General features: G+C 53.3%; 1 protein-coding gene, 1 non-coding gene and 3 pseudogenes across 4 annotated transcripts; 2 read left to right on the top strand and 3 right to left on the bottom strand.

Moving 5' to 3' along the window:
* Nucleotides 1–35,712: 35,712 nt before the first annotated feature.
* Nucleotides 35,713–36,288, bottom strand: LOC118987671 (non-histone chromosomal protein HMG-14-like; annotated as a pseudogene).
* A 4,828-nt stretch (nucleotides 36,289–41,116) lies between these two features.
* Nucleotides 41,117–223,205, top strand: LINGO1 (leucine rich repeat and Ig domain containing 1). 3 transcript variants are annotated; one of them, XM_037046973.1, is made up of 4 exons: nucleotides 41,117–41,209; nucleotides 141,604–141,784; nucleotides 159,089–159,174; nucleotides 220,406–223,205. In XM_037046973.1, the coding sequence occupies exon 4, from the start codon at nucleotides 220,418–220,420 to the stop codon at nucleotides 222,260–222,262; it is 1,845 nt and encodes a 614-aa protein (XP_036902868.1). In that variant the 5' UTR covers nucleotides 41,117–41,209; nucleotides 141,604–141,784; nucleotides 159,089–159,174; nucleotides 220,406–220,417; the 3' UTR covers nucleotides 222,263–223,205. The 3 variants fall into 3 exon arrangements, with proteins under 3 accessions (XP_036902868.1, XP_036902866.1, XP_036902867.1); XM_037046971.1 differs by lacking the exons at nucleotides 41,117–41,209; nucleotides 141,604–141,784; nucleotides 159,089–159,174 and adding an exon at nucleotides 205,058–205,454; XM_037046972.1 differs by lacking the exons at nucleotides 41,117–41,209; nucleotides 141,604–141,784; nucleotides 159,089–159,174 and adding an exon at nucleotides 219,325–219,383.
* LOC118987878 (small nucleolar RNA ACA64) lies at nucleotides 97,558–97,680 on the top strand. The gene has a single exon (XR_005066678.1). It is a non-coding gene; the product is annotated as a small nucleolar RNA ACA64 (small nucleolar RNA).
* Nucleotides 136,164–136,943, bottom strand: LOC118987670 (ubiquitin recognition factor in ER-associated degradation protein 1-like; annotated as a pseudogene).
* On the bottom strand, nucleotides 154,913–155,535 carry LOC118987669 (coagulation factor X-like; annotated as a pseudogene).
* Nucleotides 223,206–232,924: the final 9,719 nt, after the last annotated feature.

The following is a 232,924-nucleotide window of genomic DNA, read 5'->3' as shown; positions in this document are numbered from 1 at the left end:
CTCAAAAGAGACCCTCCAGGCAAGAAAAGCTTGGAAACAAGTATTCCAAGTCATGAAATCCAAAGACCTACATCCAAGACTGCTCTATCCAGCAAAACTTTCCTTTAGAATGGAAGGACAGATAAAGTGCTTCTCAGATAAGGTTAAGTTCAAGGAGTTCATCATCACCAAGCCCTTATCATATGAAATTTTAAAGGGACTTATCTAAGAAAAAGAAGATGAAACTTATGAACAGTGAAAGGACAGCAAACTCACAGTTATTAAGAACCACACCTAAAATAAAAGCAAACTAAGAGGACAGCTAGACCAGGAGCAGAACCATAGAAATGAAGATCACATGGAGGGTTAGCAACAGGGGAATGGGAAGAGGAGAAGTGGGGAGAAGTTACAGAGAATCAGTAGCATAGACGGTAGGTAGAAAATAGACAGGGGGAGGGTAAGAATAGTATGGGAAATATAGAATCTAAAGAAGTTGAGACTCGTGGACATAAACTAAAGGGGGGAAATGGTGGGGGAGGGGGTGTGCAGGGTGGAGGGGAATGAAGGGGGGGAATTAGAACAAGTGTAATGGCATAATCAATAAAATATATTTTTTAAAAAAGAGGAAAAAAAAGAGGGACTTCCAGCTAGGATGGAGGCATAGGTAGACACACTCTGCCTCCTCCCACAACCAAAATAAGGACAACAATAATTTAGAAACAAAATGACAATCAGAACTGATAGAAAATTGAACTGTATAGAAGTTGGACAACCAAGAAGACAAAATAGACACATTTATCCAGAGCCATAAACCAGGCGAAATTGGGGAGCGAGACAGACTGCGCAATCCAGAGCCCCAGCGCCCAGATATAAAGCCTCAAAACACCAATTGAAAACACCTGTTGGGGTTGAGGTGCTGGGAGAGACTCCCAACCTCATAGGAGTTTGTTGGAGAGACCCACAGTGTCCTAGAACATCCACAAGCCCACCTACAATCGGAATCAGCACCAGAAGGACTGAAATCCAATGGAAAATGGAGCAAGGGCCATTGTTCTCTCTTGAACCCCACTCCCACATACAGCATCACAACCCAGCAACTGCCCAGTCCTGATGAACACCTAAGGCTCCACCCCTCATACATAACAGATGTGACAAGACCAAAAAAAAAATTGCCCAAATGGAAGAACAGATCAAAGCTCCACAGCAAATACAACTAAGCCATGAAGAGATAGCCAACCTTTCAGATGCACAGTTCAAAGCACTGGTGATCAGGACGCTCACAGAACTGGTTGATTTTGGTTGCAAATTAGATGAAAAAATGAAGGCTATGGTAAGTGAAATAAAGGAAAATGCAGACGGAACCAATAGTGATGGGAAGAAAACTGGGTCTCAAATCAATGGAGTGGACCAGAAGGAAGAAAGAAACAGCCAAACAGAGAAGAATGAAGAAACGAGAATTCATAAAAATGAGGAGAGACTTAGGAACCTCCTGGACATCTTTAAATGTTCCAACATTCGAATCATAGGGGTACCAGAAGGGAAAAAGGAAGAGCAACAAGTGGAAAACTTATTTGAACAAATAATAAAGGAGAACTTCCCCAATCTGGCAAAGGAAATAGACTATCAGGAAGTTTAGGAAGCTCAGAGTCCCAAAGAAGTTGGACACAAGGAGGAACACACCAAGGCACATCATCATTACATTAGCTAAGATTAAAATGAAGGAATCTTAAAAGCAGCAAGAGATAAGGAGACAGTTACCTACAAAGGAGTGCCCATAACTGTCAGCTGATTCCTCAAAAGAGACCTTGCAGGCAAGAAGGGACCAGAAGGAAGTATTCCAAGTCATGAAAGGCAAGGACCTACATCCAAGATTGCTCTATCCAGCAAAGCTTTCATTTAGAATGGAAGGGTAGATAAAGTGCTTCTCAGATAAGGTCAAGTTCAAGGAGTTCATCATCACCCAGCTCTTATTATGAAATGTTAAAGGAACTTATCTAAGAAAAAGAAGATAAAAAACACATATAGTAAAATGACAGCAAACTCACAATATTAACCACACATAAAACAAAAACAAAAACAAACTAAGCAAACAGCTAGAACAGGAACAGAACCACAGAAATGGAGATCACATGGAGGTTTAGCAACAGGGGAGTGGGAGGAGGAGAAGGGGGGGAAAGGTCCAAAGAATAAGTAGCATAGATGGTAGGTAGAAAATAGACAGGTGGAGGACAAGAATAGCATGGAAAATGTAGAAGCTAAAGAACTTATGACACATGGACATGAACTAAAAGGGGGGAATGTGGGTGGGAGAGCGTATGAAGGGTGGAGGGGAATGAAGGGGGAAATGGGACAACTGTAATAGCATAATCTATAAAAAGATTTTAAAAAAGACATGCTACACAGTATCTGACACACAGGGGTACTTCTTTAGTGGTCTTACTGTTGTACAAAGCAGCCCTTATGCCCTCATTTTTGTCACATTGCCCAGCAGTGAATGGGTGTCTTGTGATGAACAACTGCCTGGTTGCCATCAGGGTGCTGCAGATGTAGCATCACGGATCTATGAAGCTAGATGGCTGCTGCCTGCTGAGTGGGAGGCTGAAAGCAGAGGCTAGGAAGAGAGGCTCATCATTACATTAGCTAAGGGTGGGAGTGTCTAGGGTGGGAGTGTCTAGACTCTCCTGGGCAGGGGCATTGGAGCTGGCAGTCTTTAGTCAGTACCTACCCGCGAGCATCACTAGGGATACTGCAAAGGTGAGACTAAGGAGTCCCTCTGGGCCTACCATCAGCTCTGCTGCCCTCAGTGCTGAGTCACTGCATTACCCAGATTCAGGGGGCACCAGTCACATCGTAGTCTACAGATAATGCCCTCAGAGGTATGCAACTGAGACTCCAGAGCTCTTCGGGGTGGCAGTCTCACAGCTCTACAACTGCTGGGGAGATCTGGGACAGTGGACAGTTCCTCCCTGCATCTGCCTGCTGTATGGGCACCTAGGCTAAGGCCAAGGCCAAAGCCAACAGGCTTTGCCTACTACTGTCTGGTCCTACTCTGTATACTGCTACTCCCACTATTGGTACCCAGGCCTGTAAGGAACAACCCTGAGCACACCGTGTCTGAATCCCGACTTCACATTCTTTCTTCCTGGCCCTAGTCTGGGAGCTTTCAGGGGCATGGCCTGGGCCTCCTCCTTCCTGCTCTTTTCTACCAAGCACAGGACTGGGCACATGGAGGCAAATTGTCTTTCATTTCTCTATTGAAGAGACATTACTTCTCAGCCTTCAGCTGTGCCCTGGGTTTTCCCAGAGCTGGAACTATGAGGATGGAGCAGACTGACCCTGCCATTGAGGGGTCACAGACTTCTGTGGGAGGACAGACCATGTAAACAGACAGTAAAATTCAGTGTGACCAAGCTATGATGACTGTCAGGAAGGAAGCTGCAGGAGCACAAGGATGGACAGAGGGGACCCCCGAGAAGGCTTCCTAGATGAGCTGATCCCTGAATTGAAAATTAAAGGGTAGGGGTGGTGTGGGGCTTGTGTGCGGCAGAGAGAAAAGCTGGACAGACCAGGAGTCAGGAAGACCTGGACCCTGTCCCAGCTATTCTTCTAAGTACTTGTGTGATCCAGGATAAATTCCACCCCCCTACTTCCTCTGGGCCCCAGTTTCCTCATCTAGGCAGTAGCAACTGGGCTACGTCATTCCCAAAGCCCCTCCAGCTGGGAAGCTCTTGGCCTTCCTTCCAGGAACTTGTTTGGGAGCCCACACTCTGGGACCCTCTGGGGAATGTTTATAGGTTTGTTATGGTTAATCCAGACTCTGAGTGCCAGAAACATTTGCTTTATTGCAAGTAGTTCTGTCTCCTAGAGTAGACTGAGTTTGGACCCATCTTCCTGGGAACACCAAGGTTGGGATCTGCTAGGAGTATGGCTGAAGCTAGATACCTCCCCTGGGGTGCTCCGCTTTGGCCTGTATGGTCATGGGGTGGAATTCTGAGCTGTGAACAGTTCTACTTCCAGCCTCTGGGAGGCCAACTAAGCCCTATCATCTCCCTTTGTACTTCTTGCTTCTCCCAGGTCTTTGGCTTCTCCACTTTATAAGGGAGTCAGTCAGTGCCAGCCAGTCTGCTCATGCCTTCCCTCTTGTGCACTGGAACTGACTAACCACACTTGGTCTGTTTTTTTTTTTTCCCTCTGTTGTCAGGTGCTGAGGACTACCTCCCCACTACAGAAGAGTGTGGATTTTAAAAGTCCGATCCTGGTCCTGGAGCTGATGCAGGAGGTTGGGTGCTTTGGGAAGATGAATTCAAGATTTCCTAAGCACAGCGTCCAGTAGGTTCTGTCTACCATCAGGGCTGCTGGAATTCAGGGGAAGGAGAGAGTACCCGGCCTGGGGCACTCCTAGAGGACTTCTAGGAGGAGATGTGGATGAAGGATTTTTCAAGCCCAGTCAGTCCTGGTACCCTTTTCTCTAGACAACAGGCCCTGCTCAGATCCCTGCTGGCAGCCTCAGCACTCTCATCCTGGTGGCATCAGACACCTCTCTGCCTTTCACCAGCTCTGGCGCTTCCCTGGGCCCTGGTCTCCACCTTGCTCTAGTTCTCTCCCACTCTCCCCATACACACCCAGGGCTCATGTAAGCCTTTGGGTATTCCCAGGGCTGAGTCATGGTCCAGACACGCCTCTCTGGCTTAAGGGGCTAGGAATAGAGTCGGCAAAAAAAAAAAAAAAAAATACCATGGGAAGAGTCAGAGAGAAAGGAAGGGTGTCCTAGGTGGGGAGCATCATGTGAGCAAAGGCTTGGAGATGTGTGTGGGAGTATATCTGCCTCTATACACATATGTGTGCACATGCAAGTGCTTCCATGCACATGCCTTGGGCACACATATGCATGCTTGTAAAATGGTGAGAAAGGATATTGGTGCCTCTTTGTCTTGGACTTGTGGGTTTTCTTACCTCCCTCTGGTCTCCCCATGAGAAGCCCGGTGCCTTGGGTCTTGGGTTCTAGCTCCCTGTGGGCCCAGGCCCCTGAGCCTTGTCACCACCCAGCCCCCACCTACCTAATATAGCAATTTCTCGAGCAAAAATATTGGTGAGACCAGCACACACCTCCAAATGGAGAAAATCCAACCCAACCCATTCTCCATTCCCAATTACCTGGCCACTGGCAGCCCATCTGCCATGCCATTTTACCTCTTCTGAGCCCTGAGGCCCTCCTTCCACATAGAACATCCATTAAAAGGGCCCACTGAGGATGGAGGGGTGAATAAAGTCAGTGCCCCCTGCCCCAGGCACCAGGGTTTTACTCTTCAGAGCAGCTTGGTGTCCTCATCTGTGGTCAGGCTGGTTCAGACCTGGGGGAAGCCCAGGTTTCCTCCCATTGAGGGGCTGGCTTGTGTTCCCTGGGCTGCAACAAGGGGTCAGCTCACTGACACGGGCAGCAGGAGGAGGTCTGGGCTGGGGTCAGGGCCCAGCCTTGCCAAAGATTCTGCCTGCCCTGAGCCTCAGTTCTACACCTGTAACAAAGGGACCGTGATCCCTGAGGCTCAGATGAGGGGGAACACAGGGGCTCTGTGAACTGTGAGCTGCTGGGCCTACACTGTACTGGTGTCCGTGGTGCCTTTAGTCAGTGGGAGCACCTTTAGTCAGTGAGGCCTTGTGCCAGAGATGGCACATGTTGGTCCATAGGGTAATCATTTAAAAAAAACTGAGTAAGTGGCCAATATGTTTGAAAGAAAAGGCAGTTTCTGAGGGAAGTCTGGCTTTTGGCTTCTCTTGAAAAATCGGCAGGAGCTTCTATGCAGGACCTGTGTTCTTCTGACCCTTCCTCAGCACGTCCATTTCCAGTTACTTGCCTGACCCCCAACCCTTTCAGAAAATGTTGTTATTTCAAAAGGAGTCTTCTGTAGTGGCTCATAGAGTGAGTGGCTCATATTCAGGTGGAGGAGGGCACCGCTGCCTCCTGGGTCCCCAGGCTGCAGCTCCCGCAGGGCTCTGAGGGCCTGGCTGCTTGCCAGGAGGAGAGTGGAGAAGGAGCTGGGCCCCGGAAGGGGCTGCTAGTCCTCCATTGCTCACGCTCTTGCCCACATAAAAAATGTACTTCCAAGACTCAGGGAGCCAGCTGGGTGGGTTCCCCCAGAGAAAGTGCAAGGTAGGCCAGACATTCCTTCCCCCCACATCTCTCAGTGAGGCTCACTTGTACTTAGACAACAGCATGGGCTGTGGTCAGCTCTGTGGGATAAACCATACGGAGCAGGGCTAGTAAAGCCACTCTCATCAGAATGCAAAAGGGGCAACCTGGGGTTTCTGATTCACCCTCTTCACAGGTGGGACCTTTGAAAAATAACCTATATGAGCCTCAGTTTCCTCACTTGTAAAAGACTTACTTCCATAGGTTGTCATAAGGATCAAATAGGGTCAAGTGTACAAGATACATGGTACATGCTAGGTACACAATAGGTACTCAATAAGTAGTTGCTGAAAGGAGGAGTTGAGGGCTCTCAGACTTAGCAGTGAAGCCTGCATAGGTACTCTGCAGTGGAGCCTAACAAGGTCCTGTGGCTGGATGGGACTGCATATGATGGCAAGAGGAAGGGGTTTCTGCCTTGAGACCTTGCCCTTTCCAAGCTGGGATAACTGGGAGAATGTGGGAAGCAAATGGTGGATGTGTAGCTTCTTCTCTTTCCACATTCCCTACTCTTGTATTGAGGACACAGCCCTTTCCCTATGAGCTACTTGTAACTGGTGGGGGTAGGGACTGAAGGAGACCCTCTCAGACTCTTTTTTTAAAACAAGATTTTATTTATTTATTTTTAGAGAGAGGGGAAGGGAGGGAGAAAGAGAGAGAGAGAGAAACATCAATGTGTGGTTGCCTCTTGTGCACCCCCTGTTGGGGACCTGGCCCATAACCCAGGCATATGCTCCAACTGGGAATTGAACCAGTGACCCCTTGGTTCGCAGGCTGGTGCTCAATCCACTGAGCCACACCAGCCAGGGCAGACTCTTACCCAGTTTTAACCAGAAAGCACAAGTAGAACAAGGTTATTCTAGGTCCCCCAAGGATGTGGGTCCCCCTTGGTCCCCCTTGCCTTCTCCCTGGATGTGCTTTTCACAAGCTGGGGGTGTACGTTTGGGTGTGGTTGCTGTCCCAGAAGAGCGGGGCTGCCCAGGGAAGGTGAAGCTATTGGTGGTGATGATGGCAGCTGATAACACTTCCTGAACACCTGGGCTAAACACTTCCTGCTGCACTCACCGGAATTCTAGGCTACAGCCCACATCATTGAGGTGTGTCCTTTAAATGAACATTCAGGTGGGAAAGGAGCCACCCACAGGGAGGAGAGAGAGGTGCATTACTTCATGAACTCAGATTCTCTGTGGTGGTGGTAAATCTAAGAAAAAGCTCCCCATGTGTGCTTAGGGTAACAGTCCATGTCCAAATGTTAGTTTACTTGCCTTGTTTTAAAGAACATGTCCAGAGAACCAAGTCAGTCGTGGGGTCTCCAGACTTCCTGCTAACATTCAGGAGAGACATATTCAGGACCCTAGAGAGTATCTCATACTCCCAGGAGGTGGGTGGAATGAGTAGTTGTACTTTCCAGAACTGGTTCATCCTGGGAAATCACTACATAGGGTTTGGGAGCTGGGACCTAAGGTCCTGGGAACATGAGCTCCAAAGTTATTAATTCGGTCAGTGGCCTCCTGTTTCCAAATGGCCTGAATGACTGGGGTTGTGTCATCTTTTGGAACACAGGCAAAAGCAGGGGCAGCATAGCTTGCTTCTCCGTTCTGAGTCTGCAAAGACACAGGTGTCTCACTTTCTGTACTCTTTAAAAAAAACCATTTTATTTATTTTCTTTTTTAGAGAGGAGAAGGGAGAGAGAAAGAGAGGAAAAGAAACACCAATGTGTGGTTGCCTCTAGCATGCCCCCTACTGGGGACCTGGCTAGCAACCTAGGCATGTGCCCTAGACTGGGAATCAAACCAGCGACCCTCTGATGTGCAGGCCAGCACTCAACCACGGAGCCACAGCAGCCAGGACGGTTTCTGCACTCTAAAGAGTGTGTGCAAGAAGGAATGCTGTCAGTCACACCTGACCCTCAGCACCATCCTGGGCAGCTTGGGGCTTGCGGACAGTACTCAACGGTTCGATAGGCAACGTGGGGAATGGAGGCAGTTGCGGACTCCGCAACCTCACTGCCTAAAACTGCTTCCTGACTCTGCCTCTCCCCAGCTGTGTGAACTTGGGTACACTGCTTAGCTATGCTTTGGTTTCCTCATCTGAAAATGGGGATGATAAAGCCTCTATTTTATACGGTGTTGTGAGAATTAAATGTAACATATAAAGCACTTAAAGTAGTGCTTGTCATGTAAGTGCAGTAATACGTTATTAGTTTTTAATCCTAAGAATGTCTGTTCCAGCTCTGATGCATTGCCATATTCTTCCCATGGTACCCCCAGTCTTGCCCTCGGGGTCAGTCTGGGAAGAGGCAGGCATTTCCTGGCCTTATAAACTGTTGGAAATGCTAGCAGCGTTGTCTGAGAAAGCATTGATTTGGGAACTGGGAGGACCCACCGCACTAGGCCAGGGGCTGTGGGACCCTGAGAGGAGGCTGGGCCCTGGCACCCCCTCCTTCCCTGTTCCCTCTTTGTAGGGGACCGGTTTGTCTTGGCCTGGCAAACGTGACTCAGCTCTGTATGGAAAACCTACAGATGCGAAGTGGTGGGCAGAACCCAGACTTGCAAACTGAGTTTTCCTGTGGGAATCAGGCCTAGAAAATGCTCACAGATTGTTATGACTTGCTCTTGCTAAAACTCCATCACCCTGGTCTAAAGCAACAAATGTGTATTGTCTATCTTCAAGGTAATTTCCAAAGCCTGTGTGAGCTCTCCCAAGGACAGAGCTAATCAGCTCATCGTCATTCCCCTCTGCATGTTATTTTTATTTCCTTGACTGTACCTGGAATGTAGACAATAATGTTCTGTGTGATAGATAATAAATCTTTTTTTTGATGTAAGACCCCAGGAAAATAATAAAGGCCTGTCTAGGCAAGGGTCGGTGTGCTCCCCTCTTGAGGGAGTGGCCCAGGCATCCAGAAGCACTCTCCCCTTGAGAGAGCAGGCATGCTGTTCCCTTTTTCCACACAGGATTGTTGTCACCTGTGCATTGATTCTCGTCATCAGCCACAACAGGCAGACTCTGCTGGACAGGGTCGGCCACAGCTGGCGCCCAGGAACAGGGCCGCAAAGGCTATCAGCCACACTTCTTCATTGTGGTTCCAAGCCAGAAAGGCCCAAGCTCACATCTTGGCTCTGAGGCTCACAGGCAATGATCTTGGCAAGTTATTACTAGCCTCTTGGAGCCTCATCTATGTAAGGACATAACAACACTGTGACATGGCTGTTCAAGAGGATGAGAAGAGGACTGCAGGCAGAGGTCAAGCACACAGGCTGTAAGGTCTCTGTAGTGGTAGCCGGCTCTGGCTGTCTTCCTAGTGTCTCTGTTTCTCTCTTTGGGCCTTGGGCACGCCCCCTCCCTCTTCTCCTTGACTTCCTGGCTTGGTCCAACCCAGGGTTGGACTGACCCATCCTTCAGAATTGACCCATCCAGGCCACCTTTAAAAGATAAGCGCAGGTTCTGGCCTCCAGGGGTCCATTACCCGTAGCCTTACCCATTCTCTCCACTTTGCCTTAGCATTAATGCTCTGAGTTTCTAAACAACTCCTTTGTCCCATAGCCCTAGGTAGACACCCTTCTCCAACCCCAGCTTCGCCCCCATTCCAGTAATAAATGGTGAAATACTTATTTATTAACAACTCGGATTGGACAAGCATAAACTTGGGTGGGTGTGGGGTTCTAAGCCTTATCACAGGAATTATCTCACTTGTAATTAGCATCTACTTTGTATCTGGCACCGTAAAAGGCACTTCACACACCTTTTCTTATTTAATCAACCAACAGCCTCTAGACATAGCTATTATTACTAATTTTATTTCACATGAGCGGAAATTGAGGCCCGGAGGGTTTGAGTGATGCTTGGGTCTCATGGAGGCAGTCTGGGAGCCACAGGGAAGAGGCTTGTGGAGCCCTTAGCAGTGTCCAGCCCGTAAAAGGTGCTCAGAAAAGGTGACACCACCCTGGGTTCCCTCTCTGGGACTCCTAACTGGGACCCCTCTCCCCCACCCTTCCTTATACCAGCTCTTCTGATGGCTGGGAATGTATTAATTTGCATTTGAGCCAGGCACAGTGAGAGATGACTGGTGGGACACAGACAATGGCCACCAGCTCCGATTTGGTTGAGGCTCCCCCTCCTTGGTCTTATGGCCATGTCCAGGAAGAGCTCCCGGAGGCTGGGCCATGGCATTGCTAGGAAGTGATGCCTGGTGTTCGTGAGCTCTCACCAGGGGATTCTTCATTTTGCCTGGGTATTTGAAAATAGCCTGAGACCCTCACTCCTCCCCTGTAGCCTTTCTGGGCTAGGGGTGTCGGGGGAAGTGGGCTGGGACTTCAGGGGCTTCAGGCTCTCTTCTGCCACTGTCACAGTGCCTGGCCTTAACCATGACCTCTTTGAGATTCCCACGTTGGCTGTAGAGGAGGCCTGGCTTTGCAGCGTAGCTCTGCTATGGGCAGTTCACCTTCGGGTCCAGGGCAGGCCTCTGTCCTCAGTGTCAGAGGACACTCAGTGTCCTCATCTGTAAAATGGGAGGGTAGGACTGGTTGGTCTCTGAAGGCTCTCCCAGCACTGCCAGGCACTGAAGTAAATACCCCAGAGAATCCCTCCCCTCCTCTCTGCCAGCCCTGTCAGAGGGTATGTTGTGGATGCTGGGGACAGAGGACCTGGTATGGAGTAGGGTGTGGGGAGTGAGGCAGAGGAGGAGTACCAGTGGTTCCTAACTCTCCAGCTTGAGCAGTGGGTTGATGGTGTGTTGTTTATTGAGTTAGGAAAGAATAAGAAGCAAGAGTGGGTATGGGGAGGGAAGATGAGGTCAACTTTGGATTCCCTGAATTTGAGGAGTTCAAGTCATGGGCCTAAGCAGCCAGCATAGAAGTGATCTTGAACTTGAGCCAGGGATATCTGCATGGAAATCCATGTTCTCTGTAGTCTACCAGCCTGGGTAGAGTGCATAGGCACAGGTGAGATACAGGGTGGGGGGTGGGGGGTTCAGGGCAGGGCAGCACCTGGTAATAGTAGTGGTGGGGAGAGCTTCTTGGAGGAGGCCATTGAATGTTATGTTCTGTAGATACCTCCGTGCAGGTTGAGTTCTGAAGGGGAATAGGCAAGAAACACAGTCAGATACATCCTAGAAGGCCACGTTCAGTAAGATAGCATGACTTGTCCAAGGTCACACAGCTAATAAATAGTGGAGCTAGGATTAGAACCAAGTATGCCTCACTCCAAAGTCTCTATTCTCAACCTTACAGGATAATGATTTCAGGGCCTGGGGCCTGGTACTGGGAGACGGCAGGGCCAGGAGCTACAGAGTGCAATGGACTTGGTGTCTTCCAGGTCAGGTCAGCTTTCCCCATATGTGGTCAAATGCCAAATCAACAAAGAGATAGCAGAGCTCTGGCCCTTGAAGCTGGGGATCACAAAAGCTGGGGCTGTCCTAGTTTTAAGACAGGTCTGACTCTAGGTACAGTATTGCCTTTGCATGTAGGTGGCCTTAGCACCTATGAGTTGTGGTGCACCCAGAATCTCCCTTGCCCCCCAAATTGGGCTGGCATCATGCCCAATAGCCCATTAGTGCACCCTGACTTAGGAACAGACTCTAGGGCTCCACATGGCCCCTCCCAGCAGGGAGCACTTCACACAGAGGGGACTCACCTGACACTTTTTTCCGAGAGGGGACTCTTTCTTCAGGCTTTGTAGAAGGCCAGTCTGCCATGTGAGGGTCTGGTTCATCTGACAGAAGGCCAGGGAGCTGCTGGGCATACCAAGCAGCAATGGTGGCAACAGTGACGAATGCCAGCGGTGCAGGGAGTACACAATGTCAAATGGGGCGCATTGCTCTCCATGCAAATTAAAAATTAAAATTAATCAAATACTCAAATTGATTTCCTTCTCGTCTGTTTGCTTTGCTGTGCTAGTCAGATGCCTGCCTTCTCCCCGGCCAGTCAGGAGTCCTGGCTTCCTCCCTCTCCAGGCAGGCCCTGACCTGCCACTCATCAAATGTGCAATGGTAGTCAAGACATGTAACATCTCTGAGCCTCCGTTTCCTTATGGGTAAAATGGGAATGATAATACTATGCTACGTGGAGGGAGATGAGCACACAAGAGGTTTTATGAGATCAACAGCCTTGGGGTGGGGGATGGAGGGAGAAGGTAGATTGCTATCGCCTGGGCCCCGAGTGTTCTTTGCAAGGTCGTTCTGAATTGGGGCGAGAGGGTTGTGCCTTCATCCACTGCTTTGCCTAGTCCCTGGGTGCAGGTGACCCCAGAAGGGCAAGGCCTTGGGCAAAGCACACCTCTCTGAAATGGGAATGATGATACCAGGGTTAGTGCGAGGATGAACTCAGTGACTAAAAACTCCTGATACACAGTTCAGAGCAGAGAGGAGGGGGGAAAAGGACATAGGCAGAAGGTAGTCAAGAAAGGCTGTTTAAGAGTGAAAGGAGTTGAGAAGTGAATGGATTGTGTGGAAGCTCAGTGGTGGTAGGGACAGGTGGGGAAAGACTTGGGGACATGGAATAAGAGCAAGGAGACAGATTGGCTGGGTGGGCATTTCTCTAAACTCTTGGTTACCCTGTTGACTACTTTTCAGCCTGACCCAGGAAGCCAAGGGTTGGCTGAGAGGGCAGGCAGGAAATATCCACTCCTTCCTAGGACTCCACATGGGCAACTCAGCCCCGGGCTGGAACTGGCTTGGTGACTGAGTCTGGAATAGTGCCAAGTCTCCCCCACTGGTCTGTGGAGATGGCTGAAAATAGCAGAGGGGCCCTGAGCAGGCATCTGCAGGGGTAGAGACTCAACCCTTGTGGCAGGAAACAGCCAACTCCCAGCTTCTGGTGAAGGAGCTCCTTCCTGGGACTGCCCACACTGGCCTTGCTCCTGGCCCCCCGCCCCCAGCTGCTGCTGCTCTGGCAGTGGAGACCGGTGCCTCTAGGAGGGCCTGTTCACTATTCATGCCCTGCCTCTCTGTAAAGCCCGCTGGGAGCAGAGATGGCAGTAGCCCCTGGCCACCAGCACAAGTACAGGACACATGGGGGCTCAAAGGGGACCTCTGTACCTGTCTGGCTCTGTGCAGAAATGCTGAATAGAGGGCCAAGGCCTGGGGCTGCTGAAGGAAAATAAATGACTCAGATGTGTGTTCATGGCCCCTGTATGGCACACAAGCTTGACCCTGTATTTAGAGGGGAACTTGGAACTCAGGGAAGGCATGCAATGTATCTGAAGATGCAGAGCAAAGCTGGGCCCCTAAATTCCCAAGCACAGACACAAAGGCTATGTGGCTCCCAGAACCAGAGAGTGGGAAAAATGGACAGGGATGTAGTGCCCGGATGTCAAGGACTCTAGGGAAAGTCTGTTTGTTTCTGTTTGGCTTCCCTAGGGCACACCTGGGAGCCCTGGGAAGACTCCTCAGGAGGTGTGTTGAGCCAGAGCAGGCAACAGTTGTGAGCTCATTTCCCTAGAGACCCCAGGAAGTCTGGTAGGGAGGTAGAAGGAAAATGGCCTGGCAAGGAGGGAACAGAAAGACAGTAACAGACTTTGGAATGGCCCATAAAGCCAAACTCAGGTGTGGGGAAGGAAAAGGCCATTCCTTGAATACCTACTGTGTGCTGAATCATTTGTGTGCATTATTCCTCCCAATTTGTTCCCCAACCCCCTTGGTGGCTGAGTGTTTTTATTTCCACTGTACAAAGGAGGACACTAAAGCTGGAATTGGCATGGGGTATCCCTGACACCAAAGTCTGCGGTCTTTCCAAGGCACCGTGATGCCTGCATTTTCCCAAGTCTGGCCCTTGTTGGACCAAGTGGAGCCAAAATGGAGCCTGGCCTTCTACCACTTCTGCTCTGGTCAGCAGGGGGAGGTGTGCTGTGTCCTGCCGCAGAGGTGGGGAGCAGAGGTAGGACTGGGCACACTGGCGGGAGAGTAGGCCTCTTTCAGAAGCTGCTGGATTTGGGAAGCCCTTAGCTATAGCTCTGTAATGGCTGAAAGATGGGGAGGGCTTCCGCCTACATTCGCTGAGCGGCCTTACTGCTGCTGCCCCAGAACAAAGTTGGAACTCCTCAATCCAAGGCTCTCATATCTGCTCTCCCCCCCCAAATATCCCCATGCTTCCTCACTCATGCTTCCTTATTTCCCACTTCCAGGTCTTTGCACGTGCTCTTCTCTCGGCATGGGATGCCCTTGAGGTGCCCTTCTGCCTGGTCAACGCCTACTCATCCTTCAATTCCTGGCTTCAGCCTCACCTCCTGCAGGAGTTCTCCTGGACCTCCTCTACTCCTCAAAATTCCATCATACCCACTGCTGTTTCCGTTTTTGAGGGCAGGAATGTGTCTACATCATCTGCATGTCCCCAGTACCTAGCACAGGATGGGGCACATAATAGATGTTTAGTAAACAAATGACCAAAGTGCATTCCTCTGTGGGGGTTGGGGAGCAAGGGTCTGTCTGGGGTGGGGGATCAGAAAGATGACGCCCTCATGCACCAGCCCTATCCACGATCAGGCTGACCAGAAGTCTAGGGGTGCACTTTACTTCTTAGGGGTGTCATGAGGGTCTGAGGAGATCCTGAATGTGAACGAACTCTGCAAACTGCAGTGTGCTGTCACTGGTAGGTCCCCATACCTCTTTGCCTTGTTCCACTGATGAAGAGGATGGAGAAGGAAGATTATAGAGTGAGGGAAGGGTCAAACCAGGGCTGGTGAGGGAGGAGTGGTGGTGGCCCAGCTCTCAGAAGCAAGGAGTGGGTGGACTTCTAGAGGCTGAGGGCCTGACTTGGGTCTCTGTCTTCTGTGGGCTCTAACACCACAGAGGTGGGCATGGTCCCAGAAATGATAGAAACCAGTGTCCTTCCAAAAAATGTAAATTGAGGCCCAGAGAGAGGCAGACATTTGTCCAAGGTCAGACAGCAGGAGTGGGAGGCCCACCTGTGAGCTCTGTCTTCCCAACATGACAGGTGTCTTCACCCTGGACTCAGATTCAGACAGCTGCTTCCCTATCCTTCCTCCCCTGGCCAGGCAGTCCCAGTGCCCATGTCCATGCCAGCTGCCTCCACACCACCAGCCTTCCCCTAGGCTTAGCCACCAAGGAGCACTGAGCGCCCCCTGGATAGCGTGGTCTGGGCAGCTTCAACAGCTCTTCTCCTTGACTCACCTCCAGGAGGGAAGGCTTGGCTGAACCGCGGCGCACCACGGTCCAGGCTACGTCATCGCCTCGCACTTTCCCGGGCAGCTAGGCCGCCCTCCTCAGTGCCCCTGGGTGGGGCAGGTCGAACCTGGTGCGCTATCCCTTTAAGCCCGAGGGAGATGGGAGTTGTTAGCTACAGCTGAGGCTAGCGCAGGAGCCGGGAGCCCAGGAGAGGGCAGATTTTTGCGGGGGCGGCAGGCCCGGGCACCGGAATCCGGGGCCTCAGGGTCCCCTCGCCGCCCACTGCGCGCTTGAAACCTGGGCCCGGCGAGCGGTGGGCGGCACCCAGTGTAATGCGGAGAATTTTAGAGGCACAGCGGGGCGGCGGGGAGCAGGTGGCGCGGGAGAGGGCGAGGGCAAGGTAGATAGCGGAAGAAAGTGGACCAGGATCGGGGAGTGGGGCAGGTGGGGGAAAGGAGAACAGGCGAAGAAGGGGCAGTGACAGAGAGGGGGAGAGAAGGAGCGTGAGAGCACCCGGCTGTAGGTGGCAACGCGGGTGAAGAAGAGGGAGCGGGAGCCTCTGGGTGCGAGCACCCGGAGTTGAATGCCCTGACCGAGAGCGCGGCCACAGCTGCGGCCTGGTGGGGCGTGGCGGCGAAGCGGGGACGCCGGAAGGGCCCACTCTGGGAGAGGCAGGGGACCTGAGGTGGGGGTCAGGCAGGAAGGAAACTCAGGTTTGCTTTGCAGGGGCCGCGCTCTGGGGATCCGGAGGGCCGGGGCACCGGGCTCTTGGGTGCGGTGGCGGGATGCGCGCGCTTGCGCTTGCGATCTCTCCGGCTCAAGGAACCGCGCGTTAGGGATTCTGCTGCCATCGCAGCGTGGAGGGCAGCTGGCAGGAGCGGACGCGCAAGGGATGGACGCGTAGGGGCCCTCCCGCGCACACGCACACGCCGCGCGCGACCACAGTGGTCGCGCGTGCACACACGCCCTTTCTGCTCGCTCATCGCCGCTGCCATAATCTCGGAGCCGAGCCTTGCGGAGCGGGAAAGGAGCCGGAGCGGGAAGTAGAAAGGAGGCGAGCCGGGGATGAAGCCCGGGAACGGAGCTGAGCGCCGACTGCGCGCCCGGGACGGTGAGTATGGCCAAGCCGAGGTGCTGCGGCGAAGCTGGAATAGCTGGGCACACGCTGGGAGTGGGGTGTCTGCGGGCCAGCTGTGCGGTGTGCGCGGCCTCAGATTGGGTGGGAGGCTGCGGTGGGGATGGGGTGTTGGGTGCGCGCTCCTGAGTGCGTGCACGCGCGGAGCGGGAACGGGGCGCGTTCGGCACCCCAGTTCGTGACCGCGCGCCTCCCCCCTCCGCGCAGCCCCGCCTAACCCTCGCCAGCCCCCAGCACCCCAGCGACTTGGAGCAACTTTGTATGTGCGGGGAGAAGATAGAAAGGCTTAGTGGTAGCACTCCCATCTTTTTTACCTGAGCAGATCGCTCATGGGAGGAATGGGGCGGGGCGCAGGCTATGCTGCCGGGCGGGCAGAGGTGCGTTTCTACCACCCAGTGGGCGCAGCCGGCCCCTCTCCCAGACCTCGGTCCAGCCCCAGGTCCAGCCCCGCGGTGTCGCTCGAGAGCGACTCCAGGTGTCGGACTCCTTTGACCCTGCCAGGGTCGGGCCGGACTGCGCGGCTTACAGTTTCCATGTTTGGGGTCGGAGAGGTCGTCTTTTCAGCCCGCTAAAGATATAGGGCTTGAGGTGGGGGAGTGGTGCCCAGTGTGCACGCGTCGCTGTCTCCTTCCCTTCTGTTCCATGGGAATGTCGGCTGGAAGAAGGGAACTACCCGAAGGCACATAGCTCCCCAGAGGCTGGGGGTTTGAAGGGACACCGTTAGCCCCCCTGGCCAGGTGCCCCGCCATCCCTGTTTTGCCTGGAGCCATGCTCCTTCGTGCCTTATTCTGTGTGATGAGGTTGTGGTTGTGCTGTGCCCCCGACCCCCATCCTCGAGTCTCCTCTCTCACTCCTGTCCTGTGCTGGCTGCCTCAGGGAACCTCCCTGGCTCCCTCCCTCATAAACGCCAGCTCTGCCCCTGCAGTGGAAGATGGGATGGGGAGATGTTGTCTAGGATGGTGCCCCTGAGAGGGAGGGAACTCTGTGTGCCCAGGAGTAAGAAGCCCAAGGAAGGATCAGTGGTCAGGCCCCCTGAAGGCCCCTCCCCTTTACCAATCTCCTCTGCTTTCAGGGCGGGTTCTCCCTCCTCCAGGAAGCCTTCTTGATCTTGAGTCCTAGCTTGAACTTCTGGCTTAGAGCAGTTGGTTTTCCCAGCAGTCCTTGTCCATGTGCCCCTTTTTTGGCACTCAACCTATGAGCTTGTGGAGTCAGAAGTCTTGTTCTGAGCCTAGGTGCTGGCTGTGGGGTGTGATGCTGGACCACTCAGTATGTGCCTGGGTCTCTGGGGTATGGTAATATATTGGGTGACCAGCTTTGAGGTTTAAACTTTACTTCCACTTCCATTCTTCCTCCGGAATCTCTCAGATTGCTTGTGAGAATGCAGGGTCCATGGGCACACTTCCTCTTCATTTCACAGACAAGGATTTTGAGGCAGAGACGGAGCTAGGAGAATGCCAGTTTCAGGTTGGCTCCTTCCTTGGAAGGTATTAACTCTGGTCTTTGTCGAGGTGGGGAGGGGCAGTGAAGATGCTGGCCCTTTTTACTGACTTAGCATCCGGGCTCTTCGACCAACACCCCTCCCTGATGGGAGGGGAGGTGGGCAGAGCAACTCCCAGCCTGATTCTCCCTGGCTTGACTTCTGGTACCTCTTGACCCCAGGCTCATGAACCGTTGTTTTCTAGATTTCTAGACATCATGCAGAGTCTGCCAGGCCTCTGCACGATGGTTTGCAAATCCTCAGCACCGGGATATTGGTATCATTTCTGGGAATCATTGGGGTTCCCCACCCCCAACCTGGCCCTCTAGGCTGGGCCCTGGCATTGTCTACCTGTTTGGGCCCTGGGACCCTTCCCACTCTTCTGAGATCTCCGTCCTACAGGTGCATAGCTCCCCTCAAGGGAATGGGTTCCCCATGGGGATCTACGTGTGTGTTGTGGGGCAGGTGGCCTGGTGGCTACTGAGACCATTTCCTTTGTACGTGGCCCACCTGAGGCAGGAAGCTAGAGTAGCTGTCAGCCACAGGCAGGCCTCTGTGACCCTCTAGTCTGATGGCAGCCCAGACTCATCCCCAGGGCCACTCAGGCCTCCTGTGGGGAGGTGGAAAGAACTGTTGCCCAGGAGTGACCAAAGTTCCTCCTGGAGCTGGGGGGTGGGGTGGGCCTGCTGGGCCTTGTCGTGGCTCCCTCAACCTCTGCTGGCTTCACTCTTGGCATCCTCTTGCTGACTCAGTCTTTCTTATTGTCCTTTCTACCTGTCCCCATCCCCAATCCCCCGTGGGTCTCTCAGCCCTGGATTTTTGCCTCCTGAGTGTTGACCGATGCTTTGGTTGACACCCAGGTGGCTGGAGCATGGCCAGGTGCCTGCTTGGCACCCCCTTGCCGTCAAGGCTTGAACACTGACCCTAGTTCTTCTGTACTCCCAACCTCCTGGCTCCAACTGACTCCTGCAGGATGAGACCTCCATTTGGGGCCTCAGACCATGGGGAAGGAGAGAGCAGGTCACCTTCTTGGCACCTGGTCTTGGCTTTCAAGGGTGAAAATTCCAGCCAGGTGCTCCCAGCCCCCATTGGCTGCCCCTTTAGGAAAGAAGCCACTTGCCTCTCAGACCTTTTGATGGTAAGGGGTAGTGTCTAGTGTGGCCCCTTTAATTTCTCTCTCTAGCCAGGCAGCCCCTGACTATGCCATGTTTATGGGGTTTTTTTTCATTCTTTAAAAAAATTTTTAAAAGATTTTATTTCTTTGTCTTTAGAGGGGAAGGGAAGGAGAGAGGGAGAGAAATATCAATGTATGGTTGCCTCTCCTGTGTTCCCCAGCTGGGAACTGGCCTGCAACCCAGGCACGTGCCCTGACTGGGAATCGAACCGTGGTTGTTTGGTTCGCAGGCCCCCGCTCAATCCACTGAGCTACATCAGCCAGGGCACCATGTTTATGTTTTAAATTATAGAGATAGTACCTTCTAATAAATTCAATGATAAGAAGTTATCGGGTGGGCTAGGCCTTACTGTGACTTGAGGAGTAAAGGTACCCCTGACCACTTGGGCTTCCTTTTGAGGGAAATGGAGACTCTGTCAGTCAGGCTACCCTGACTGATCATCACAGTCCCTTCTGTGGGCTTCTAGAGCCCAGACTTTTGCTCCCAAGAACCATGCCTTGGCCTTGCTCCTTACTGCCTGGAAGCCTACACATGGAGCTCACTCCACATTTGGGAGCGTCTCCTGGTTTGAGGTCTGGGGCAGACTACAGGGAATACTGCTGATGAGCCTGGGTTCCTCTCTGGATGGACTCTGAAAGGGGACACAGACATCAACCCACACCCAGGTGTGAGGCAGGGTGGTCTGGGCAGCTGCAGAGGTAGGGGGAAGGAGGTCAGGCAAGGGGCTGTTCAGACAGATTGGAAGGGCTGGTGCATTTTTTTAATCCTCACTCAAGGGTATGTTTTCATTGATTTCTAGAAAAAGAGAAAAGGGGGGGAAGAGAAAGAGAGAGAGGGAAACATTGATTGGTTGCCTCCTGTATGCACCCCTATCAAGGTTCGAACCCGAAACCTAGGTATATGCCCTGACCAGACATTGAACTTGTGACCTTTTGGTGTGTGGGATAATGCTCCAACCAACTGAGCCCCCTGGTCAGGGCATGGCTGGTGCATTTTGACTTGCTCAGATGTTCTGGGCACTTGGTAGATGCTCAGTAAATACATTGAATAAAATGAATGAATGGAGAATGGGAATGAATGAGGGCCTTTCAGGCAGATGGCACAGCGTTAGCAAAGGCATGGAGGTGGGAAGCAGCAGTCATGAGTGAAATGTGTTTGCAGTGGAGTAGTTTGTGCAGGAGCACAGCAGGTACAGAGCAAGACACAAGGAAGAGGAGAACCTTGAGTACCCGACTGAGGAGTATTCGGGTTTTGCGGGGTTGAAATTCTGGAGGGATTCCATCAAATTTGCAGTTTAAACTGCTCCCTCTGGTGGTTGTGGGAGGGATTGGCCAGGAGAGGCAGAGGCAGAGAGGCAGACCCGAGGCTGCTATGGGAATGCAGGCTTGGTGGTGAGGTCCACAGCCGGACAGATGCCTGGCCTACCTTCACCAGGATGGCTCAGGGTCTGGGCATGGTTTCCCACCAATGGAGGGTGGACAGATTCAGCCTAGATGGGAAGCCATCAGAGTTGGGCGGAAACTCGAGTATCACCATTCCCACCACCTGGGAATTATGCAGAGGGGCAGGTGTCCTGGAGTCCTAAGTGTGAGCCTTTAGTATGAGCCTCCCAGTGGCGTGCATGAGCAAGTCCCTGTGGTCCCTCAGGCTCATTTTCTATGTCCGTAAAAAGGATAAGTTTATTTTTTCCCTGGAGACCTTGAGTGACTTTGGGTGGAAGTTTTGGACTCAGAAGTAGGGTACGAAAGGAAGAGGTCAGCACTGCTGTTTGACAGGGGAAGGGTTTGAGACTTAGAGGGGTCAGTGACTAGCACAAAGTCTTAAAGCAAATTGGGAACAGCGCATTCCAGCCTGGGTTTTCCTGGTTGCACCTGTAGCCTGCTGGGTGGGGGTGGGGCAGTGGCTGGTGCCTCGCCCTCAGGCAGTTGCCTCAGCAGTCCGGCTCTCAGGGAGCCTATGGCCACATCAGGGGAGGTGCCAGCCACTGAAAGAGGGATCAGCACTGCCACCCTGGCCTTCTGGATCTACGTAGGCACTGCTAGTCACCAGGGTCAGAGTCAGAGGAAACCAAAATGGAACCTCAGTGTCCGGGTTATGTTGGACACGGAGGTTTGGACCTTGATAGGTGGCCCAGTTCTGGCACCCATTGGCTAGGCAGCCAGACAGGCAACTCTGCGCCCAGGACTGATCCAGTTAGCTCAAGACCAGCTGTGCCAGCCATCCTCCCATCCCCCACCCAGCTCTCATGGCCCTGCTGGTCCACAGGCCTTGGGATGGCACAACGCATCTGATGTCAGGGCCCTGGGCCTCAGTGGAGTATGTGTATGTGAAAGGTGGCCTCACCCTGAGCATGGGTTCTGCAGCTCTGAGATTTAGGGTTATGGAAATGGGCCTCTTGAATCAGCCCAGCCTGTTGTGGTCAAAAAGACCTGAGCTTGGATGCCACCAGGAACTGGGTTTGAATCCTGGCTCAACCACTCCTAAGCTAGGTGGGCTCCAACAAGTCATTTCTGTTTTCTGAGCCTCCGTTTCCTCCTCCGCATCTGGAAGAATGGTGCCTACCTTGTAGGGGTATCGTTAGCACACTTTGAAACAATAGTGGAAAGTGTGCACTAACCTGATCATTGAAGGGTCTAGTCAGTGTTGGCCTGGCTGGGGCTCTGTGAGCAGAGGGAGGAGAGTCCTGTTGGAGTTTCAGCATCCAGGCTGGAGTAGAAAGCAGCCTTATTATTGTTATTTTCCAGGGCAAAATTTGCTTTCTAATTTTCCGTGAGTTTTCACGTTCCTTCCCTTGTAGTCCTCGTGGCAGGTCTGTAATGTAGGCAGAGAGCCACGGCTCCGTTTTGCAGGTGCTGGAGCCGGGAAGTGACTCTCCAGAGTCGCACAGCGCTGGGCCCTGGTTCTGGACCCCTAGGCAGGACTCTTGCTCCATGGGTGTGCTTCTCAAACTTCAGGGGTAGAGGCCTGTCTAGACCAAGCTTGGGGATTCCAGAGGGTCCTTGAACAGTTCTGTCTCCATCACAGGTGCAGGGAACAGGCTGTCGTGGTGACAAGCAGCCAATCCCAGCTGGGGTGGTATGGGGGACTCTCAATGAAGCAGCATTTTCTGCGTATCTCTGGCTTACCCTTGAGATAATTACCTCCTTGCTTGCCTCACAAGACTTTTTGAGGATCTTCTATAAATGTGTGTATGTGTATGTGTGTGTATGTATATAAATATCTCATTTATTTATTTTTAGAGAGAGGGGAAAGGAGGGAGAAAGAGAGGGAGAGAAACACCGATGTGAGAGAAACACCGATTGGTTGCTCCTTGTGCGCCCCAACTGGGGACCCAGCCTACCACCCAGCCATGTGCCCTGACTGGGAGTCAAACCGGTCAGCTTTTGGTCCACAGGTTCTTGCTCAATCCACTGAGCCACACCAGCCAGGGCTGAATCTCTATTTTTATACCAACATGACATTCCACAGCTGTGAGTCCAGGAGTCCCTAGTCCTCCATCTGGTGATCCTGCAGTCAGTCATGCAGTGATTCACTTGTTGGGCACTTCCCTGGGCTGGCCGTGCTGGCCCTGCTGGCCAGAGACGAAGGAAACCAGCCCCTGCCCTCTTGGGGAGTGCAACCTGGAAGTAACTGTGGACTCCAAACACGTGCTGGCCGGCCCGCTCCCCCTCAGCACACTTTAAGGCTCCCTGTTGCCTCCAGGCTGGTGTCCAGACCCCTCAGTGCTTTGCACAGTCCAACGCTCTGCCCCAGAAATCTCCCTCCATGCTCCTCTGAGCCCTCGGGCTCCAGCCAAACGCCGTTCACTCTCCTCGTCACACTCGCTGTGGGTTTCTCCCTCCAGGGCTTGGCTGCTTGTCCCCTTCTCCTCATCTCTTTCTCCAACTTTCCCAGTGGAGACCCCCACCCACTCTTCAACACTCAGCCCAAATGCCAAATTTAAACACCCCTCCCCTGTCTCCCTAGCTGGAAGTAGCTGCTCCTTCCTCAGAACTCTGGGAGGAGTGTATTTACTTTACATTTAGCAGGCATTTGCTGTGTAGCTACTTTGTGTGAGGCCGACTGTATGTGAGGCTTGTGACACAAGTTCTGGGAATACCTCAGTTGCAGGGACCGGGCTTATCCGTCTTGGGTCCTTGGTCCATCCATGGACCTGGGGCCAGATGGGCTGAGCAGGGGCATGCAGCCTGTCCCTAAGGGTCTCTGTGGCCACTGTCACTTCCTTTTCCTCCTTGGGCTGGGGCTTTGGATGAGGTCCAGGACTCTGGATGGCTTTTGTGCTGACCACAGACATGGCTGTTCCCTCCCCTGGAGGCTCCATCAGGCCAGAGCAAGGTGTCTGGCTGCCCAAAACCCTTTTCTATGAACTGTATGGTATTCTGCAGTTAGTGATTGATTACTCAGGGCACTGTTAACTTTCTCTTTATCAACCAGCAGATGTGGGTCTGTCTACTATTTGTATGGGTCAGCTAGACTGGGCTGGGCCATTGCAGTCTTGGCCATTTTCTCCTGACTGGAGAGCTGGATAAACAGGAGCCAGAGCAAAGGAGGCACAGTGTACCCTCTCTCTGCACTGCTTGGGCCAGGATTGAGGGACACAGAGGAGGGGGAATTGGGGCAGGCAGGGGGCTTTTGCTCCCTCCCACCTCCCTCTGTTCCCACCTTCCCGGTTCTGCTTTCAGTTTCTCTTGGTTGTTGGTCTCAATCTTTCCTGTTAGCTAACTGGAGATTTCATTTTCTTTGTGGAGTAACACTGCTTTTGGTTTGCAGTCTGCGCTCAATCCACTGAGCTACACCAGCCGGGCAACACTGCCTTTGAATGAGATGGCCAGGCAGACGGTGACTTGTCATCTGCTTGATGGGTGGGGGCATTCTGAGGCTCAGGGAAGGTGGTGGCCACAGGAGGATGGAGCCAGCACCAGGCTTCTCTGCAGAACAAGGGGGTAGTGGACAGGAGTGGGGGCGGGGGTGCTCATGAGACAGCAGCTGCCTCACTGAGGTGCTGTGTCTGGCTTCTGACTGTGCTCGGCTTCTAAATGGGGATCTGGGACTCAGTGGGATCTGTGAAGAAGTGATGTCTAGGGAAGCCACACGAAGGCGATGGCAGGGGGGTGTTTAACCTTCTCAGGAGACCCAGCGTTCTTTCAGGCCCACCAGGAGCACGGGCACTATTTGTAGGCCACTGGGTCACATGACCAATGCTGGTTTATTAAAAAAATTTCTTGGTAGGAACATTTTTAACATACAGAAAAGTGGAGAGAACAGTATAGGAAACTCCCATATACCCCTCGCCTAGATTTAACAGTTGTTGACATTTTGCTGTGTTTTTTCTCCTGAGCTATTTTGAAGTACATTATAGACATAAGGGCATTTTAGCCTTAAATATTTCAGCATCCATCTTTAAAAAATAAGAGAACATGTCTATCTCTTATTTAGCCTAAAGAGGTCACATATTTCTTTTCATTTTTTTCTTGAGAGATGGGAACGCTGACAGATGGAGAGACTGAGGCCTGAGCGGTGGCCTGTCCTGTCCCAGATCCCGTAGCAGAGAGGACGAGGGTGGCAGAGGTGGGGAGGCCGACTAGGTGTTAGCAGCCTGGTCTGGAGCTGGGCAGCTGGCTGAGCAGGATCTCCCTCTGGGGGTTCCTCTGGCTTTTAAGTGAATCATCTCTTCCTTTGTTTGCTGCTGGGATTGATCAGGAACTGCAGAGTCAGGAGAGCCTAAAATAGCGTCTCATTTCTTGTTTAATTGAGGAGGATGTTATCAGGTCCTGGCCGCACAAAGGCTCGGGAGATCTGCAGGCATGAGGAGTGGGGCTGCCCCCGACTAGCCGCCTTGGATGGGACAGAGGGGAAAGCAAGGGAGGTTCTGGCCTGGGGGGAGGGCTTAGGATCCCACTCTGGATAGCCACGGGGTCTGAAGGAGCTCAGGGTATCAGGGCCTTGGGGCTGAACCTGAGATCTGGGCTAGGCTGAACACTGTAGCCTCAGTCGGGGGCAGCTTGGAGGCCTGGGCATGTGCAGAGAGTGGGGCGGGCCCTGACCACCTCTAGGCTTCCTAGGGAGCCGTCCTTTGCTCTCCTGCCCTTCCGTCGCCTCCCTGGGGAGACTTCACAGGACCGTGTGGGGACACAGCTTAGGGCAGGCACAGGTCCCTCTATGTTTCCTTGTCTCCTTGGGGTCCAGGTGATTCTGCCCCCCCACCCCCCAGCACCCACATGTGCTTGGGACTCCTTATTCTGCCTTTGGTGATTTGGGAGCACCTGTTGGCTCTACAGGATCACAGAGGTCATGGGTGTAGAATTGGAGAATGTTAGAACTAGAAGGCTGGCCTCAGAAATGATCTTATCATTCTTATAGGTAGGTTCAAGATAGGGAAACCGAGGCACATGGCGTGGCCAACCCTGTCTTGGGTCTCTCGGTGAAAAGCATTGCAGAGCCTTGGCAGTAAGTCAGGCCTCTGGCTTCTCAGTCCCAGGATGCCCTGCTCCTGGGCCACCTGGGCTCCCGAAGGTGTGAAGGGGAGGGTGAGCCTAGTGGGCAAGGGCTGTCAGTCATCCCTTGAGGGCAAACCCCAGGTTCCCCCACTAGGTCCCCCCTCCCTCCCTGTGTGTGGGGGCCATCAGCCTACCAGGGCAGGGGCCAGTCTCCTGTGCTTCCATCTCTGTCCCCACCACAAGGAGAGCCTTCGTTAGTGCCGCTCTTACTGTTGGGCTTGTTTCTCTAGGACTGGATGGGCGCCCACTGGGTGGGAGAAGCCCCTGGGAGAAGGGCGACCGTAGGGAAAGCAAGAGACAGACATCGAACACCTTTTTATCTCCAGTTTGTGTCCCCGTGGCTCCGGCAGACCCTACATCCAGCTTTTGTATTCTTTGCAGTTGGGGAGCAGGAGGAAAACACCCAACCTAAGCGGTGGCTCTGTGGGGGCGTGGTGACCTGGGGTGTGTCACTACCCGTCTTTGTAAAAGGAGGTTAAGGCACGAACCTCTTCTGCTCTCAAGGGAAGCAGGAGAACCAGGCAGGCCGTGGGCTGTTAGCCTGTCCGTGGGCTGGTCCTTCAGCCCCCGGCGCAGTGGGAATTGGGCTAGGAAGAGTCGCAGGAAAGAAGGCAGGTTTTTGTTTCCCCTCACCCCCACCCCAGGCCTTTCCTCTGCTCTCAGTGCTGCAGGGAGAGGGGGAGTGCTTTGCCTGAGGTCTAGGGCCAGAGAAGGCAGGAGCACACTGGCTGTGTGCTGGGGCCTAGGCAGGGCGTGGGAACATGGCCACCCTCCTTAGTGGACGGATGAGAAAGCAGTCTCACACAGGTCACGGTTGGTGGGGGAGGGGGAGTGGATTTCAGAACTGCCCCCTTTGCCTTGAGACCTGGTTCCTGCCCTCAGGGGCCCCACTAGCTGCCATTCCTTGGGCGTTGGGGTTTGCCTTTGTCCAGTGGGACTGGGAGGACAGCTACTGAGGGATGGACTGCTACCATAGGCTGGAGGGGAGGCGTAGCCTTCGGTCACCTCCTCCACCTGGCCTGGCAGGTTTTTAGGGTTCTGGGTATGGCTGTTCTTGGAGGAATCCTTCCTACGCCGAGTAAAGTGAGAGGCCCCCTGGCGCTGCGCTGAGAGATTGGGTTTCTGTGTGAATGTGCAGAGCCCTGCAGAGCCTCCCGCACCCCTTGCTGTTGGCTAGTGTGTGCCCTCTGGGCACTTTTACTGCAACTGCAAGGTGGTGTGGGAACCTGTGCACATGTGTGTGAGCCACCCTGAAAGCCACACTTGAGGACTGAGCATGAAGTAGGGCAGAGGTGACTTTATTTAACTCTTACTGTTAGTCACAGTCAGAGGTACTTTATATGCATTACCTCATTTAATTCTAAAAACTACCCCATGATATGGACTACTGGTATTCCCATTTAACAGGTGAGGAAACTGAGGCTCAGATAGATTGAGGGACTTAAAGGATCACACAGCTAGTGGATGGAAGAGCTGGCATTTGAACTCAGGAACTTCTGCTGCTAGAGGAGGCTGTGTCTTTTGTGCCCCAGACAGAGGGGAGTCTGCTGCAGGTAGGAAGGAGAAAGTGAGGTTTCAGTAAGGGGCCGGTGGTGGCTGCTCTCTATGGGAAGAGAGGAGGCTAAGGGTCAGGTGAAAGGTCTGGGTGAGGAATGATGATTCAGCAGGAGAGGCCTGGCTGTCGGTCAGTGTCTAGCCTGGAGCTGTGTGTTTCTGAGCTGTCGTCTGCCTGGAATCTTTCTCCTCAAACCTGCCTTAACCACTCCCCCTCACCCTGCTCAGGGGAGCGGTGCATATTCCTTCCGGCCCCTCATCAGGCAAAGGCCTGGAGTGAGCACAGCTGGGGCAGCGTGCCATGAAGTGAGCCTCCAGGGATGCAGCTGCAGAGGGGCCTCCAGGCCACCTGCAGGACGGGTGCTCTCCACACTGGGCAGGGCCAGGTCCCAGGTTGGGACAGGTGGCTGGCTGGTGGCTGGGGGCTGCTTAGTGGGGAAGGGCTGAGCAGAGGGCGTCAGGGTGGGGACTTTTCCCCTTCTTACCCCTAGCTCCCGTCCCTGCAGGCTGTGGGGACAGCCCATTATCCTTGTCTCCCACTTTTCTTCCTCCCTTTTCTGCCTCTGGAACGTGGAATGAGAATGGGGAGTGGAGGGTTCTCTGGCCCCTTCTAGGTGCCTCCCTTGGAGGTTGTAAATATTTTATCTACGCCATGCAGAGATAAAATTGCTGCCATAAATTGCTACTTTTAGCACCTTTTTTCCCTTTTGCCTGATACCAATGAATGTTGGAAAAATTCTGTGCTGGGTACTCACTCTTTTGCTTCTGCTCATGTCCACAGTCCCTTCCAAAACCTCTAATTACTTTTAAGCTGTGATAGTTGGCAGAAACAATTTTCGTTACATTATGGAGAAGGGGAAATCCACCATTACTACTTCTCCTCCTCCTTCTTTTGACTCTACCTTTTCATTTTGAGTTCTTCCTCATTTCTGCTACAGTTCTGGAGGAGGAATGGAGTAGAAAGACATGTAGGCAGGGCAGCAAGGCACACTCGGGTAGGGTACTTTGCCTTCTGAGCCCGAGTTTCCCCATCTACAAAGTGGCTGTGTGCATTCATTCACTCACCAGCATTCTGAGTACATTCCCTGGAGGCAACCTGAAGCTGAGGACTATCTCTGCATTCACTGCTGTGTCCCCAGCACTCAGCACAGAGCCTGGGTGACACAGAATAGGTGCTCAGTTAAGGTCAGGTGACTGCCTGGATCGGTAGCACTCCTGTGAGCCAGGCACTTTGCCAAACATTGGGAATGCAGGGGACGAATCCAGTGCGGCCCCTGGCCATGAGAGCTCACTGATGGTAGGGGAGCCACCACACAAATCTAATTACTGTGTTACTGAGTTGTATGGACGGGTACTCAGTACTTAGAAGCGCAGAGCAAGGAGGGCTAGAAAAGCTGCAGTAACGTGACAGAACAGAGGTCCAGGGGGGAGCAATATTTGGCTCACCCAGGGATGCCAAAAACTGTTACAGAACAACAGGGGCCCGGACTCCGGAGGATGGCATACTAATACTGTCTGGACCACCTACTGGGCTTGTCTGTCCGCTGCCTGAGGAAAGATGTCTCTCAATACCAGAGATTTGTGAAAAGGAAAGGAAAGGTTTATTTAAAGCTATACAGACTTCAGGTAGTGACCCAATGTCCCCATTAAAATATCAAAGTCCTTTTGGATACCCACAGATGCCCACAGGGCTTCCTTCTCCCCCTGCCCTAATTTGGGGTACCATAACTCAGGAAAAGAAGCACACGTCCATGTTTCAGGCCGCTGGCACCGTCAGCTGTGTTGCTGTCCAGGCAGGGTCTTTAATTACTCCAAAGCCATGTGGCACCTTCTCATGGTCCACTGGCAAAGAGTTCTTTCACTCTTTTTCCAGGCGAAGTCTCTCCTGCTTCCCAGGCCACGTGGCCAAAGTGAGCACCCCAAAGCCACGTGGGCCTCTTCTACCAGAGCTGCTGAGGTCTGCACTCTGGTCAAAACCACATGGTTCTTTCCTCCAGAGCCGTGGAGAGGGTAGGGTCGCCACTCTGGCAAAGCCGAGTGGTGATTCTCTGCTAAAGCTGCATGGTTGTTTTCCCTACTAAACCTGCAGGGGTCCCCACTCTGGTGAAGCCTCGTGGCTCTCTGTCCTTCACATGGCTGCAGGGGTCTCCACTCTGCCAGAGCGGGCGGCTTTCTCCCTGCACTCCCACAGCTGCGTGGTTCCCTCCCGGTAAATGGCTGCCATGTCTCGGTTTAAATCCCCTCATCAGTCCTCCTTTGCAGCTCCATTTCCAACTCTTCCTACAATTGGCTACGTTTGCCAGCATTCCTGTATTTATTCCAGGTTTACTGGGCTGCCTTCCTGAGTCTGGGCAGGTGTGGCCCCATGACGTGGAGCCAATCATCTCCAGGCTCTCGTGCAGGTGCTGTAACCAGGGGGACCTGCCCTCACTTATGTCTTGGGTGGAAGTCACTTCCATCCCTCTGGCTCAGAGCATGGCCACAGCTATTTAACATATCTCTGAAGCCAGTTGAAGGTTATAGATGTGTTAAATGACCGTGCCAGAGGTTAGCTGCAAAGCCTTTGCTGTACAAAACAGCTCTCAATGGCCCTGTTCCATTTGTCCCTTTTCCCAACTCACACCTGTTGGGGGTGAGGGGGAGGACTGAGGACATCTTGATATTTCCTGGACACCTTGAGTTCTGGACCCCATTCCAAATCCCTTTTTGGGCCCCCCTCTTGGCTGCGCCCTGTTACAGTAGAGGAGAACTTGGACTGTATTGTGAAGAGGGGTAGGAGTTTTACAGGTGAACTGGGGTCAAGGGTGAGGGAATTCCAGAGAGGAAAAAACATGGACAAAGGCGATGGGAGCTGTGGGTGGGGTCTGGTCAGAGAGGAGGTGAGGCTGCCCAGATGGGCCTGAGTTGCTTGGGAGAGCTTTGCATGGAGGTGAGGGGTTTAGTCATCGTCAGGAGGACACCAGGGAGCCCTGAAAAGGTTCTGAGCAGAGGACACATGGGGATGATCCCTCTGGCTCCACAGTGGGGTGTGCGGGAGGGGGATGCTGGCTGGGAGGCTTGTCACAGGTGAGCCCTTGGGGGAAGGGAGGATGGCAATGTGAGTTTGGGACAGACAGGACAGGAGTGGCGGAATGACCCAATCCTGGTACTTACCTCATCTGCTTGCACTGTGGCTCCAGGCCCTCCCTGGACCCTTGGGTGGGGGTCCCCTCAAGGTGTATAGCCCTTTACAGTGTGTGAAGTTTGCTTTCCTCTGGCCCTTGGTAAATCTTGGAAACAGTCCTCTGAGATGGGCAGAGTAGGCAGAGCAAGGGCCATTCCCCACTGATAAGTATAGGCCAGGTTTGCCCCAGGGTCCTGCAGGCAAGTGGAGATGGGGTGGGATTTGAACCCAGGTCTCAGGGCCTCTAGCTAGCTGCCCACATTACCTCTGCTGGACCCCTTCCATCCCCAGCCCTTTGCTTCCCTCACCTCGAGAGCCCTGTGCTCCTTCCCTATTTGCAGAGTGAGTGGAGCTTTTCAAAAGCGTTAATGATAGAAAATAAATTGGAATCAGAGAAGAATTATTGCTGGGCATTCTCGGAGGGGCGCCTTTGCCCTTGTGTCTCTCAGCCATATTGAAACTGGCTGCCAGACCAGAATACAAATGAGTCTGGGCTGGGATTGCTCTTAATCTGTCAGGGAGCCCTCCCTAGCCAGACGACACTCACCAGTGGCAAAGCTGTTTGCAATCCGGCCTCAAAAGTGCTGGGCATCACTGACCAGGACTGAGTTCCTAGGGTGGAGGCACAGTCCATGGCTGTGGAGGAGGTGCGGATGGGGCCTCGTGCCCAAGTCCCCACCCCCACCTTCTGCTGGGGATGCAGCTCTGAGGCCAGCCCCGGTGGGGTCATGCACCCCTGTTGGGGGGGGAAGGGCACATGTGAAACTGCTGGTGGCTGCTCAGGGTCTGAATTCCTCAACCGGGTATTCAGGCCTCTGTGTGAACTTGACCCTCTTTGTCCTGTCTCTTCTAGGAAGCTTTCCTTTATCACTGATCAACTTACACTGGATTTTCTGTTTTTACACCTTTTGTGGCCCCTGGAGCAGGGGAACAAACCTAGTGCCTAGAGGGGACAGGCAGGTGTAGTGAGTGGAGCGGGCTGAGTGCGATGCAGTAGAGAGTGGTGGGGACTGGCAGTGTGGAGGCACAGGGCGCCAGTTGGGAGCCCTGTCATCCCAGCTCTGCTAAGTAGCCTTTGCGCCAGGGCCACCGCTCCCACTCTGCCAGCTAACGGGGAGCTCCCCCAGGGCAGGACCTGCTCTCCGCCCCTGCAGCCTGTCTCCCAAAGATGTGGCCGTGGGCTAGGCTGGAGCAGGCTTTGCATAGAGGACCAGAGGCTCTGGGCGCCTGGGGAATCACTCAGGGCAATCTTTTCACTTAGAGATGGGAGAACTGAGGCCCAGAGATGGGGGTGGGCCTGGAAAGGGCCCCTGTTCTGCCCTAAGCAGGCTATATATCTGTGCTCTTATAATCCTCATACAGGTATAGGGGGGTGGTGTTCATGCTTCTGTTTTAAAGAGGGGGAAACTGAGGCTCAGGGTGGCTGGGACCTGGAGAACACAGCAGGCCTGTGTTTTAATCAGACTGTTGGAACCTCAGTTCCAGCCACCTTACCTTATCCTGGCAGGATTAGGGGGTACTGAGGTGTGCAGTATCACCTGAGTGAGTGAGGCTTGCTGGTACCCAGAGTTAGGCCCAGCCAGGGGCAGGAGGCCTGGGATCCCAGCCTAGACCTGCCACTAACTTCCTATGTGACTGAGGGCAGAGCATGCTCTCTGCATCTAGGTTTCCCCAGGCCAGGCTGCGAGAGGCTCTGGAGGTGTTGCAACTTTGAGGGGAATCCACTGGGCTCGTGTGGCCTTGGCCTGGCTACCAGCCCTGCTCAGTGCTTCTGTCCTGCCCCTGGGCTCCCTTGGCCCCAGACTCATAATGAAACCTTTCCCTCCTGTGCTCTCTGTAGTCACCCTCATGTAGGAGGCGGTGACAGCAGCACCCAAGCAGGCTCTGTCAGTACGGTGGGGCAGCCAGGGCGGCCTGTTTTCTACCCTGGGAGGGAAAAGGGCTGCAGGTCACCAGCTGGTGAGAGGTCTGCCCAAATGCCCAACTGTGTGATCAGCCCTGCAGCCTGGAGCCTCGCCTGGATGGCCCAGTGCTTCCTTTCACCACGCAGAGTGGATTCACAGGGACCACTCTGGGGAGCCCTGGGCTGTGAGATGGGGAAACAGGCCCTTAGAGTCTGAAAGGGAGACTCAGGGTTGCCCCTTACTCGTCCTGAGCTCTGACCTGTCCGGCTGTGCTCTTGCTCATCCTCAGAAGGCGACCTGCCATCTTGGACAGCTGTCTTCCCTGCTTAGGACCAGTATCCAGTCCCTGTGACTCCAGAGGTCCTGGCTGGGGCCTGGGGCTGTAAAACCTGTACTGGGCCCTGTATCCCAGTAGCCCCCTGATGTGCAGGTGGAAGTGGGGCCCCTGAACCTTCTCTCCTGGGAGACAGTCTTATTCTGCCCCACTCTGTGGTTCTGAATCTTTTTGATCTGTGGGCCCTTTGGGGAGTGAAAGCCACAGGTATACCTGAAACAGGTATGTCCCTCCCCATCCCCCACCCCTCATACCACATGCATAAATTTACATCAGTGCTCACAGACCTCCTAGGTCCCCTTCACTGGGGACCCTGGTTGGGTACTCCTGTTTTAATCATTTCCCATGTGACATGGTAAATGTTACCTGTCATGATGTCCTAGGACAGGAAGCTAGGCATCTCAGTCCCCGGGCCATGCTCTTTCTGTTCTACTCTGTTGCCTAAGAAGGTGCACCCCGCTGGGGGCCAAGTGTTGCGATAATCCTCTCATTCTTTCCACAAACGTTAGTTTTCCATGCCTCTGTGCCAGGCTCTGAGTTCAGGAAAGAACGAGACCACCCCTATCCCTGGGAAGTCCCATCTGTCAGCCCTCACAGCTTGACGGTCAGGGCAGGAAAGAGATGGCGGAGGGCAAGGGTACCAGAGGGGCTCCCAATGCAGCCTATGGGAGAGGTGGGGGCAGCTCAGAAGAAGTTTCTTAAAGGACACTGGGGACTCTTCAGGGAGGGAGGGCATCCTCGCGGAGAGAACAGCAAGTACCAAGACTTGGAGGCCTGTCTCTGTCAAGGAGGGCAGGTGCCTTGTCCAACTGGAGCACTGGGTCAGGCACGAGGCTAAGGGCCTGATGGGGATAGATCTCTGGAATTTGCCACGTTTTGGGCCTGTCTTCGGGTCTGCTGGCTGCCCACATACCCTACCACACATACACTTGTGGATGCACATAGCTTCTGGGTCGCCTGTCCCTCAACACACACTACCTCTTCATTGTCACCCCTGGAAGTGACAACCCACACTCACACAGGCTCTCCCCTCCCCTGGATGCAGACACACACACACACACACACACACACTCCATACTTCCCCTCCACAGGCCCACAGGAGCTCTTTCTCTTTCTGTGTCCGCCAATACCTAAATATACCAGTCGCCCCTTCTGGTACCCACCCTACCCTCTTAGAGAGAAACACCCCCTCTCAACTTTTCTTGTTGCTTTTTCCCCCTCCTCTCTCCCTCTTCTTCCCTAGCATCAGGGCCCTAGCATCAGAGTTCAGAGCTGAGCCTCAAAGGCCCCTCCCCTGGAGTTTACTGTAAAGGCCCCTGGACCTAGGGTTCCCTAAGACTGTGATACCCCAGGATTTTCTGGGTACCTAGGGAAACCACCCATTCAGGCCTAGAGAGACAGAACTCTGCCAGAGAACCAGAGGCTCTGGCTTTAGCCTCAGCCAGTCTGGACTGGCTGAGTGTGACTGAGGCAGCCTCTTGCCGTGGGCTCTGGTTTGGGGGAGTAGCAGTGTAGCTCCACATTCTGCAGCAAAGGGGGGTCCTGCAGCTGGTGTTAGAGCCCTGGGGTCCCTGAGGGGGTCTGGGGACTGTGGGCTTGGGGGTGGGGCTGGACAGGCCTCTCCCCTTTCAGCCATAACATGGTTGCTTAGGTCTGCATTTTATTTTCGGGTCTGGGCAGGACCCTTTTTAAAGGAAAAAAACCATTTAACTCTTTTTTTTTCATAAGTGAGATTTTATTGGTTGTTCTGAAGATAAGTACACAGACATTTCAATCTGTACACAATTCTTAACATACGTACCAAAAATGTATAGTCATTGATTCTTAGCTATGATTCTTTTCTGAAGTTATTCCAGTGACCTTTCCAGCTTAAAATTTGGGGACTAGTTTCCTTAATAGAGTATCAACTACCAATATCTGCAAATGTTGATACGCTAGTGCATCAAAGCCCGACTAATTCACAATTTAGTATATATACTACATAATCAAATTTTCAATCTTTCACAGCACATTAACGAGGCTACTAGGAAAACTGGACTACCACAGCGAGATGTTACATGTCGGGAACTGCCCTGCCTGGTTTCAGGAGCTGTAACCTCCCCATGGCTAAGGCTGAGTGAGCGACCTTCAGACCATAAGCCACTAAGGAGACAAAGCTTATCTCTCTGGCAGGAGCATTGCTTCTGCTCCCTTTTTCATAACTGGCCCCCAGTGCTTGATCAGTTAGCCAATGACAGGTAAGATTCCCCAAGGGAGGAACGACCTAAGACAGGCACAATGACATGGAGGCCCCCGGGAAGGACTTGAGGGGCTATGGAGAAAGGGGGTGCTGGGCCCTTGCCCCTCAGCTTTGACGAAGCCTGAGTCCTCATTTCTCCTAATTCCTTGGCTATCTTGCCTCCTCTGCCTGACTTAAGCCTGAAACAATGACAGAGGGCGGTGCAGCCCTGTGCTGGAAAAGGTGGGCTCCTCAGGTGATCAGGCCTGGGAAAGGATATGTAAAATCCTGTGAAACCTGCTTTGCTAAGAATATTCTTAGTTAAATGATAAAGGCCAGAGCAGGAAATGAGTTCGTTTCCTAAGGTTTTGTAGCCTTTTAGCTGATGGACCCTGACTCAGAAGAAGCCCTAATAGTTTTTTGTATGCTATCTACTGTCTGATCCTTACTGCCTGACGATGATTAATAAGCTGTATCTGTATTCCTGCGCAAATTAAACCCACTAAAAGCCTGTTTAGTCTAGGGCCCGCACACTCTCCCCCTGAGAGGGTGGCTAAGCCGCTCCAAGGCGCTCTCCCCTTGAGAGAGTGGCCAGGCTGTCCTGAGGTGCTCCCCCCTTGAGGGAGTAGCTGTGCCGTCCCCTTTCCTCCACAGGACTCGGTAGTCTGTGTGAATTTGTCTCATGTCTCATCCATGACGCTGTGGGCACTGCGGCCGGTGCCCGCGTCAGTTACAGAGTGCACCAAGTTCTGACGGGGGAGTCAAGATCAAGGAGTGGTTTTCTTTAGGAAACACTTCTACCAAAAACATGAGAATAGAAGTAATTTAAAATGTTCGAGACATGGTAAATGCACGACTGGCTCCAAATTGCCGTTTAGTGTGCTTTGTATTGTAGGACATAAAGACTCCTCCCACCTAAGGAACGTTTAGCCGGCACCCAAGACAATCAGCCTCCCATATTCAGAATCCCATTAGTTTCTGGTTGTACCAAAAAATTAACAACCAGTACATGATTTCACCTCTTAAAAAATCATTTACACTTAAAAAAATGGGATGAGGTGAAATTCCTTCTTCTTAAAAATGTTTCTAGAGCTACTAGAAAACATGCATTTACAAAACAGTTGATAAGAATGTTCCTCTGGGTTGTACAAGAAGGGAGACAAGGATCACTGATAAGACATGATATATGACATTAATCAGACATGGCTTCCTTCTCTCCTGCTTCATCCGAGGCCGGACTCGCCTCGTTTTTAGTTTCTCCGTTTTCTGCAAGTAGAGCTTCCTTAGGTTCCTGGGTTCGCTTTGCTCCCCTTTTCCCTTTCGTTTGCAGATTTGTCCTTTCCTGCTGCCTTTTTTGGCTTGGTTTCCACTTTTGCAGGAGCAGGTTGAGCTGACAACCTCGCCAATCTCCTCTTGGGCTCCTCCTTTGCCCCCTCTGCGGAGCTGACCCTCTTGGGCTTGGAGGCGGTGGGACCGGTGCGTGCAGGGTGCCTGAGAGCCCGCAGTGCGCGGGAAACCTTTGTGAACCTGGACTGCCTGGCCGACATAGCTTGTCCCTGCCGCCCAAACCACTTGGACCTGCAATGGGGGTGGTGGGAGAACTGCCCATTAACTCTTTGTTGATTTTTCTTTTTTGATTACCAAAGAAAATCCCGTAACACATTTTTAGGTAACAGAGACCATGCAAGTCCCCTTGTCTCACTCCCAGGCTAAGGCAATCACTGCAATGTCTGGACAGAGCCTTTTGGGGCATATACCAAAAACTGTTATTCGTAAAGATGGGCTCATTCTGAAATAACATTGTACAGCTCGATTTTTTCCATACATAGAGGTGCTTCCTTTTGTCAGTGGCTGCAGATGTCCCACAGTGAGGATGTGCTCAGTTCGAACAGTCCTTTACTGGCAAACGTGCAAGCTGTCCCGATTTCTCCTGTACTCTTACTGGTAACGCTGCTGTGAGCGTTCCTGAGTATCTCTATGTGAGTACCTGCTTTACCATTTCTCTAGGAGAAGCTCTTGGAAGTGGGATTACTAGGCTGCAGGGTGTGTGGGTTTAAAATATTACTCAGTATTGCCAATTCCCCTGCCCTCCAGTGGTCTAGGTCCTCATTCCCCCACATCCTTGCCAGCACTGGTTGTTATTAATCAGTGTAATTGTTCTCGACCTGATGGGCCAAAAATTGTATTTTATAATTTTCCTTTGCCTTTCTCTGATTGCTAGTGAGGTGGAACATCTTCTCATACACTTACTGGCCAATTTCGTTCTTCCTCTGTGGGTTTCTAATTCACTGCCAATCTTTCTTTCTTTCTTTCTTTTGTATTTTTTCATATTGATTTGTAGGAGCTCTTTGTATGCTAGTGATATTTTCTTTCAGTGTCTCACTTGCCCTTTAATTCCATGCATAGTGTCTGTTGCTGGAGAGACCGTTGTTATGTGTGTTCATGTCATCAGAGATATCAGATTCTCACTTTATGCCTCCCGGATTTAATGTCTGGCATAGAAGGGCTTCCCCCACTGCATAAAATTTCATTTCAAATGGGAATTTTATTGCTGAAAAGTCTCTGCAAAGCCCTGGTTTGGAGGCTCCTGCAGGCAACTGCCACACCGACTCTGCTCCCCAACCTCCTGCCTGGCCTGCCCAGCAGACCCCGCAGCCTCGGGGGGCTGGGATAGGATGGTAGTTTTCAGGGAGCATCCTTCTCTCACCTCCTACCTGTTGCCCTAGCCCCACATGGGCTGCCAGGGCAGAGAAACTCATTTCCTGCCGGAGTCTGAGAGCAGGCTCTGAGCCAGTCCAAACTCCTCCACTACCGAGAACCCTTCTCAGACAGCTCCTTCGTCCACTCCCACAGCCCTGGACCTGGCCCCCCACTTTGGTCCTCACTGTTCCACACTCCCCTCTCGACACCCCCCCACCCCCTACCTTCTCAGCACTGGGCAACCTGAGGTCCAGGTGGCTACCCTTTGGGTCTTTGTTTCCACTTGTGCTGACTACGTACCAGGAGCCTGTACCAGCTGCTGGGAGCCAGAGCCCGCGTGGGATACAGCAGAGCAGGTCGGTCTTCTAAGCAAAGCTTTGGACGGTGTCCTCTTTTGCCCTCTCAGTACTACACCCCCACCCCGCCCCCTAGAAAAAGCAAACTGAAAAACACTGTAGGAGAGAACTGTCAAGCTGCTGGCAGAGATGGGGACTTGAGGTCCATAGGGTGAAGACTGATGACTAGGGCTCCATTGTTCTCTGTGCTGCCCAGGCCAAAGGCAGTGTCTGACTCCCAGGAGGAAAGAATGAGCAATGCAGGAAGGTGCTGAATCTAGGGGAGGGGAGGGCAGCCAAGGACACTTTCCTCTCTCATATCTAGGGCCTTGGGGTGCTAATGGGGAATGCCCCTGTTACCTCCTGGAGGTGAGGCCTCTATGTGGGGGCTGAGAGCATTTGGGAGACAAGTCAGAGGTGTCTTTGAAGCATGGCTCAGAGATGCATAACTCCAGTCTTTGATGTAAACTTCCCTGGGCTCCTGAAGTCCCCTGGACTTCTGTCCAGGGACTCTCCCTCTGACCATGATGACCTGTCTTCTCTCTGAGCTTTTAGCAGGCAGGAGCGATGCCCTTCACATCTCTTTGTCCCAATCATCAAGTACAAAATAGAATAAATAAATGGAAAGCTGGGAATGTTGGGTCAAGGGTTCAGATCTGAGGAAGAGAAGACCTGGCTTCTGGCTTTGACTTTTTTTGGTTGACCTGGGGGGTGTCCCCAGCCCTCACTGGGCCTTAGTTTCCCCATCTGTACAGTGGATGTGGGCCTCTCAAGCTCTGTGATTCTGTGACTGTGTTGACTAGAGTAGGCACATGCCTCTCTCTCTCTCACACACACACATACACACACACGTACATACACACATGCCAGTACAATCCCCTTTGATCACAATGTTCACTGAGCACCTACTGGGTGCCAGCTCCCCATAGTATGAACCCGCTTTGACAGTATCCTGTGGTAGCCATGTCCCTAGAAGTGCCATGCACTTCAGGGTACCTGGTCATTCTGTTGAACTGGCGTCTGATTCCAGACCTCCCTGGACTCCCCTGAGTGGGAAGGAGCCAGGAGGGCAGGTCGGAAGCCCTTACCTCTGCAGTGGTTTTCTTTACCCCCCTTGGCTCTGAGGCCTGCAGCTCGGACTTCATGTTTTTCCTGGGACTTGGCGCACAGGAAGGCCTTGAGTCCAGGAGAGCTCCTTGCCCTGTTCGTGTCTCCTCCCTTGCCCCAGTCGTTGTAATGCTCTGCCTGTGGTCCCATTTCCACAGCGACTCCTTGTGGTGCTGTTGAGGAGAGTGGGAGCTTCAGGAAAATCTGAGGAGGAGGGAGCAGGAAACCCGTTCATTATCTTGCAGTGTGGCAGCTGGGGGCTTGGCGTGGCGCCGTGGGGATGGCTGGCCCTGCTGGCTCAAGTGGAACTAGGCTCAGGGCTGCAGCCGGGGGGTCGGGCGGCCTGTCATGACAGGGCTGCTCGTTGGTGTGGAGCTGGTTAGCTTGCGCCTGTCTGCTGGGAGCCAGCTTGGGCTATCACCAAGGATACTGCCTAGCTAGGCCCGGCCTGGAGGAACTGCCCAGGTCCTGGTTACCCTACTGTCCCAGGTTGGTACCATTTAGTCCTGTCCTATCCTCCAGAATTGACAGCCATTAGGAGGCACCCTGGAGGCCACAGTGGGAATAGCTGGGGGCTGGTGAACAGGGTTAGGCAGGCCCTCTCTTACTGGTCTACACAGCGTGGTGGCTCTGTTGTCAGGACAGGAAGGCCAAGGTAGGCTCTAGAAGCCGCTCAGTGCCCAGGTCTCTGCCTCCTTCTTGGAAGAGAAGATTGTAGCTCATGAAACAAGGAGATCCTTGCCTCCAGAGTCCCTCCATCCTCACCTACCACGCACCTAGAAATTCCACCATTTGCACCTTCGACTTGATACAATGTCGATTTGGGGAGGGAGTCAGAGGCCTTTGCCATCTTCTGCTGACATTATGGCAACTGTCTCTGAGCCCTATTGATCCCATCTGGAAGGCTTTGAGAGTCCCCCTCGGGACCTAGGCCTGTGCGGGATGCACCATATGGGGAATGGAGAGGGAAAGGAGGGGCTGGCCTGGCCTTCCAGGGAGAGTTTACTACTGCACATTCTCGTGAGGGCTGCTGAGAGCCAGGCCTGGGTTAGATGCCGACCTTCCCTGGTTCCTTTTCACCACCAAGGTCATAGCCACCTCTCGGCATCACCTGCACTCACATCCGCTTAATCCTTGTCTGTGCAGTGACTCATGTTTGGAGGTGGATTGCCGGGCACTCCCCAGGACATCACAGCTGTGACACCACGGACAAAAATGAACACGTACCTATGGTACATGCAAAAGTTTGTCCGTGCACACCTAATGCAGAATCCCCTTGCACACCCCCACTGGCATGAGCTATGTCTCACCCTTTGAGAAACACCGACTGGATTGGAACCTCTTGGTAACAACTCCGAAGGGGATTTGGGTCTTTGCCTGAGAGGTTGAGGAAACTGAGGCTCATATGGGGAACCTTTGCGCAGGGCTGTATAGGTGTCAGGTGGGAGACTTTCAGCCTGATCCTAAGGCCTTTCAGCCTGGGGTCTTGCCAAGGGGTTAGGACTCCATAGGGTCCTCCCCACTCATGGAGGTGGGGCGGTGGGGGGCTCCCTAGTTACCCTTGGAGACTGTATGGTGAGGGAATGAACCATAACCTGGAGGAGGCTGGGGAAGGGAGGCGTGGGTGTGTGGGAACTGGGAGGCTGAGGCTCAGGCACCCCGTAAGTACCCCTAGTGCTCTGCCTGCTCCCTGTCAAGGGCCAGCCCCTGAGCCTGTGTCCTGGGGCAGGGCTAGGAAGGAAGGCAGGCCCAGCAGTGGCTGGACACCTACCATGTGCCAGGCCACAACCCCTTCTCTCTTTATTTTCTTAGCACCCTGGCAGGGGGAATGGTATCCCCAATTTTGAGGTGAGGGAAGTGAGGCTCAGGGACTTGACTTTCCCAGGGTCACGGAGCCAGTGTGCAGGGAAGCACATTCAGATCCCTCTCTGCCTGGGGCCAGGAACTTAACGTTCCCTGAGCCTTACCTGCCCCAGCCGGTGGCATATGAGTGTGTGCACATGAGTGTCAGTGAGTGAGAGCATGCATGGATTTGTGTGAGTGCAAAAATGTGTGTGTGTCAGCAATAGGGAGCGTGTGTGAGATGTGTGAGTGTTTACTGCCCAACTAGGTGGGATTGGACCAGTTGTACGTGTGGCCCCCACTGCTCCCTAGAATTGCTCCGTGCTGCCCTGTTCTGGCTGACTGCTCATCTCCTCTTTCTCCCACAGCCTCCTCTACCCATAGGCCCTGAGCCTCTGGTACCCACAGACGAAGAGGGCAACTGAGTCAAGCCCAGGCTGACCCCCAGCCCAGCTGCACACCACAAACGCCTGCCCAGCCTGAGGTGAGAAGCCAGTCTGTTACAGGACAGAGTGGGGTCTCCATGGGAGAAGCTGTAGGAAGGCCATTCAGGGGTGGTCTTTTCTGGTGGTACCTCCCTGTCTCCCTCCCCACATGAAGTTCAATGTAGGAGGTTTGGCAGTACAGGGCCCTGGGAGCCAGCTCAGAAGCTTGAGCATTCTTTTGAGCAACAAGGTTTCATGGCCTTGCCAGTCCATGGGTTCCTGTGTGGTATGGGAGGTCTCCAATGGTGAGCTGAAGACTCTGTCCTCGGTTCTTTCACACTGCTGCCAAAATGTGTGCATGACTCCGGGTTAGGAGGGAGTGGGGGCAAGTGGACTGAGACAGGCAGGACCCAAGAAGTGGTCAGGAGGCAGGCTCTGACCTGTAGAGTTTAATGAGGCTTCACTCCAAAATCAATGCACAGGTCCAGACATCGTCCCAGCAGGATAAAGCTCAGCTGCATGTGTGTACATGTGACAGTCACTGGCAGCCAGGTGACCTTGGCTCTGTGTGAGCAGTGGCCTCTTGGACTGTATCCTGCGGAGCAGGACACTCAGGATATGGGAGGTGACAGTTTTCACACTCCATGTCCCATATGAGAGAATGTGGAGAAACCACGGCAAGTCCCAAAGAGATGGGAAGTGGGGAGGGAGTGGGAACTGGGTTGCTGCCTGGCTTGACCCCCTGGCTTGCTTATGACCTTGGGCAAATGGCTTCTACCCTTTATCTGGGTTAATCCTCTGTCCCAGACAGGGGGGCTAAAGGTGACCTCTGTGACCCATGAGAAGGCTGCAGAGGAATTTGCTAAATAGAAGGAATGCTGGGGAAATGTTCTGCGAACAGGCTGGACAGCAATGTGGTCCCATTTTTCAGGTGAAGAAGAGCCAGGGTTCAGCAGGGCAGCAGGCCTCCAACCCCGCTCCTCAGTGACTGGGTGATGGTTTCAGTAGGTGTGATGACAGGTGTGCCTGAGGCTCAGCTGACACTGTCCTTTTAACCAGGAAGTTGGTGGGGTATGGCAGGGGGCTGAGGCCTGGGTTTTCTTACTAGGCACAAGGCCTTGCTTTGAAGTCCAGTTATCTCCATTGAAATATTCCTGCTGATCAGTCAGTCCTGGGTAGAATGAACAGCTAATTAGCCCCTCCAGTTTAACCTGTCATTGCTGCTGGGAGATTGGGAGAGAGAGAGGATGCAGTCAGGATTGTCTCAAAGGTGGTCAGGGTGATGGGAGGGGCCCAGGAGAAGGGTATCATGGAGGAAGGGTGGCCGGGCCCTGCCCTCACTCTCAGCAGGGGCCACGGCAGCCTCCCCCTGCTGCCCAGGTGGGTAGCACTGTGGAGGCTCAGCACACAGGGAGCTAGAGGGGGCCTCACTCAGAGTGGAGGCCACTCTCAGCTGGGAGCCTGGAGGCCTTGGATGAGGGGACACCTGGGCTGAGACTTAAAGGCTGTAGGATTCCTTAAAAATGTTGTGTTTTTCTGATTATTAAAGAAATGCATGTTCTCTATAGAAAAGGTGAGCCCTTGGGTGTTTTGCCCCTCAGTCTTTTACAAAATAGGTATTTATGACATAATTGGGATGAAACTGTACTGGCTTTTTTCCAACTTTCCTTTTGCACTTAATGCTATAGCAAGATCATTTTTCCATCATTAAACCCTCTTCCGTAATGTGATTTTTTTAAATGGCAGTGTCATGTTCCAGCCTTTGTGAGCCATAGCATGCTTAAGCAATTCTCCATTGTGTATTTCGATTATTTCCAGTGCCGTGTCATTATAAATACTGCCTGGATCCACCAGATGATGTATGGAGGGCTATGATGGGCAGAGAGGGCTCCGGGATGGGGAGGACCCAGCCTAAGCAAAGCTGTAGAGGCGGGGGACTTCAGAGTGTTTGGTGATGGCGTGCCCAGGACCAGGCAGGGCTGCTCGCGGGGAGCCTTGGAGGCCTGCTGAAGCCCTGAAGCCTGAGGAAGCCCAGGTTCTTCCTTGCCCTGCCTGCTCCTCTAGTGCTCCTGTGATTGGAAGAGAGGGGGGCATGGTGGCGGGGTGGGGGAAGGGCAGGCGAGACTGGGGTCCCAGATGCTATAGCTCTTGACCTCACTGGAGGGATCACACCCCCCTCTCCTTGAGAGCCCTGTCCATGTCTACTCCTTGCAGGAGGGGTGCACATGCCAGTTCCGAATCAGTGAGGCGTGTGAATCAGGCTTCCCTCATTTGTTCCCCTTGGCCGAGAGTGGAGGTGGTCCAGGTCCCTGAGAGGCAGGGAGAGAAGCTGGGGGTGGGGTGTCTTCTCCAGGAAGCTCTCCCGACCTTTGGGCCCAGCTGGGGGTCTCCTCCCCAGGACTCCGCTCCTGTGCACATCCGCTTACCCCAGCACTGCTTGCACGCTGCGTAGAATTGCTCTTAGATGTTGATTTCTTTCTCCCCACAGGCTGCCAGGGCTCTTAGGACAGATCTAGCCTGATTTTCCCCTTTGTTTCCTTGTGGCGTATACAGCTGTATGAGCATTCACAGCTGCTGCGTGAGTGCTTACTGAAGTCATTCATTAGTTCAATGGTTCATTCATCCTTCATTCGACACAGACTTGCTGAATACCTGCTGCATGTTAGGCCCTGTTCTATGTGCCTGGCATCCGTGGGTCAATAAGTTAGACCAATCATAGCCCTTATAAAGCTCCAATTCAAACAGAGTAGATAGAATAGAAGCAGATAAATAATTCATAATATAAGGCTAGGGAATAATAAGTGAAGTTGAGATAAATAAGGCAGGAAAAGGAAGTGAACATGCAGGGAAGACATTCTCTGTAGGGTGGTCAGGAAAAGTCCTCTCAGGTGAGGTGTCCTTGGCACAGAGACCGGAGAAGGGACAGGCCCCTGGAGGACTGGACAGACCTTGAGGTGGGAGTGCCTGTGGCGAAGAGGGGCTGGGACCTCGGCTGCAGGGTATGAGTAGAGGTGGTCCATGCTCATGGGGCAGGCTCTCCCCCACTGCCCTGTGATCAAAAAATGGGGTGGGTGGCAAGCCTAGAGGCTGGCAGGCCAGTTGGGAGGCCATGGCAGGGAAGAGTACCTGCCTGCAGGAGATGGACGGGTAGTGAGAGATGGGCTCTGAGAGATCAGAGTCCAAGGACTGGTAGGTAGTGGGGCCTTTGAGCTGAGCAACAGGGGGCTGAGGATGGGTTTGGAGGGGAAGGAAGAGTCCTATTGGGAGGTGTTACTTTGAGATGCCTATGGGCAGGTGGAGAGGTTGCATAGACCTGGCATGTAAGGCAAAGCTGAGGGCCAGGGTGGGCTCTGCATGTCAGGGCGGGCGTCATCAGCATCTGGAGGGGGATGTTTTAAAACCTCCGAGCCTGGACAGGCTCATGTACAGGAGGGATCTGGGCCTCGTTGCTTAAGGTGACTCTCCCCCATGGGGCACCCTGCCCATGGGCAGGCCTGTTACTTCAGCCTTGCAGACAAGCCCTCTGGATTTGCCAGGCCAGAGAAGGTGCTTCCAGCTCACCCTCCTGGCTGCTCCTTCCACATGGCCTAACGGTTGGTACTGTCATTCTGTGACATTATTCAGGACTACTGTTGGGCAGGAAGTGGGTACTGATACTGGGCCCAGTCATTTCACCCTTCCCTCCCCAAAGGGAGCCTCATCTGGTAAGTTTGGAATGCCCAGGCCCTTCTGAGCCCTGCTGGTGGTCACTACCATAAACCTGCCTTCATGTCATGTTCCTCCTCAAAATTGCTCAGGGGCTAAGGTTGAAGTCCCAGCTCCTCCTCCTGGTCATTCAAGGCATTTCACCGTCTGGTAGACGCCCACTCTTCCTGCCCGTCTTCTTTCTAACAGATGACTCCCCTCCTCCATCCTCTGCACGTACCAGGCTCAGTCTCATCTTCCATCACCTCCATCTAGAAGTCTTTTCTCGCCCCAGCCAAATCCTACCTCTTCTCGGGCATCTTCCCCGACTCCCTCACACACGATGGCCCCTTTGAGTGGCTGTTGGTACCTTTCACCTGGTGAGCTAGCTGCCTGACATTTTACTGTCATCATCCACAGCTTATCTTCATCTCCACCCTCCTCTTCCTCTGTCCCTTGTGTCTCCTGTCCACACCTGTTCCCCATCCCCATGCACTATTGTCAGTGCTCTTCCCCAATGGAATCCTGCTCAACCCATGGAGCTCTCTGCGCAGGGTGCCCAAGCCTAGCTCCGTATCAGGATCACAAAGGGAGGTCATTAAAGAGAGGGATCCTCAGGGGCCCACCAGGACCTCCCCTGATTCAGTCAGGGGTGTCATTCAGCTAGGAGTCTGGGTGGTTAATAGGCTTCATAGTCACGCTGGTGATCTGCCGGCCCAACTCAGACTCCTGCTTGGAGAGTACAGCTGTCCTTGTACACCTGCAGGGATGCTGACCTCCCTCTCCCCAGGGACACCCAGGCCCTGGAGGCAGCTCTGAGGTAGAGAAAGCTCTTTTTTTGTGCTGACCAAGCTGAACCTGCCTGCCTGCAGCCTTCATGGAGGTGTAGGCTCCCCATGGGGCAGGGGCCGTACTTGGCACCTGGGAGCTCTCCTTTCCTCCTCCCAGGGCCCAGTGTGGGGGAGGCCTGGCACGTAGTGAGAACTCAGGCAATGTCTGTGGCTTGACAGAGGGAGGACTTGCCTCTGTCTACCTCTGCCTGCCCAGAGTAACTCTCTCTACTGAGACTGTGGCTGCAGCCACATTGGCCAGCCCTTGGTATGTCTGTCGGTCTAGCCATCGCCATGTGTGTCGGGGACTTTGGCCTTGTCAGAGCATGTACCATTCTTCATCTCCTCTCATCCTGGTCACAGCCATGTGGAAGGTGGATGCTGTTAACCCATTCATTCTTCCAACAAGCATTTATGGAGCACCTACTGTGTGCTGGGGATGATGGGAGCAAGTCAAGATTTAGAGGAGGGTGAGGGCTTGTCGAAGTGTCACACAACTGCTAACAGCCTGAGTCGGCACCGAAGCCCGGGTCTGCAGGTTTATTAATTTGCTAGGTCTGCTGTAACAAAATATTTTATCACCAACGGGGTGACTTAAACAGAAATGTATTGTCTCATTGTTCTAGAGCAGGGGCGTCAAACTCATTTTAACCGGGGGCCATGTCAGCCTTGTGGTTGCCTTCAAAGGGCCTAACATGTAATGTTAGGACTGTATACCTGTAACTGCTCCTTAACAGTTAAGCAAGAGCTCGTTGCTGCTTCTGGGCAGAAACAAGGTGACAAGGTGGAGGCTGGATTTGGCCCGTGGGCCTTGTGTTTGCCACCTGTGTTCTAGAGGCTTGAAATCTGAGGTCAAGGTATCAGCAGGGCTCATTCCTTCTGACGGCTTTGAGGGATGATCTGTGCTAGGCCCTCCCTCTCTCCTTGGCTTATAAATGGCTGTCTTCCTCGGTCTCCCATGCCCACACGGTGTTCTCCCTGTGTGCATGTCTGTGTCCAAATCTCCCCTTCTATAAGGACATAAACCATATTGGATTAGGGATCCACCCAATGCCAAAATGACCTCATTGTAATTAGCTAATTATATTTGCAAAGGCCCAATTTCCAGATAAGCTCACATTCTGAGGCAATGGTGCTTAGAACTACAACATATAAATTTTGGGGTGGAGCGGGGCACACAATTCAACTCCTCATGGTTAGACCTGGGATTTCCAAAGCAGTGCACAAGTGCTAGGGAGCATCTCATGCCTCCAGGTGCAAGAGGGGAGGTGGGGCTGCTTAAGCTGTCAGGGATGGAGAGGAGATTCCTGTGTCAGGGCCATGATCGTGGCTCTTGGAGGTCTGTTTCAGCCAGGATGTTAATCTGGACCCAGGAACAGCCTCATCCCTGTACCTGCTGGAAGGCAGGTGTGCACGATCAGGGTGGGAGGAGAAATTCCTGGGGCTCCGCACCCCTAGCCTGGTGATCTGGGGCAGTGGCTTTCACTTCTGGGCCTCAGTCTACTTCCCTGTGAATGGGGGTCCATCCTGCCTGCCTGTGAGAGAATGAATAGGTCTTTGCTTTTGTTCATTTTCATGTATTCACCCTGCAGACATGTATTCAGTGTGGCTGTTTGCTGGGCACTGTGCTGTCCCCAGGGACACAGAGATGAGATGCTCGTGCCCCTGGCCCTTATCAATGTAATAAACATCAAACCTGTAAGAATTTTTATGAGTTATTTGAGCCAAACTGACAGCAATTGCTTGGAAGGAAAATCTCAATGGATTGAGAAAATGCTCAGGAAACTGGCAGTTTTACCACTTAACTCTATATGTAGGAATCAAAGGAGGAGGCGTGAGGGGGTTGTATGAAATTCACTGGTGATAGATTAGGGAGGTGGGAGAAAGCAAAGAGGGTACGGGGGGAATCCCTGGGACTAGATAAAAAGTACAATAAATAGACACATCTTTTACATTGGTAGGTAGCAGTTAACAATCAACGTTATAACAATAACAGTGAGGGGATTTGTGGTCTCTACTCTTTGGAGGTGGGCAGGAAATTACTTTGATATTCCAAAGGTGTGTTATCTGGTCTGTGATCATAGTTCCACCACCCCCCTCCCCCGCCGCAAAAGAAAGGAAAAAAGAAAAAGACAACAGGCAGGGTCAGTTAAGGTAAAGAGTGACCTTTGTTAAGGAAAAATACCAGCCTAGGACATGACTGCCCTCCTTGACATGCTGTTTGTTACTTAGAAAGCTTTAATTTCAGACCATCCTATGTGGTTACTTTCTGCCTCTGAGTTTGTAAGCCTGTCATGCAGGCCTCCCCCGAGCGTGTCAGTTTACTGGGTGGCCCCTTTTCCCTGTCCACACCCTCAGTACATCTGCAGGCCATGGGTGGGCCGGCAGGTGAAGGCAGCACTTGGGGTTATGCCCACTCTGGAGCCAGACTACCTGGATCCAGTCTCAGCTCTGCCTGTTGCTACAGGTGTGAATTTAGGCCATTTCCTTAAGCTCTGAGGACCGCAGATTCTTTGTCAGTGAATTGGGAATACAACTAACATCTACCTCGTGTGGATTAAGTTATTGAATAGGTTGGTGCTTATGGAATGTTTAGAGTCAAGTCTGGCACATAGTAAATGCTCAGCCGATGTAAGTCTAAGTCCTCAACTGCGGGGCAGCACTGAGTGTCAGGTAGGGTCTGTAGTCCCCGCCCGGCCTGGGTGCCCTGCCTGCCTGTTAACCCTCTAGCCATTTACCACCCTTTGCTCCAAGGGCACTTTGGGGACGGGGTAGTGAGGGGGATGTGAAGCAGGCGTGCCCACAGGGAGAGGTTGGAGGCCTTCTCCCAGTCACGGGTAGGAATCTGGGGGTCTGTGCAGGTGGGGCGGAACACTTGCCACTCCTGCCTCTGTCCCGTGAGGGAGGGGTACCCAGGAATACCCAGGAACCAGGTGCTTGACTTTGTTAGTCTTTGTGTTAGTTGGCAGATTTTGGGGAGAGGAGATGGTAGGGAAGCAAAATTAAAATTCCTCTGTGAGAAGTTAACAACTTCCTAATTAAAAAACTCTTATTTGTGAGATGCTGCCTCAGAGGCCTTTTCTTATCAAGAGGCTCTTCTGAATAATAAAAGGGCTTGAGCTGGGGTTAGAGAGACCTATTGGAGCCCAAGCTGTAGATGAAAGGGTGGGGCCCTGAGGATGGGCCCCAGGGCCTTGAGAACTGTGGCCATGATTGGGGCTAAACTGCTGCTCCTATTTGCTTAGCAGTAGGGGTGGGGGTTGGCACGGAGAGGGCAAAGACGGATGGAGGTGCTAACCCCCACTCCCTGCAGCCCATAGCTCCTTCCGGCCCCAGCCTGAATCACACACACAGGTGCCCATCACCAGGGACCCATCGTCTCCCACAACTCACCCTCTGCTCGCTCTTCCGTTCAGACCAGGACGGAGCTGGGCGGAGGCTGGGGTGTGCTTGCCACAGCTGCAGTGGTACACGCCTGGCCTGGAGTTTGGGCTCAGGAGCAGCCAGTCTGGATGGGGGCTAGCATCCTCTTGGCTTCTGAGACCCTAGGCTTCCTGGTACCCATACCATGCCCGCTGTTCTGACCCAGCTGGCCAGCTGACATCCTGGGTANGGCCATGATTGGGGCCAAACTGCTGCTCCTATTTGCTTAGCAGTAGGGGTGGGGGTTGGCACGGAGAGGGCAAAGACGGATGGAGGTGCTAACCCCCACTCCCTGCAGCCCATAGCTCCTTCCGGCCCCAGCCTGAATCACACACACAGGTGCCCTCCACCAGGGACCCATCGTCTCCCACAGCTCACCCTCTGCTCGCTCTTCCGTTCAGACCAGGACGGAGCTGGGCGGAGGCTGGGGTGTGCTTGCGACAGCTGCAGTGGTACACGCCTGGCCCGGAGTTTGGGCTCAGGAGCAGCCAGTCTGCATGGGGGCTAGCATCCTCTTGGCTTCTGAGACCCTAGGCTTCCTGGTACCCATACCATGCCCGCTGTTCTGACCCAGCTGGCCAGCTGACATCCTGGGTATGCTGTTGTTGCTGTTTGGTGGGGTGTCCGCTTGCCTTTTAGCCTGGTGTCCCCACCCAATGCTACCTAGCTGTTTTCCTGGGAGACCAGATCTTTTCCGCTTGGGGCTAGATGTCCCGAGAGAGGTGCATCCTCAGATCCTGCTGGGGTAAGCCAGCGTAGTGCAGCGGAGTGCCCAAAATGTGGAGGCAGTTATTACCGGAATCCCACTTTCAGGTGAGGGGGCAGAGAGAGGCTCAGTGAAGTGTGGTGACCCCTTAACACAGAGAGGGATTCCTGCTAAAAGGTGTATCTCTTCCCATGTCCCCTGAGGCCTTCCAGTTCACCTAGCAGAGAGGAACTGGAGGTGACATTGGCCAAGGCCCTCCACTCAGTGGGCAGTCCAGGCCTTTACCCAAGGCCCCACAGGGTCCACCCTGAAGAATTACAAGGGCCATTTGAGGAGACTTTGCCATAGTCCAGGCAGTGGCTCCGCTGTCCAGGTGGTATGGAGGGTGGCAGGACTATTTTCAGCCCACACCTGCCATCCCTGTACCTCCTCCCCCAGTGTCCTACTTTCCTCTGGAACCACAGGCAACCTGTGTAAATACCCAGAACTGAGAGCCAGCCACTCCAAAATGTCAGCCAGCCATGTAGGCCTTCCCAGGAGTCTGGGGTTTTTTACCCGATAGGGGCCTAAGTGGGTCTGCCCAGGGCCAGCTGTAGTGTGTGGGTTCTTGACTCTGTGTAGGAAAGATTTCACAACACGAGTCCTCATTTAATAAATGGGGATCCATTTATTAAAGCTGGGGACACTCAAACAAGGAAGGGCTTAGCACAGAAGAAGCAACAGGACAGCCTAGGCCGGGCTGCCTTAGCTCACTGGGAAGTCAGAGACAAGGGGGCTTTGGGGACAGGTTCAGGGGATCAGCCTGGGACAAGCTGCCACCGCCCACTGCCTTAGCGTTTAGGAGACTGTGCCTGTGGGGGAAGAAGTGGGGGGAGAGGAGAGGGAAGGGAATGGCACAGGCTGTTCCCCAGAGGGAGGGCGTGCTGGTTGCTGGATCCTTTGTCTTGAAGTCTTTATCCCCTTTTCACTGCCAGGAATCTGAGGGCAGGTCTCAGGGTAGGGTTTCAGCAGAAGACTCATCTGTTCTCCAGATGTCCCCTTCAGGGTCATGGTCTCCTCTGATTGGTCAGTGGTAGGCAGAGGGTCTTCAGTCATTGCAATCGGTGCTGGTGTCGCCTACCTGGTTTTGCTGATTTTCTGGGCCTGGAACTGACATACATCTGAGGCCTAGTTGTCATCTCCCAGGAGGAAAGGCCGGGGAGAAGAGGTTATCCTGGGGGTGAGGTCTTCGTTTCCTCAGTTTGGTCCCCTGCCTTCTGTCCTGGTGACCCTCGGCACCAGCTGTAAATTGCTCAGCAGTAAGTTGCTTGGCCACGTGTCTAGTTTCTCTGTTCCACCTGCAAAGGGATTTTCCTAGCTTGTGCTTCCTGTCTCAGGGTTAGGGCAATGGGGAGAAGCTGACGTACTGGTTGGGAACAGGGAGGGGGACATCCAGCGGCCCAGGAGAGGGTGGGCCACCAGGGAGGGCAAGGTGGGTCCTGCAGACCCTGTGAAGGGGTGTTCTGAACATGCGTTCTGATCAGGCTGGGAGCTGAGGGACTTGGTATTCAAGTTCTGGTCCTGCCACTTACTGTCTGTGTGGCCTTCAGCAAGTGACCCCATTTCTCTGGACCTCAGTTTCCTCCTGTGGGGCACAGACAACAGTGGAACTGAGGTGGTCTCATGGAACAGCATGTGTGGACTGCAGGGCTGGTGGGTCATGGACGTGGACTGTGGATTTGGTGGGGCTGGTTCACTTCCAAGCGCTACCGCTGGGCAAGTGCTTTGCTTCTCTTAATGTCTTTGTCTCCAGCTGCACAGTGGGCATAATGATACCCATCTCACAGAGGTGTGCTCTCCAGGGGTGTGTACTCCGTCCTTGGGAGTCCTGTTCCCACTCCCCTGAATCATTTAATGAGCCTGTCCTTCTTGAATACCCAATGGGCTTTGCCTGGGCTTGGTGGCCACAAAGTGAGTAGGTGATATGGTCTCTGCCTTTGTGTAGCAACCTGAAGTTAGAAATGTTGTGAGCCCCAGGAAAGGAAAGGATGTAAGGGCTAGAAAAGTTAGGCAGGGCTTCCTGGAGGAGGTGGGACCTTAGTGTACGAGAGGATTAGGGGAGGGTGTGGGGCAAGGGAGGGGTATAGAGAGGGCAAGGCTGGTTGGGAATTATGTGAGCAAGCGCAGGCCAGGGTGTGAGCTCCTGAGAACAGGCTCTAGGGTGTTGGATGTGGAACCGCAGGTGCAGTCAGGGCCCAGAGGAGCCTTGGTGGGGGGTGGGGGACTAGGAGCTGGGAATGGGACAGTTGTCTTCTGACGTCGGGCAGGGTGGCGACCACCATGTGGCCTGGATCCCAGCACAGAGCTTGATAGGGAGCCTGTGAGGAGGCTGGGATTCGGTGTAGGGTCTGTGCACAGACAGGACTCCCCGGGCTCTGGAGCCTTGGGTGGGAGGTATGAGGCCTGGCGCAAACTCCGGGAGGAGGCAGGTGGCAGCTGTCCCTACTGGCAGGATGGGCCTGTAGGGAGGTGGAGGTCAGCCAGGATTAAGGAACCAGGTGGTCTGGCTTCTCAAGAGCCAAGAGACAGAGAAGTAGGAGGGGTCTGTAGTGGATTTGGAGGGCCTGGAGACTCATGCTTATCCAATACCAGTTGTGCCAGGCCCTGAGTCAGACTCGCTATGAACTTGGCTTGGACAACAACCCAGAATAGGGGTGGCATTTAGTCTCATCCCAAGGAGTTGAAAATGAGACTCAGAGGCTAATGATTCACTCTCCCTGGGTCGTACTGTAAACCTGAACTCCAGACTTCTTGCGTTTTCAGGGGATCCACACTATTCCCCAGGACTCTGGTTGGTAGAGGCGATGACCTCCCAGACTTCCCTGGGTGGCTCAGTACAGGGACACCCAAATATGCAGTCTTCCCTGGCTTTGTCTTTCTTGGGGAGGCTCAGAGAGGTTGAGGGTGTGCCCCAATGCCGTACAGCACAGGATCTGCACTTGCTGGCTCCTCCCCTCCCCCACCCTGGGGTCTGGTGGCCCCCGCCAGGTCCTCCCAGGTCTGAGGGCAGAGGGTGTCTTTCCAGCCATAAGTCTCCTCATTGCTCTTAGCCACTAAGGGAGGCTTTTTTTTCAATATAGTTTATTGATTATGCTATTACAGTTGTCCTATTTCCCCCCCTTCACTCCCCTCCACCCTGCACACCCTCTCCCACCCACATTCCCCCCCTTTAGTTCATGTCCATGTGTTATACTTATAAGTTCTTTAGCTTCTATTTTCTATTTTTTACCTACCATCTATGCTACTTATTCTATGTACCTTTCCCCTCTCTCCTCCTCCCACTCCCCTGTTGCTAACCCTCCATGTGATCTCCATTTCTGTGGTTCTGTTCCTGTTCTATTATTTGCTTAGTTTGTTTTTGTTTTTGTTTTAAATGTGAGATTTTTTTTTAAGGTTGTTAATAATTGTGAGTTTACTGTCATTTTACTGTACATGTTTTTTATCTTCTTTTTCTTAGATAAATCCCTTTAACATTTCACATAATAAGGGCTTGGTGATGATGAACTCCTTTAACTTGACCTTATCTGAGAAGAACTTTATCTGCCCTTCGATTCTAAATGATAGCTTTGCTGGATAGAGCAATCTTGGATGTAGGTCCTTGCCTTTCATGACTTCGAATACTTCTTTCCAGCCCCTTCTTGCCTGCAAGGTCTCTTTTGAGAAATCAGCTGACAGTCTGATGGGAACTCTTTGTAGGTAAGTGTCTCCTTATCTCTTGCTGTTTCTAGAATTCTCTCCTTCATTTTAATATTGGATATTGTAATTATGATGTGCCTTGGTGTGTTCCTCCTTGAGTCCATCTTCTTTGGGACTCGGAGCTTCCTGTACTTCCTGGAAGTCTATTTCCTTTGCCAGACTGGGGAAGTTCTCCTTTATTATTTGTTCAAATACCTTTTCACATGTTGCTCTTTCTCTTCTCCTTCTGGAACCACTATAATTGTGGTGTTGCAATGTTTAAAGATGTCCTGGAGGTTCCTAAGCCTCTCCTCATTTTTTTGAATTCTTGTTTCTTCTGTTTGGTTGTTTCTTTCTTCCTTCTGGTTTACTTCATTGATTTGAGTCTCAGTTTTTTTCCCACCACTCTTGGTTCCCTGTGTGCATTTTCCTTTATTTCACTTAGCATAGCCTTCATTTTTTCATCTAATTTGTGACCAAATTCTTCCAATTCTGTGAGCATCCCAATCACCAGTGCTTTGAACTGTGCATCTGATAGGTTGGCTATCTCTTTGTTGCTTAGTTGTATTTTTTCTGGAGCTTTGATCTTTTCTTTCATTTGGGCCGGGTTTTTTTGTCTTCATGTGCCTGTGATGTAGTGAGGGGCGGAGCCTTAGGTGTTCACCCAGGTGGGGAAACCCAGTTGCTGGGTTGTGGTGCTGTATGTGGGGCAGGGGTCTGAGATGGAACAATGGCATTTGCTCTGCTTTCTGCCAGATTTTAGTCACTTCTGCCATTTCCCCCAAGCAAACTGGGCCCTTCTGGTGCTGATTCCTGGGTAGGTGGGTTTGTGTACATTCTAGGATCCTGTGGGTCTCTCCAGTGAACTCTTGTGTGAGACTGGGAGTTTCTCCCGGCACCTCAACCCCCACAGGTGTTTTCAATTGGTGTTTTGAGGCTTTATTTCCTGTGCTGGGACCCTGGGTTGTGAGGTCTGTTTTGCTCCCTGGTTTTGCCTGGTTTATCTGTGCTGAAATGTGGGACCACCAGGTCTGCCAGCGGCCTTGCATGCTGTGCCCCTCCACAGTCCGCCACCTCGCTGGGTCCACCTGCTGCCGCCTGTGTACCCAGGTCCGCCAGCTGTCGCTTTGCTGTGAGTCCACTCTGCTCAGTCGCCTGACTCTGGTCTGGATAAATGTTTCTTCTTTTACTCCTTGGTTGTCAGACTTCCATTTGGACTTCCATACAGTTCAATTTTCTGTCAGTACTGGTTGTTTTTTGTTTCTAAATTGTGTTGGCCTTCTTTTGGTTGTGCGAGGAGGCACAGTGTGTCTACCTGTGCCTCCATCTTGGTCAGAAGTCCAAACTATCACCTGAGGGACGCTTTAAAATCTCACCCCAAATTAAAACTTATGAGTGCTTCAGAACAATGAAAATTTCCCTCATAAAGTAGGAGGTCCACTCAGGCATGTCCTGAATGAATGGAGTGACTTTCGGGATTAATCCAGGATGTATGGGAGGGTGCCCAGCCAGAAAAAGTGTGGATGGGTATTGTAGCAAATTGTTAGCTCAAAAGACAAATAATCCTTAGTGTGCGTGGGCTGCAGGTATAAGACACCTTTGCTCCTTCTGCTTGCCGTGGGGATCCCTCATTAGCTGATCCTGAGCAGGGACTCTGGACCTTCTGTTGATGACCTTCCAATCTCATAAGCCAGTCTGAGTGGGAGTGGATGGGTTCTGAATCTGTTCTTAGAACCTCTGAAGGTCTCTGGAGTCCTGCCACCTTCCCTGCCTGTTCCTTGGCCATGTCAGGGAGGGTGCCTCCTCTCCTGTGATGTGGGCCACCTCTTCCTCTTGGACCTTGAGACTCAGGCCTGCCCATTCCTCCACCTCAGACTACCTGGGGAGTCTGCCTACCTCAGTTTACCTGTCTGGGGCTTGGCCAGCTGCTCCTTCCCAGCTGCCTTACTTCAGGCGGTGGCCAGAGGGGGCAGCATTGCTTTTCTGGGCCAGTTCTCTCAGCTGCCTGAAAGTGTCTTTGTGCTGAACCTGGGGGAAGGGGAGGCCAAGCCACTTCACACTTGGGAACATGTAGGGACATCCAGGTTGAGGTGGAAAGAACAAAGAGAGACATCCCGTGTTCCACTGCCCACCCCCAGCTTGGGGTGTGGCCAGCCCAGAGACGGGAGCACTGCTTTCTGATCAGGCAAGTCTGAATGGGGGTCCCGGCTCCCCACTTTCTGACTATGGGACCCAGGCAGCTCCCATAATCTTTCTGGCTTCCTCATCTGTAAGAGTGGGATTCTTTTTATCATCATCATCATATGGTGTTTTTGAGAACATGATCTCATTCACCCAGACAAGGGTCCTAGGAGGTGGGGGTCTTGTTACTGTCCTCATTATGCAGATGAGGAAACCGAGGCTCAGAGAGGTCGAGTGAATTTCACTGAGTGGCTGGGCCAGGGCTCAGACCTGGATCTCTGATCCCCTGTAGGTGCTCCATGAACTTGTTTAGAGAAAAGAACTCAGACCCCAGGTGCTGCCTCGTATCCATCTGCTCCCTTTCCTTAACTGAGGAGGTTCTGAGGCCTTTCAGAGACTGGGGCAGGGAGGCCTGGCCTTCTTGTCAACACCCTCCTCTGGCTTAGAGCTGACCTGCCTTTTCATTCATTATGTATTCACTTATCAAGTGTTTATGAAACATCCATTAAGTGCCAGGTGCTGTTGCAGGTTCTGAGGGTCCAGCAGCTAGAAGGTTATACAGACTGTTCCTGCTTTCAGGTGGGTTTCGTTTTGTGGGTGTGACAGCGAGCCAAAGTGCAAATAATTTGGATAACAGCAGACTATGGTGGGTTTGAGAGGGAAATAAACAGGGTGATGAAAGAGGGTGGCTGAGGTTGGCAAATCAGCTTTGGAGGGGAAGGTCTGGGCAGTCCTTCCTTGAAGAGGTGACACTGAAGCTGGGAGACCTAAAGTCTGAGCAGAACTGGCCTCCAGGAGGGCTGAGCAGCCAGGGAGAGGCCTGGGGGTGGGGAAGAATTGGGTGTGTTTGAAGACCAGGAGGAGGAGGGCAGCATGGCTGGTAGGTGAGGAGTGAGGGAGAGAGGGAGGGGAGGGGGGGGAAAGGAGGCCTTGGCGGCTCTCCTGAGGAGCAGCTTTTACTCAGAGCAGGGTGGGACGCTAAGCAGGAGACCGATGGGATCTGATCTGTGCATTTCAAACTCTGTGCTGACCACCATTGAGAGAGAATTAGATTGGAGTCTAAGGCAAGGAAAGCAGGGAGCCTGGTGGGAAGGGGTGCTGGGTCTGGAAGGGAGAGTCAGGGTTATGGCTTGAGACTGGCCTTGGGATGGGAAGGCTGAGGTCAGGGGAGGTCATTTTAGCCTGAGCAGCAAGATACAGGGTAGCACTGTTGTCTGAAATGGGGGCCTGGGCCATGTGGAAGGCTGACAAACCTTGTTTGGACTTGATCAGTGTGAGGTGCCAAGGAGCCATCCAGTCAGGACCTCCTGTGTATCTGTAGACACTCTCAAGACATCTTCTCTCATCTGTTAACACTGGCTCCAAGGTCAAAGGCTTTGCCGTTATGTGTTGGGTCATCTGGTTGCTAAGTTCATTTTTCACATGAGGAAACCAAGGCCTCACCTCAGTCCTGCAACTGCACGCGGCCTCCCTCTGACCTCTGGCATCTACAGGAAATAGCGAGAAGTGTCACTTCCCCCCGAGTGACACTTCACTGGGAGATGGCAAGAGGGCTTGGGGGGCTCAGGCACTGTCTCCTGTCGATGCCGTGTGTGCCTGTGTGCATGTCCATGTGAGCCTGCTGCCCTCGGGCCCGTTAGCAAACAGAAATAAATTAACAAGTATTCAACCCACCAAATGTTCCTTCTGTTCTGTGTAATAGAGCGCAGGAGCAGGATTTTCCCCCGGAGCAGACTGCCACAGCCGAACCTGCTCCTCCAAAAACTGCTTGAAATTCTGGTCTGCTTGTTGATTTCGGGTCCCTTCCCTTTCTGCCTCCTGACCCTCATCCCCAGGCTGCCTCCCTCCGCCTTCCCTGTGATGGGCCTCAGAGTAGGGGGAGGAACCGGGGTGGGGGTGGGGAGCAGCAGCACCCGCCAGGGGCACAGAGGCGCAGAGGCACAGAGTGTAAGGGGCTTTTGATGTGCTGAGTGTGAATTAAATGTCCAGGGTTGAAAGAAAGGACCTATGGCCTCCTGTGGAGGCTGTCACAGACATGTTGTGTGACCTTGGGCAAGTCACTGCCCCTTCTGGACTTCAGTTTATTTACCCCTGGCAAAATAGGGCTGATCACATTCACCATCCCATGTGGACACACCTCGTGCACAGAGCGCTGTGTAAGTGCGAACCGCCTTCTGAGGACACTGTTCAGGGAATGGGCGCCTGCCTCCCCGAGGCTTTTCTGTGCAGCCTTTGGACTCAGGGACTGTTGCCTGCTTCTGAAATCCTCTAGGGCACTTGCAACATTCTTAAATTAATTCTAATCCACTTTAATTAACCATGTCAGAAAAATGTGTATTTATAGACCTTTTCTCTCTGTGCACATCCTGATCACTTCTGCTGTTTGGAGCCCGGGTTTTCGCTCTCAGGCAGCCCCTCAGGGGTGGCAGTCTGGGTGGGAGGAGGTCAGCACACTGACTCTTGGCCAGCTCAGGCCAGGCTGTTGCCTTTAGTGGAGGCGGAAGAAGGAAGCTGGAATCTGGTGCTAAGGAGCCATAAAATTCCGGCCTTTCCCCCTGTCTAAGGGGTCTGCTGTGCTTTGTGGAAGATCCAAAGTCCCATCAACCCTTCAGCTGCCTCTGTGGTCCTCGCAGGCTTTGTAGGCTGAAGTAAGGATGGTCTGTGGCCGTGTGGTTATAGGTTCCGCCAGTGTGATCTGGCCCGCCTCCAGCCCTAGGATTGCCCAACACCTTGTCTCTTCAAGGAAGCTCTCTTTGACTTTGCCATTTGTCTTAGTTTGCTCAGCTGCTATAACAAAAACCCAGACTGGATGGCTTAATCAATAGTAGTTTGTTCTCACAGTTCTGGAGGCTGGAAGTCTGAGGTCAGGGTGCCAGAATGATTGGGTTCTGGTGACAACTCTCTTCCTGGCTTGCAGATAGCCACCTTCTAGCTATGTCCTCATGTGGCAGAGAGAGAGAGAATTTGGGTATCTTATTTTATCACAGCCCTAGCCCCACTGATTAGTGCTTCACCCTTATGACTTCATCTAATCTTAATTCCTTCAAATGCAGTCACTCGGGGGGTTAAGGCATCAACATATGGGCTTTCGGGGACACAGTTTGATTCATAGTGTCATCTCTGCACTCCTGTCCCCTGGCTACATTGAAGCCACATAGTCTAGCATTTGTTGCAAACTGTGGTCTCCCCAGGTCTCCTCCCAACATGGTCCTGGACGTATGGGGGCTCTAAAATGGCATGCTGACTTAACCTGCTTCCTGGCTGAGGCCACAACTGGGGGAGATTCCAGGTCCTTCTCCTGGCGTGTGAAGGTGAGCTCCATACCCCCACCCCTTCCACATCCAGTCTGCCTGTTGGCATCTGGGGTGGGGAAGCCATGTCTTCTTCTTCGGTGGCCCACCATTGCCTACAGGCAAGAGTTCGACCCCCTTGGCCTGCTTTCTAAGGCTCTTGAAACTTAGCGCCTGCTCAGCCCGTTTAGTCTCACTTCCTGCCCCCTCCATTGTCCCAAGAACATGTCTTACTATTTCGTTTCCTGGTTTTGTACTAGTGTTCCTTCTGCCAGGTGTGAAGTTGTCCCCTCATCTAGCCAGTGAACTCCTTCCTACTTATTTCTTCCAAACCCTCCTCAGCAAAGCTCCTCGGGCTGAGTTCGGCCTTCCCTTCTTTGAACTCCAGAGGCAGTCTGGGCTTCCCTGCCGTAGAACTTGCCACACTTGTCCTTGTCAGGGCCTGTGTCTGGTCCCCAGTTGGGTCCAGGTACCTCCTCAGTGCCCGGCTCCATAACTGTCTGTGGAGTGAATGAATGGAGGAATATTTATTGAGCATCTACTAGTCACGCGCAGTGTTTGGGCCTGGGGGGCTGTCATCATGGAGCTTGCATTGTAGTAGAAGAGACAAACTTAAAACAAGATGCATAAGCAAAATACGTATTGTGTTAGATAGTGATAATGTCAAGGGGGGAATAAATCAGGAAAGTGGAAAAGGAAATGTCAGGGGTGGGGTGCCTTACTGGGAAGGTAACTTTTATATAAAGACCTGGAGGAGGTGAGGAAGCCACGTGGATACCTGGGGACAGAGCCCTCAGGTGGGAGCATGCCTTGCCTGTGTGCGGAGCAGAGAGGCCAGAGGGCAGGAGAGGGAGTGAGAGAGGAGGCAGAAACTGATGTAGAGAGTAATCGGGCCAGAACTTGCGGACCACTGTAAGGACTTTGGCTTTTGCTCTGAGTGAGATGGGAGTCACTGCAGGGTTTTGACAGAGTGACATCCATGACTTGGGTTTTAATGGCCGCTCTGGCTGTGTTGTTGAGGACACTGGGAGGTAGGGGCAGAAGCTAGAAGCCCAGGGTGGAGGTTGTTGCAATAATCTAGGAGAGAGGGTGGTGGCTTGGACAGGGGGGTAGCTGTGCAGGTGGCAAGAAGTGGTCAGATTCAGGATAGATTTTGAAGGTTAAACCAACAAGGCATGCTGATAGTGGGCCCACTGTGAGAACGGGAGAAAGAGAGACCAGAGTTGATCCCACAGATTTTGGCAGCTTGGCCCATGAAGATTCCACCTCTTGAATTGGGGAAGCTAGCGGGGTGAGTCTTGGGGGTAAAATGAGGCACTCAGCTATAAACGAGTGAAGTTTGATATGCCTGTGTTGTCCAGGAGTGGTGACTGTGGTAGGCTAAGTAATGGCTTCTAAAGATGTCCATGTCCTAAACCCTGAGACCCGTGAAAGTCGCCTTCCATGGAAAATGGCTTTGCAGATATGATGAAATCAAAGGTCTTGAGATGGCGTGATCTCAAGGTCACCCTCAGGCCTTGTGAGCCAGGATGTGGTAGAAGGAGCTTTGCAGCCTATGACTCTTGATTCGAATCCCAGCTCCCCCCACATTCCAGCTGTGCCTTCTTAGAGGCCCAGTTTTCTTCTGTTTGACGCTAGCTGCCTGCGGGCTGTTGGGAGGACTTGGTGGCTGATTTGTAAAGAGCCTGTTATGTTGGGCCCCCCAGTGGGAGGCTCAGCCAGGATCCAGCTTCCTTCTCTCCTTCCCATTAAAGCCCTGGGCAGGTGACTTATCTCTCCGCCCCGGCCACCCTCCCTGGCCCCTACTGTGGGCAGATGCTGTTGTAGGGCTTGCGGGGCAGCAGTGGGTGCATGGGTGAGGGTGGGCCGGGCACTCTCCAGTGGCTTTGGGGCATGCCAGGGAGGGTGGCCAGAGTGAAGCCTTAGGTGCCATTAACATGTTGTGGCTGTGCTTCTATGGTTCCGTCGGCCCTGGCAGCAGCCGTGTATTCATGCCTATTGGAATCTGCCAGGAAGATGGGGTATATTTACAGCCCAAATCTGTCCTCATAAAGGGAGGTGGGGGGAGGGAAGTGGAGGGGGAGGGAGGGACTAGACTTTTTGATAATGTCACAAATGAGTCTGTCTCCCTGGAATGGCAGTGGTGATGGCAGCCACAGGCTGACAGAACACTGTAATATGGGCCCATGGTGGCAGTTGTGGAGGGCTGATGGGCTGTAACTCACCAAGTCTGGGGCTTGGGACAGCCAGTTGTGCTAATGAGGGCATGGCTGGGATGATGGGGCTTGGAACTAGGCGTGTTGGCCAAGGTTTGGGGGAGACCCTCCAACCTCAGAGGCAGAACAAGCTGGCAAGGAGTTATATTCAGAATTGGAGGCCTTCCCTAACTCTTTAGCGTCGGACACACAGAAGACCTAACCACACAATGTCGTTCCAAGTCTGGAGATGCACAGACCTAGGTGAGATCCTGGAGAGCCTTGGCTCAGGCTGTGGGAGGCCACATCAGAGGAACATTGAGTCCGGTGTGAAGGAGGAAATGATTGGGGAGGCTCAGTGGTGTCTGGTATGCAGGGCCCTCTCCAGGAGTGCGTGTGGTGGACCCACACTGCCAGAGCCTCTGGGGCTGGGCTTTACTTAAGTTGTCTTCCTTCAGAGAGCATGAGAACTAGCCTTGAGCCACCCAGCTGGTTGGCACTCTAACCTTGGGCCCCCACCTAGGTCCACAGGGACACTAATGAGAAGTAGAAGGCAAGAAGGGACTAGGGACTGCAACCTGGAAAATGTCAGGCTCGGGGACTGCACTTGCTGTCCAGAAATCTTTGAGGAGCCAGAACAGCCTCCCCCAAACCCTAACTTGCAATGGGCACTGCCTGCCCTGGGACAGAGCCCGGTCCAGGAAGCAAGGTCCCAATTAGAGCTGCAGATGACACATTGCGTTGGTGGTAAACTTGCTGTCATCAGACGTGTGCAACTGGGGCTCAATGGCCATGGCCAAGGAAATTGGACAGGGAATTCCTGATGAAGAGAGGGGTGGGTATGGGGCCTGTCCTTCTCGGTTTGAGGTGCTGCCACCCTGAATTCTAGGAGATAAGACAGACCCTGACATCAGCACTGGGCCTGTGGCTCTGCTCCTCTCATAACATACATTGCCGCTGAGCCCCGGGTCCAGGAGATGGGGGGCCTGGGTCCAGTGCCAGCTTGGCCTTGATTTGCTGCGTGACTTCATCTGGAGCCCTTGGCCTCTCTGAGGCAAAAACAAGGAGCACTGCGACTGTGGGCAGGGAGCTGCTGTTAAGGAGCAGCCTGATGCTGGGTGGCGACTCCAGCCCCTCCTGACTGCTTTGCTTTGCAGACAGTTGGCTCCAGGCGAAGGGGGAGGCTAGAAATCTAGAAGCACCCATCTATGATCCCTGAGGCCAGGGTCAGGGCTCAGCTTTTTTTCATCTGCTGTGAGTGGCAGTCAGCCCTGGGACCTGTTAGCTTGCGTCTGTCATTGCCGACGTCACCGGCCTGAACCGTGTGGGCAGGGGTGCTCATGCTGTGCTCACACATGCAGAATGCCCGTATTGCATGTGTGAGCACATATGTGGATATATGTACAGTGAGTGTTGGGGTTTGGAGCTGGGCTCCCAAAGGTGCCCCACCACCTGTGGCGCCCAGGAATGTGTAGGTGGACTCTAAACTCCAAGGTGCTTGAGGGGCAGTGGGCCCTGGGTGGAGTAAGCAGGAGGCTGGAGGGCTTGGCTGGGGACAGAGTGGGCATCAGGCTGGGATAAAGGCCTGTCCGGCACGGCCAGTGCCAGACCAGCGTTGCATGTGAGTGAAGGCCCACACCTGCCTGCTCACCTGAGGAGCCAAGGAAGCTTTATGGGAAGTTGAACCCCCTCCCTGTCCACTCTCACTAGACTGACCCTCTTTGGGCTCTAGTTCCCCTCACTCATTCTCTGTAGAGAATTCCTAGAGAATGGGCCAGCCTTCAGGCCCCAGAGGGCCTGGCCAGGCAGGGATCAACGCATGAGCTTCCTGCCTTGGGAGCCACTTAGGAGAAGGGTGTGGCTCTCCACCTGGGATCTTGTAACTGCTGTTTGGATGGTCAGAGCTCAGGAGGGTTGGGAGCCTTCTCAGAACTCATGTCCCCTTTGGAGGCAGAGGTGTGAGGTTGAAGAGGGGCATTGTTTTGGGGGGCTGGCAGGAGTCTGAGCGGAGCTATCAGGATTTCAAAAGGGCTGGGTGGACAGAGCCTCCTGAGCTGCCAGGACAGATGGGGGCCTCTGAGTTCATGGAGAGGCAGCTGCTTCTGGGGCTGTTCCCAGGGTGAAGGTGTTGGAGGAGAGCTCTGCTCTGGGCGGGGCCTCTTAGGAGCTGGCTGAGCTCAAGTGAGTTTCCAGGGCTGTGAAGTGGGGCCAAGAGCCCATATTCTTAAAATCCTCCCTCTCCCAGGCTCTGTGTATCACTGCACAGTAATAGCTCCCATCTCATAGGGCCACTGTGTTGAAAGGGTGCGGAAGGCTGGACAATCGCATGTTCCTTTCTGCGAGGGTGTGGGGCTGGAGTCCAGCTGGGCCCCATGGGCTTCCAGGGCACTGGTTGGGTGGGGATGAGCTCACCTACTAACTGCGATTTAACTTGACTCTGATTAGCCTCCTCATCTGTAAAGGACATGGGAGGGATGACCTTGTGGGGCTCTGTTCTAAGATTGAGTCAGTTCAGTCCAGCCCTGTACATAGTAGGTGCTCATTAAATGTTGGTCATCATTGTAATCATATCAGAATCAAAAGTGCTCAGAGCTCCAGGCAACCCCCTTCCACACCAGCCTGCCCCTCCCAGGGACAGGACATCCAGGGCTCCAGTATCCTCAGCAGTCACACCAGCAGCTCCATGGCTCAGATTAGAGATGGAGGCCATAACTGCAGGCAGCTAGGCTCTGAGAGCAAATGTCTGTAGGTGGAAGATGGGGGATGGTAGGAGGGAGAGACCGAAGGCCACCGCCCGGCCTCCAGCACCCAGAGCCGAGGCTGGTTCCTGCTGATCAGCACCAGAAGGAGCCAGGCTAAGATGCTCTTCCCAGTTTGCTGTTAGACATATCATTGCAGTGATTTTTGGCTTCTGGGGGGCAGCTGAAGGTGGGGGTACTTTTCAGCCTTTTGTACTGTCCACGGGGGGTTTTCAAACCTAGCCACTCTCGCATCATTTGGAGAAAGAAGAAAATGTGTTAGTAGACCCTTCTGTGCAGCTGAGGGCAATTTATGATAGAGGTGACAAACTTCACTTTAATGAGAAGCAAATCTCACTTTATTTTAAACTACAGATTTTCCTCTGTTCTGTGGATCTGGGTCACTGAAAGTCGAAAATGAGATGTCAGGTGGGGAGGACCTGGGGCAGGCCCGCTGCTCCGAGAGTCTCCCTCAGCCCTGCCGTTTTGCTTGTGCACAGGCATCCCTTCATTTAAGGGCATGCATCTGGCTTCTTATGGAGGTTAAGGGAATTTAAAAGGGTTGCCCCAAACTGCTCTGGAATTTCAGGGGTTGGTGGATGACATTTGAACTTGGGCTGTCTAACACCAAATTCCATGCTCTCATTACTCCATCTCACTACCTGACCCACCAAGGGTCGGACAGACCACCCAGATCAGTCCCAGGGACAGCATGTTAGAGAAGCCCGGCAGAATCTCCTAGCCACTGGCCAGCCCTGGACCCAGAGCTCAGTGGTCTCACCGACCCAGGAAGAGGGCTGCAGGTTTTTTTTTTCCACGTGGAGGATGCTATTTAAGTGGTGTTTGTTGCAGGCTTGAAGGGGGCATCTAACGTGGTGGTGGGCATCCTACCTTTCTGGTGGCCTCCAAATTGGAGGATTCTAACACCACACCTGGAGCCCGATTGGAGGGGGTTGATTCAATTCACGGAACAGAGAGGGCAGGTGGCCAATTCCCCACAGCTTTTCAGGGCAAGGGGCTGGGACAGGAGCAGGCATCGTCCCCGGGTTCCTGAGCTAAGTCCAGAGTTTTCTTTCCTGAGTTATTGCATCTGTGGAATGGGCCCAATAGTACCCTGTCCACTCACAGGCAGATGGCTGGCAATAGCTTCTGGGGACCCGCCAGCCTCTTGCACCTCAGAGCCCCATCTCAGTCTCCTGGCCCAGCTTCCAGGACCCTGAGGCCAAGCTCTACCTGTCCCTCCTCAGGGGTCTCCATGAATACTGGGAGCTCTCGTTTGTAGATCTTGGAGAGGGTCTGGGAGGGCAGAACCCGGGTGGGGGCTTCCTTCCTACCCTCTGAGAACTTCCTGTGGAGAATCCGAGAACTGAGAAATCACAGCTCTCAGACCCTTGGTTTTTGAGATCAGAGGACTGAATTGCGTACCTCCAGCCCGGAACAGTGTGAAACGTAAGGACACGTGAGCTGTGGGCTCAGGACACAGCAGCTTCAGTCAGTGCACTGGTGTCAGACTCCAGCTTGCCTCTCCTCAATGGGACCTCGGGCAGATCCCATTTCCTGTGGGTGAAACATGCCTCCGGATAGGGTGCTGGATGGCGTAAGTCCCATGCTGTGTGATGTTGCATGTGTAGTTGGTGCCCCAAAGGCGGTGGCAGATGCAAGATCCCCAGAATTGTGGGGTTTTAGAGTCACAGACCTTTGGAGGCCCAGGAGTCTCTAAACGAGGTTGGAAGGAACCTTCTGAGGCCCTGGCCCAACCCCTGCTCTAGAGGGGGCTCGCTCCTCCCCCAGGGCTGTCATGCTCCCCTCTGTTGGCCTTATTCTTCTCTGGCCCTGTCTCACCATACTGGCTACCTGTGGGTGAAGTGATGTTTCAGAGGGGTGGAGTGGGGTTCCGCTTTCTGGGTGACTTAAACCCAGAGAAGGTCACAGTCATTATTCGAGGGCCTGAAGATGGGAACCTGCTGACTCCTTTGGGGCCAAGCCCCTGATTTGCAGGCAGGGGTGGAAGGTGACAGGTATGTGGGCACACTGTCTGGCCCTGGGAGGCAGCCTGCCAAGCCAGTTTGGAAGCTCCAGCCTCCTGTGTCCCTGAATGGCTAAGCCCTGCTCTTGCCGGTCCAGGGCTGAGGAAGGGCCTGCTGACTCTGCTGAGTTGTGGAGGAGGAATCGTTCCTGGAGAAGGGCCCCTGGGTCTGGAGTCAGGCCCACCCTTCCCAGTGTGTGGGCGAGTCCCTCAGCCTCTCAGAGCCCCACTTTCCCTGTCTATAAATGGCAGCATTGAGCCGACCCTTCAGGCACTGGTGAGGGTTCACTCAGTGCCCAGCACTTAGTAGGTTCTCTCCCTGGAGGGAAAACATTGGTTTCAGGCCTGCGTTTCTGGGGGTGAGCCTGGGAAGAGGCCCCATGGGGTTCCCCAATCCAGTTGAAAGCACCCCAGGTTGTTNAGGGCCCCTGGGTCTGGAGTCAGGCCCACCCTTCCCAGTGTGTGGGCGAGTTCCTCAGCCTCTCAGAGCCCCACTTTCCCTGTCTATAAACGGCAGCATTGAGCCGACCCTTCAGGCACTGGTGAGGGTTCACTCGGTGCCCAGCACTTAGTAGGTTCTCTCCCTGGAGGGAAAACATTGGTTTCAGGCCTGCGTTTCTGGGGGTGAGCCTGGGAAGAGGCCCCATGGGGTTCCCCAATCCAGTTGAAAGCACCCCAGGTTGTTTGTTTTCTGGGGCTCAGGCCTCAAGTCATATGTCCCCCAAGTCCTAGAAACTCCCATCTCAGGTGGTCTCTGGGAAGAACCCAGCTTACCAGGCTGGCATATTTGACCTATATCCCTGCCCTACTACCTACCACAGTGTGTCTGTAGGCATTTCACTGAACCTCTCTGGGCCTCGGTTTCTCCCCCTGGCAAATGGGGCAGGCCAGGGTCTTAGAATTAAACAAGCTCATGAGTGGCACATTTAGGACAATGAGCAGGTAAGGAAAGACAGGTTTCCATGTGAGGGGCCTGGCATGTAGGAGATGCTGGGTGGCGGCTGTTTCAGGCCTCCCTGGTTCCTCTTCCCAGGGACAGTTTCTGCTCATGGTGTGGGGTCAGGGCGGGGACACAAAGTGAGTGAATGATGGTTGTCCAGCTCTGTCAGGTATGAGTCCCTGGGCACCAGGAGTGGGTAGGGGGCTGAGGGGCTGGCTTTCATCTCTCGTTATTTCTCTTGGGCAATCCTCCTGCCTCCATCCTTGGGTCTAGCTGGCTTCGACATTGCCTAGCCCAACCTGGGGTATCCAAGGTATGGGGGAGGTTCTTCCCTTTGGAATTTGTCTCCTTTTCCCCCTTGCTGACCCTGGCCATACTATTGGCCAGCAAACAGATCACCCAGAGCACCCACTGTGTGCTCGGGGGAGGAAAGAGAGAGGCCCAAATCATGGACAAGACTGAGAGAACATGGAAGGGTCCTTGAAGAGCAGCTTCAGGAGGACTTGAAGTGAGTTACCTCTGTAGGAGAAGGGAGGACCCTATGGGCAGGTGGCCCAGCAAGAGCAAAGGCCTGGAGGTGGGAATGCGCCAAGTGGGGTTTCCTGTACATGTGCTCTTAGCAGATTTCCACTCACCCCAAGGCTGGCCTTCAGCATGGTCCCTCCAGAGGTCTTTGCTGGCTTTGTGGCAGCTGGTGGGAGTTTCCCTCTCAGCTCCTCTCTGCCATGGACAGCCTCCTCTATTCCAGCCAGCGTGGTGCTAAGTGGTCATCAGCTCCTGGTTCAGCTCTGTGGCCCTGAGCCTGACCTAGCTCTGGCTGTAGCCAGGGCTACCTTGTAGGGCCCATAAATTGTCCCTAAGAGCAGCAGGAGCCATGGAAGGCTCTTGAGCAAGGGAGGCCTAAATGAAAGTAGGGATTATGGAGGAAGGATGTGGCTACAGCAGTCAGAGAGAAATGAAGTGTCTGGCAGATGGACCCTGCACCCACACCCTGTTGACCCACCCTCCCTCCCATGGCTGCAGAACCTCATCTGAGCTGAGCGAGGAGAATTGAGGGTATAGATCACCCTGTCGAGGTGGGCATCAGTGCCCATTAGAGGTTGGACTGTGGATTTCCCTCTCCCGCCATCCTCTGACAAGCCTGGCCCCAGGTATGATAGGTGGGGAGCAAAGGAGGCAGGCAGCACAGAGTGGGAAGGAGAGACCCTCATGCTCCCTGTCTCCACCTCCTGGATCCTTCTTCCCTTCTCTAAGCCCGACACTTGTCACTCAGACACCTGTGTTTCTTTCTGTCAGCGTCCCGGCCCACACACCCCTCGGTGTCCCTGGGAAGAAATCAGAGCTGTGCTTTCACAAACCTGATTCCCTTCCCTCAGGGCTCACCCCACAATTTGTACTTATTGCTTTACTTGCTTAATGTATAGTAATTTTTACTTGCTTAATGTATTGTTCCCAGCCCTGTCCCCAGTGCCCAGGACAGAGAAGGCACTCAGTAACTGTTCAATGAAAGAGAAAGTCAGTAGGCTGGGCCAGATGCCCACCAGGAATCCCCTAACTGGGGAGCAGAGGAGGAGGAAGCTAAGCACCTCTCTCTTTCTGCCCCGGGAATCTGCTTCTGTCCTTTGAATGAGAGGAGGCTCCCATGTGTGGAAACCCAGCAGGGGCAGAGGTGGGAACTGCCCTGGAAGCTGGGCTGCTGGTGGGTAGGGTGCGTGGGACAATGAGCACTGATGGGTTAGGGCAGCGGAGGGAGGTGTTTGGGGCCATAGATGGCCACACTGGGCGGGGATGGGATGGGGCGGGCAGGCACCACACCCTCCAGTCCCCTGTCTTTCCGTGGGCCATTTGCTGCCCATTTGTCACTCCTTTGGAGCAAACTCTTTCAACTCTTTTCTGTGGATTGGGTACGTATTTTCCTACTTCTGGACAATTGTCTTATGTGCTGCTCCGCAATGTTCCAGTTTCAGGCGTCACCGAATGAGTTTTACTGTGGAAGCTGAGGATTTAGTTCCATTTGACCGCCAGCCCCCTCTTCTACCCCACTCACCACATTTGATAATGTTTCCTTTCCTTTTTAAAATGTTTTTAAAATATATTTTATTGATTATATATTACAGTTGTCCCATTTCCCTTCCTTCACTCCCCTCCGCCCTGCACATTCTCTCCCACCCACATTCCCCCCCCCCTTTAGTTCATGTCCATGTGTCATACATATAAGTTCTTGGCTTCTACATTTCCCATACTATTCTTACCCTCCCCCCGTCTATTTTCTACCTACCATTTATGCTACTTATTCTCTGTACCTTTGCCCCTTCTCTTCTCCTCCCACTCCCCTATTGCTAGCCCTCCTTGTGATCTCCATTTCTGTGGTTCTGTTCCTGTTCTAGTTGTTTGCTTAGTTTGTTTTTGTTTTTGTTTTAAGTGTGGTTGTTAATAACTGTGAGTTTGCTGTCATTTTACTGTACATGTTTTTTTATCTTCTTTTTCTTAGATAAGTCCCTTTAACATTTCACATAATGAGGGCTTGGTAATGATGAACTCCTTTAACTTGACCTTATCTGAGAAGAACTTTATCTGCCCTTTCATTCTAAATGATAGCTTTGCTGGATAGAGCAATCTTGGATGTAGGTCTTTGGATTTCATGACTTGGAATACTTCCTTCCAGCCCCTTCTTGCCTGCAAGATTTCTTCTGAGGAATCAGCTGACACTGTTATGGGAACTCCTTTGTAGGTAACTCTCATTATGTCTTTCTGCTTTTAAGATTCTCTCTTTATCTTTAATCTTGTGTAATGTAATTATGATGTGTCTTGGTGTGTTCCTCCTTGGGTCCAACTTCTTTGGGACTCTGAGCTTCCTGGACTTCCTGGAAGTCTACTTCCTTTGCCAGATTGAGGAAGTTCTCCTTTATTATTTGTTCAAATACCTTTTTCACTTGTTGCTCTTTCTCTTCTCCTTCTGGAACCCCTATAATTGCGGTGTTGGAATGTTTAAAGATGTCCTGGAGGTTCCTAAGCCTCTCCTCATTTTTTTTGAATTCTTTTTTCTTCTTTTTGGTTGTTTCTTTCTTTGTTCTGATCCATTCCGTTGATTTGAGTCTCAGTTTCCTTTCCATCACTCTTGGTTCCCTGTGTGCATTTCCTTTATTTCACTTAGCATAGCCTTCATTTTTCATCTTATTTGTGACCAAATTCAATCAATTCTATGAGCATCCCGATCACTAGTGCTTTGAACTGTGCATCTGATAGGTTGGCTATCTCTTGGTCACTTAGTTGTATTTTTCTGGAGTTTTGATCTGTTCTTTCATTTGGGCCAATTTTTTTTTGTCTTCATGTGCCTGTGATGTAGTGAGGGGCAGAGCCTTAGGTGTTCACCCAGGTGGGGAAACCCAGTTGCTGGGTTGTGGTGATGTATGTGGGGCAGGGGTCTGAGATGGAACAATGGCATTTGCTCTGCTTTCTGCCGAATTTCAGTCACTTCTGCCACTTCCCCCAAGCAAACTGGGCCCTTCTGGTGCTGATTCCCAGGTGGGTGGGCTTGTGTACATTCTAGGACCCTGTGGGTCTCTCCAACAAACTCTTCTGTGAGGCTGGGAGTTTCTCCCGACACCAGAACCCCCACAGGTGTTTTAATTGGTGTTTTGAGGCTTTATTTCCTGTGCTAGGATCCTGGGTTGTGAGGTCTGTTTTGCTCCCCAGTTTTGCCTGGTTTATCTGCACTGGAATGTGGGAACTCCCAGTCTACCAGTGGCCTTGTGAGCCACACTCCACAATCCACCACCTCACAGGGTCCACCAGCCGCCCTGCTGTGAGCCCTCTCTATGCTGGTCACCGGACTCTGCCCCTCCTACCGGTGTGGATGAATGTGTCTACTTTAACTCCTTGGTTGTCAGGCTTCCATACAGTTCAATTTTCTGTCGGTACTGGTTGTTTTTAAATTGTTGTTGGCCTTATTTTGGTTGTGCAAAGAGGCACAGTGTGTCTACCTACGCCTCCATCTTGGCCGGAAGTCCATGTTTCCTTTCTGGACAGCTTTGTTTTCTCTGGTGTTACTAATTGTCTTTTTTTTTTTTTCAGGTGTGGTGGGAGGGGCAGTTTAGGGTGGCTTTTTTTTAGTACCTATCACTAATTCGATTCCCAACTCTTGCCTAGTTGGGTGAATCCTCTGGACATAGGTAAATAGGTAAAGTCCTCTATCAAGTGAAAGAACATCTCTTTTTACATCTCCTGGAAGAACTCCCTCCCTGAACCTCCTGAGCTGCTCAGCTTGGTTTCTCTAGAGGCCTGCTGTGCCGCAGGTTCGTGGGTGGTCCACCTCCATTACTCATGCTCCCTGTCTCCTCTCTCTTCAACTCCTCAGCTGTGGCTTCCCTGTGGCTGGTCTGCCTTGGCTGGTTCACGGGCCTTTGTGAACTTGTGAGCCCTTGGGGAGCCCTTATGGCAGAGACTTCTGTTGCTGAGTGGGAGAGGAAGGCTGGGTTGAGACCTCAAATCCCGCATAAAAACTTTCCCCTATTCCTTCAGTTTTCAGTATGGTTCTCACCCTCCATCTGTCCCGGTGTCTCCCAGTGTGCTTGATTCTCCCCAGAGGAACACTCCATGAACCTCCAGTCTTTCCTGGGCATACCTGGGGTTGGAAGCTCCTTGGGGTCTACCTGCTTCTTACACAGCCTTCCGACTGGCTCTTCACTCCTTTGTCCAGGGCTTCCTGGTGCCACCAGGCACTGAGCCTTTGGTGGGTTCTGTCCGTTAACAGGACCTGGGCTTGGGACTCTGCTTTTCCAGCTCTGCCCAATCAATTGCCACTCACCCGTCTGCTTTCCAACTTCCAAAATTATGTTGCCGTTTCCTTTTTTTCCATGCTTTGCTCTTGTGGATTTGTGTACAAAAATAGCCCTTTATTGTTGTAGTGGGGTTTCGGAGAGGAGTAAAGGTGAGTGCACGTGTTCAGTCTGCTGCGGCCAATGTGTGCATCTGCACTGATCCGTTCTCCTGCTGGTGGGCGCTCGTCGCGCTTCCCCTTTCACTCTGCCAACAAGGCTGCTGCCGGCAGTGCTCACCCTCCCCGTGTGTGCGTGCTGCGGGGAGAGGGTCTCCGGGAGTGGAGTGCTGGTAATAGGGTACACGCACCTTCAGCTTTTCAGGCCAGATTGTTTCTTCAAATGCTTGTGGCACGTTCTACTTCCCACAGCTCCAACCATACTTGACATGATGACTTTTTAGGTGTTCATTCTTAATGGGCACAGAATTGTATTTCACAGTTTTATTGGCATATCCAAGAATTCCGTTACACTGAGGCAAGTCTTGTGTTTGTGGCTCTTCAGGACTCCTCATCCACCCGTTGCCTGTTTTTATTTGCCTTTTATAAAAAGTGGATGATTTGTCTTTTTTTTTTATTGATTTGCAGTTTTTATATAGCCTGGAAACAATATTTTTGGTCAACTGAATGTAGTTTAGGTATAGTCTTCCAATCTGCCTGTGGCTTCTCTTTTTCCTTTGTGATGGCTTTGTTTTAAATTGCAACAAATTTGATTTAAATTGTAATGGTCAAAGATCTCATCTTTATGACTGATGTTTTTTATAACTTACCGGGAATGAGCATTTTTAAGGCTCTTGATATATATGTGTATATGTGTTTTCATATATATAAATCTCAACGTATCTTCATGAAACCCACCTCCATGATATCAACATATCTATCTATCTATCTATGTGTGTGTGTATATATATATATATACACACACACACACACACACACACACATATATCTTCACTGAGAAACGCCGTCCTGATCTGCCCTTGGACTGGACAGGGAGTTGGCAGGCATCCAGGTGTGCAGGTGGGGCGTGCCTGCTGTGGGACCGGAGATCAAGGAATAAAGCAACAGAGGAGCAACTGAAATGCAGACAGTGCACAAGGATTCAAAGTGCTTTAGAGGAAAATACCACACGTCACCCTGGACACCATCCTAAAAGGCCACTTCCTTTATTCTCCTTTCGGGATGGAGGCCTCCTGCCATGGCCCCATCACAGATGACTGATTCCAGCTCAGCTCCCTCAGTGGCCACTGGGTTGGGAGTTGAGGAGTCCCTGGGGGAGGTGGTTAATTAGAGTCCAGGAGAGGTGAGGAGGAGCAGCCCCCATTTCCCATGGGGGGCACTTGTGTTGTTGCTGGCAGTGGAGNCAGGCATCCAGGTGTGCAGGTGGGGCGTGCCTGCTGTGGGACCGGAGATCAAGGAATAAAGCAACAGAGGAGCAACTGAAATGTAGACAGTGCACAAGGATTCAAAGTGCTTTAGAGGAAAATACCACACGTCACCCTGGACACCATCCTAAAAGGCCTCTTCCTTTATTCTCCTTTCGGGATGGAGGCCTCCTGCCATGGCCCCATCACAGATGACTGATTCCAGCTCAGCTCCCTCAGTGGCCACTGGGTTGGGAGTTGAGGAGTCCCTGGGGGAGGTGGTTAATTAGAGTCCAGGAGAGGTGAGGAGGAGCAGCCCCCATTTCCCATGGGGGGCACTTGTGTTGTTGCTGGCAGTGGAGTGTTTGTGTCTCCCAAAGATCTGTTGCTTGGGGACGTGGGAGGGGCTACTGCTTACTAGCTCTGTGATCTTGAGCAGGGTCTAAACCACCCTGAGCCTCTCTCCTCCAGGACAGAATGGGAGCTGGGAGGCTGTGTGAGACAGTGCAGGTAAAATCAACTGAAGCTGAAAAGGCTTTCTTAGGTGCAAGGATGGGGAAATGCTGAGCACCCAGGAACATAGCCCAGGCGAGGGCTGTGCAGGTAGGCACTCAGGCTTGGTCAGTGAGAGGCAGTGAAAGCGTGAAGGGTGGGGTGGGGCTGGGGCCCTTCAGGGATAGAGTGAACCAACTGTCCACTCTCAGGCTGGGGTGGGGAGTGGGTGGGGAGGTGAGGCTGGGGGTAGTGCTAGGGTTGGACAGGGTGAGAACCAGCCCCTCCTCCAGCCTCTGCTGACCTGTGCCACCTGCCCCTCCTCTTCCCCAGCACTCACCCAGTCCTCCCGCCCGCTGGCCAGGCTGGGCCTGAGTGGTGAATTTGCCTCCTGAGCAAGGCTGGTGTGGCTATATGCAACTCTATGCACTTTCATAACTTGCTTAATTAGATGAATGTTAATGAGATGTTAATTACTGTTGTGCCCGAGGATCCCACAGAAATGGAGATTATGTTTCTCTTCAAACATCCTATCTTAATTATAACTTGTGCTTAATTCTGCAGCTTTTGCCAACCAGGCCGGGGCAGGGTGGGGCAGGGTTGCCTGCCTGGTAGGTGAATGTGGGTGTGTACCTCCCTTTCTGGGTCTTTCTTCTGTGCCTCCTCACCTCTGGTCCTTCATTTGTTCCTTAGACATCTGTTGAGTGCTTCATAGGTACCACGCAGGGTCCTGAAGCTGGTATTAGGGTGACAGAGAACAGTGGGATCCCATCCAGCTCTCAAGGAGCTCCCAGCCCTGTGAGGAGGCAGCTTTGTGAGCAGTTGTCACAGTGAAGACCCATGGGGCTGAGGTTGAGGTGTCCAGGGCTGCTTGGCAGGACCAGTGGTCCAGTGGAGGAATCCATGCATCTCTTGAGTGGTGGGCCAGGAAAGGCTCCTTGCAGGGGGGCCCGTGGACTGAGTGCTAGAAGTAGAAAGGTGTTCATGAGGTGGAGAAGAGACCCAAGTGTGAATGGAGGGACCCGTCTGGGCAAAGACCAGGTGGTTGGAGCCTCGTGTACTGTGTAGCTCCCCCAGGTGCTCTCCCAGGTACTCTTGCACTCCGGTCTTGTTTCCCCAGACTCCAGCCCAGAGCTCCTGGCTGTGCAGCATAGAGGCTGGGAGGCCGGTGCAGAGAACCTTGGGCAGGTACCAGCTCCTCTCAGAGCCTCACTTGCTCCATCTGTACTCTGAGAGCCTGGTCAGGAATTGACGTGGGCCTGTGGTGAATGGACTCCTGACCCAGTGAGGAAGGTGGTCAGGATGGGTTTCCTGGCAAAGGCTTGCCCAAGGCCTGCTCCTGTGGAGCTATGAGGATGTATCTTGCCTTTATACTTGGATCTTGGGTATCAGATGTGCTTGGTGTGTGCCATGGCCCCACATTCTATCCAGGCCTAACCAACACAGCCAAGGCCCTAGAAGATTGGCCTGTACCCACTGTCTTCGTGTCCCTGCCCTCTGCCTTCACCCAGCAAGGGCCATCCAGTGCCACCTCAGCCCTCTCTTTTAGCTCTTCCACAAGGTAGCCTCTGTATGTTCTGGCCACAGCCAAGCCTGCCCAGGTGACTTTAAGGCTGGATCATCAAGTTCTAGGGCTCGAAAGACCCAAGGGCGTGTAAAGCCCCATTTTACAGATGAGGGACATGAGGCCAAAGAAGGTTAGGGTCTGGGGTCACACAGCCAGGGGTTAGTAGCACAGCACAGCCTAGAATTGGGTCTCAGGGAGCTCATGGGTTTTTTTCTGGGGACACCAAGGAAATGGAAGCAGAAGCCTGCTCCCTGAGCACTGCCTAGCCCGGTCTTACTCCGTCACTCATGTCTGCCTTACAGACGGGAAAACTATAAGGCTCAGATAGGGCATGTGCCAGGGATAGAGGCTCTAGGGACTGGGCACGGGGCAGAGACTCAGTGAGCTCTTTCGGGGCACAGGGTTCACAGGCAGCGAGTGAGTGGACTTGGCTTCATGCCTCTAAGGCCAGAAAACCGCCCCAGCTTCCCCAGTCCTTGGTGCCCTTCCTTTTGAGAACTTTTCTAGTCAGAGTCTCTCCTTCTGTCACTTAGTTGCAGTGGGAGATTATTCACCTGGACTATCCTATACCTGACCCGGGCCACGTGAGTGGTATTTCTAGCGTCTAGACATTTTAACTGCAAAGAGCACAATCATAGCAGAAAAAGGGTTTTGCTCATTATGTCTATTTGCACAATTACAGCTCAACCTTTTAAACTGGTTGTTATATCCTCAACTGTGATAATAGAGAATGTCTGTCTCAGCTCCGGCCCTATCAGCAAAAATGCTGAGATAGCCTTTGGTCGTGTGTGACTCTGTGTTGGGACTGGGCTGTGTGGCCTGGACCCTTGCAGTTGGGTGGCGGGTCCCAGCGCTGTCTCACCCTGTGCACCCTGGACTGAAAATGGATACTCGTTATTAACAACAACAAAATAAAACCTTTTACCACAAATCCTGCAGTTTTTAAAAAAATTTATTGATTTATTTCTAGAAAGGGGGAATGGAGGGAGAGAGGGAGAGAAACATCAAGGTGTGGTTGCCTCTCGAACGCCCCCTGGCCGCAACCCAGGCACGTGCCCCGACTGGGAATCGAACAGGCCACCCTTTAGTTCACAGCCCACACTCAGTCCACTGAGCTACACCAACTGGGGCAAATTCTGCAGTTTTATGTTCCTGGGTTGCATTCCCCAAATGGATCTAGCTGTGAGTTGTGTTACCCCCATTTTGTCCTGGGTTCCACTCCCCTGGCTCTAGGCGGGGTCCAAGAGGCTGCATACAGATTTAGAGATTTGGAGCCTCAGCACTGGAGGCCCTGGGGTCTCAAACTCAAATGCCTAAGGTTGCCAGGCTGAGCATGGAAGTGAGGGAAATAGGCTGGGTGGGGACTGTGGGGACCTGGAGGGCCACTGTCAACCTCAGCGGATTATCATCTTGTGGAAATGCAGGCCCTGTGTGGTAAGGCTCAATTTTTTCCAAGAGAAAACAGAAATCCATATTTCTGTGTGATTTGTAAAAGTTGGCAACTGATTCTAATCTTTTAAAAACCTCTGAGCAGGCTAAACAAAACATTGTGTTGCCCAGTTTGCAGCCCTTGGGTAGGGTCCACTCTCTGCTTTTACAGACGGGCACTGAGGCCTGATGGGGCTTGGAGTCACTGGGTGGGCCTGGGGTACTCTCTTGTGGCTGGCTCACTTGTCTCCTTGACGCCCTCCATATCCACCCCAGGCTGTTCACTGGTCCCCTCCCCTGCCCTAGCTGTGCCCTCCACCCCCACAGGGAGGGAGTCATCACTGTGCTTGAGTGACAGCACCTGAAACAGACTGCTCTAGGGAAACAGATATGAGTCACTGACAAGCTTCCAGTAGAGGAGGGAAAAAACCTGCCGCCTCAGGATTGTCACTGGGCTCACTTGGGGAGGGAGGGGTGCTGAGACAGGCTGCCTTTTGGGGTGTGGCTGCACTCCAGGCCTCGTCAGGGATGGCGTTACCTGGCACTAGGTGAGCAGTGGCATCCTGGTTACCGAGAGTGACTTAGATGCCAGCCTCCCCAAGGGTGTGGCCAGGGGAGAGAAATTGTTCAGTTATGACTTTAAAAAAATAACACAGGAACTTTTAAATGAAATGGCTGTGTTACTGATCCAGGTATTTTAATAGGACACTCAATTAGAGCAAGATTCACAGAACTCTGCTTCCCGCCCCCGTGCCTACCCTGCAATTTGGCACCTTTTCCCCAGTTTCCTGTTCTAGCTGGACACAAGGTGGAAGTTGCTCTCAGCTGCCCTGGGCCTCTGAGATGGGGGCAGGGTAGTAAGGGGTGCTGTTGAGCTTGCACCGTGTGCCAGGCACTGGGCTTGGTGTTCCCATAGATGGCCTCACTCCGTCTTTACAACCACCATGTGAGCTGAAGTTGGGGTAACTCTCTCTCTTTCTTCAGGTCTGAGAGGAACTTGGCCATGGCTACTGCCCAGGTCCACCTGGACTGAGATGGTTCTGCCAGGGTGAGGGTTAGCAGGGCTCTCAGGTCCCTGTCCGTCCTCCCACTTGCCCGTCAGTTTTTGATCTGGGCCGGGCCTTCTAGCCAGAACTTCATCTCCACACCACCCCACTTTTGGGTGGACCCGAGGGTGCTGGGAGCAGCCAGGGGCTTGTAACCCCACCTCAGAGGCAGGCCCGTGAAGGGAGGGGAGCTGTGGGAAAGGTGGTGTGTGCATGTGTGGGGTGCTGGGTTTGCACAGGTCACAGGGGCTGCTGCTTCCTTGCCAGCCATGTGGCCATATGCTTTTTTCAGTGCTTCTGGGAAGGCCCCGATTTTATTTCCTACTCATGGAGGGTGTTGTGGCTTAGTCTCAGCCTATAGCAAAGAGAAACCTTGCTGCCACAGTCAGGGCCCTGTGGGTTCTCTGTAGACTGAGCACAGCATACCCCACTTGTCCTGGGACACCTCAGACAGGCCTAGACCGAAATGAGGGTGAGCGGTGGGGTCAGACTGGCCCTGCCCAGGTACTCCTCCATCCTCCATGCCTTCTGGCCATCCCTGGTGACCGCTGCACCGCCATTGCCTGCTTTTCTGGGCCCAGTGCGGCAGCAAGAGCTTTTCATTTTCAGCAGTCCCGTCTGATCCTTCCCAGAGTCCTGTGGGGTAGGTGCTCTCATCACCATTTTTAGATGAGGAAACTGAGGTACAGAGAGGGTAAGCAACCTGCCAAGGGCACAAGGCAAGTAGGGAGGCAGGGATTTTGGGTCATCTGGCCCCAGGGGCTGTGCTCTTGTAGAGCTCCAGGTGAGGCTGCTCCCTGGCCTGAATTTAGGTTTTGACTCCTTGGTGGGGCATACCCTGACTGCCTCGCCTGCTCTGACCTGTGCCAGGTGAAGCTGTCTCTCCCTCACAGGTGGCTGTCTTGGCCATTCCTGAGGGCTCTCTGTAGCAGGCCCAGCCCTGCTTCTCCGCTGTCTCCCCAGAACACGTGGTTGGACCACAGGGATGAGGAGATACCCAGAAGAGGACAAAAGAGCCCAGCTCTGGGAGCTGGCAAGACCTGGGCAGTGACTAGGTTGCCCAAACCTCTGCTTTGCAGACTAGGGAGTGGAGGCTAGAGATGAGGCGCTCGGCAGGGGTGCGGTCAGCTGTGAAGCAGGAGTCTGTTCTCTGGTCCAGTGCTCACTCTTCTCCACCTCCCTGCTGCTCTGGTTTTAGTTCAGAGCCAGGGCCAGGATGGATGGTGAGGAAGAGGCAGACAGAAACCCAAACAGGATCCCTTTTCCTCTCCGTTGCCTCTACCCTTCCAACCCAGCAGTCACATACATTTTCAACTTTCCTCTCATCCTTCACCTTCCCACCATTTAAAAATAAATTAGGAGTCAAGGGGAGGAGCAAGCTGTTGACTTGAATGTGTAAATTAGCCTCTCTTTGCAGAAAGCTGGGTGTCAGGGTAAATCCATCCCTACAGAATCACGTATCTTCTCCTGCGTGAGAAGTTGGTGAATAAATGAATGTTCTTCATATATTATTATGGCCTGACACAGGGCGAGGAGAGGGTGGCCTGCTGTGATTAGTGAGCTGCTCTTGGCTCACAGACTGGAGGTGGGACTCCTTACCAAGGGCCCTGTGCCCTGTGCCCTGGGACCTGAGGCCGGGTGGGGCTGAGCCCCAAGTTCCGGGCGATTCCAGCCAGCCCTTGCTCATAAGAGGCCTGTGGCTGTCTTCCTCCTCTTCACCCTTGAATCTGTCCCTTAGGGCAGCCTCCCTCCTCTGGCCTCTGTACACTCTCTGTCCTCTCCTCTGAGGAGGGACTTGAATGTCTGAGGCTGAGGTCCCACTGAGGACCCTTTGTTCTTGGGGGAGTAGAAGACCTCACTGAGGATACCCTGCAGGAAAACACCGTGAGACCCTAATCCCTATGTGGAATTATTAGAGCAAAGGCACCTTTACCTGGTCTTCACAGTATCCCCACTGACTGATGAGGAAACTGAGACACGAAGGTGGAAAGTGACTGGGTCTAGGGGGCCCAGGATCCCCCTGGTGGTGTCCTATCCCCACCTCAACTTTTGTCTGGCTCACCGGATCTTTCTCCTCTTGAGTCAACCCCCACGAACCCCTTCCCAGCCTGGGAGAGCAGGGCTGGAATCCAAGCCTCAGAAGGAGTCTCACTGTCTCACAAGAGTGGTTCGTGTCCCTTCTCATTCTGGGAGCTCAAGGCTCCTGTCCTGTCAGATCAGAGTTAGACGTGCTGGTAGCACTGCCCAGGAAGACAAGACCCTTGTCAAAGAAATAGTCTCGAACATCAGACTAAGATGATTCCTGGCAATCAGGGGAGACCTCCTGGAGGAGGTGACCTGGAGACAGGGACACTGTGGTGGGGAGGGGGGAGAAAGAGGGTGGGTTATTTAAGAAGGGAGGTAGCAGGGTCCTGAGCATCAAACATTGCCTAAGGATGGTGGGACTCCTCCCCAGGCTTGGGTCCCCATCCCCCACCCCCGCCCAGGTTGTAGGGGCTCTGGTAGGGTTGGGGGACAGGCACAGCAGAAGTGGGGGGCATTCCCCACAGCTGGTCTGCATGGTATCCCTGAGGGCTGCATGTGTGTGCACAAGGAGTGTGTGAGGGCTGTGGAGTGCTGGGTGAGCCACACAAATGGAGGTGTCCACTGCCCTGGGGGGGGGAGGAATGTGTTGGTTGGAATAGAGAGTGCAGGGTCATGGCCTTAAAGTGACACTTTTATAGCTGTCTTTCAACTTGGTATGTTGACATAAGTGTTTGTAAGAATAAGGAGAAGATGTATAGAAGGTGTAGGGGGAAGCTAGATGGTTAGGTGCCCAGATGGAGGGAACCGGTCACCAGCCAAGGCCACCACCCTGGTTTGGCATTCCCTTTATGGTGTGTGTGTGTTTGTGGATGTGTGGTTGCCATTGCATAACTCTGTCTGCATATGTGTCACTGGTATTCTGTGTGCTTGTGCATGTGAAAATGCATGGGCGACTGTTATTGTGTTAGTGCTGTGTGTGTGACTGTTTCTGTGCATCTGGGCCTTGTGTTCATCATGGGCCTTGGCCCTTCTTCGTGTACACAGACTTGCATGGTCCTTGTAGGTGAGTCTCTGCCTCCCCAGCCCTGGCCTGGACTGGTCCAGAACCCCCTGGCCAGCCTTTGCCCAGCCACACTGTGGAAACAGGGTGTGGAGGAGACTTGGTCCTAGCCTTGGAGGATCCCCTAGCCCCACCCAGCAGACAGGGTGAGGACCTTGGCAGCAGTAAAGTGTTAAACCACATGGGAATAATCCGAGAAGGCTTCCTGGAGGAGACAGGGCTGGCAGGCCTTGGCATGTTGAAAGGGAATTTAGTTTTGCAGAGGGAAGAAAGGAGGGCAGTGCAGGTAGAGAAAACACCAAGGGTAAATGCTTGGCTCCAGGAAGGGGGCAGCAACGTGGTGGAGGAGACAGGCAGGAAGCCAGCCAGGTAGGCACAGGATACTTACAAAAAGGTGCTAGAGAGATAGGCAGCAGGATGCCCGGCACATAGGAGATGCTCAGGGAATATTTATGACACGAAACCGGGGTCCATTTATGGAGTTTTTTATGTGTCCTTGGGGCAGGTGTTCAACGGGAAGTGTAACCCTAGCATAGTTAATGTTAGCAGCTGTATTTGTTGAGCACCTACAGTGTAGGCAGCCCGGTTAACCAAGCATATTACTGTTTCACGTTATCCAAGGGTGTTACCGTTTCACTTTGCAGATAAGGAAATGGAGGCTCAGGGAGGCAGTGAGTTGCTCACGGTGACAGCACAAATTAATGGTGGTGCTGGGCTTTGATTCCAGGTCGGACTTCAAAGTATTTCTCTCCCTACTTCTGTGCCTCACTTTCCCCATGTGCACGGTGAGGGCCTGGAGAGATGACCTCTGATTTAGCCACTTTCTGTGGGTTTGAGGAGTTTCTTGCTTTGGAGCTAGAGCCTCTGCCCCCAGAGTTCCCTCTTGGCCCAGATTCTGAGCCAAGGCTTCAGGAAACCTCCTTCACGGCCAGATCTCTGGTACCAGCGCCAGGATGGGACCTGAGCTGGGGTGCACCATAGGGGCCGGCTCAGAGCCCTTTGGAGGATGGGTGTCTCCATGCTCCTGAAGGGGATCGAGTGCCCCAGTGTGGTCCTGGGAGAGTCCTGGCCCAGAGGGCAAGTTTGTGTGTGTCTGTGGCCTCCTAGTCCCCTTGCCACAGGCTTGGTGGCAGGGGGAGCAGTGACGCCTTCATGTGCACGGCCCCGGCCAGATCTGAATGCTTCCCCGCAGACTGCCTGCCTCTAGCTTCGTGGCCACCTTGGGAGCTAGAGACCACAGGCATCTTTTTACAGGTGAAGAAACTGTTTCATGGAAGCTTGAGTTTCCCAAGGTGCCCAGTGACTGAGGGCAGATTTGGGGCCAGGTCATCTCTGTGCACCTGGCCTCCCTCTACCTGGTCTTCTAATAGAGGCCCTGAGAGGGTGGCCCTGACCTCTGATGGAGGAAGCTGCGGCAGGGTCTGGGGCCAAAGGGACCCGTTTTCAGGCTCTTTCTCCTCAGAGCCTCTCTCCCAGGACACCCAACAGGTGCCCATGTTGGGGCTGCCACCCTTCAAGTGCCCTGGAGACAGCTGTGCTGTGCTGGGCAGAGCATTGTGTGGGCCTGTCCCGGGGAGGTGGGCGTGCATAGTGAATTAATTAATGTTGGCAAAGCACTTGGAGATCTCAGGCTGAGAGGTGCTCAATACATGCAAATCAGAGTGATTATTATTACCCATAATTATGGAGTTTCTGCTGGAGAAATTATGCAGAAGTGAATGGTGGCTGGGCCAGGACAGGGCCTTGCCAAGATCTGCTTCTCAATAGCTGTGGAATCTATCTTTCTTCCCTCCTTTCCTCCCTTCTCTTTCTTCCCTTTCACCCCTCTTTCTCCTCCTCCCTCCCTGTTCCTCCTTTTTCCTCTGGGCTTGTTACCAGCTTTGCCACAACAAATGCCTTCTCATGGAAAGAAGCCACGGGGCACAGGTGGGAAAAGGAGGTGATTGGGCAGTAGCCTCTCACACCCTGTAAATGAGAAGGGTCCAGGAACTGAGCCTTATTTTGCTCCTCTTTGAAATGGGTCCATAAAGGGTTCCTGTGACTGCTCAGGTAGGTGGTGAATCGCGTGGCAAAAGCTGGGAGGCACTCTGGGATGGGAAATATACCTGTGAGGCTCAGGCACACATTGTTTACATTAACATGGTCACGTGTGTGCGTGTGTATGCACACTTTATGTGTCTTTGGTCATAGTTCCTATCTCCAGCAGACTGTGTTCTCTGTGGCTCTGGGCCCTTGGCCAGGCTTTCGGTTCCCAGTGACTGAGTCTGAGCCTTCTCTGCCAGCCTGAGCACATGGCCCCACCCCAGTGGCCCCTAGCAGTGCCCAAACCAGCAATTCAAGCAAATTGTTTCTCAGCTGCACCTTCCTTCCCCGCCCCAGCCTCCAGTCCTCTGTCTCCACAGCTTTGTTCATTTTTTGTGCCCACTGGCCCCAGAGAAGGTCACTCCTAGCTTCAGCACTATGAACAGCAGCTAGCTCCCCCTTGGGTCACTGTCTCCTCCTAGCTGAACACAGCCTCAGAGGTCGTTCTGACTCAAGCCCTGTGTTGTCAAATGGGGACACCACGGCCAAGAGAATGCAAGTGAGCACACACAAACTTAGCTTTAGAGCCAACTATAACCCTGGTCTTCCCAGGCTTGGGTGTTCCTCACACGGAGGCTTTTAGAAGGACTTTCTAATGCTGTCAACACTTACCATGCACCTACTGTGTGCCTGTCTCTATATTAAGCTCAGTGATGGAGGAGTGATGGAGGCAGCAGATTTCTGTTCTCTCCACAACAGAGCTTGGCATGGCGGTCACAACAAAAGTGTGTGCTTGGTTTGCTGGGGCCTGTGAGAAGGGTTCCAGAGACACAAGGCAGAGCAGGTCCCTGCAGGATGAAACGGTAAGGAAGGCCCCTTGAAAGAGGAGGCATGGAGCCAGGAAAGGCAGCAAGAGAGGGGAAAGTGCACGGTCACTGAGGAGGAGGCTGGCATGAGGCCATTCGTGTGTGTGGAGCGGTGGCAAGAAGCCCATCCGATGGGTGTAGGGTAGCTGATGAGTTTGGGGAGGTCTCATCAGTTACCTGGTAAGGTAGGGGCCGGACTCTGGGAAGGTCACACGGGAAGGTTGCTGTCACCTTGGACAGGGCAGGGTTTCCACTCAGCTCTGCAGTGCTGCAGTCTGGCCTGCTACAGGCTCCCACTCCCCGGCTCTCCTGCCCTCCCTCCTTCGCCTGGGGCTGGCTGATTTCCTGTGGAATTGACAATAGGTGTGGGTTGTCTCTGGATCTTTTGTGCCATGCAGCATGGCTCCTTTCTCTCCCCTGCATTTGTCATCGAGATGGGACAGACCCCTAAAGCCCTGTGGGGAGCTGGGCCAGGGCAGGCCTCTTGCTGCCCACCGATTTGCACTGCTTTTGGCAGCTGCCTGAGCTGGTGCCGAATACCACGGGGATCTTTTTGGCTTCAGATAATGAAGTCATGTCCTTGCTGAGGAAAGGAGGGAGTCTCTGCTAATTAGCTGCCAACCTTGAGGACAAAAAACTTTCCTGATGGGCTCCCAGGGCTGGCTGAGTGTGGGAGCTCTGCAGGGAGCCAGTGAGGTGGGCAGCTCGCCTTGGAGGCTGCAGTGGGAGTCTGGGCAGGCAGGGTCTCTGGAAGAACCCTTCCAGGAACAGTGTCCGTGGCCCTGCGTCCTGCAGCAGAGCCTTCGTGGCTCAGGGGAAGCATGGGGCAGGGAAGGGCCTTGGATAAGACAGGTTTGGGTTCTTTCCCCAGCTCTGCCACTTGCAGATCTTGTGACTTTGGGCAAGTTTCTGCTGACCTCTCTGCTTCCCTTTCACCCCGGGAAGAACGAGGCATAGTCACCTCTGGTGTGTGAGAGAGCAGCTGTTCAGTTTGAGTGACAACGGAGCAGAGTGCTTTTTGCCCAACGGGGACTTAACAAATGTTGGTGGCCTTGAGGTGAACCACTTGGGGTCATGCCGTCACCTTGTTGTTGTCTCAGACCTTGCTCGTCTTGGGTACCTGTACCCTACCTCCTAGCCCTGTGACCCTTTAGAAGGATGGAGTTTTCTTGTCCCGCTTCTCTCAGGGTTCCAGAGGCCGTGGGGCCAGTTGAATGGCTGGAGTCAAAGGCTAAAGTTTGGGGCCCCTTCTCTTATGGTCCAGGACCTGGGGCTGGGGTCTTCCTAAGGCCCCATGGGAGAGGGCTGAAGGTCAGGCCAAGTGAGCAGAGGAGAGGGATCTGGGGTGGAGAGGCCACAGCTCTGCCCCCTCCTCCAGGGACCAGCTGCAGCTATTCCTTCCCTATGTCGCCCCACATAGACTTTCACTGTGCTCCTCCCAGGCATCCCCAACCCCATGATCACAGGTCTTATCATTCTTCCCATTACTCTGAGGCTTCTTCCAAGTTCCTTCATGTCCGTGACTCCTGATCTGCAGGTGAGGCGGATGGTGGCAGCAGCTGCAGTCGCACCATTAATGGTGACCCTGAAGCAGCGGACTCTCACTGAACATTTGCCATGCGCAGGCACACTTCAAAATCCTCTGCACGCACTCACTCCTGTGCTATATGTAGACAGGGTTAAGTATATCTTAACCTGTTTTACAGAGAAGGATGTTGAGGCCCGAGGGGAGAAGGGGCGTCTCATGGACGCAGCAAGCCCAGTGCACACCAGCCCAGGTCAGTGCGGGCTGACCATCATGAACGCCGTGGCCACTCTGCACCGGCCTCTTCCCCTACATACAGGGAGGTGGTAGGCTGTGCTCGGGCCTTTGAGAAGCTCGAAGACTTTCCCTGACTCACATCTTCCACGTATCCCTCTCCCACCTGATCTCCTCTTGGCCTGACGAGTGGGACCACCTGGCCCAATCTCTGGGTCTGGCCTTTTTTTTTTTTTCCTGGACTGGGTTCCGCAAGGGGAGAGGCTCAAGGCACATTGGCTGAAGAATTGCTAACATTTACCCAGCCCTGGCAAGTAGCAGGTGTTCAACCGATACTTGTGTAATGGAGAAATGAGCGTCATCGAACGGATTGAAAGACCATGCATGTGAAGTACTTGGCACTGAACAAATATTTATTGAAAAAAATATTCTCTGGATGGCATAAAGGAGGTGATGGTGTCAAGTGCCTTAGGCTCAGCACGTGGGAACAGCAGCCGCAGCCGCAGCCGCCGCAGCCGCAGCAGCCGCAGCAGGTTCTGTTCTTCTGGGAAGGGCTGGGTGCAGACTGGAAGCAGGGCTGGTGACTCAGGGGAGAGCTGGGAGAGGGGTGGGCACTGGGACTCCAAGCAAGAGGTGACAGCGGGGAGGAGGCGGGTTAGCAGCTGGGGCCCTGCCACCCACTCTGTGTGGAGCTGAGGATGGGAACACGTGCACGTGTGTGCACGTGTGGGCGGCTGTGTATATGTAAAACAAATAAGTGGAAAATGAATTTAATTATAAGGCACTTTTAATAGCTATTTATATTTAATCCTGCTAATTCTCTCTCTCGAGTAGCCCAAACTGTAATTCTACTCTCCTCGCTCATTTGCTAGTGAGAGTGGAGAGAGCGGAGGGGGAGATAGAGCCACAGGAAGCACAAGCCACCTCCCACCCCTGGGTCGGCCTAAGCCAACTGCTGACCTCACGAGCGGCGAGGGAGGCATCATTGGCAGGGCTGTCCCAAGGGGATCGGGGAAATGGCCCCAGCTCTGTTTCCAGGACAGTTCATCTGTTGGTGGGTTACTCAGTGCCTGGAGGCAGCTCAGCCTCAGAGTCAGGCAGACACAGGTTCAAATGCAAGCTAAGCCAGTGTCTTAACCTCTGAGAGGCTCTCTTTCTCTGTTTGTGAAGTGGACACAATAAAAGCCTCCCAGGGTTTTGGGGAGGATTAGATTATAAGAGAGAGTGGGCCTGTCCATAGCTGGTGCTTACTAAATGCACATTCCTCCCCTACGGCCCCCAAGCTGGCTACGTCTGGATGCGCCCAAACAGCTCTCCACTCATTGGCAGAGAGAATGTGATTGACTAAGTCAGTAGCCAATAAGTGGCTGGAGTCCTGCCCCTTTTTTTCAGATGACTTGTTGGTGATGGCAGGGGACCTGGGTGTGTGGTGGGTTCAGGGCAGTCTTGTAGCAGGACCCTGGGGGTGAAGGGTCCTGGAGGGTTCCAGGGCAGCAACGAGGAGACCTCTGCAGCAATTGCAGGAGGGATGAAGAGGAACCATTATGCATAGGTACAACATAAATGGTAGCTTTGGAGGCGCAGGGTCAGGAGTTAGAGTTCTGCTCCAGACTCCACTGTGCTGTGAGGACTCTGGGCAAGCCAGCGACGCTTCTGTTTTCTCATCTGGGCCTTGAGGCCAGAGTGTGGAAGACCGAGTGAGAGTAATGAGGAAGAGAGCTGGCTGTGGAATGGTGCTCTCTGGGGCCCTGCCCAAGGGGTGGCATTGTGTCTGTTTTCTGGCGGTGCTTCCCGTGGTCAGGCCGAATGCAGGAGCCTCAGAGTAGCGCTAGAGTGGGCAGGCAGGTCACACTGTGGCCAGACCTTGCTCCAGCACCCTCGGGGGCCATGTCCTGGAGCATGGCCTTTCTCCACCCACTGCTTCTGCGCTCTCCTAGTTCTGCTTGCTGGGCCTGAGCCCTCCTCCATGGCCAAAGCCACAGGAGGGCTTTGGCCCTCTGCAGGCAGTCAAGGTGGGTGGCTGCCCCCGGAGGCAGAGGGGGCTGCCCTGAGGGCTGCTCCTGAGCAGGGCTCTGCTGGATTTCTTCCAGACCTTCTCTCATCACTTCTGCAGTGATGTTGCAAGGGGGATGTTACTCTCACCATTTGACATATGGGGAAACTGAGACCCAGAGTGGTTGGGAGACGTGATTAGAATTTGGGGCATCTGATTCCAAAGGGATAGGGGTATATCCAGAGGGTGGGGTTGTGTCAAAGTCCTGACTCATTAGGAAAGCTCAGAGTGCCTGGTCTGAGGAGGGTTTCTGAGTCCTGATTTTCATATCCCCAAGGCCTAGGAAACCTCTGCCCTGAGACCTTGCAGGGCTGATGGTAGTGGCCAGCCTCTCATCCTGCCAGGGCGAGGCTCACGGAATCAGCTGCAGCCCCTAATTGGCTGTGTAGAAGGAGAGAGCTTGGCTCTGGGCCCAGCTGTACTTGGGTTCAAATCCTGTCTCTGCATCCCATTGCCTGAGTGATCGCCGGCCAGCCACTTGGCCCCTGAGCCTCAGAGGTCGCTAGTAACATCTGGCACATAGTAGGTGCTCAGTGTTGTCTATTCCTGCCCTCTCCCTCATTTTCTCTGCTGGCGTGTGCAAGTGGGTAATGACTGGAGGTAGATTTCTCTCTGAGGATATTTTTACTTTATTAAGAGACTTTAATACCGCTGAACCCCAAAGGATCAATGTTTCCCTTTAGTGGTGACGTGTCTGGTATGATGGCTGGGGCGGGGCTTGCCTGGCTCCCGTGCTGTGTGCAGCCTCGTTCCCTGACCCTTCTCCCACCCCGCTCCACCAAGGCTCCCTGTGCTCTGTTCACAGGCAGGCCAGCATCTCATTAATTTGATGGAGGGGTTTGTTTTGAGTGTGCTCACTCATCAGCTTGGTAAAAGCCAGGCCTGGAAAATCGGCAGGAGTTCTGATCCCGGCAGGGCCACCCTTTCAGGAAGCGAGGGGTCACTGGACAGAGAATAATTAAGAGGCATGCACGGGGAGCAATCAACCAGAAGGAGGGAACTCGGGGGTCCAGTTCTTGGGACGAGCATCCAGGGATGGGTCTTACCTGGTCACTAATGCAGACCCCAGGACCTGTCTGTATTCCCACTCTGACTCGTCATGTCCCACTAGAAGTGCCCCTGAGCTCGTGGTGCCCACCGTGGCACGGCCATGCTGTCAGGGGTAAAGGAGGGGGTACGGAGGGACAGAAGGATCTAGGGTTGGGACTAGGACTCAGCAGAGCTTGAAGGTAGGGAGGGTTGGAGAGGCCCCTGGAGAGTGTGCAGCCTGAGGGAGAGGCCGCTTGGGCAGAGACTAGAGGCCTGGGTTCCAGGTTTTACAGTTGGCTCCCTCTGTGTGCTTGGGTAAGCCCTGCTCTGGCTGGGCCTCAGTTTCCCCATCTGGGCAATAGGAGTTTTGTTTTGGAAGAGCCAACCTCCGGACCTCTGCATCCTCCCTCCCTGACCCTAAGAAAGGTTGGGTGAGGGGCTGAACCTGAGGGGGATGTGTTGGACCCAGAGCACAGGGAGCTGGAGAGGGGTTGGGGGGCAGGTGTGTGCTGTCATCGTGGCAGCCGGCACGTTCATTAAGCATCTCTAAGATGGACCAGCGCCCCCTCCCCACCGCCCCCGCCAAGTTTACCTGCCCCATGGGCCTCAGGATTTACTTATTTCTGAGTGGTGTTATCCATTGTTAGGTTCGTTGCCAGCAGACACACCAGGCTCTTGCCTGAGCCTTCTGCCTGAGCCTCCTGCAGGGTAGGGTGCCTCGTTATCCTCCAGGCAGGGCTCCCCTTCGCCAGCCACACTCATGCACCTGACTGTCCTTTATCCATGTGGCACGGGGCAGCTCTGCCTTCCAGTCCTCAGTCGGTCCTGAACCAGACTGTAGGTTCAGAGTACTCTGAGGGGCGCTGGGCAGTAGGGGCTGGCTCCTTGGAGGAGATAGCAGTACTGGTTCTGGACCTGAAAAAAACAGCTTGTCAGGAATTGGACAGGCAGAGAGAAGAGAAGATCCTTTCAGTACTGGGGTTGGGGGAGGGATGTGAGACCACAGAGCCAAGTGGAGGAGGCGCCTCATTCACGCCCACATTTCTTATGTATGAGCAGTGCTTGCTGACCAAGTGATGGGTCCTGTCCCCGGTTCATATAGTCCTGTTCTTTCAGGCTCAGAGGCTCTATGTACGTCCTTCTCAGGTTGCTCAGGAACCATATGGTGCCCCCCCATTGGTCTCCATGCACACAGTACCCCCACATCCATCCCGTTAGAGGTGTGTAGTATATGGCAGGTTCTTTCCCCAACCAGCTGAGTGACCTTGAACAAGACACTTTGTCCTTTGGAGCCTTAATCCTGAGAGGGATTGGCAAGTTTCACTACAGAGAGGGCATTTGACTTGGCCACCTCCGGAGAGCTTACCGAGCACAGACAGGTGTGGTGGCGGTGATTCTAGATTGCGGTGGGATGTCTATGCTGGGGACAGCTGCTTGACCACCATGTGACGGTGAAGGGCTCAGGTTCTGGAGCCAGGCTGCCTTGTTGGGAACCCTGGCCGCAGCGGTTACTCGCTGCGTGATCTTGTGCAGTGCACTAAACCTCTCTGTCTCCAAGAAAAGAAGGATACAGATAGTATTTACCTCATAGTGTTGTTGTAGTGATTAAATGAGTTCGTACATGTATGTAAAGGTCTAGATCACAGGTGGCAAACATATGGCCCTCCACCTTGTTTTATCCGGCCCAGCACCTTGTCTCTACCTGGTGGCAGTGCCGAGCTCTCGCTTAGCTGTTAAGGGAGTATTTTCATTTATGCAGCCCTAAAATGACGTTTGGCCCTTCGAAGTCTAATAAGGCTAATGTGGCCCCCGGTGAAAATGAGTTTGACACTCCTGCTCTAGATCAATGCTGAGTACATCGTGACTGCTTAATAAAAGGTACCTGCTATTGCTCTTACCGAGGCTCAGAGACCAGGGGACTTGCCCAACTTGGAGTGAAGGAAGGATCAGGTGCTAGGCCAGTGCCTGTGTAATTCCAAAGCTGTGCTCTTTCCTCTCCTTGGGGCATTTGAGTGTCTGCCGGAGAAACCTGATGCCCAGCTACCCCGAGGAGGTGCTGGACCAGGTTCTGCCCACCACGTGTTGTCTCTCTAGCCCCTTTGTTGGTAGGACTTTGTCCAGCTCACTCACTGAGGAAAGTCAAGGCCTGGCACGCCGGGTGCTAAAGAAACACTTGTTGAATAGCCTGCCGGATAAATGAAGGTGGGACGGCCACCCCGCAGCCCCTGTAGGAGCTCCTGTGATCTACCAGCCCCTACCTACCTTCTCGCTCTTCCTCGCAGGAGCAGTCTGTAGCCTGGGGGCGTTTGCTCTGCTTTACCCACCCCCCAGCCCCCAGTCACAGCAAATCTTCAGCCTCCCTCCATTCCTCTGCCCTTCCCGCTTGCTCTTTACAATGAGAATAACTTCCGAACTTGATTTCTTTATACCTGTTTGAATATTGAACTATGACCTGACTGTCTAAAGGTCTTAGAGGAAAGAGATAACAAATCAGCCCTACTCTGTGCCCAGAGTGGGCTCCATGTTCAGAGGGAACGGGACAAACCCTGCCAACCCCCATTAGATGGCAGATCCTCAGGAAGGGGAAGGGCGCGGGCACAAGCCTGAGGCCAGCAACCCTGGGCTCTGTGCCCCACCCCTGGCAATCTGCGCCCTCTCAGCCCCTCGGCTCCTCCTTTCACAGAGGAAGTTGTGGCCCTTGGCGCTGTCTGCCCCTGGGCTGCCCAAAGATCCCCTTGCCATTCCCTACTGTCCCCGCATGAAGGTGTGCTGGAGATGGACCTGACTTACAGAGGGAAGGGGCCAGAGAGAAGAAGGGGGTTGTCCAAATCCCTCAGCAAGGACCCCCAGCAGGGTAGGCTGGCAGGGAGGACAGGAGGATGGGGTTGTTATTTAGTTAGAGCTTGCCCCCATCCCTCCCTGCCCTTTTAGTCAATGGCGAATCTCTCTACCTGCCTGAGTGGTGGGCAGGGTGTTTTGCCTGTGCATTACTACCCACACTTGTGGCCTGTGGAAATGAGCTGGTGGGAGGACAGACCCTGCGTCTGGGCCTTTCAGAATCTCAATTGTCACGTGGCCCACACTCAGCCCCAGATTTCTTACACCTGCAGGTTGGCCTCACCCTTCCCTCTAGTCTCTGAGAGAAGCAAACCAACCCTGTGTCTGCTCACCTCTCTGCTCACCTTCAAGCAGCTTGTCATCACTGGAATGTGGCTCTCCTGGTGGGGGCCTCCCGGCCTCAGCTCTGATGGGCTGAATGAAAGTTGTGATTTTGCAGATCACTGGCTTTGTCACAGTTAGGCCAGAGCAGTGCTCTCTGTGGCTTCTTCCAAGGTTTGGGTTCCAGTCTGTACAGGGGACACCAATGCCCTTTCAGAGAGCTACTGGGGAGGGTAGGTGAACTCCCACCCCCCCACAGCCCTCCCCACCCCAGGTGGTGGCTCAGTTAGGTCTTATCTGCTGTGGCTGTCCCCCAGGGGGCTGGGGAGAAGGTTCAATGACAGGCTGGGGCAGCTCTGATTGGGCTGGCCAGGTTTGGGGTGGGGATTGGGAGGTGGGTGTCTTCTCCCTCCTTCAGTGGCTTCACACAGGCCCGTGGCATCTTCTTTAGCCCAGCCTAGGCTGGGCTTGGGGGCTCAGCAGAAAGGTCCGCTCCCCTGGAGCAGCCCTTCTGCCCAGCCCCTCGGTTTGCCAGTAACTAGCTGAAGACCCCTCTCCTGTGCTTGGATTGGTCCATGAGCCCCTGTGCACAGAGGGTGGTGCCCAGCATTTTCCCTTCTGCCTCACATTCAAGGCACTGCCCACTGGGTTTGGCCAAAGCCTCCCTCTGCCCCTCTCCCCTAGCAGACTCTCTTCCCTCCTCCAAGCCTGGAGTTCTTCCCGTGCCTCTCCTCTGGTTCAGCAGAGGTCCTAAGCAGCCTCGTGTTGGGATGTTCTGGATGAGGCTCCCCTGGTCTGTATGGGGACCAGGGATTCAGCCCCCAGCAGTGGGCAGGGCTGGTTACACTGAGCGTCTTTTATCTCCAACTGTCCATGATGTCACAGAATCCACAGCCTGGGGGCTGTACTGAGGAAGCTGAGGCAGGAAGCCACTTGCCTGAAGAACCACAAGATCAGGCCCTGGCAGTGGTGGATCCTGGGGAGAGCAGCTGCCACAGTGCAGTCTTTTGGGCCTGGGGCCTGCCCACCCTTGCCCCGTGTTGGGGGTGAGGGCTGCTAGGGCCTGGGCTAAGGACCCCAGGGAGTCCTTTGTAGGCAAGAGCCCTTAGCCTCTGCGGTGTCCTCAACCCAAGGGGCTGGGATGGGGTGGGTCCCCAGGGCCCAAAAGTGGAGGACGAAAAATTTGAGACTGGCCAGGGTAGGTTCCAGAATTTCCCAGCACAATCCCTCAGGACAGTGCAGTGTTTGGGGAAGAGGTTGGTTCCTTCAAGGCTCAGGCTTGGGTGGGCTGACCCATGTTCCCTGGAGCCCAGCTGGGTCAGAAGCCCTGGGGGGCACAGAAGCAAATATGGGGAGGCCCTTCTGGGCCTTGCCCAGGACTTGCCCTGTCTGAATGGGTTTCCTAGCCCAGCACCGTTCTCCTTGGAGAACCGCTTCAGGTGTCTCTGGCTCCCCTCCAGGATCCCCATGCCAGGGGACCTCCCCTGACCACATGGTGTGGTAGCTACCCGATTTCTGGTCTGTGTGCTCTGCTGGGGGGTGTAGGGGGGAGCTGGTGGACAATGACTGCACAAGGGCATGAGGGAGGCAGCGGCCACCTTTGGATAACACCCCTCCTGCCACTGTTGCCTGACTGCATAGCCTCGTGAAGGGAGTTGCTCTCTGTGGGCCTCAGTTTCTCTCTTTCCCACTGAACTTCTTGGGGGCTGCAGGTTGGAGATCAGTCTAGGTAGGCCTCAGTCTTTGGGTGCCCACCTCCTCTTGCCTTTCCTGAGCCTCATTCTCTGCTGCCCTGAACCCCCCACCCCACTCCTTCTCCAAATTCTAATTTACTCGAAGTCCTGACTCACCTCTTCAGGAAGCCCACCCTTATGCCTCAGTCGTGAGTCTAAACCTTCTGATGGTGTCTCCAGTTGCTTTCTTCTCCTTGGCTCACACTCCTGGTTCTATGTGGGGCTCCAGCTACACAGAGACTGCTCAGCATGGCCTCTGTGGGGAAGGGGGCCTGTAACATAAAGCAGCAGGCCAATGTGGTCCGTGGTAGGGTGGGGAGGAGCACAGTGGTGTGGAAGCCCAGAGAGAGCAATGAGATGAGATTTGTGCTGTACCTTGTAGGGTGAGGCTAGGGGTGAGGGAGTCTTAGGGACAGAGACCAGGTTAGGAATGGCCTTGAATGCCAGGTAAGGGATCATGGGGTCTGGCCTCCTTCTGCTAGCAGAAAGCACCAGGAAGAGGCCCCCAGTTGGGTGGCATGATCCTGAGAGGAGACCTTCCCACAATGCCTGGGGCCTTTCACCCACACCTTATGCCTGGTGGTCTCCTGCTTGTTCCCTGATGTCTGTTCCAAGGACATTTCCTTAGGGAGCTGTCACTGACCATGCTTTCAGGGCCCCCTGACTGTCATTCCAGTGTGTCTCCCTGCAAAGTCGGACCATTGATACCAACCAGGCTTTAATGCCACCGAGGTAGGCACCAAAAGGGTTTGGTTGTTCCCTGTGTCTTCAGCTCCCAGCCCGGTTCCTGGAAAGGGGTAGGTGCTCCATAATGTTGCTTGCATGAGTGCAAACTGGGATCTGTGAGCACCAGATGGAGGGGCTGCCAGCCTGGGGGAGAGGGGTGAGGGGTGAGGGGGAGGCATGGCCCTTCAGTGAGGTGCTCCCAGTTTGAGCTGTGCTCCTTGTGTGTGTCATGTGACTGCTGTTTAAGAGCTGTGTGCTGGAGCAAAAGCCATCTATGGTTCTGCCTCAGTGGGCAGGCTGCCTCACTTGCTCTCTTCAGAAAGGCTGTGAGAGCAGGCGGACTGAGCCATCTTGTCCCCTGGGCCGGCTGGTGACTCTAGGGAGTGGGGGGAGCCACAGGGGCCATGGGAGGCAGGGCAGTGGGTAGATCCAGCCCTGACCTCAGTGGAATTATTTTTAAAATCTGCAAGAGAAAGGGGATATTTTTAACCTTTGTTCCATCAGGGCATCCCAAGGGAGAAAGAAGGGAGAAGGAGGCGAATGGGGAGTAGAGGGAGGAGCACGAGCCGGGGTAGAGTTTTCCAGGGGAGAGGTTATGGCCTCAGAGCCCCAGGGACAAGCTGGTGTGCCCCCAGCCTTTAAATTTTTTCTTAAAGCTCCAAACAGCAAGAGGGACAGTGGCGTTCATTATATCGAGTCATCTCCTCCATTTCAGACAAAGATCAATCTTCTCAGTCTTGCAGCTCCAAGGGGGAGGGTAAGAGAAAGAAAATGGGAGGCAAAGAAAAAAATTCCCTGGACCAGTTTTTGTGGCTAACGTGATTGCTTGGCTGCCTGGCAGCAGGGCCAGCTGTCAGCAGGCATCCTGGCCCCCTGCCAGGTGCGCTCAGCTGCCAGCTGCCCCCAAGGCCCTTTCCTGATTGGGACAGGTTGGCAGGTCTGAAAGCTCCAGAGCCCCCTGAGGCGGGGATGCTAGGCTTGGTTTCCCAGGAGGCCTGGTGCCCCGCTGTATCCAAAGTACAGGCTGTGCTCCCGCTGGCCTTTTCTCAGCCTTATGCCCACCTCCCTGCCTGTGCTCAGAGGGTCCTGCCCTGCTCTCTGGCTCTCTGACACTTCTTCATAAGGGAGGCAGTTTGTGTAGGGAACAGGAGCACTCTTTTTTAAAGATTTTATTTATTTATCTTTAGAGGGGAAGGGAAGGAGAGAGGGAGAGAAATATCAATGTGTGGTTTCCTCTCATGCGTCCCCTGCCGGGAACCGGGAACTGGCCTGCAACCTAGGCATGTGCCCTGACTGGGAATCGAACTGTGATCGGGTGGTTTGCAGGCCCGCACTCAATCCACTGAGCTACACCAGCCAGGGCGGGAACAGGAACACTTTGAAGCCAGAGAGAATTGGCTCTGCCAGTTTGTCTGTGCATTTTCATTCATTCATTCATCCATCCATTCATTCATTCATCCATCCATTCATTCATTCACTCACACGTTTATTCATGCATGCATTCACTCATTCAACAAATATTTACTGAGCATCTACCATGTGCTGAGCACTGTACACGATATAGAGGTGGACACAGAGGTGACAAGTTGGACACAATTCCTCCCTGCCTAGTAGAGTTTATGTTATGATGAGGAGACACATAAGAAAGAAGGACAGAGATAAAGAAGAAAGATAATGTCATGTGGTGGTAAATACTATGAAAAATGAGGGAGATTAGGGTGCATGAGGACTTTTGACCTGGGGTGACGAGGGCAGAGGAGGGAGTTCCCATTAGAAAAGTTGGGGAAGAGCATTGCAGGCAGAAGGAGCAGAAGGACAGAGACCCTGGGACTGGTCAGCATGTGGGGGTCGGGGGTAAAGGTGATTTCTGACCAGTGAGCAAGCTTGAAGAGTCTGGACTTGATTCTCCCTGCCATGGAAACCCCTTGCTTATGGCAAGGCAGTGGCAGGATCCGAACTGTCCCACTAGCTGGCTGCTGTGGTTTAGTTCGGAGCCAGAGGGAGCAGGGAGCCTGTGAGGCAGCAGGGCTGCTGTTGCAGGGTCCAGGTCAGCGCTGACTAGGGAGAAGCCTTGTAGGGGAGCAGGCGGGTGCTGGGCGTGTGGGGTAGGGGTGGGGGAGAACTGTCAGAGTTTGCTGATGGCTTAGATGTGGGATGTGCAGGAGAGGAGTGAAGGCCAAGGGAGATGTGATTTTGGGGCTCAAAATAAAGAGTTCTGTTTTGGACAGGTCTGTTAGATGAACAAGTAGAAATAAATGAGGGGCCTCTTGGATACATGCAGCTGGTGCTCAGGAGCGAGCCTGGGCTGGTGAGAAATCTGGGGTCTTGGCTGGGATTTAAAGCCACATGGCCAGGAGAGACTTTCCAAGGACTGTGCAGACAGGACAGAAAAGAGAACCCAGAGAGCCCTGGGGACATGGATGTTTGAAGGAGGCGTGGAAGTTCAACTGGGGGGGGGGCAGACTGCTAGGAGCCTAGAGACAAGGGCATGTCAGAGAATGGCCACGGAGTTTGGCAAAATAGGGGTTTCTGGGAACCTTGATAAAAGCAGTACAGTGGAGCAGTGGGAATGGTAGCCCAACTGGAGAGAGCGCAGGAAGGGCGTGGGGGATGGGGGACTTTCCCTCCCTGCCTTCTTTTCTCCCTCCGTCCCTGCATCCCTCTCTCCCTCTACCATATTGAGGCGTATTGACCTGCTTTTTTGCAGCTGTGTGAACTTGGACAAATAGCTTAACCTTTCTCAGCCTCAGTTCCACATCTGCAAAACGGATTTACTGAGCACACAGTTGGTGTGCTCAGTAAATTGTTCTTAAGTAGGTGTTCCTGTAGGGAAATGGGGGCTGCCAGGCACCTGTCTGCACAGACACTGTTGGAGGACAATTTGCTAATCAGTATCAAAATTCGAAATGTGTGCACCCTTTACAAATACTTGTACATAGGCATAACAAGGGGGGATAGTTCAGCCATGTTTGAAATAGAGACTGGGGACCCCTAAACGTAGCCCTCAGAGTGGCCTGTCGCTGTGTGCACGGGCCTGGAGTCCCACGGCCCAGCCGCTCCTGGTCTGGGGCTCTGGAGCGGGTTACTGACCACCCCTCTGCACTTCGGTTTCCTCATCTACAAAATTGGATGGACCACAACAGCTGTGCTGAGAGCTGGTAGTGCACACTCATTGGAATAAGACATAAAGCGCTCAGCATGGTATCTGGCACAGAGTGGGTGCTCAGTGAGCACAAGCAGTGACCGTTGCCGTCTTTGCGTGCAGACCGGGAAGGTTCTCCAAATTCTCTTGCTAAGTGAAGAATGCAGTTACACTCCAGCACAGAGGCTATACTCCCTTGGGTATGACCTCATTTGTGTTTATATGTACACACGTGTGTACTTTGCTACACGTGTACACATACACAGTGAAAGTTTCACACCAAAGGGGCAGTGAGGATGGAGATGTAGGGAGTGACTATTCACCCTCTATAGTAAGCACATCTTATTTGAAGCTCTTAATCAGAGAAAGCGTTCATGTTTTACTTGTATAATAATGAGTTCAATACACCTGTGGCTCTGTCCATGACTGTGGGTGAGATTTGGTGCCCAGAGTCACTGAGGGCCTCAGCCTACTGCCCACTTGCTGTGGGGAGGTGAAACCCAGGCCCTGAGATGTGTTGTGGAAAAAAAAATGAGTTCAATAAGTAAAAATGGTAATTTTAGGTCTTTACTTCCTCCCGGAAGTCCTCCATGCTTGCACCAGCCCACAACCCACTCTCTGTCAGAGCTCCTTAGTGGTTAGAAGCCACATTTTGTGCTATGGCTGCTTTGAGTCAAATGTACATACATGCATATATATGTGTGTGATCTCCTCAGGTTATCCTATGACCTTCTTGAGGGTGGGCTATGGACTTTGCAGGCTGGACACATCTAGGCCAGCAGTTTTCCAAGTGTGGTCCTCATGTCGGCATCAGCATCACCTACGAGTCTATTGGAAACTAGGTTCTCAGACCCCAACCTGGACCTCCTACAACAGGATCTCTGGTGACTCTGATGCATCTGCAGGTACTAGTGGGAAATCAAGACACAGTGAGGACCAAGGCTGGTCCAGGATTATGGGGAGAGCCCATGAAAAAGCCGAGATGACTCAGGTCAAGGTCCCAGTCAGAGCTGAAGGAGAGGGCCGCCACATCTGGTCCTGGGAGGGAGGACCTAAGGTTCATTGCTGTATGTCGCTGACCAGAGAGCCCACAGGTGTGGACAGGTGGGGCAGCTGCTCTCCCTGGTGTGCATGCCCTTCAGGGGCCCCATGGAGCTGTGACCTGCTGTGGGAGCCTCCGGGGTACCTGTCCCTCCTGTGGCCTCTGCCCAGTTTTGCAGAAAGTTCATTCTTGACACTGTGGGGTGAGTCTGGCACCCCTGTCCAGGTCTGTGGGTACAGGCTTGGGTGGGGTTGACTGCAGGATGAGTCCTGTGGGCCATGGGCCTGCAGGCCCCATATATCATCTCACTACTTTCCCACTGTCTGGGTCAATGGATGAGGTGGGTGCTGGGGCTCTACGTGTAGGGCAGGTTCCAGGGGTGCAGTTTTCCTCTGCTCAGTGTTCTCTTTGCCTCCCTTCTCCTCTTCTATCTCCTGGGCCCCGGTTTTGTTCTCTTCCAGCCATGCTCTGTGTGTGTGTGTGTGTGTGTGTGTGTAGGGGATGCTGTTGAGTTGTAGGTGTGCAAGGGGGTGAGAAGGTTTGGGGACAGCTTTCTGGAGGACAGGAGGAGGGCAGCTCCTGGCTGTGACAGGCTCAGTGTGCTGGGGGCCCCAGCCTGTCAGGGTCCTGGGGGTGCCTGTCCCAGGCACCAGCCAGGAGTGAGGCTTGGGAATCTGGAAGATCCCTCATTAAGCAGGGGGCATGGCTGTGGGCCACTTAGTGAAATGGGTCTGCCTGTGGGGATATAGTTGAGGCTACAGGTGCTTTGGGTGGTGGGCTCCAGCCTCCTCGGGGGCCTGGTTGTGTACTGTGATGAGTAAGCATTTGGGGGACATGATTTCTGGGTCAGAAAACACAGTTTGATAGGGCTGGCAGGGAGAGGCACCAGCAGGTCTTAGGAGCAGACGCTTTTGCATTCCCCCAGCTTCCTATGTCTCCTCTGACTTTAGTTCCAAGGCAGCTTTGCTGAGTGGGCGATTTCTGGGAGGGCTTCTGGCCTTAATTTGGTGTTAGGGGGCTCAAGTGTGTTTGCTGAGTCAGCTTGCACCATGCACAGGAGTGAGCTCAGGGATGTGACATGGGGGCGATGGAAGTCCCCACAAGCCTTTCATAGCAGGAGCTGGTGAGAAGGTGAGGGCGGGGCTACCCCCTCCACCCTCACATTGCAGGTCAGGGAGTGACTGAGCTGGAGTTCTGTCTTTCCCTTGTCTGTGCAACCCAATCCTCTGCATCTCCTCCTCTGTAAAAGGGGCTCCTTAGAGGGCATCCTTCAGGCTGTTGGGTCATGTGGGGAAAGCCTAGTGTGGACCGTGGTGCACACAGCTGGTGCTCAGTGAATGTTAAAACACACATAAGTTGTTTTGCAGCATGGACTGAGATCTGCATGTGTCTGCAGAGCCCAGGGCCGGGCATGGGGTAGGACTGGTTACTGGGAAATGTCTGCAGGACTCTCAGGAGCAGAGAGACACCGTCTTCATCAGCTTGGATGACCCCTGCACGGGCCAGCACAGCCTGCCCGCCATTCTAGCCAGGAGAAACTATGCCCAGTAGACCCAATCCAGGCAGACTGCCTAGAGGAAGAGTGTTAGTAATTATTAACCTGCTGTGGTTGGTCATTTCTTAAGTGTACAAAAAAACCTTTTATTACAGGTTAACTAGCTCATTAATTTTAACAACAACCACCAATGAAAGGGAGCAGTTTGTTTCCTTCCTAGCAGTAGGGGTGGATGCTGGTGGCTGAGACACGATTCAGCTCCGTTCCCCTCTCCAGGTTCCACAGCCTACCTGTCACTCCCCATTATACTGCACACTGCTTCCCAGTTTGGGGCCACCCACGGAGAGGGACAGAGTTGGAGACCATGCCTGTGGTCACCATGTCCTCTAGCCAGGCCCCCAGGAGCTGGGGTTTGCCCCCCAAGAAGCCATAGCATGTGGAGTGGGAGCTGGAGGCTGCCTCGAGTCAGTGGGGACGCCTGTCTGGACCAGGCCTCGGGGCTGCAAGAGGGAGCCACTGGGCCAGTCTGCCAGGTTCCCTCTTCGGGACACATGTATCCTTCTGGACGTGACTCATTTCCCTCTCTTCCTCCCTGCACACTGACGGCTCAGAGTGTATCCCTTACAGAAGCTACTCCACAGTAACTGTCCTTAGTTGCCCTCCCCAGCTTGGTACCATCCTCTGGTTGACCGAGTAGGACCCTGGCCCTTTTTGTTCAGTGAATAAAACCCCCAGGTGCTGTCCCATACCCTGCGGGGCTGAGAAGTGTGGGGTGTCCACTGTACTCCAGGAGGTCCTGGAAAGAGGCAGGAGGATTGGCGGACAACTCAGGGCCCACAGATGCAGGATTTAGCAGCATGGATGCTGTTTCTGGGCAGAGCTGGGAAGGGGCAAATTAAAATCCATGAGGCCCCAGCAGACTGAAAGGCTGTCATCCAGTGCACCTGCATGCAGCATCTGACGTGGCTAATGATTTACGACTTGTGGGACAAAGATGTCATCTTTGGAACAGAAGAAGCCTGTGCTGGATCAGAGTCTGTGTGTGTTGGGGGCTGGGGAACTTGGTGCGAGGCATCACAAATATCTAGGGGGCCTGGTTGTAATACCAGCATCACTGAGGGCAGAATGAGGAGCTTCAGGTCACACCAGGGCTCTGCACACAGTTGGGTGGCCATAGGTCATGTCAGCCTCTGCCAGTTTTCTGCCCCATTGGAGGGCACCACCCAGCACAGCCCAGGAGGCTGGGGGAAGGCTTACCTGGGTTGGTGGGTTCACCAGACACCCACCCCACCCCATCATCACTGCTGGAGTTCACTGGCCTGACTTTCCTGGGGTCTGAGAAGCTGACCCAAGCTAAGACTGCCCTCATACTTAAAACAGGCACAAATTGGGCTGCAGGTCAGGCCTGTGCCCTAAACAACTTCCTATTCCTGGGGACGTATTTCCGCTGTAAAGGTCAGTGTCTCTGCTTTAGACACTGTTACTTTGGTGTTCACCTCCATTGACCTCCAGAGGAGGAAGACCCCATGGCCCTCTCTTCACTGCCCAGCAGACCTCTGGACCTGGGCATTTCTGAGGTGCTGGTGGTTGTAGCAGGAAAATGAAGAGCTCAGGTTCTGAGCCAGATCGCCTGGTTTCACGGTGCCATTTCTGCTTGTGTGCTGTGTCACTTTGAAAAGTGTTCTATCTAATCTGTGTTTTAGTCCATTCATCTGTGAAATGGGCCCAGCAGTGGCTTCCTCATGGGGATGTAGAGATGAGATGAGACGATGCACAGGAAGCCTTTGAACATGGCCTGGCAAGGGCCCTGTCAAGAGTTGCCAGGTGGGTATCTGGGTGCTCTTGTGGGTGGGGTGGACAGCAAGCAGGGGAGGCTTAGCTGGCGCTTTGGATCTCTGCACTCTAGCCTGTTGTTATAGTGAGGGAGGCAGCTGGAGCTTCTGCTGCTGCCTGGGGGGCAGTGACTGAGGGCTGCCATGGGCATTGCTGCACTGAGGTTGGAGAGAGCTTGCCTCCGCTTTGGTGACTGGTGCTCTCAGCCACCATGGTGCAGGTNATTCATCTGTAAAATGGGCCCAGCAGTGGCTTCCTCATGGGGATGTAGAGATGAGATGAGACGATGCACAGGAAGCCTTTGAACATGGCCTGGCAAGGGCCCTGTCGAGAGTTGCCAGGTGGGTATCTGGGTGCTCTTGTGGGTGGGGTGGACAGCGAGCAGGGGAGGCTTAGCTGGCGCTTTGGATCTCTGCACTCTAGCCTGTTGTTGTAGTGAGGGAGGCAGCTGGAGCTTCTGCTGCTGCCTGGGGGGCAGTGACTGAGGGCTGCCATGGGCATTGCTGCACTGAGGTTGGAGAGAGCTTGCCTCCGCTTTGGTGACTGGTGCTCTCAGCCACCATGGTGCAGGTGGGCACAGAAGACTGAAAGTTCTGAGTTGTGAGGAAGTGCAATGGCTGTTTTACGGGGGCACAGAGAGGCCGCAGTGGTGATGCTGGGACTGGGCGGGGAAAGGAGGGGACAGAGGGCAGAAGGAGAAGGAACTGGCGTGTTTCATGTGCCGGGGAACTAGTACAGGCTCTTCACACAGGTAAATCATTTGTTCCTTATACAGGAGAAGGATGTTATGAGCCCTGTTTCCACATGAAGAACAGAGGCCAATGCAGGGGAGGTTGGTTGACCCAAGAGGCAGAGCTGCTATTGAACCCGCAAGTGTCCCCTGGGCTGCTGGGGGTGGTGTGGCAGAGGGTACCAGGAATGGGTGGGGCTGTAGTGCTGGGCTGTGGCTGTTTGGGCACTAGTTATGCATCGTCTAGGGTGTGCGTGCACGTGCAAGTGTGACTACGTGCTGACGCCCTCTCCACACTTCAGCAGAAAGCCCTCTCGGCAACTAGGGTGGTGGGCAGCTCTTTACCGCCTCCTTCAGTACCAGCACCTGGAGGTGCCATGCTGGCGCCTGTTCTCTTACTCACCCCTCTCACGGCTCTGCCTAGTCCCTTGCCTAGCCTGTCAGGAAAGAGGGGTGTCCAGGCTGGGAGGTGCCTTGAGATAATACAAATAATTAGTGGCCAATTATTTGACGTCATATGCCATGTGTGGGTAAGTGACAATTCTTTTGTTATCCCCATTCTGTGTATGAGCATATTGAGGCCAGAGGGGTGTAGTGACCTGTTCAAGTTCACACAGAGAGTTGAAGGGCAGAATTCTGACCCTGGTGGTGGGGATGGCTGAGAAGCTCAGCTCTGGTTTGCTCCGTGGGCAGTCTGACCCTGCCTATACCCTTCTGTGGGCCAGACAATTTCTTACTGTCCTGTGGTATAGATGTGGAAGCTGAGCTGAGGCTTGGAAGGGGCTCAGGTTGCCCTGGTGCCAAAGCCTGGCCCTTTTCTCCCGCCCTGTTACCTCAGAGTGTTTGATGACTGTTTGCCTGCATGCCCTCGTGTTCTTACTTGGGGGGCACTGTGCTTGTGCAGCTGTCCAATCCTGCCTAATCCCTAAGCCTGACACCTGCTTGTGCAGCTGGAGGGTAGGGGAGAGCCTGGGCCAGTGGAGAGGTCAAATGACAGAGAGGCAGGGTCGGCCCTTGTACAGGCAGGTGGACGGTAGGAACTGGGCTCTCGTCTCGTGATTGGGATGTCGTGTTGAGCCTCCTCACCTGCGTGTCCTTTCTACCACCTGAGGCAGTGTGAGTAGTTGTTAAGAACCTAAAGTGAATCCCAGCTCTAGTACTTATTAACTGTGTGACCTCTGACCCATTACTTAAACTCTCTGTACCTCAGTTTTCTCACCTGGAAAAGGGAGAAGCAAAGCAGAGCCCATTCGCAGGGCTGGTAGAGGATGAACTGGAGTGATGCCTGGCACATAGTAGGCACTCATCTCAACAAATCCCAGCCACAGTTGCCAGGGCTGTTATTAGCAGGACTATGAAGCGTTCTAGGATGAGAGCAGGACCCTCCTGTGGGCTCTGAGTGAGACTCTATAGAGGCCAGAGTCAAGGGGACAGGACTGGAGCCTTCCTCACCCTGCCCCCTGCCCCATTCCCCTTCTCCAGACCTCAGGCCCTGAGCTTTGTTTTGTTTTTAGTACCTGGGGTTTGGGGCTTTATTTTTGCTGCACTTTACATTAACTATTTAAATCTACCTTATTCCATCAAGTATTCTTGAGGGCTTCCAAGCATGTGTGTGATACTGAGACTGACTTGGGCAGTGAAGGGGATGTGAGGGGATGATAAGACTCAGGGAACTCAGACCGTGGGTGCACAGGGCCTGATGTTGGGCTGAATATTTGGGCCTGTGCTTCCTGGTGCTCAGAATGAAAAGGAAAACATCAGTTAGGAGTTTCACACGGTCATCAGAACCACATGGGGGCCCTGAGGACTGGTTTTCCAGAAGGAGGGGCCTTAGGGGAATGGGACATGAAGGCTTCCACCCTTGTTAGCTTGGATCGGAGCAGCCCCTGCCTTCCTGCCCATGCCCTCTCCCCAGTTGGGACAGTGGATTCACTGGATTGGCCCTGCAGCCTAGGAGTTGGGACAGAGAACCTGGAGTCCTTGGTGGGAGCTGGGTAGGACCCTGCACACGGTGCAGGGTCATCTCATCCTTTTTACTCGGCACCTGGGCTCAGGGAGGCAGAGCTCGGTGTGCAGTGACACGGGGACCAGAGCCGGGCTGACCCTGCTGGGACCACCCCCTGGAGGTAGAGTCTGGTTCGAAAGGCCCCTCAAATACCAACTCTCAACCCTTTCATTTTACAGGTGGGGAAACTGAGACCCAGAGGGGAAATTGAGTACCTACTGTGGGCCAGGTGTTGGTTTGTTTTTTTTTTTAAGATTTTATTTATTTATTTATCTTTAGAGGGGAAGGAGAGAGGGAAAGAAACATCAATGTATGGTTGCCTTTTGTGTGTCCCCTGCTGGGAGTTGGCCTGCAGGGAACTGGCCTGCAACCAAGGCATGTGCCCTGACTGGGAATTGAACTGCGATCCTCTGGTTCGCAGGCCTGTGCTCAATCCACTGAGCTACGCCAGCCAGGGCTGGGCCAGGTGTTTTAAGGCCATCACCCACTTCTTTACTGTGCCCTTTGGGTGTGCAAGAGGAAGCCGGGCTCAGCAAGGTTGAGTAACTTGCTCAGGGTTACCGGGCTGGAAAGCTGAGGAGCCAGGCTGGAACCCAGGCCTGTCTGGCCTCAGGAGGTGGGAGGAGATGTGTGGCGCCCAATCCTCTCAAGATCTTGCCTGGCCAACGTGGGGGCTGCATTTGTCTAGACATTTCTGCACCCCACAGAAGCCCAGGATTTGGGGAGTGGAGGTCAGATCTGGGTCAGGAAGGCTGACCCCTGTTCCTGCACAGGGTGATGATGGGCCAGCATGTGTGAGGTGGGCACTGCGCCACAGGTCCTGATGTTTGTGTCCCTGCCCCAAGTCCCCCGGCCCCACTCCCAGCTCTGAATTTTCCTGTCCAGCTGCACCTGTGCACCTGAACGGCAGGGTCTGAGGTCAGCTCTGCCCTCTCTGCTTCTCTCCTCAAGAAATCTCAGTTTCTCCCCACTGCCTGAGCCCTGTCTCCAGATTCCTGTGCCTGGCCTTCCAGCTTTCAACCTTGAACCTAGCTCAGCCCTTGAGGCTCCCCTACACCCCCTCTCATGACCCGACTCTGCGGGTACCAACCTTCTTCTTTCCTACCCCAACCCGCTGGTCTGAGCTGCTCAGTGCAGGATGGAGTGATCTGCCTCCCTTCTGGTGCCGCTGGGGCTCTCGAGGATGTGAGGGCTCTGTAGAGCCTTGCAGGGAAGGAGACTTAAAGAGGATGGATGTTCATCGATCACAGAGGATGGGTCTAGTGTGCCACCTTATTATAGATGAAGAAACAGGGATCAAAGAAGAGGAGGCTGGTCTGAAGTCACACATCTGGGAGGAAGTGGATGAGATGGACTTCCTGTTCGTTCCATCTGACTCCAACTGGAGCTGTCTTAAGGCTGGAGGAGGGGCAGGAATGAGGTGGTGAGAGCCCTGTTCCAGGTGCGGCCATTCCTCCAGGCCTGGCCCTTAGTAGGAACTGGGCCAGTTTGGGGGGCTGGAACTTAGGCAGGCCCCGGTGGAGCCCACCTGCCCTAGGCTGGTGGGTACATGGTATGGCTGTGAAAAATGGGCTCCTGGTAGGCTGAGTATTAACCTCATTGCCAGGTTTTGGGAAAGGCATCTGCCTGAAATGCCTGCACCGGGGCAGGATCTGTGACCACTAGACCTGGCTGGATGGGGGGTGAGGAGGCAGCCAGGGGCCATCTCTGCTGGTAGGTGGTTGGGGTGGGAGCCCAGTATTGTTACCAAACCCAGCCAGTGGTGGTGGTGGTGGTGGTGGTGGTGGTGATGGGGGTTCTGCCGCTTGCCGCCTACTAGGCAAAATTCCAAAGACAGAGTTGGATGGAAAGGAAAGGAATGGAATGTTTTATTTAACAGTTATCTAATTTGAAATAATGGCAAGTTTCTGCCTCAGAGCCCATTCCTTGTAAGACACCCAAAGAAAATCACCCTGCTACCCTCTGCCAGCTCAGTTCAAGGTTGCTCCAGGAACCTCTTCTCCTGCCCGAAAGTATTATAAATGGAGGTGGCTTAGCTGGTCTCTAGTCATTGTCTGGCTTCAGGCATCTTTCAGTCTGTGTACCCAGGGGTCCTACTCTCAGTGTGCTTTTCTCTGCCTCTGGCCACTGCCCCACCCCTGACCCCTGTGTGCCTGTGTGCCTGGCTGGGCAGGACCCATGTAACACAGCTCCAGTTGCCCTGGTGGCTTCCCACTGTGGGGGAGGGAAGCCCCTCCTGCTGCGTGTTGGTTCTGAGGCCCTGCCAGCGCTGGAGCCGGCAGAGCGGCAGCGGGCCTGGGGGGAAACTGCTGCTGACAGGTCTGGGTGGGGTCTGTGGCTGACAGGCCTGTGCTGGAGGTGAGTGGGCAGCAGCTGCTGGCAGGCTCGTGCAGGGGAGGGGCATGGGGCTGCCCCTAACAGGCTGCCAGTGCCCATGGCCTGAGCCTCTTACTGTCTCCAAGGTCCAGGGCCAGGAACCCCAGTCCCTAGGGACTAGGAAGGAGGGGAGATAAAAAAGGATTGGCATTTCATTGCGCTCCTTTTTAAATGCTTCCCCCAGAATTCCTTGCCTGGCCAGCATGGATAGTTTAACCCTCCCTCATTTCTGGAGTTTTCTGTTACAGTCTGAGGAAGGAGACAACCTGGTCTGGGGTCCCACCTGAAGAAGATTACTTTGAAGTGTCTCTTTTCTTTTCTCCCCATTTATGTGTCTTCTTTGGAGAAATGTCTATTCAAGTCCTTTGCCTAATTTTTGACTTGGATTATGAGGTCTGTCTGGAAAAAGTCCAGCCATTGTTAATATAACAAGAACAGTTTGCATGACATCCATGTAACCTGGCAGCCAAGGAGAATGGACTGGATGTGCATGTGTGAACAATGATGACTTTACTGCACTGGTCCGTGGGGGCGGTAGACACCGATGAGTGAGCGTGTGTCCTGTGTGGCCACCACATTCATAGTCACTGAGCGAGTAGAGCAATGAATCTGCGTCAGATTTTGTGTTAAGCTTGAACATCCCTCCATGGAAACTGTTTGGATGATTTAGAAGGTTTTTGGGGACAATGCAAGGAGTGCATCACAAATAAAAGTGTGGCGCAAACCCTACAAAGATGGGCAAGAATCTGTTGAAAGTGATCCATGCTCTAGAAGGCCTGCAACAAGCAGAGCACCTGAGACTGTTGAACGTGCACAGGCTGCAATCAACAAAGGTCCCCGACTGACAGTGTGAGACCTAGAAGCTGATGTGGGGATTCTAAGCACTACTGTGTCTGAGATTTTGATACAGGATCTTGGCATGAAACGTGTTGTGGCAAAATTTGTTCCGTGGCTTCTGCTACCAGAGCAAAATATAGTGCTGCAGTTGTTAATGATTTGATTCAAACCACTACTAGTGAACCAGATTTCCTCATAAAGGCCATAACTTTTAAGGGGACTGGGGGGGTCACTGTCCTATGTACAGTGTTTCTTGTGTCTTACATCTTCTTCAATAAATGTCTCTATTTTTCATACTTTGTGGCTGGATATTTTCTGGACAGACCTCATATTTGGTTTTTGGTGTTGAGTTGTGGGAAATTCTTTTTGTTTGTTAAGATTTATTTATTTATTTTTTTGAGAGAGAGGGGAAGGGAGGAAGAGAGGGAGAAAAACATCAATGTGTGAGAGAAACATCAACTGACTGTCTCTCACACACCCTCCACTGGGGACCAGGCATGTGCCCTGAATGGGAATTGAACTGGCGATCTTTTGGTTCTCAGGCCTTTGCAGGACAGTCTCAGTCCACTGACCCATACCAGCCAGGATGGAATTCTTTATATATTCTGGGTATTAATCCCATTTCAGATGTATGTCCCCCTTGCAGACATTTTCTCCCATTCCATAAATTGCCTTTTCACTCTTTTGGTGGTTTTCCTTGCTGTGCAGAAGCTTTGAGTCTGATGCAATCCCACTTGTCTGTTTTTGCTTTTGTTGCTTGCGCTTTGGTGTCATATCCAAGAAACCACTACCAAATTCAGTGCCATGAACATTTCCCCCCATTTTCTTCTAGGAGTTTTGTAGTTTTGAGTCTTTCACTTATTTGTATGTTGTAAGATAAGGGTCTAGTTTCATTCATTTGCAGGTGGACATTCAGAAACTGAACGTAGGCTGTAGCCACTACAAGCTCATTCTTTCCTGTGCATCGTCTGTATGTCCGGTCCACTAGGAGCAGGACCCACGTCCTTTCCTCCCCGGGGGGATGGCTGGTGCCCTGGCCCCAAGTCCTTTGCCTTTCCTTTGGGTACTGCTGCCCCCAGGCCAGGCAGGGCTGGACTGCTTCCAAGGCAGGGCCCGCACCCCCCCCCCCCCCAGGGCAGTGTGAACCACTGCAGGGACGCAGGCCTCTACCCCACCCATGTCCACGGCCTCTGGGTGGGGTCAGGAGCTCTGTGATGGAGTAGACCAGTGTCAGACTACTCAGCAGGGCTGGGCAGGACCAACGGCCCAGTGTCAAGACTGGTCACTGATCTGGGGGCGGCAGGTCGTCAGTGAGACACCCAAAGCCTCTGGTCTCATCCTGCCCTGGTCTTCTTTTGGCGACTTGGATGATGGTGCAGAGCCCGCATTTGCCATCCAGAGGCAGTCCTCACCTTGGGTGCTCAGCAGATGAAATTCCTCGGCCAAAACCCACCAGGCCACCTGAAATTCTGGAGTGGAAAAAATGCAGTTGTGCACTTAGACGTGAAAGCTCAGTGACCAGGAGACGGGCACAAGAGCGAGGACTGGGCTGTGAGTGCTACCTCTCACCCCGAGATGTGCTGAGCTGGAGCCGGCTCACACCTCTCTCTCCTGAGCCCATTGGTACGTGGTCAGGAATTTTTTGAGCCACTTGTTAAACATAGGCATCCCGGATGTCGGGACTTTTTCAGGGCTGGTGGATTCAGGCTGCCTGTGAAGCCAGGGGATTAATGGGCCCTACCACCAGCTTTCTGTGTGACCGAAGAAAGCCTTGTCCTCTCTGTGGGCCCCAGTTTCTCCATTTGTAAAATAACCTTTGTTTCCTTTTTGTAGGGGAATTTTGAGGGTTAAGATGGTAGATATGAGTCGTTCTCTGGGGAGCTAGTTATGCTGTTATTATTACTTCTCCGGACAGGGCTTGTCGGTTGCTCTGAGATCCCCTCCAATACACTGAGACCCACAGATAGTTATGGGAGATGTGTGTCTGGCTGCGCGTGTGTGCATGCATGCATGTGTGTGCTGGGGGGAGGGACACCTGAAGGGGACCACTGGAGCTGAGCAGACCTGGTGGTAATGGGGCCAGAGGAAGGGCCCTGCCCCTCTCAGCTCAGCCTCCTGGAGCAGGGAGGGGGAGACGGGCTTGTGCCCGCTATATATAGCGGATCAGACACACACACCCACTGAGGCGGGGGAGGGGAAGGAAAGTAGTCCATCTAAAAATACAGCCCAGGGAAAATATCCCAATGCCTGAGCCTCAGCCTGAGCGATCTGTCTCATTCTCTCGCCTGCCACCCCCGCGCCCTGACTTACCTCACAGCCGCCTCCACTCCTTTTGGAACCTTTGGGATGTTGCCTCCTCCCACTGTGCCACCTTCCCCTGGTGCCCTTCGAGTAGGGCTGAGGACTTCCTGCCACCATTGCACCTGTGGAGAAACTGAGGCCTGGAGAGGGCTCGCCTCAGTGGGAAGGCCCCTGCCATGGCCCCTCTGGATACCCAGAGCCTCCCTCACCCACTGGGCCTTGGACTCGGGTGGGTTTAGGGCTTAGCTCTGCACTCACTTGTTGTGATATTGTCCCTCTGAGCCTCGGTTTCCTCGACGACACAGGGGTGGGGCATAAAGGGAACCACTTACCTAGTAGGTGGTGATGAGGGTGGAAGGAGAGGTGCAGGTAAAGCCCGTGACATGGGGCTGGGCACTTCAAAAGCACTCAGTGAATCAGCCCCTGTCACTGTTGTTGTTCGTTATCGTCATCTTTGTCCTGGCAGCGAGTCCCTCTTTTCCTGAGGCTGGGGTCCTCTAAGCCCCATTTCCTGAGGCTTTGCTGGAATAGTGTCCTTTGAAAAACGGCTTTTCCCCTTGGAGCTTCCTGAGGGCAGGCCTGCATCCCAGCGCCCGTATGGCCCGCTCACCATGGCCTTCAGGAGATGGCAGCATTGCTGAGGAAGGCAGGGCCAGTGAGCCCCTGCCCCAGGCCAGGCTCCCACCGTGCATGCAGGTGAAATGGGACGGGTCGTCGCTATCCCCACTTTAACGCTGGGATCCTGGAAAAACCACCGTCCCGGGGTCACACAGCTGGGATGGCGGACTTGGGTCAGAGGCTATCTGACCTTCCTGGGCTCCCAAGTCTCAGGGTTAGAGGGACCCCTCACCTGCCTGTCTCCCCTTCTGTGGACCGTGGGAGCCTCCCGGGGCCTCACTGAAAGGCCTGCCCCCTTCCCCCCAACCCTTCCCAAATGCTCCTTCCTGAGTGTCTTCTGCCACCTATCTCTGAACCTGGCCGTGCGAGGGATCTGAGGGTCCCAGGCTTCTGAAGCTAGAGTGTGCACTCCTGGTTTCAGTGAACGCTCGGTGGGTGCCTGTGTGATGGTTCGGTGTGAAAATGCCAACCCACACCCACGTGGGGAGACAAGTCAGTTGAAGCCTGCACTCCCGTTAGTGGGCATCAGCTCATGACTAGACTTGGCTCCTCCATCCCCACCCACACCCCACGCCAATGCCTTATTTTGACATTCTGTAATTTTCTCCATAAATGTTTCCGTGTATATCTCTAAAAGTTAAGGACCCTTTAAAAAATGTAACCATAATGCCATTACCATACCTTAAAAGTCAAATGTTGCCTGGCCCTTGGTATCGATTACCTGATTTCATGCTTCAAAATAGACCTCAGGTAGGAGTTAGCATTGCCACTGTGTAGATGAGAAAACTGGAGGCCCAGAGAGTTCAGTCACTGGCCTGAGGCTGCACAGCTAACAAGTGGCCAAGAAGGGAGCCTGTACCACGTCCCCCTTCCCTCTGCCAGGTCAGGGCCCACATCTGCCCCCTGCCACTCCCTCAGCGTTGCCAAGTCTTGTGGCCCTGGCAGGGCCCTGGGCATACTTTCATTGGGGAGTGTCTGGGGCTCAGCCTGAGGCTCAGCACAGGCGTGTGCCTGGAGTGCAGGCTGCACAGGCCCCGCCAGTGGGTTGTGTCCTCTGGCCAGTGCTGAGCTCTATGGGACATTAACGAGCTCTTTAGATAAACTGAAACATAAGTACCTTTTCATGGGGGAAACTGCCGCATATCAGGGTAAAATGCATCTACAGTGTCACCAAGGCACACGTCATCCTATAGGCACTGGTGAGGGAGGCAGTGAATCCCCAGCTTCACCCTTCCTGGGTGGTCTTGAGGGCAGCAGGTACTTGGTGGGCAGGTCAGCATCAAGCTCTGCAGGGGGAAGAGGAGGGTTGTCTGAAGTTTTGGGGGGTGTCAGATGTCAGAGAGGGGTGGAGTGGGGCAGGGAGGTGGAGGGCAGAGGCAGTTACTTGCTTCAGGCTGCCCATTTCACAGATGGAGAAGCTGAGGCCCAGAAAGGGGAATGAAAGGTCCAAGGTCACATATCCTGAGAGCTGTCCCCAGCAGCCCAAGGGGACACTGCACCCACAGGCACACTCCTGTATTTCTCTCCTCCCCACCCCCACCCTCATCCCACCTCAAAGCAGATGTGGTCAGGGCCTGGGCAGGCCCAGAGTCTCCCCTGGTTCACTGGACCCTTAGCTCCTCCTGCCTCTCTCTGGGCCTGAGTGGGGAGAGTCAGGATGGGACTAGGGGAGTGGAGTGTGTAAGTGCTCATTGGATGTCCCCTTCACTCCCTCCTTGGAAGGCCCCCAGCAGACATGGGCTGTGATGGTCTCCTGGAGAGCATGGGCCCGGGTGTCCCTCTACCCTCTCTTCTTTCTTTCCTTCCACAAATACTTCTTAAGTGCTACCTCCAGCCAAACACATGGGCACGGGGGGTTCAGCAGTGAACAAACAAAAAAATACAGTCAAATGATCAAACAAAGCAACAAAAATGAAGTCTCCGGCAGCTTCATGGAGCTTACAGTTTCATCAGAGGAGACTGAGGCTCACTCAGGAAGCTAGCTAAGTGCTAGGCTGCTGAGTACGCACTGCCCTGGCCGCTCCGCATCCCCTGAGAGGGTCTCAGAGGGGACCAGCCAGGCTGGGGAGGTGGAGGAGGGCTTCTGTGAGGAGGTGACACTGCAGTGGAGTGCTGCGGGATGACCAGGTGACCCGAGAGGGTACGAGGCTGTAGCTGGAGAGGGGGGGCGGCAGGCAGAGGGAATGGCACGCACAGAAGCTCTGTAGCAGAGCTCCGGGCCTGGGGAGACACCTGTGCGGCCGGAGTGTAGCACTTTTCAGGAGGTGGAGTGGGAGGTGAAAGGGGTCGGGCCAGGCCTCCCTGGGGGCCATGAGGGCTTTAAACTGGGCTGGGGAGGGTTGTGCTCTTAGGTTTGTGGTGTGGACAGATTTCTGGCTGTTAGTGGGAAAATGGTCTGGAGTTGAGTTAGGAGTGGAGTGGTGGGGGGTGGTGATGGTTAGGGGTGAATGTGACCATCCAGCTGGGAGGGGCTGGGGGGTCCGGACCAGGGTCCTGATCCAGGCGCCCACTGGCTAGCTATCTGCCCCTGATATTCTTCCCCGGCCCGCTGACCCAGGGAGGTCCCTGCAGAGTTCAGGGGGAACAGTACTCGGGAAAACCCCTTATTTTGTGGGAGCTGGAGGGCCGAGGGGTCAAGTGGCTGCTTTTCTGAGATGGGTGCCCTTCTTCCTCTAGGAGTCAGGGAAGCCAGGCGTGGGAGGGCCTGCTGGCCCAGGGTGCCCCCTCTCCGAGATGCAGCTCAAGGGGCAGCTGGCGTGTGAGGGCAGGAGCACTGAGGGTGTGACATATGCCTTGTCACGACTGAACTCAGGAAGGAGGGAGAGAAAAAAAAGGCTTGCTTTACTTAATTATGACTGATGGTGACAGCTCCCATCTTTGGTCGGAAAAGTATCTGTGAGGTGTCTGTAAGGCTTTTCTCAATCGGGATAATTATGTTAATTAAATCCTTCCTTTATAGGAGTTCTGATTAACAAAAACAATGTCACTGCTCTCTTTAAGCACTCTAACCTTCTGTTGCACGGGAAAGAAGGCCCTTTCTCAGCAATTTATGGATCTTCCCGTGGATTTCAAGAGGCAACCTGCTGTCAGGTGGCCTGGTGGCAGGCAGTTTGCGCCTGCACATGTGGGGATGGAGGCAGGGGGAGGGGCAGGCTAGTGGACCTGGCCGGCGGCCACACAGGCCCTCAGGGTGGGGATGGACCCGGGTGCTGTGCTGCCGATTCTTCTGGAGAATAAAAATATCATTTCTTTCTCTAATTGTTGTTTATGTCCTCTGGAAAGCATGTGGGTAATTAATGAGCTCCCAATTAAGAAAATTACGTGTGGGAGAGAGGTGCCCAGCCAGAGTGGTTCTAGAGTTAAGAGCAAGCCGAAGGATGCATCCCTGCTACACCCCGCCTCCTGGCCTTTGTGGGCAGGATGGGAGCAGTGGGAAGGAGGGGGTGGTTGATATGCAGGGATGAGAGATGGAGTGAGGGAGGGGCTGGGGTGGGGAGAAGCAGGTAGGAGGGGGAGGAAGGGGCCATACCTGTCTCTTACATCCCAAGAGGCTGAGCTGGGAGGAGTGAGAGTGGAGCCTTGATGCCAGGAATCTGAGTCTGGGCCTGGCTCTCCCACCCTGACGCCCTTTGTCACGGGACGCAGCCTCATGGTCTCGGCCTGCATTCCTCACCTTTGCCTGGGTCAAAGACCCCAAACAGTGGCTCAGAGGCAGACTCCGCCTCATGGATGTGTTTGTGCATTAATCATGTATAGCGTTCGCATGGGTGCCAGTGTGTGAGTGCATGTATATGGAAGAGTGTATATGTGGCTGTGTTTGTGTGTTTGTGAGTGTAAGTGTGATATGAGTGTATTATGCATTTATGTGTGCAAATGCGTATGTGAGAATACGAGTGGACAAGCCTGAATGTGTGGATACACATATGTGTATGAGAGTGTATATATTCTAGCCACAAAATGTGGTTAAAATCTTAGCCCACGGATTTTGGAAATATTGGCTACATTTTGAAAAGTCAGAAGCCCAGGACCCTCTGCCCCCAGGAGCCCGGGGTAGGTAGATGCATCTGCACTCACTGAGCCTCCTCCTTCCCTGTCTGTACTGCAGCCTGACTGTCAGCCCTGGTCTCAGGAAGGACTGATGGGCTCTGGCACCCTGTGACCCTATGCTCAGCTCAGGCCTGCAAGGGTTGGGGGCATGGTCTTGTATGGAGAAGGGTGTTTAGGTCCCAAAGAAAGGAGGGACATCTCAGCTGACTGCCATGCCATTCTCCTGAGAGGACCTAGTGCAGATGGGGTCACAGAGGCCTCAGTGGGGGTGCCCCAGGTGCTGGAGGGACACTCTGTGGGCTTCCTCACCCCGTTCACACCCAGCCATTCTAATCCTGGGAGCTGCTCGGCACAGTCAAGGTCACAGTCCAAGGGGCTCAAAGCTGGGGGCTGACTCTCTCAGGGTGTCTGTGTTATAGGAGACATCACCACAGCAAGGCAGCACCTAACAGGGAGAGCCTCCCGCCACCCCCTCCTCCTTGAGCCCCCAGCAGTCTGCTGTACACCCCTCCTCACAGTCACAGTCACTGTCTCCCTCTGGCCACACTCCTCATTTACTAAGGGCTTTGGCTCCAGTTCTGTTCTGTCAGCCCAAGCCCCACCTGCCAAACTCAGCCTGGGGTCTTGTCTGTCTCCTGCTCTCCTGCAATCCCAGCTTAGTCCTGGCCTCTCTTGCTCCCCCAAAAGAGGAAATAAGCTGAGGGGTTCTTTTTTGAATATGCCATCTGGCTGAAGAAGAGTCTGTTATAGTCAGGGAGGCCCCTGTATCCCAGAGAGCATGTGGACTAGGAGGGGCAGGGACTTGTCCAAGGTCATACAGCCTGAAACCATATTCTGGGGAAGGGACAGAACCCAGGCCCCATGACCCCAGGGGGTTATGAAGGTGGCCAAGGCCAAGGAACTATGGCTGAGTGGTCCCCGTAGCCAGAGGAAGACTCTAGAGGCCCCCCAGACCCCTGGACTTCTCAGGAGAACCCTGCACACTAGCCTCTGGCCCACATCTTGGGGGCCTGATAGTGGAGTCCAGAGGCTTGCCTGTGCACATGGGTGTGGGCACTCGCCCATGTTTGCATGTGAGCACACACATGTATATTGGCAAAGGCACATATATACATGAATGGACATGTGTGTACACGTGGGATGTGCCTGCACATGTGTACAAGTGTTGAGGCATCCCTGTTCTCACACACATGGGTATAGTTAGGTCTGTGGTTATGCATGTATGCATACATATGTGGGATAGTACTGTGAACACATACCCACGGGCATGTGTACATGTGGTTGTTTAACACATGTGTGACCAGAATGCTGCACCTCAGTTGTTCTGCCCCTGCATGTTCACACGTGTGTCTTCCCATGTAGGTCTGTGTGTGCTGCTGAGAGACCAGGCAATGCCCCCCCCCCACCCCCCGCCAGGCCCTGGAACAGGGTAGCTCTCTAGGCAGGTGCTGACAAATCAGAGGTGTGTGCCTAGCCCCTGCTGGGAGCCAGCACCCTCAGGAGGGGTGGCACCATTTCTCTAGGTGCCAGTGAATGTCTTCTAACAGGAAGGTTTCAGGGCCTGCTTCCAGCACCCTGGGCGCCCAGCCCTTGCATGGGGAGAGCTTGAACTGTATAACCTACCCTGTGTCTCCAGTGCTCAGATAAGCCAAGGAGGCCCCACTGGGGACGGGCCCTTCCCCACGTGGTGGAACCAAACCCCAGATGTGTAGCGGGGTTTGAGTGATGCTGACGAGTGCCTTGGACTGGCGGCCTGTCTGCTGGGACCATATCCTCAGTAGAGGATGTGCAGCCAGGCCTGCCCAGAAGGAGCTTCCCTGGCCCGCTCTCAGGCCTGCCCCCTCCTCTTCCGACCAACATAGCTGCTAAGGTAGAAGTCAGTTAAGTCCCCATTGTCTCCCCTTCCAGCGCTCTCTCATTATCTGACAGCAGGCTCTTGGGCTGAGCTTATGACCCTCTGCCAAGAGGGAAATGAGTTTTCAAAACAACACAATTCCAACTGCTGAGACGTGGAGAGCTCACGGAGAGGTTTCAGGCACCCCGAGTGATGCTGGGCACTACTTCTGGGCAGGAACACATGCCCCTCGGTAGACACAGTTAGCCCCTGCCTAGGCCGCTGGGACCTGGCCTGCCACTTCCACTTGAGCTTGCCTACGGGGTTGCCCCTCTCACCTCCACTATATTTACGTGTCTGTTTTATGATTTCAATTTTTAATGCCTCTGCTCTTTGAAGACACTTAGTGCTTTCGAGTGGAACATTTCCTTCCAGGATCTGAGCGCAGATTGAGGACAGAGCAATAAATCAACTAATAACTGGAACCTCATTTCCTGCTCCACAGCAGAGTTAACCCCTCCCTTGCTGCATCCCTCTCATGCAGCGGGGTCTGTGAGGGGCCTGGTGAGCTGGTAGCGGAGCCAGGTCCCTGCTGCTCTCTGCTCATACTTTTCCTGTTGCTTCTCTCTCCTCCTGGGTCCCTGTCCTACATGCCTTTGTTTCCCCTCCTTTCTTCTTGTTTTCTTTTCATCTCTATTTATTTCTGTCCTGCTCAAAGCAAGTAGGAATGGACGAGATGTTTGGAACTATGGGTTGTGGAGCAAACCCTGGGATGGTGTGAGAAGGTATTCGTTGGAAACTTCCTAGGCCTGGGCACTGGCCCAGTTTTGCCCTGACCCGTTCTGTGACCTAAGGAAAATGCTCAGTCCTCTCTGAGCCTCCAGGTCACCACGTATGCAAAGGGGTCTTACCACATGGGCGGACCAGGATTTGACTTTTGCATCCTGACAGCAGAGGTGGGCGGTGGCTGGGGTTTCCCCACTTCCTCCCTGCCCATGGTGTCTTGGGGAGAGGAGATATGAGAGCCTTTCAGGCCGTGGGACTGGTAGTGATACCTCAATGCCTCTTACTTCCTCTGTGTGCATGAGTCTGCATGCATTAACTAGTGCCTGTGTGTTCATGTTTGTGTGTGTGTTTCTGCATGTGTCTTGGCCTCTAGGGTCATGACCACTACTGGTTTTTTTTTGTTGTTGTTATTAAATTTACTGAGGTGACGTTGGTTAATAGGGTCATATAGATTTCAGATGTGTACTACCATGATACACTACTGTTCACTGAGGATGCTTCCTGACCCTCTGCAGGACTGTGGAAGGGCTCATAGTGGAGAACCACATCTGCATTGAGAGGCAGAGTGGTGCAGGTCGAGGTTAAGAGCACAGATTCTGGGATCGCAATGCTTGGGTGCAATCTGGCTTTGTCGTTTACTGCTGTGTGACCTTGGATAAGTCACTTAACCTCTCTGGGCCTCAGTTCCCCATCTGTAAAATAGAAATGAGGATAGTTCTTCCCTTTGAACTTTGTCGTACAGACTAAATGAGATAGTTTCTTCTAAGGTGCCTGGTACAGGTAAATGCAGTGTGAATGTTTGCTGTCATTATTGTAAGTCTCTGGCATACGCAGCATGATCCCCTACCCCAACTTACTGACCATGAAATGCCAGAGATGTACCTGGTGTGCTCTACAGCTTGCAAGTGAGGAGAAGCCCAGTGTGTCCATCAGAGCAGCCAGGGGTGGCTTCTTGGAGGAGGTGGCACCAACATTAGGCCTCACATAGGCAGAGAGGAGGGTGGACCTGGGAACCTGCTGGGGAAGGACAGGAAGGATATTAGGAGAGTGCGAAGGCCCGGATGGAGGTGTTTACATTATTCAGAGGGAAACAGGCTAATGTTTAGTAGGCACCTACTGCTTATAGGTATCTTGTATATGGTACCTCTCTGTAGAGACAAGGAAACTACGTCTGATATGCATCTGAACACTGATATGTGTGACTTGCTCAGTCACCCAGGCTGTCAATGGCAAAGGTGGGATTTGAACCTGTGTGTGTTTGACACTGAAGCTCTATTCCACTCATGGCTCAAGTCCCAGCACTGGAGAAGAGCAGCCAGTTGAAACCCTCCCGCAATGCCCTGCTCTGCCCAGATACCTCTGGTGACTGTGCTGCCTACCTTTCAGGACAGTTCATGACATTTTTGTATGATTCTACTCATTCTAACAGTGATATTCAGGGTAGGCTGAAATCTGGTTGCCTTTACTGACCCCTCATCAACCCGACTCCCCTCAGCCATACCCTGTCTGTGGGCAGCACCATTTCCTCTGTCACCCCACTGACACGTGAAAAGGATGGAAAGTGACCCACACTGAACAGCTCTAGCATGTTAGACATGAGACATGGCACGCCACATCCCACGTGACCATGGTCACCCTGCAGTGCAGGCTGGGCCAAGCTCCGGTGCCCAGTCCTGAAGTGCAGGATCCCGTGAGCCAAGTCATTCACAGGCACCCAGGGCAGTCTGGAATAGTGCTCAGCCCCAAGAGTTTGGTTCCCAGAGCATTTAAACAGATGACTCTTCTAGGTTATAATTTCAGCACATTATGGCTGATGTCTTCTTGGGGCCATGAAACAGCAACTTTTACTACGAGAAGCAGCTCCCAGCAAGACCTGGGGGAATTTATCATGTTGAGTCATTTGGGTATCAGTTACTGTTTGGGGGAGAGTGGAGTGTGTGGGTTCATGGACGTGTGCACCATCCCCTGTGCACAGGCGAGCCAGCCTCATCGGGTGGCAGAGAGGGCACTGCTGGGGGAGTAGACGAGGGAAGGCTCACCCTTTACTCAGCAAGCACTGCTGAGTACCTACTCTATACCAGGTGCTGACTGGTGAGTAAGGCAGACACTAACAAAATAAATGCTAACAGGGAATTTGAAATTGCTAATGATGCAGCGATGGGAGGAATGTGGACAGCTGAGATGAGGCCAGGGCATCTCCCAGGTGAGGGAGAACCTGTGGGAGAGCCCTGTGTTGGGGAGAGGAAGCTGTGTGACAGGGGAGGAAGCCTCAAGTGAGGACATTTGCATGGGACTCTGGGGCTATTGTGGGGAGCTGAGATGTGTTCCAAGGGGCGGGAACCAGCTACTGATGGGTTAAACAGAGGTGTCTGGTCTGCTTTATGCTTTTAAAAGATCTGTCTGGATGGTGCTGGAAGGACCACAAAGGGGAATGGAGTAAGGCAGAAGTGATGGAGGCTTGGGCCAAAATGGTAGCTGTGGGGCTGGAGAGAGGCAGATGACTGCAGACCCGTCCTGGAGGCAGAACTGGGGGTAAGGGGGGGGACATGAATGAGGCAAGGAGGACTACTCATTTCCTGACTTGAGATGGGAGGACAGTGGGATGCTGAGGACTGGGATCAGATAGGAGTTTATTCTTGACGGCCTCCTAAAGCAGAAATGCCCATTGTGAGTGGGGTTTACAAGCCTGGAGCTCAGGGAGAGGGGTGAGCATGGAATGGAGATGCAGGGGCCAGCAGCGGTAGGTGGTATTTATAGACATTGTGCAGGTTGCCCAGGAAGAGATGCAGAGGGTGGAGGGTGAGGACCAAGGCTGGACCCTGGGCTCACCAGTGTGGAGAGTTGATGAGGGGAAAAGCTAGTGCAGGAGGCTGACAGGGCACATTCAGAGAAAGCCAGGAAAGCCAGGATGGCATCGCATCTCAGGAGCAGAGAGGGAGGGCCAGCTCACCACAGTCGCTGCTGTGAGGGGGTGCGGAGGTGCATGAGGGGCTGGGACGAGAGAACTGTCGTGAAGGGGTGGACACAATCCAGTTTACAGTGGGCGGAGGAGAGGGAACGGAGAAAGGGTGTCAGTGATTCTTCCTGGATACTCTGTGTGGAGGGGAAGAGAGGCGGAGTGGTGGCTGGAGGGGAAGGGTCACAGGGAATCTCTGAAGGATGTGTAGGCACGTGCCAGGCGCCTCCCCAGCTGTCCTCAGTGGGCATCTTGTGTCACTAGGATGAGATCAGACCAGGTCGCAGTCCACAATGGTACAGTCTACAGACCTTATTCAGATTTCCCATTTTTATGGGCGCCCATGTATGTGCATGTGTGCATCTCTGTGTCATTGTGGCTTTGTGTAACCACTACCACAATCGAGCGTGGGACTGCTCCATCCCCATGAGGCTCCCTGTGCTGCCACACAGTGTCCTCCTTCCCACACTGGCCCTCCCCCCAGCGACTCTCCTTTGTCCTCCATCTCTGTGGTTTTGTTGTTTAGTGAGTGATATGTAAGTGGAATTATACAGTGTAGAACTTTCTGAGATGGAAACATTTTTAATGTAGCATAATTAAGGCAAGGGATTTTTAAAGGACAGGAGATACCAGGCCATGATTGTTTACTTGTGGGGAGGCTGAGGGAGCCAGTAAGGTGGGCAAGATGGGTGGTGCTGAAAGACAACGTAGCAGTGGGAGCTGACTCCTGGAGCAGAGACGATGGGGTCAGAGTCCAGGTGGTGCACCTGGCCTTTGGTGTGCGGGGGGGAAGAGGGGACGTGGGCAGAGCAGGTGGGCATCTAGATTGAGCAAGGGGCAGATAAGGAGGTTGACATTCCTCAGTTGAGAGAGAAGACAACTGAGATGGAAATGGGAGGGATGAGGAGCCCAGACAAGGTATGGGCATCAGGAGGGTGCTTGTTGGGTTTATCTAGATTTCATGAAAATATTGCCCAGGGGGAGGAGTCAGGATGCTGGAGGGGCTAATTACACTTGTGGACTGTGGAGCCACAGCCAGGGAAAGGGAGAAGAGTGGTGATTGGGAGAGGAAGGTGTGATATTCTCAGTTTGGTGAGCGAATTGCAGCAAGAGGGCTGAAGGAGAGGCGGAGGAGGGCTGGGCTGGCCTGGGAGGCCTGACCTGGGAGGCCTGACCTGGAGCTGTGCTGTGGTGGAGATGAGGGCCAGGCCAGGCCTGGGATAGAGGCTGGAGGAATGGGCCCCCAAAGTTACTGGAGGCAGGAGGTCAGGGAATGGAGACCCTCAGCACTGGTCATCCCTAACACAGTGAAGTCACCTAGGGGATGACAAGGGCGGAGGTGTAAATGGAGAGAAGACACTTCTGTGGACCAGGGGAAGTGGTTAGGAGAAGATGGAGTTTTTTCTCCCAGTGTCTCCCAGGATGCTGAGGGAGGTCAGAATCTTTATCAGATAATCTTCACTATAGGGGACACAGAGGTGACACAGACATTCCTCTCCCTGTACCACTGTCTCATAGGGGAGACAGGACAAAATAGTGAGCCATAGTGGTAACATTAAACAGTGGAATGCAGGTCAAGAAACAGTTGCTCAAGGTGACAGGGATTTGGAACTGGAATCTCTCTTCTCCTCTCAAAGAAGGAAAGAAAGTTCCAGTGACTGGTGGTGAAGAAGGAGCAAGGGTGGAGATGGGTTTTGAAGGGTGGTGTAAGTTTTTGAAGGGGAGGAGAGAGAGAGGTATACCTGGGGAAGGGGGGAGGGGACCCGTGTGAGCAAAGTCCCAGAGAGAGTTTAGGAGGGCGTCCACTAGAGCAACAGAGAGGAAGGTCAGGTATGCAGCCCCGCTCCTGAGATGTCTGAGTCTTCTCCAGGCCAGCGGAACCAGGTGCCCCTAAGGCTTGTGAACAGATGCCAACAATGGGAAATAGGCCCGTGGATTCTTGGTGGCCCAGTGTTTCCAAGCCTCGGATCGCCAAGGCAGAGGGGCCTGCAGGCAGGGGTTGGGGGAGGGCATTGGCTCCAGGATGCAATAGTTTAGCTTACCTGTGCCCTTGAGCCAGACAGCTAGCACAATGCGGCTCCCCCAGCTGCTCCTTGCCGCCTTCCAGGTGGGCTTTGTGAGGTGTCACAGCCTGTTCAGTCTTCACTGAAACGAGAGCGCACACCAGGATGGTGACTTTGGCTCCTTGGCAGAGACCTAAGGTGCGTCAGAAAGCAGAGTTTTGGGAGAACCTTTGATTTAGAGAACAAGGTTTTGGCATCAGACTGAGATCAGAGAACACAGACAGCCCACTAGCCTCTGAAACGGAGTGCTATGAACCTCATTAATATGATGCCTCTGTGTTCAAAGTAACACCTAATTAGAAAGAGCCCTGACTCTCCACAGGCTGGGTGGCCCATTGTTCCCACTGGACAGGTCACACCAGGTGACTTCAAAGTCCTGCTTCTCTTTCATACCTGGGCTGTGCTTGTACCAATTAACCAGAGTTAGGGTCTTGCTGCCCAGCTGGGGCCCTTAAGCAGTTCTCCAGTTCCTGGGGCAGATGGGCAGTGTTGAATACCCGGCTCAGGTAGGGATGAGGGGCAGTCTTCAGGGCCCAGGGGCCAGGAAGGAGCCGGAGGAGGCAAAGGAACTGCTGCTCCCCTTCAGCCACATTCTCTCTTCCTTTCCTTCCAGGTCAAGCTGCTCCTGAGGGTGCCCCAGGGGAGGGCCCAGGATGCTCAGCCAGAGGTCATACTTGGTCTGGGGACTCCCTGTGGGGTCTTGCCAGTGGTCCGTTCTGCATGGACTCTGGGTCCCCGAGGAGATGAGGGGTCCTGCTGGCTCCTGGTTTTTACCGCCCCTTCTCACTGAGCACACAGTAGCATTTATTTCTCTTAGCTGGATGCTGTCCGGGAGGCTGGTGACAGCAACGGACCACAACCATCAGAGGTGGTCAGTGCTTTCTGTTAGAGTTGGGCAAGGCTTCAGGCGGTGATGTCACTTTTGGTCTGGAACAGCTGGGTCTATGGATGGTGGATGTGTTCTGCCTTCCTGGTCGTTGAACTGCAGTTGAGTCTAGAGACAAGGAAGGCACAGTAGTTAAGACTCGGGAGTGAGCCCGAAAGAGCCCCAGATTGGTGGTTCGGATTCCAGGACCCCAGGCCTGCTGCTGGCACTGACTTGTGTGAACGAAGCCGCTGTCCTGTACAGCTCCCTGACTGTTTACAGGTGGGGGACCAAGTGTGAACCTGCAAAGCAGCCATTCAGAGTCCTGGGGGAAGGGGATGCCCCTGGCTTTGTTTGCATACCTCCACAGGCGGGGTGCTCATCATCTTTTGAGGCTGCTGGTTTTTTATTGCTGGGTAGTTGCAGTTGTTAAAGTGGTGATTGTTATTAATTTTCTAGGTCTGCTATAACAAATTACCATAAACCTGGCAGAATAAAACAACAGAACTTTGTTTTATCACAGTTCTAGAGGCTAGACGTCTAAAATCTCGGTGTTGGCAGGGCTGTGTTCCCTCTGAAGGTTCTAGGGCAGGAACCTTTTGCCTCCCCTAGCTTTGAGTGGCTCTGGTGATTCTGTGGCCTTCTTTGCCTTGTGTGTATCATCATTCCCATCCCCACCTTCATCTGCACAGGGTTCCATGCACATCTTGTTCCATGTTTGTGCTTTTGGGTCCAAATTTCCCTCTTCTTATAGACATCAGTCATTGGATCAAAATCTGTCCTAATATAGTATGACCTCATCCTAACTCATTACATCTGCAATTACTGATCACTCTGCTTCCAAACAAAGTCACATTCTGAGGTTCCAGGCAGACATGAATTTTAGGGACACAATTCCATGTTGTACGTTCACCTTTCTCCTCCCGAGACCAGACTTCCACCCTGTGACTTTGCCCCATGGGCCTTCCTGCCCAGGCCCTGCCCTGTCAGTTCCAATGCCCCAGCAGGGCTCCGGCCTCCTATGCCCTCATCTCCGTCTCAGAGAGTCTGCTGGTGTTGGCGAAACTTTTCTGGCAGAGTGTCTGTCTTACCTCCCTGCATGTGGTGTCTGTCCTCCTGCTCTTCTTTCCTTTAGACGTGGAACACCCATTACTCCTCCCCGGGACTCGATCTGAGTTCTACCAGCTACCAGCCATCTTGATGTAGAACACTATAAAACCCTTCATCTCAATGTAGGAAGTTTCCCTTGAATGGGCTTTAAAAACAATCATTTTACACAGGAAGAACTGTAATTATCTTGGGCAAGATGGAGGTTCAGGATGAGCTGGTGCCTACCACTCTCAGGACTGTGCACAGGATTCATCGTCCTCTGGTCTGGCCAGCGGGGCTGAGCTCCTCCTTTCCCCTACTCGCTCCTCTCTGGCTCCTTTCTTCTGGGACCTGGGCACTGTCATTTCTGTGGGTGGACCCAGGAGGTCACAGGCTCCATAGAGAGTGAAGAGAAGCCGAGTGCCAGGGTGGGGGCGGCAGCCTCAGACTGTTGCCCGTGCTTGGCTGGCAGAGCCTCTCCCAGCCATGCTCAGGGACAGCCCTGCTCAAGCCCCTCCTCCTGGAGGCTTGTGGACCTGGAGACCCAGTGGTCAGAAAAACGCAGCTGGGTGGGGCCCTGGCCTTGCCTGCTTGCCCCGTCCTTCTCCCCAGCAGACTCCTCAGGAGGGATCCCAGCTCAGCTTCCTGGGATTGAGGTTTCTCTCCAACCTTTCAGGAGCTTTCCTTTACATGCGGCTAAAACGCCAGCTGCCCCAGGACTGATTAGATCTTAAGCTCCCCCTTTCCTGGCCTTCGATGGGTCACGTGACCTTTCTGAGCTAAGTTTTCCCACCTGCAGAATGGCCAGGGTTGTTTCTGCTTCGAGAGTCATGGTGAGCGTGGACTGTGGCCCAAGCTGTGGAACACCTGGCCTTGGGTGCATACTGAGAATGAGTGCTTCTTTTCTTTCCCTAAAGCAGCTGGCCATGGGTCTTCTTTCTCTGTCTCTGTGTAATGCTGGACCAAATGGCCACTTGGGTGACATGAAGAACGGCTGCCCAGTGACCTCAGTGGCCCCGAGTGGGTGTGGCTCCCCTCCTGTCCCCTGTCCCCACACCCAGGGCCCAGGGGTTGTGTATGTATATGTGCTGGGGGGTGGCAGGGGTGACTGCTTCCCTTTTCTTTGGCCCCTGTCTCAGCCGTGGGCACACCATGCCTCAAGCCTTGCCCTCCCCTGGAGGCAACAGTCTGTGGTTGGGGGCTGTGGGGGGAGAAGAAGAGAGGCCATCAGGGCGCCCCTTACTAGAGATGCCCCCTGTGGGGTGCTTTCTTTTTTAAAGGTCAGATGCCATCCTGACCTGTTTAGTTTTGGGTATTGTGGTGGGCTCCCTGCACTGCCTTGGTCTCTACTGGCTAGTTAGGTGGGCCAGACTAGGGAATGATGGCATGTGGGAATGTCAGTGACACCCTCAGAGCCAGGCCCTTTTGGGAGGAGGGCTGCTGAGCCAGTGGTAGGGCAGCTATGGGGACAGACCAAGTTCCTTCTCCCACAGGCCAGGAGGTCAGGAGTTGGGGGTGTCTGTGTGAGGAGGCCCCAGAGTGGCAGGACAGGGTACCTGAGGGTTGGCACCAGTCTCCCCCAGACTCTCCCTGCTATCGCACCCCGCCCCTGGCCTCTGTCAGTTCCTTGCGTCTCGGTGTGACGCTATTCCTCTGGGATGTCCGTGTGCAGCGCCCCTGGGCCCTCCCTCTCTGCTCTAGGTGCCCCGCCGTGTGCCCTCAAGCCCCAGACTGCCACCACCGAGTTCTCCATTCACCGGCACCCAGTTCGGGGCCTAGGAGGCCTTAAACAGGCAAGTCGAAGGAATTCTATTTGTGCTGTCATCTGTCCCAGGACTCGCGCGGGGAACTATGCTTGCCTGTGTCACCCTGGTGGCCCAGTGCCCAAGCAGTGCCTGGGGTAGATTTGTTCAGTGATCGAATGATAGGAGGATTGGACCTCATTGCTAGGTCTCCTTTATCAGACCATGATTCCTGGAGGCAGGGGCCCTGCCTGCCTGGAAGACTGAGGCTCATCTGAGGGCGGAAGGTGTCTCCTCCTCGTCCTTCCTCCTCCCTGAAGTCTGTTCCTCAGGCCTCTGGGGATCAGCTGGCTGAGGAATGGGAGGGGCTGGGCTCTCGCCACACACATGGCCGTGGTTTGCCACCGACACTGTACATCTCACTCGCCAGGGCTCGGTCCCCTGTCCCAGGGGCGCTGGCATCCATCTGGGGAAACAGGGTGGGGACGGAGTCCTGCTTCTGTAGGAGCTCTGCGGCCTGGGAATGCTTCCCATGAGAAGTGGGACTAGATCAGGATGCAACCTGGATAGAGATGTTGAGGATCAGAGGAGAAAGGTTTGGTAGACGTGTAAGGGTGTGACTGATGTCTGTGGCCTGCTCTCAGGAACATGAGGATCTGGGTTTCTGGGAGGGACCCACGTGGGAGAAAGTTGGAGGGGTCAAGCTGGGAGATGCCGAGGACCCCAGATGCCATGGGATGGATACCATCTCGCTCCCTGCTCTGCCAGCACTTCTGGGAGAAGTCACAGTGGTTCACTTCCAAGATTCAAGTCCATGAACCCTGTGTGTGAGACCCAGCCCTTCCAGCCCACTCCCCACTCCTGAGGTCAAGTTGTCCCACTGCAGGGGGTGTACCTGACAAATGGCTAACCCACCAGCACCCAGCATTAAGATGGACACAATCAGAGGGGGAAGCTAGGATTCTCTGTCTCTCTCTCTCTTTTCTGGAGCATCAGAAGGGGTGCAGCAGGCATGGGCACCAGCTGGACACAGCTCCCAGGTTTGTGGTCTGCACCGCTGGGAGGGGACTTTCATACAGAGAGAGCACTGGTGGGGAGGAGAGGGCTTGGGGGAAAATAGGGGCCCCGGGAGATGTTTGCAGGACATCCCAGAGGAGACAGCAAGGATGTCAGGATCTTCATGGTCACAGTCAGATGACTGACTATTATAATTCCCATCTTACCGATGGAGAATCTGAAAGACCACACTGGTAGTTTACAGAGCCAGGACATGAACACAGAGCCATCACCTCCAAAGGTGATCCCAAGTCTTGTGTTTGGGAAGAGCATGCCTTCCCCTGAGTCATGTGTGCTGGGTCTCCTCCCGGGACCATGTCTGGGTTCAGTGGCAGAGTCTCTCTCCATATCATTCTCTGTTGCTCTTGGCCCGGAGGCCTCAGCTGCACTGGGGAGGGTGGGGCATCTCAGCCTTGTGGTCCCATTTGTGCCAGGGAGGATCTAGAAAAGTTCTTCAGTTGTTCAGCTTGAGAAGAGGTCTAGAATTTACCCCGAGTTGGGGCTTCCCCAGGGCAGAGGAGCCCAGGACAGGGTGGCTTCCTGAGGCTCTGCCAACTCCTGCTGTCTTCTTGGATGAGGGAAGGATCTTGGGGTTTATCTGAACCGCATCTACAGGGGCGCTTCCTCTGTTGGCTGGTGGGGCACCGAGAGGAAGGAATGTCCTGGCCATCAGAGGTCTGGGTAGAAAAAGCAGTGGACCCGGATGGGAGTCCTGGGGTTGCCAGAGTGATGGAAATGGGGCTGGGACGGATGTGGGGCATCTTTAGGCAGAAGCAGTGGCACAGGGCGAAGGTGTGGAGAGGGTATGAACAGGAGAGACAAGGGGTTGGGGGCACATACTGAGCCCACAACTCCCACAACCTCCCCACAAGGGATGAGCCAGTTCACATGAAGGAAGATGAACCCAGAAGCTATTCCACAAAAAGATGGACCCCTCCTTAGAGTCACTACGACACTATCTCTGGTGGGGACTGGCTGTAGAGACTGGTGACTGGGTAAGGGCTCAGTGAGTGAACAGGGTCAGGCATGTGTGACAGGTGTCAGAGTTCCTTTTGTGACCAGGACCAGTGTTCCCGATAGACCAGAAGCAGGTCTCAGCATGTGACCAGGATCAGGGTCCAAGGTGTGAGCCGGGTCGACGCTCAGCCAGGTTCTCTGTGTGGAGCCCCATGAGGGCTGATTTGGGGGTCTTACCTCATCCTCACTTCCTTTTAGGTGTCAGTCTCCCGCACAGGGCCTGTTTAGTCAAGTGCTCAAGGCTCAGCCTTCCTCTGTGGTCCTAATGTCAAGAAGCCAAACCCCTGGCCAGGAATCTGGTCATAATGTCCACAGTTCCTCCAGAATTTGTCATGTATGAACCAGCTACTGTGTGCTCTGTATCATTTTACGCATTTTATAGATTAGGAAACACTCTGAGGGGTGAGATGACCTTCTGCAGTCAGCCAGGTAGGTAAGTGGTGGACACAGGACGAAACTCTCCTGCCCTGGCCGGGTAGCTCAGTCGGTTAGAGCATCGTCCAGATACGCCAAAGTGGTGGGTTTGTCCCAGGTCAAGACACATATAAGAATCAACCAATGAATGCCTCATAAGTGGAGACAAATTGATGTTTCTTTTTTTCTCTCTCTCCCTTCCTCTTTCAAATGAATGAGTTAAAACATCAGCAACAACCACCACCGCTCTGCCCCTTTTCGGCTCCCTCGGCATTCCTCCCAGGGGCAGAGGGCGCCCCGCAGAGCTGGCCCCGCCCAGGTAACCCCAAGGAATCTTACTTCCTCTTCCATCTAGATTGGGGGGCTGTAAGTTTACCTTTTCTCAGACTGAAGCTCCCTAGGTAGGCCAACTTGACCTGAGGATGGGCTAGGAGACCCCCCTCCAGCGTCCAAGGCATGCAGACAGGCCCTGTCTCACTTGCCTGGGAACAGGGGGAGCCTGCCTGCTGGAGGCTGTGTGTGAACCCTAGGGTTTGGCTTTGCCTCTTGTTAGAGAGTGAAGGAATGTAGCAACTCCACTGGAGTCTTGGTCATCATGGTCCTGAATGTGACACCTTTGGAGGGTCCTTTCCAGCACCCTTGACATCACCCCTACACTCATTTTCCTTCTTTGCTTCCAAGAAGTGGTGGGAAGAGGACACCTTATGCTGCAGATGGGGCAACTGAGGGCCAGGGAGGGGAAGTCCCTGTGCCAAGAGACACAGTTTGTTAGTAGAGAAGAGGCACCAAAACCCCAGGGCTCTGCCTCCCACCGCCAATATTCCTAGGTGTTCCTGCTTCCAGGCTCAAAACCACCATGGAAACAGAAAACTCCGGAACACACGGAGGAATCATTGTGGGAATCCCTGTTCCAACAGTGGGGTTCCCAGCATGGTCCCAGCTGTTTTCCTGGGCCTTCCTGGCCCCTCTACTAACCTCCCACATTTTTCAACAATAAGAATCAGCTCATTTGTTAGTCATTTGCAGAATTTCATGGGGGGAAGTGATCCAGAAGTTGAGTGAAGCCCCAGAAGGGCGGCGACATGAGGAAGGGCAGCAGCCCCTTTCAAGGCCTATTTGCACTTCGTGACATGGACGGGATCACCTCGTGTCCCTGTTGGGGGATCTGAACCTCAGTCAGATAAAGAGAAGGGCTGGGATTTTCCAGCTCAGTCCCATCTGTACCTGCCAGACCTAAAGCCAGTGTTTCCCCGCTGGTCTCTGCGGTGTGCCCGGCTGGTGGCACAGAGAGGAGAATGGGGACAGTTCCCTGCCGTCAAGGAGCTGCTGAGAGGATGGGATTTAAGTCAGAAGTAGGAGGGAGTTGGTGCTCCATCGGGTCTCAGTGCTGTCTGCTCAGGTCACAGTTGGGTCCCAGGTTCAGCAGAGGAGAGAGGTGTGGCTGTGGCAGCCCCAGGAGCTGGTGTGTTTACATGGGAGAGGGGTTGGGAGAAGCAGGCGTAGCTAGAGGGGCGTGTGTTGAAGGGACAGGGGTGGGGGGTTCAGCTGGGTGGTTTCCGGGAAGGTGGCGGCCAGGAGCTAACCAAGGTGCCGCAATGAAGCAGTGTCCACAGGCTGGTCTGCCTTCCTCCTGGACCCCTTAGACTGCCCGTTCCTGTGTCTGGGCCTCAGTTTGCTCACCTAGAAGACTGGAGTCTGGTATCTGCATCACTGCCTGGTGAGAGGATAACGGAAGGTCATGGACGGTCATGCTGACCACACAGCCTGCCTCAGTCAACATGGGCATCGGGAAGGCTGGCTTGTCTGGGGCATCTCTAACCCCTAAGGTATTCCCCAGCCTTTAGGCCTAGACACTTCATGTTACAGATGAGGTGACTGGTGACCAGTGAGGGGAACACACTTGTGCCAAGAAACACAGTGTGTTAGAGGAGGGGGACTGGAGCCCGGGGTCCTACCTCCCGTTGCCATTTTTCCAGGATTGTCCCTCTCCCAGGCTTGGAAGCCTCGTGGAAACTAAACATCTTTGGGAGCTCAAAGGAATGATGCTCTAATGGCTGGAGTCCAGGCACTGGGACACCTGTTCTCTTGGGCCTTCCTGACTGTGCCCCTCCCCCAGCCTCAGCCCATAGGTGGCCTTGTCCTAGCTCTAGGCTGAGCTTTCACTTCCCTTTAATTATGCCCTCACCACCCTACCTCTCCGCTCCAGGCAGAGGTTTTTACCCAAGCCCTGTTGGTAACATCCAGCCTCCTGAGTGCCTCATCTCACCAGGGAGGTGAGATGTTTGCAGATGGGTGGATGGGGCAGAGGGCTGCTGGAAGCCAGGGCAGAGACCTCTCTTAACCTCCCCTGCTACCTACCTTCTCACATGGCCTGCACCCCCTTCCCCCAACCCTGAGGTCTGGGACAACTGGCACGCACTGTGAGGGGAGACAGGAAGAGTCTGCTCCCAAAGGCCTTCCAAGGCCTGCTGATTGTACCTGAAATGCTCTCTGACTTCAGCCCATGAGCCCTGTCAGCCTCTGTCATCTTCTCTCGTGTTAGAAACAGTGCTAGGTGTGAGTCCCTGCTCAGCCATTTCCATCTCTGACCTTGGGCAAAGGACACTCCCCTGGAGCCGGTTTCCTAGTCAACTGGGCATAATAATACCTGCCTCCCAGCATTGTACAGTTCCAGCCTGGGAGACATACATAGCAATGACCACTATTGCTCTCTTCTCCTTCCTGTTTTCTTCTTCCTTCATTTCTGAGGATGTCTTGGAGCCTTGCAGGTGGGTGAAAGTGGCCCTCTGGAAGAAAGAAAGGGGAAGCTGTAGCGATAGGCCACACTTGGCAAAAGTTTTAAACACTGGGAGGGCCAAACGGAGTTGCCGTCACACCCACTGTGTAATCTCTGACTTTGCTGCCTCTGATGTGGCTCTGGAAGGTTCCCTTAGCCCCCTCACCCCGGCCCCACTCACCCAGGTTCAGGAGCGGCTACTTGGAGCAAGGGTGGAAATAGCAGGCAACTTACAGATCTTAGCCCCTGGTGACACCCGTCACCCCTACCACCCTGCCTGCCCCTGGCCCAAGGCCGCACCCCACCCACTCAACCGTCCACTAGCCAGTTTGGCAGAAGAGGGTCTGAGGGGGTGCGGGTTCAGCCTCAGTTCTACGTGTCTATCCTGGCACAAAGAACTCCCACGGAGCCTACGATGGAGCAAGTGCGCTCAATGCTTTCTTTAGAGACTGTTATTACTAGTGGTAATAGTCCTAGAGGAGGAGAAAGAGGAGGAGGAGGAGGAGGGAGGGAAGAGGAAGGAATACAATCCTGTTTCACACTAGAGAAAGGTGAGGCCCAGAGGAGTTGAAAAGCCACCACCTCTGTGAAGCTCCCAGGCACCGTCCTTTCTCCCAGAGTGGCTATTCCTTCTTTTTGACTTATTTTGGTCTTTCTCCAATACTGTCACTTAGTTGGGGCCCGGCACCACAGTGGGGTGAATTCTGAGGTGTGGTGGCATGGGTTGGAGGGGCAGCTCACGTGACCGTGGCTGCAATGAGGAGACCTAAGGAAGCCTGTCTGCCCAGGGGCCCCCAGCGTGGGTGCACCCCGCCCCCAGCCCTCACTCCCCTCCACTGGCTTTCCTGCTGGCCTGCTAAATTACTGAGGAGTGCTAATGGGTGTGGTGAGTGCAGGGCCTCTGCCACCTTCCCCAGTGACCTTGGCCTCTGCTGCATTCTCATGCCTACTCCCTGGAATGTCTGCCATGTCCTCCTTCCTTGAAGCCCCTACCCGACCTGGTCCGGTTGGCAGAGTTCTGACTGCCTCATTTCACTACCAGCTGGTTAGCAGTTAAACTCAGTTCAGTAAAAGTTAATTGAACGAAAGTGTGGGTGGGTCACTGGGGATGCTGTGAGGCCTAGACTCCGAGAGGCTCTGCCACCAGGGAGGGTCGTGGACAATCGTCTGTGTGCACCTACCATGTGCCAAGCACTGGCAGCTCTTTCCCTGCCTCATCTTCTGAAAGATGGGGGCTGCCCGAGTTTACTGATGTGAAGAGTAGGGTCCGGGGAAGTGAGGAGCCTGCTGGTGAATGGTGGGGGTGGACTGCTAGCCTTGGGGTCCGCCTTACAGAGAGGGGACTGGAGGGGAGCCAGTGGAGGAGAGCTGGCCAGGTGGCTCTTGTCAGTAGCAGTGGGAGTGTGGAGGGCCGTCTGAGGTCACTGCATGACCCCCTAGGTCATGGGGCCTGCTCTTTGCTGGGTCTCCTGCTCTCTACCCTCCCGTGCTCCTCTCCCCGCAGCCACCTTAGGGGCGCCAGCCCAGCTGTGGGTCCTCCTGCTGTGCCCACCCTGACCTCTGTCACCCTCTGGCCCTGCCTGCATGCCTCCCCTTTCCTCACGTGGGCCTGATGGCTCTACTGTTCCCCTCCTGTGCCCCTCCTGCCCACAGAGGAGGCACGTTCACAACAGTGAAGCTGGGTGAACTTCCCCTTCACTGTTGTGAACTTGCCTCCTTCCACCTCACACCTCCTCTCTGGCTTCCCAGTTCTGTCTTGAGAAAAGATGTCCTTTCACTCCAGCCATGCTTGTCCCTGTCCCCACTGTGCCCCAGCCCCACGGTCAGCATGTCCTTTCCACAGTTCTCGTTTGGCTTCATCACCCACTGTTCCTCCAGTTCTGCAGGGTGTCTGAGTTTCCCAAGCCAGTGGCCATTCCCAGGCCCCCAGCGGTCTTTTATAGGCTACGGCAGAAGCCCTGCACCACCTTTCACTAATAGAGGCTGACAGCAGCCCTGGACACCCACCCGGTACAGCCCCAGGTGACTGTGGACCTCCTTGGGCAGCATATCTGGGTCTCAGTTTCTCCTTCTGTTGAGTGGACCAAAACAATGCCTGGGACATAGGGGCATTCAACAAATCCTTGTTGAATTAATGAACGAATTAAGTAACTAATTCTTGGCCTGCCCACCTCACCTGAGTATTATGCAGACCAAACTGGATTTAAAAGGGCTTTGCAAAGTTTGACAGTATTGTTTGGCTATGAGCATCCTTGGTGCTCAGAGGGATATTGCTGCTGTTGATGTTAAAACCACTGCCCTCACTGCAGATTCTGCCTCCAAAAAAGTTCTCAAATCTGCATCCCCCTCCATCCCTTTGCCCACCGGAGACCCCATCAGCTCTCCCCTGGCTACTGCCTCAGTCCCTACTTGGCTCACCACCTTAGGTCTCCTCCTGTACACCCATCCTCCACCAGCGGCAGCCAGAGTGAAGCCCAGAGGGGACCCTGTCACTCCCCATTTAAAACCCTCAGGCTCCCGATGGCTGCTAACAGCAGACCCCTCCGTCCTGTACGCAGGCCTTCCTCTTTTAGCCCATTGTTCCTGGCCCTGGGCCTTGACACAGGCGTCTCTTTCCCCTTCCCCTTCCCAGTGCTTTCAAACCCAACCTCCATTTCCTTTGAGACCTTCTCAGAGATCCCCTCCCTTGGAAGCCCTCTGTGACTTCTAACCCTGGACTTGATGCCCCCTCCCTCTTCCCACAGCTCCTTGGACTCCCCTCTCACACAGTCCCTGAGTGGCGGTCTCTTATTTCCTTGTGTGCCCCGCCCCCAGCTTCTGCCCACTTGTCCCACTGGACTGTGAGCTCCCTGATGCAGGATCGTGGGTATTTTTGCTCCTTTAGTTCACAGAGAGCATTAGAGAGCATTTGCTGAATGACTGAGTGAGTCAATCAAGAAACACACCGCCCCATGGCTGTGGGGCCTCTGGGCTGGACCTTTGGACCCACAGTGTGCCGTGGGCAGCACAGCATACCTCCAGCTGCCCTGGGTGCCCCGCTGGACCGTGGGCACTGTCCTGGAATCGGCCCCAGCATGCCTGCCTGGCCCAGCCTCATACCCTGCAGTATCAGTGGCTACATCTACCGTGAAGGACCCTGAGCTGTCCCAGGGCTTTACTGTAGGCGGAGGGTGGCACAGGAGTCCCGAGGGGCAGAGACTAGGATCTGCAGAACCTCCCCACCTGGCTCTCAGCTTTGCTGTACTGTTCCACACCCAGCTAGAGCCTTTTGGTCCCTGCCACACCCGCCAACAGGTCAGTCTTGCCCCTCTTGACCCCTGAGACCGACCAGTCCTGGCCTGACCTAAGCACCTTCAGCACTGAGTCCACCTCTCCACTCTCTGACTGCACTTCAGCTCTGCCTTGTGCCCTGGGAGTCCTGCCAATGGTCTGTGCACCGCCCTGCTCTCACAGACTCGTGTCCTGAGACTTCTGGCTTCCTAGCCCCGCTTCCCTGGTGCCACTCACCTTTCCATGAGCACCACATGTCAGTGGACCCAGCCCCAGCCTCCAAGCCTCCACCTCTGGGCAGAGTCCTGTGCGCCAGTCCTGAGTGTGGGAGGGGCGTGGGAAGGATGGGAGGAGGGAAATGCTGCCCTGTTCAGAGGGAGCCCCTAAGGCCGAAACACCCACATGCACACAACAACCAGAGACTGGGAGGTGGGGTTCTGCCGCAGGAGATGCCCATGAGAGGGGGCAGGGAGGGTTTCCTGGTAGAGATGGTAGCGGCCTGCAAGGGCCCATGAGGATGGGAAAGAGGGGACAAAGAGGAGGAGGTCCTTGCCAGCCAGCAGGGCAGCACAAGAAAAATTGTCCCTGGTACTCACTCTTCTGGACTCCGGGCCAGCTTCATTCCCTCCCATGATGCAGCCCTTGGGTGGGTGTCATCCGCTGTATCTAATGGACGGGAAAATGGAGGTTCAAAGGGCCTCACAGGCTCATCCAGGGTCATCCACGGTCATGGATGTTACACCTGAGGTGTGGCATCTTTTCAGGCTCCTATGTGTCAGGAGCGAGGGAGAGTCGGGGGAGGAGGGCTGGAGGCGGCAACCCCACCAACCGAGTGTCACCCAGCTGCTCACTGACTTTCACGGAGGGGTGTGGGAGGGTGAGGGTGGCTTTCCCAGGTGTTCCTGTTGTTCCCTCCCCCTATGGGGAAGCCCTCGCTATGAGAGGTTCCTGTCCTTCAGCCCTCCTTAGAAAGGCTGGCAGTTTGCCTTTTCAGAGGACAGTGCCCCATTATACGGATATTTAGCCCAATAGAAGCTGATGGCTCACTCAGGGCAGTAATGTACTCCGGCTTCCACTGTTTAGTTTCCAGAGCCTGGACTCCCAGATTAAATGCTCCTCGCCCCTGCCTTGCCTTTGCCCTCCCTGCAGCCATGCCTGTGACTTTGACTGCTGTGATGGGGTGGATTTCTCCTATCCTCCCTCCCCTTCGTTTGTGGACTCCTTCTTCCTTCTCTCCCACTTGGAAAACCGTATTTTCCTTCTTAAATACCCAGTTGAGAGGCTGGAGCTTAAAACCTGCATGCTCTGGGGATAGGCCGATGGTGCTCACTGCTAGCAAAACCCAAAACACCCGCTGGCCCCCGGCACTCCCTCGGCCACATGGGCAATCTGGGTGGCTAGACCCTCTAGCCAGGCCTGGGCACGTGGAGGCTGGGCAGACGGCCGTGGGAGTGGCACCTGATGACCTTTCACTGATCAAGAGAGCAGCCTCTGTAGATGCCTCCTCCTGGCCCCTGGCGGACCCCTCGTCAGGTCGTTTGTCGCCTCTGCTTTCCGTCTTGTCTTTGTCTCGTCTTCTCAACCCTTTCTCCGCCCTCCTCGTCCTACTTGCTTTCATCTGCTCACCAGGCTGCCTATTTGGGCTGCCTTGCACATCGGTGCCAGCAGCAGGGGGCAAGGGATAAAGCACTGGGTATTTGAAGTCAGTCGGGCCTGGGTTCCAGTCCTGACTCCGGGACTTACCAGCTGTTCCTGTTCAATGTAATATTTTGAATGTGGACAGGTTCCTTAATCTCTCTGAGCGATCGTTCCCTCATCTGTAAAGTGAGATGCTGCGTTCTGAGGGTTCAATGTGTGATGTGGCCAAGGGTGTTACTGAGGGTAGCAGTTTGCTCTGCCTTGGTGGCTTTATTTTGGGAGGGACTGGGCCTTACATGTTTGTTGTTCCCTTCCAGTCTATTTCCTGGAGCCAGAGAAGAAACAGAAGCCCAGCCCTCTGGCATCGCCCCTGTGGCCAGCTTCACCTTCGGTTGACTCCTCATGCTGGACTTGTTTTTAGGATTCTTTGTCGTCCAGTAGGGTAGCCGCGTCTGCATTCTTGTCACTCTCAATGGTGGACACAGCCTTGTCAGGCTTGGTCTCTATTACCCACAGTTTGTAGATCTTGTCGTTGTAGTTTTCCTTTCCTCGGTGGTCAGACAGGCAAAGTTTCTTAATGTGCTTTCTGATACTGCCGTGGGGTTGGTGATGTCCAGGAGGTGAGGGCTCTGAGGCTGAAACTTGGAGTGTGTGGCCACTTGAAGGTTGACCCTCCACCCGAACCAGGCGAATTGGGCATCGTCCAGTGTGGGAGGTAGCAGACACCCTCTTTGACCACAGGTTCCAGCACACTGCAGCACATGGTGAGATTTGAGTTCTTGTGGGTTAAACGGCATGAGGTGGGTACTGCTGAGTTGGCCAAGTTGACTGAGGGTGGAGGGCGGCGTGGTTATCTTCCTGCCTTTCTCCACGTCGGACCTGTCACTAGGCCCCATGAATGTGGGCTCGGAGACAAAGTAGCACTGCGCGGAGAAGCATTTTTGGAAGACCCAGGGAATCAGGTGTTTAAACACGTCAAAAGAAAACATGCTGGCACTTTTGCCTCACAGATGCCACGAGGTCCAGGGACCTGCATGTCATCCTTTTTGAGCAGCCAAGAGAGGATGTGTGGTCGTCTTACTCTTTGGTACTGAACTCCTCCAACTTGCTGTTATCTTTCCTGGTGTTCTGTGCAGCCCTTCTAGAGCTTCTATTAGGATGGACACGGAACTCACTAGCCTAAGCCCCAACTGGCTTCCTATTTTTTAAAACAAAAGGGGAATGATGCTAATATTTATAAATGCCAGTTCTTCACGTATATCATTTCACTGAACCTTCAGCAGAACTTATGTGAGAGGACTGTGGTTGCCACTCTCTGGATGAGGGAACTGAGCCTTGGGAAGTAAAATAACTTACCCAGGGTCCCAGAGCTAGCAAGGGACAGAACTGGAACTCAAACCCTGGGCAGTCTGATCCTCAGACTCATACTTCTCCCAGATGCCGCCCCTCACTCCAGCCCCCATGCTTCTCACGGGTTCAGCCAGCGTGTTCTTCAACCAGCACATGCAGGGACCCTGCTCTGGGCCAGCTCCTCTGTCCTCCTCCCATCTTGCCTCCTGCTCTGTCCTGTCTTTTGGACAGTCTTGTCTCCTGTCAGCCTGAGTGTGATGCCCAATCTCTGGTCCTCCCTACACACCACACCCTGGGCCAGGGAACAGAACAGGGGCTCTGGAGGAGGAAGATGCTCCCCAGAGGACTAGAGACTCAGACTGTGTGGGGGGCTGAGGGGGGCGTGACATTCTTCATGGGTGGCTCATCTGCTGTGGTATTTTAGGAGTTATGTGCTGTTTATAGTTGTGTTTGATTTCGGGGGTCTGGTGGTACAGCGCTGCGTGTCTGTGGCAGATGATCTGATAGTCGTCCTCGATGCCTTTTTCTTACTCTGCCTGCTGCTCACACCCAGCTCAGGTCATGGCTTCTGCTACAGTTTCCGTGCTGAGTCCTCCTAATCCCTCCCTCACCATGGCCAAGCCTGGGCTCTTGGTCCTTGGGCAACTGCAATAGCCACCCCACTGGTCCCCTGCTCCCAGACTGCTCCCCTTCAATCCAGGCCCCGCCCAGCAGCCCCAGGGAACTTCACAATGAAGGAAACGTCACAGCAGTCCTGCCCCTGTTAAAGCCCTCTAGTGACTTTCTGTTGCAGCTGGGGTGGAATCCAAAGCCCGTACACTCCCCCTCAGGGTCCAGCCTCCCTCTGCAATCTCACTTCCCACAGTTGCCCCATCTCTGCCCACCTTATTCCAGGGCCCTGGCCTGCCCGCTCTTCCTCAGAAACACTGGCTCCTTCCTGCCTCTGCCTTCGCCCACTTCCTCCTGTGCCAGGCATGACGAATTCCTTACCATGTAGGTATCAGTTCCGGTGTGACCTCTCCAGAAAGGCCTTCCCTGACCCCCCAGCTGGAGTAATCCTCTAGTGCCAGCCTAGGGACTCTGTCTTACATTACCAAGTTCAATGATCTTAATTGTACTTATCATTGACTGGACTTATCTTGTTTATTCATTTGCTTATCATGTATAACCCTCTCCCCATGAGAGTACCACATTTGTTTGTTTTGTACCCTACCAAATGCCCAGTACCCGTAATACACCGAGCATGTAGTAAGTGCTCAGTAAGTATTTGATGACAGAATGAAAAATAACATAGAAACATGTAAAGGAGAAACACACACCACACAATTGTGGATATAGTAGCAGTTAATAATGTAAAGTGTTTGCATGTAGTTGGGAATCACCCGCCCTTTTAATGATGGGTTTGGGGTGCCTGGGCCTAACCCACTGCATGCATGGGAGACACACACATGTACATGTGGGACATAAGCATGCACATGCATGTGTGCACACACGCTTCCCTGTTCAGTAGCGGTGTGACCTCTGGTGAGGTCTTTCACCTCTTGTGCCTCAGTTGGGGGAGGACTGCAACTGGGGGCAGAGGCCTGGATGCCATGGCCTCTCGAGGTCAACCCTTGCCCACAGGAGGAGCACGCAGGCAGCTGGACTGTTGTGCTGTGCTGAAGGAGGTGGGCAGTGTTTACTGAAGTCCATCTCCGCGCTGAACTGTGAACCCATTGCCCTCTGAGATGAGGATCTCACCCAGGCAGAGGGAAGTGGTAGGAGGGGCAGGAAATTGGCAGAAAAGCCTGCAGACATGAGCTTTGCTGCTGGGAGGTAGATTACCATTGCAGTATGGGGTCTCTTGGGTGCATCTGATAATTTTTAATTTTTGTGTGTGCTTTTTTTAAAAAAATATCTGTGGCACATTTATTTTATTTCTTGAACTTTTTTCTTCCAGTTGCTACAAAAAGAATTTCCATGAAATTAAAAAGGGAAAACATACGCACGTCTATGTTTCCACCACCTCAGGGCTACAACCGTTTTCTCCCTACCCCTTGATCTTTTCCTGTGAGGGCAATACCAGACCCTGACAGGACGTGTGGGAAGTACAAATGGCCCTGGACCTCAGGCAAGTTCTTCCTCTCTGCCTCAGATTCCTTATCCAAAAAATAAGGGTCTAGCAGCTGTTCCCTCTTCCAGTTGTGCAGGTTACAAGTCAGCATTTATAAAGCACTTAGAAAGGTGCCTGACACTTAGTATGTGTTTGTTAAATCAGATGAGTCAATATCTAGAAAGGATGGTACCCATATGCCCCATTCTGGCACAAAGAGGCAGCTGTGGAATCAGTCCTAAGAGTCAGCAATTAAGAGTCCAAGCCCCAACTCTGCCCTTACTGCCCTTGTAACCAGGAGTGTGTATGTGGCTTTCCTAAGCCTTGGTTCTTCCCTCTGTAGAATGGTTACTAATCTGAACCCCACAATGTCATGGTGTATCTGGGGGTACCGGATGTGAGTGGGCTCGGTAAGCATGGAGCACTGCATACTGTGGCAACTCAGCCCCCACCCTCATCTGTTTCTTCAGTTTTCTTGCTCAGTATTGTTAGGTAAGCATTGCTATGTGTCACAATCTCTAGGTTTATCATTTTTAATGGCTGTGTAATGTTCCACCGAGCAGAGGTTTCCTGCTGCACTTTGTCATCTCTGTTGCAGGATGCTCAGGCAGCTTCCAGCATCTTGCTGTTACAAATAACTGTGCAGCGAACAGCTCTGTGCCCTGAGCACTTTCCCACTAATGGATGATTTCCCCAGGCAACCTCAGGGACATCTTGAGGCTGCTTTGCTGTGTGGCTGAGGGACAGGCCAGCAGCAGTGGCTGGGAGAAGGAGGTCCCATCAGAGGTGGTCTGATATGCTGACACAGGAACAGCGACATGGGTAGGAGGGCAGCGAGACAGTGTGACTGTGATAGGAGAGCGTGATGGGAAAAGCAGGGCATCTGGCATGATGGTGCTGAACATGATGTGAGAACGTGGTAAGCCACCTCGGGGTTCAGAGTAGGTTCCCTGGAGAGTTGGGACTAGGAGGTAGAGGAAGTAGATTCTGGTTTTGCCTTTACCACATTCTTATTGTGCGTGACCTTGGGCAAATTCCCTCCCTTCTCTGGACCTCAGTTTTCTCCATATACTGCGGCCAGGGGCCAGGCAAGTTTTGGTCTAAAACGATGCTGTCTACTCTGGTAACCACTGCTCATATGTGGCTATTTCGGCTTACATGCAAATTAATAAAATAATTTATTTCCTTGTCATGCTATCCACATTTTAATATCCACTTGCAGCCAGTGGCTACTACGTTGAGCAGCACAGGCCCAGGACACCCCATCGCTGCAGAAAGCCCTATTGGACGGGGCCAGTGGAGAGACGTTTCTAGAGAGCTAGTGCCTTACTGTGTTGTGACTTGGGGTCTCTGTCATCACGCCTTTTTATGGAGCCAGGAGGAGGGTGAGCAGCCCTCAGAGGACCAATTAAGGACCTGAGGAGGCCAAGTGACTTTTCAAAGGCCAGGACTCTGGAAGTGTCCTGAGTCTGAAAAAGCTACGCCCTTTTTCTCTTTCCAACCTTTTCAGCTTGGCTTCAGAGAGAAGCTGGGGATGAGTGTGGGTCCCGCTGGTGGCCCCCAGCCAGGGATGATACCCAAGGGAGGATGGCTTGAAGGTAGAGTAGGTGGTTCCTGTTTCCTTGAAGGGGCAGATCCTTGTAGGGCCTACTCAGGTCTCTGCCCGTGCCTGAAACGCCATCATCCATCCCCTTGGGTTAAACATTATCCTCTCTAGGATTCCTTTAGAAGCCTGGACTGGAGATCAAAGAAGATGGCTACCTTGATGGACTTGTTCCATTCTGGCTGCCTCAGCCCCTAGGCCTAGTTCTGGGCACTCGCCGGGAGAGGAACTGTGAGAAATGAGTCCACAGCACTAGGGGGTGAAGCTCCTCCAACCCTCTGCACCACCAAACTCACACACTCTGGCAACAGCGTGTGGTTTCCAGCTGTACTTGCCCCCAGTCCTTTCTTCTCTGCAGAGGACAGACCTTCTGCAGATGCTTTTCTGTAGCCTGGAGATTCTCCAGGGGGCGGGGAGGGACCTGGAGGAAGGGAGAGTAAATGGGGGAGATAAGATGCAAGGTGTGAGGAAGTGAGGACAAACTTGACTGATGATGGTCTCTCCTTGGTCAAGGTGTGGCCACTGTCTGCCCTACCACCTGTGCCCAAATGTCCCTCTTTCCCCCAAATGAATCATGCTCATCACTCTTGCTTCTGTTTTCTAGGGATCCCAAGACCATGTCCTGTTTGTCCTGAGTCTATGGGGCCACAGATCCTCCCACAGGCATTTCAGAGCTCTGGCCCTGTCCAGCCTCTGGACCAGGTTCCAAGCCTCCTTCTCACCCCAGCCTGCATCAGCGGGACTCTTCAAGCTTCGGAACTCACCGGGGCACAGTAGTAGTCACGGTAGGTAGCATCTCAACCCTGCCCACTTCCTAGCTTCTAGGGATACCTGAGCCTTCTTGGTCCCTGGAATAGGAAGGATACCTTTATGAACACTATCTGTCAGGATCCTTACAGTTGCAAGTAACAAAAAAATCTATCTCAATAAAATGAAATGGTCAGCTTATGTAACCAAAGTGTCCAGCAGTAAGATGGACTTCAGGCAGGGCTTGATCCAGTGTGTGACCAGGATCTGGTTTTCATCTGTATTCCTCTGTTCCTCTTTCTTGGTGGTGATGACTCTACTCCTGGTGGTATTTCACAAGATATGGTCACCAAATATCTGTCAGCAATTTGGGGCAACCTGCCTCCAGGTTTAAATCTGGGATTGGGGTGGAGACAAAATCTGCTCTCCTGATAGAACAAATAAAAGTCCCGGAGTTGATCTCTTGTGCCCTATTGGCAAGACTTGGATCACCTTGATCCTTTAACTGGGTGTACAGGGCTTGAAAACACGGATGGTCTGGGGCTCAGGGTCCATCCTTCCCCAACTGTTTGACCAGAAATGAGGGGAAGGTGTTTCCCAAAGGAAACCTATGATTCTGCTGGAAGGAAGGAGATGCCCCCAACTGGGGGAGGCAGATAACAAATGATTGTTAGAGTCTGCCCATGCTCTTTTTCAAGGCCCAGTTTAGCATACTCTCCAGGAAGCTTCTGCTGACTGCTTCTGCCAGTGGTTATCTCCTGTAGTCCCACCTTTAGCTCCCGCCTTTTCACAGATGGAAAGACCAAAGTTCAGTGGGCATTTTCTCATGGATACCCTATTGGTTATTGCATGAGTGCCAAAGTGAGCTGCTTTCTTTGCCTTTGCTGCTAGGAAACTCATAGGTGGCGTGTGGCCCATTTCTGTTAAGTACTCATCCTGCTGTGGCATGTCGTTGCTCAATGGGCTTGTCTCTGGCTTTATCTTTTTCTCTCTCGTTTTTTCTCTTGCTCTGTTTTCTTCTCTTATTTTTGGGCTTCTGCTGTTCTCAGCAACATCACACTCTTTTAGAAGGAGCTGGGTATAAATAACCAAGAGTGGTTGTAAATGAAGCATTCTGCACCAAGTGTAGCCAAATGCTAGGCCTTCTCCATCCTAGGGGCAGCTGAGGGGTCTTCCCCGGACCCAGGGCCAAGCCTTTCCCAGGGAGACAGGAGAGCCTGACCATGGTGGCCCCAGGACAGTGCCCACCCTGCCCTCCACAAGTCACGAATGGCATTGTTTTGCTTCCCATCTGCTTCTCTCTTCCTTCCTCATTTTATCAGACACTAATGGAAGACACTGGGAAACCCAATCCTCTGATAATTAAATTTACTTAATGGGTATTCAAGTGGAATAATGAGAAGTTTAATGCGGTGATTAGATTTTTTTAATTAATTAAAATGAGAATCATGTGTTTTGCCAGCAAGCCAACTTGACCCTCTGTGTGTGAGTAGCATAGGCAGAGACAGTGAGGGGGCTGGGTGGGTGGCTGGGTGGGTGCTGAGGGGTGGTACAGCCTTTTGCCTTGGCATTGCCATTCTCAGAACTAAGCCCAGCTCTGATGTCCACTCAGACCGATGTCTGATTAAGCTCCCATTTCGGAGCCCTGTGAGTGCCAGGCCTGGGCTCCCAGACCCAGCATGGAGGTTTCAGAGGAGGGTGAGCAAGTGTGGCGTTCAGCAAGGAGCACCAGGGAAGGCTTTCAGGCACTGTGATAGGAGGGGGCACTTGGGTGGCATATCTCACTGCCATGTGCCTCCACCTGCGTGTTCAGCCAGACCTGAGTTTGCCTTAGCTGATGCTGGACAAGCTGGGCTAATGGAGCTGGGGCAGTGGGTGGATAATTGAAAAACCCGAGGAAACCCACAAACTACTTCTCCTTGGCTTGGGAATGCACCCATACCTGAAGTGTTTCCAAAGGCCTGTTAGGGATGCAAGGATGCTCTTCTCACCTTGAGCCACCTCTGCTGGGGTCTTGTGGTGACTCAAGCAAAGTGAGTGGGGGGTCCCAGCATAGCTGTCTGGAGTAGAGCACAGCATGGGTCTTGCTGGGGTAGAGGGTAGGCATAGTGGGGACCCCAAAGACAGGCCCTGACACCCCAGAGGCAGAATATGTTGTTTTCAAAGCAATGGGTAAGGCTGGGGAGAGTCCTGAGCCCTGGGTGGTAGGGAGCCGAAAACTTCCTTCACGGGGCCCTGACCCCAGCCCCACACTGAATGAACCCTGATCTTGGACGGATGGAAGCTTGTTCATAGTCCCATACTGAGTGCTGATCCCAGCCCCACAGTGAGCCTAGCATTGTCATGGATGTGTCAACAGAGAAACAGGTGTCCAGGTAGGAGGGGTGAATGGCTCTTTTTTTCCATCCCCACTGCCAGCTTTGCTGCCTGTGGGCAGGATTCCTGTGCCAGGACCCACACAGTGGAATGGACATGATGAATCAGACATGGTTTCTGCCCACAGGGCTGGTGGGGGAGGTGACGAACAAACAGGATTGACAGCCTGGCAATCAGAGTTGAGCCCCAGGAAGCTGGGAAGCTGCAGCTCTGTACTTAGAGCATTCCTCGGGTAGCAGGTGGTAGCAGGGAGGTGCTGGAGGCAGTCTGGTGGGAAGGTCGAGAGGGGTTCTCTGCTCTCCGGGAAGTGAGAGATGAGGTGGATTGCACCCATGGAAGGGTGGGGGGCCTAGGGTGAGTGATTCCCACCCCCACAAAGAACTGGCTGTGACTTCCTTGCGCCACCCTCAGCTCCTGGTGAACCAAAGGACATCTGAGGGGTTTGATGGTGAGCCAGGCACTGGGTCAATAATATTACCTCACAAGAAAGGCGTTTTTCTCTATCGCACAGAAGAGAACCTGGAGATTGGAGGGATTTGCCTGATGGTACTAATCTGCAGCAGTCTGGTGGGGCATGTTCCCAGGTCTGGAAGCCTCTAGGCTTGCACACTGTTGTGCCAGCCAGTGAACTTGTCCTGGGTGATGGGGCCCCTCTTCTGATTTCTCCACCCTCATCTGGATGAATACAGCCTGGGCACTGAGAGGTGGGGGACTTGAACTTCGGGCAGGTCAGACTGGTATCCAGGGCTTCCAGCTCTAGCTGGGAGTGGAAGAGGCGAGGGGGTCCTAACTGGGCAGGGGACTAGCCCCAAGAAGAAGGGTTCTGCTTCCTTCATCCAATCCCTCCCCTCTTTGGATCCCACCCCCCTGGATTTCTACTTCCTTACCCCATTTCTTTCCTTCCATGGCCCAGCCCTTTCTGAATAACCAGGCCTAGAGAAACCCCCCAAGGGGGAAAATGAGGCTTGAGAGGTGAAGGGACCCACTCAAGATCATGGGGCTCTTCCTGTCATTTCTCTTTAAGGTAAAGGGTCTGAAATCACATTATCTTGAATTTACACTTTAAACATAAGGACTGTATTAGGTTTGGGGGGGGACATGTGCACGTAAATTCACATTACACTGATAGATACCCTCAGGGAGCCGCCCTATCTCCTAGGTGTGCGCCCAGATGTGTCCACCTCCTTCCCTTGGTTCCAGGAGCTGAAAACCACCGTGTCATTCAAGCCTCTGAACAGTCTGGGAAGGCACATTATTTTCTGCAAGTGAGGGAACCAAGGTCAGGAACCAGGCCACAGCCATGCAGATAACTGCTAAGGGGGACTGCCTGGCCAGCTCAGATGGCCAGGATCACCCTGTCCTGGCCTGCAAACAGCTTTCCTTCCAAAGGCCTCCAGCATCCTCACCCTCCCCCCCACCGCCCCCCAGTCCACAGCTGCTTCCCTACTCGCCTTATGCTCCAGCCAGAAACCAGTGATTCCTCCCCAGCTCTCCCCGCACTCGCCCGCTCCAGGCCCTACTGAAGCTGCTCCAGCTCCTGGGAGCTCCCTCTGCCCAGATCCTCTTCCTCCTCCTTAATTGTTGTACACTGGCCCAATTGCCCACTCCTTTCTTTTTTCAATTACAATTTACATTCAATATTATCCTATATTAGTTGCAGGGGTACAGCATATTGGTTGGAAAGTCAGGTACTTCACAGAGTGGTCCCCAGCACTCTGTAAATGTGTCAGGCACACACCTGGCCCCATTCATAGTTATCATGACATTGTTGACTATATTCCCTGTGCTGTAATCTGCACCCCGTGGCTGTTTGGCAGCTACCACATTGTGCTTCTTAATCCCTTCACCTTTTTCACCTAGACCCCCAACCCCCTCCCCTCTGACAGCTGTCAGTCTGTTCCCTGTATCTATGTGTCTGGTTCTATTTTGTGTGTTTATTTTGTTATTTAGATTCCACAGGTAAGCGAAATCATATGGTATTTGGCTTTCTCGGCCTGGCTTATTTCACTGAACATTCATACCCTCCAGGTCCATCCATGCTCAAAAAGAGTAAACTTTCCTTCATATTTCACAGCTGAGTAGTATTCCACTGAGTATAGGTACCACAGATTTTTGATCCACTCATCTGTTTAGGGATAACTGGGTTGCTTCCATATCTTGGCTGTTGTAAATAGTGCTACAGTGAACATGAGGGTGCATATATTCTTTCAAATTAGTGTTTCAGGTTTCTCTTGGATACATTCCTAGCAGTGGAATCACTGGGTCATAAGGCAGTTCCGTTGTCAGTTTTTCAAGGAACCTCCGTGCTGTTTTCTACAGTAGTTACACCAGTCTGCATTCCTACCGACAGTCAGATACCACCTCCTTCATGGAGAGCCTGTCTGCCCTCACCCTGACCAGAGGCCAGGACCTTCTCTCCTGAGCACAGCACCACAGCTTCATGTCTGTCCCCCTCTTAGGCTTCTGTTTTCCCTGGATCTGACTCTGTAGCTGTCGTGGGGGCGGGGGGGCAAGGCCGGTCCTGGCTTCTGACTTCCCAGCCATTTAACTCTAGGGCCTAGCACACTGTAGGTGTGCAGGGGGTTGCTGGGGTTCTCACCTTGGGAGGGGATGCACCTCCATAAACTCACCCCTTTTCTCAGCAGTCCTGGGTCAGCTCAGCTGGCCCTACCCTTTCCTCCACCCCAGTTTCCCCAGGAGACCAGCCACTTACTTTAACCCTGGCTGGGTAGAGGTGAGGACTGGCTCTGGCCCTCTGGCCCTCTGGCCCTCTGGCCCCAGTAGAGCACCCTATGCATGCTCCCCACCTGCCTAGGTTCTAGGTACAAGAACAAGTCAGGCCCCACCCTTGGGTCTTACAAGCACATCTTGAAGCTTGGCAAGCACAGGTATCGGGGGAGTCCAGCCCTGTGTGCTGAGCATGATGGGTGCCTACACAGACACTCTGCCTGACTCCATTTATAGGCTCTGCAGATCCCTGGCTGTGTGACTTTCAGCAAGTCACATAATCTCTCCGTGCTTCAGTTTACTCATCTGTTAAATGAGGTGATAACAAACCTTCCCAGGGTTGCTATGAGAATTGCACGAGTCAATACATAGACACACAGTATGCTCCCTGAATGCTGGCTTTTGCCATCACTGCAGGAGGGAGTGTGAAGGCTGTGTGTGGGAGACATTCACAGAGAGTGTCTAGATGGTGAGGGCGCATGAGCAAGAACTCGTGATGTGAGGCACAGAACACAGGAAAGGACATCTGGGAAGAAGGAATCACGTAGACCAAGGCCCAGAGGCAGTCTGGGAGATAGGCAAGGGAGCCGTGCGTGTCTAACCTTAGAGTTGGAGTGAGATGAGGGATGACCACAGTGGCTGTGCATAAGGCTGCGTCCCGAGGGACCTTGGGTGCTACACTGAGGGGTCTGGACTTGGTCCTGCAGCCCGTGAGGGGCCATTGAATGGGGTATTTTCTTTTCTTTTTACTCTAAAAGCAATATTTGCTCATGAGAAAATATTGAAATAGTAGGTGTAGAAGTGTGTTCTGTTATGTAGGAAAATTCTCTCTTTGCCCTTAAATCTCATTCTGCCAAGTTCCAACTTATGTTGGTCTGGTGTACTTACTTCCAGAACTTTTTCTTTGCCTTTACAAGCATATTTCTTAAATTTTATTTACAGAAAAAAAAAAAAGAAAGAAAGAAGGAAATGGGCCCTGGTCAGGTGGCTCACGTCTTGTTGTGCTGAGCTTGTGGGTTTTATTCCTAGTCAGGGCACATACAAGAATCAACCAACGAATGTATAAATAAGTGGAAAAACAGATACATGTTTTTTTCTCTCTCTTTCTTCTCTCTCTGTGTCTCTCCCTTCCTCTCCCTCTAAAATCAATAAATAAAAAGTAAAATAAATGCAATCGTATGATACACTTTACCCCGCAACTTCCATTTCTCACTGAATAGTGTACTCGCAGACATCTGTCAGCGGCACAGCGCACGGAGCCGCTCCGTTTTATTTCCATTGTTGCCTGATATTCCACTGTTTGGGTGTAGCATCATTTATACAACTAGTCCAGGGTTGATGGATGTTTACATTGTCTTCCATTTTTCACTTTTGCAAATAATGCTTCAGTGAATGGCTTTGTGTATATCTTGCTGACACATGTAAGCCTGTCTGTGAGAGAGATTTCGAGATGCGGGATTCCAGGGCAAGGGTCGGCTTATTAAATTTTGGGGGGTACCGTCACGTGGCTGTCCTGAAAGGCTGGGCCATTTTAGGCCCCTGCCCTCCGGTGAACAGCATCACACTTTTTAATTTTCACCAGTCCAGGAAAACAGCTCGCTGTGGTTTTAATCCTCCCTTTTCTTCTCCCCAGTGAGGCTGAGCATCTTTTTCAGGCAGTCACTGGCCACTATATTTCTCCTCTGTGTATCAACCGTTTATATTCTTTGCCCATTTTTCTTTTCTTTTTGCCTTTCTTATAGTCATAAAGGAGCTTTTAGTATGTTAAGAATTTAAAAACTTTTGTCTGTTATGTGTGTTGGAAATACAGGGTCCGGCACAAATAATGCTTCTTTTTGTTACAAAATCTTTTATTACAAAATCACAAGCATGTAGTTCTGTAATACAACAGTATCACACTCAAGCACACCAGGTGACCTTTTAGGTGAAATGTTCAAATTAAAACTATAAATTATTACACCCACATCATTACCGTGCCAACCACACTGGAGCAGGCCTTTCTTCTGACAAGCCCTGTGTTTTTGGTAGTCTGCCGTTTGCATTTTTAACTGAGTGTGGCCCTATAGAAGCTTTAGATCTTTATTCAGTGAAATCCATTCTCCTCTGAGCTTCTGAATTTCACATCTTGAGCCACTGGGCTTCCTGGAAAGACTTTAAGCAGAGCGGGGATAAGGTCAGATTTGCGACTGGTAACGGTCATCTGCCGCTGTGCGAGGGTGGGGGGAGGGGCTTGCCATGCAGAGGGCAGGAGGCCGCTGAGTGCTGGGGTGGGTTGGGGGAGAACTTGGGAGAAGGCGAGTTTGAGAAATACTCAGGAATTAGCTGCCTGTGGCGATGGGCTGGATATGAGGGTAAGAGAGGGTGAGACTTTGGGAGTTTGGCTCGCAGACAGCGTAGATCATGCCACCACCACCCTGGGCTGGGACAGGATTAGGGAGGAAATGCATAGAGTTACATATGAGTGCTCACTTTGGCAGGGGTACGTGTACCCATGGGTACATGCATGCACACACGTACATGCTTAGAAGTTCTAGAGATGGGCGTATCTGTGTTTTGGCTTCATGGTGGGTGGGGGCGTCTACGTTTTGTGGAGTGTCTGTTCTCTGTCGAGTACTGTACCAGGCAGGACACATGCACGGGCACTCACACATGCCCTATAGTCTCTCCTACCACGGGTAAGGGACCAGGGGCAGAAAGGTGAAGTAACTAGTCCTGGTCACAGGACTAGTAAGTGGCAGAAAGTGTTTTGTTCTTGTTTGTTTTGTTTTTGCCACCCTGGATCTGACCACCCACAGACAGCAGTCCCACCATTGGCACTGAGGAGTGTTTCATTCATTTCTAACCTGACCAATGCAGTTTCATTAGAGACTCTTAGGATGAGCACTGAAGCCAGACTGCCTGGGTTTGAAATGCAGCCCATTGCCTCAGTTTCCTGAAAATGTAGATAATAGCGGTGCCCACCTCCCAGGGCATCAGTAGGACCGTGGTGTGTTAGCGCATGTGAAGTGCTCACCCAGGGAGGGACAAGTGCTGACGACGGTGATGATGACCACAGTGGCCCTGGCACTCACCCCCATCTCCTTTCTGCCCCCCTTTATTCTTCCTCCACCTGTCCCCACCCCACTCCTACGCCAGCTCTGCCTCAGTTCCCCAAAGGGACTTCTTCCAACGTTTGCCTTCGAATCTATGTCAGCCCCCAAACCCATGGCAGACAGTGAAGTGAAGCCCAGTCCGCAGAAACCATTCAGGGGAATGATCCACGTTGCGCGCCCCGGCCCAGCACTTTAATCAGGTGTTTTCCACTTGCCGGCGTGTTCATCCCAACAGTGCTCAGGTCTCTGAGAGCCAGAGCATGACGTCCAGGTCGCAAACTCTCTCCTCTCTGGGTGGGGGTGCTTTAGAGTACTTCTGAGCCAGGGATCCAGCCTGACCCCAGCCCGGCTAACTCTCCACTCTGGCCCTAAGCCAGAACTACGCCCCTGACCCCAGGACGAGAAATTCTCAGCATCACTGGCTGGAAACTTACGTGTGGAAAACGAAAGTGGGAAGCTCAGCAAATCATGGCAGCAGTTCTTTCCCACCAACATATTGAAGCAAATCCTGTGGCCATGAGGGTGGGTGCAAGGTGTCCAAACTGGGTTGAAGCTTCAGGTCTACACCCAGTGTAAATTTTTTCTTATACCAACAAAACAAAACAAAACAAAAAAACCTCACTGAGCCCTGGCTGGTGGAGCTCAGTGGATTGAGCGCGGCCCTGCGAACCACAGGATTGCGGTTTGATTCCCAGTCAGGGCACATGCCTGGGTTGCAGGCCAGTTCCCGGCAGGGGACACGCCAGAGGCAACCTACATTGATATTTCTCTCTCTCTCCTTCCTTTCCCCTCTAAAGATAAATAAATAAAATCTTTTAAAAAAACACCTCACTGAAATCCCTAAACTCAACATATGGATTTCTCATCATTAAAATAAACTCCCAAGTAAATAGATCATGGTAAAAAATGAAACTGTTTTTCCTGTTTCTTTGCAGTATTTTGCTTACAGTTACACTGTATCAGTCACAACCTTTTGTTCTTAACCAAAAGGATAGCAGAACTCACTTTGGACCTTCCCAGGGAATTCCAGCCTAAAGCCTCTGACAGAGGTTTTTGTATGACTGCTCTTTTGGAAAGCCCCCCATTCCTAGGCCCCCAAGTCCTAGCAAGGGTGGCTTCTCTTAGGAGCTTCTTTAATTTAAGCAATGCCCCCATCTCCCACCCAAGTCCCCCCTCCCCTACCCATTCACCTGGTACCCCTGCAGGGTGCCATGCAGTGCCAGTTTCCTGCTACCCTGACCAAAGTTCAAAACATAGAAATCTTGGCAGCAGCATCTGGGCTTACATACAAGGAATTTCTCGAGTTTTGCCTTCACAAGTAGAACGGTCTTTCTAATAGCGTCAGAGAAGCTTCACTGTACTCATGTTGGGTTTAGGGGGAGGAGTGCATTCCAGAGCAGCCTTGGAGAGGCTTCTCCAAGGCTTACTTCTTGGAGAGAGGGAACAGATGCAGGGTGTTTATAGATATAAGAAGCTTGCCCCTTGGGTTGCCTGCCTGTCTGCCTTTCTTGTCTTGAGGGGCTGCCTCTTCTCCCCGTCTCCTGGGTCATCCCACGCCTGGGTGATCCCACGCCTGGGTGATCCCACTGGTGTACACAGCATTTAGAGTGATAATTGCCAAAGAAAAGTGCCAGTAAGTTCACAGTAGAAACCCACAATTAAGCTTGCAGCTTGTGGTCATTGGTGGCTCAAGCCCTGTTGGCTGTCCCCCACCTGTCAGCTGCCCCAGCCAGCTGTCTATCCAGGTCAGTTGAGTTGGGGGCCCCAGGGCCTTCCTGAGAGCTGGTCCCAAACCTGCTTCAGGGATAAAGCTCTGAAGATGCCCTAGCCTTTATTCTAAAGTCAAGTCCAAGCTCCTGAATGTAGGAGAAGGCCCCAATTGTCATGGGGATGCTCCCACCTGCCTCAGCTAATGCCTCCCTTTTCCAGGTGGGGATTGTCTTGCTGATGGATCCTGCTGTGGGGCCCCCGAACCTTCCCACGTTCCTTGTGAATAGTGAATTCCTCCACTTGGGTATTGAGATTATTCCATTCCCTCTTGAAATCCTAGTTACTGCCCTGGCTGGTGTAGCTCAGTGGATTGAGCACGGGCCTGTGAACCACACACGATCGCAGTTCAATTCCCAGTCAGGGCACCTGCCTGGGTTGCAGGCCAGTTCCCGGCAGGGGACTCATGAGAGGCAACCATACATTGATATTTCTCTCCTTCCCTCCCCCTCTAAAGATAAATAAATAAAATATTTTTAAAAAAATCCTAGTTACCATATTTTGCCATGTATAATGGACACTTTTTTTGCCCAAATTTTTGAGAGAAAAATAAGGATGTATATTATACATGGGTGTGATGATTACATGCCATGGGTATATTAATGGGTATAATAATCCTGTGTATAATGCACACATGGCAAAACATGGCATTTAGGGGCTCCCAAATGGAGCTTAGTTTCCACACTCCGACAGTCATCTGAGTGTGTTCTCAGACCAGAGGCAGCAAGGACATATGCTCCCAAGTGACCGGTTGGGGTAGCAAGGTTGTGCTGCACTGAGTTCTCTCTGAACTCTCGGTGATTTGATGCGATACAGGTTCCCTTCTTTCTTCTTTTAGCCTGTGCATTCACATTACATGTCCAGTGTGGGAGGTGGGGAGTGTGTCAGGCCGCGGACCGTACAGCCACACGGGGGATTGGCCGAAGCATCATCATCCCATAACTGCCCCATCTGAAATGTGCGGCCTCCTTTATTCACTGTTGCAAAGAAGGAAAAAATGGTAGAGTCATATACTAGCTCTTAAATGCCTTCGCTAAGCAGGGACACACATCACCCTTGTTCACAGCGCATTGGCCATGTGGCCTCCACTAACCACAAAGGGGCTGAGGCAATGTGGGGGCCACTGTGCTAGGTGGAGAGGGTGTGGGGAAAATGTGCCTGGACATTCAATGAGCAATAAAATTCTCTGTATGGGGAGTAAAACTCAGAGCAAGGGTTCAGAAGAGCCACAGCCATGACTTCCTGTTCGTTCTCTGCACCTGCTGGGAAAAGCTCTGGGGAAGAGTCCCTGTGGGCAAGCGAGGTCCAGGGATGGCCCAGGCCCTACACCCACCAGACTCCAGGTTTAACTAAACCTCTCCTCTCTTATCCCATTGAATGCTTTAAATTCTAACACCACCCCATACATTGAATTTATCAGGGAGAGAAAGAAGCAGGACTGAGAGGGAGGATCAGTTCAGCTTCAGAGGGAGACAATCCAAGAAGAGACATAGAAGCCACCATGTCTGATTCCGTTCAGGCTGCTGTAACAAAATCCCACAGACTGGGTGGCTTAGAAACATCAGAACTTTATTTCTCACAATTCTGGAGACTGGGAGACCAAGATCAAGGTTCTAGAAGATCTGGTATCTAGTGAGGGCCTACTTCCTGGGTTGTAGTTGGCTGGCTGCCTTTTCATGGTACCCACACAGGGAGTAAGGGGTGAACAATTCCTCTGGGGTCTCTCTCTCTCTTTCTTTCTTTTTAACAGCAAAGTAGATTTTATTTGTGAATCTTGCCCAGAGTTCTCTCTGGATTCCAAATATTCCAAATATTCCTATTCCTATGACCTCCAGAAATAGGAACTCGAGTCTGGGGTTTGCCTTGGGACAGAGACCAGCCAACTGCACAGAAAACTCCACACAACAACATGACGTCTCCTGCCATCTGAGGCCTTTTATGCAGGAAGGGCCTCGGGAGCCCGTTGGGCAGTGGCTCATTTTGAGGAGGAGTCGAGGCAGGCAAGAGGAGAAACATCACTCTCAGCTTTTCCTGCTCTCCTCAGGCTGTTTCTGGGGAACTGCATACTTGTCAGCATTGATTTTTCTAACTGTGCAATGTCTTTTGTTTATAAAATACTCTTACCTTGCAATAGCTCCTGTTTACAGAAAGAAAAAAAAGCTGCTGACATTTTTGGGAGTTTCTGTAGTAGGACCCTGAAACTTTGCTTAGCAAAGTTACACAAAATGCAAACCATATAGGGACATTGGAACACACTGGTCTGGTCTGAGGTGCCCTTTTCCATTTTCTAAAATGTTTGGTTTTCATGACCATTTAAGTTGAGGGCCTGGAGCTGGCATGTGGAGGGCTGGGGTCACCTGAAGAGCCGCAGAAATCTAGGGGGCCCATGCGTGTACCCCCAGAGGCACTGATTTAAGTGCTCTGGGCTGTGGCCTGGATGAAGGACTCCAGAGCCTCTTGGTCTGGGGGCAGTTGGTCCCTAGTGGGTGTGTGAGTTCCTGAGGAGACTGTGCCAGGGTGGGCCCAGGGTTGGGCACATTTTTTAAGTGATTCTGGCGTGAAGCCAGATGACTAAAATGAGCCTGCCAGTGAGAAGTTCTCTGGGCCTTCCCTTCCCAGGGAGTCTGCCTCTCACAGGAAGTTCCTACAGGACACATTTCCACCATTGTCTCATCCCAGATGGGGAACGACGGGGAGGGAAGCTGGGCTGGCGCATGTGGAGAACCCCTACCCTGACCCCAGGGTAAGGCACTCCAGTCGCGCTCTGGCCCTGACCCTGACCTTTGCTGTGCCTTCTCTCTGTGCTCCTAGAACCTTGGCCATTTATTCTCAAGTGTTGTGAGTGTGGCTGGCCAAGACAGCAGTTCAGGTCAACCAGAAACAGAAAATCATGCAATGAATGGAAATGGCTCCCTCACAGTTTTTGAGCAGAGGACTCTTCCTGGGGAGTGTAAACCCCTGTCCTATAAAATATAACGGTTCCAGGAGGAATATTCCAACCGGGTAAGGGAAAGGCAGGATCTAATGTTCCAAATAAAAATTTCATTTCCCACCTCAATAGAGCAAGAGCAAAATCAGGATAAGGAACCAGCACAGATCTAATCATTGCAGATAGGAAGCTTATTCCAGGATTCAGCCTGCTCAGAATGGCAAATGTTAAGACAAAACAAGATACCAGTGGCTCCAGTGGGTCTTTGGGTGGCATCACTCTGATAAGGGGGATGATGTAGGAACCTCCTGCTCACCGTGGGCCCTGACCTTGACTTTCATGGACCTATCGATCCACTTGAGGAAGCTGGTAACCTTGGTGTAGATCCTGAACTTTCCTTTCTGTGCACATCCTTCTCCCCAATGGACGATGCTAATGACAAAGTAGGTGTCCTTGAACCAGGTGACATGAGGACCCCTCCTGTCCCCTTGACAGGCATCCTCGGGCTTTGAGTTGTAGCCAGCACAGAACATGTTTTGGGCGATGGTGAATTTGGTGGACAGCGTGTGTTTCTGTCCACATAAAGCACCTCCAACATCTTAAGGCTGGTGGTCGAGTGGTCCTTCTCGTGGGTACACCCAAAGTACTCACAATACTCAACACTCACAATACTCAATTTCTGCATCATGAGTGTTGACTCGGCCCAGCCCGTCTTGGGCAGGCAAGCAGGGGCCACGTTCATGTGGAATGTGATGGGCGTCTTCAGCTCGAGGACAGCAAAGTCACAGTCATAGTTCTCCTTGTCAAACATGTTGTGCTTTACAATCATCCCCCCCTTGTGCACCATCTCATTGCCATCTTCCTTTTCTGTGTTCCAATCACATTTTGTGGCTTGCATTGAGGAGGACAGACAGGACGGAATAACCCCACAGACAAAAGTATGAGAGGCACAGGGACTCAGTGCTCATTTTGAAGTGGGGCTCTGAAAGCCCTCCCAGAGGAAAGGTCGTGGAGAGGAGGCCCACCATGCTGGGCGTGGGCTCCAGGATCAGGGAGGACCTTGAGGGAGAAGTGCTGGGCTGGCTCGGGGAGGCCACCGCCACCCCTTCCTAGGCCTCCCAAGCCTCCTCGTTTTCCTCCTACTCCTCACCCTTCATCTTAATCTTCACCCTCCTCCTCCTCCTTGTCCTCCTCCTTCTCATCTCCCTCTCTGTCCTCTTCTTCCTCCCCCCTTCCTCCTCTCCCTCTTTCTCCCCCTCCTGGGAGGGGGGGTTCGTTTATAAAGTCACTAATCCCATTCATGAGCACTCTACACTCATGACCTAATCACTTCCCAAGAGCCCTTGCCTCCATACGCCATTGCACTGGTGATTAGATTTCAATATGTGAATGGGGGGGGGGTAGATACAACATTCAGTCTCTGGCACGCTCAAGCCCTGTGGACAGGCTCAAGCACAGGACAGCACCCTTGCTGGGAGAGAAAGAGCTGCAAGTTGTTGGCTTTCTTCCATGCTTTTATTCCTCAGCACATGTGGCTGCTGTGGGCTGTGTAATGTGCTGATTACAACTGCAGAGTCTGGCTGCAGAACACTGGGATCGAGGTTTGGCTTGGCTTACTAGTTATGTGACCTTGAGCCAGTTACTTCTTTCTGCCTTGGTGTTTTCCTCTTTAAAATGGGGATATTGATAGCATGTGTCTCTCAGGGTAGTTGTGAAGGTTGAGTGGATATTTATAAAGCCCTCAGAACAATACTGGGAGTGTGATAAGGGCTCTGTGAATGTTGGCTGTCACCACTGTCTCTGTGTCATCACCATCACCATCCAGATATTGTTCTAGGTGTCGGGGAGTGGAGTCAAGGTCCCTGCTCTCCCATATGATGGGGAAAATGGAAACTAAACAGATAAATAATTCAATTCAGAAGATAATTTCAGATAGTGATGGCACTGAAACAAAAAATAGGGCACATGAAAAATCATTAATCATAATTAGCCAATAGGGAAGTGCAAGTTAATATGGCAGTGAGATACCACCGCATAGCTACTGCAGTGCGCCGGCGTTCACAGAACGGACGGCTCCGAGAGCTGGTGAGGGGGCAGTGCGCACGGGACTCTCATCTGCCACTGCTGCTGGTGAGGCCGTAGAATGGTAGAGCCACTTTGGAAAGCAGTTTGGCAGTTTCTTATAAAGTTGAAAATATGCTTTTCATGTAAGCCAGCAATCCTACTTAGGTACCCAAGAGAAATAATGACTTACATCCACACAAAAACCTGTGGGCAAATATTTAAGGCAGCTCTATTCATAATCACCAAAAGCTGGAAACAAACCAGATGTCCTTCAACTGCTGAATGGATAAACAATTGAATACCACTCAGCAATAAAAAAGAGTGAAATTCTGATACAAGAAACAACACAAGTAAATCTCAAATGCATAATATGCTAAGTGAACAAAGCCAGACAAAAAGCTACATACAGATGATTCAATTTATATCACATTCTGGAAAAGGCAAAACTATAGGGAAGAAAACAGATCAGTGGTTAGGTTGTTAGTGCCTGGGGTTGGGGGCAGTTGACTACAAAAGAAGAACACAGGGAGATTTTTTAGGGTAATAGAATTGTTCTATATCTTGATTGTGGTAGTGGTTACATGGCTGTGTGCAGCTGTCAAAACTCAGAGAGCTGTGCGCTAAAAGGGTAGATTTTACTGTGGGTGAATTATGTCTCAATTAACCTGATGGGGGGGGGAGCTCACTGGGGGATTACTGAGACAGGGAAAACCCAATGATGAATCAGTCAGTCAAGGTGTGTGACATGGGTAAGGAGGGGCTCCCACATACAGTAATCAGGGAGGGCTTTCTGAGGAGGTGCCTTGAGCTGAAACTGGATGAGGAGGAGCCGGGCCTAAGAGGGTGGTGTGTCGGGCAGAGAGCAACAAGGTGGCCCATGTGGTCTAGAGCTGGGAAGGGGAGGAAGAGAGGGCAGGAGACAGGGCAGGGGCTTGGACTCTTCTCTGAGGAAAACACTGAAGCACTGATGTGGGTAAAATGCCCCAGGGAGTGTGGGGAGGGGAGGACAGAAAACAGCAGCTTGTGACCATGTGTAGGAGTGATGGAGGGATGGGTGTGACGACCCAGGAAGAAGGTGGGTCGGGGAGCTCTGCAGGCTGCGGTGGGAGGACCTGGCACAGGCAGGTGGGACCTTGCTGTTTGGACCTTGCTGAGAGTATTGCAGGTGGTGGCGGGTGTGGGGGGCAGAAGCCAGACATTCTGGGTTGAGGATATGTAAGTGAAGCTCACAGGGGACAGACTTGGAGGGAAACAGTGGGGATCTCAAAGAGAATGGAGTGGAGCTACTCATTTGTGTGTGTGTGTGTGGTGTGTATGTATATGTATGGGGGGTGTGTCCAGAAAGTATCCAGCTGCATGCTATGAAAAATAGAGGCATTTATTGAAGAAGGTACAAGAAACATTGTACATAGGACAGTGATGCCTCAGTCCCCTTTAAAGTAGGCACCTTGGGACCTCACACTGTTCTCTCAATCACCATCAGCTGCCCTTTCATATTTTCCTGAATCTCACCAGCAGTCTGAAGTGTCTTCCCTCTCAAAGGTGATTTGAGTTTTGGGAAAAGCCAGAAGTCACAGGGCACCAAGTCTGGGCTGTAGGGGGACTGAGTCACCTGGGTGATTTGACATTTCACCAAAAAACTCTGCACGAGACATGATGCATGAGTGGGCGCATTGTCGTGATGAAGCTGCCAATCGCCAGTTGTCCATAGCTGAGGACTTCTGAATCATCTAAATAGTTTCTGCAGAGGAATGTTCAAACTTCACACAAAATTTGATGCAGATCTGTTGCTCTACTTGCTCAGTCATTTTGAATGTGACGGCCACACAGTACACATGCTCATTCAAGGGCGTCTACCACTCCCACTGACTAGTGCAGTAAAGTCCTCATTGTTCACACATGTGCATTCCAGTCCACTCTCCTTGGCTGCCAGCTTACATCAGTGCAACATGCAAACTGTTGCCTGTAACATGCCAGGTTACATGCAAACTGTTCTCAGTATATTTTCAATGGCTGGAGTTTTTCCAGACAGACCTTGTATAAGTATGTGTGTCTGCATGTGTGTATGTGTGTGCATGCATACATGAGTGTACACGTTGTGAACACAACTTACAGAGTGGGATTGGCTGGTGGAGAACAGTATGAGATGGTGAGAAGTGGGGCTTGGATAAGACCTTGAATGCCAGGCCAGAGAGGCCCCTCAAGGGGGCTGGGGCACAGCAGGGAGGCTGGCGCCATGAGGCCCATCCCTATGGTGGGAAACAGCACGGGGCCCACTGGGCTGGGGGACCAGGATCTGTCTGAGGAACCTCGTGCTGGGCGAGCCCACCTGGAGTAAGAGGAGCCCCATCTTTGCCCGCATTAATCTTCCTTCTCCTCCCCTACAGTGCATGCTGGGACCACGACGGACAGGCTGCCGCTCCCTAAGCCCCCAGAGGCTGGTCTGTTTGCCTCCTGGCACCATCTGACTCAGGTAGGGGAAGAGTGTGGTGGGCTCACTGGTCTCATGCCTCTGTACCAGGTGGGAGGGCTCTGGGAGCGAGGATGGAATGAGTCCTTACTGGGGGCCGTCGTGAGAGGAGCTCAGCAGGGTCTTCTGGAGGGGAGTTGCCAGACCTCTGAGAATGTGGGCCACCCCAGCAGCTATGTATCCTCACCAGGCCACCTCCTGGGCACTGAGGGGCTGGCCGTAGAATACATAATCCCACCAGTGCCTGTTCGCTCTCACATGTTCACTGTGGTTTGTTCAGGACTTGCATGCACACACCTGTTAAGTACTTTGGCTGAGAGGTTTTGCTTCCGTGGGGCTCCCCTTGCGGTTGCTTTGGCTTTTTTCTGCCAGTCACCGAACTCATCTTGTGCACATGCTTCCGTGAGTGACGGCTCTGACTCTGGAAGGTCCTGCTCCCTGTGGGACTCCCCCAGGGCAGAGGCGCTCCTCTCAACACCAGGCACGACCCAGCTTACCTTTCTGCTTGGTGTTTCTCTGCTGCTTCTGGACACCTCAGGCGACACTTTCTGCTTGAGGCCAAGAGTCCCAAGGGCTGGGATGGGTTGTGGGCTAGGTTTGCCAGAAAAAATACAGAATGTCCAGTTAAATTGGAACTTTAGACAGATAACAATTTTTTCTTAGTGTAAGTGTACCCCAAATACTGCATGGGAAGTACAATTTTATTTGCTAACTCTGACAACCCTAGTGGAGGCTGATACTCTAGTCTCCCTCCTCTGGCCAGTCCTCCCTGCTGGACTCACCTTGACCCCTCAGATCAGTGGCCTCCAGTGCCTGTGACAGGTGTCCCAGAGCCAAGGATGGCCAAGCTTGCTCAGGCCAACGTGAGCGGCCATTGCCAGATCTCTCAGACCCCACAAGGCGTTCCCACAGGAGGCCGGGGCAGCAGCTGGGGCCGTTGAGAGTGGTCTCAGGGCCCTGTCTTCCCCTGTCTGGCGCTCTCAGCAGAGTCCTGGTTTAGCAGGTCATGGGTCAGGGTTGGCTGGGCCTTTGTGCCTGTGAACAGAGTTGTCAGACAGGCCTGGAACTGTGGAAGGACCCAGGAACAGAAAATTGTTTTATGAGCTTGGAACCCAGAGTGCTTGAGGGTGCGGTGCGAAGGCAGAGATGAGGTAACGGGGATGAGGCAGGGTCAGACTGGAGGGGGTTTGGAGGGCCCTGTTTCTGCATTCTCCATGTAGGAGAGACACGGGAAGTGTTTTGTTTTGTTTTCTGTAAAGGTGAGTTATTTTTCTGACTATTAAGGTAATATTTTCTTTATATGTTACCTATCTACCTAATGATCCAGAAGCATTTCAAGCATACAGTTCAGTCTCTTCCCATAATTTCTTCCTTTTCAGGGCTAAACATTTCCAGATTTTTTTCTATGTACTTATAAACATATTTTAAAAGGAAAAACGTGGGCTTATGCTAGTTATACTGCTCTGTCACTTGATTTTTTAACTTTCAAATATTGTGTAGCTCATTCCATAGTTCTTCAGTCTCCTTTTATACCCATTGATTAGATGGTCTTCATATTCGGTATCAATTATTAATGCTGATGGTGGCTGTTTAGGTGGTTTCCAAGTAGCCAGTGTTTGGTTATTTATACAAGTCACTCAGGGAATCTCCCATTCATACAGCTATGTGCACTTGTGTTCTGGGTCCTTCGGGAGTGTTTCTGATGGTGGACTGCCTGGGTCCGAGGGCACATACATTTCAAGATTTAATCTGCATGGCCAGATTGACCTCCAGAAGGCTGTGCTGACTTGCCATGCACACAAGAGGCTTAAATCCCTGCCAATCTGATAGTTAAAACTAACTTTATTTTTCATTTCTTTGACCATTAATGAAGTCTAGCATATTTGAGTGTGCTTGTTGACTGCCTCATTTGTGAATTGTCAGTTCATGCCATGTCCTCAACCTTCTTTTCTATTATGCCGTCCATTCATTCAGTGAGCATTTATTGAGCACACACTCTAGGCTGGGCACTATTTTGGGTAGGGGCCTAATGGTGAACAAAGTTGACAAATACCTGCCCCATGGAACTTACACTGTAGTGGAAGACAGACAGCCAAGGAAAAACAGATAAGTGAAATATAGTGTGCGTGTATGTGTTAAATACTAAGAAGAAGAAGAAAATAAAGCAGGGGAAGGATTAGAAATATTGGGCTACTTGGCTATGGTAGTCAGCAAGGCCTTCCTGGGAGATGGCATTGAAATTAAGACTGTAGGAAATGAGAGCATGAGTCATGTGGATGTCCGGGACCCTGAGTCAGGAGCAGGCCTGATCTGTTCAGGGCTCAGAGAGAAGGCCAGTGTGGCTAGAGCAGGGTGGCTGGGGAGAGAATGGGAGGAATGGCCAGGGGAGGACCAAGAGTCAGGTGTGCAGGGCCTGTGGGTCACCCCGACGACCTGGCATTTCCTTAGGATGAAGCAGAGTGCCATGGAAAGTTCTGATTAGTGACATGACATGACCTGAATTTCATTTTAACCAGTTCATTCTGGCTGCTGTGAAGAAGGCCAGAGTGGAAGAAGGGAAATCAGTCAGTAGGCTGTTGCCGTGATCCAGGGAAGGCTTGGTGGGGGCTTGGACTAGGGGGCCTTAATGGAAGTGGGGAGACATAGATGCATGTTCATGGTAGAGCCAATAGGCTTAGCTGACAGATTGGAAGAGGTGGTGTGTGTGAGAGAGAGGAGCCAAAGATTGCTGTCTTAGTCATCTTGGGCTGCCCGGCCAAATGCCATAGGCTAGTTGACTTAAAGAGCACACTTATATATTTCTCACACTTGTAGAGACTGGGAGGTCCCATGTCAAGGTGCTGGCAGACTCGGTTCTTGCTGAGGACCCTGTGCTTCACTTGTTTATACTCACAAGATCTCTTCTCTGTGCGCAAAAGGAAAGAGAGCTCTGGTATCTTTCCTTCTTACAAGGGCACTCACCGCATCCTGAGGGCCCCACCTTCAGGATCTCCCCTAACCCGAATTACTTCCCAAAGGCCCCATCTCTAGATACCATCATATTACAATAAGGACTTCAACGTATGAGTTTGGGGCACAAACATTCAGTCCATAACAATGATTCTAATGGTTGTGGCCCAAGCAGCTAGAAGGGTGGGGCTGCCAACACCAGGGATGAAGCAGAGAATGGGACTAGTGGGTTCGGAGTGGGGGAGCTCCACCGTGGGCAGGACTGGCTACATAATGTGTGGGACTCAGAGCAAAATGAAAATGGGTGGCCCTTTGTTTAAAAAAATATTAAGAAATCCCAAGTGGTGACAGTGGAGCACTAACCCAAGCTTAAGGCCCTGCTGACAGTGGGGCCCTGTGTGGCTGCCCAGGTGGCACACTGGTGAGCAGGGCCTGGCTGTGGGCTCTAACAGTGGGGTGTCAGTAGACATCCGCATGCAAATGTACAGGTGACAGTGGGATAAATGAGTCTGGAGTTTAGGGATGGGTTTGGCTAGAGATACAAATTAGGGGTCATCAGTCTAAAGATAGTATCTCAAACTGTGAGACTGGGTGAGCATCAAGGTAGTGAGAATAGATAGAAAAGAAAAGAAGGACTAAAGACCCAGCCCTGGGGCCTCCTTCATCTAGAAGTTGGGGAGCTGAGGAGGAACTGAAAGGGGGACTTGAGAAGGAGCAGCCAGCAAGGTGGAGGAGAGCCAGGCAAGTGTGGTGTCCTGGAAGCCAAGGGCAAGTTGTGTTTCAAGTGTGAGGTCAAGTAGGATGTAGACTGAGCATTGCTCCTGCATTGGCCCTGGGGAGGTCACCTGTGACCTTGGTTTTAGTGAGGAGGAGTGGTGTGTGTGTAAATGCATTGACTTTCAAGAGCAAATTGATTTATAAGAGGGTAAGGGATTTAACTCCTTCTCTATCATATGTTGTAATTTTTTTCACAGTTTTATGGGTCTTTTTGTCATTTAAGTTTATGGCGTTTTTTTTTCTCTAACCCCTTAAAAGTTTAAAATTGTCCTATGATCAAGTCTGTCACCCTTTCCCACTGCAAAGTTTTGAAAATGTTGTCCTACATTGTTTTCTAGTTGTTTATGATTTTTAAAAACCTTTACATCTCTCTGCATTCAGAATGTTTTTATGTGTGTGGTTTGAGGAAGGGATCTAAGTGTTTTCCCCAAATGACCAGCCGCTTTGACACTTTATTGAGGAAGCCATTCCTTCCTTGCTGTTCAGACTCTCCGTTCTCGTTGTCTGCTCAGTGTCCCCATAGTCTCCTATTTGTCCAGGCTTTGGCCAATGACTCCATTGACCTTTGCCTGGGAAGAGATTTAGGGAATGGAGAGATAGACACCCTTGGTGACTGACTGGGGGTGAGGAGGTGGGCGGTGGGGAAGCTGACACATTTACCCTCCATGAGGGACAGACAGAGGGATATTAGGAACCCTGGGAGCTCTTGAGTGCGGAGGGCCTTGTCATAATTCTGCAAGGTTGGTATTCTATATACCCATTTGCAGAGGAGGAAACTGAGGTTCAGAGGTTTTGTTACATGTCTAATGGTATCAGCTCTTAGGAGGTGGAGCTGAGACTGGAAGGCCTCTCTCTGGGCTCCAGCGTCATCTTTCTATGGAAGGTGGGTGGTGGGGGGCGGGCTCCAGGAAAGCTATAAGGGCTCCAGGCACCAAGTACCCCCGAAGTCTACTCTACCATTTGGCCGAGTCTTAAAGATTTTCCCATTTCCAAGAACAGCCTGTTAAAACCAAAATGCTGCTGGTCGCTTAAATCATACTTTAAGTTTACAGCTAACGTCTTAATTATCAGTTAACACCTATTTAGGGATTAGCTGATAGCCGGCTGAGGACACTGATTGGGGACCTTTGAGATGTGTATCTGCCTGGAAAAGGCCAGGATGGGGGAGGGAGGGGAGGGGCCAAGTTTCCAGCAATTCACAGCTTTTTTTCCAGGACACTTGAGAAAGAGAGGGAGGTGGAGCTGAGCCCCTGTGGGAGGCAGAGGGGATTGGGAATTGGGGGGCGGGGGGGCGGAGTGGCAGCTTCTCTGTAGAAACCTATGGTTGGGCCCGTAGACACTGCTGTGTCCTGGTGCCAGAGGAGGCTTATCACATTCTCAGTCTTGGTCTTGAGATCAGAAATCGGCTACCTATGAGCCACATTGGGACGGACGGCTGCCTGCAGTCACCCAGTGTTGCAACCTGTCTCTGACAGCCACAGACTGGATCTGTCACCAGCTCTGAGGAGTTGTAGGAGGAGAGGCCGATGTCTCTGGAACCTTCTTTAGTTCTTAGAGGGCATACCATGAGCTGGTGTACCCTGCCAGGGCTGGTCTCAGTGTGTGAGCAGGGTCGGGGCTCAACGTGTGGCCAGGCTCAAGGTTCAGTCTGTGAACAGGATCAGAGCTTGCTATTGGATGGGCGTCAGGGCACAGTCTGAACCAGGGTTAGGAGAGTCTAACCCTAGAGGTCACCCAGGTGGCTGAACTTCTTGGGCTGAAGGAAGATAGAGCAAAAGGCCCAGGTGGTACCAGACTGCTTCCTGCCCCAGTGGTGTGTGGGGCAGGGCAGTAGAAAGATGTGGCTGCTTGTCTAAAGCTGACATTCTTCTCCCAGAGGGGCTTCCTTTCCCCACTTTACTTCAGTCTGCACGGGGGAACTAATCTGTGTCTTTGGGGGAATATCCTGTGTCCAAAAAAGTAACCGCTGCCCCATTCCTTCGTCACTCTGGTGGACCCTGACTCCGCCCCTCCCTCATCTCCCTTTTCCCTCCCCATGTTTTCCCTCCTCTTCCCTCTCCTCCTTTTCTTCTCCCCACTGTCTCTTCCCCTCCCCTCCCCTGTCAGCCAACCCTGGCCTGGCACCCAGCTGCTGGCAGTCAGACCCTGAGACACCCAGATAGCCTTTCAGCTGGCCTGGGTCCTGGGTGACCTGCAGTCAGACACAGCCTTCAGCTGTTTCCTCATTCTCACCTGTATGTCCTCCCAGATGCGCCGCCAGGACTCAGCTGGGTGGGGAGTGGGAGGGAGGGGACAGGTGGGAGGAACCGAGCTGGTCCCCAGGACAGGCTGCGAGCACTCCGGGAAGGGGCCCTACCTGAGCCAAGGCCTGGGTTTCAGGAGGTGCCGGGTGGGGCCTGTCAGTGGCTTGGAGGGAGGCTGCAAGGTGTGAGGGGTCAGGTGGAGGAGGCCTCCGTGGCCAGCTGATGACTTCAGAATTTACTCCTGAGGCCAATAGTTTCCAAACTCTTTTTTCTTTAGTTCAAATATATCATGAGGAAGCCTAGAGTGGAAAATGGGCTCAATCATTCATTCAGTAAATATTTCCTGGGCACCTACCCTTCCAGAGCAGAGGCCCAGCTGTGAACCAAACAGGAACTCATTCCCTGCCCACAGGGAGGCTGTGGCTGAAGGAGTAAAGGCCTTACCCCGTCACTGCTCCCTCTGCCCGATGGCTCACAGGGCATCTCCGCATACACACAGGCTCAAGGGACTGCTTCTGGAAACCTGCTTTCTCCTTGAGGGACCTGAAGTAGAAGCTAAAAGAGAATTCCTTTCTGCTTATGGGAGGTTCTGGAAGGGAGGATGGCCAAAGGTAGGCATGAGAGGGAGGGACTAAAGGCCTTTTAGGAGAGGAGTCCCTCCCCCATGGCTTACCCACTAGGCGGAAGAAGGGGTAGGTTCTGCCCAGGTATGGTGGCCCACTTGCCCAGGATTGTCCCAGGATGCTTGGTCACCTGACCTGAAAGTCTTTCTACACCTGGGGCTCTGATCAGCTTCTGCTCCTGGCCTGCCCAGAGCATGCAGTCAAGCTGTTCTGGGCCTCTGAGAAACTAGGCATTTAAGTTAGGGTCCTGGCCATATCTGGGGGTTGTGAGAGCGAGGGCTAGGGGCCTTGCTGCTGTGGCTGAGCTGCCTTTGGGGCCCCAAAGAGGACTGGGGCCAAATCCAGCAGGTGATCTTGATTCTGAGGCCCGCTGCGGGGTCTGAAGGCCCTTGAGGCGGGAAGTGGCAGCAGAGCTACCTGCACGTCTGTGTCTGCCGGCCTCTGCCCGCCAGAGGCCGGCCACTGCCCCAGGAAGGCTGGCCTCTCTTCTCTATCCTGCCTCAAGCTGTCTCAGTGGCCTTGCTTGAGACATGGCTGTGGTGGTGGACCAGAGTCATCTGAGGGAGGTTTTGCAAAGCATGCAATGTGTGGCCTGTGGTCATAAGCTGCAGTGGTCACTGCTATGGGTCAGGTACCTGACCTTGGGGTGCCAGCTCTGGTCGCCATGGAGGGCCCTTAGCGAGGACTGACTCTCCATTCTCGGGGATAGACAGATGTATGAACTGGAGGTTGGAATCTGGAGTCCCCAACCAGGAATGTGGCTTGGGAATGTGTTTTGTTTCATTTTAAACAATTTGCTTTTTAAAAATTGAGATATAATTGCCATACTATAAAACGCACCATTTTAAAGTATACAATTCGGTATTCTTCAGTACAGTCACCAGATTGTGGAAGCATCATCGCTAAATCCAGAGCACTACATCACCTCAAAAGGAAAACCTGTACCCATTAGCAATCACTCCCCTCTCTCCATCCCCCAGCCCCTGGCAACCACTAATGTTTGTGTTTCTGTGGATTTGCCTTCTGGACGTTTTATGTAAATGAAATCATACAATATGTGGCCTTTGTCTCTGGCTTTGTTACCCCAGCATAGTGTGTTCAACGTTTATCCATGTTGGGACCAGTATTCCTTCTCTTATAGGGCCCAGTTATATTCCATTTGATTCACATGTCTATTTGGTTTGCCCATTCATTCATGAACATGTACACTGTTTCTACTTTTTGGTGATTATGAATAATACTGTTATGGACACTTGGGTAATGATCTTTGTGGGTTGGGTTTGTCCTAGGAGTGGGATCGCTAGGCCATGAAGTGACTTGGTGTTAACACCGTGGGACGCGTGTTCTCCCCCTTCTCACGTCCTGCCCACGTACGTTGCATTCTGGTGCCCATTCACTCTCTGTCACGTCCTCTCTGGACCTTGTAGACATCTGAGTTTTCAGCTCTTGGTTACAGAACAGTGATGATGGGAAACATAAGGGGCTGTAGGAGCCAGAGAACACTCTTGGCCTAGGGAGGTTGACCTGGAGGGCTTCTTGGAGGAGACACCACCTGACCTTAGCTTATGCCCAGTGGCCATTTTCTACGGCAAAGGGAGTGAGGGAGAGTGCTCCTGGTGGGAGGCAAAAGCAGGGAGGTGTGACCTCCCTTTCCCCACTCTGGTGGGCAAGCCCTGCGAGGGGAGGGCCTCCAAGGGCCGGCAGAGGTGGCCTCTGTCCCTTCCTCGGGTGCTTACCTTCTCTGTGAATTCTCTCTTTTTCCGTCCTCCTATTGTTTCCTCAGGGAACTGTAAACAGCTTGGTGGTTTGGAGAGGAGAGTGGGAATGTAAGGGAGTGAGATAGCCATGGTCTTAAGCCNAGGGCACATGCCTGGGTTGCAAACCGGTTCCTTGCAGGCTAACTACCAGCAGGGGATGCACAAAAGGCAACCATACATTGATGTTTCTCTCCCTCTCTCCTTCCCCTCTAAAAAAATAAATAAATAAATAAATAAATAAATAAATAAATAAATAAAATACTGTTATGGACACTTGGGTAATGATCTTTGTGGGTTGGGTTTGTCCTAGGAGTGGGATCGCTAGGCCATGAAGTGACTTGGTGTTAACACCGTGGGGCGCGTGTTCTCCCCCTTCTCACGTCCTGCCCACGTACGTTGCATTCTGGTGCCCGTTCACTCTCTGTCACGTCCTCTCTGGACCTTGTAGACATCTAAGTTTTCAGCTCTTGGTTACAGAACAGTGATGAAGGGAAACATAAGGGGCTGTAGGAGCCAGAGAACACTCTTGGCCTAGGGAGGTTGACCTGGAGGGCTTCTTGGAGGAGACACCACCTGACCTTAGCTTATGCCCAGTGGCCATTTTCTACGGCAAAAGGAGTGAGGGAGAGTGCTCCTGGTGGGAGGCAAAAGCAGGGAGGTGTGACCTCCCTTTCCCCACTCTGGTGGGCAAGCCCTGCGAGGGGAGGGCCTCCAAGGGCCGGCAGAGGTGGCCTCTGTCCCTTCCTCGGGTGCTTACCTTCTCTGTGAATTCTCTCTTTTTCCGTCCTCCTATTGTTTCCTCAGGGAACTGTAAACAGCTTGGTGGTTTGGAGAGGAGAGTGGGAATGTAAGGGAGTGAGATAGCCATGGTCTTAAGCCCCTGCAGAGAGAGCCCGAGGAGAGTGGACAGAAGGGTGGGGGACTTTATCCCTCCCTTAGTTGGGGGTGGGGTCTGAGGACCTAGGGCAGAGGTGATCCTGAGCCAGGACTCTGTGTCCCAAAATGGCATCCGAGTGTTCCTCTCTCAGGGGCAGGTGCAAGGTGGGGGGCTCCATGAAGTTAGGGCAGGCCTGTGGCAGAGACAGTGAGGCCGAGACCTAGAGCTGCACGCAGTCTTCAGCTTTCTGCTCCACCAACTGATGGGGAATTACCCCCTGATACGCACACAGGCAAAGAGGCGTTTTCTGTGAAGCAAATTCTCCTGTGAAATATTCAGGCCACACTGAGCACCACTTCTCAGCCTCCTCATCGCTGCTTCTTGGCTTAGTTATGGCTTCCGAGGCCACATGTGCCTGGGAGGCTGCATGGGGCTACTTAGTCCCTTCTCAGTAGGGAAAGATTTCATGGTCCACGCTTGGCTTTGGGCTTAAGATGCTGCATGTGTGCGTGAGTGCACACAAGTGTTCATGCATGTGTGCTCGCCTGTTTCCAGCCCGGACACATTCACTGATGAACTTGGCCGTGTGTACGTAATCTGAGTATGTTATATATGTGTGCCTATGACCGTGATGCACCGCAGGCACAGTGCGGCCCACACGGCCAGCTGGCCTGTCTCTGATGGGGCTTCTCCACTGTGCCCTGCATCTCTGATTCTGGGGGTTGCCTATGAGATGCTCTCAGTGGCTAAAGGGACACCCTGTCTGTGCGTTCCACCTGTGATTAGCATGGTATGCACGGTTTGGCGTGTGGGCTGAAGGCCTTGAGTCCTCACGGGCTCAGAGACAGCAGACGGCAGCTGCACATTTGCATCAAGCTTGGCCTCTCTTCTCTCGGGCTCCAGTGTTTGTTTGATTCCCACCAGGTTTTGGGTGCTTGATGGGGGCCAGGAGAGTCTGTTGCTTCTGATGGTTTATGGAACTAGGACACGTCCATCCCTTTGTCAGGGCTGCCCTGCACCTCGGGTGCCCCACCGTCTCCTCCAGTCCACAAAGCCTCCGCATTCGCACAGAGATCATCCTCCGAAAGCTTGGTCCTGTACTTTATTCACTCCTCCACATTGTGCAAGACAGGCAGGGCTGGAATTATCATACCCATTTGGCGGTTGAGGAAACTAAGTTCTAGAGAGACATGCTTGAAGCCACTCGGTGAGCCAGGGCTCTCCTTAAGATCACCAGCTCTCCACTCCAGAGCTGGACCCCTTGTGCTCAGCCCCAGCCCTGGGCCGTAAGTGGAAGGACCCTGACCAGAGGTTTCAAGAATGAATGCAGCTCAGGCTCAGCTTGCATCCTTCCCCAAATGGAGCTTTTCTCCCCTGTTGTCTTGGGGAGATTGCTTCAAATCAACAGTCAGGGAACCACAGGAGGCAATAATATTGATGCCTGTCATTGATATTTTCTTATCATGGCTCTAATTAGCAATTCTTCCATGGCAGAGGCCCAGTCTGGCAGACAAGTGGAGGAGCTCCGTCTTATTAATGTCAACCCATTTAATGTCTCACTGACAAGACTGATGGGGGGATGAATGGCTTTAGGTAAGGAGAAGGAGAAGTGGGGGTGGGGCTGAGCAGAGGTCCACAGCTTCCCCTTCGCCACCAGGCACTTGCTTTCCTTAAGCACATATCTCTCAAGGGAGTTCACTTCTCAGGTTGCCTCTCTAACCCCGTGGCCCCTTGCTCTTCCTGAAGAGTGGCCCCCACACCCGTGGAAAAGCCCACAGGCATCGGCCTAAGACCCTCCACATCAGGTAGCCAGAGGTGGGAGAAAAACCCCTCGGCCCTCCGTTCTTCTCCAGCTGGGAGGATACCTCCACCCCCAGCTCTGCCACATTCAGACCTGAACACGCCTGTGCTGCTGGCCGCCACAGGTCACTGCACAGGCCCCCTCACCCACGTACTGCTTCTAACAGAAGGGCAAAGATGAGCGCTCCCAGTGGGAACCCCACTGTCCATTCTCTTCCCTCCCCACCAGGGAATTCTTGGGTCTCTATCCTCCCACCCCCATTCGAACCCTATTGCTTGCTTCCATGTTCCTCTGTCTAGATCTCTTTAGATCCTTTGGTTCCTTGACCGGAGGAAGCCAAGCCAGCCATCCTCTGGAGAGGCTGAGTCACCCAGCCCTTGCTGCCAGCCTGCCTGTTTGCTGGCTGCTCTGAACCCTTGATGGAACGAGCAGTAGGCAGCTCTTGTTTCCTGAGTGATTTTCTGTGCTAGCTACTGTGAAGAGACTCTCATAAGCTTTTGATCCTCATAACTGCACTAAGGGGTAAATATGCTTATTCCCATTTTATACATAAGGAACATTAAGATGCGGAGAAATTAACTGCCCATGATCACAGGGCTGCTAGCGGGTGGCCCGTGAACAAGGCCGTATGTCTCCACTGACCTGCCACCCTCATCTCTCTTCGGCTCTAGCCCAAGATATGTGGCAGGAAGTCTCCCGCTTCTCCTTTCCCTGTGTAGGGCGAGGTGCGGGCAGGTCAGCATTTGTGGGGAGGGTGTGGTCCCCGCCATGGGGACTAAGCCTCCTGTGGAGTGTGTGAGGACAAAGATACGCTGACCGTGCCGGGAGGCTCCTTGGACTTAGGGACCAGATGCTCTGGATGGCGCTGGCCTGGAGGGCACCTGTGACTGTGGCTGCATCCACCTGGCCACACCTCCCAGCCATCAGAGCTCCCAGCCTTCCTAGCAACCTCCCCAGTGGGCAGAAGGGAGACTGAGGCCTAACAGCAGCAGGTCCCTGCCCAGGATCACACACAAGCTAGGTTGCTCCTGCCCTTCAATGGGATGTTGGGGTCCTCCACAAAGACAAGGTCCCTGGCTGTCAGGGTCCAAGGCAGGGCCAGGGCAGACACCCTGCATGGTGCAGAGAAGGCCTGGCAGGAGAGGAGGTAGTGCAGGAGGGCAGAGGTCACACAGGGGCCTGGAATGCTGGCAGAGGAGCCTTCCCTGCAGAGTGTCAGTGCCAGAAGGTTTTCCAGGACTTCACTGCAGCTCCTAGTGGCTGATCTCTGGATAAAAGTTCACATGGCTCCTGGGGCCCAGAGCAGTCCATGAGGGAGCCAAGCGTACACACATCATGCCCATCTGTGTGTATCAGTTCATGCTCATGTGTGCCCAGGCCTGCTTCTCTTTATACTTAAGGTCTGTGTGCATGTCATGTGTGTCCAGCTATTTGTCCTTGTGTCTGAAGGAGTGTGTCCCTGGGAGTACAATTCTGTATTCGTACGTGTGGAGGCCATGCCAGTGGCCCCACAGGACACACCCTTTTCCTCCCACCTGAGCCAGAAAGCTCCCAGATTTGCCTCTGCCCAACCTGGGCCCAGCTATGCCCTGCCCTTCACAGGCCCTCCCCCGAGTCCTGAGGCCTGGCCTCCTGAAGGACAGGCACCGTGGGTGGAGGTGGGCATCCGATGGACAGCTCAGGCCTACACATGCAATCCAACTCTTTTCTGGGCTTACCTCTCCGTACCCATCCCTAAATGCCTGCCATGAGATCCTGGCAGGCAGGTGCCCTTCCCCTGATGCTTGTATGGGCCCCAGTATGGGGAGCTTACTGCCTCCCAGGGCAGCACCAGTGGGACCTGTGAGACACTGCCCACAAAGAAGAGGTCAGAATGGCAGAGTGGGGTCAGGGGTCAGCCCTGAACACTCAGGGCCTGGGGTTCTCCCTCAACAGCCAGACCTGGGGCTTTAGCCTCTGACAGCAAGGTCAGGCCTGAGGGCTCACCTTGTTGTCAAGAATGTATGGCAGCTATTAGTGACAGCAGCAAGGGGTTTGGGAGGATTCCTCTCATTTCCCAGAGCTTTCAGCAAGCCTCCTCCCTGCCAGGGCTGGGGAAACACTCTCTGTCTCTCTCTCTCTCTCTCTCTCTGTATGTGTGTGCTTGTGTGGCTGAGAGAGAGGGAGAGAAAATCTAGGTCAGTCTCCCAGAGAGGGCTTCATGGCATCTTCCCACCTGCCCTGAAGATGCCCAGTGTTGCAAACTTGGGCTGTGGTCTAAAGGCCAAGGCCACCCTCAGTCCTGCTCCAGTCTGCCAGAGGTGCCCTATGCTGGGACCCAGTCCCTTCTTGGGCCTCCCTGTCCGGGTGACCTCATGCCAGGCCAGGCCCTAGAACCACAGGTCATTTTTAACCATACTCTGCTGGTTGCATGGGAGGTGGCAGAGGCTTCCCCATCTCCATCTGAACCCTCCAGCTTCAGCCCCTGCGGTGTGAGATGAGGGAAGGAGTGGTTTGGGGATCTGGGGCTGTGTAATAGCAACCTTTCGAAGAGAATGGAGACACAAAGGATGGACCCCTGGTGGTAGAATTTTAGGCAATATGGCAGAGGCCGAGGTCTGGATAGGATGCCTCAGGAATGGGACCGGGTTTCTGAGAGAAGGAGGGCAGAGGAGAAGCTCCAGGTATTGCTGCCATTTCCGGATGGAGCTTGCAGGAGGGACTCCGCTGGGTTAAGCTGATGCCTGAGACAGGACCAAAGTCTCCAGGGCAGAAGACTGTCACATCCAGTGAGCTCAGGGAGACATTGACTGGACTGGGTGTCAGAGGGAGGTGGTAGGCTTTCCTGCTTAGCTGGGAAAACTGGGGGAGTACCATGGTTTAAGTCACTCAGACACTGGAAGTCTCCCCTTATCTCTACCCAGGGAGACACTTTTTCAACTCTGCTCTCAGCACAGAGTTCTCAGGTGACCTAGCAAATCTCTCCTTCCTTCCACCACAGCATGACTCGGAGTCCTCATTGCCCACCTAAGAATGTTCAGTGAAGGGTTAGAAATTGGTTTGATTTGAGCTAGATCAATTTAAGCTGGAAGGACTTCCTGATGCCCCTGGGGTAGTCTTAGCCTCAAGACTTGGTGCATAGGGAGAGGAGACAGATCCTCAAAAATACTGTGAGGTAGAGGGGTGGCCCCGGGCACCCCCTGCTTCCCCCCAGAGGTCAGTTCCTTCTTGCCAAGTGCGTATGTGTTTGCACATACACATACTTGTGCTACTTACAAGAGGCTACAGGGATTATTTTTTTTAGGCCATAGAGAGAGCGCTGGACCAGCCACTTATGGAGTGGAGACTGTCCGGGCATTCAGGGCAACACTGGTGAAGGGAGCTGGTCCTTGATCTTGAGGCCTGGCTGGGAGAAGGATAGAGGACTTGGAGAAAGGGTGGAGAGTGCTAGAGGGTTTGAGAGGTGGAGGTGAGGCAGGGTCATGGTCTCCTCAGGTGGGCCCTAGACTAGGGCCGGGTCTCCCACTTAGACCAGGGTCCCTGTGGCATTATCTGGCCCCCTCCTCCAGAACCCATGGAAAGGAGTTTGATGCCTCCTTGTTCTCCAGGTTCCCAGCCAGCCCCATCCTCCCTCCATCTGGACCATGCCTGGTACATTCTTCTGTCACTGTGCAGCCTCAGCCAGGAAGCTACCACCTCACAGTTGGGCCCCTCAGACAGGAGCTGGGACAGGAGCTGGAGCATCTGGGGTTTCTGCTGGAAGAGTAGGAGTTGCCTGCACGTCACCCCTACGCTCACCTGACAGGGCACACAGGGGAGCCTTGGGTCAATGAGGGCCAGGATCTCACGCACACACACGCTACTTATGCATCTTCCCTGACCAACAGGCAAGGAACTGGAAAAGGTATACTTTAGTCTGTCAGCTGGGTACTAGTCGTGCTAGAGGTGGCTGTGGCTCACCACGTCCCCTTCTCCTCTGGTCTCTATTCAGAGGGCCAGGTAAAATCCTCGGATGGAAGGATAGGTGGGCAGGATGCACTGTGGACCATGTCCCGGGCAGGAATGGACCATGAAGGTTGGGGCAGGACCCGAAACAACCTCTTCCTTCCAAGAGCCACTGGCCTTTGGAGGGTCCGTGAGATCCTCTGGGTCAGCACAGCCATTGTACAGACAGGGAAACTAAAGCCCACTGGAACAGAGGGCTGGCCTGTGCTGTGTGTGGTGATGGCCACCCTGTCTCAGCTTGCTCAGCCTCCTCTGGGAAGGGCAGAACAAAAGAGGGAACAGAGGGTGGGGAAGTCATTGGGCCAAGTGATGTGGGATCTAGAGTGTTTCGAGGGTGTGACCAACTGCTCACCCAGCAAACAGATGGCCCTATTTCACACTTGCCCTCAGAGGTGGCGGCTCAGTGGGGGAGCAGACTGTGTCTCATTTGGAATCTCATATGGTCTGGCAAGGTAAGCACTGTTATCCCCATTTCATAGATGTACAAACTGAGGCCTAAAGGGATGCTTTTCCAAGGCATATGGATGGGGGGGACAGTGCCTGACTATGAGGAACACAGACCCGTTCCTGGTGAGGAGGGTCTCCCACAGGAGACCACTCAGCAAGGAGGTTTCGCTTGCTGCCTTGAGGCAGAGCTGGGACGAGCTCCTTTGAGAGAAAGGCAGATTCTTATCTTGAGGTGTCCAGACTTCCCTGCCTGTTCCCTGAGCTGGCCAAGATTTTTTCCTGCAAGCCTGGCCACAGTTCTTCATGCTTTAACTTGTGGGATCTTGTTCTTCCAAAGCCCCCTGTCCCATCTCTCCTCTGTTCTGTTTTCTTGGTTCTGGGTGGTCTGGTGCCTTGGGCACTGCCTGGCCTCTGTGACATGGCCAGCTCCTGAGGTCACAGCTGACCCATCCTTGCCTTCCCTCCCGGGCCTATCTGAAAATCAGCTCACCTTTGCCCATCTGAAGGTCTTCATTTTCCATTCTATGCCCATAACCACCCTTACCTCCTGGGCCTGTCCCTGCCTCTGTAGCCACTCCCTGCAGTGCCCGCCATGGTGGTGAGCAGGCAGTCAGGCTCTGGGACAGCTCAGATCCCTCCCTCCCTCCTGCCCATCTGCGGAAGAGGTCTCTTCTCCAGGGAAAAGGGTCATTGCCGCCTCTGTGGGTTTCCCTGCTCCCCAACTGAAGACCTGGTTTGGTGGAGAACTAGGGCAGACTGTCAAGCCCTCAAAGGCTTTTCACCCCTCCCTCTCCACCTTCTCCATCCAGTCTAGGAAGACCTGGTGTCACTCTGAAACCCCATGATCAGAGGCTCAGGTCTTGCCCCTCACACAAGCTCCACATTTACCTTCATCTTAAGAGACACTGACTTTAGATCAGAAAAGCAATGTGGTTTTTAACTAATTCACACTAAGGTGTGAGTGATTGGTGGCAACTTATCCTGACTATGGTATTTAGATTAGAAGAGAGGGGCATTATGGCAACAGTATTCATAATAATAATAGTTACTACCTCAGTTTTTACTATGTGTCAGGAACTGTTAACAGTGCACATGTATTAAGTCATTTAATTAATATACTAACCCAAATGAATTTCTAATTGTCAGGGAGATAAGGGAAGAATGTTGAGTGGGAAGAGGATAAGGGAGTAGGAGTCCAACCTCGCTCTCCTTCCTCTAAACCTCCATCCCAGCTCCCACTTGGTACAGAGAAGAGAGTCAAGGTGCTTGCACCACAAACCGTGTCAGGTTTGCTGGAGGTCACCTGGGGAGGGCAAGGGAGGCTCTGCTTCTCCCTAGGTGCTCACAGTTCTACCACAAGATACCTGGGAAGGTGCTGCTCCAGGCTAGGCAGCCTCTCCCTAGGATCTCAGAGGACCCCTTGGGAGTCTGTTACTGTCCTGACCAGTGTGGTTCAGTTGGTTGGGTGGGTGTTGGCTTACAAAGTGAAACTCGCCAGTTCAATTTCTGGTCAAGGCACATGCCTGTGTTGCGGGCTCAGTTCCTGGTCAGGGCACATACAAGAGGCAACCAATTGATGTTTCTCTCTCACATCAATATTTCTTACCCTCTCTTTCTCCCTCCATTCCCTCTCTCTCTCTCCCTCCCCTCCTCTCTCTCTAAACATAAATAAATAAAAAAGGAAGGGAGGGAGGAAGGAAGGAAGGTCGGCCGTTGGTACAGGGGTTATCGTGCAGGGGTTATCACGCAGGCCCCCTAAGGAGTCAAAACCAGCGTCCCCCGCAGTCTCTGAACCTGTCCACATCTCCTGTGGATGAGCAGCTACCTGGCCCTCTGGTACACCCCTGACTCTACCCCAGGCTGGACATGCCTCAGAGCCTGTCTATGAGTTTGACTTAATGTGAGTCTCAGATGAACCCTTTAAGGTAGGTGGATCTGGGAAGAGGATCCCCATTCTGCAGGTGGGGAGACCGAAGCTCGAGAAAAAAAATAACTGTGCCAAACCCTCCTGTCCAGAAGGATGGCCTGATGAACTCCTGAAGTGAGGGGGGAGGAATAGCTTCTTGCTCTCTAACAGGGATTCTCACCACTTTAAGCCGTCAAATGTGAAATGATGGTGGATTTTCAGACCCCACCCCTTTCCCCCTCCCACAGGCAGTCTCCTGGTTGCCCCTGGCACCCTCTGCTGGAAGAAGCTTAGCAGCTGCTCCTAGGCCGTCTCACCCACCCACCCCAGCCTCTCCTAACCTGCTAGCCCTCATGGTCAGGCTGCCCGATAACTCAGTAATTGATCTGGGAGACTTCCATTATAAACCTCCCAGCCATGGGCAGCTTTTCCCGTATAGCCGGCTACCACATTCACAATCCATTTCGTCCAGCCTACCCTGGTAATGACCACTCACCCATCCCTTGTGGGAAGAGAGCTGGCCACTCCTTATTTCTTCCCCCAGCAGGGCCCTAGGAACTCTAACTGAGAAGTAACACAGTTCTGAACTGCCTCAACCACCAGTTGCTGTGTGGTCTCAAGCAAACCAGCTCCCGTCTCTGAGCCTCCATGTCCGCACCTGGGATGTGGATCTAATCAGAGGGCCCTGAGGATCCAGTGTGACAAAGTTTGGGAGCTGTCAGGGTGGCCCCTGTGATGAGGGCTCCTATGGGACGCATGCTTGGGAGTCCTCAGAGTGGAAGAGTCCAGGGTAGGGCATGATTGTAGCTGCTTTCAGGAGCAAATCAGGGGAGACTTTTCAGAGGAGGTGGCCTTTGCACTGGGCCCTGCAGAACAACCAGATATTCCCAATTTGGGGGTGAGCACAGTGGTGGATGACATTCTGGAAATGGAAAAAGGGCCCAACTGGGGGCGTGACAAACTGGGGGCTTTAGGGTTTCTTACTTATAGATCTGGCCACACCAAGCCACAGCTTACACCCTTCGGTGGCTCCTCGATGGCCTTGGGCTGAAGTCCCCACTCCCTGGGGAAGCTTTGGAGGCCTGGCAAGGCCTAGTCCTTGCACCTTCGACAGGCACCTGAGCCACTGCCCTGCCCCAGGCCTCTAGCCTTGATGAATTTTCCAAATTCTCTACTGGCCGTAACCCTTGCACTCCCTAATTTGGCCCAACGACCACAATAAAATTTGATTTTGTGACCAAATAAAATCCCCACTCCCTTTCAGGACTCCCCAGGCCCTATGTGATGATATCTCATCCTCCTCCCCTCAGAGCCCACCCTACTCTCTCAGGGTCCTAGACCCTCGGTCTCCATGTTTAGAACTCAGCAAAAATGTACCCAACTTAAAGACCAAGGCATTTCCAGGGCACAGAACTTTGAGTGCTAAAACCAGGACAGTCCCAGATGCATCGTGGTGATTGGTCAGCCTGACCTCCCCACAGCCCCTGTAGCAAGGCCTGTGTGTTTCCTAGTCCTCTCACCATTTTCCATTGGAAGACCAGCTTTTCCATGTGTTTATTCTTGTTGATTGGCTGTCTCCTGCATGCTGTCTATTCAGCTCTGAATCGCTCATGCCCAGAGCAGTGCTGTTGCTGAAACCTGCTCAGTCAGTGTTCGTTGAATGAGTGAATGAGGGGCAGCAACTCAGACCTGTGCCAGCCTCTCGTCTCTGGCCTCAGTTTCTCATCTGTACCACGAGGTGTGCTCTGGATGTCCAGGGAGGGCCCTGTCAGCCCCAGTACCCTCAATGCAGCAAGTTGGAGAGGAGGGGCAGCACAGCCAGGGGACAGCACTGCCACAGCCCTCCCCTCCCTAGGTCCACCACCTGAAGGCTGTTCCTGGACCAGACCTGGTGAGGGGGTATCCAAAGTGATGGCACCGACTGCCAAGCCCCACTCGCCTCTCACCCCTGGGAAACAGATGGCCCAGTCTTGGGCAGGCGGTGGAGATGGGGACTGGCATTTGTGTATGTGTGTGGTTTTTTAAAAATCTGACACATTTTTGTCACGTCTTGGTGCATCAGAACAGTAAAGGAGGTGGGAGTGTGAAGAATGTTTTAACTCGCAACTTTGTAACAGTTCCAGTTTCTCTGGGTCCCCTCCCCTCCCCCAGGCCTCTGCAGAGGAACCTCAAAGCCCATCTGTTCCTGAATCCCTGCTCCCCGCCACTGCTGACTATATCCATCCGTCCGTCCGTCCGTCCGTCCATCCATCCTTCCTTCTTCCCACCCATCCTTTCTTTCTTGCAGTCAGCTGAAGGGGAGAAAGAATCAGAGGAAACAGCTCAAGGCTCAGAGGACTGTGGGCAGGGAGGCAGAGGCCTGTTTCTGGGCCTAGCTTGACCCCAGACTTGCTGTGTGACCTTGTGCAGTTCCTGACTCTCTCTGTTCCTAAAGGGTAAGGCTCATCCCTTCGGAGTTTCCTGACTCTGATACTCATAGAATTGTCTGGGGAGAGGTATCAAATAGGGAAGCCTGGGGTCAGAGCATCCAGGGAGAATGACCCCAAGGTGACAGAAAGAGCCACATTTATGAAGCCAGGCTAAATGTGTCCTAAGCTCCATTCCCCTCAGGTTTAGGGCTTGGGTTACCACCATCCCCCACCCAGCCCCCACTCTGCCTATCCTACCATGGGTAGCTCTTTGGTGACCTAGGGCAGCTGCTCCAGGGTCAGCTGGGATGAGGAGGAGACAAGCAGGATGGGCACCCAGATGTACCCCACTGCTCTGCTGTGCCTATCAGGCCTGTGAGGCCAGAGAGAGCAGTAGGGTGGTGCCAGGACCCAGGAGATTTGCTTCTCAGCCCCCAGCCTGCTGTCCGCAGGCCTGCCTGGCACCAGCTTCCATTTCATTAGTTTTGGACATGCCAGCTGGCCTGGAAACCAGGAGTCCACACAGCAGGCTGGTAGGAGCTGCCCTGGGCTTAGGGAGCAGGTAGGGGTGTAAAAGGCAGTGTCAGGGCAGCTCAGCCGTGGCAAGGGCCCAAGCCTGGATTCCTCCTCATTCCACAACTCGTAGATGGGGGCTGTTGGGCACCAGCGCTATGGTGCGGTGTGGGGTGGGGGCAGGTAGCTGGCGCTCCACCGCCAGGGGCAGAGAAACCAGCCCCAGCTCCGTCCTGTTCCCTGCATCCCTCCGCACCCAGCAGAACCCCTCACGTCCAGGTCATGCCTTGGGGGTCAAAGGCAGAGGGAAGGAGTAGGTGGAAGGAACCCCTCTCCCCCATTTGACTAGCTCACTCTGTTCTGCCTTGAAGAGCTGAAAGCAGTTCAAAGCTGTAGCAGATTACTGCCGATCACAGAAAGTTTCCTACTCAGGGCTGAGGCGATGCATGCATGTGCCCACACCTTCTTACACCTTGGGTAGGTCTTAAAACAGCACTGCCCGCCACCCCCTCGCCCGAGAATCCTTGTAGGAGGTGGTCTCATTTGCTTAGGAGGGTTGAGCCCTGGCCAGCGCAGCCAAATAAACCAAGATCACCTGTTGCAGCCTGGGCCTAGGACTCCAGGCGCAGCTGAGTCAGTGCCATGCGAATCTCACCATATGGGTGCAGGGCGGCTGTGGGGGGTGGGGGCTGGGTTGCCATGAGAACCCGAATGCTGGCATTTCCTCTTTTGGGGAGGCTGAACCATACTTCGCAGGCGGTGTAGGCTTCTGAATCCCATTTCTCTTGTGTTTTTTAGGAAAGGAAAAAGGGCAGGGAGAGGGGGTGGAAAAAGGCACTAAGGGAGAGAGAGCAAGACAGGGAGCAGCAGGAGCAGTGGGCGCTCTCCGGGGCTGTTGAGGTTTGATCAGGGGCCTGTGTTCCCCCAAGCCTAGCCTGGGGCCAAAGTGGAGCCTGGTTTTCCCCCTCACCCCTTGCCCAGGACTTGGGTAAACATTCTCCTTAAAACGTGCAGCCCTGTGCCCTGCCTGAGCTTCCAAGTCAACTCTTTGGTCCCTTTTGAGCTCCTTATTCTTATCCCTCTCCCCTGAGTGTCCACCCTGTGGACAGTGACACTGGGGAGGAGAGAGCAAAAGACTTGGGTCCTGTTCCTAGGGCCTCAGTCGGTGGCAGGCACCCATTCTAACCTGAGTGCATCACAGAGCCCTTCCGTGGCTTGGCAGCCGACCCCCACTTGAAAGGTCAGGTGTGGAAGGCTGCCTTGAGGGAGAAGAAGGAACAGTACAGAGGCAGGAGGTGGGAGGTGAGCTTGGGAGGATGTGGGGAGAGGAAAGGAAAAGACTGTTTTCACCCATCCATCTGGAGAGGGTGTGGGGGGTGGATATGCTGAGAACACAGGCTTTTGGGGGTGGGCAGGCCTGGTGTGAATCTAGCTCCGTCCCTGGCAACTCTGGCAAGTGAACCCCCTTGAATCCCAGTTCCCTCTTTCTGTAAACGGGGTTGATAGCACCTCGTGTGCAGGGTTCCTGCCGTGTGCCCACAGTGGGGTGACTAGAGCAGTTGCCACTGGTATGATCTACAGGACATGGTCCCTAGCGTTAGCTGGGGACAGAGGTGTGCGTTTATGTGGTTCTGCTCCTGCAAGGGTACCCGCCAGAACAACGGTGTAGCGCGACCCAGCACAGCCACGCTCTGGGTAAGCAGCACTGTAGGGAGGAGCTCTCTGACCGGGAGGAAGCGTGTGATGGCAGGAAGAAGGCAGTGGTGACAACTAGGGAGTTGGGTGTGGGGGCAGGACCAGGGCCACACCACGTGGGTGGCGCTAAAGAGCTGCCACCTCCACTGAGTCCCTGGCTCTCCCCCAGCTCCTCGTTCTGAGGCCTCGCCTGTCATGTTTGGGGCAACCTTCTTGGGAAATCCTTCCAGACCCTTGGGAAACAGGGCCACCAAGCAAGGTGTAGCACCAGCTTCACCAGCACTGCTGGTGGTCCTGGGAAAGCCCTGCTCTCTGGATTGCCGTTTGCCCGCTATAAGTGGGGTTTCGGATTCCTTCCTTCCCTCCTCTGGGGCTGAGAAGGGCCCCAGGGACAATGAAGCAAGCTGCCTTTAGCAAGTGTCTGGAGAGCAGAGGAGGGAAGTCTGGCCTTATTCCCTCTGAGCAGGTGGGGAGGGCAGGGATGGAGAGTGAGGTTATTGCATTCTGGTTGTTGCCTCCAGTAATAACGGAGCCCATGTGTCAGGACCTCTGTGCCAAGATCTTCACATCTCATTTCACTCTTACAATAATTAGGGAAGTGGTATCATTCCCACTCGACACCTGAGAAGACTGAGCCGCAGAGGAGAGTGACTTTCCCAGGGTCATCCAGCTAGAGGAACAGAGACAGGACTAGAACACTGGCCCGCCTAGCCCTGGGACTCTGTTTCATGACCCCTCCAGACCTCTCTCCTCTGACTCTAGCTCACACAGACTGAAGGCCCCCGTCCGTCCTGTCCAATGGGCCACTGTGGTAGGTTGCAGGAGCACTGTGTTCAGCAAAGAGTGGTGAAGAGGGAGAAACAGATGCTGAGCACCAGGCTTCAATTCCCACCGGCTGCAGTGGGAACATACCCAGCCAGCCCGGAGATACGACCCTGGCTTAAGAGTCAGGTGGAGTGAGACTGACTCTGAACTTTGCTAATTACCCACTCTGGTCTCAGCCTGAACCTCGCTGAGCCTCCATTTTCTTTTTCGGAAAACAGGGAATGGAGCGGCCCTTTGTCAGTCAGACTATGTAGGTTTTGCTGCAGTAACGACCTTAAACATCAGAGATTTAAAACAGCTCAGCCGCATTTCTTACCTTGATTGCAAAGGGAGAGGAGGGTCTGTTCCTCACTGTCACTGAGGACCCCAGGCTGAAGGAGCCGCCCTCATCTCACTACGTGCACCCACGATGCCATGGCAGCAGGAAGGGGTGTGGCCAAGGCCAAACGGGCTAGTAAAGCTCCCTCCTTCCTGTAGGTGACACAGGTAGTATCAACTAACAGTTCATTGGTCAAAGTAAGTCACATGACCTTGCCCAACTTCAAAGGGGAAGGGGAAGTGCATTTTCTCACCGTGTGCCTGAAAGGAAGAAAACTGGATCTTAGCCACTATTTCTTAACTGATGACCATAGGCACCTGTCTACAAGTATAGCATGTGCTGAAGGGAGTGGGAGCCCTGGCACGCAGAAGGTACCTAATAAATATTAGCTCTCTTCTCCTTCACTCCCAGCTTCTAGGAGAGCCGATCCCCCTTCTCCTTTCTGGCCCTCTCCCCCAGTGGGCTGTTAGGGTTGATGGACAATCCCCATGTTAAAGATGAAGACCTTTGCGTCTGAGACAAAGAGGGGAGTGCCCAGGGCACACAGCCCAGTGGCAGCACAGCCAGGACAAGCAGACAGGCATCCTGATCCCCGGCTGAGCCCCGACCCATGCCCCTCCACCACACCCCTGCTTCCGCCCACCCAGTGCCTCTTTTAACAATGAAAACGTAAAACCCAGATCAAATTCCATCTCCTGCAATCGACCAGGAAATTCAATTCTGTTCCACAAATGTTCATTTGGACGCCGAGAGGGCCCAGTGTGGTTTGGGTTACCCACCAGGCTGTGGACCCGCCTCTCACTCAGCACCTTCCCTAGTGCCTCAGGAAGGCACTGCACTCTGGCTAGAGGCCGCGGGTCAGCCCTAGAGTCCAGGGGCTGCAGGGGAGGGGAAAGCAGCAGGGAAGGCAATTCAGGCTTGAGTTCACAGCCACACAGGCTGTGTGACCTTGGATAAGTCCCCTTCCCTCTTTGGCCCTCAATTCCCCTGGTGAAGGGGTTGGCCTCGGTTCCCATCCCTATCTCGGACATTGGGATTCTGAGAGCTTCTTTACCGAACAGCATTTCCCCCTCCCTAAAGTGGGAGAGAGAACCTTATCCATCCACCCTATGCCTCTCTGTGTTTACTCGGCTGGTCAGACCCTGCGTTCTCCTGAAGTAGCTCACAATCAGAGGGAGAGACAGGCAGGTAACCAGCAAAGACCTGGTGGTGTGATGGAGGCACACTCCCTTCAGGGAAGCTCTTTGGTTACCAGCCATGGCACAAACCAGACAGACTCTAGGTTGAGCCCAATTTCCCCTCTCCCCTTCCCTCTGGTCCTCTCCCTTCTGGTGCTGCCATTGACCCTGGCCTCTCCCCTCTGACCCTGCCATTGACCACCACTGGGCTGGAGAAATCTAGGAGGGCTCCCTGGTGAAGGAGGTATTGAGTTGGACTCTAAACCACTTAGCTGGGCAAGGAAGTGGGGCAGGTTGCAGGTTGAGAACAGCAGGAGCAGTGACTTGGAAGCAGCGTGCCTCTGGAATGGGAGTGAGTGACAGATGTCACCTGGAAGATGTATATATTGACAAGGGGAGGCGTAATTTTCATGTTCTAACAAATCTCCCTCCCTCTCCCCAGCCGTAGCCATAGGCAAAAGATGTTGGGGTTTTTCAGGAAGACGGAAGAGCTGTCAGCCAACACTTTATCGTGCAGAGCAGGGATGCTGCTGGGAGGCCAGGGAGGCTTCTGAGTCCCCTGGGACTATGGGATGGGACCCCTTATACCCAGTGTATTGGGTGCAACAAGAATAATAGTAACTCCTTTTGACACTTTGCCGTTAACGGACCACTTTGGATCCATCTTATTCGATCCTCACGAGGTCCTGTCACTGGCACTCTGTCCCACGGATTCCCTGACTCACAGGGAAGGCAAAAGATTCGCCCAGAGCCGGTGGGTGCATGACACATGCTCACGCCGTTCGACTCTGTGGTGTGTTTGTGCCCACTTCTCGGGAGTCATCGGAGACATCTCCCTGGTGAGCAGGCGGAGCCACGTCTGGCATGGATGGGGGGTGCGTTCTAGGTTTCCTGCTCTGTGACTTTCCTGGGTCTCGAGTTTGAGGTGTCTTCCAAGGCCACCCTTGCTGAGCCTTCAGCCCAGAGACCCCAAGTTCCCCAAACCCCAAATTCCCACAGAGCCTCTTTCCCTTGAAATAAGACTGGCAAAAGTACCAGTTCACTGGGTGAAGCTGTTTTGAAAGTGTGACTTCTGGGACTGTGAGGGTCGCTTCATTGCTTTTGGAGTCAGAACATGATTTAAAGAGTCTAAACACCCAGGAACAGTGTGGTACTTTCTTGGTAGAAATGGATGGTTATCAATCACCACTTGATACAAATTTGAGCTTTTGTCATTGGCCTCAAGGAGGAACTAAACCCAGATTGGGCTTCCAGAAGCTCTAGGTGTGCCCTAGGCCACTCGATGCTAAGAATCCTCTGTCTTCGCAGGCCAGCCACTGTCTCTTTAGCAAGTTTAGGTAGCACTGGCTTCTTCAGCTACTTTGCCCTTTTTATATACCCTACAAGTTACCAGAAAGAAGGTGTCAGCTACAGTTCTCAAGTGTCCCTGTAGCTTTCTGAACGCTGTTCATCATTTACTTAAAAAAAAATGCTTCTTGACTATTAGGCACGAGGGATAGGCAATGAGGGAGGCAGTGAGCTTCTAGCTCCCTCCCCACAAATGGAGGAGTCTCTCTTCTCCCCAGTTCACCCAATTCAGTTTTCCATCAACAGTGGCCTCTCTACATACCCAGAGACATCAACCTGCATTGGCTACTCTTTTCCAATTAGGTTTTTTCTTGTTTGCATCCCTGTCTTGCCTGACCTCTGCCTTTGACTCAGCCTCTAAAATGTCTACTTGCCCTGTGTTAGCACAGGCTCAGGGTTGGCTTAGGAGAGCCACCAGCGTGCCCCCACCCATGCAGCACCTGTGCCCTCCCACCGCCTACCCCATCCCCCAATCTTGTGCTGGCCGTTCATGGCCTCCCCACCTGTGACGACCCTGCAGGACTGCCCTTTCATCGCTACCTCACCCCATCCCAGTCTCGAGACTTCTCCATCCTTAGATGTGGCTTCCAGTCCCCAGCCTAGCCTGGGCCCACCAGGGTGACTGAGGTCGAGCCTCCTCCCATTGTGGTGGCTTCCAGAATGGAGGACTGGATGCCCAGGACTGGGTGCGGGACTGGACCCAGCCCTGACCTCTGGGGCCTGCTGGGTGACTCACCCGGCTCTGCCCAGTTTGCCCCCTACTGGATGGCCAGGGTTGCTATGGCGACCCTCTGCCTATTTTTACCCTGCTTGGAGACAATTGAAAAATAACAGGAAAGGCAGTTTTATTCTGTGTCCCATCGGGCACCACTTAAGCCTCCCCACTTCTTTTGAACTATATATATATAGTTCATATATATAAATCTCATATATATATGATATTTCAGGGTAATCTTAAAAAAAATATATATATATTGCTCATGTCCTCTTCTTTCTCAAGACAAACCTTCACAGCAGAGTCTCTGAGAGCTTTGGGTCTTAAAAACAAGTGTGCGCATGCGTGCTGTGAGCATGCTTACCTGCCACAGAGACCTCAGATTGGCCTCTCTGATGCTTGTCAGTAGACAGCAAAGCCCCAGGGACCAGGACTCCTCTTCCTCCTCACATTGCTCAGCATTTTGCAGTTTGCAAAGACCTTTGACATCCCCTCTCATGTGGGGAACCACATGGTAGTATTACTACCCCTTCCACTTTTCATGTGAGAAGACTGAGGCTTAGGATTTTATGTGCACTGACTGTGTCTCCTGTGGCTGGGGCTGGAACTAAGGCCTCATGACTCTAGTTCTGTTTTTCCATAGTTGAGCCCTTGGGATGACAGAGTTGAGGAGGTGGAGGGATCCCCACTCTTTCCTTCTCCCCATTGTCCCCCTAGCAGGGCATCACTCTCTCAGTCATAGCAGTGTTGGGAACTGCTTCCTCAGAGGGACACCCTGTGGAAGCCCAGCCTGGGCAGAGGGTCCAGCTGGCATGCCCAAATCTCCGACTTGTCCTCAGGGGTCCCTTGGTTTCTGTCCTCCAGCTAGAGCCCTTCTCCATCCACCTCTGGACCCCCGCTGACCAGATTCTCTGCCCTGAGCCACAATCCCCACCCCCCGTTGCCTCTGTGCCCTCCTCCCCACTCACAGTCCTTCGTTCTTTCCCATGTGTGACCCTTGGTCCTTGTTCTCTCATCTCTGATGGTCAGCTCTGTGTCACAGATTCCCATGGGTATATGCCTCAAACCTTGCATTTGTAGTAAATACATGCATTGCCACTGGCCTCACACATGCATTTCCAACAACCAGACATATTTTTTTACGAAGTCCTCTGTCTCACCAAACACTGAACACAGGCTTCGCCACCCACTACGTTCACTTTGAATTCATGAACATTTACACAGGCCACAAATTAGCCTGGCACATTCAACTGACCTGAACCAGTGTGCTGCTATTAAAACACATTTTTACATTGTCAGACAAGGAGGGCTCCGGGTTTGCAGATAATGCAAGGGCTGTCCTGTAGTATACCCACATCCCATCCAACTGACCTCCCTGAGCGTGTGGGGTCGAGCTTCATTTCTTGGGTGTGTCTTAAAGGCACTCACCAAAGTTTGGACTTGAGGTACACAGTTCAAGAGCCACAATAACACATGCAGAGCTGAGATCCTCCTGGCCTTACAAGGGTGCTATGGGTGTGTGTGCAGGATTTCTGGGGCCACTGGCATGTGTAAGCACAGGTTTGAGGCCTAAGCTTAGGTTCCTATTGCCCTCACCTTGGATCCTCTAATAACAGGGAGCAGACGGGGGTCCTAGAGGAACAGGGACTTACCTGAAATCTCCGGCTCTGGAGAATGGGGTGAGCATAGGGTGACCCTTAGAAGGGGGTGTGGGCTGCTCAAAATGGTCCTAGGGACTGGGGGGCTTGGCCCCACTTCATTTGTCGCTACCCAGGGCTTCACCTGTCCAGTCTTTCTCTTTCTTAGCAGGGCCTCTGAGGCCCAAAGAGGGCAGGTCAGAGCTGAGCCAGACTTGCTGGAACTCTGCACCTGCCTGCCTCAGAGTCAGGTTCGGGGCAGGTCGTCCTGTGTCAGAACTACAATCATCAGTCTCAGAATGAGAATGTAGACAGACATGGGTTTCAATCTTGGTTCTCCTGCTTTACAGAGAGCTGGGGGTGGTGCTGCTGCTAGAGCGGCCATGTGCATGGTTGCCTGGGCATTCAGCTCTTCCTGATCAGTTGTATGGCCTTAGGCCAGTGGCTGCCCCCTTTTCAAGCCTCAGTTTTCCTCTCTGTGAAATGGGGCCAGTAATGCATCTGCCTATAGGTTCGTTGCATTTGAAGTGTTTGGCCCAGTGCTTGGCATGCAGCAAGTGCTCCTTAAATGCTAGCAGTATGGTTAATGTTAATATGCAACTATAGTTGTGTCTGGGTGATCTTGGGGCTCAGTCTCCTCTTCTGTAGCATGGAGTTACAATGCTACCAAAGTCCCTTACTATCCCACTCCCTTAACCACCATCTCACTGCCCTGTCTTCCTAGATAGCCCAGAACAGAGTCAAGAGAGGGGAGGAAAGTAGGAGGCAGGGAAATAAATATCTCACTGTCCATCTGTCCATCTGCTAGCAAGGGTGGCTTCAGTTTTTATCTAGGTGGGAAATCTGCAAAGTAGTCAAAAAGTAGTCCTCTGTGGCTTCAGCAGCCCAGCTGTTCTCTTCCAGGAAAAGTGCTGAGGGCTGAAAATAGATAAAGGAACAAGGATAGGAAGACACAAGGAAAGAAGGAAGAGAGGGGATGGAGGGAAGGGCAGAGTAGACAGGGAAGAGAGGGGCATGGGGCAGGGCAGCAGAAAGTGGTCCAGTGGTTTGTCAGGGCCTTTCCCGATGCCTGGAACAGTGTTCAACACGGCTGTCCTTGAGCAGCACCTGCTCTGAGCCAGCAGCCACTGCATGCCCGCTGGAGCCTGGGCTCAAAGGCAGCACCATCTGTGATCATTAAGTTGCCATTGTACCTGTGTATCCTTCTGCTCAACATCAGGGAGGCCCTTGGGCCCTTGTTCTTTTAAAAATGGTGGCATCTCAGCTGTGGAGGGAGACCTTGGAGAGGGATTTCCAGGCTTCTGCTTGATCTCTGACCATATTGTGACTCTGTCCCCACAATGGGCAATTGTGGCCACTCATGGGCTTTGTATAGACCCACTGTCCAACCTCTGCACCATTGCACCGACCTCCTAGAATGTCTGTTCCCCTTTCTGCACGGCAGCATCTTGCCATTCCTGCAAGACTGCCTCCTCCAGGGCGGCCCTTAGGATGCCCTCCCAACCCCTGGGGCTCATCTCTCTTCCCTTTCTGCTCTGATCACTACTGACCAGGTGTCAGACCCTCCTGTGAGCTGGGCCTGCCTCTCCCCTGGCCTGTGCTCTGGCAGGTGGACCAGGGCCATTTCATCTCTGGCTTCCTAGTACCTTCTGTCAGGAGCAGGACATTCCAGGGATCATAGAAGAGCCAGGCTGAGAGCCTCTGGGGTCCTTGGGTTCTCAGCAGGTCACCCACCCATCTCTAGACTCCCACTAGGGTGGCCACTTGGGAAACTGCCCTCCCTGCTTCCGAATCAGTGCCTGCAATCAGGTGGTTAGAGCAATGAGTTCTAAGTCCCAGACCACAAAGCCACCCAGCCTAGGGCCCTCCCCACACCCCTGTGCTCTTCAGCTAGAGTGTACCTGCTGGTCCCAGCTTTGTCACTTACTTCTCTGTGACCTTGGGTAAGCTACTGTGCTTCTCTGTTTTGTCCCCTGCAAAATGAGGGTGCTAACAGAGCCTTCCTCATCTAGTTGTTCAGAATGTGAAACAAGTTATCACCTGGATTATAAGAGGTCCTAGTGCCTGGCTTGGAGCAAACGCTCAGCAAGACGTAGACATTTTAATTTTTCCCTAGGGTCTGTGGCAAGGCCTTTCCTAGTCCTGGGCCCAGTTCAAAGTAGCACATGCCCCCTGTCTGTCTGCTAACCCCAGCCCAGTGACTTATGGGGACAGAGGTGCCTCAGAGGCCTAGTGGAGGAAATCTCTCATGCTGGAATTTCAGGCCGTGAGAATGGGATCCAGAGAATATCACAAAGACTCAGCCTGGGGCTGGCCCTCCCAATTCACCCTGAATGTGAGTTTATACTTTGCCACGGCTGCTCCTAGGAGGGATGGCCAGCTAGCTTTTGCTCAGGCCTTCCCGGAAATGGAGAAATCCCAGGTTCCTGTCATGTTTCTCCTGCTCATAAATTTTGACCTATATTTGGGGGCACAAAGAGAAGGGAAGGAGAGCTTGGCTCTCTCTATGAACTATAAACTATAGCCCAGTCCCCTCACCCCTCTCCATTCCCATCCCCGCCACAATCAGCTTTCTAGGTTGCCATGACAGCAGGAGCTAGAAAGCAGGACTTCTTATGGGACAGAACCAGTGTGCCCCATGTGTGACCATGGTGGGGGTGCCTCCGTGTGCATGCCAGGTTCTCCTGTAGGCTGGTGTATGGTGGTATGGGGGCTGTGTTTGGGTGGGGCCACATTGCCCTGACAAGCAGCACAAGCACAGGGAGGAACAGTCAGCACCTTTACTGACTATGGGGGCCGTAGGTGTGTCTGCCTCTCTCATATCCCCACCAGGCTTCATGCAGAAGACCTTTCACCACCCTTTACATGCTGCTAGGCCCTGCATAAAGCAGGCAGTATAGTCAGTGTTGTCCCAGTTTGTAGATGGGGAAACTGAGGCCTGCTCATATACTCGCACATTCACTGGGCTCACTGTGAAATGGCAACCAGGCTGAGTCTCTTCTAGGGCCTCCTAGCCCCCTGGCAAAGAAGGACCATTTTGGATCTTATGCTCCTGGGCTGTCTTCTCCTCCACAACTGAGTAAGGCTGGCTAATGTCCACGACAAAGGGAGAATTATATTAGCAAGGTCTTTTTTTAAAGTATATTTTGTTGATCATACTATTACAATGGTCTCACTTTTTTCCTCCTCTTTACCCACTTTTGCCCTGCACTCTCCCTCCCACCAAAATTCTGCTCCCTTAGTTCATGTACATTCCTCTTCTCCTTCTGGTACCCCTCTGATTCGGATGTTGGAATGTTTAAAATTGTCCTCGAGGTTCCTAAGTCTCTCCTCATTTTTTTTGAATTCTTGTTTCTTCATTCTCTTTTGGTTGAATGTTTCTTTCTTCCTTCTGGCTTACATCATTGATTCGAGTCCCAGTTTCCTTCCCTTTACTGTTGGTTCCCTGAATATTTTTCTTTATTTCATTTTGTAAAGTGAAATAAAGACTGAAAAGATCAGTCTGTATCAGTCTCACTTCTTACTCTATTTTGCATCCATACTCAATCATTTCTATGAGCATCCTGATTACCAGTGATTTGAACTCTGCATCTCATAGGTTGGCTAACTCCTCATCACTTAGTTCTTTTTCTGGAGTTTTGATCTGTTCTTTCATTTGGGCCATATAGTTCTTTGTCTCAGCACACCTGTTACATAGTAAGGGGCGGAGCCTTAGGTATTCACCAGGGGGGAGCAACCCACTTCACTGCACTGTGGCACTGTCTATGGGGGTCAGAGAGGGAACAATGCGGCTTGCTCAGCTCTCCCGGGCTTTCAGTCACTTCCCTCCGCTACCCACAAGCAAATTGGGCCCTCCTGGTGCTGATTCTTGGGTGAGTAGGTTTGAGTACATTCTAGAGACCCTGTGGTCTCTCCAGTGAACTCTCCTGTCACACTGGGAGTTCTTCCCTCTGCCGCAACCCCCACAGGTTTTTTCAGCTGGAGGTTTTAAGGCTTTATTTCCCCGCACTGGAACCCTGGGTTGCGTGGTCTGTCTCACTCCCCATTTGTTTCTCTGGCTTATCTGCACACAAATGTGGGACTGCCCTGTCTGCCAGCCACTGCCCTGCCCACCCAGCCTGCCACCTTGCTGCGAGTCCTCTCCACCCCGGCTGCCCATCTCCACCCCTCCTACCAGTCTGGATGAATGTTCCTTCTTTAGCTCCTTGGTTGTCGGACTTCCATACAGTTTGATTTCCTGGTGGTTCTGTTGTTTTTTTTTTTTAATTTAAATTTGTTGTTTTCCTTCTTTTTGTTGTGCGAGGAAGCAAAACCTACCTACCTGTGCCTCCATCTTGGCTGGAAGTCTGTATCAGCAAGGTCTTTGACTGCTTCTCTTTATTCTTCCGTTCAGCACTAATTGGGGCTTAAGGAAACCCACCAGCCTTTCTAAAGTGGGTCTGGAGCCAGCTCTTTAGGGGGACCAGTAAGACAGGTGTGGGTACAGAGTGAGGGCAGGCCTGCAACTAAGGGCCTGTGGTGTTGGGGACCAACCTGCCTAGGGACGGGAGGGCCACCAGAGCAGGCCGACCTTTGTTCATGACACGTCCCACACTTCAGATGCTGCTGGCTTTACCTTAGCAGGCACCCCCTCCCCCAACACATGAATTAATATGAAAATGGCCCAGCCAAGTTCTGGAATGAAGGGAGAGCTGGGCACTGGGAGAATGAGTGGTAGTGAGACCCACCCTTCTGCCTCCTGAGTGGGCGAGATGAGAGGTGGAGAGAGACGGTGAAGAGGAGCAGGCCTCAAGGTCAGCCCTCCATTTTGCTCCATTCTCCTGGCCCCATTGTGTGCCCTGGGTGCCCTCCCTGACCCCATGTTCCTGACCCCTGAGCTGTGATGTTTGAAGTCTTTGCAAGCTGGCTGGCCAGGGCTGCCTCCTCCCAAATGCCTCAGCCCCTCATTTAGGGAGTGACTGGGTCATCTTCTTGACCCTGCTGTCTTTGGGGGAGGATCAAGTCTCCTGGTCAGGCCAGCCCTGGGGCGTGTGTGTATGGGAGGCTGAGTGTCTGGGTGTGCAGAGGGGTCCGTGAGTCTCTTGAGTCACTAGGAAATTTCCGGGGGCACGCCAGATCCCTCTCCCCACTTGCCAGATGAGCCATCATGACAGTGGAGGTATTTATGGTTTGTTTTCACGCCCCAGCAGGTGATGTTAACACTGAGTCTGAGTGTACATGCTCATGTTTTGGTTCAAGAGCGTGGGGGCCTCCTACTGTCTGGGGCCTTCCAGGTCTCTCCACCATGGGCTACTGGCCTGAACCACATCATCTGTTCAGTGAAGAGAGGTCCCCCGTCCAACCCTAAACCTCTGCGACTAACCAGGGCTGGACCTGGCTGTTGTTCCTGGCTTTACCAGGGCAAGTCACCTCCACTTTCTGAGCTTTAGGGGTTTTTTAATCTGTGAAATGGTTACAACAGCCCCTTCGGCACATGTTGCTGGAGAGATTGAGGGAGCTAGCCAGCAATATGTTCATTAGGTTTAGGAATGGCCAGCAAGAAGTCAGCCAGGGCTTGGCTGCCCCTGGCTCAGCCTGGCTCTGGGGCCCATTTCCTGTCACCTTGGGCACATGTGCTGGTTCTCTCTTGCCCTTCTGATGGCACTCACCCTTCCACCAAGTCCAACCTTGTTTCCCAGGTAACAGAAATGCCTTAGGCAGGTGGGGGGCACAGAAGAAGCAGGTAGCTACTCAGTTCTACCTGGAACCAGGGTATCTCCTCAACCACCTACCCCTAGGCTCTGGTCTACCAGTTGTGGGGGGTGAGCTTCTAGGACAACCTGGGCAGAGACAGGGAGAGAGGGATGGCACAGCCCAGGTATAGACCACAGGTGCTGCTCTTCCCCAGCACAGCCAGGAAGCCCTGAATTGGGGCTTGGGTTTGCTGACTGTGGTCAGAGGTCTTGGAGAATGAGGGAGTTGCAGAAAAGTCCTGCTCAGAAAGCCTACCCATCACACACCTTGGAGATGACACCCTATGTTTGATAGTGACACTGAAAGGATCTTCCACACAATGAAATTATATTTTTTTAAAAACCCACTAAGTCAACAAACGGTATACACACACAAAGCAGACACTTCCTCACCAGCTAGTCTGTACCACAGTGGTCACTCTCCTGAGGGCTGACCAGGTGCCGGTCCTTGTGCACAGGGGCCCGAAGGGGTTGTTTCACTTAATCCTCACAACCCTTTGGAGCAGAAAAGGGACTTGTCCAAGTGGGCCCAGAGCCCCAGAGGGGCCCAGATCCCGGAAGGTTTTCTCACTCATTACACCCATCCTTTTTCCTGTTTGTAGGTATGTGCGGGGACCCCCAAACCAGAATTTACTTATAAAAATTGTGTATTTATTCTGACATGTTTAAACTTCAGTCACCTTCAAAAGACTCTCCTTTTGATGCAAGACACCTGTGGAGACATTTCTCCCATTGCTCAAAACAGTTTTTGAACACATCAATATTGATGCCTTTTAGTGCTTGTACTGTTTTTTGTTTCCCCTCGTCCACACTGGCAAAACGTTTCCCTTTGAGGACTTTTTTCATCTGGGAAAAAACAAGTCACCCGGGGAGAGATCCGGTGAATAGGGAGGGTGGGGCACGGTGGTCAGGCCAGTTTTGTCAGAAACTGCTGAACAGTCAGTGACACGTGGGCAGCTGCGCTTGTAAATCACCCACCACGAAATGGGCAAACATGTTGGAAGAGGCGTCCAAAGAAATTCACCCAAGCCTCTCACAACACCACCAGCTGGTGCACTGATCCAGATGGGCTCCTGGAACAGTCACCTAGTGGGGGAAGCCTGCACTACAAGGGGCCCGCCCTCCAGAAGGCAATTCTGGGGTTTTTTGGCCCTTCCCCTGCCCCCATCCCATACTAGAGGGAGATGAGGTAGGAGGGCAGAAAGCCCAAGCATCCTGCCTGGGATGGCACAAGACTCTTAGGAAGGGTGCCCTGGTTTTCTGCTTCCCTACCTAAGATTCTTCCCTTGGCTTGCTGTCTCTGGGCCACAGCTGTGGCTCCTCTCTAGGCGTAAACACCAACCAGTGGAGGCTTGGGGTAAATAAGCCACATTCCATGCCTCCTTCTCCCTGACCCCTGTGCTGACTAGTGGGGTGGTGCCCCAAGAATGGCAGGGAGGGGTCTAGGCCCACAGAGCCAAAAGAGGCCCTGCAAAAGCTCCTGGGCCTCCCTCCCTATCTGGGCCATCTTCCACACGCCCACAAGCCTCTCTGTCAGTGCAGCCTGACTACTGATGCCCCAGCAGTTCTTACGGAGGTCTGACCCAGGCAGGGGGAGAGAGGGCCTTCCTTGTCTCGGAGGGTTGCCACAACCCCCAGTCCTGCCCCCAGGGCCCTGCTCTTCCACCTGGTTCAGCCCAGGCAGCCATATGTGCTCCATTCCTTCTCAGCCCCCAGCACCATCCAGGGGGCCTAGTCAGGTCCACCTTTCTTACCCCTGACCCTTTGAGAGAAGGAAAGTCAGCCAGAGAGATAGGAAAAAGCACAGACCATTGAGGGATCAGGGAGGGGCCGATGCTGATCTCTGAGAGCCAGGAGGGGCTGTGGCCTGACCTGACCAGCCCTCCCCCAAAAGCAAGCACCTGCCCAGTTCTTTGTAGCAGCGGGGGGCCAACCACCGCACCTTTTCATACTCCCCCATTCAGTTTGGCACAGACTTTGAAACCAGACAGACTGTGCGATCCTAGGCAAAAGATGTCCTTAGGGCTGTGTGAGCACCCTGTCCCAGGAGTTGTCCCTTGAATAGTCCTCCCTCCCTCTCTGGGCAGGCTACCTGGCTATCATGGCAAGTACCTGTTGCCAAACGGGCATGTGCCAATGGCTGGGAGTCCTCATGTGGCAAGAGAGCTCCCGGGAACAACATAGCACAGCGGCTGTCACAACCGGGTGCTGAGCACCAATCATGACAGGATAATCTCCCCCACCTCCTCCTGGGGCTGAGTGAAAGGCAGGAGGCCCAGGCTCCAGGCTTCAGCACTGACTTTCTGTGTGACCCTGCGCAGCTGTGATGCCTCTCTGTGCCTCTGCAAAACAGGCCACAGTGAGACAGACCAAGGCTGCACAAGATAAAATAAAGGGGTGCAGAGAGGAACCCTGGAGGAGAGCCCCAGCCCACCGTGTAGCTGATAAGAACTTTCAGGATTCCCTTTCCTCTGGAAGAAGGAAACCAGTGACAGAACTAATAGGGGTTATTTTAGAACTGGGGAGAGGAGCCTGTCTGCTGCCCAAAGCCCATGCGATGGGCCCAGGCCTACTCGCTATGTGCCCTTGGAGGGTTATGGAGAGTGACCTGACTGCTTTTCCAAGGCCAGGCTGAGGTGAGGGCACCTTCCCTAGGCCTCTGGCTGAGCTGAGCACACCAGAGGCATCCAAGTGCCCAAATCAGGCTGCCTGGCTCTACCTCCAGAAAGGAGTACCTGAGAGACTACAGACCCCCAGCCTCTGAGACAGTGGGTTTCAAGCTCTTCACCATCAAGGAGCCAAACTGCCAGCATTCCCAGCTAACACTCCTCCCTCTCCCACCTCCCCGCAAGGCTACTTTGTGTTGGCTGCTCTGGCTCTAGAGCCCTGCCTCCCTCTTCCTTCTCTGCTCCCTGGGGGTGGGGACTCCCTGTGTGTGGTAGAACCTGGGTGGGCCAAGCAGTGGCAGCTGGACACCTTCCCTTCCTCAGCTCTCCTCCCTCCTACTAATGTCCCGGACTCAGGCCTTCATGGAGCATCAACAGGGCCTGGCAGAGGGGCAGAGGCCTGATTATTGGGAGCCCTGTGAGATTGGGGTGGATGAGAGGAGAAGGAGTATCCAATGCTCAGGGCTCTGCTGTGCACCAGGAACATCCCATCCATGCTGTCCTTGGACCGCCTCCACACTCATCTCAGTAGGCACGATTGTCTCCAGGTAGTGTGCGTGGAAAGTGACTCCAGGAGGGTGGGTGACATAGCCAAGGTCACATGGCCAGCACGAGGCTTCCCTGGGAAGTTCAACCTCTGTGTCTGGCTCCAGTGTGCAGTTCTTCCCGGCACCCACCTGCTTCAGCACATTAGCTGGACAGGACCTCAGAGTGCTTCCCGCCCCCAGCATCCCCGCAGCAGGTTATAAGGCACATACTTGCACACCACGTGGTAGGAGCTCTTAGTCTGCTTTGGGCTCTTCATGTCTGTGGGTCTCCGCTCTCTCCCACCTCCCCTTGTCTCTACGGTGGATTGGGAGAGGGGATGGGGAGTGGGGCATCCCGATCTCAGCCTCTCCCCACACCTACCCCTCATCTGTCTCCCTGTACAGTCAGGGAGGGTGTGGGTGGGCTCATGCAATGCCAAGCACCAACAGCCCCTTCGTGAGTCTCAGCTAACAAGTTGTTTATGGATGTGGCATGACACCTTCTTTCTTCTTTATAACTTCAATAGTTTATAGGCATATTAGTGACCAGGCAGCTGCCCTGGGTTCCACCCAGACTGGATGATGTGGTGGTACAGCTGGGCACCTCTGTTGGGACTTACTTTCTCCCACCATCAATTATGAAGGAGCTCTCCTTCATTTTTGTAGGTAATTACATGCGCTGTTACAGTTCAGACTGAGAGCCCGGCCTGCCCAACAGGGATGTGCTGGCCTGGGGACCTAGCTAGCTAGAGAATGCAGAAGGTGTCTAGACACTCTGCCTGGGAGAGAGGTGGTGGAAACCTCAGCCCCATCCCCTCGGCTGAGCTGGAGCCAAGCTGGGACTGGTTGCCTCTCTGTACCATCCCAGGGCGCGGCCTTTGCCCCTGACTTTTCTCTGCTCAGAGCACCATCCCCCCTCATATAGCTGGTCGATACCTACTCACCCTTTGGATTTCAGCTCAGCCATCGCCGTGTCTGCCCTGTGTGTGCATGACACCTACCCTTTCCTCACCTTAGCTTGAAGTTGTGCAGTAAACCTTCATATTAGACCGGGGCTATTTGGGGCACAGAGAAAGCTGTAGTGAGTGCTGAGTGCATAAATAGGTAGGTAGGGGTGGAGGAATGCCTCCTCCTGCCTTACCACTAGTGAGCCCACTGAAGCCCCCCCACCTTCCTCCAGGAAACCTGCCCTGACTGCTGCAGCCACACACATCTTCCTTTCCTCCCAACCCCTCTAGACCCTCTTGCTCTGGGCTTGGGTTCCCAGAGGCCAGCAAGTCCTGGGCCCTCCATCTGTACCCCCAGCACAAAACAAAGGGCAGCTCAGGATGGAGGGAGGGCAAATCCTGATAATCTCCACTCTGCTGTGTGACCTGGGGAAGTTGGCCACCTTCCCTGATCCTGTTTCCCCATTGGTTCTATGGGGATAACAGACCCTGCTTTACTGGGTTGTGATTTAGGTTTATGTGAGACAATTTATAAAAGCACCTAATACAGGGTCCAGTACGTTTTGGGTGCTCAAGCAATATTCCTTAACCTTAACCATTTAGTCTGTCTGTGAACTGAATCGAGGTAAACTTGAACTGAATTGTGTTAAGTTGAACCACTTTTTAATTCACACCTTCTCTTGTCTGTACCTTTTTGTTTTTAGTCTCCCCTCCTATGTAGCTGGCTCCAGGCTTGGCTCATGGGAGCCTCTGCAAATATTCTAGATTGATTTATACAGACTTTCCCAGAATCTTGATCCACACTGACAAAGGGGGAAGAGGGTGAGTCTCTCCTGTTCTGCAGAAGAATAGACCAAGGCCAGGGAGGTAATATGGCTTCCCTGAGTTAGTGGCAAGTTGAAGAACCAAGCCCTGGCCTCCCACTGGGCTTGGTAGCCCAGGAATATCTCTCAGGAGATCCTGTGCCTCCATTTCTTCCTCTGTAAGAAGATTTGGTCATTGAGTGGACCCCATGGGGTTGCTGGAATTACAGAACTCCTGTGCCTGCTCATGGTGAGTACTCTGGGGGGGAGGGTTTGAGATAGGCTCAACTCTAATACTGCCCCTTCTTCTCTCCCCAGAAGGTAACGCTGGTGTTGATCATTCTCGTGCATGTTTTTACACTTTTCCTGTATATGTTGGTATCCATTCACAGTCTGTGGTGAACGGGCATTTAGGATATTTCCAGTTCCTCAGTATTACAAACACTACCCTTATGACTGTTCCTGTACTTGTCTTCCATGGATGTATCGATCTACAGTATACACCCAGGAGGGAGTTGTTGGGTCATAATGTGTGTATCTTTTCAACTTTACTGGATAAGCACCTAGTTGTTGGGTCATTTTTCACCCTGGCCAGCAGCAGGCACGTGCTTACATTGTCTCTGTGCCCAGCCCTACTGGGAGAAAGGAGTTTTTATGCCCATTTTACAGATGGAGCATGCTTTATCAATTGCTTTACAACAAGTCACCCCCAAACTCAGTGACTTAAAAGAACAAATATCTTGCAGATTCTGTAGGTAAGGAACTCTGGCTCAAGGTCTCTCACAGGCCGCAGTCCAGTTGTCAGCCAGAGCATCAGTCATCTCAAAACCGAACCTGGAGAGGGTCTGCATCCAAGCTTGCTCATGTGGCTACTGGCAGGTTACAGACATCGGTTCCTTTCCATGTGGGCTTCTCAACAGGACACCTATAAACGTGGCAGTTGGCCTCTGTCACAGTGAACAAGCAAGTAATGGAGAGAAGGTACCCAGGATGAAAGCCAGTGTCTTTTTGTAACCTGACCTCAGAATTGATGTATCATCTCTGCTATAAATGGATCAATTAGTCCAGGCCACACTCAAGAGTAGAGGATTGCACACGGAGGTGGGGGAGAGTACCAAAAGGCAGGGACAATTGGGGGTCATCTTAGGGGGTGCCTATCAGAGGGCAGCTGAGGCTCAGAGTGGTGAAGTGACTTGCCTAGGGCCGCACAGGTCAGGACTGGAACACGACTGCTCGGCCCTGCGGCTGGGCACCTTCTGAGCTGCCTTTGATTCGTGTTAGTGGTACGTTCCAACTTCACAAGTTTCCTGCACAACAGAACTCAGGGCAAATGATTAACAAATGCATTTGCTAATCACACTACCTGTTTAAACACATTAGCTCAAGTTCCCCCTGACATGACCTGTGGGGACAGTCGAGCCCAGGATGAGAGGAGAAGTTGTTCTGCCAAGCCTGGGGCCCAGATTCCCAGAGCCAGAAAGTGGTCTCTTCATAAAACTGCCTTTTGTGTTTGCTTCTTTGTTTTTGTTCTCAATTCAATCATTTGGGGGGGGTGTGTGTGTGTGTTCAATGGAATGCACACTTCTCTGTGTTCCAAGGAGAGCTAACTGCAAAGTCGGAAACATCAGGTATTTCCCAGGGACTTCGGGGTAGGCAGAGCTAACAAGGCCCTTCACCAACCGCCCCAGAGGAATTTCTTGCTTCTCAGCTACTGTGGATGCAGTAACCAGGCGCTCAGCTCAGCAGAGCTGTGTGGCCAGGCTGAGCAGGGGCCAGCCCTGGGACCTTGTCTCTCTACAGGACCTTGTCTGCCTTGGGGTCTCCCAAAGCCTTTTGACCTCTCTGGATTCTTAGTGCAATTCCAAGTAGTGAAGGCTGCTGCCTACATTGCTTCTAGATAAGTGGATGTCATTGATGCTGGGATATTTCCAGTGGAGATGGGGATGCCTTAGGCCCTGAGATGAGCAAAATTGGGAATTGAGGATTCAAGAGTCCCCTTGGCCCCCGTGCCATGGCCCCTCCCCCTGGAGAACCCGTGGGTCTGTCCTGATTAATGGAGTTTAGTCAACTTTAATTTGTACACATCAGACCCTCTGGAATTAGGGGTCTGGGCTGTCTGGGGAAACTAAAGGCAACATAAGATCAGTCCCTGCCTTCAGGGGCTTCTTGATTCTCAAAGGACGAGGAATTTGGTTGAGGCCTATCCTAGTGGGAATGCCACAAAGGCCTTTACAGATGAGAGCCTGCAGGTTCGGGGGCAGACAGCAACCATAACAGTAAGTATAAAAACCATGAAAATATCTGCATTTATCAAGCACCTACTGTGTGCCAGGCCTAGCATCAAGTCCTGGATATATATTGTCGTGAGATCCTCACACCAACCCTGTGAAATGGGTTTTACCGATACTCCCATCTTACAGAGGAGGAAACTGAGGTTCGGAGAGGTGCCCAAAGACACCAAGGCCGGCTCAGAGCAGGAGACTGAGGTGCTTAGAGCCGGCTTCTGGAAGAAAAGGACCACCAAGGGCCCTGATTTTTGAAGGGGAGGAGGGGAAAGGATGCAAGATAGCAGGTCTAAGGTCTGAGAAAGCTGTTGATGTCGAGATGTGCCGCTAGTGGGAAATGCCAGGAGAGAGGGCGCCCCGAGGTAGTCAGGGTAGGCCTTCCACACTTTGCCCCTGGAGTCTTGGCTTCAGCCTCCACCCGTACGGATGTCCCTCCATGTTGCCCAGCATATCGCCACTTCCAGTTGGACCAGCCACTGTGCAAAGGTCATCTGTTCAGCTGATCCCCAGTGTCCTTTCCTTTGCTGGTGCCCAGTGCAGGTTGTGGAGGATGAGGAACTGCCATGTATCTGGATGAGTGATCTTGAGAAACACCTTTCCCTTTCAGGCACTTTGCCCCAACCCTCTGTAGCGTGCCTAGGTGGGACCCTGGTGTTCCTGAGTCCCTTCTGTGTCTTGGAGAGGGGGCAGGAAGGCCCTAACCCTGGCCATAGCTCCAGACCCACCTCCTGGAGGGGACTTTCCTGTCATCTCCCTCTGGGGATCCCATCCCTTGCCCCATTCCATAGCCACACCAGCATGAGGCTCTGACCTATAGATTTTCTGCCATTTCCTGATCCACTTGACTCCAGCCTGAGACTTTGGAACTTCATTGTACAGTAGACCCAGCAACCGCTAGCACGAGGGCTGCAAGAGTGCAGGGCCCCCAGCTCCTGGGGCTTCAGCTTTCTAGGGACTCAAGTCACTCAAGGAGCTCCCACCTGGGGCCTCATCCCACTGTCCTTGGTGTCTAGGCAGGCCCACAGAGACCTGTGCATAGAGACCCCCAAGCCAACACATTATTGGACACCTGGGGACACTTGTCCAGGGAGGGATAATGACCCTCTCAAGGTCACACAGTAAGTTAATGAGAGAGCTCAGAATCAAATTTATGGCATAAAGTGGGGACATGGGGACTTCCAACTGGATGCTGGGTCCAGTCCACTCCCCCAACATTGCTCCATGCCCATTGCTGCTTGCCCAGCCCCCACCTGTCTCCTGGGCTCTTGGTTTTCATTTTTCTTGCTAATTAGAGGTCTCACCAGTGACTCCACTGCCCCAGCCACTTTAGAGTTGTCATTAATTTCAAGTGCCTTCAGAAATAATCATTATTGTGAAACCCCATGAGCTGCTGGGACACAAGTGGGCAGGACCAGCACAGAGCAGGCACACAGGCAAGCCCGTGTGTGCCACCCATTCTTCCCTGTACTCTCAGGGGACCCAGCTCCACCTCCTGCATCCTCAGCCCCCCAGAGCGAGGGAGACCAGAGCTTGGGCTCTGACATCAGAGGCATACAGAGCCTCAAAACCCAGCTCTCCTTCTTGCACAGAGTGAACTTCCACGAGTCAACAGCCCTCTCAGAGCCTCAGTGTCTTCATCTGTACAATGGAGATAGCAGTGCCAATCCTGACGTGAGAAATACATAAAGTGCTTGGCTTATCATAGGGGTGGAGTAAATGTTAGATGGCCCTGTCTCCTCCTCCAGAGTGCCCTGGAAATCCTTTCCAGCGTCTGTGCTCTACTGTGAGCACTCAGACTGCAATAGGCTGGCTCTTTCTCCCAGCCGTCAGCTCTTAATTGACTGGGAGTTGCTGAGTTTTCACCCCAAAGCCAGGATCTGCTCTGTGCCCCTCTATTTAACATGTTGCCTCAGGCCTGTCCTTGGGAGCTCCTGGTCTGAGGACAGAGAGGCAGGAGACTGGAACCTCGCCTCTGCTAATGCCATTTCAGGCTGGGATGAAACAGGAGTGGAAGAGAATAGTCTCAGTTTGGTCTTGAATCGCCTGCGGTGACAGGGAGAGGGCATGGTGAACAGGCGGACCAGTAAGGACGGAGGCTGGGAGGTGTGGGTGAACTCTAGCTTCTGAGTATCCTTCCCTGGCTGTGTCGTCGAAGTCCTGGACTGGGCCTCTCCCATGTGTCCCCATAGCCCCGGGAACCCGACCAGACAGGAGTGGAGAGGTATTTGTCCCCCTGGCTCGTTTCAAGGCTCTGACTGAGTGAGGACTGAGTAACAGGTTCCCCTCTTATGGTTTCTGTGGCGTTAAGACCAAGAGCCTGTACTCTCACCAAGCCTGGGCTGGACCCTCCAAAAAGCCTTTTTCTCCAAGTTCTTCCCCCAAAGCCTTCCCCTCTCGGGTATTTCCGCTGGTGAAATAAGACTCGGGGTGCTGGGACAGGTCATTTCTTTTGGAGAAACAGGGACTGGGAAATGGCTTGGGTACTGTTGATGATGTTGGGCAGTTGGTCCCAGAGACAGCTCCGCCATCAAAACTGAAAGGATCATTGCGGACCCCAGTGCGGCTACCTCAGCCAGCACCTGGGGGCGGAGTGGGAGACACCTGACTCTTCCCCCATTTCTCTGCTGAGATTACTGAGGCAGGGAGCAGGTGAGTCGGGGGCGGAGATGAGCCGAGGCCACGCCGTGCCTGCGTCAGTCGCCACACCAGGAATAGCCCCCGCCCCCGCCCCAGCGGGTCTGCGCTCTCGCGCCCGGCGGCGGCGCCTTCAAGCAGGAGGTAGAGTCTATTCCTGCCGGGCTGGTGGGAGGAGGCGGTGCAGGAGACGGGAGCTTGCGAGTAACTCACAAATAGCCCCGGCAGAGGAGCCAGGAGCCTGGGAACGAGTCCAGGCAGCCACCGTTGCTGGGCTTTGGAAGGGAGGAGGACTCCTGTATCGCTTCTCTATCCCTCCCACCTCCAAATCCCTCTGCCAGGCCTGCCCCCTGCTGGTTATCTGAGCCCTGATTTACCAGCTGTGTGACCACAGGCAAGTCAAGTCATCTCTCTGAGCTTGGGATTCCGACTCTGTCACAGGAGGAACAGCGTCTCCTCCCAGGGCTGTTGGAGGGTGAATGTGGAGGGCACAGCAGCACAGCATCAGCTTCTGCTAGGAGCTGGGCTCCATCCAGGCCCAGGATGAAGATGGACTCAGGCATAGAAGACAGGAGATGGCTCTCCAGGCAAGAGTGCCCCTAGCTGTGGTGTGGCAGTGATACTGACAGGTACCCAGAATCTCTGTTCAGCTGGGAAAAAAAAGGTCTGTGCGATACTTGGGCTGCATGTGTGAGGCTGAACAGTGGAGAAGCAAGATGGTACTATGGATCAGGGGACACTGGAGGCCCCACCACGCCAGCCAGGTATCTGCAATGAATGTCAGGCATGCTGGGGTTGGGGGTGGGGTGGTACTGGGAGTAGAATGCTGGAGTCTGTCTTGAGGCCTACTAAGAGGCCTTGGGTCAGTCCCCTCCCCCTAGCCTCAGCTTCTTCTCTACCTGCCAGAACCCCTACACCTGTGGGCCCTAGGTGTTGGGAGCATTAGTGTGCTAAAGGAATGCACTCCCAACTCTGTGTGTGTGTGTGTGGGGGGGGGCGGTCAGCATTAGTGGTTATCCTAATCAAACTAGCTTAGTGTTAAAGAACTTCGGGCTTCAAAGATGTGGAAGGTACTCTACAGTGGAATGTGGTGTGTTCCCAAGGGTCCTAACCCAATCTGCATGCTTTGCCAAGACACCCCCAGCAAGCTGATATTCTGTATCTGCTGGTCAAAGAGGATTTGGATGTCTGAGGAGCGGTACCATTCCTTGGTCCCATCAGAGTATGTGATACCAGCCCAGGACGCCCTGGACCTTTGGGGAGCAAGGAGAGGGATCACCAAGTTGAAACGGGGGCTGTACACTGCCCTCTGCTGGTCATTGGATGCAGTATCTGTGGCCAGGGCCGGCCAGAGTGGCTTGCTGCCTTCTGCTGGACAAGAAGCCAGACTGGGCGGGGACCCTGACTGTAAAAGAGGGGCAAGACCTAGTTTGGGGTAAAGCCACTGAGCTGGCGCGCCTTCCTCGCCATCCTCTAGAGCTTCCCCCATTCTACCTGCCTGCTCATAGGCCGCCAGCCTGTGGGCCCTCTAGCTGTTCACAGACATTTCCAAGAAGAGGGGACAATGAGCAGGGGAGAGGCTTTGGGCCTGACCCTTCCCACGCCATCCTCCAAAGAACCCCGACTGGGCGGGGAACTTTGTCCGTTCACGTTCGTGTGTCCGTTCACATGGCAGTGTGCAGTGACCCTAGTAAACATGTGTGAACACACGGGATCACGTGTACACGCATATGGACACCCTAGAGGGTGCGCACACACAAGAGGGTCACGTTGGCCAGAGATTTGCCTGTAGCCGGGACTGGGAGAGGTGCGGCTGTATGCAGAGCTGGACGCCTGGGAGCCGGCTCTCGCACGAGGCGGACGCGCCCCTCGCCGGTTTCCAGTTCCAGCAGTGCAGAGCAGGGGTTGGGGCACTGTTCACTCTCCGCCCCCTTAGCGGAAAGGAGACGAGCCCCCCACCTCGCCTCCCCCTTCCTTGGTTGTGCTGCCGCGCCTTCTCCTCCCCCCCGCCTGGCTCCCGCGGCTGGCTGCCTCCCTCCCTCGGTACCCCTCCCTTCCAAGCTTGCTCGTCGCTCCTCGTGTTCCCTCCCTGTGCCGCGGCACAGCGCGGACCCGGGCGGGAGCTGGCGCGGGAGCCGGAGTGGGCGGCCGGCGACAGGGCAGCTGGCGGCAGCGGGTCCTGCTCGGGAGCGTGCGGAGTCCCCACCCGCGTAGCCCCGGCCCCTCTCCCGATGAGTGGCTCCGAGCAGCACGCGTGTCCGTTGCCTGCGGGCTTCAGCCCTAGCCCGGGTCTCAGCCCCAGAGCAGAGCACTCCCGGCATCAACCTCGGCCCCACCAGCAGAGGCAGCGGAGGCGCTAGGCCGGCTCTGGACGCAGAACTAGGTTCGTGGAGCCAGTGTAGCAAGTCCTGAGCACTCCAGCACCTCCGCCCGCCGGGTCTGCGGCCTCCTGCTCCTTCATTCCGGAGCTCAGGCCCCGGCCCCGGCTCTGGCTGGGCTCCTGCCCGCGTGGGGCTGACAGACGGACGGCCATCTCACATCTCAGCGAAGGCTCACGGACCGACCCGCGGAGGTGTCGGCTGAGGAGGAGGAGACCGAGGAGGGGGCTGGGCAGGGGCTGTGACCAGGCCTGGGAGATATGCAATTGGTGACCGAGCCAAGCGGACGGACGGCGGGCCCGAGATGCAGGTGAGCCCCGCGGCTACAGCCCAGCCCGGAGCGGGCAGTCCTTCGGCAAGTGTCTCTGGGGGGCACTGTGGGCCCCCCTGGGGCTGTGGGGCAGCCCAGTGCCATCCAAGACCCCCGCTTGGGGGTCAGAGATATGACCCTCTTCAAGCCTCAGAAATGAAGATTTTCCCTTTCTCATTCCTTCACCCCAACAAATTTCAAATTGGCTAGCTGGGACCCTGGAGCTGTGGAGGTGCCCCCACCTGTGTCTCAGTCTTGGTCATCCTCCTTCCCCCTCCCATTTGGAGCGCCATGTACCGCGGAGGGTATGGCCTCTGCTCAGCGCGCTGGGTGGCTGCCCCTTTACACAGAGCTCAGATACCCCCAGGCACCCAAGCCAGCACCAGGCACCCCCAGGAGGGTGGATGCAGGTCAGGGGCCAGCTTTCTCCACAAGCTTCAGCCTAGGGGCCAGCTCCCTCCCCTCACAAGGAGCAACGCCAGTGGTGAGGAGGAGAAGGAAAGTGAGGGGTAGGAAGAGTGGAGGAGCGGGAGTTGGGTCTGTGGAGGACCCAGGAACCCTTTAGGGGCCTCCCCTTTGTCTGCCTTCAGCCCGGGCTTCTCACCAATCCTGCCCCACTTTTTATTCTGAGGCAGAGTGGGTGGGAGGTGGGAACCAGCTGAGAAAAAAGAGGTGAGAAGGGATCCTCTGCCTCTGTTTGCCCCCCCTCTTTTGACCCTCAGGAGCTGAGCCCCTCCAGGTGGCTCCCCCTTTGAAGAGGGGTGGGGCAGGCCCAGTGGGCAGTCTCTTCCAGTTTTTTGCTGGGTCTCCAAGCCCAGCCCCATCCAGCCCTGCTTCTGCCAGCAGCATCTCCTCTTTGTTCTCAGAGCTCCTGGGGTGGGGGTGGGGAGGATAGGAACAGCTCTGCCCTGCTTGGGTGGGAGGGCAGGAGGCCCTGAAGTGGGGGGCAGTGCCATCTGGGCAAGCCCCTTCCCTGCCAGCCCAGCCCTCCCTCAGTTCTCTGCATGGCTTGGATTGCAAGAGGGCATGTAGCCCAGCCTGGCCCTGGGCTCCGGGGTCTGGGCTCAGGGCTTGGCCCTTTGGGTCATTATGCTAACAGCTCCAGCACTGGGTGCCTCGCATACTCAGGGAGCAGTGAGCCTGGGGTTTCCCCCTCATCCCTCACCAGTGAGGGGTGCTGGTGAGGGAGGAAAGGGTTACCTGTCCCAGACCCTTTGTCCTTGTGTGGGCCAGGTGGCTCTCAGAGTCCTAACACCTCTGCAAAGGTGGTAGCTAGCACCTGGTCTTCTGGGACAGCTTGCTTGCCCTTCCTGCTTTCTCCCATGGCCTGAGGCAGGAAAGAGAAAATAAGGCAGCAGAAGGGAGATGCCAAATCCTTGGAACCCAGATGGGGGCTCCAGGCAGCACTCAGCTGCTCCTCCAGGGGGAGGGCTTAGCAAAGGCCAGGGCAAGTCATCTGTTGTGTACTTGTGGTTCCTCGCCACCCCCCCGCCCCCCTGCCTATTTAAAACCATGACAGGGCTTGGTCATGGTTGCAATGCTTCCCAGGGCCTAGAGTTAGAGTCAGTCCTGAATCCAAGGGACCAGGTTTTAGGGGATGGGCATGGGGCATGTGCTCTAAGCCCAGTTACCATGCATGACTTGTGGGCTGAGGGCCCCAGTGTGACTGGAGGTGGGTGGAGAGACCACTCCACCCACTATTGTTATAGTGCTCTTGGATCCCAGTACACAGCTCCTCCATCCCCTGCCTCTGAATACCCACTTTTCCTTGTATTAGATACGGTTTTCTAGAACCCTGAATTCCAGAGGGACACACACATACACACACCCTCTCATGAGGGTGGTGTTTATCATAAAGCCAAGCAGGACCCCAGTGGTGGTGCTGCTTTCCAGGGGTGGGTCCCGAGTAAATGGCTGGAAGATGACAGTCCGAGCTGGGGCTGCATTCCTGTTGAGGAGTGAGGCTGTGCGGTGATTTGCTAGGGCACCTGTGGAGGCATGAAGCAGGGTCTGATGGAAGGTAAGGAAGCGGGTCACGTGGGGCTGGGGAAGGGTGTGGGTGAGGAGGAGGTGGTGGTGCTGGTTTCAGGGTCAGAGCCTTGGTTTCCTGGCCCGGGTCTTTTGGTCCTTCTGTCCTGTGTGTGGCACATCTATGGAAGGATGGTAGCCCTCCAGTCTCAGAGTCGCTTCCTCCCAATGGTTCTCTGTTCCCACCAGTAGGTTCTTCTGCATATCCACCCATCACCTGGCTTGATCCAGCATCCCTACCCAGAGGTCTTCTCCTCCTTTCCTTCTCCTGGCCCCTCCTCTAGGAAACCTCCCTGACTGCTCCAAGACACTGATCCTCCTCCAGGTACCCACAGTGTAGAATTACATTGGTTTGCATCTAATATCATACCAACCCATTCATTCGTGCATTTATGCTACACTGCCTGGCAGAGCTAGCGGCTTCAGGCTAGGCCTCTCTGAGGCTCCCATGGATTGCCTTGAATACTGTGGGCAATTGTGTGCTCTTCCCCTGACCCCCCCCTTACTGGTGAATAGGGAAGACACTGGGAGGATACAGGGAGCAGCTGTTAGCTGGTGGCAAGGACTGCTTGGAGGGGACACAGTGTCCCCAGCCTGTAAAGATAGAGCTGGGTGACATCAAGGATGCCTCGGGCGGTGGTTGAGGAGAACCAAGGCAGGGTGTTCTCACACAGAGAAAATGGGATTTGTTCCTGGNCCCACAGTGTAGAATTACATTGGTTTGCATCTAATATCATACCAACCCATTCGTTCGTGCATTTATGCTACACTGCCTGGCAGAGCTGGCGGCTTCAGGCTAGGCCTCTCTGAGGCTCCCATGGATTGCCTTGAATACTGTGGGCAATTGTGTGCTCTTCCCCTGACCCCCCCCCCCCCTTACTGGTGAATAGGGAAGACACTGGGAGGATCCAGGGAGCAGCTGTTAGCTGGTGGCAAGGACTGCTTGGAGGGGACACAGTGTCCCCAGCCTGTAAAGATAGAGCTGGGTGACATCAAGGATGCCTCGGGCGGTGGTTGAGGAGAACCAAGGCAGGGTGTTCTCACACAGAGAAAATGGGATTTGTTCCTGGGGGCTGAGACAGTCATGGGTCCTCTGGGAGGAGAGAGGCCTGGTAGGTCCTGAGGTGGTAGCAGATGTGGCAGAGACACAGAAAGCAGAGGATCCCAGAATCAGGGACAGTTCTTTGGAGAAAGTGTGGGAGGGCGAGTTCATTTCCAAATGCACGGAAGGCGTGTTTGATGCCGACCTTATTTCTGTGTTGAATAAGTGACTGAATGAACGCCCTTGAGTCCAATGGCCTGGTAGGGCTGTGCTGACAACAGCCTTCTTCTCGTGTGCTCAGTTACTTCCAGATCACTTTGTAGTGAGAGGTTGAGCGTGGATCCTGAAGCCAGATGCTCAGGCTTAAATTTTAGCTCAATACTGCCTAATTCTGTGATTTGGGGCAAGTCACTTCACATCCCTGGGCTTCAGTGTCCTTATTGATAAAGCGAGGATAACAGCAGTGGTTAATTCTAGGGGTATCATGAGAATTAAGTATGTTAATATATGTGAGATGTGTGGAGCAGTGCCTGGCACACAGTAAGCTCTCTAGAAATGCTTGCTACTCATAGTTTCTATCAATGAGGTGCTCTCAGTCTTACCCTGGTAGGTGGTACAGAGATTTGATTGCATAGCTAGAAAACGAAGCCACAGAGGAGGAATGACTTAGTTGTAAGTCCCTGATAACAAGCATGGGGCTCAGGCTAGGATGCCTTCTTCCTGGCTTCTGCCCTGGGGGTCTTGTTCATTGTTCTGGGTATGACCTGCTAATTAACTAACCAGTGTATTTAGTATTAGGAATAATAATACAATGAGTACCATGACCCTACTCCCCAACCTGAATGTTAGCACATTTTTAAAAAATATATTTGATTTATTTATTTTTAGACAGAGGGGAAGAGAGGGAGAAAGAGAGGGAGAGAAACATCAATGTGTGGTTGCCTCTTGTGCACCCCCTACAGGGGACCTGGCCTGCAACCCAGGCATGTGCCCTGCCTGGGAATTGAACTAGTGACCCTTTGATATGCAGGCTGGTGCTCAACCACTGAGCCACACCAGGCAGGGCTGAACGTTAGCACTTTAATAACAGAGCATGTCTTCCCGTGTTCTTCTCCTCACCTTATCCATTGGCCTCTTTCTCTGAGGCAACCACTACCCTAAATTATCCGTTTAGCATTTCCTTGCCTTTTATAAGTTATATTTTGATACATAGAAATTGTTCAGCTTTAAGCCCTGGCTGGTGTAGCTCAGTGGATTGAGCGCAGGCCTGCGAACCAGAGGATCGCAGTTTGATTCCAGTCAGGGCACATGCTTGGGTTGTAGGCCAGTTCCTGGCAGGGGACACACGGTACATTGTGTGTCCCCGGCAGAGGCAACCATACATTGATATTTCTCTCCCTCTCTCCTTCCCTTCCCCTCTAAAGATAAATAAATAAAATCTTTAAAAAAGAAAGAAATTGTTCAGCTTTAGTCATTTTTCAACTTTGTAAAAAGAACCTGAAACTGTACGTGTAGGTATAAGCCTCGTCTCTGTTATTGCAAATAATAGATGTCCATTTATGTTCACATGAATACACAGTGGTCTGTCGTTTGGACACAACACATTGTATTTTCTGTCCTTCTGTTGATGGGCATGTGGGTTGTTTTCCTTTTTGCTCTTACAGACAATTCTGCCGTGAGCATGCTTGCCTGTCTTCTGAGGCGTGGTCTCAGGGGCACAGAGCTGGGAGTGGAACTGCTGGGTTGGGGGGCACATTTGCATTCGCCTTTACTAGGAGTGTTTTCCAAATTGGACCTTTATGTGTCCCCAGCAGGAGGTGATGTTCTCCTTCCTCCACATCCCCGTCAGAACTCCTGTGCTCAGATGTCTCCATTTTACTGATTGAATGAGTGTAAAATGGTAAACTTCATCATCTTGATTTGCGTTTCTGGAATTCAAGGTTTCTTGCGTACAGGGTTGAGATGGGTAGTGGCCGGTGTGTAACACATGCTCACTAAGCAGTCGTCCTGTTTGCACCTTGGTTTCCCCAGTCGGGATGCTGTCTGTCCAACCCCTTTTTTGAAGGATGGGCAAGGTCAGGGAGGACTCCTTGATGAAGTGGAGTGGAGGAGGGGCATTTAGAGTGAAGGGAACCCCAGTGGCACTGTGCTCCCCCCAGGATAGGCAGGGGTGGTCCTAGCTTTGGAGGCAGAGGGAGCCTGTGCTTCATTGTTTCAATGTTGCACAGGGCCCTAAAAACCTGGTCTCCACACCCTGGCACATTGGTGAGTGCTCAAAAGAGTTTGATGACTTGGGGAATGAGCAGGGTGGAATGAACTACATGCTTTTCTTCCTTCATTCCCGCTCTGCGGGTGTCCTCCCTGATTACTCTTACCATTAGTGACTGAGGGTGGCTGAGCAAGCCGGTTCCTAGGCATTTTCAAGGCCCCCTATGAGGCCCTCAAGCCTCCTAACCACAGGGGCTGAGAAGGCCGGTCCTGGCAAGGTGATTTGGAGTGGCTCCCTCTACCAGCCTGGTGGCTTTCCCTGCCTGGACAGGGGCCCCTGTCCAGGGGCTGGTTAGAGAGGAGAGACGAGGCTTGTGGAAATAATTATGCTTATTTCATGCGACACCCAAATTGATTGCCTCCAGGGTGACATTAACAAGGCATTGTTCCTCATCTCCAACCTCTTATTACATGTTATTAGGGTGTGCGGTGTGTGTATTTTTCTATTTTTTCCCCCATTTCAGGGAGTTAATCTCTCTCTGCCACCTCCTCTGCTTCCCTCTGCAGAGAACCTGCTGGCAGCTCCTGGGAAGGGTAGAACTTGGCCAGCAGCCTTCCCTTGCCTGGCCCAGAACAGGGCTGCAGGTGTGCTCGGGGTCTGGCCATCCCTTCAAACAGATGCATGATGGGAGTATTTTAGAACTAAGAGGGGGTGCTGAAGTATAGATCCCAGCGAAGGAGTCTTCCTGCAGTGTCCCTGATCCGTGGTTCCTGATTGCATACCTCTCGTGACAGGCTGCTCACTCACTATTTATCAAGGCAGATCTTCTGTCTTGAGCTCGATTCCTCACACTGGGCAGAACGGGCCTACCTTGTGACGCTGCCCATAGGTCTTGGCTCTGCCCTTTTGGTCTGCACCGGACTCTTTACATCTTCTGCCTTGGGACACCCCTTAGAGATCTGCAGACGTGCCAGTGCACATCCTGGGTGTCTCAGGAACAGGGAGCTGGGGGATGGCATCAGCTGTACCTGAGCAGAACATGGCACCTGTATGTGTCTGCCCAGTGGGGTTAATTGCCTCTTGGTACTGAGCTCAGTATACCAGGTTGGAAAAAATGGGCTTAGGCAGGGGGTTGGCCAAGATTCAGTTGAATAGGGAGGGCTTGGAATAGTCAGTGCCAGGAGAAGGGCAAGAGTTTTTGAATAACTCACTGGATCTTGGTTTGTGAGGTGTTAGGGGGTTGTTTTTAAACTCTTTTCCCTTTTTGAGGCAGAAATAACCCAAACCTTCACCTGTTTCTGAGCAAGCCCCACCTCTGAGCTGCTGTGGGACATTAGACAGGTCCCTGATGCTTGTGGGCCTCTGATTCCTCACCCGTGTGATGATAGAGTTATCATGCCTTCGAGTCAGACAAGCCCAGTGATCTTGGGCAGGTGAGCTAACAGCTTGGAGCCTCAGTTTTCTTATCAGTAAAGTGGAGATAATGGTGTCTCCCTCACAGAGGGTGGGGTGAGGATTGGTGGAGTCGTTCCACAAAGCACCGAGTGTCCATGTTCAACGTAAATGTCTCTTCACTCCCCTCTCCTTGAACTCTCTGCCCCCAGCCAGTGAGGGCAGTATGAACTCTGCCACTTCCTCTTCTGAATGAGGAGTTTAGGGCCCAAAATATAAAAAGTCACTTGCCCACGATCATGCAGCTCAGCAGGTCTTCCAACCCGAAACAGGAAGAGGCAATATATGAGTGGTCAGGACTACCTTGGTTCTATCTGTCTGAGGCCTAATCCCAGCTCAGCCACTTAACCATTGTGTGATTTTGGATCAAGTTGTATCACTTCTGTGCCTCAGTTCTCTAATCTGTAAAAAGGAGATAATATACCAGCCTGGTAGGATTAAACAAGTTCATGTTTGAGTTAGTATTGTGCTACCTGTGTGGTCAAAAGCAAGTTACAGAACTGCTTTGTTTTTTTCCATCTGCAAAGTGGGGGTGATAACAGGACCTACCTCAGCGGGTTGTGGTGGGAGTAAACTTTATATGTGAAGGACTGAGAATGCTGTCTGGCACACCAGTGCTTTCCAAATCTCCTGTGGATTCCACCACTCCCTTCAGCTCCCCCTTCGCTGCGTTGAGACTCTGAGGCTATGACTACCCACTCTCCCAAATTCAAGCCTGTGGTCCTCCCATAGGGTGTTGGCTGTTTCCAGGTAAAGGAGCCCTGAGATCTGGGACAGCTGGGAGAGGGCCCGAGGAGGCCTCAGGAAGGTGTGAGGGGATGAGAGGATATGGAGCAGGTGTTTCTGCTAGGCACCTACCGAGGGGCCACCGACCTGGGCAGGGGATGGGGCTGGAGGCCTTCAGGGACACCTTCTTGCTCCTTAGAGCCCAGATTGGTATCTCAGACCCAGAGATGGGAGGGGAACTGTGGAGGTGCAGGACCTGGGTTTTTCCTGAGTTCCCTCAGCTCACCACATGGGCGCTTGCCTCTCCCTCTTCAACTCTGGGACAGCTCCAATCCAAGCCGAGGTGCCATTCTGTCAAGTGAGCCCAGCACAGACAGCAAGGAAGCTCCCCGGACCAGTGGCCCGTCCTACCTTCCCCAGGCCAGTTCCTAGCTTCCTGGCTGGTCTCTCACCTCAGAACCACCTTGGCACATGCAGGGCCCAGAGTGATGCAGGACTCATTCAAGATTACACAGCAGGGCAGGGGTGCACTGGCTGGAGCCAAGGCCTGGGACGTATAAGGGCCAGTGCCCTTTGCTCACCCAAGGTGTCCTCCTCTGGGCCTTACCCAACCCCTGCTTCTCCCCACCAAGCTGACCACTCTTGGAGGGCAGAGCCTATATAGAGGAGCCTTTACACACTAAACTACTTTGACAATTAAAATTCATAATTTATCCTGCAAATGTCCTGGAGCCATGGGCTGGCCAGAAGGCTATGCATCCTGAGATGGGCTGTACTTTGCTGGGACGAGTGGGAGGCAGACAGGGGCATTCCTCCCTCAAGTGCAGGGCACCAGGTTGGTGCCCAGGGCCACACAAGGAGCAGCTGCAAAAGCCAGCAGGAAGCGGGCTTCGCAGCAAACAGGCAGGCAGCCCCATGTGCCTGGTCAGCACCCTCTAGACTGGCCCCAGCTAAGAGCCCAGGTGAGCACCTTTGGGAGAGGATTGAGTTCCCAAGTATGCCTAAGGATGGGGCTGGTGGTTCTGGGCCAGGGAGGGTGGGCAATGTTGGGAGGAGTGGCAATAGGCACACACAACACTGGCCTCACTCACGCAAGGGCTGGGGGGGGCAACTCTTTGCCAGAACCAAGAGCAAGAGGAAAATAACGAATGATACATGACAAAGGACATGACCTCAGTTTTCTTCTGGATTAATGGTTCTGTCCCTGTAGAGGGCAGCTAGAGGAGGAAGAGAAGGAAGGAAGAGAGAGAGGGATGGCAAAGGCACGCAGACCTGTGCACGACATGCCCTCCTTGGGACTGAGCTCCCCCATTAGCAGCTCACACCTTGGATCAGGATTAGTCATTCACACCTCGGCAGGGATCAGCTCTAGAAAGCCCTAATGGAGTGCACTGGCCCTCTCGGGATTGGGGTGGGAGAGATTAAGTAGGATGCGCTCACATGGACCAGGCCAATCATGACCACCCCACACACCTGTGCTCTCACTGTTTCCTCTGTCAAAATGCCCTCTTACTTGGCCTGTGGAGGTGTGTTTGAGTTCAGCATGAGCTCGTGTGACACCTTGTCTATGAGGCCTCTGTGAAGAGCCTCAGCCGGGATCGGAGCTGCTCTGGGAGCTGTCCCAGCAGTTGTTGGATGGGCTGTCTTTGCACTGAGAAGAAGATGGCCTAGGGGTGCTGAGCTGTGTCAGCCTGAGTGAGCACTGAATGGTGTGGGGCTGCGGAAGCTCCAACCAAGGGAGGAAGAGAGAGAGGTAAACACACCGGCAATGCTGGCAGAGGGAATGTCTTCCTGGGGGTTGAGAAGAACTACATGGGAGAAGAGACCCATGAGCTGGATTCCGGAGGCCAAGTGAGACATCTTCAGGCACCTCACAGTGGGAGAAAGGGCCATCGGGGTCTTTTGAGACAGCCTCACCCCACCCTCCCTCCACCCCACAGCCATGGCTGCCTGTGAGCAGATATGCTTTCCACTAACACACTTGATAATTTCATGAAATGGATCCAGTCACTTCGTGCCCTGGAGCCGAAGGCAAAGAAGGGACCTCAGGCAAGCAGACAGGGTAAGTCATTAGGAATCTGCCTCTGTCCTTTAGTGACCCAGCGTGAGTCCCTTCCCTCTCCTGAATAATCAAACCTGCTTTGTGGGGTGTCCGTGAGAACAGGATGTGTTAAGCAGCCAGGGCTTTTGATAGGCAACACAAGCAGGAGGAGCTCAGAAAATGGCAGTTGAATCTGCAGGGTGAGCTCTCGCTCCGTCTTTCCCAGACCCCCACTGCCAGTCCGTGCCCTCAGCCCCAGCTACCCATCTTTTTCCTCTGCTTTCTCTGCCTTTCACTTCCACTCCTTTTCTCTCCTGCTTGCCCACTGTGTATCTTCCCATTTCTGTCACCTCCCCCGGCTCCTGCTCTCCTGGTCATTTCTTGGTGGCAGAGCTGGGGAGGGCCCTGGACTGTCTTTCAGGAGCCCCCAGTCCCCCTTCCCAGGCCTGGCACCCCTCTTCATCCATCTTTACTCCCTCCTGCTGCAGACTCGGTCATAGGGTGTCAGGACAAGATGAGATCTCATATGCTTGCCCCACTACCAGGCTGAGAACCCAGATCCCCAGGGCCCCAGGGATGGCAGTGGCACCTCCCCGCCAGGGATCTCATGGCCCTGTGTGCTGGGGATCCCTGTGGTCCCTGAGTAACACTGAATGGGAACACCATGAAATATTGATACTAGAAACCTAAAATAACTAAACCTTCTACACTCTGCTGCAGCCAACCCCAGATTAGGTGAGATTCGCGCATACGTCAGGCACAGGAGAAGGGTACGGTGGAAAAACACTGAAAAAATTCAGTGTGTTCAACATACCATTTTCAGATAGTTAGGGAAAGGCTTTTGTCAGGTGCCAGGGTGCTTACTTGCAGCTGTCAAAGGTAGTGCATTCCCTCAGCCCTGAGGGCCTTACCCTCTGACATACCTGCCCTACAGGTCTGGCCTGCGTGTCTGAAAGAATCAGTGCTTCACACCAGGCAGTTCTTGGACCAGGCAACTGGACCAGAAAGAGCAGAGCTCTGTTGCCTACTTACTTTGTGGCCTAGGCCTAACGCAAATGAATTCCCTTTTGGAAGTCTCAGTTATTCTCATCCATAAAATGAACAAGAAGTACTTCTTTTGAATGCTGGTGCGAGGGTTTCTGAGACTGTGTAAAAAGCCTGTGGACTGGGTGTGTGGAAGAGACACACCCCTGACCCCAGGAGCATCCAGATACTGCCGAATGAGGTAGAATCACCCTTGACCTTCCTCAGTGATTCTACAAGTCCACTCACAGGTGATGCCATGCACCTTCTATCTCCACCAGTTGCCCTATCACACCCTGAGCCCCAGAGGAGACAGCCACAGTGTGAGTGCCCTCCAACAGGTCCTTCTAGTCCCAGTGGAACTACAGTTGGAGCCTGAGCCCCCACCGCCTTAGGCCCCCAACCACATTTGAGGATGACTCTCTACTTGGAGGAAGTCTAGTTTCATTGCGGGTTTTCTCAGGGACCCTGGAGTCCAGCCTTTCACTACACAGTAGAGGGAAATAGACTAGAGAGGACAGGCAGTTACCCTGGTCACAGTAGAGTAGCCGGTATGGGAAGCAGTTGAGCTGCCATATCTGCCCTAGGATATGTGTGAGGGTGTGATGGTGGCAGCACAGGTCTGATGGGGGTGACAGGCAGCCCCAGGGCCCTGGGGCTGAAAGGACTCAGCCTGCTGTGGGTCTGAGCATCATGTCCCAGCACGGCTCTCTGCCTGCCCACCGGCCTGCCTTCCATGTTTATTTCCTGTGTGTTTATTGGTCCAATTTTTAAACTCTTGCCTTTGTGGAAAGCCCTTCAGGGGGCAAGGATCCAAAATAAAACATGATTGCAATGCACACAACACTTCTCCTTGGCAATTTCAGGAGTAACCTGAAGGATTAATGGTGCCAGGACAGCAGGAGCAGCACATTGCCCACTTAGCAGTTTTGGTGGCCCGTCAGACATGACCCTGCCAGCATCCCTGGGTGACAGGGACCTCATAGGCATGCTGTGGTACTGCTGTGTCAGCTTGGGCAAGCACCTTCACCTCTCCAGGCCTCAGTTTCCCCACCTTTCCATGTAAAAGGGGAGGGGAGGCAGTTCAGAGGGTGTGCCCTTCGGAAGCTATTCTGGGCCTGTGGAACATGGCCCTGTGGTCTCACTGCCAGACCGGAGGGCGGCAGCCACACAGGGCAACGCCGACCAACTTTCTCCTACCAACGTGTTTGAATTCCCTGGGTCTCTCATTGCTCAGCTTCCTGCTCGAGTCTCAGCTCCGTCAGAGGGACTTCAACTCCTGTAAAATCCCAGGCACACCCTTCCCTTCAAAGCACATTCACTGGGGCCTGCATATGCCGCTCCTTGGCTGAGGCTGTATCACACCGTTGGTCCTTACACACCTGTACTTCTAGCAGGTGAGATGCACCCACGACTGCCTGACCCGCAGTTAAACACCCAGAACAGGTGCGGGGCTGAGAGTTTAGGCTGTGGAGCATAGTCCATCTTGGCTTGTGTCGCCAGGAAGGTCTCACCTTCAGTCGTTAGTCAGGATTTTGTGTCATTTTTTTCTCACTGACTTGCCTTCTTTAGTTTTATCTTCTCATCATCTCACGGCTTAACTTTTCTGTCACTTGGCTCAAGTCATTTTTAGATGTGTGCTATGTGCCGGTTACATAAAATCAATACTAATAAATGTAAGGTGCTTCAGTGTTGTAGGCAAGAGATGATTTCTGACTGAATAGGTCAAGGGTGGCTTCATGGAGGAGGTGGCCTTTGGGGTGGAAGGTCACAAAGGCTGCTGGAGCAAGAGGCTGGGAGAGTTCCTCAAACAGAGATGGCTTCAAGGCAGCAGTGTAAAGACCTGGCCAGAGTGAGATAGAATCACTTGGCAGAATGGTGGGAAAGGAGGTAGACAGGTAGGTTGAGACTAGGTGGCAGAGGCTTCAAATACCAGATTCTTGCCTGTGTGAGGGGCTTACCAACATCTCTGTGCCCTTGCTAGCCCCCTCTAATTCCTCAGCCCCCTCTCCATCAGCCCCCACCCTGCCCACCAACCCAGCTCCTAGCTGGGTGCTAAAAGTCCCATTTTCCTCTGCAGGTCCTCAGCCTCATACCTGCACCGGTTTCAGCCTCTAGCCCAGTTACTTAGTCAGATGTTTGCTTTTCTGGTGGGTCCCTGGAGCGTGTGTGACTCCAGAAAATGGCCAGGTGGGGGTGGAGTGGGGAAGGATGAACCACAGAAGAATCTGGAGAGGATGAGAGTGGCTGAAGGAATGGGGTGGACAAAGCCTATGGGGATGACAAAATTTTGCAGTTCCATCCCATGTCAGTAACATCCAGAGCCCTTTCTGGTTAATCAGTCACTTGGTCAATATGTAGCCAGGGAGCCCCTGTCAGTCCTGAGAAGCCACTGGAGCACTGGAAAGGATGTGGCTCTGCTGGAGGCGGACAGACCAGAGCTCTGGTCTGAAGCCCTCCCTTGTTTTTCATTTTTTTTGTTTGTTTTAATTCTTAGGGAAGGGAAGGAGAGAGGGAGAGAAATATCAATGCATGGTTGCCTCTTGTGCATCCCCTGCTGGGAACTGGCCTGCAACCCAGGCATGTGCCCTGACTGGGAATCGAACCCTGCTCCTCTGGTTTGCAGGCCTGCGCTCAATCCACTGAGCTACACCAGCCAGTGAAGCCCTCCCTTGTATGGGCTGGGCAGCCACAAGCCCTTCAAGCCTCAGTTGCCTTAAGGGTTGAAGTGTGGCTGACAAGAACTGTGGCCTTGAAAGTGGAAACTGCACAGGTGTGGGGAGAGGCTGGAAGGGGTGGGAAAAGAGCCTGAACTGGGACAGAGAGGTGGGCTCTCCCAGCCTGGGCTTCCCCTTCCTGTAGCGAGCCCTCCTCAGGGTCACGATGTGAGATGTGTGAACGGGCAGCAGAGCCCCAGGGTACACAGCTGGGATGGATGGATCTTCGAGACAACCGCAGTGGGAGGGCTGCAGCTCAGCTGCGAGGCCATCTTGTCCACCCCCTGGAGTTTGGAGAGGTCCAGAATCGCCCTCTCAGTTCCTTCCTTACCTTGTGAGGCCCATTTTTCAGGTGGTGCAACAGTGGAGGGAAGGAGAAGATGGGAAGACCGTGTTGGAACAAGTGTGAGCAAGTGGCCTCTTCTGAACCCAGGCTGAGGGACAGTAATGGGGAGCTAGCTTCGCACACCCCCATTCCTTCCACCTGTAGCCTGTGCTCAAGCTGGGCCCTGGCACCATCATCCTTGTCACTACCACCACCCTTCCTCAGGGCCCGGCTGTCGTGACCCTTGTATCCACAGAGCCACAGTGTGGACCAGCCCCTCTAGGCTGCTCATGCCATCCTGGGCTTTGGGGGTCTGACCACCTCCCTCAGACTAGGAGCTGCACAGAACTTGGCACTGGGATGAAGGTGACTGAAATCCGTAAAGGCAGAGCGGTGAAGGCTTGAGGGTCTTTGGAGGGGAACGTCTTTCCTGCTGGGGATCAGAAAAAACTTCTCCGAGCATGAGGCATTAAATTAGGCCCAGAAGCTGAGGTTGCAAATAGGCAGGACAGGGCATTCCAAGAGGTGCAGGAGCCAAGGCCGGGAGAACTCATTTCTGGAGTCCTGCAGCCAGGAGCCCGGTGGGCCACTGTGGGCACCCAGATGGTGGAGAGAGTTGGAGAGACTCTGTGGGGAGGCGTTAGGCCTGGGTCCCAGCTTTCTCAGTGGGAGTGCTCTCCACTGATCTAGAAACTCCACTGGGGAGCAGATTCATGAACACTGACATGTACTGCCAGGTTTGCTGATCGCACAGAATTTGGGCTGTGGTGTCTGCACCTGAGGCATCTCGGGCTACAGGCTGTGAGGTGGGTCCCCAGCAGCTTCAGAAGCCCTTGCCCACAGACCAGGGACCAGTCATGCTCTGCTGCAGACTGTCCCCGAGGCCTCAGCCTTGAGCCGGTTTGGTTTCTCTGTGAGCCCCAAGGACAATTCAGCAAGCCTGGCTTTAATTTCTGGTGAGCACTGGGGGAAGTAGTGGCCCAGGATGCAGAGAGTGCGGAGGGCAGTGCATGGTGCATGCCTGGAGCCACACACCATAAAACATAAAATGTAAAGGAGGTGGGTGCAGCCTTTGGGTCCAATGCCAGGCTCCTCTGGAACCCCCTTGCTTCCAGAGATGCTGGGAAGACCCTTCAGGAAGGCTCTGGGAGGGTAAGTGGCAGTGAGGAAGCAGCATAGGGTGGCAGGAGTTTCCCTCCTCCCCCAGGCGTCTGGACCTCACTGTGTGGTCCCAGGTAGGTGTCATATGCCACTCTAGCCTCTTGCCTCTCTGAGTCAGGGACATTCTGATGGGGTGGGATGGTGGTAGGGCACAGAGGGCTCAGGGTGGAGTCCAGCCAGATATCCTCTAACCGTTCCTTCTGTCCTGTGCTTGCTCCGGGCTGTAGGTAAGCAAGAGGATGCTGACAGGAGGCGAGAGGAGCATGCCCAGCCCCCTCCTGGCCTGCTGGCAGCCCATCCTCCTGCTGGTGCTGGGCTCGGTGCTGTCAGGCTCAGCCACAGGCTGCCCACCCCGCTGTGAGTGCTCCGCCCAGGACCGTGCGGTGCTCTGCCACCGCAAGCGCTTTGTGGCTGTGCCCGAGGGCATCCCCACTGAGACCCGTCTGCTGGACCTGGGCAAGAACCGAATCAAAATGCTCAATCAGGATGAGTTTGCCAGCTTCCCGCACCTGGAGGAGCTGGAGCTCAATGAAAACATCGTGAGCACCGTGGAGCCTGGCGCCTTCAACAATCTCTTCAACCTCCGAACACTGGGGCTCCGCAGCAACCGTCTGAAGCTCATCCCCCTGGGCGTCTTCACTGGCCTCAGTAACCTGACCAAGCTGGACATCAGCGAGAATAAGATCGTCATCCTGTTGGACTACATGTTCCAGGACCTGTACAACCTCAAGGCGCTGGAGGTCGGCGACAATGACCTTGTTTATATATCCCACCGCGCCTTCAGTGGCCTCAACAGCCTAGAGCAGCTGACACTGGAGAAATGCAACCTGACTTCCATCCCCACCGAGGCACTGTCCCACCTGCACAGTCTCATTGTCCTGAGGCTTCGGCACCTCAACATCAATGCCATCCGGGACTATTCCTTCAAGAGGTTATACCGGCTCAAGGTCTTGGAGATCTCCCACTGGCCGTACTTGGACACCATGACCCCCAACTGCCTCTATGGTCTCAATCTGACATCCCTGTCCATCACCCACTGTAATCTGACTGCTGTGCCCTACATGGCTGTGCGCCACCTGGTCTATCTGCGCTTCCTCAACCTTTCCTACAATCCCATCAGCAACATCGAGGGCTCCATGTTGCATGAGCTGCTACGGCTGCAGGAGATCCAGCTGGTGGGTGGGCAGCTGGCTGTGGTGGAGCCTTATGCCTTTCGTGGTCTCAACCACCTGCGTGTGCTCAATGTCTCTGGCAACCAGCTGACTACACTTGAGGAATCCGCCTTCCACTCAGTGGGCAACCTAGAGACGCTCATCCTGGACTCTAACCCACTGGCCTGTGACTGCCGTCTCCTGTGGGTGTTCCGGCGCCGCTGGCGGCTCAACTTCAACCGGCAGCAGCCCACGTGTGCCACGCCTGAGTTCGTCCAGGGCAAGGAATTCAAGGATTTCCCCGATGTGCTCCTGCCCAACTACTTCACCTGCCGCCGTGCCCGCATCCGGGACCGCAAGGCCCAACAGGTGTTTGTGGATGAGGGCCACACAGTGCAGTTTGTGTGCCGGGCAGACGGTGACCCGCCGCCCACCATCCTCTGGCTATCGCCTCGCAAGCACCTGGTCTCTGCCAAGAGCAATGGGCGGCTCACAGTCTTCCCCGATGGCACGCTGGAGGTGCGCTATGCCCAGGTGCAGGACAACGGCACATACCTGTGCATCGCAGCCAACGCGGGTGGCAACGACTCCATGCCCGCTCATCTGCACGTGCGCAGCTACTCGCCCGACTGGCCCCATCAGCCCAACAAGACCTTCGCCTTTATCTCCAACCAGCCCGGCGAGGGAGAGGCCAACAGCACCCGAGCCACCGTGCCTTTCCCCTTCGACATCAAGACCCTCATTATCGCCACCACCATGGGCTTCATCTCCTTCCTGGGCGTCGTGCTCTTCTGCCTGGTGCTGCTATTCCTCTGGAGCCGGGGCAAGGGCAACACGAAACACAATATCGAAATTGAGTATGTGCCACGCAAGTCAGATGTGGGCATCAGCTCCACCGACGCACCCCGAAAGTTCAACATGAAGATGATATGAGCGCGGGGTAGGGCTTCCTCCCTAGCCCTGTGCCACCCTCCCCAGCCCCCACTCCTGCCCTGGGCTGCCCCACTGGCCCTCACTGCCTCCCCTCTCTCCACCAGGACCTCCGAAGACTGGGCCTGGGGAACTCGATGCACAGGAGATGCCCTACCCCACGTGGGCACACGTGGACAGTATGGGCACACGTGGACATACTAGAGTTGGAAACTGACGGACCAACATGCAGAAGTCAGTAATTCAATTTAAAAAGTTACAAACTTCCTCTGTAACTTGGGTTTCAATAATTATGGATTTTTATGAAAACTTGAAATAATAAAAAGAGAAAAAAACTATTTCTATAGCTAGTCGGAATGCAAACTTTTGACATCCTGATTGCTCTAGGGCCCTCTTCCAACTCAGTTTCTAGTTTTTATCCTCCTCCTTTTCCTCCTTTCTCTTCTCTTCCCCTGCGGGGAGGGATAACTCAGGAAAATAGGAAAGGAGGTTTCAGCCTCACCCACCTGCCCACCCTGCCAGGGCGGCCTCCTGTAGGAGCAGGCAGAGGGACAGGTGTGGGCTCACCTCCCATTTGGCTATTTGCTGGGAGCAGGTGGAGGGGACAGGGCTGCCAGATGGGGGCAGGGCTGTCTGCTGAGCTGCCAGGGTTCAGAGGCCTGGTCAGGTGTGGCTGATACTCTGGACAGGAACTGGGGTCCTCCTGGAGGACAGTATAGCCAGCCGGGAAAGCCAGGGGCAGGGACAAGGCCCAACTTCTAGTCCCAGCTGTGCCACTGACTTGCTGCACAGCCACAGATAGGTCACTGACCCTCAGTCTCCACATCTGTACAAATGGAAGCATTATTCCCTGCCCTGCCTACCTCACAGGGCTGTTGTGAGGAATTGATGAGATGTATGTGAAACATTTTGTAACCTGTAAAGTGCTGTGCACACATGTGGGTGACTGTTCTCATTATGGTCATTATTATGTCACGGCGGGGGATGGGCCTCATGAAGGGATCTCCATGGGGTGAGGTTGAGGGCGGGCTGGGCGAGAGCCTGCTCAGGGACTTCCAGAAGCTCCTGCCAGGGCAGTGGCCAAAGGCATTGGCCAGATCAACTAGGCTTTAGACCCACAGGGGTGTCCTAAGGCCCGTGATCATTATGACTTCAACCACCTCTGTTCTGGGCTCCCCCCAGGCAGAATCCCCCCTTGTAGCTTTGGCTTGGACCTATCCAGGACCTGTTGATTAGGAACATCAACACTTTCCACAAGCATTTATTGAGTGCCTGCTGTATGCCACTTCTGGGCATGCAGAATGCCCAATCTTTGGGGAGGGGGAAGCAGTTCTGGGGCTGACCTCAGGGCTGCCCAGACCCAGGTCGTCACCCGAACTTTGTGCCATCTTTCATCAGGCCATACTGCGAGCCCGCCCTGGGCTGTGAGGGGTTCTGAATTGAGATCCACCTGCACATAAGGTGACTAGGAAGGGCAGATGTGGCTCCGCCCATTCACATGAAACCTCAACGCTCCAAACTCAGCTCTGGAAAGGAATGCCCTGGCTTGGGGAGAAACATATGGGGGTCTCCAACCTCCGGGGTCCCCAACCTCTGGACTGCGGACCGGTACTGGTCTGGGTCTCCTAGGATCTGGGCCAAACAGCAGAAGGTGAGCTTGACTGTAATGTGCTTGAGTCATCCTGAGACCACCCTCCCCACCCTGGTCTGTGGAAAAATTGTCTTCCATGAAATCAGTCCCTGGTGCCAAAAAGGTTGGGGACTGCTGCCCTGGATGACAGAAGTGCCAAGAGTCAGGCAGGTCACCTTGTCACCTGATCATACATCTCTAAGGTTCCAGGTCTGGTCTGAGTGACGTCATTTTTAACACTTCCTAGCCATTTGGGTTTATTGCTCAACATCTCAGACCTCGGGCTTCCCATCTGTGACGAAGATGGTCTTCTGTACTTTGGGTTGTTAGGAGATTAAACAAGGGAGCATAGGCACGTTTGTTGATTGGTGGAATGCCTTGCATTCAGGAAACCTTCCTCCAGTGGTGAGGATGAGGATTGCTATCGAGTCCAACCCTGGTACAGATGCAAAGACTGAGGACCAGGAGGCTACTGCTTATTCAAACAGCTACTGAGCAACAGGACCAGGGCCTGGGAGTTCCAGACTCCCACAGCCACAGACTTCTAAGCCTGGCTTGGGGCTTCTCAGAGCCAGGCCTGGGGAACCCCACCTGGCAGGAGACCACTTTGGGGAGCACAGGGAGAGGAAGAGGATTCCTTGGGCGTAGGGGTAGTTTGTATCTAGTGAGGCCAGTGGGATGCAAGACCCAACAGGCCTGTCCACCTCTGGAGAGACCAGAGTAGAGTCTTTCCATTGCCCAGCCCTGGACACGCTGGACAACACTGTCCCTTACAGGAGGCATCCATAGTTTGCTCCTTAACACTCCGGGATGCCTGGGTCCCTGGAGCTTCACAGGATTCTAGTAAGAACAGGGGGTTTATGGGGCCAATGTATGCCTTCCTACTGAGAGGTAACTGGGTCCCTGAGGACACTCTGGGACCAAGAATTGGGAGGTTGTTTTCAGAAATGGGGGAGAGCTAGTTTGGGGGGACAGGAGTGCCTAGGGTGAGGCTCTGGGTTGGCCCAAGCAGCAGAGCCTGGCTGGGAGCTAGGTGACCTGGGTTTCAGTGCTATCTTTTCCTAACTGGAGGACCTGTGTCCACAGAAGAGGGTAATGAAAACTGCTCGGAGTCCTGCCAGATATATAAGGGGGAACAGGCTGGAGAGGCTGACTCCTCCGTGGCCTGACAGCCTCTGGAGGGGAGAGAGGAGGAGCAGGGGCCACCCCCCCCACCCCTGGCCCTACGTCCAGCTCTGGCACACACAGCTGGGAGTCTGAACCCAGAGGTGATTAGGCAGGGAGGGCAAAGCCTTCCTGGGCCCCCCGCATTCCACGCAGTCCCGGTGGCCCTGGTCTGCCTCAGACCCTGGGGGTTGTGGAGGTGGCATGTCCTGCCACCTCAAGCTCTTTAGGGAGCTGCTGCCCTGCCCACCTTTCAGCCTGGGTCCAACTTATTGAGGGAAAGGCAAGATTCCAGAAGCAGCTTCCAGGCCCATTCTTCCATGAGACAGCATGCCTTCTCTTTGAAGAAAAGGTGATAAGGCTGGACAAGCAAGTGGACCTGGCAAGGATGGCACCCAGCAGAATATTAGAGGTAGTAGCAAGCACCAACATACCCCCGGTTTACCCTCTAAAAAGTAAGAGATTCTGAGGCTCATAGAGGGGAAGTAGCCTGCTTAGTGTCACACCGCAGAATAGTGAATAGGGCATGGGCTTGGAGTCAGGCAAACCTCAGTTCAAATCCCACACCTCGGGTGTGGCACCTGTCTGGTGTACAATAATGACCATGGCTATCAGCATACTATTATTATGGGCAAGCAAGGGAATGGTGGTTGATCTCAGGAACTGGCAGGGTTAGGGACTATGTGAGGGGTACAGGCGGTGGAATAGGTTTGGATTAGAAACCAAACAAGGTCATGCCCTTTNCCGGTTTACCCTCTAAAAAGTAAGAGATTCTGAGGCTCATAGAGGGGAAGTAGCCTGCTTAGTGTCACACCGCAGAATAGTGAATAGGGTATGGGCTTGGAGTCAGGCAAACCTCAGTTCAAATCCCACCTCGGGTGTGGCACCTGTCTGGTGTACAATAATGACCACGGCTATCAGCATACCATTATTATGGGCAAGCAAGGGAATGGTGGTTGATCTCAGGAACTGGCAGGGTTAGGGACTATGTGAGGGGTACAGGCGGTGGAATAGGTTTGGATTAGAAACCAAACAAGGTCATGCCCTTTATTTCACCACTAAAAGCCTTGGGGCTGAGGGGAAGATGGGAAGTGACTAGGCCATCTCTCCTGTCTGCTCAGTACAGAGAGATGGTCATGCCCTGGGGCCCTGGAGGACCAAGCCACAACCTGTGTGTATTTGTGGGGGTATGGAGGTCTGTGAGAGCAAGAGAGAAAGGGTGAGAGGGGCAGTGCAGACCCCTGGCTGGTGTGAGGAGTCCCGGGACCTTGAGCCTTTTAAGGCTCATGACATACGAAGAACGGGGCAGCACAGACCAACTGGAGTTCAGTGATTTATTGGAGCCCCCACAGAACCTGGTTCCATGGTCTGTCACCTTTCCTGCCTCCCTCCCCAATTTCATGTCCTCTGATGACGTGACAGCCTTCCTGAGAGTCACCCCCAACTCCCATTTCAAAAGCCCGGCTCCAGCCTTCTGCACAGTCGGGCTTGCTAAAATCTTCTCTCTTCATTCCTCTTCACCAAGGGGGAAAAAATTCTATTGGCCACCTGTCAGTCAATGGATATTGGCTGCCTCAAAGGCAGGTGCTCATTCCTTTATCCAGTCAATTGAGGCCAAGCAGCTAGGTCTTATCCAAACCAAGTTTGGGTGAACATGGGGCAGACAGGATGAAGGGACTGTAACAATTATCCATTGCTGCATTACAACCACCCCCAAATTTAGTGGTTTACAATAACAATCATGTATTCATTCTCAGTATTGCAACCTGGGCAGGGCTTGGGAAGGATAACTCATCTCTCCTCTGCGTGGTGTTGATTAGGGAGACTTGACCTGGGCTGAGAGATCCAGACAGGTGAGGTTCCTGGCAGTGTCTGTCACCTCAGCTAGGGAGGCTGGAAGGGTTAGAGGCCAGTGGACTTGTCTCTGTCCATGTGTTCTCTCCAGAGTGCTTGCTGGACTTCTTTAGGGTGTCTCAGTGCTCCACGATGGCAAAATGGAGGCGATGAGATCTTGTGACCCCTAGGCTATGTCACACAGCTTCACGTTCACTGCATTCTATTGGTCAAGGCAAGTCATAGTCCTCCCCTAGATTTAAGAAGGGGACAGATAGCAGCTCCTGGGGGGAGGAGTACAAAGTCACATGGCCAAAAGGGCAACCAGGATGTGAGGGCCATTGCAGCCACCTCCACAAGGACCCCTGTGCTGCCTGTTCCTTTCAGGGACCACTTATTGGTGCACAAACATAGGGGACTTAGGAAGTGATGGTGATTGGCCTACAGACACACCTAGGTAGAAAGCTAGGACTCGAACCCAAGTTTGCCGCCCCTGGTGCAGTGTCCTTTTGAGCAGAAGCAGGAGGTGGTGCAGGGTAATACAGCAAAAATAGTAATAGCTACTGCCTTTCAATGGCTATGCAAGACACAAGGCCAGACACTTATGTTCTCAATCCTACCATGAGGAGGTTCTCATATGCTCCCCTTTGAATGATAACACTGAAGCTCAGGAAGCAGTGGCTGCCTGGGGTTCACCACAGGTAGCAATGGGGCCAGGGTTTATATGCTGGACACCAGTATTTTGTGGCAGAAAGAGCACCAGATTGGTCCTCTCACTATGGACCATCACAGACTCAAGCTTCCCATCTGTAAAGTGGGCACAGTCCCATCACCTCCTGCAGTCTCCTTCCTTTGTGGGATAACAAAACCCAGCTACCTGTTCTGAGGACCTGACAATCTGGCCCTGGTACCTGCTAGGCAACTGGGAACTACTGGGGAAGCATCTGAGAACACTGACCACATAGTGTGGCCCTGGCTCTGACTGCCCAAGGGACGTGATTGCTGAGCTTTTAGAGGGGTTTACAGTTTCCCCGTAAACTTATTATGGTTTATTCTGCACCTCTGTCCTGGCCTGTCATCATGCCAGGTAACTGCTGGTGTTGGGGAAGGCCAGGCTTGGCCCTTTGCGGGAGACTAAGAGATGCCTCAGGGTCTCAGCCCCAGCCCCATTCCTTTCCCAGCTCCTTCACACCCCAACCCTTATGCCAACCCAGGTCCTGGACATGATCCAGCAGAGACCAGGGCAGGACTCTCCCAGTGCTCCCCACCAGCTTCACCCTACACCCCTACTTCCTGCTGGCTGAGACACACTGACGTAGATCCTGGGAGTGGAATAATAGGTTGTTTGGAGGGAAAAGAAGAGGAGAAGCTGGGGAAAGAGAAAGCAGGCAAGAAAAAGGACCAGTGGGCCCTCCCCTTGATCCACCCTTGCCAGTTCCCAGTGTTCAGGGCATGACTGTCTCTTTGTTTCAGTGGTGAACCACACGGGGCTCAGAGAGGATAAGCAGTCATGCAAGGTTGCACAGGTGAGTTGTAGCACCTTGGAAAGCACGGAGTGCTCGATATAGCCTCCCATTTTGCAGGTGAAGACACAGATTCAGAGAGGGAAAGTGACAGGTCCAAGGTTACAAAATGAGTGTTAGTGATAACCCCAGCTGTGCCTCAGCTGAACTGGGAGATGGTGACAGGGTCATCCAGAAAGCTTTTCCCGTCCCAGAGGAGGGGCCCACCGGAGGCCCTGACTTTGCTCTCTGACAAGCAGACATTTACATAGCTTGTTAAAAAAATATGGCATCATAAAGTGGAGAGACAGACACAGTAAAGCCCCATCCCCACCATTGCCTGCCAGCCCCAGAGCCTCTTTCAGGACGTGGCAAGGGCACAGGGAGCAGCCCTGGGTGGGAAGAGGCTCTGGGGAACCCCTCGGCAACATGTAGAGCGGGGCTGGGGTAAGTTTTCCAAGTATCTGTCCCTGTTGGACTCTATCCAGCACCCAGCCCCAGGAGGTGGGGACACTTCATTGTGTGATGTTGCACCAGCCCCTGAACATTTCTGGGCTGACCCTTCCCAAGGGCTTAAGAGAAGGCTCTGCCAACTGGGTCTCTGCACTCTCTCTCCGCGCCGGGGCTCCCCCCCACCTCGCTGGTGCCTTGTCTTACCTCCCTGGCCCACTGCCCCCATACTGGTGCTGGAGCAAAGCAAGGTTACAGCAGACAACACTGACTGCCTGACCTGCACCCGGGCCCAGAAATGCCCTCACCATGCAGGGTGCTGACTGTGTAGTCGCCTGGAACAGAGGCCCTCCACCTTCCCTCAGCTCGGCCCCTCAGGCCTCCTTTTGCCTATGTCCCCCGCCCATCAGCAGGTGCTGCTCAGCCTTGAGCCAGGACAGCCAAAGCCCCCAGAGGCCCAGCCAGCAGAGCAGCCCCTGCCTCCACACACAGCCTGGGGATCCCCTTTCTGGAGCCTTCCTGTGCCTTCCTCAGGGAGTCTGCCAATCTTCTACCACTCGGGGTGAGTCCATGGCCCTCCGCTTCACTCTTCCTCTCTGTACAGCTGGGGTAGGCCACACTGGCTCCAAGAGCTCAGCCACTGAAGATGGCCCCTGAAGAGTGGGGAGTCCAAGTGGAGGCGGCCACCGGCAGGGACAGAGGACTGGTGGAAGGCCCTGCAGCCAGAGGCACAGACCACCACTGCCTAACCGTGGGCTGGCACCTAGATGGCCAGAACAGCTGTTCCCTTTCTCCTGCAGGGCAACGGAAGGGGACTGGGACACTGCAAAGTTGATTGGCCCCTGTAGTTGCCCAGAGCGGGAAGAGGCTGCTGGAAGTGGAGTGAATGAGAGAACTGCTGTGTGGTGACCCAAAGAGCTGGAGAGACCAGGTTCCGGGTCCCAGCTGGCCCCCAGCCCTTCCTCATGAAAAAGAGTTTTCCAAACACACTGTAGAAAGGGGAGCACGGGGTGGTGGTATCCGTGGGGGAATAACACCAGGTAAGCACCCCATGGCTGTGGAACTCAGTGTCCCACAGGCAGTTGGGGGCTAAGGGAACTTTACCATTGGCAGAGAGAGAGGGGGCATTAAAGGCAGGTATCCATTTTTCAAGGGTCCCCAGGCCCTCAGCTGCAGTTCTCCTGGCCTAGGATGAGGAAAATCTACTTTGAATCCCTGCCTTTGAAATCTCCCCTGTGCCAGGGACGGAATTTCCCTTCGTGTTGGCTCTTGGTGCTCCTGTGGGAGGGAGGGCTAATGTACATGGGGCGATTGGGGAAGCTGAGGCAGGTGTTCTGTAGAGTCGGGGTCCCCAACCCCCAGACCAAAGACCGCATACTGGTACAGGCTCCTGGCCTGTTGGGAACCAGGCTGCACAGCAGGAGGTGCGCAGACAAGGAGGAGCAGGCAGGGTGCAGGGCACAAGTGAGTGAAGCTTCACTCACATTATCACCTGAGCTCCACCTCCTGTCTCCTCACCCCCATCCTCTCTGTGGTAAAATTGTCTCCCGCAACACCAGTCCCAGCAGTGCCAAAAGGATTGGGGACTGCTGCTGCAGAGCACCATCCAGGTAACGGGCAGGAGTGGTGGGCATCCGAGCCTGAGAGGTACACATCTTAGACTCCAGGGAGGAAAGATTTGAGGTGTGAGGGCAGAGGGGGCAGAGGCAGAGTATGAGCTCTGTGGTTCACAAAGCTCTCTGCAGCTTGTATAACGGCAGTGGTGATGACGAGGGTAACCACGCTCTCCACTTAGGAACACCGTAGGGCCCCGACCCGGGCTCTCAGGGCTGAGGCAGAGGGCAGAGTACAACTGTCTTCAGGTGGTCAGTCCCCTTCCCCTCATGCCCCATCCCTGCTCTGGGAGGAAGGCAAGGATCAGCCTCCACCCACTCGTCACAGTAGGACCTCCACTCTTCACTGCTCTGCATAAATGGTTTCCCTGGAGATCCACTGAGGAGATTTGGCATACTTTGGGTTCTGTGTCTGCTCCCCAAGTACCCTGGGGCACAGCTGTACTTCTCCATAAAACTCAGATACTCAGCCCCACCTTCCAGGGTTATGGGGAAGCTTGGACACAGTGCCATAGAAAGCACCTGGCTTGTGGGGTGTGCCCAGTGGGTGCCAGCTGCTGTTGCTCACTGGGCCCTCCAGGGCAGTTCAATGGAGATAGCTGTGGGTATGGAGACCTTGGTGTGGGATAAGTTTTAGCTTTTAGTGTTCTCTGTGTCCAGAATGATTTGCCTGCAAGAAACAAAGCCCATTTAAGCACCATCTCTTCTAACCAAGGGGGTTGTGTAAGGATGTAATCTCAGGGAAGCTGGTCATGAGAAGATTCTTCTCTTTCTTAGCCCACCTCTGACTGCACAGTGGCCCTGGTCACAGGTCCCTTTTTGCAGAGGGAGTGGCTTCCTCTGCTGCCCAGTCAGAGGGTGCCTGATGGGCACAGCTACCCTGAGAGGACAGCCTCAGCTCCCTGCTGCAACTCACTCAGCCTCAGAGTTCAGTTCTGAATTCCCAATAGAAACTGTGATGGGCCAGGATTAGGGAAGATTGCCACTTCCAGGCCATGGGGTAGGCGGGGTCTCCAAGTAGGATCGTGAGTAGGGGGAAGCCAGTGGCTTTCAACTCAAGCTGCACATTGGGATCACCAGGGAGCTTTTAAAACTGCTTAATTCTCACTCCCAGAGATTCCGATCTCGGTGGGTTTTGGTGCTGCCCAGGTAATGAGATTTTCACGTGTCCCCTACATGATCAATATGCAGCCAAAGTACAGACCACCACTCCAAAGACCTGGTGGCTGGGCTGAGTCTATACTGCAAGTGACATCCATCCCTCTAGGTTGGTCTCGTTTCAGGACAGGTGAGAAGTTCACCCTCCATGGGGGTGATTCTCAAGCCAGTTCCAAGATAAAATAAAGCCAGAATCCTGACTCCCAGGCCTGGCCCAACCCCACTGAATCTGAATGTCTGGGTAGGAACTCTGCTGATTCTTATCACTGAGAAAGCTGGTGATAATTTTACCCACTACCCCTGCACCTAAAATATAATCACGGGGAAAATCAGCCCAAGTGCAATGGATACTTCCACATAACAAAGGGAGAAATGGAAATAAACCTTCAGTCCAACACTGCACAGCTGTTATTAGTAAAAGCCAAGTGGCCCCCCTGAAGAGAAGCAGGCAATGGGAACAGTTCTGACACCCTAGATCTTCCTGCTGGAAGAACAAAGTAAACATCTGTTGTTCTGTCCGCTTTGTGTGAGGTGCTGCCCACCCCCAACCATGCGGTGTATCTAGGGACACTGTGTCCTGTGGAACCCACCGCCCCAGACATAACCCTCTGTAGGGGAGGACGCCTGACCTAAGTTAAGCCAATTCATACCCACTTCTCCGCGCTGTTGTAAGTGGACAAGAAATTGGCACCTGCCCAAGTGCAGCTAATCAAAACCCTTCCCTAATATGTTTGAACTCAAAACCAGAGGATACCAGAATTAGTTTTTCTCTGTAGTTGGGCCTGGGAAAAACCAGCCTGGGAGTTCCCAGGAGCCATGTGTCTAGTTCACAGAGGGTGGAGGAGGGGCACAGGCCAACTCTGGGAAGTGTTCCTGATTCTGCTTTTCTCAGTGGTCCCTGGGCCTGGCTCTTGATGGGCCCAAGTCTGGGTCTCAACAACTTTGGACCACAGCTTAGTGAGCAGCTTTGCCTCCGTATACTATGGGCCGCTGACTACCCCTTCACTCCTTCCCACCTAATGCCATGCTTTATCTCAGAGTCTATTTCTTATATTTCTGTATTAGGCCCAGTGTCAGTAGATTTCTTCCCCTTTCCAAAAAAAGTACCCTTTGCATGTAAAGTCACAGAGAAACTTGAAGAAACACAATTGCCAAATGAACTGCCAGGCTTTCCTGTCCCAGATCAAAAACCTGTCCGTGTCTGTGTCTATCAGGAGCTAGAATGCCTCTCATATTTGCTCCCATCTGCATGTCTGCTGCATTCTTCTCCTCCTATCTGCCAACCACAGTTTCCCCTCACCTCTCAACGTTCACT

This window comes from Sturnira hondurensis, unplaced genomic scaffold (assembly GCF_014824575.4).
Source record: "Sturnira hondurensis isolate 20B ecotype Veracruz unplaced genomic scaffold, ASM1482457v3 Scaffold0005329, whole genome shotgun sequence".
Lineage (NCBI taxonomy): Eukaryota > Metazoa > Chordata > Mammalia > Chiroptera > Phyllostomidae > Sturnira > Sturnira hondurensis.
Note: the sequence above shows the minus strand (reverse complement) of the source record. Positions and strands in the feature narration are given on the sequence as shown.